Source organism: Sciurus vulgaris (genome assembly GCF_902686455.1).
Source record: "Sciurus vulgaris genome assembly, chromosome: 1".
NCBI classification, from domain to species: Eukaryota; Metazoa; Chordata; class Mammalia; order Rodentia; family Sciuridae; genus Sciurus; species Sciurus vulgaris.
Window position 1 is genome coordinate 51,843,457 of NC_136461.1, and position 288,358 is coordinate 52,131,814.

The 288,358-nt window shown below is 37.0% G+C and overlaps 5 protein-coding genes and 2 pseudogenes across 8 annotated transcripts; 4 read left to right on the plus strand and 3 right to left on the minus strand.

Annotated features, from left to right (window-relative positions):
• Positions 1-29,744: 29,744 nt before the first annotated feature.
• Positions 29,745-32,126, minus strand: LOC306659069 (uncharacterized protein). The gene is made up of 3 exons (XM_079136339.1): positions 31,992-32,126; positions 31,042-31,159; positions 29,745-30,365 (listed from the first exon to the last, which is right to left on the minus strand). Exons 2-3 carry the CDS (start codon positions 31,148-31,150, stop codon positions 30,097-30,099), a joined length of 378 nt encoding a protein of 125 aa, XP_078992465.1. The 5' UTR covers positions 31,151-31,159; positions 31,992-32,126; the 3' UTR covers positions 29,745-30,096.
• Positions 32,127-32,264: 138 nt separating this feature from the next.
• FOXD3 (forkhead box D3) lies at positions 32,265-40,283 on the plus strand. The gene is made up of 2 exons (XM_079134880.1): positions 32,265-34,393; positions 40,213-40,283. The coding sequence occupies exon 1, from the start codon at positions 32,723-32,725 to the stop codon at positions 34,154-34,156; it is 1,434 nt and encodes a 477-aa protein (XP_078991006.1). The 5' UTR covers positions 32,265-32,722; the 3' UTR covers positions 34,157-34,393; positions 40,213-40,283.
• An 8,265-nt stretch (positions 40,284-48,548) lies between these two features.
• On the minus strand, positions 48,549-49,379 carry LOC306664750 (V-type proton ATPase subunit E 1-like; annotated as a pseudogene). Its single transcript has one exon. The product of its transcript is annotated as a V-type proton ATPase subunit E 1-like (transcript).
• A 20,853-nt stretch (positions 49,380-70,232) lies between these two features.
• Positions 70,233-111,480, plus strand: ALG6 (ALG6 alpha-1,3-glucosyltransferase). Its single transcript, XM_079136773.1, has 15 exons — positions 70,233-70,373; positions 74,460-74,702; positions 82,622-82,706; positions 89,720-89,809; positions 91,000-91,088; positions 93,107-93,189; positions 93,827-93,891; positions 97,471-97,662; positions 98,249-98,384; positions 100,139-100,224; positions 102,084-102,168; positions 105,305-105,375; positions 106,705-106,773; positions 106,890-107,088; positions 109,863-111,480. Exons 2-15 carry the CDS (start codon positions 74,621-74,623, stop codon positions 110,058-110,060), a joined length of 1,530 nt encoding a protein of 509 aa, XP_078992899.1. The 5' UTR covers positions 70,233-70,373; positions 74,460-74,620; the 3' UTR covers positions 110,061-111,480.
• A 1,610-nt stretch (positions 111,481-113,090) lies between these two features.
• Positions 113,091-166,870, minus strand: ITGB3BP (integrin subunit beta 3 binding protein). Of its 2 annotated transcripts, none has more exons than XM_079135940.1 (9): positions 166,733-166,870; positions 153,621-153,663; positions 145,017-145,152; positions 141,303-141,372; positions 126,471-126,549; positions 125,962-126,055; positions 125,494-125,553; positions 117,323-117,373; positions 113,091-113,653 (listed from the first exon to the last, which is right to left on the minus strand). In XM_079135940.1, the coding sequence occupies exons 1-8, from the start codon at positions 166,735-166,737 to the stop codon at positions 117,324-117,326; spliced, it is 537 nt and encodes a 178-aa protein (XP_078992066.1). In that variant the 5' UTR covers positions 166,738-166,870; the 3' UTR covers positions 113,091-113,653; position 117,323. The 2 variants fall into 2 exon arrangements, 1 of the variants encoding a protein (XP_078992066.1); XR_013763129.1 differs by lacking the exon at positions 113,091-113,653 and adding an exon at positions 116,488-117,140 and having other exon boundaries at positions 117,265-117,373; positions 166,733-166,865.
• Positions 166,871-167,103: 233 nt separating this feature from the next.
• EFCAB7 (EF-hand calcium binding domain 7) lies at positions 167,104-213,756 on the plus strand. Its single transcript, XM_079136669.1, has 15 exons — positions 167,104-167,239; positions 167,666-167,863; positions 169,350-169,537; positions 173,062-173,273; positions 173,871-173,957; positions 176,768-176,963; positions 177,398-177,516; positions 185,279-185,420; positions 188,618-188,727; positions 191,033-191,190; positions 192,452-192,585; positions 198,904-199,052; positions 209,568-209,777; positions 211,869-211,976; positions 213,282-213,756. Exons 3-15 carry the CDS (start codon positions 169,351-169,353, stop codon positions 213,351-213,353), a joined length of 1,884 nt encoding a protein of 627 aa, XP_078992795.1. The 5' UTR covers positions 167,104-167,239; positions 167,666-167,863; position 169,350; the 3' UTR covers positions 213,354-213,756.
• Positions 213,757-233,151: 19,395 nt separating this feature from the next.
• LOC306664756 (phosphoglucomutase-1-like) lies at positions 233,152-279,011 on the plus strand (annotated as a pseudogene). The gene is made up of 7 exons (XR_013766887.1): positions 233,152-233,642; positions 268,425-268,587; positions 268,913-269,058; positions 270,532-270,637; positions 272,658-272,722; positions 274,024-274,178; positions 278,945-279,011. The product of XR_013766887.1 is annotated as a phosphoglucomutase-1-like (transcript).
• Positions 279,012-288,358: the final 9,347 nt, after the last annotated feature.

A 288,358-nucleotide genomic window follows, 5' to 3' on the forward strand; every position in this document is an offset into this window, starting at 1 on the left:
AGCACTGCAATAACTGATTAATTAATTAGAATACAAGATAGCTTATACTTATGCTATAAGTTTCGTGGGTTCACATTTTACCAAAAAGTGAACTAACTTCTTATTTCTTTCAGTGCTGGGGATTGAACCCAAAGCCTCAACATATGCCAGGCAAGCACTCTACCACTGAACTACATCCCCTGCCTGCTTCATTTTCATTTGGAGGCTGAGCCCCATGAAGTTGCCAAGGCTGACTTCAAATCTGTGACTCTTCTGCCTCAGTTTCCCATTTCAAAAGAAAAAATACAAACCGTCAACGAATACACGAAAAAATGTTCAACATCATTAGCAATTAGGGAAATGAAGATCAAAACTACACTGAGATTTCATCTCACTCCAGTCAGAATGGCAGTCATCAAGAATCAAAATAATAATAAATGCTGGAGAGGATGTGGAGAAAAAGGACCTCTTTTCACTGTTGGTGAGACTGCAAATTAGTACAACCATTATGGAAATAAGTGCAGAGGTTCCTCAAAAGACTGGGCTCGGAAACTCCATATGACTCAGCTATATCACTCCTTGGTATTTAACCTGAAGAATTAAAGATATCTTACTACAGTGACACATGCGTACCCATGTTTACACCAGTACAATTCACAATAGCCAAACTATAGAACCAGCCCAAATGTCTATCAACAGATGAATGGATATAGAAAATGTGGTATATATACACAATGGAGTTTTATTCAGCCGTAAAGAAATGAAATTATATAATTTTCAGGAAAATGGATAGAACTTGAGACCATTATGTTAAGAAATAAGTCTAACTCAGAAGGTCAAGGGTTGTATGTTTTATCTCTTATGTGGAACCTAGAGAGGAAAAGGAAAAGAAAGATGTGGGTGGACCTCTAAAAATCAAGGTGAGATCAGTAGAGAAAAGGGACTAAGGGTAGAGGGTGGGGAAAGTGCTGGGGAGTGATATTGGCCTAATTATATTACTATATTGTGTGCATGTTCTAATATGTAACTTCAAATACCATGATTATACAACTCTATTGCATCAATTAAAAAAATGTGGAAAAAAATAAAACATAAGCTCAAAAATAGAAAAGAAAAAGAAAGAGAGTTAGAACAGGTTGGGGTCAACTCAGCTGATAGAGCACTGCATGCACAAGGACCTGGGTTGGGTCACCAGCAACACACACACACCAAAGAAAGGGAGTTAGAGATATTGATCAATAAGCCAGGTGCAGTGGTGCATGCCTGTAATCCCATCAGCTTGGAAGGCTGAGACAGGAGGATTGTGAGTTCAAAGCCAGCCTCGGCAATTTAACAAAGCCCTAAGCAACTCAATGGGACCTTGTTTCTAAATAAAATACAAAATAGGGCTGGGGATGTGGCTCAGTGGTCAAGTCCCTCTGAGTTTAATCCCTAGTACCAAAAAAAAAAAAAAAGGTGGGGGGAGGTGCTGGGGATGTTGCTCAGTAGTTAAATACACCTGGGTTCAATCCCTAGTACCAAAATAAATAATAAATAAATAAATAAATAAATAAATAAATAAAGTAATATTGATCAAGATTACTATATTAAGTGTGCATATTTAGTATTTAAGAGTATATCAAAATGAGGAACTATTAACCAACCAAATCCAATTCAGAACTGATATAGATATTAGAATTCTTAGATAAGAACAATAAAAAAGTGTTATAACTGCATCCCATGTATTTGAAAGGTTAGAGGAAATATTAAACATGTTAAGTAGAAATATTAAGAACTGTTAAAAAACAAATCAAACTCTAGAGATTAAAAATTGCCATGTCTGAAATGAAACATGTGCTGGGAGGCTGGGGAGATAGCTCAGTCAGTAGAGTACTTGCCTTGCAAGCACAAGGCCCTGGGTTCAATCCCCAGCATGGAAGAAAGAAAGAAAGAAACATGTGCTGGGGAGGATTAATGGCAGGTTAGGCATTGCTAAAGGAAAAAGAAAACAGTAAATTTGAAGACATAGCAATAGAAACTGTCTAAAAATATCACTAAGAGAAAAAAAATACTAAGAAATAAGAAAGAGGAACAAGTGACTAGAATATTAGCAGACCATGAAACAACTTCAAGTGGCCTAGAGTACCTGTAACTGGAATTCCCAAAAAAAGGGAGGGGAAAAGAGAAAAAGTTTTTTTGAGGAAATAATAATTCCAAATGTCACAAAAAATTACAAATTTCAAAACAAATCTCATGAACATAAAAACAAACGATATCAAGGCACATTATGGTGAAATTGCCCAAAGCCAGTGATAAAGAGAAAATCTTACAAGCAGCTAGAGAAAAAAAAAAAAAAGACATATTACCTTCAGAGGACAGAGATAAGAATGACAGGAGATCGCCATTAGGGCAAATGTAAGTGAGAAGACAGAACAAATGTAGAAAATACTGGAGGAAAAACTGTTAAACTGTAATTCTATGCCAGTGAAAATATCTATCAAAATTGAATATGAATATTCATAGTAGATGAAAGATAGAAACAACCTAAATCTCCACCAGTGGGTGAACAGATAAACAAAATTTGGCATATGTTTACAATGTAATATTATTCACAGATAAAAAGGAATGATGCTGGAGTATACGCTACCATATAGATGATTTCTTTTTGGTAATGATAATTGAACCCTTTGGTACTTTACCACTGATCCAAGTCCCTAGTCCTTTTTATTTTTTATTTTGAGACAGGGTCTTTTGAAGTTTCTGAGAATCTCACTAGGTTGCTAAGACTGACCTCAAACTTAAGATCTTCCTTCCTCAGCCTCCAGAGTCACTGGGATTACAGGCATGCCCCCGCTGTACTGGCTGGATGAATCTCGAAAACATTATGCCAACTGAAAGTCACCAGTTTCAAAAGACTACATACTATCAGATTACATTGATACGGAAGTTAGACTAGGGAAATCTATAGGGAAAGAAAGTAACTTAGTGCTTAGAGTAAGGGGTAGCCCAGGGGAGATGCAGGAATAAGGAGGGATCACTAACTGATATGGGGATTCTTCTTGAAGTGCTAAAAATGTTCTAAAACTGACTGTAGAAATGATTGCACATGTTGATAAATATACTAAGAACCAATGAATTATACAATTTAATGTGGTAAATTGTATTTGTATTATATCTCAATAAAGCTTTTTTGTTGTCTTTTTTTTTTTAGTGAAGGTAATAAGTCAGATGTGGTGACACACACCTATAATCTCAGCAACTCACAAGTCTGAGGCAGAGGAGGATTACAAACTTGAGGTCAATCTGGCAATTTAGCAAGACCCTGTCTCAAAGTAAAAACTAAAAAGGGCTGGGAGTGTAGTCAGTGGTAAAGTACCACTGAGTTCAATTCCCAGTACCAAAAAAAAAAAAAAAAAAAAAAAAAAAAAAAGTGGTAGATTTCATAGTAAAGACTATTACCAGAGATAGAAACGGGCATTTCATAAAGATAAAGCAGTCTATTCATCAAGATGGCATAAAAATTCTAAACATTTATGAACCTAATAGCTAAGTCTCAAAACTGATGAAGGAATCCCTAATTGAACTATAAGTAGATAAATCCACAATTATAGTCAGCAATTTCAATATTCCTGTATTAAAATTTTAGAATAACTAGGTAGAAACCCAGGAAATATACATGTCTCTAAAAATGCTACTGACCCATCTGAACTAATTAACATTAACAGAACACTCCACCCAACAACAGCGAAATGTAATTTTTTTTAAGTGTAAATAGTTTCTCCTAGAATAGATCATGTTCTGAGCAATCAAATAAATCTCAATACATTTAAAACTACTCGACTTACAAGTCACACAAAATGACCACAAGGAAATTAAATTACAAATCAGTAACAGGCTGGGGTATAGCTCAGTAGCAGAGTGTGTGTGTAGCATGTACTAAGCCCTGGGTTCACTTCCTACCATGGGGAAAAAAATCAGAAATCAGTAACAAAAAAAAATGTAGATAATTTCCAAGTATTTGGAAACTAAACTGCTAAATAACCCATGGGTCAAAAGAAAAAAAAAAATCAAAAGAGGAATTAGTATTTTGAAGTGTATAACATGAATACATAACATATCAAAATTTGTGGGTTGCTCCTAAAGCCATACTTACAGGAAAATGTATAGAACTAAAATATCCATATTATAAAAGAAAAAAGATTTCAGGGCTGGGGATGTAGATCAGTTGGTATGAGTGCTTGCCTCACATGCACAAGGCCCTGGGTTCAATTCCCAGCACGACAAAAAAAAAAAAAAAAAAAAAAAAAGAGAGAGATTTCAAATTAATTACCTCGTCTTCCATACTAAAAAACAAGAAAAGCAAATTAAACCCAAAATACAGGGAAAAAAAAGAAAAAAAGAAGTATTAACAATCTAAGCAGAGATGAATTAAGTAAAGAAAATCAATTAAACAAAAAGATGATTCTTGAGAGGATCAGAAAATTGATAAACTTCAAGCCAGACTGAACAGAAAAATCTAAGAGTATACACTGAATGAATTCTACATATCAACCCAGATAAAAATTGCAGCAATACGACTCTATCAATTAAGTACCTTGACTGTAAATTGATTAAATTAACCAATCAAAAGGCATAGAGTAGCTGAATGGATTTAAAAACAAAACAACTGCAGTCCCAGCTACTCCAGAAGATTGCCAAGTTTGAGGCTAGCATAGGCAACTTAATGAGATCCTGTCTCAAATTTTTTAAAAGGGGGATGCTGGGTACTACTTAATGATAAGGCACTTGCCTGGCATGTACGAAGTCCTGGAATTGATCCCCAATACTGCAAAAACAAGAGACTTACTTCACCTTTATGAGCACACATAAAATGAAAGTAAAGGAATGGAAAAATATATTCCACACAAATGGGGAAGAAAGGGAGCAGGTGCAGCTGTATTTAGGTCAGAAAAAACAAACTTTAAGTCAAAAACTATAACAAGATTACACTGTGGGTGGGATTATAAATTGGTATAACCACTATGGAAATCCTCAAAAGTCTAGGACCCAACCATACCACTCCTCAACATTTACCCTAAGGAATTAAACTCAGCATACTATAGCAAAACATGCATACCCATGTTTGCAGCAGCACACTTCACAGTAGCTGAACTATGGAACCAGCCGAGGCTTCCATCAACAAATGAATGGATAAAGAAAATGTGGTATATATACACACACAATGGAGTTTTATTCAGCCATAAACAAGAATGAAATTAAGTCATTTACAGGAAAATGGGTGCACTTGAGAGCATATATTAAGCAAAATAAGCCAATATCAGAAGATCAAGGGTTGTATGTTTTCTCTCACCTGTTGAAGCTAGGGAGAAAAGGGGAGGGGGGAAGGTTGGGTGTAGATCTCATGAAATAAAAGGGTGATCAGCAGAATAGAGGAAAAAGACCAGGGAGAGGAAGGGAGGAAAAGAGGAGGTCCTGGGAAAACAAATTGGCCAAATTGTATTGTTGTATTATGTGCATGTACAAATATGGAACAGTGAATCCCACTGTTTTGTGTAATTATAGTGAACCAATAAAAATCTGGAGGAAAAAACTGTCAGGAGAGACAAAGAAGGTCATTATATAATGATAAAAAAATCAATTCATCGAGAGGATATAACAGCTATATCTATAGATGCACCCAACATCAGACCACATAAACACACAAACATTAACATATCTGAAGGGAGAAGCAAACAGCAATGTACTAATAGTAGGGGGCCCCAAGATACCACTTTTAACAATGGATGCATCATCCAGATGGAAAATTCATAAGAACGCATTGGACTTTAACTGTGCAAAAGTCCAAGTGGACCTGGAAGACATGTGAAACACTGCAACAGCAGTAGAGGGTGAAGTCTTCTCAAGCACACGTAGAACCTTCTCCAGGACAAGTCATGTGAGACCACAAAACTAATCCTTGGTTATAAAAGGGACTGACAACATTTACCTTATAGAATTATATAAATAATGTTTAAAAAGAACCTAATTATCTGGGTACAGTGGTACATGCCTTTAATCCCAGCTACTCAGGAGGCTGAGGCAGGAAGATCACCAGTTCAAGTCCAGCCTGGAAAACTTGGGGCAAGACCCTGACTCAAAATAAAAAATAAAAAGGACTGGGGATGTGGCTCAGAGGTAGAGTGTTTGCCTAGCATGCAAGAGGAGCTAAGTATTATCCCCAGTAAAACACACACACACACACAAACCTGATCAGTACCTGACCCATAGTAGCCTTTTTGTGTTTAGTGGGTGAGACGTCTCGGGGATTGAACCCAGGGCCTCACACATGCAAGCCAAGAGCACTGCCACTGAGCTGCATCTCCAGTGCTTTTTAAATTTTATTTAGTTTTGTCACAAGGACTCATTAAACTGCCAAGGCTGACTTCAAACTTACAAACCTCCTGCCTTAGCCTCCCCAGTAGATGGGATTACAGGCATATACCACCTTGCTTGGCCGTAATGGTCATTTAATAAGTGCTAGTCTTCCTTTCCTCTCTATAGCTATTCATTCTATGGGTCCAGCACTTCCATAATATTATCTTCTATAACGATAAACTTCAATTTAAAGAATACATTGAAGTCAGGACTTGTGGCACACACCTGTAACCCTAGCAACTCAGGAGGCTAAGGCAGGAGGATTCCTCACAAATTCAAGGTCAGCCTGGCAATTCAGTAAGATCCTGTCCCAAAATAAAAAAATAAAAAATAAAAGGGACTGGGTTATAACCCAGTGGTAAAGCACCCCTGGGTTTAAGTAATCCCAGCCACCCCCCCCCAAAAAAAAAGGAGGAGAAGGAAGAGGAGGAGTAGCAGCAGCTGCAGCAGTAGCTGGGCACATGCCTGTAATCCCAGTGACTGGGGAGGAGGCTGAAGCAGGAGAATCACGTTCAAAACCAGCCTCAGTAATTTAGCAAATTTAGCGAGACCCTAAGCAATTTAGTGAGACCCGTTCTCTAAATAAAATACAAAAAGAGCTGGGATTAAGTAACCCTGGGTTCAATCCCCAGTACAAAAAGAAAAACTCTATTGATAATTTTGAGGTTTTGTGTGATTAGCTCACCCTTGCCTGCTTTTCATTTTGTAATGTACAGAAGAGCTCTTGTTATTTTATCATCACTATTTTTATTTTATAAAGTAGCTAAGGAAGAACTCATTCAGGAAGGGAGAAGACTTGGATTTTACCATGAGTTCCATCTTCAAACCAAAGTTTCTTTGCAGGAATCTTTAGCTTAATGTGCACAGTTTCTAAGTGCTATTTTAATTTATTGCATATTATAATCACTTAACCCAATAAGTGCTCACTGCAATAAGCTCACAGAAGCAGGAAGTCAGGAAACAATGACGCTCCCTGCAAGCTCTGCCTCACTGAATTCCTGCTCTTCTCTCAGAAAGTTTCATCCATTTCAGCCACACTTACCTCCACTTAGAAGGCTACTGTTTAGCTAACCACAGCAAAAGAAAGCACAAATTAGATACTTTTATCTTTAATGTTGAAGAAAATGGCAAATCTGTGGCACCTTCCTCTCTCCTTATCACAGACCGTTCTTAGGGTTTTTCTGCCAGAGTAAAGGCTATCTATCCTGCTTACTCCTGGTAGGCAGGTGGGTTGCATTCCTGAAATAGTGTGCAAAGTATTCAGTCTACATGTAGTTGTTTTGGCATAGCCCCTGTGGAGAGAATTTGTAAGTCAGCAATTGTTCTCTTCAAATTCCTTGGAGTCACTGATCTCTGAGGCAATAGTCATCTTCTGCTACTGTTCCTACAACTATTGGTCAGTCCTCCAATTCTCCAGTGATATTTATCAAAGTCCTCATAATGTCAAAAGGATTTCACCAGTCCTTAAAGACCTCCTGGCTGCTCCTGTTCTTTCTCTTGCACCCTTCTTTTGGAGACACCCCAAACTGCTTTAAAAATGCATCTTAGAGTTGGGTATGTAGCTTAGTGGTAGAGTGCTTGCTTTTGCTTAACATACTGGAGGCCCTGAGTTTAGCACAGCAAAAACAAAATAGGTCAAAAATGCTTTTTTTTTTTTCCCTTGGTACCAGGGATTGAACCTGGAGGCACTTACCACTGAGCCATATCCCTGGACTTTTTTATTTTTTATTTTGAGACAAGGTGTCAATAAATTGCTTAGAACCTTGCTAAATTGCTGAGGCTGGCTTTGAACTTGTAATTCTCCTGCCTCAACCTCTCAAGCCTGTGGGATTATAGGTGTGGGCCACATGCTGGGCCTTAAATATGCATTTTAACACCAGGTCTGATGTTCTTCGTTTTCTACGTTGTAACAAAATATTATTGGTGTATAGCTTTTGTCAGATATACATATATGTGGCAGGAGAGGCCACAGTAGTAGACACTTGGTGCAAAGCACACTTAACTCAGAATAACAGGATAAAAAGCTCCAAGACACCAGAGCAGTGACACATGCCTGTGATCTCACTACCTGGTAGGCTGAGGCAAAAGGACTGCAACTCCGAGGTCAGCCTGGGTAACTTAGTGAGACCCTGTCTCAAAATAAAAAAAAATAAATAAAAAGGCCTGGGGGTCTAATTCAGTGGTAGAGCACCCCTGGGATTAACCTTCAATACCCCTCCCTCCAAAAAGTACAATATTTATTAATATTTATTATTCACAATGATCAGAAAGCTTTAGCAATACTCTTTACTGTCAGTTATTGTACCAGTTTTAAGGGTCTGTTTTTTTGGTCCAAAATAATAGATAAGTTATACAATATGTATGTACATAATAGATAAGATGATGAAAGTTTTGTTATACCTTAGAGAAATACATCTAAAGTTGTGGAAACAGTTAAGTAATTGGTATCATTAATGTTCTATCTTATGGCTGGCCTTAAAAACTCACATCTATAATTTTGCTATGCGCAAAACTAACCCTTTCAGTATGACATCTCTAGGAAAGCTTATTTTCCCATTCTTATAAGACCAGTCTGTACTCAATCTGTTTGATATTGGTAAATGTTAAAATTTTAAGATAAAATATGTGGCCTGGGCATGTGGCGCAGTGGAAGAGAGCTTGCCTAGCATCCTTGAGGAACTCCCTCATGAACACACAATTAAATCCCCAGTACCACATACATGCAAAAGACAAAATACTAGGCAAGTATTCTACCACTGAGCCATACTCCCTGCCCTAAATCTTCTAAAAATATTTACATAGCCCAACTCTGTGGCACACACCTGTAATCCCAGAAGCTGTCAGGAAAACTGAGGCAGGAGGATTGCAAGTTCAAAGTCAACCTCAGCAATTTAGCAGAGCCCTAAGCAACTTAGCTAAACCCTGTTTCTAAATAAAATATAAAAAGGGCTAGGGATGTGGCTTAGTCTTAAGTGCCCCTAGGTTCAATCCCTAGTACAAAAATAAATTAAAATTAAAATATGTATAAAATAAAATCATTACATAGCTGGCCCTTGGTGGCACGTGCCTGTAATCCTAGCTTCTTGGCAGACTGAGGCTAGAAGATCTCACATTCAAGACTAGCCTGTGCAGTTTAGCAGGAGCCCTGGTCTCCACCCAAGGTCTCAAATTTTTTTTTCTTTACTTCTGATCATAGAAACGCATAACTCCTTGAAACACTGGTATAGATTAGAGCTTACTTATAAATCAATGCATAAAAATTAAGGTTTCATTCAAAATATTTTCTTTGAAAAAATATTTTTATTTTATTTCATTTATTCATTTGCTTGCTTGTTTTCTGTGCTCTTGGAGATTGAACCCTGGGGTGTTCTAACACTGAGCTACATCCCCAATCTTTATCATTTTTTGCTTGGAGACAGAATCTCCCTAAATTGACGAGGCTGGTCTGGATTTTTTTTTTTTTTTTTAAAGTTACTTCCTTTCAAATCAGAGCAATATCATCAACTATTGATTTTTGTTTATTTGTTTTACTCATAGCTTTACTAATTAAATGTCCTGATTTTCTTTTGTTTTTACATTTTAAATCAGAATTACTTCAAATTTAGGTCAGAAAGGATAATCTCCTTCATAAAGTAATCATAATTATTTAAATATATCAGGATAAAATTGGAGGGTTATTGGGGATAGGAAATGTAGTTTACCATTCTTCAATTTTTTCACTATATATCATAAAGTGATGATGGAATAAAATATAGCAATATCACACCTAAGAAACTCTTCTCTAAGAAACCTCATTTACAGCATCTTCAACCTCAAATATCTTCTCTATTTTTATTTATTTATTTATTAGGTTTTGATTGTAATAGACATTCAGTGCATCCTGAATTTGGGGGGGAATGTTGTTTTTCAAATTGATGTTAGTTTTTGGTTTTCACTTGCAGATTTTAACAAAGGACACCACTATCACCAACACTGCCCTCCCCACCCAGTCACAGGACACACAGCTGGCATTCTGCCTGCACACACGCTGACTTCTAAATTGACCACACAAAGCTACAAATTTAAATACAACCAGTCTTCTTTTAATTTTCAAGTGGAGATATCTTGTTTAAAAGAAGAAAAAAGAAAGAGAATACCAAACTACCTGATGTTTCTATGCAAAGTCTTCTATGAGGAAGAGTTTAAACATCATTTTGTTTGCATACTTTTTAAATTATTGTTTTTACCCTCATTTATATTATTTATGTGGCATCTTTCATTAGAGCTCTGTTCATTACTGTTCACAGTCATCTGTGCCGATAGAAAGGGAATGGAGAGGGCAGAATCACTTTCCCGTTTACAGACATGAAACAAATAGTTTTAGAGACATGAAACGAATCGTTTTAGAGACAAGGTCACACATCAAGATAGCAGTAGAACAAGACCAGACTCTTCTTCTCCTGACCTAAGTGCTCTTTATTTAAACTCTCTCTCTAATTCAGGTTTCCATATAATTTGTTAATAAATTTAAGCAGCCAAAAATGTCAAGACAAACAGTCCTGAATGCAACTACAGATAATTTCCTTCAGAAGTCTATGGACTTCAGTCCTACTGCATAACACAAACTATTTTAGTCTTGGATGTCTCCCAAGGGTCTGGTGACAATCATATCAAATTGAGGATCCGCAGCCCAGTAAGGACCACAGCTAAATAAGCTCACATGCATTTATACTTGGAACTCTAGCAGGATTTTTGCCCTTTTCTCAACTTCTTAATGCCCAAATCCTACTTATCCTTTCAAAGCCAAATGGTATCTCCTCCTGGAAGTCTCTCTTAATCCTCTCTCCCTTCTTCAATCCCACAGAGCTGAAAAGAATTTCATTTTCTTCAGATCTCCCAAGAGCACTTGACTGACATTTCTTAACACATTCTACTTTATAATATAATGCTTTATGTATCTTAACTCTGCAACTAGTCTACGAGTTCATTAGGTTAGACTCCATAGTTGAGTTACTTTGTAAGACTCATGAACGCGTTCTAAATGCCAACCAATATATTACAGGGACAGGGAGTATGGGAATAAAAATACAAAATAAAACATATGCATATAAATACAAAATCACACTTAATTAAATTGTAATGCATGACTATTACATCATTGGTTGAACAGTAATGAGAAATATATTTTAGAAAGATAAATGATCAAAAATGGAGCTTTTTAAAAAAAGATGTTTTTTTAAAAACATTTCTTTCAATCTCAGGATATTCTTCAGTTAATCTAACTCACAAAGAATAAATTATTGTTTCAAAGTCAAGTCACTAATAATTTTCAACAACTTGGGCATATTCTTTTTTTAATATATATACGTACATATATATGTATATATATATATATATATGATGGACCTTTATTTTATTCATTTATTTATATGCGGTGCTGAGAATTGAACCCATAGGTGAGGCAAGTGCTGTACCACTGAGCCACAACCCCAGTCCATGGGCATATTCTTAATGAAAATTGTATACTTAAGGTATACAATATGATGCATTATATGGCATATATATATATATATAAAGAAATCATTACTGCAGCTAAGCTAATTAATATATCCATCTCATAATTAAACCTTTTTTTTTCTTTTCCTTTTTTTAAAAAAATTTTTGTTTAATTTATTTATGTACGTGAGTGGTGTGCTGGATATTTCCAAATGGAAAACTACCAAAGAAAATACATACACTCTTGAAAAGGTGTTCAAATCCTGAATAAAAGCTCATGTCTGACTAACCAAGTTCTTTTTTGTCTCAGCCTTGGTTCCATCACCTGGAACCCAGTGCCCCACCTCTGACCTTTCTCATCCTCACCAACCAAATACCTGTGCTCTTAGGCTGACTCCCCACCCAAGACCCAAGTCAATTGTATCATAAAACATGTCACCTTCAGTGGGAAAATACCCGGGGGTTCAATCCCCAGTAGAGGGTGCGCTGGGCATTGGACCTAGGTTCAAATTCCAGTTTAATTGCTTTCTAGCTATTTAACCTTGAGCAATTTACTTGAAACCATCTAAATCCCAATTTCTTCAAAAGGGGACTTAAAATGGTATCTACTTCTCCCAGTTATAAGAACCAAATGACAATATTTCTCCCTATGAAGAGATTAATCACTCATTAAGTAATTGATATTATTATTCATATTAAATTTCTTTTGTCACCTACTGGTTATTGTTCTTCCTTTCCTGGTATTCATTGTTTCACTTGAAGTGACAATTTTAAGTGAATGGGGTTATTCTTTAAATGCAATAGCTGCTCAAGGATCTTCTAGATTGTGATAAAGAATGTTGATCATTAGCACCATGTACAACTTTCAATATTATATTAATACAAGTGTGCCCCAGTTTAAGAAATCTTTAGGAAACTAAGTCTAGATCCACTGACCAAATATCTAACAAGCACCAGCTAAGTTCCAGGCAGTGTTCTAGTGCTGTGAAAAAGCATTCAAAAATCCCTGACTTCTCAGAGTGGACATCCTAGTACTATTTATAATATAAAAAGATTTCTAAATTTCAGAAAATTCTGTGAATTTTTATAAAGGGATTTCTTTTAAATATCCACACACTGTGTTTAAAGAGAAAGACCATTTACAAATATTTGCATTAAATGTATCCTAACGTTCAATGAAGGTATCCTCATAGATAGATAGATAATTCTAAAGACTGATCTATTCCATAAAGCAAGTTTATCTATGACAAAAGACCACTTCTACAATAGATTTCAATGCACCCAGCAGGAATGTGATAGCATTCTTAAGTTACAGCTATTTCATTTCTTAATAGGTTATTTGTTCTTTGTTGTTTTGTTGTTTTGTTTTGTTTTGTTTTGTCTTGTAGTATTGGGTATTGAGTTCAGGGGTACTTTACCACTGAGCTACATCTCCAGTCCTTTTTATTTTTTATTTTGAGATAGGGTTGGCTAAAATGCCAAGGCTGGCCTTGAACTTCAGATCCTCCTGCCTCAACCTCCCATGTCCCTGAAATTACAGTGTGCCCTATCACATCCAGCACAGATTATTTATTTTATAAAAAACTTCCTGGCTGCAACTTCCTGAGGGAGGTTGTGCACGTGTGGAGCCAGGGATTATTGAGAAATCTCTGTAGAACTACTATTTTTTTTTTTTTTTAAATAAAGGGGTGACTTGTGTATTGTCTACGTATGTGTGTGTATACTTGTATTTTATATGATGAGTCACAATATAAAATGTCTTTGTGTGTGTGTGTGTGTGTGTGTATGTGTATTTATACACACGTTGTATTAGGGATTGAGCCTAGAATTGCTTTTTATTTTTTATTTTGAGACAAGTTCTTTCTAAATTTCCAGGGCTGACCTTGAATTTGCAATCCTACCTCAGCCTCCTGAGTAACTGGAATTACAACTGTGAGTCTTCACACCTGGCTTAAAATGTATTTTTCATCAGGAGTCATGGTCAAAGTTATAAATACCACCAAATCTTCAGGAGTCATTCATAGTACCCAAGTAAGAAAATTAGCTGAGTTTTAAGAATCAAATAAAAACTTTAATATTAGAACTTCCCCAAAATGATAATCAACTTCTAGATTTGTGTTTTAACTATTTGAAGGGAGAGTGAGAAACATTCTGAACAGATTCATTAGCTTTTAATTCAGAAAATTGATGCTCCCTTAAAACAAACATTTTTTTAAACCTGTCTCTTATAAGACATAAGATGTTTTACCAGAAATAAAACTAAGGATATCACAAATTTATCTTCAGGTTCAATTCTTAAAGTACTATGGTAGCCATTAAGGTTTTGCAATCCAAGATCTCCTGGGATTCTCTTAAATCCTGTCCCTTTCCTGGGAGAGTTGATCCTTCCTTCCTTTGTAAGTGTTACATATGAATATGCAGGGCAATGATTAGCCTTGTGGAAAAACAAACTAAAACAAAGCAAAAATGTTCTGACATTGGCAGCTGGTAAATTCTGATTTCTCAACCTCAGGTTTCTTAGTTCTGGACTGAAAATTATTTGCAGTGCCTTATAAATATTATTTGAAATAGGAGCCTTCAGATCAGGAAACTCATTTTCTTAGGATATTAATTCACATCCTTTTCGTGTTATTTATTTACATGGCTTTAAAAGCAATTAAGATATTTAGGGAACACATTAAACCACAGATTAATGTGCATTTTTCTCTCAGACTATCTATCATTCAAAGGTTTATCCCTACTCTGGAGATAAATGTTTCAGAACCAGAGAGGCGTATTTCCTTTCTGTCTGTTTTTTAGAATTCATTTAAACATGCTATTGAAGTTTCCTGTCATGCAATATTTTAGCAAGATTTCCTAAATATACACTGCTTGCAGACTGTAAATATTGTAGGATAAGATTGTTACCCTGTTTTCTTCCTTAGGCAAACAATCCAACAGTCAAAATGCCCTATGTAAACAATCACAGTGGTATGTAAATGAATGAACCTAATAGAAAAGTTGGTATAGCTGTTTCTCCCAATGTCTTTTAAATACCTTGAGGTGAATATTCAAAACTTGTAAATGTTCTCGGACATCAGGGCTCTTTGTGAATTAACTTTGTGATTTAACTCCCTGGTCTACCCGGAGGACAAGAGAACTGCCTACCCCCAAACCAAATATCACTTTCTCTAAACAACACCCAAACCAGGTCACAAAGAAAACATTTAGTTCTTCTAGGCAATGTATTTTTTAAAAATTGAATTCCTAAGGAATCCCAATGGGTTACAGACTGATAAGACCACCAGAAACAGAAGATTCCCTGGGTGTTTTGGAGACCAATTTCCTTTTCCTGAAGAAGGAAAGATAAATGTCAAAACTAAATACGATGGTGTAATCAGGACACTAAGAATAAAGTCATGTAAGCCAATATATGAAGATCCATTCCCTTAAGTCTCTTAACCATGGCTTAGTATAAAATATTTTAGAAAAAAAGGATAAATATCAGAAGTAGTTGCCACCCTTTTAGCAGCTTGTCCCTGTAGGCTGGGTGAGGGGGTCAGGGACTAAAATTTTACTCTTGTCTAGCTACCTAAACTACAGCAAAATCATCAGCTCTCTAGGAAATCAGCTAATTAATCAACTTGTTAAAGGGGTGTGGATCAGTGGTAAAGCGCTTGTCTCACACATAAGAGGCACTGGGTTCAAACCTCAGCACTACATAAAAAAATAGATGAATAAAATAAAGGTATTGTGTCCATCTACAACTGAAAATATTTAAAGAAAACAAAGCTCATTAGAAAAATTAGAGGGGCTGGGGAGATAGCTCAGTTGGTAGAGTGCTTGCCTTGTAAGCACAAGGCCCTGGGTTCGATCCCCAGCACCAACCCCCCCCAAAAAAGAAAAAGAAAAGAAAAATTAGAATCTTGATTTTGTTTTAAACTTTCAGAGTGTGTGTGTGTGTGTGTGTGTGTGTGTGTGCACGCCTGATTTTTGTTTGTTTTGTTTGGGTACCAGGGATTGAACCCAGGGATGTTTTTATTCTTTATTTTGAGACAGGGTCTCACTAAATTGCTCAGGATCTTGCTCAATTGCCAGGGCTGGCCTTGAACTTCTGATCCTCCTGCCTCAGCCTCCTGAGTCACTGGGATTAGAAGCCACCTACAGTTTAAACACTTACAGTTTGCCCCTTTTAAAGTTACAATAATGGCTTCCACAAGAATTACAAACCTTGACCTCAATCTCTTGTTTATCTATATCTGCCAGTTAAGTTTATGAATTTAGCAAGTTTAACACAGAGAGTTAGCAAATTGCCTTTATGAATTCCTTTCATTCCTGTTCATGATTAAAACACAGGTAGGAATCACACAAGTTTGAGCCAACTTTTAACTGTATGACCATGAGCTAGTTGCTTACCCTAATCACTGATCTAAGAAAACGGGAAGATTATCAGCACCTTCTAGTCAGGGCTGTTAAGAGGATTAAATAAAACTGCAGGCAAATAAATGGTAGCTAGGAAGAGAAGGAGGAAGGGAAAGGGGAAACAGGATACAGAAAAGTGAAGGGGAGTCCAGCGCATGCCTATAATCCCAGCAGCTCTGGAGGCTGAGGCAGGAGGATCACAAATTCACAGCCAGCTCAGCAGCTTAGGGAGGCCCTAAACAATTTAGCAAAAAAACCTGTCTCAGAATAAAATGGGGCTGGAGATGTAGCTTGGTAGTTAAGTGCCCCTGTGATCAATCCTCAGTTTTTTAAAAAGTAACAACCTTAAGGGGAAAGGGATAGCAGAAGGGTGGGTCTCTAGAAAGAGGCAGGGGCAGAGGAGAATTGTGATGGGAGAGGAAAAGAAAAAAGGAGATTCATTCATTATAATCACTTCTTTGTAAAGTGTACCTACTATACTTGGCAAGCACAAAATCATTTAACCTTTCTGTACCTTATTATCCACTTTCTTCAGACTTCATCGGCAATTGACCCCCACAAAACAAACAAAAGCAAAACCACATAGACACGCTGAGTTTCACTTGAGATTCAGGACCACAACCAGCCACTGGTTTTATTTGACTTATTTATTCCTTCCTTCCTTCCTTCGTTTATTTTTGATACTGGAGATTTAAGCCAGGGATGCTTTACTGCTGAGCTATACCCTTGGGCCTTTTTATTTTTTATTTTATTTTTTTATTTTTTTAAATTTTGGAACTGTGTGTCACTAAATTGCCCAGGATGACCTTGAATTTGGCAATCCTCCTGCCTCAGATTCCCAAGTACCTGGGATTACAGGAGTGCACCACCATACACCTGGCCCTCTGGTGTAACTGGTTTTAAAATAAAAAGAAAATTGTCTTTTCCAGTCTTGATTAAGTCAGTTCCTCAATTACATAACAAAGAACCTAAGTGCTTTCTATTTTTTCTCTTTTTTTCCCTCTGTCAGCCTCAGGGTCACAAGAGGACAAGGACAAGTATGATATGCAGACACAAATGTCTAGTAGAAGAGGTACTCTTTCTTCCCTAGAGATCTTTTTGTCACCAAAGAAAACCTTTCACAGAAACCCCTGAACAGTCTTCTCTTCTGTCACACTGGCCACAATGGCATCACTTGAACATGTCTTAATCAATCTTTGGCAAGGTGAGTGAAATCATATGTGGATTAAATCAAGCAAGTTTCACCCTCTAGAACTAGAATGGGATTCATTTCCATCAACACATGACCACAGGGAGGACAGGAGATTCTTAGAGAATTATATTAGCAGAAGAGAATTATATTGGCAGGACCCTACAAGCTTGGACTGAAAAAGACACACAGACAGTGCCAAATGAAGAGAGATCTTTGAACTCCCCCAAAACTTCCATAAGCAGGGTGCAAGCTAAACAACTATGGTATTCAGCTGCAAACACATGCTGTCCTTCATGAGAAAGGAAGGATGGCTACAAGGGTGGAATCAGAGCCAAAAAGCTAGAGCCAAGAGCCCTGGAGCATTATTCTCACACATGAAACCCTCATCAGGGAAATGCTAACATAGGCCTAAATGGATTTCAGAATTGCTATGGATCAGTTGTGCTAGTGTTAACTCCCCTATCTCCCTTTTGGAACGGAGGTGTTGAATACCAGCTATCTAATGCTTGTCCTACCACTAAGTGTGCAGAAGATAACTTGTCTCCTTAGTCCGTAAGTCTTCAGGTCAAGAGGAACTTCACTTCAGGGGCTAAACTTATGGAACTATACCTGAGAAGTCTCATCTACACCTCAGCTTGACTTAGATAATAAAATTTTGAAGTCTGAGGTGATACTGTCATGGAATGGGACTTTAGGGAATCATTTTGTTTTGCTTTGTTTTTGAGGCATGAGTACTGGAGATTGAACCCAGGGATGCAATGCTAGGCAAGCTCTCTACCACTGAGCTACACACTCAGCCCTTTTTGTTTTATTTTGACACAATCTCACTACGTTTCCCAGCCTGGCATTGAGTTTGGAAATCCTCCTTGCTTCAGTTCCTGAGTAGCTGAGATTACAGGTATGCACCACCGCATTCAGCACATGAAGGAATCTTGAGAGAAGGTAAGTACATTTTGCATGAAGAAGCAACATGCTTATTGGGGCCAGAGGGTGGGCAGTGCTAGGTAGCCTCTGGGATAATTCTTATATAGTACACTCCTACACTGCATTAGGCTGTCTGTGAGACCAATAGACTTAGAATAAGTGATAGCATGTGATGAGGTTAAGTCATAAACAACATCCTGGTTCTTCCTTGCTTTTTCTCTTCTATTACTTGCTCTGGAGAACCAGGTGCCACATCATAAGGATATTTACAAAGACCTTTGGAGAGGCCTACCTAACAATGGACCAAGGCATAGTGCAAACAGCCTTGCAAATCTTCAGGTGACCTAAGCCCCAGTCAAGAGTCTTGTCTGCAAGCTCATAAGATGATTTTTTCCCCCAGTGCTGGGGATTGAACCCAGAGCCTCAGGGTCAGGTAAGGGTTTTACCACTGAGGCACATCCTCCTCAGCCCCTCAGGAGAGTTTTTTTTGTTTGTTTGTTTTTGTTTTTTTTAAATTGGGAATTTGAACCCTTTTTATTTTTTATTTTTATTTGTTTGTTTATTTATTTATTTATTTTGCAGTTCTGGGGATTGAACCCAGGGCCTTGTGCTTGCAAGGTGAGCACTCTACCAACTGAGCTATATCCCCAGCCCCCCTTTTTATTTTTTGAGATAGTGTTTCACTAAGTTACTGAGCCTGGCCTTGAACTTGTGATCTTCTTGCCTCAGTCTCCCGAGTTGCTGGGAGTACAGTCATGGGCCACCATGCTGAGCTAATGAGACATCTTGAGTAAGACTGCCCTGTCTGAATTCCCAATCCACAGCAACTATGAGAAAATAAGCATTTGTTATTTTAAACTACTAAATTTTCGAGTGATGTTTAGATAACAATTAGAGGCAGTAACTAAAAATTATGTATTCGTTTTTCCCTCAGGACTGTTCTGAGAGGCTCTCAAAAGCAGTTAGCAGAAAAGTACTATGGTCTCTTTTTTAAAAATGGCACCGAATGGTTGATACATTTCATCATCCCATGAAGGAGCAAAATATCAGAGTCTGCATTAATAGACAATAAAAGTCTGTTTATTCTTTGTGTATCATCTTGCATAATTCAAATAATTAATAACAAAATTCTAGAAACATTTAACCAATATGCTGCATTGAAAGGTTTAATTCAATTGTAAGGATCACTGAGAAAGCTCTTGGGGTGAAGAAGGGAAGGCCAAAGCGGATGAAAAACAGGCTAATGCTGCAGAACATCTCAGTGTAGGGGACCAGAGCATGGGCCCGGAAGCCAAACCCCACCAGGCCATATCCTGGCAGAGACCCTCCTCATCTGTGAAATGGAAATAGTTAAAGCTCCTACCTCAGAAGACTGTGATAAGGATTAAATAAATATATGTAGCTGGGCATGGTGGTGCAGGCCTGTGATCCCAGCAACTCAGGAGACTGAGGCAGGAGGATCATGGGTTCCAGGACAGGCTGGATAACTTAGAGAGACCCTGTCTCAGAATAAAATACAAAAAGGACTGGAGGTATGACTCAGTGGTAGAACATCCCCAGGTTCAATCTCTAGTACCAAACAATACTAGTAGTAGTAATAATAAAAATAAATACAGGTGAATTGCATAGGAGGGTACCTGGAACCTGGCACCTGGCAAGTATATGGTTAATCACCCCAGCCTGGGGGGCAAGCATCCTGAAAATGTACTTAGATTTTGCTGATTCAATTTCCCTTCAGAAACCTCAAAGGAGTGCAAATAGAAGCCCTGACCTAACTGGGAGGCAATTAAAACTATAGTACCTATATTTACTTGCTTTGAGCATTTTCCTGCCCCTCAGTAAAAGTCTTGACAGGTCACACCAGAGTAGGCTCTGTGTATTGAATGTAATATCTACTGTGTATGGAGCAACCGTATAATTTATTATCCAAATTAAGATACTTCTGAGGATAAAATAGACCTAGATAAAGAATATATTTGAGTGGAAATGTCAACGTCAGCGCACTTGCCCAGCATGTGCAAGATCCTGGATTCAAACCCCAATGCTGAAAGGAAAAAAAAAAAAAAAAAAAAAAAATTTTACTTGAAAAGCAGGCTTAATCTGGTATCTGTTCCAGGCCAGTAGGGATAAGTAATTGGTCACCTCAATTTCATAGAAATTTCACAGAAAGAGGAAATATGTATAAATACATTTTAATAAAGCCAAATAATAACATTTTATGATATGCAGGCAATGAAGAATTTATATTTATTTTTGATAGCACACTTGAATACAGATGACTTCCAAATCTTTATTTGCAATTCTGACTTCTCTCCTAATCTCTATCTTTGATCTGTCCAATATGATAGCCATTAGCCACATGCAGCTATGGAACATTTGAAATGTGGCTAGTGCAAATTGAGACAGCTATAAGGTTAAGATACACACCATATTTCAAAGCCTTAGTAAGAAAAAACTTAATGGAAAACATCTCAGTAAATGTTATATCAACTATACACTGAAATAGCAGTATTTACAGGTGTACTGAGTTAAACAAGGACTCCTATTATATTACCATTATATTATATTTCTGTTAGTCAATACACTCCAGACTCTTACCTCTAATTATCTCTACTCAGGAATTCCACCAGCTACCAAAACTGGAAATCCATATGCAGTAAAATGAAATTAAACCCCATCTCTCACTCTGTACAAAACTCAACTCAAAATGGATCAAGGATCTAGGAATTAGACCTGAGACCCTTCACCAAATAGAAGAAAAAGTAGGCCTGAATCTCCATCACATTGGCTTAGAACCAGACTTCCTTAACAAGATCCCCATAGCATAAGAAATAAAAGCAAGAATCAATAAATGGGATAGATTCAAACGAAAAAGTTTTTTCTTAGCATAGGAAACTATCAACAATGTGAAAAGAGAGCCTACAGAGTGGGAGAAGATTTTTTCCACACACACTTCAAACAGAGCACTCATCTCCAAAGTTTATAAAGAACTTTAAAAACTTTACACCCAAAATACAAAGAACCCAATCAATAAATGGGCTAAGGAACTGAGCAGACACTTCACAGAAGAAGATATACAGGTGATCGACAAATATATGAAAAAGTGCTCATCATCCCTAGTAATTAGAGAAATGCAAATTAAAACCACCCTAAGATTTCATCTAACTCTAATTAGAATGGCTATTATCAAGAACACAAGCAATGGTAAGTGCTGGCGTGGATGTGGGGGAAAAGGCACACTCATACATTGCTGGTGGGGTTGCAAATTGGTGCAGCCACTCTGGAAAGCAATATGGAGATTCCTCAGAAAGCTTGGAATGGACCCGCCATTTGACCCAGCTATCCCACTCCTCGGTTATACCCAAAGGACTTAAAATCAGCATACTACAGTGATGCGGCCACATCAATGTTCATAACAGCTCAATTCACAATAGCTAGATTGTGGAACCAACCTAGATGTCCTTCAATTGACGAATGGATAAAGAAACTATGGTATATATACACAATGGAATATTACTCAGTCATAAAGAAGAATAAAATTATTGCTGGTAAATGGATGAAGTTGGAAAACATCATGCTAAGTGAAATAGGCCAAGCCCAAAAAATCAAAGGCCAAATATTTTCTCTGATAGGTGCATGACAATATATAATGGGGGGTGGCGGGGGGAAGAGAAGAATGAAGGAACTTTGGATGGTGTAGAGGAAAAAGGGGTAAAAGGGGGTGGGGGACAGAAAGATAGTAGAATGAAACAGTATTACCCTATGTATATGTATGATCACATGAATGGTGTGAATCCACATTGTGTACAACCATAGAAATGAAAAGTTGTACCCCATTTGTGTACAATGAATCAAAATGCAGTCTGTAAAAATATAATTAATTAATTAATTAATTAATTAATTAATTTTTTTAAAAAAGGAATTCCACCAGCACCTTAGATTCAGTATGTACAAAACTTAACTCAACTTCCCCTTTCAGTCCATTCTCCACACCGATGATAGTGGCTAAAACACATCCTTCCCTGTTTAAAACTCTATAATAGTTACTTTCAGGATAAAAATAATAATAATACTCTAAGCCTCTCAAGGTCTACCTTCAAGGGCTTACAATGTCTTCCTTTCTCACTCTTCACAACTAAACTGAAAACTCCTAGAAAGCTTTTCAATTGGAAAATAGGAAAATACATTGCAAAGACACACTACATCAAAAAAAAAATTTTTTTTTGAGCTAGGTACAGTGGCACATGCCTATAATCCCAGCTACTCTGGAGACTAGGGTATGCCAGGACATCTCGAGCATCTTAGCAAGACCCTGTCTGAAAATAAAATAAAAAAGGACTGGGGAGATAGCTCAGAGATAGTACACTCCTAGGTTCGATCCCTAGTATGGCCAAAAAAAAAAAAAAAAAAGATTCAGTCACCTTTAATTATGTGTCAAGCCCTGATTTGTTTTTGGTGTCGTACTGGAGCATGGCTTGCAAGTGAAACTCAAAGGTAAACTATGGAGCTGGGGTGTAGTTTAGTGGTATATTGCTTGCCTATCACACAGTGAGGCTCTGAGTTCCAGCCCAGCAATGCTAAAAGCAACTAAATAAGTAAAAGCCAAGTTGAAGCCAGATCATGGCACTCCTGAAAAAAAATGTATATATAGGTTTAAAAAAATAATATATGTGTGTGTGTGTGTGTGTGTGTGTGTGTGTGTCTGTGTGTCTGTGTGTGTATTATACACATTTTTCCCCCTTTGGCAGTGCTGGGGATCAAAGAATCCAGGGCCTCATGTATGCTAGGCAGGTGCTACCACTACTGAACTGAGTTATATCCCCAGCCCCACACCTGATATATATATATTTTTTTCTTTTTGTACCAGGGATTGAACCCAGGATCACCTGAGCACTGAGTCATATTCCCAGTCCTGTTTTATTTTTTACTTGAGGTAGGTTTCACTAAATTGCTTAGGTCCTCTTTAACTTGCTGAGACTGGTTTTGAGCTTGCGATTCTCCTGCCTCAGCCTCCTGAGCTGCTGGACATGTGAAATATATTACTTAAGAGTTTGAGTTTTCTTCTATAGTGAAGTAGCATCAAAGGTTGTGGTGGTGTTGTTTTCTTTTCCTAATTTTGTTTGTGATGGTGAGGATTGAACCCAGGGCCTCATACATGTTAGGCAAGCACTTTACCACTGAGCTATACAGTTCTACCCCATTTTTAAATTTTACTTTGAGACAACGTCTCCCTAAATTGCCAAGGTTGACCTTGAACTTGATATTCTATTGCCTCAGCCTCCAGAATCACTGGGATTACAGGCATGTGCCACAACACCCAACATCCACTACTGGTAATTAAATCACATCTGAACAACCTCTTACTAAGATAACAGAAGTAGCTTCTTTACTGTCTCTAGTCTTTTGCTCCCTCCAGCTTATTCTTTATGTGCTCCCCAAGGATAATTCCAAAATTTTATACTGATCATGGCCAATCATAATTTAAAATCTGTAAGAATTTTTAGTTACTCCCTCTAATTGTTATTTAATATTACATTATTCCAAAATTTAGCAGCTGAAAATAACAAATACTTGTTTCTCTGTTGGGAATTCAGAAAGGGCATAGTTTGACCATCTCACTCAAGATCTCTCATGAACCAGGCATGGTGGCTTATGCTTGTAATCCCAGCTACTCCAAAGACTACTCTAGAGGATCACAAGTTTGAGGCCAGTCTTAGCAACTTAGCCAAACTCTGTCTCAAAATAAAAACTAAAAAGAGCTGAGGTTGTAGTTTGGTTGTAGAGCACCCCTGGATTCAATCCCCAGGAAGGCAAAATCACAAGAAAAATCAAAACAACAACAATGAAAAACTTTCAGTGGCTCTTTATTAACTTTGGGCTCCTTAGCTCAATCTCCAGGAAGCTCCATGATTTTTCTCTATCTAACCCCTCTTGTACCTACTCCAGACCTCCCTCATCTTGTTTCAGTCATACCAAACTGCAGGCTGCTCCTCCTGTCTGGCAAACTGTGAAACTGTGTTCATGCTCTGTTGTTTGCCTAGAACTCTGTTCCTCTCTTCATCTACCTAAATGCTACTCATCATCTGAGACAGCTCAAGAATTATTTTCTTTGGGAAACTTTCCTTCACACCTTTTCTCCTTTCTAGGCATAGTTATATCTACTCTTCACTCCTGTAACATTCTATGATTTGTATTTATAACTCCACACTACAATTTAACTACAGGCTTTCGCGAATAAGTGCCCATCAGAGTACAGCAGTGTCCTGGTGATCTAGTCCTTCAGTTATTGGAGCTCCACACCTGCAGGTGCTAAGCTGGACGCTGGAGGTTCAACAGTGAAGGGAACAGAATAAAATTCCTTGCGGAGTTAACAGTCCAAAGAAGGCACTTGCCTTCTTATGTGCTCTCTCAGAGATCTACTGCTTGGCTTTTGATAACCAGCCTTTTCAATAGTTTCCCCTGTCATTCTCCTCCCTCTGATCTTCCCCTTTACCCATGTTCTCATTTAAATTTCTCCCATGTTAGTCAAGGTTTTTTTCATGTAGTCTACAAGGAGTCATACTGGACCTAGCAAACTTTCTAAGCAAAGTTCTACGTTCACACTCTCCTTTTTCCCTTCTTCCATCTCTCTTTCACACTTTTATTACTTATTTCCCCTGAGACTAAGTAGCTTCTGTCTGTCCAGCAGTACTGAGAGGCACCCAACCTAGTACGTTCTTTTCTCAGTGTCCCCAGATTCTAATTTACTTCTCCCTAATCTTCCCTGAATATCCCTGAAGTCAGAGCTAGCTGGTTAGGGTTATCCTCTGAACTGGAAGGCTTCATCCCTTCTCCTTTCCCACCCAATGAGAAAGCCCCTCCTCAGTTCTCTTCCCCTCTGCCACAGTTCCTGCACTGGGTGCACCCTGTCTCTTGCCCGGCTCTTCCTTGAGGAAACTTGACTTTAATTCTTCTTCTCAACCCTAGCACTTTCCAGAGTCCACAAAAATTCAAGAAGTATTAATAAAGAAAAAAATACATATATATATATATATATATATATATATATATATATATATATATATATATATATATATATATAATCCTCTCTTGAATTTAGCTGGGGGTATGACTTCTGTCCAAGACATTTCTGCATTGCAGGGAGATCTACAAAAAGAGGTAGTCGGGAATACCCACTTTGGACCCAAGGCAGGGGAAGCCATTTCTTTTAAAATGTGAAGACAAGATTTTAGATTTTAAAAGCTTATTTCTACGGGGTGGGGGGGGGGGTACACACCTGTAACCACTGCTACTCAGGAGACACAGGCAGGAGAATACAAAGTTCTAGGCCAGCTGGGTAACTTAGCGAGACCCTATCTCAGAATAAAAATTTTAAAATAGGGCTTCATAAAGCCGGAGCTTTAAAAAAATTTTTTTAAAAAGTGGTTCTATATTTCTGATCCTATCACATCTGTACATGTACCTTTAGTACATGACTTTGGCATTGTTTGTAAATTCAGTTTGATATTCTAGGTGAACGAAGTATGTGTTACAATGGTGTATTACAATTCTGTATGTGATTCAAGTGGGGCCTCTCCCGAGGATGTGAGCCAGTGGCAAGGTCTTTTAGAGATTTTGCTGAGGGGAAACTGGGCCAAAAAGGAGAAGCCAACATAACTATTGGAAATTAAGTTACTTATTGGGTGTGTTGGGAGTAGGGGGGAGAGGAAATTCCTGCATGAATACAAAAGCAAAAACTTTTAGAGGGGCAGAGTTGTTAAGAGGTCTTCCAGGTCACCTATTGCACCCTGGGTTACGCATAAGTAGGAAATGGACTCAATACTACCCGCAGAGAATCTTTGCCTAGAACTGAATCCTCCTCCCTTCTCCCCTCCCCCATGCACAGCGGAATCCCCACGCGGTGCATTTGCAGGCGCTGTAGCGACTGCTTGTAGAACCCGGCCTCCCTCCCTCTCGGGTTCTCGCCAAGCTCCGGAGATGTCAAAGATTCTTAAGCAGGGCTTTTCCATCTGCCCCTTGAGGAACTGACCCTGAGGCAAGTTGGGCGGGACCAAGCTGCGATGTGGAGAATTCGATGTCCGAGCGACCTCCTCGGAGGAGTGAATCGAGTTAAATATAACTGCGCGAATGGAATGGCGCTAAAAATAAGGCAACAGCTGGCGGGTCCACAGCCCTGTCCTGGCCAGGGCGGGGGCCTGATGGTCTTGTGCAGCAAGGCCGCTCCCCGCCCAGGGGCGAGGAGGCCGCGGCGTCCGCAGCCTGGGCCCGAAGTGAGGTGCGTCCGACTGCCCACGGCCTGGGAGGACTCTCCCTGCGCGGGCTCTGGGGCCTGGCTCAGGGTCGCTCGGCGGCCTGAGCGGGGACTTTCCAGAGGAGTCAGAAAGCCGGGCGCACTTCCCTGGACGTAAGGTGAAAGGACTGCGTGCCGAGCTCCTGTCCGCCCCACCGCCGGAAGCGGCTGAGAGCGACAGGAGGAGACTCGGACCCCTAACAGAGGCCGGGGCCTCGCCGGAGATCCAAGTGCCGGGGGACCTAAGGCGGGCGGCCTCGAGCGCTCACTGCGGGCGCCCCGGCGGCCCGCGTCGCCTTTGCGCTCCCTGCCTTCCCACAAGCCCCTTCCCGCGCGCGCCCTGCAGCCCTGCGCGCCCTCCTGCGTCAGCGCCCCAACCATCAAGCCCACAATTGAAACGTTTCCAAAACGGGCTATTTATTTGCTCCCAATAAATCGATCGGCGGTGATTAAGAAATCGATGTGGCCTGGGTGGGCGAGTCGCTCGCTGGGAAGGAAAGGCGCTTTCGCCCTGAGCCCGCGGGGAGGCCGAGGGCTGGCGCGGGCCTGAGAGAGGCGTGTCCCGCCGGGGCCACACCCGTGAACCCGCCACCTGGGCGCCTAGGTCCTGGCAGGCCGCGTTCCCTCGGGGGGCGAGGAGCGCGCGCCCGCCTCCTGCTTTCCTTGGCCCCTCTTGCCTTTTCTTTCTCGCGTTTGTTGGAGGCTGTGACCGCCAGCGGCCGCCGAGCTGCTCCGAGGCTTTTGTTGCTCCTCGGCCGGCTGAATGGGGATTTTGTAAAGCGGGACAGATAAAAATGAGCAGCATCATATTGTTTGACAGAATGATCCTGCATGATGAAGTGTCGGCTCCGAAGGGGGTGAAAATGGTGAATTCCTAAAAACCCAGCCCTCAGCTCCTCCGTGAGCTGCCGGTAGCCTGGAGGGACCCAACGGACTGCCAGGCCCCGGCGCCTCAGACCAAACCGTGTCAGAAAGCCTCGAGCTTTCAATGCCAAGTCATTTTTAAGCCCCGATCCTGCCCAGGACCTTTCTCCTCGCGGATGAAAAGAACAATTTTCGAGAGAAAGGCTCGTTTTGATTAAATCTGACATGCTGCTGATAACTCCATGCTAATGTGAAATAATTAACATAATAGCCATAATTAAAAGCACGCTAACAATGCCATAAATTTATCACACAATTTTACTAGCTTTCTGCCCCTAACTGCTCTCTCATCGTTAATTAAACGTGTTGCCTTTTACAGAATGGATGTTTATACATTTCCAATATAAATAAATTCAAAACCATCCTCTCTCTCCGTTTCTCTTCTTTTCTTTTGGTCTCTCGCCATTTACAGGCACACCTTGGCGTGGACTCAGAGTGGCAGACACTGAAAATAAATGAAGTTTTGAGATGCAAATCCAAACAAGCACACTAAACACCCCCCCCCCCCCCAAGATAATCTGGAGAAGTATACAAGGGAGGTGGTGCAGAGAAGTGAGTTGAAAAATCCCATCCACTGAGAAATGGAAATAATCTGAGTGGGTTGGGAGCCCGTGTATCCCCTCTATCCTTTCTACCTTCCTTGGTGGCAGTCATCCAAAGAGGTAGATAATAGTTTAGATTATTGAGAAGGGACAGACTTAAGTTTGGAGTGGCTAGGGGAGGCAGGGATGGGGTGTTTTCCAAATGGTTGCGCCCACGTTTTGTTTCCTCTGCAAGAGGGGATAGCTGCCCTTGATGGGAGAGGAGTCCCTTACTCCTTAGAACCTGGTCCCATCTTCCCGGATTATAAGAAAAGTGCATCATCAGCGCACAGGAATGATCACTATTTCACATAGCGTCAACGATTTAGTCAAGGCATCAGCAGTCCCTGACTTAAAGGAAGAGAGAGAGAGGGCACCTGGGTTCGCTTGGGTCCCGAAGATGGGTAGGTTGGTCATTCCTGCCTCCCGCACTCTGTGGCCTTGCCCCTCCTCCAGTGTTGACCACTTAAGAACCCAAATTGAGCTGTAATTAATTTTCTCTTACTCTGTCATAAATTGTACCATACCCCCCCCCCACACACACACTCTTCCAGGACACACACACTAAATCTCCCCTCCCCTGGAGACGTCTCAATTTCCTTCCTATTGATCCTGACTACTCTTTCAGCCTCCATTTACTAAAACCTACCCTCCCCGCGCGGTGCCTGTCCCAGCGGTTTCCCCAGCCAGGTACTACGTACTCAGTCTGGCCCAGGAAAAACCAAAGGAGTTGCACACCACATTCCTTTGGCCAATCGTTTCAAATACTTGAGCAGGTGAGACCGCTGGCTGCCATCTTCCTCTTTAAATCTCTCCTGGGAAGTTTGCTTGTTGTGACCCAAGTAGTCACTCTTACTCAAAATCGTGTGCCTGAGAGTACTCGTTCTTCATCTGACCTCCCCCCCCCCCCAATAACCCTTGGAAACTCAGACGACGTTTATTGACGCCCCCCTCCCCGTTTCCGTTCCTTGTATCACATTTTTCTTTCCCTCACTCTGTCTCACTTTCTTTTCTTTATCTCGCTTCTTCCGTCTCTGTCCTAAAGTTTGGAGGGAACTGAAGATTTGTGGGGTTTTAGTTGCAAAGTGCAATTACGCGGCCAAGTATTTATTTAGCTCAGAATCTAGCCCCTTCCGACAGGACCCTGCACAGGGTCGGGCTCAGGCACTCTCTGCCGCGCGGCCCCCCGTGGCTAGGGCAACAGGACCCTTCCTGTCTCCCACCTGCGCTGGCTGCCGCTTCCCCTCCTTCCCGCGCCAGGAGGTTGTGCGGATACTACTGTCCTCCCGGAAGGAGGAAACCAGCAGTCAGTTCCCAAGCTAAGATTGGCCGTGGAAAAATCCGCTGCCTCCGCAGGAAATCGATATTAAGCCGTTAGGCCGGCACCGGCGCGGGACGTCGGGGCAGCAGCCAGTAGGTCCTGCACGTCTCATCTCCTCATTTGGCTAATCGACGCGAAAAGTTTCTGTAAGGGCTGGACCCAGCATCAGATGGTAACACTGATTGAACAAGAGATTAGTACAATAGATCTCTAACCGAGGGGAAGCGTCGCTTTTCACGCTACGCACCGTAATTAATGGTATGAATCAATTAATTTGACTTTTATTGTGTCGAAGAAAAAAAGCGCAACAAATGGAACCGGCAGCTGGGAGTTGTTCACCACCCCCTTTCCCCAGGGAGGTTCCAAGGAGACACAAGGGAATGGACGACTCAGACCCGGCCTTGGCAGAGGGAGGGTGAGAGGCAGCGATCAACCGCGTATAGGAAATCCCGAGAGCCAGTTGGGGCGGGCGGTGGAATCGAAATTAGGTTCATTAGGAGACCACTTCAGAATGACCGGCGAGGGCAGCCCTGGAGCCGCCATCCTCTCCCGTGCATACGCACCCACGCACCTTACAGATCCAGCCACCCAGGTTGCAGTGGGCCCTGCGTGGTGCCTAGAGCTTGCCTCTGGAGCTGAGTGACCCAAGGTGGGCAAAAGGAGTTTCTACATTTTTAAATTTCAGTTTTGTTTTGCCTCCTCTCCCCCCTCCCCCCGCCACACACACCCTTAGGACCTTCCTCTGAGTGCTCCGGCAGTTACAATCTCGACCTGTGCAGCCTCGGGTGATGGGCAGCCAGCTCGAAGCGCGAGTCGGTTTCGTGTGAGGCTGTCTAGACGGCATTGTAAAACGGTTCCGAGCCTGCCGGCCACAAAGCGGTGCAGCTGCGGAAATGAACTCAAATGCGTTTTAGGATTATCGAGATCACATAGAAGCAGAAAGGCCTTGGAGGTTGGCGGGCATCTCAGGATAGTCACTACTTCCCCAACCCCGATCCCATCCCCAACCGGGAACATCCTGCGAATCAGGGATCCAAAGGGCTAGTGTTAAATCCAAGGGAACTGTCTTAACAGAGATGAAACTTAATCTGTGTGTCACGATGCCTGTAATGAAGCAAATTTACAGATTTTTTTTAGTTTTCATTTTATTTACTTATTCGATATGCCAGGGAAAGAGAGGGTCGTAGGTGGGAAGATAGAATCAGAAGCACCACTCTCTACCCGGAATTAACTCAGTTTCCTGGTGTCTTCTGTAAATATTTCACTAATTCTTTTCTCTCAGGCCTCCCCCCTTCCTGCCCTTTCCTCTGGTGAAGCCGGCCCTCCCCTCCCAGGCCTTCTGTAGACAGGTCTTGGGTTCCCTAAGCTCTACACCCCGGAAAGCCTCTTGCTACTCGCGGCCTAAATGCCGGAGGAAAGAGCTCATCGTGGATTCACCGAGTCAGGAGCACTGATTCCCTTTGGAGGTGTGAGGTCCACGCGCCCCAGCAACGACACGCACCGGAGTCAATCTGGGGCCCCCACCTCCAACCCCAGTCGGAATCCCCGCTGTCTTTCTTACCATCACTGACTTTCTTTGCCAAGGAAACTCCGGTTACACTGGCCACATTCTCGCCGCCTCCTTCACCCGTTTTGTAGCTGGTTTCCGCGAAAGTTAAATCTTGGAGCATTTGCCTATGCTTTAAGAGAAAACTCACATTGGCCAGCAGCAGAAGAGAGCCCAGCCCACCCACATGCCAGAGGCCATTCGTGTTCTCAGGAGGCCGTGCCCCCCGCCCGGTTCCTCGGCGGTCGGGGCCTGGGCGCGGCGTCTAACCTAGAGGCCCAAGGCCTTTCCCCAGTTCCATTTGACTTACCCAGGCCGCGGCCAATACCTGCTCCTTCCCCAGCTCCTTATTTCTGACTTTTTCATATGCTAAGTCGTTTAACAACTCCAAGCAGCTTCTTATTAGTAAGTTTCCTGTTATTTTACGTCGTTTTTATTTCCCTCCGCAACTATTCTAATGGATTAATCGATAGCTGTCTTCTAACCTGAGTAAACCCCAGCCAATGCTGTTGTGACCACGAGAAAAAAAAATATATATGTATATTTATACATTCATAGAAAAACATGTCCGCATCGAATCAGGAAAGCCAAGAGAGGTCCCAAGTGGTTAGGTTTGGGGAGAAGGGAGGGGGTGAGAAAGACACCTCAGCAGGTGTCTTCCCCCGCGGAATGAGTTCGGAAGCTGGAGGGGACTCTTAAGTCTAATTAACAAGAGGGAGCTGGGTGCGCCGCCTTTAGTCTTTAGAGCTAAAACAATAAACAAAACAGAGACCGATAAGTTTTTCTTCTTTAAAAATGAGATGGCAGCCTTGTTCTACGTTGTCAGTCTCGGTCCAAGGAGTGTTAGCAAACGGGGGGAGGGGAGGAGGGAAGGATAGGGGGCGGGGAAGGCAGGGCAGCGGGAGCAGCACGGTCCCGCGGACACACTTAGGCCCACGCCCTCACTCCCACCCACCAACACTCACACCCTCACTGGACCCCCGCGCCGGGATCCACCCTGGGCAGGGGTCTCCAGGCAGGCCGGAGCGCCCTCGGGGCCGGTTGGATGCTGGGCGCACGGTGCGGTGCGGAGTTGCGAGTCTCTCGTCCCTTTGTTGACAATTCCCTGAACCAACTTGAGTTTGGCCGGCTCCGCAGCGGCCCTGACGTCACGCGTGGTCACGTGGCCCCGCCTCCCGCTGGATCTTTAAGTAGAAAGTAATCTATCAGGCCAGTCCTTAAAACGCGACTTTCGACTACCGGGGCTTCGGCGTCCCTGACACCCCCGCCCCCCTTCGATTGCCCCTGCCCGCGCCCTCCAGAGCTGCTTGGCGCCCGGCGTCCCGCGCCCGCCTGAACAGCTCTTGCACCCCACACCCGGGCCAGAAGCCGGAGAAGGCGGGCGAAGTGAGGGGGCGCGGCGTGGAGCAGCCTCCCCGGCCGTGAGCCGGTAGCTAACGCGTAGTAGCGAGCGCCAGGGACCGCAGGAGTTCGCGGAACGCGGCTGCGGGGGGCGGACATCAGCCCCGCGCTGCAAGATGCCGGGCCTCCGAGTGTGAGCCGAGCCAGGAGGGCCCCGAGCCACCTGCGCCCCCTCCCCTCTCCCTGCCCCCCGTCTTTCGGGGGGCTCCCAAATCCCCTTCCCCTGAGTTTCGCGGCAGCCCCTAACGACCCCCATCACCCTCTGCTCCCTCCCCGCCACCAACCCCAAGGAGGGATGACCCTCTCCGGCGGCGGCAGCGCCAGCGATATGTCCGGCCAGACGGTGCTGACGGCCGAGGACGTGGACATCGATGTGGTGGGCGAGGGCGACGACGGGCTGGAGGAGAAGGACAGCGACGCGGGTTGCGATAGCCCCGCGGGGCCGCCGGATCTGCGCCTGGACGAGGCGGACGAGGTGCAGCCGGCGGCACCCCATCACGGGCAGTCTCAGCCGCCCCACCAGCAGCCCCTGGTATTGCCCAAGGAGGCGGCTGGAGCCGGGGCCGGGCCTGGGAGCGAGGCGGGCGCGCCGGAGGCAGACGGCTGCAAGGGTGGCGAAGAGGGCGGCACGAGCGGCAGCGGGCCGGGCGCGGGTAGCGGTGCAGCTGGCGGCCTGACTCCAAGCAAGCCCAAGAACAGCCTGGTGAAGCCACCCTACTCGTACATTGCGCTCATCACTATGGCCATCCTGCAGAGCCCGCAGAAGAAGCTGACCCTGAGTGGCATCTGTGAGTTCATCAGCAATCGCTTCCCCTACTATCGGGAGAAGTTCCCCGCCTGGCAGAACAGTATCCGCCACAACCTCTCACTCAACGACTGCTTCGTCAAGATCCCGCGCGAGCCGGGCAACCCAGGCAAGGGCAACTACTGGACCCTGGACCCGCAGTCTGAGGATATGTTCGACAACGGCAGCTTCCTGCGGCGCCGGAAACGCTTCAAGCGCCACCAGCAGGAACACCTGCGCGAGCAGACGGCGCTCATGATGCAGAGCTTCGGCGCTTACAGCTTGGCTGCGGCGGCAGGCGCCGCGGGACCGTACGGCCGCCCCTACGGCCTGCACCCAGCGGCCGCCGCCGGCGCCTACTCGCATCCAGCGGCTGCAGCAGCTGCAGCTGCGGCCGCGGCGCTCCAATACCCATACGCCCTGCCGCCAGTGGCGCCCGTGCTGCCGCCCGCCGTGCCCCTGCTGCCCTCGGGCGAGCTGGGCCGAAAAGCGGCCGCCTTCGGTTCACAGCTCGGCCCGGGCCTGCAGCTCCAACTTAACAGCCTAGGCGCGGCGGCGGCTGCCGCGGGCACGGCGGGCGCCGCGGGCACCACGTCGCTCATCAAGTCTGAGCCCAGCGCGCGGCCGTCGTTCAGCATCGAGAATATCATCGGAGGGGGCCCCGCGGCGCCCGGCGGCTCAGCCGGGAGCGCTGGCGGTGCCAGCGGCACTGGGGGGGCCGGGGGCAGCGGGGGCGGTGGCACCGCACAATCTTTCTTGCGGCCGCCCGGGACTGTGCAGTCGGCTGCGCTGATGGCCACGCACCAGCCACTGTCGCTGAGCCGGACGACTGCTACCATCGCGCCCATTCTGAGCGTGCCGCTCTCCGGACAGTTCCTTCAGCCTGCAGCCTCCGCCGCGGCCGCCGCTGCTGCCGCCGCTCAAGCTAAATGGCCAGCGCAATAGGGACGCGCCGGTGGCCGGGGCGCAGGCCGGTCGGCAGCCCCAGGCAGCATCTGCACTTCCAGGCTGCGCGCTCCTCCGCCCCGGTCCTGGTCCCCCTACCCAATCCTGGACTCGGCCATATCCAACCCCCGCCCCGATCCCCCAACACCGACCTTCCGCGGCCTCCATCCCCTCGCGCACACCTAAGCTGACCGAGCAAACTCACCGCGCGCCCGCCGGGAATAGCTTTCCATACAGGTAAAACCGATAACCGAATTTTCCAAAAATGCACCCGACGGCGCCTGTTCTCAGTATCGTAGGGGTGGAGGGAAATTCTTTGTACATATTTGTATAAAAATTATTGACTTTCCTTTTGGGGTTTTTATTTTTTTAAGAAAAAACAAATTCAGTAGATTTAGAGCTCTGAACTTTCATTTTTTTTGAAGGTTCACTCTCCGCAGTTTTATCTGAGAAAATGTATAGATACGTTGGGAGATTTTAAATACAAAATTTTCAAAAAGGCGAAGTGTCATTCTATTATAAAAGTCTGTTTATATATGAATGAATATATATGGTATTCTAAATGTTATTCCATCGTGTTGTACACAACTTTGTAAATAAATTTTTAAAATGCTCAACATAGTGTTTTATTTAGGTGTCTGAAGTAAACAAGATTTTTAAATGGAATTTGCATTTTATCTTCCCCAGAAAATTAAGGAGTTACAAGTAATGACCTTTTCAAACTTTGCCAATTCACAATTTGAGTGTAAGAACATTTCAGTTGCAGAAAACGTATGCCTAATTTAAATCATTAATGTTTTTCCTTTAGTTTTCACATAAAATCAGGATGTAGGAGATCATCTCCTTCATAGCAACCCATTAAATCTAAATAACCAGACACTTATGTAAAGTAAGCTGTCATTTATGAAAACCCACACCTCTAATCCTAAACAACAGCAGTCTTTTAAATTTTAAAGAAAGACCATACCAGTATCTAAAACAATGAAAACTTCCCATGAGTTTTTAGTCATTTTAATTATCCTTTCAAAAGAAAGTAAATTCCAAACTTCCCTCATTTTAGCTTTTAAATCTTGGGTTTTGAAACTCCTTTTCGTTCCTTAAGTGGAAGCGCCAAATAAACCCAATTGATTTTTTTTTTTAAATTTATGTGATGGCATTTCAAATTTTGCAGTGGGATGGTATTATCTAGATTAACCTAACAGATAATACGTAATTGTTTTATTCTTTCATAATATCTTCAAATAAGATACCCCTTTTCTGTGGCAATAATGCATCCACATCACAATTGGATTTCTGAAGGATTCTTATGGATGCTTTCTTTGCGTCCAACCCAAATCCTTTCTGAAGGCAACGAAACACCTTAATATCCTTTTAAAAAACAGGTGCATGTAACCCCCCCCCCTTTTTTTTTTCTTTTACCTTAGTCTAGGTTAGTGTAAAAAGCGAGATCTCAGGACGGTAATGAGGAATGTCTTCGTAGATTATTTTTAATGTGCATTTCAGCTGTTTTTCTTTGAAAAAGTATTAAGGTAGAAACATCTTGACGCGGGAGGCCGGTTCCCGCCACCTTCATACCCTCAAACGGCATCAATTCTAATTATTTTGTAATTAAGTTAGCTGTTACAATTACTTATGTGCAATCTCTTTTTAAACTGGAGCGGGTAGCAGCACTGTCAGCTCGGCCCTGGGAGCGTCCGGTTAGTAAAACCCGGCCAGTCCCTGGCGCTGTTGTCCACTTGTCTCCCTGGTGGTGGAGATTCCTCCCCACCGCGGATCCGAGCCTTGTTTTTCCGTTGCGGGCGTGGGCTAGGGGGTCGCTTTAAAAGACACTTCCTCGCAAATACCGAAACTGTTTTCCTGGTAAACGGTAAACGTTATTGTGTCCTGAGCAAACATTCCTTCGGGATCAGGGTCCTAAAATAAAACAGGCTGCTGGGGTGAGAGAGTTTAATTTAATAAACAAGAACGCGACAATCAACCACCGCCAGAGGAGCAAAAGTAACCTTCACGGAGAAGAGATTATGGACCGCACGGTTCAGGCGGGTCCCTTCTAATCTCCTTTTACAAGGAAAACTAAACGGATCTAAATTTGTTTGTGTGTTGCAGCTATAAAAGTAACAAGTTGTTTCACAGTTGTGTCTGGCTAATCGGTTTTTTACACAAACAGCAAATGGTACATGATTTGTGCAAACACATAGAGGTTATTTCTAAATTTAGCTGACACCCCTGGGAAAAGGGAAAGGCAGGGCTTCTTGAATTCACTTTTAGCCTCAAGAAGCTGCTGATCCAAGGCTTCTAAATGACATTGGATAACAGGGGCCTCATTCCATCTCTGATCCTTTGTTACTTATAAAATTACTCGCTCATATTTCCGCGCATAGCAGCAATACCGGCCGAGCCTGAGCCCGCAGCGTGACACAGCCACAAGCAGCCGCTTGAGATCCGCAGGGCTTTTTCCAGTAATGCATTAGGCGGCGGGGTGTAGAGGAGGAAAGATCCACCGGCAACTTTCCTTCCAGCCTCTCTCACTCTTGAGCTACATCTAGAAATGGTTCCCTTCCTTTATATCTTGAAGGGTAGGAGACCCTAATACCCAGACCCCTTAACTGGCCAGCGGTTATTTAAAGCCTTGGCAGATGTCAGGAGGGTGGGCCTAGCCGTAGACCTCTGAAAAACTCCTTTGGGCTGAAGGTTTTTAAACTAAAACGGTTTAGGGTAGAATGGGAAATGCAAAGACCATACATAATGAACAGAAGCACTTGATGGGACTGGGGCGGTGGCGGAGGGGGGGCGGGGGTCGGGAAATGAAACCCACGTTTGATGTTATCCAACGCAGGCACCTACGACAAAAGGCACCGAAATCTGCTCTCGCGTTGAGATTTAAAGGCAACACGACTGGTTTCCACTTTCTTTCCATTTAAGAAAAGAAACTAAAGGAAAGGGGGGAGATTTATTTGCAATAAAAGAAGTAAGTGGATTGATTTTTATGGGGAGAGTTTTAGCTTTTCGGCTAACACATGCGTTTAAACATGTTTCCATTTCCTCCGGCATCTATTTGTAGAAAATCAATCCACTCTTGAAGCCTGTGGCATCTATAATGTCTTCAAGATGGAATTCTTGAGTGGACCCCCTTACCCAGTCCCCTGGGAAATGGAGAGTAGATCTGGAGGTCCAGGGGAAATGGGAACTAAGGACAGAGCAAAATATACTTCATGAGCTGAGCAAGGTTCTTGCTGCAGTAGCGGACGTGGCCTGTAGGGGGCGGCGAGCAGATGAAAAACTTCCGGGTTTGTTTGGGAGGGCTCAGCCCCAGCCCCCAGAGGTCTCATCTCTCGGGTTGTGAGTGCTCTGACACATAGCTCATCTGCAAGTCACGGGACTCCCAGGTCGGATCTCGAAGAAACTCCTTTCCTCCACCTGTCTCCTAGAAGAGGCAGTCTCGAGTTGAGTTTGTCCTAAAGACTGAGAAGCCATAAAGTTTAGTGATGAGGAAACATTGACTTGGAAGTAATTAAGGTTTATATTTGAGGTTATTTATTTTACACGGCTTAGACGAAAGTTCTTAGTAGTAAGAACATGAAAGGCTGGTGCGGGTGTGTGTCTGGATGTTTTAAGGTGGGTCTGTCGAGAAACTGTCCTGAAGAGAATGTGTTCTGAAAGAAAGTCAGTCCCAGAGCCATGTGTCCATCCACCCATCACAGTCCACTGTCTGTGGTGGTGCAAACTGCGGTATAAAGTACAGTGTGTGTGTGTGGGGGGGGGTGTAGTGAGTGTAGGTTCGTATTTCATGGGAGGGGGTGACAGGAAGCAGTGAGATGAGAGAGGCCTTGCAGGCGTACCAATCAGGGATTAGGCATTTCCTATGGCATTGGACCAGCGAGTTGGTTTTTTTGTTTTACCTTTCCATTTCCTTGGGAATAAGTGTACTTGCCGCCTGGGTTTGTAGAATTAGTTGAGTTAGTGTCAGTGAAAAATGTTTTATAAACTGTAAAGTGCGAAGGAGTTTGGTTTGTTTATTTCCTCTGCCCCCCCCCCCTTTTTTCCCTTTTCTTCCCTTATTAATGACCTCTGGACAGAGAAACAACTCTGTTCTAAGCACCGGTAGTTTTTGACTTGGTTTTGAACGACTGTTTTGCGTGTGAAAAATGCGTTTTTGTACGAGGGGTCGCAGAACCTACTCAGCTCGCGGATGTCTGGAAGGATGGTGCAAAAGCGAGGCTGACCACAAGGGGCTTTTCAAAGGTGGAGTCTCCTTCGGGTCTTGAACCCTCCTTGTACCACGCCCTGGGCCCGGGGAGCAGCCCGCGGTGCCCACCCGCACCCATCGGGTTCCCTCGCGCCAGGGGCAGGTGTATTTCTTTCTAGCTGAGCGATCCACTTTGCTGTTTGCCCCTTTGCTTCCACTAACCGAGGCAAGTGGAGAAACCTGAGCCCTCCGCTGACAGACGCCCATTAGAGAGAGAGGCGGCCTCCGAGGCGAATTAAAGGTAACCAGATCCCAAACTCGCGTAAAAGACCACCCTCCCTTCGCCTCCACCGACAGTTGGCAGAGTTACACCCAGAGCCAACTTCTCTCTTCATCACCACCCCCTCCCCGTGCCCTCGGAGGAATGTACAAGCCATTCTTTGCTCCCTGGGGCAAAACCAGCAAAAGAGGGCGGTGCACTTGAACAAAACTTGAAATGTTGCAAAATCTGCCAGGGTATCATTAGGAGGATTGACAGCTCGTATTTATTTGCGGAGGTGGTGTCTTACATCAGAATATTTCTAAATTATTCTAAAGAATTAAAATAATTCTTAAATTTTCTGAAGAATTAGTCCCTCCACCATTTAAACAAACAACAAACAAAAAAAAAAAAAAAAAAAAAAAAAAGAAGAAGAAAAAAAAAAAAAACCGAATACCCCAAATCCTCCTATTCCAGAGGACTTTGTGCTAACGCACATGGCTCTGGCCCTGTGCGAGTTGTGAGAGTGTCCAGTTGGAGAGGAAGGAAACCTTGTCATCATTCCCTTGTCTAGGTCCTCCAATGGGGAATTTCGGACGCGTCTTCAGAAAAACAATCCTAGAATATTAGCCTTAGAAGTGGTTTCGGCGACCACTCTCTCCCTCTTTTCACATAGGCCCAGGAGATTTTGTGACTTACCCAAGGTCACTGAGCCCCCCAAATGTAAGCTACGGAAGTACTCTTGGGAGGAAAGGACAACAGCCAACATTGGGGCAAAGAATGTGGGAGGGCGGAAAGGAGTAGAAAAAGGGCTAACAAGTGTTGGGCAGAGCGGAACTCAGCTCCGGGAGGGCGGCAACCTAGACCCTGGGCCTTCCCAACATGCCCGTGCCATGTGCCACCAGCCGGTTCGGAACCCAGGGCTCCATTTCCTTCTCGCTCAGAGAAGGAAGATGGAAGGTAGGAACTTGAGGCCAGAAGCGTCCTTCGCCCGGTGAGTCCGCAGCCCAGTTACTCTGTGCAGAGTCTGGAGTCTGTCCCCCACCGGCGCCCCCATCCTCCTGCCCTCGCCAGGATCGTCCCCGCCGCGGTCACCAGGGTTGGGCCGGCAGGACTCCGGCTCCCCCTGCCCGGAGGTAGGAAAGAGAGAAAAGAATTCGAATTAATTAGGGAGGAAACACAGTCGTAAAAGGCTATCGCCGCTGAGGTGAGCGTGTAGAGGGACCCTCGATGGGGACTCATCGCCCGGCCCTATCCCGCGACTCTCCAGATGCCCGCGCAAGGGAGGATCGCCAAGGCAATCCAGTCCCTGCCGATCTACCCGGGCGGCCGAGATGCCCCAGCCTGGATCTCAGGGGAACGAGGGGCAAGTTTACTTCTTTAACGAGGGCACACACAGTCCTGGCGTGAGGACTCCCTGCGACCCGGGCAGGTCGGGGGAGAGCCCGGGCCTGCTCGCCCCGACGCCAACCCGCAGCGAGAAGTATCCTCTCCACCATCCTGTGAGAATTCGGCATTCGGGGTCAGGCGACAGGAGCTGTGGTGCACGTCTTACTGAAAAGGGGGACTTTGGTTCTTTTCCTCCCTCGACATCTCCTATTCTCTCAACAGATGGTAAGCAAGATTCGACTTTCTCCAAAAGAACAACACATTTTGATCCTGTTACCCTTTTCTGCAAGGAGCACGTGTCCGGTTCGGCTGGGAGCTCTGCTATCAATTGTAGAGCAACCTCAAGCCCCAAATTTTCTTTTTGCTCTTAAGCTCCACCTGGGAGGCAGCGCCTCCTCCCGGGAGCTGACTTGAGCCTCCCTATGCAGGTTAGTTGCTGCTTCTTGGAACCAAGGTGCGAATTAATGTGCTGTTGACATTATCAATGCTATGTCATTTCCTAATGAGTTCCTTACTGCTTAATATTGCTGAGCACACAGGGACAACACAAATTATTTGTCTAATAAGTGACAATTTTGGACAATGGAATGGGTTGGGATATCGTGAAGACCTGATCAAATCGTCTTTCTCTAGAGTTTGGTGTAATTTTCTTCCCATTCCTTTTCTTCTTTCTAACAAATGCTTTTATAAACACCCCGTTACTTTTTTAAGTGAATTAATTTAAAAATCACTTACTAGAGATCTAAAAATATAAAACATGTCAACTATTCATGATATCCTTGGGTTTTCTGGCACGTTTTCTATGTGATTGTGAAATTAGTTGAAAACTTCTCCTAGTCAGAAAGAGCAGCTAGTTCCAACTCCATCTAGTGAGAACCAACCCTCCGTGGCACATCTGTTTTCAGTCAAACTTTGCTTCTGTTTTTTCAGTGAAAAAGGAACCACTGCTTTCCACAACAATCCACTGAACTTAAGGGCATCTTCATTTGTTGAAGTGTCTTCGTTTTATAGAACTCTAATTTCCTTAGAAAGGGATCATAGACTTGAGTCATTTGCTCAGATTCTTATATTAAAGATGCTCATGTTTTCATGTGTTGAGGTTCTTTATCTAAAAACAAAGAAATCACTGTGGTTGTCCATCTACATTACAACTATTGTTTGTGTGGACTTTGCCTGTGGGTCATCTAAACTATTTAAAATATAAAACTAGGAACTTAAGACATCTTCTTAGGATGGTATTTGTGTAGATTTTTCTATGCAATATAGAAAGGAAGAAAAAGGCTCTTTGGTCATGCCTTCCAAATGGCATCAGGTGTCCTTTTGGGCTATATATTTAGTGCTTCCCCCCCCCCCCCAATATATATCCTAACCTGTGGGTTCCATTGATTTAGTCTTTATATGACTTTGCTGGCTTCTTTTTTCACATTATTACATATTATACCATGAAACCATCTTTCAAATTTTACCATCTTGCAAATGTAAATGTTGATTACAAGAGCAAGGTAGTATCAAGATCAGCACAGATTAATCACAACCACTGTGAAATATCTGCTTTATTGATAGTACTTCAACAGCACCACCTTTCCACATACATCAGGAATTATGACTTTATGATAAAGTTGCTCTTGTAGCTACAGGGAATTGAATGCAAGAGTTAATAGATTAGATTAAAAGATAAGACTAATTCCTAGCCCTAGTCCTGACATTGAACTTGGAAGTATCTGATAGACTCTATATTTGCCCACATAAAGACTATTATTGAAAATTTAGCAGAGAGGAATTATAGTATCATAACTATCATTTCAAAATTTTAACTTTTGAGTGTTAAAAAATTTAGAGGGTTTTTTTTTTTTTTTTTTAAATCTTGGTTTCACTTTTGTCTTGATTTAAGATGTCTATCATTCAAACCTCCTGCAGTTTGAAGACCTTTACTCTGATAGGGATGTTGTATTGCAGGGGACTGAATCATCCCTCTCTACCACTACTCATGAAGCCCCATGAATAACTTGAAGAAATCCTGCAAGAGAATGTGAGCAAATCCAGTTTGGGAAACATTATTCTAGTTATCCAATATACATACTTAATGGATTATACTTTTCTGTCAATTTGATATATTCTTACATTAAATGAGATGATGTTTTGATAAAGCATTTTCTGAATTATAAATTCATTGGTCTGAGGGTAGTGGGTTATTGTTAAGTTGTTTAACATTGAATTATAAGAGTTAAACACTTATTTAATTTGATAAGCTAAACAGTTATATAACATGTCTCAACCAGATTAGCTCCACTATATTTTCCAAATGTTTCCTTTGCTAGAGAGTGTTTAAGACTTGAGACACAGAATGATATTCTGGAAAAAGCAAGGACTTTGGCTCTGATAGTCTCAGGGTCAAATCTTGGTTCTTTCATTTGCTTATTATGTCCCCTTGATTAAAGTTAATTAGTCTCTCTGAATCTCAGTTTTCTAATCTCTAAAATGAGGATTAAAATATGGAAATGTATTTGGTGTGCCCAACAATGGTGGACTATTACTTCTATTCAGTTTTGCTGATTTTACAGTGGTCATAGTTTCATGAGACTGCCTTTATTTCTTCTCTGATATCATATACCAAATAGTTGTCACATTGCATTTAAAAATGAAGTTGCTGAGACCACTGTCCTTTCCATCTGTTTGAGTTAGGTATCATTTTTGTGTTCTCACAACTTAACAAATGTGAAACAATTTACTCTGTGCTGCTGCTTGGTAAATCACTTCTTCACTTTCAGGGTATTTTTCAGTCTTGTGGATGAGAGGTCTTGACAATAGTCATTAAAGATATGATAGCACTTTCACAAGAACAAGGACATGTGCCTTATGTCTCTTTGCTGAGCTCTGGTCTGGGTGGACTAATTTTAACATTTTTTTTCTAGATCTACACAAAAATTTCACAGGAAAAGTTACTATCTGCCTAGACTGGATCTTATTAGGCCACTGTCTAATTTTGAGACCACCTCAGTTATACTGTCTGGTTAATGGGAGAATTTGACTTTGTGTAGTTAAGAGGATGAGACAGAAGTCAGTTGATTTGGGTTTGCTGGCTGGTGACTTGGGTTAAGTAACTTGAAACTCTAAACCATGGATTATGATAATCTGGGTAAGACACATTATATAACGTTTAGTTTATTGAATGAAATCAAACATCATTTAAAGAGTAAAGGTGGGATGAAAACCCTTTTAAAGGTAAAGCTGTTCTGAATTCCACTCAGTGGCTATGAGATGCAGGTAAATGAAGCAAGGGTGGCATCAGATTGCTGTTTCCATAAATCTCAGTTCCCTTATGCCTTTTACAGCAGGAGCATCTTGTTTCCAAAAATGGTATCTTCATGCTGAAATATCCTGCTCCTTATTGAACCCAGGGTCACTTTACCACTGAGCTACGTTCCCCAGCCTATTTCACTTTTTATTTTGAGATGGAATCTTACTAAGTTGCTTAGGGCCTTGCTAAGTTGCTTCAACTGACCTCAAGCTTGTGATCCTCCTGCTTCAGCCTCCCAAGTCTCCAGGTTATAGGTATGTGCTACCATGCCTACCTCCTGAGCCTCTAAATGCAAGTCAGCTTATTACATCTGTAGTTAAGCAAAGAAAGAGCTGTCTATTAGATGAAGGGAGAAATGGTATGCTTGCATACAGCAAAGGCAAGTTTAAGGGATTTTGTGGTTAATTTTTATCATATTAGATTGTTCCTATACATGTTACTTTAGAATCTAATTCCTGCACAAGATTCAATTTCCATTGTAATATCTGCCCTACCAGGGCTGTTCTTGGAATCAAATGAGATAATATATGTTTAAGTGCCAGGCAGAATTCATGATGCTATGAAATATAAAGTGTTTCTGTTCTCTGGACAAGAATTGATCAGAAATGCACTTAGATGGCTTTACTCTTATTTGTTTTGTATTTTCACATAGAAAGTGATTGTAGCTAAAGATGACCATGATGATGATTGTGATGTCAACAGAAGCTAAGATTCATTCAAACACCACAAGCCAGAAAGTGTGCTCAGTGCTTGGAGTGAATTATTCTCAGTAAAATACTGCTTTGGGGAGGAGTTCTTCCTCTTAGATTTGCTATCCTCAACATCCTCCTAGAGGTACTTCAGTTTTAAATATTATATACACTTTCTGGAAAGTCTACAAATTACTCATGTGTGTGTCTTTTTATTTTCCTTCTTTTTATTCTTTTAGAGCTGAACTAAGAAGTGGTAGGTGAAGAAATACTTGTTTCATGGATCAGAATGTGTTTCTATGGGGAGAAATTTTCATTAGAGGAACCTGTGAGCTTTTCCTCTTCTTTCTGACTGGTTCATACTCCAGAGTGATTTCCCTGGTTGGTGGGTTTGGACCTGGGCATTTGTGGATTAGGCTCTCTGTGCACTGTGGACCTGCATGTTCATGGAGATGCTGGGTTTCAGTCTCTGCCATGCACATACCTCACCAGAACTTGCTTCTGCTGTGAGTGAGAACAACTGCCTATAGTAGATAAGATAACTATTACTTGATTGTACATTTTTCAATTTAACTTTCACCAGAAATAAAGCTGGTGACTCTGTGTCTGTTTGTCAGTTGTTTCAAAATTTGGATGGGAGAGAGAGTTATAAATGAACTATGGAGAAGCCTAACAAAAGGCAGTAGAATGGTGTGCTCAATAGCACTGGCATGCACATCGATGTTTATAGCAGCTCAATTCACAGTAGCTAAGCTATGGAACCAACTTAGGTGCCCTTTAACCAATGAATGAATAAAGAAAATGTGGTATATATACACAATGGAGTACTACTCAGCCTTAAAGAAGAATGAAAGTATGGTCTTTGCTGGTAAATTGATGGAACTGGAGACTATCATGCTAAACAAAATAAGCCAATGCTAAAAAAACCAAAGGCCAAATGTACTCTCTGATATGCAGATGCTAACACATAATAAGGAGGTGTGGAAGGGAAGAATAAATTCATTGGATTAGACAATGGAGAATGAAGGGAAGATATAGAGAAGGGAAGATAGAGAGGATAGAGAGGATGGGAACAGGAAAGAAGTAGAATGAATTGGACATAACTGTCCTATATTCATATATGAATTCATGACAAATGTAATTCCACACCATGTTCAACCACAAGAATCCTAATTAGATAAAATTATACTCCTTATATGTAAAATATGTCAAAATACATTCGCCATCATGTATATTTTAAAAGAACAAATAAAAGAAGAGCACTGGCATAGAAATGAAACTGCCTGATTTCAGATTCTAGTTCAGTCACTTATTAGCTGTGTTACCTGTGTGGGTTGCTTAGCCTTTCTGTACTGTAGTTGTCTTGGCTGTAAAACAAGAACAATAATAATACTTACCCTTCTGGAGTTGGTAAGAGGATTAAGTGAATTAATACGTGTTCACTGTTTGAAACAGTCCTGGGCATGTGCCAAACACCCAACAAATGTTAGCTATCTCCCCGCCCACCGTTGGTACTAAAGAGTAAACCCAGTGTTGCTCTAACACTGAGTTATATCCTGAGCCTTTTTTATTTTTTGAGACACTAAGTTGTACAAACTGGCTTCCAAGTTGTGGTCCTCCTGCCTCAGCATCCCAAGCAACTGGTGATTACAGGCATGTGCCACTGCAGCTCACCTCAAATGTTAGCTATTCTTATTATTACAATAGTAAGGGCCTGAAGTATAATCTAGATATTTGCAAAAAAAAACAAAAAAACAAAAAAGAATTTGAATTCACCTTCTAACTTCCCTCCTGCAATGGACTGAATGTTTATGTTCCCTAAAAAGTTTATATGTTGAAATTCTAACCCCAGGGTGATGGTATTTGAAGGTAGAGTCTTTGGGAGGTGCTAAGGTCACAGGAGCAGATGAATGGGATTAACGCCCTTAATCTGCTTGACAGTAATCTTTTCACAATGTGTAAGTATATCAAAACAACATGTCATGCACCTTAAGTATGTGCAATGTAATAAAATAAAGGTCTCAAAATATGAGTAAAAGAAATAAAGAGTTATTTAATTAAAAAAAAAAAAAAAAAAAAAAGAGGAGACCACAGAGAAATCCCTTGCTTCTGTCGCCTTGTGAGATCACAGTCAAAAGGCAGTTGTGTGCAAGGAATTGGGCCGTCATCAGACATGGTGTCTGCAGGTGCTTTGGTGTTAGACTTCCCAGTCTCTAGAACTATGAGGAATGAATTTCTGTGGTTGATAATCTATGAGGCCTATGGTCTCTGGTTATAGCAGCTGAAACAGACTAAGTCATTTTTAAAAATGTCAGTGCAGCTTACTAGCACAAAGGCCTTCTCTGTGCTGAATATCATTTAGTCTTTCTCCTTCTCTTTTCTCTACTTGCCACAATCTATAGAAATAAGACTCAGTGACATTTGTTAGGGACACATCAGGCTAGTCCACTGTGATCACTCTAGTTTTGGAGTCCTTTGGCTCTTTGTCTTACCTGTACCATTTGGTAGTTAAATGTGGGCTATCATATGGAGGAAGATGCAGGAGGAGGTGGGATTTTAAAAAAAGAAAGACAGGATCACCTGAGTGGATCTCAAGTTGCATATAGGCTGCAGTAATATTTGGGGACAAATATTGTGGAAAATTTTAGACACATAAAAATGAATTTAGTACATTTACCATTCTGCCATTAACATTTGAATATACTTGTTTTATCACATAATTGATCTAGCCATCCATCCATCTGTTGATCCATCTATCCAATCCATCTTTTCTGATGTGTTAAAAAGTAGAGTGTCATGGTACTATTTTGAAACACTGACTTCAAGTCTTTTCTCCTTCCCCTTCTACTGGTTTGCTCCCTTTCTTTCTTTTTCTTTTTTGTGGTGTGGGGATCAAGCCCAGAGTCTTGCACATGCTAAGCACAGACTCTATCATGGAACTACACCTGCAGCTAACCTTTGATTCTTTTCTTGTGACCTTTCTCTGAGAGACAGAAGCAAAATGGCAAGAGTGGACAGGACCTGGAGTCTAATTGCCTGGCTTGAAATCCAGCCCTGCCATCTCTAGCCATGTGATCTGTGTAACCTTATTGTGAATATCCTCATCTGTCACAAAAGGATAACAACAGTACCTATTTCATGAAGTTGCTGTGTGACTAAATAAGGTAGTGCTTGTAAAGTGTTTGCAACAGTGATTGGCCTGCAAACACTCTTGGGGAACTAGGTTTCACTGGGTAGTGAAATTTAATTGAATTGTTACCTGAACCTCACGAGGTAGTGTTTTTAATATATAATATAATGAATATTAGGTATTTTTGTTTGTTGCAAAAGAAATTCATAGAGAAAAAAGTATCTGCTTAGTTTTTGAGTTTTAAAACAGGTATTTTGAAATGCAGAGCATCAAGAATAGTTTGGGTAGGAAGGAAGGTTTTGTGTGTGTGTGTGTGTGTTTTTTTTTTAATTAACTGAACTCTGCCTGTCAAAAGCCTAAGTACTCTGGGACAAGATGTCATTAACAAATGATTTGGAACAACAGATTTAAGAGTCTTGCCTGGGCTGGGACTGTAACTCAGTGGCAGAGCGCTTGCCTAGCACATGTGAGGCATTGGGTTCCATCCTTAGCACCACATAAAAATAAACATAAAATAAAGGCATGCTATCCATCTACAACTACAAAATTAAAAAAAAGGAAGAGTCTCACCTGACCAAGTTAAAGATGCCCAGTCATGTGGGAGAAAGGGCTAACTTGGGAGAAACTGTCCAGGATGTCAAGGACTCACTTCAAATTAGGCTGATTCTCAAAGTTGGGGTGAGGGTATTTGTGCATCAATGTGAGATTCAACAGCTGAGGAAAACTGTGCTTCCCTATAGTTATCTGGGCTGGGTGGGGTGGGCTTTTACCCTGTGATAATTTTTTTAAATTCTATTCCTTTCTGCAGTTAAAACTAGAATTTATCATCTACAATCTCAGAAAAGGGAGGCCACAAGAAAAAATATTAATTTTTTCTTTCTTTTTTTGCTTTTGAATAGTTGGTCTGCCTGATTGATGTGTGGGTGGGCAGCAGGAGTGGCCTCCCAATTATACTTGATATTTAAAAAATAAGTAGTATTATTTCGAAGACTCCAATTCAGCATTCTACTAACAATTGCAAGGCATGGCAGCTTTTTATTTTCCACATAAATCTTTTGTTTTAATAAATAATGTTCTTGGCTTAAATCACATTTACAGATGAAGAAAAATTCTAGGCCCAAATAGGTAAAAAGGTACTACTGCTGGAAGGAATGCATACCCCACACCTAAAGAGCAAAAAACACCATGCATATCACTGTGGAGACTAGGTAATTACAACAGTGAAAAGAACAGGAGACTTGGTGTAGTGCTTGAAGTACCCTCCTCTTCATGCTGCAGAACCAAATAAAAGCTGTGGCATCTCAGACAAACTACAAGTGGGTCCTGATCACACTGAGGAAACCACCCATTGTTAACATTAGGCCAAGGGCGTTAGCTACAGAAGGATATCCATTGATAAATATAATATCAGAACAACAAAGAAGAAGCCACATAGCAAGCTTCATAGACAATCTTGCTTCTTAGAAGAAGAATAGTGGATTAATTTCACCTCCCAAAACTTCCTATTGGCATTTGTACCAAACAAGGCTTCTTGTACTTCAGGCTTCATCTGCTGGGCTGTGAGATTCAGCTGGCTTTCCAGGGTGTTGGAAACCTTTATTTTATGATCTCCATTATAGATCTCAACTCCACCAGCTATGTCCTCAGCCAGGTAAGTGTCCTGATCAATTTGGACATCTACATCCTTCTTGGTGGCAATTTTGCACATAGGAATAGCTTTCTGCACTGCAGCCTTTACTAGAGGAAAATCTTGTTTTCTGCAACGAACAATCATTCGGGGCTCCAACAACTGGTACAAACCCTGGAGGACCAGTCCATCCAGCAGCACTTGTTACCTGGTTGTATCTTTTACCACCTTGCTGAGTCTCTATTTTGCTTCATTCAGTAAGTCAGTGATAAGGTCATCTCTTGCTCTGAGGACTTTGAGCCTTGCTTGATTCATCAAATTGGACATCTGAATTTTCTTCTGCTGTTCAATCTGTTTTTCTTCTCATAATATTCCATAATCTTCAGCCTTTGGGTTTGCACAAGACGACCTTTCTCAATGTTGAACTCTCCTTCTGCCTTTGCATCTATTTCTTCTGCTTTCTCATTGGCTTCTTGTTCAATGAAAGCCATCATGTGCATTATCTGCTTCTGCACGTCAGCATCTCTGAGAGCCATGGGGAAAGCAATGCTAGGCCAGTGGGCAACTGGCTCAATCTCAGTTATAAAAAAGGGTGGTGAAAGAACAGGGCGAACAAAACCAGAGTAAGTTCTGACTTCCTTTATTTTATAAATCCCAAGGTATGCAACTTTAACATGATATGAATAGCTGGAATTCTCAAACCTTTAGAAGAAATTTTTTGCTTGTTTTCTTTGAGGTACCAGGGATTGAACCCAGTGCTTTGGTCATACTGGACAAATTTTCCACCACTGAACTACATCCCCAGTCCAAAAATATTTAGGAGGAATCACTGCACTTGCTGATTTGAGTTTATTGTCATTTTTAATTGCTTTAGTTTCTGCTTTTTAATTTAAAATTATCATTCTAAGCATTTAAGATGGGTAAACTAAATAAAAAATAATGGGTTGTGTGATATGGAATAGTTCCATTTCTTCATCTGCAAATGAGAATTAAAATAGGATCTGCCTAACGAGGTGGTTGTGAGAATGAAATCAGTTAATACATATGTGCTTATGACCATGCTCAGTACAGAGTAGGCCCTTGAGAATTGTTAGGTGATGGTTTTTCCAGGGCTCTTTGCAAAGGTACCTGGAGTGAATTTGTATCACACCAGTAGCTGCAGTTGCTTCAGTTTTCTCTTCCCTTGGCCCAAAACACACTAAATCATCTCCAAGTTTAAAGCATTCAGCAAACAGTGGCAAGGCAAAGCCACCAGAAATGTCCACCTGATTTCCATGACAAATATGGTCAAGCTGTAGTAGCTAGTGGAGCCACTTTCTGTATGACTGTATGAACAAATACAGCAACACAAACTGAAATCTAATAGAACCTGTCCTCCTGTTGGCAGCATCGCCCCAAAGGAATGGAGAGATTAGTAATCACGCCAGCTGATGTAATAGTGAATTTCAAAACCAACTCATAATTGATGCCAAGAAAAGCACTGTGTACGTATGAAATGTGGCATATTGGTGAAAAAGTACACGCACAAGAGAGAAAGAAAGAGAGAACTGTTAGGTGATTCACAAGGTCTTCTGCCTTACTAATGATACTTAATGGTATCTCCATAGTTCATTATTTTCATAATGAAGAGTTCACAAAGAGTTGGGAATGCAAGTGAGAAAATTTTCTGAGATGACACATTTTCCCTCTAGCATTTAATAGGTCTATTCTATGCACTTAATTGTGCCCCTCCCCCATTCCTATGTTGAAGCCCTAACTCCCAATGTGACTGTATCTGGAGATATGATTTGTAGGAAATAAAACTGAATGGGGTCAAAAAAATGGGGCAATGATAGAACCAGTGGTCTTATAAGAGGAAGATCTCTCTAGATCCCTCCACCTGACACCCACATGCCAAATGGAAAGGCCTGGTGAGACACAGTAAGAATGTTGCCCTCTACAAGTCAGGAAGAGGGCTCTCACCAGGAACTGACCCTGATGGACACTAATCTGGGACTCCAGCCTGCAGCACTGAGAGAAAATCAATTTCTGTTGCTTAAGCAATCCAGTCTATAGTGTTCTGTTATGGCAGACTTAGCAGCCTTAAAGAGACTGCTAATTAATAAGTAGTGAAGACTTGAAAACTCTTAAAAGTTGCAATTTATTTGCGAGAGAATGGGCCCCACCACTTAACCCCAACCTGCCCTACACAGGGTACCTGATGAGTGGGCAGATTGATGAAGGCAAAGAAAACCTGACTTCTTGGCCCAGTCCTGCCCCTCATCCACTGAGTCATCTCAGACAGGTCTTTTAGCCAACTTGATCTTCTCCTCAGCACAAAATGAGGTGTAGGAGATTAATAAAGTTGTTTTTGTATAATAGAGTTGTTACATGTTTGAATCGATGACGAAGCTGAGATGAGGGAGAAGCAACAGTACAGAATAAAGACCAAGAAACTTTCTAGAATGAGGGGCGGCTGGAATGAGAATAAGTCCCTTGGTCTTTTCAGAGGTGTTGAGGGGTGGAACGGGGGTTTGTGTCAATCTCAGTCAGTGGTCTACTTGCCATCTGGATTAGGAAGAGGTTCTGGCTAGATGCAACCTAATCTTCTCCTAGTTCCTGGGTTCCGTAACTTAATGACTACAGGGGTGAAGAAAGGAACAAATAAGGAGTATGCTAACAATGAAATATGTAATTAGTCTCCAAAATCCCCTTTACTTCCAAAGAATGCAGGGGACTGTCTTTCCTTCCTTCGAATACATATTTCTCTACCTGTGCTTGAAATTCATTTGAACTTAATTTGGGGTGCCTTCCCTGGGTCTTCAGCACTCCTGTGAAGCTGTTGCCCTATAAGCCACTATCGACACTGCATCATCCCCTCTTTCCTCATCTCTCACCCACACCTGTGGGATATATATTAGGTTAGGGCAAGGGCCAGATATCTCAGAGAAATGTCAAATTCCAGCTCTGCCCTCACTACCATATACCTTTGAACAAGTTACTTAAGTCCTCTATGCTACATACTGTTTTATTTTATTTATTTTACTTTTTTAAATTTTGTAGTACTAAGAATTGAACCCAGGGCTTTGTGAATGATAGGCAAGTACTCTACCACTGAGCCACAAACCCCAGCCTTTGTATAGTTGTTGAAAGGATTAAATGAGATATTTGTAGAAACTCCCTCCCAGTTGTGAGTCCACTGAGAACAAAGATTACCTTTCTTGTCCTCATGCTTAGCATACAGTATATATTCAGGAACTGTTTTTTTCTTTTCTTAATTCATAAATTAATTTTTTGCAGTGCTGGGGATGGAACGCAGGGCCTCATACATGCTAGGCAAGTGCTCTACCACTGAGATACACTCCAGTCTGGTTTTTTGTTGTTGTTGTTTTGTTGGTTTTTGTTTTGTTTTGTTTTGTTTTGCTTTGTTTTGAGATAGGGTCTCACTGAGTTGCCTAGGCTGGCCTTGATCTTGAGATCCTTCTCTCTCAGTCTCTCATAATTTTTTTAAAAAGCCGATACATAAAAATCATATATGAAAATAGGAATACTCTGTAATGTTTCCATACATGTATGCATTGTATAATGTTTACAGTAGGTTAAACACATCTACTTCCTCATTTATTCCCCCCTTCTGATACTGGGGATTGAACCCAGGCTACACCCCCACCCCTTTTGATTTTATTTTGAGAGAGAGTCTAAGGCTAAGGCTGGCCATAATCTTGTGATCCTTACCTCAGCTTCCCTAGTAACTGGGATTACAGATGTGTGCCACCCCTGCCAACTCCTAGGGATTTCTTCATGGTGAAAACACTCAAAATCCTTTCATTGAGTTTATTAAAATATATAATACCTTATCATTATCTGTAGTCACCCCATTGTGCAATAGCATAACAAAACTTATTCCTTCCTATCTAACCATAACTTAGTATGCATTGATCAGCCTTTCTCAAACCCTTCCTCTAGTTAGTTACTGTTTTTATTTGCTTGTTTTTGGTGCAAGGGATCAAACCCAAGGGCTTGGGTTTGCTACATGAGTTCTCTACTCCTGAGCTACATTCCTAGCCCCAGTAACTGTTTTAGAATGAATAAAAATGTCTTAGCTTGGTGTCTGGAACACAGTAAGTGCTCAAGAAAAGAAGGCTGTCTGTATCTCCTTCCCTTGTGGTCATCATTGAGTTTTGCCCATCCAGCATGTCTGGCCTAATTTAGGTCAATGAGAGTCAGGCCAGGTCTTTTTCTGGACCTAATAATGTAAGAGGGACACTCTCTTTCCATCAAGGATGCCAAGTTGGTAAAAGGTAAGCCCCAAGCTGCTGCAGCCATCTTATTCCATGTGGGAAGAATCTACTCAGGACAAATCCAAGAGAAACAGAAGCATATCTGAGGGAATGGAAGGAAACTGACTCCTGATGATAGCCTTTAACATCTGAATCCTGCTAAAAGTAAGACAGTCTATGCCTTTAAGGAACTTATAGATACGAAAAAGACAATATACTCAGGGAGGATTAGGCTGGCAGGGAGACACCAAGAAATGACATACAACCAGAATTTAGTGAGCAGAGGTAGACCTGGGTAGGCAGAGAGAAACATCTGAAAAGATATGGAAATGAGAAATATGAGTCAAGTGAACGGAGGTGGCATGGGGTTGGTGTACGTGAGAGTGTAAAAAGGAAAAACAGTGCTCAGGCAAAGTAGTAGAGTACTTTCAGGGAATTCAATATGACCAAAACATACATAGTATTTCCTCAGAATGTATTCAGGTGCAAGTAAATGACAATCTGATTAACAGTGACTTAAGCAGCCAGGCACAGTGGCACATGCCTGTAATCAGTGGCTTGGGAAGCTGAGGCAGGAGGATCACAAGTTCAAAGCCAGTCTCAGCAATTTAGTAAAATCCTATCTCTAAATAAAATAAAAAAGGGCTGGGGATGTGGCTCGGTTGTTAAGCACCCCTGGGTTCAATTCCTGGTAGCCAAAAATAAAAAATATAGATACTTAAGCAATGAAGACATTTAATTATTTAAAGGTAGGTCATTCAGAGCTGAGATTATGATTCAGTAATGTTGTTAAGACTCTAAGCTCTTCCCATCCTTCTGACTCACCATTCCCAACTCTTTTCATTATGGATGTTACTTATGAAGGACAGAATAATTTTCCCCAAAGATATCTGCATCTTAATACCCAGAACCTATGAACATATTAGCTTACATGGCAAAAGAACTTTGCAGATGTGATTTAGTTAAGGATATTGAAATGGGGAGATTATTTTGGATTATCCAGATAGGTCCAGTATAACCGAAAGTGTCCTTATAAGAGGGAGGCAAGAGTCAGAGAAGGAGATATGTTGGAAGCTGATGTCAGAGGAAGAGGAGGAGATTTGAAGATGCTATGCTACTTGCTTTGAAAATAAAGAGAGAGGCCACAAGCCAAGAAGTGCAGGCTGCTTTTAGAGGTTGGAAAAATTCTGACCTCCAGAACTATAGTATAATAATAAATGGATGCTTTAAGCTAGTTGGTTTGTGGTAACTTGGCAATAGAAACCTAATACATCACACATGGTTGTAAGATAGCCATCAGACCTCCAAATATTACTTTCGTATTTAATGCAGGGAAAAGGGGTAGGATTTAAAAAGGCTGAACACACCACATCAAATCCCTTTTGTCAGGAAAGCAAAATGCTTCCTGGGTAACTTAGAGAATGGTTTCCCCTAGAAATCATTGACCAGAACTTGGGTGTAATGACACCTCTAGCTGCAAGGGATGGTATCTTCTTTTCCAGTCTGATTTGTTTTACAAGTGGGTTCAGTCCCTTAATGAAAACAGAAGAAGGTTGAGTCAAGGTGTAGAACCTGCGAGGAAGTGACTGAAGATGCCTTTTATCTGGGAGAAAGGGCCATGGGAAAGTCTTGGCCCTGTGTGCTAAGAGTCGTTTGCCCTCAGCAGCCTGAAGCAGAGTGATTGGGTACCTTAGAAACTGGGTTTCTCATCATTGGAAATGTAGGTACTTGGGGAAGTGAGAATGGATGTGCTTCTCTAAGGACAGCATTTAAGGAACTTTGCTTGGGGAGCGCTGGTGTGCACCTTGAGCCAGACCCGGGGGCCTGTGATCTGCATGAATTGATTCCTCCCCTTAAGCATCTGCAGAGAGGGTCAAGGCTGATCACAAATGATAAGGAATGAAAGCTGGAATATTAAAGCTAGAAGAAGGACTCTAGAGAGCAAAAAAGGGTGTGAGAACTGAGTGACAGGGAAGACAAAATAAAATCAAGATGCTCTTAGTGATATATTGCACAGGGAGCCAGGCAGTGGCTCTGGTCAGAATGCAAGCTCCCCTCAGTGAGAGAAGGTTTTGAGACTGGAGATCATAGTCAGAAAGTTGGGGAGGTCCCTTGGCACAGGACAGATGTCTGGGTAAAGGATCTGGCAATTGTATCTTTTAGCAAAAGATCAGAAGTTTGCTCTAATGCACAGGAGGAGCACACAGCGCTTAGGACACTGAAGAGTAATTTGGGTAGGGAAACAAAAGCTGAACAAAAATGTCAGTTTTCTTGGGTAGAGATTACCCTTTTTGATACTGAGGACTGTCCTGCTGGTTCTGGTTGTTAAGTAGAAGTTTGTAGTCTCCAGACAGCTCTGTGATCCCCATCCCCTCTCCTATATACAGACTTACATGTAGACATAAATGTGTAAGTGCAGAAATGACCAGGGCATTGATGTTTGTAAATAACGAGAAAGAGAAACAACCTAAACACCCATAGGAAGGATCCTTGTTAAATGAATTACGCTATACTATAACCCTGGAATGGAATACACTGAAGCTTTTTATATGAAAGTTTTGGAGTAAGTTTCATATTACTAGTAAGTGACTGTAGTCAGATGCAGAGCAGTGTGTGAAACACGTATCCATGGTGGGGCTGCTCTCTGGTGGATATGGGGACTACGGTTTGGGGGAGAAAGGAAGACATATTTTGTTCATTCTGAAAAAAAAAAATGTATAAGATGCTGCTTTACTATCAGCTAAAGCAAGTCACAAGACCAGCCCATGTTCAAAGAGTGAGGAAATATACTCTACTTCTTAGTGGAAGGAGCTACGAAGAATTTGTGACTTTTTTTTTTTTTAAACCCAGGGCCTCACACATGCTTGACAAGTGCTCTACCACTAAGCTACATCCCCAGTCCTTCTTTGAGACAAGGTCTCACTAAGTTGCCCACACTGACCTTAACCATGTGATCATCCTGCCTCTGCCTCCTGAGGATCTGGGATTACTGGCATGGGCCACCATGCCTAATTTGTGGCCACATTTTGTTGTTTTTTTATAGCTATAGATGGACACGAGACCTTTATTTTACTTACTTATGTAGTACTGAGGATTGAAACCAGTGCCCCCCACACACGAGGCAAGTGCTCTACCACTGAGCCACAACCCCAGCCCCTCTGGCCATTTTAATGTACTACTTACACACATATTACTCTTTTCTCAATAAAAGGTCCCACTTAATTAAAAAATAACAATGTTCATTGTAATACATTCATAGGATTTTGAGAATTTGGGAGGGCCTTGGAAATTATTTAATATAAAACTGATTTTATAAGTCAGGAAACAGGCCTTAACTTTAAAGTGTTTTGGATAAGGTAGCACAGTCAATAAGTAGCAGCATCAGGATTGGAAACTTCTGACTTCCAGTCTTGTGCTTTTAATTTCACAGCAGGGTTTCATTTTTCAAATAAGACTTATGAGTGATCTTTGATTAAGAAAATAACTTTTAGCCCTACTGCTCTTCTAGAACTTTAGAGGTATAGCTCAAACAAGCAAAAGGAAAAGACTAAATACATAGCCCATACAATTATGAGAAAAGCAAAACAGGAATTTGAACTATCTACCATCTCTCTTCTAAGCTCTGCTGCTACTTTTTTTTAAAGAAACCTAATCTTGTTGTATTTGTGAATAAACAATATACCAAGTCATAAATACCTAGATCAAACTTTGAAAAACCAAAATGTATTGTCAAGTGTATCTAAGTTATCCTGTTGATTCTACTGGGGATTTAGAAAGTCTCTAATGGCTCTGCCTAGTATTTAATTAATATAGTCTTAAATTAAATTGGTGGATTAATGAATTTTTAAATGAATTCAACGTCTATTTATTGTGAACCCACTGGTTCAAAACACTGTGTTGAAAACTACAAAGAATACAAAAAAGAATAAGGAATACAGCTTCCTCTTTAAAAAGCTTGAAATCTAATTGGGCTTTGGACATAGGTCAGTGATGGAACATGTGTTCATTAGCATGTGGGAAGCAAACTTCAATTCCCAGCACCCAACAAAACAAAACAAATCTTAATTTCTAATTGCAGGTAAACATGTATATCTAACTACAAAAGGAAGAGGAATAAATGAAATACTATAAGGAAGGTATTAGTAAAATAGAATGAGAGTATAGAAGATAGATTATAGTAATGCCAACTGGGCAGTGTTTTTTGGTTTTTATTATCTTTTTGAGACAAGGTCTGGTTACATTACCCAGGCTGTTCTCAAACTGCTGGGCTCAAGTAGTTCTCCTGCCTCAGCTTCCCAAGTAGCTGATAACTACATTTGTTCACTACCATGCCTGACTCTCTATTCTGGTATTTATGGCAGAAAGGAGGAAGAACTGAAAAAGACATTTTCTGTATTTAGGGAGGTCATTAGAATTTCCTCAGAGAAAATTAGAGTGGGGAAACTTAAAGGACCTAAATCCTCAGGATGCCCTTAGAACTGATGGTCTTTTTTTTTTTTTTTTTTTTAGTACTGGGGATTGAACCCAGGGCCTTATACTTGTGAGGCAAGCACTCTACCAACTCTGCTATATCCCCAGCCCAGAACTGGTAATCTTCTTTCTACCCTCAAGATCTTTTGGTTCGTAAATTTCTGAGTTGAAGAATCCCTGTAATTCCTACTATGCATGGGTATCTGGATTAGATAGAGACTACCAGATGATTAAAATCAAAGTTCAGACATATCAAGTGAGCAAAAGCAGGCCAGTGATCCTTCTAACAGAACTCTCCTTTAACAAGACTCACTTCTCTCTGGGTTTGCTAACTCCAAAACAATGATTATGTACCTTGATGGAAAGGAGAGAGATACCGGAAAACAATTGCTTAATATATGTAAGTATCTCTAATTTTCATCTTGTATTCATTCACTGACATTTTGTGTTCAAACCACCTAAATAAAAAGATAAAATGGTTAAGCAGATGTTCTCAAACAAAGCTAAAGTTAGCTCAAATTTTAGTGAGAATGAACTGTAAAATATCGGTTCTGTTCAGTTCAGAACATTAACCCATAAACTACTTGGCACCCTGAGAACAAGTTGAGTTGACATAGTGGAGTTTTAACCAGCTGTTGTTTCTCTCTGGGTGTAAATAAGTCTTGTGATCCCTGTTGATGGGTACCTGTGTTATTTTTCAACATCCGGTCACCTTATGATGTGCAGTTGCTAATGGAGCAAAAGATGTATATCAGCAGATAAATATGAACACTTTATTTTTCTTGAGGGACAACACATATTCTTGGAACTTTTATTGAGTTACATTTTATTCATCCTAAAATATTTAGAGTTATGTACTTAAAAGATACAGAGCATAGGTATTACATCCACAGAAAGTATTTTAGTCAGTGAATGTTCAATGTAGCAGGTAGAGATGAACTTAACACGTCTTGTAGACTGAACTGGGAACAGACTCTTCAGCCATAAAATGCACTTAACAGTCTATTTAATAGTGGCGAGGTCCTTGAAAATGCAATATCCATGCTAATCTCGCCTTTTTCTAAATCACAGATGAAAAATAGGTCAGTTAGGTAGAGCCTTCTCTTTCTATTTAAAGGGTGACATTTAATCTATTTAAACAACTACCAAAACTTTATTAATTCAATGTAAGATAAGCGTGCTGAGAAAGTAGAGAACTTTATTAAGAACACAAGTTTTTCCAAAATTTGATCTGGATGTTCTTAGACCTCAGGTCTCAATAAAAACCTCTACGTGGGGGTTTTGATCAAATCAGCAATGTCAAGGAAAGATCAGAGAAAAACAAACCAGAATGTAATTAAATCTCACATGTGAAATGACTTAAAGGAAGTGAGTATTTCACAAAAATAAGGAGCAAAAGTTAGAAGAGGAACCTCCAGAGAAAGATTTTTCCATTTCCCTGATGCCTTCAGGGAAAATCCATTTGGGAAGAGAAATATTCACAGCCAGAAAGCTTCTAGCAAAGAAGAAACCAAGGAGTCAAATTAAGGTTTAATGTAAGTAGATACCAGCTTTGGTGCATTTCATTTAAACCACAATGCTCTGTAGAATTCTTTGGAGAGGAAATGCAGGGTAACTGATGAATTGTAATTGCATTTCACTGGGGTCTATTTTGGAGAATGACTGTTCCCACTTTTCTTTTCCAGTCCTTCTCATTTATTTGAATAGGATTTAGTACTCTTTGGCCCCACCCTTCCAATCAGCTCAAATGTATACCTAGGGTATTGCAGTAGTTCCATCTTTTCCAAGAACAATTATAAACAAGAGTACTCCAGAATTGGAGAAGTAAATAATAACATTACAATATTACACAATAGCTTTGGTAGGTTTTTTTTTTTTTTTAAAGGTTCTTTTGTTTTGTTTTGCTTTGACTAATCTTATCATACACTTTTCTTGGGTCGCAGGTTTGGGTGCTGTAACTGAAGGTAGGAGATGTTTCCCCCTTCCTAAACCTCTTCTCTGGATACCAGAAGAAATCCTGAAAGAGAAAGGGCATCTAGAGGTTACTTCTCCTGCTTAACTGACTACTGTGGATTCAATAACAGTTTAGTTCTTTTCAGTTCAGCTCTTATTCCAGAAAACTAACTCCATCAATTATAGAAAATAACTTTTTATAGATAGAATTTTTTCCAAACCTGTCTTCACTGCATATCCAGGAAGGATTATTTTCCTTTACACCATCAAAGCACCTAGGTTCTTTCCTTCATTTTATGGGAATCATTCAGGTGATATGTAGTAGCTGCTATTATTGGGCACATGTGGTATCTCACTTAGATTTTTAAATCCATGTTCCCAAAGGCAGAACACTGCTATTGACAATCCTGCCACCTCCTTTCTCATTAAAGCCAGACCCCAAACTCACTACCAAACTAAATGGTGATATAAAAATCACACCTTACCTATTTTGTTTCTTGCCCCTTTCTCGACACTTCTTTTTAGTTTAGCAATCTTTTAAAAACTTTGGTGAACAAAAGCAAAAAATCAAGTAGGAAGCAAAGCTTTTATTTTGTGCTTTACCCTGTTTCTCTGGTACGGACTTTGATTCCTTACTATAAATAAAAATTTATTTAAAAATCTGACTTTAAATCTTGATGTATTTACTGTAAATTTTATAAGTTGGAACCTCTTACCATTTTGATTTATATGATTTTAAAATGGAGTTCTTACCATTTCCCCCGGGAAGACTCTTTGGTTTGAATAGTTCTTACTGGCAGGTTGCCTCCTTTATATTTAGCCCAAATTTTCATTTTCAAGGACCGTTTTAGATATGTACCATGATAGCTCTAAGCCAATGGATCTGTGTGCCACATAATAGAGTGTGACAATTCGCTCAGTTGTGAAAGACACTGGAGATAAAGTAATAAAGCAGCATTTGTGTTATCACATTGGCTTTACAAATCCACTTAAGCACTGACCCAACAGTGTTACTCATTATTGGGAATTACAGATGTTTATAGTTCTTCAAAAATTATATTGGGCTAAGTTATATCATATATTGTACATTTAAATTTAAATTCAAAATCCTGGGCTGAGAGAGATGTAAATTTGTGACACTCCTTGGAGGTTCGGGGTCCATGAACCAATGAATACATTATATTGCCACATTAAAGGCTCTTTTTATCTGTAAAGATATAAGCGCTATCCTAAATTTTTTTAAATAACTTCAAAAAACAGACTGTTAAAATCTTATGACTTTATAGAACTTAGACTTCTACACCAAATTGTATCTGTAGACCTTTATAGATTTATATTTCTTCTGTCTTATTTATACTTTTTTAGACATTAAGTATAGAAAACATGAATTGTGTCATTAAAATTGCTCCTAAATTATGTTCCAATAACACTGAACTATATAGCATATATATATTTCTTATATTTCTTTTAAGGTTCATATCAAAAAAATTATTCTTATATCTATTATCACATACAAATACACAGTAGAAAAATTTGTTTATGTATGAAAATAATTCCAACTGGCATCTGGCACTGACAGCAAAAATAATACTGCTTATATACTTCTGGGATGTATATAATATGGTAAGTTTTTTAAGGGCAGGCTTTTTATTCAATAAATATTTGTTGAATAAATGAGTATATACACAAGTAATTATAAGTTAATTTTATTAGTTTCATGTAAGCAATAAATATGAGGTTAGTTTCCAAAATATCAAGTTTCCTTTCACTTTTAATGCTGCTCTGTGATATGAAACAAAGTAGGTGTACAAGGGAGTGGGAGAGAAAATGGGAGAGGCAGAGGGGAGGGAAGAGGAAAGGAAAGAGTAGGGTGTCTAGCTCATTTTTTTTTTTCATGAATGAGCTCAGCTCCTTTATTCAGGAATAAAGTTTCACACAGGAACGGGGGAGGCAAGGATGAAATGGCACCAGTGGACCCACTTCCCTTCTGGAATATGAGTCACTGAACAAAGAAAGGGATTGGATTTATATAGGTTATTTTGAGGGGTGGTCTAGTGAGCATATCAGTTTTCTTGAGCTCTCAGAAATTTGGGGTCTATTCTTTTTTTTTTGCTTTCTTTTGTTCTTTTTTAATTTAAATTTTTCGCTCAAATATTTTATAAAGAGAAACTTTCTAATATCAATTGTGAAAGCTGTCAGAATCAAAACGGAGTCCCTTGTGTCACTCTTACAACAAAAAAAGGTAAAGCAGGGAGGATATGAAGGAAGGATTTTTGTGCATTGCTGCCATAAAAGAGTCTGCTGGGCCCACAAGCTTGCAGAGAGACCATAACAATCTTACACAAAAAATGCTTCTGCTAGGACATCTGCCCTACAGCTGTCCATTCAACCTCAGGCTAATGCCACTCTTGTTATCAATCATTTTGGCCAAGTACTGTTGTTTCAAAATAACTGATATTATCCTCCTCATTTTTATCTTTAAAAACTTCCCCTTGCCAGCCATGGTGGCACACACCTGTAGTCCCAGTTACTTGGGAAGTTGAGATAGGGGGATTGTAAGTTCTAGGCCAGTCTGGGCAATTGAATGAGATCTTGTTTCAGAATAAAACATAAAAAGAACTGGGGACACAGCTCAGGGTAAAGCGCTTTTGGGGTTCAAACCCCAGTACAGCAAAAACAAAACAAAAAACTTCTTGCCTCAGCCTCTTTGAATATGTCCATGGTTGCTATGGCACAATTGCAATACTCTGCTTTTCCCAAATATTATTATTCTTTGGAGACTCTCTCTCCGACTTATTTATTTATTTATTGTGTTCCACTGGGGATTGAACCCAGAGCCTCATGCATGCTACCAATCACTCTACCACTGACCTACCTCTCCAGCCCTCGGGCTAGTTTTAAAAATTTAGGTTGACACTACTCATTTGGCAACCCAGTGGAATTGTTTATATAAGACAGACAGAATAACTGCTTTATTCTTTTTCTTTATTTACTAGATTTCAAAATAATGAATTAGTTTTCTAGCTTCCTCCATTGGTGGATATTTTTTTCAAAGAAAAGCATCACTATGAACTCATGGAGAATTTGACAGACAATATATATATTATGTGTCTCCATCCATTATAGTTTCTGTGCTTATTGATGTTGAGTGTGTGCATGGCCAGTGGAGTATTTTCAGGTCAGCTTCTAAATCCTTTCAACATGACCTCACTATGTTGCTTGGGTCATAATTTCTTTGCTATCTAGCATCACAAGGTATTTTAGGTTTAATTTTGTACATTTCTTTTCCAAATCTATACTTAGTTATTTCTCCAAGAATCTGTGTTTTTTTTTTCTTTTTTTTAAAGTAGGAAATGATGTTTCCAAATTGCAAATTGCATGCTAGGTATGCTCATTTGCTGTTGGGTTGGCCTTTGTTTCTATTACTTTATGTGGAAAGAGGTAGTGTGAAGTTCATTTTCTGTTTCTAATAATACAATACCACAGACTGATATAAAGAAAAGAGATTTATTTTAATTCATGGTTCTGGAGGTGCAAGGATGTATCTGGCAATGGTCTTCTTGCTGGCAGTCCTGAGACAGTGCAGGGGATCACATGACCAGAGACAGGGTGCAGGCAAGTGTCTCTGTGTCTCTTCTGGTCTCCCTCCCACTTCTTATAAAGATATACAAGTGATCAACAAATATATGAAAAAGTGTTCAACATTTCTAGTGATTAGAGAAATGCAAATCAAAACCACCCTAAGATTTCATCTCACCCCAATTAGAATGACTATTATCAAGAATGCAAGCAATAATAGATGTTGGCATGGATGTGGGGGAAAAGGCACACTCATACTTTGCTGGTGGGGTTGCAAATTAGTGCAGCCACTCTGAAAAGCAGTATGGAGATTCCTCAGAAAACTTGAAATGGACCTACCATTTGTCCCAGTTATCCCACTCCTTGGTCTATACCCAAAGAACTTAAAATCAGCTTACCATAATAATGTAGCCACATCAATGTTTATAGCAGCTCAATGTACAATAACTAGATTGTGGAACCAACCTAGATGCCCTTCAATAGATGAGTGGATTAAGAAACACAATGGAATATTATTCAGCCATAAAGAAGAATAAAATTATGGCATTTGCAGGTCAATGGATGGAGTTGGAGAATATTATGCTAAGTGAGATAAACCAATCCCAAAAAACCAAAGCCTGAATGTTTTCTCTGGTAAGTGGATGCTGATACATAATGTGGGGCACAGGTGAGTAAGAGGAGAAAAGAGGAACTTTGGATTGTGTAGAGGGAAATGAGGGGAGGGGAGGGAGCAGGGGAAAAAAAGATGGTGGAATGAGACAAACATCATTACCCTATGTGCATGTATGATTACACGAATGTTGTGAATCTACATGGTGTACATAGAAATGAAAAGTTGTATCCCATTTATGTACAATGAATCAAAATGCAGTCTGTAAAAATAAAAATAAATAAAAATTTTTTTAAAAAGTCACCAGGGTTCCATCACAGGGACTCTACCCTGTTGCTTTATCTAATCCTAATCACCTCCCAAAGACCTCACTTCTTAAACCCCATAGTTGGATTAAATTTCTACCCTATTACTTCCTCACAATGTGATTAAATTTCAATGTAGGAGGGCTGGGGAGATAGCTCAGTCAGTAAAGTGCTTGCATTGCAAGCACAAGTTCCTGGGTTCAATCCCCAGCACTGCCAAAAAAAAAAAAAAAAAAAAGTATGATGCCTTGGGGGACCCACTTATACTATCTCCAAACCACAGCAGCTAGGAAATATGTTTTCTTTTTATTTACTACTTCCTTCTTTCCTTTTTTTTTTTTTTTTTTTTTTTTTTTTTTTTTTGAGACAGGCTCTCACCCTGTGGCTCAGACTGGCCTTGAAGTCATTGTCTCAGCCTCCCAGGTAGCTTGGTTCACAGGCTTGCACCATCATGCCTTCTTCCTTCTTTCCTTCCTTCCAATAATTCAATAAAGTAAATTTCTGAATTCATACTAATATTTAACTTCTTCTTCTTACATCCTTAACTCATTTTTTCATGCTAAGAATCCTGCTCTCAAACTACCAGGGATAATAGAATTTAAACATCACAACCAGTATGGTGGCACACACCTGTAATTTTATTTTCTTCCTTTTTTTTTTTTTTTTTTTTTTTCAGGGCTGAGGACCCAACTTAGGGCCTTGTGCATGCTAGAAAAGTGCTCTGCTATTGAGCTAAATTCCCAATCCCATATGCCTACAATTTTAGATACTTGGGAGGTTAAGGCAGGAAGACCAAAAGTTCAGACCAACTAGCAATTTAATGAGACCCTGTCTCAAAATAAAAAATAAAAGTAAAAAAAAGGTTGGGGATATAGCTTAGTGGTAAAGCACCCACAGGGTTCAATTTCCCAGTATCATTAGAAAAAGAAAAAATTTGAATATTACATAAATCTTCACTTTCTTTATCCTGCTTTACACATACAATAGCTCAAAATAACAATTTTAACAATTAATTTATCTAATTAATTAATTATGCTGTGCTGGGGACTGAGTTTAGGGGTACTTTACCACTGAGCTACATCCCCAGTCCTTTTCATTTTCTACTTTGAGACCAGGTCTAAGTTGGCAAGATTGCCCTTGAACTTGGGATCCTCCTGCCTCAGTTTCTGGAGTAGCTGGTCTGCTGCCTCAACTGGATATTTATATTAATAGAAATTCATGGTATCTCCCAGTAGAGATTTACCATCAAATTACTATGTTTGAAAGTTACTTGAAATAGTTCTCTGTGAAGCTAAGAAGGCTGTATAACTACACATTTAGATTTTTTAGTTTCATTTTAGTTTTGAACTTTAGGAATTTTTTCCATTTAATCTTGTTTTATAATTTAATGTGCAAATTTCACATTCATCTTCCTTTTTATAAACTAGAATGAAAGTAACTGAGATCCTTGTTTGTTTGCTTTCAGAGGTCGAGATCAAACCCAGGGCCTTGAGCATGCTAGGTAAGTGCTCTACAGCTGAACCATACCCCCAGCCCATTGAGATCTGTTTTAATCATAGTTCAGACATGTGTTTGCTGTATCTCTTAGGGAATAGTACAAAGTCTCAAAACAGAATCTCTAACTGTGTTTTACAGAGGACTCTGTAGGCTGGGAAGTGTAGGATGGGGTAGGTGTGGAGATGGGATTTTATGGTCCAATATCAGGAAAGTTTATGTTCTTGTGGAGAATCATGATGTACATAACGTATGAAAGGCCCTGGAAGACCTAGAGTAGGGAATCCTTCCCAGATTTATATAGAGCCTATTGTTTCAAATTTGTCTGCATCAAAAGACTGTCCTCACACTATATTTTTAAAAAACAATAGTTATCTATCCCACTGACCGAGAGTTCTGTGGAATATACTTTGAGAAATGTTGCTCTCAAGTTTTCTCATTTGTAATAAGGGGTTAAGAATATCTGTCTTACTATTCTCTCAGAGTTATCATGAAGATCAAGTGAGCTAGCTATGAAAGATTTTGCTAGTGCCTATATTGAAACTTGGGAATGAGAAGGTTAACTCTAACTCCATGCTACTTAGGTGAACTTATGTCTGGGGGTGGGGGTGGTCGATGGCATGATGAAACTTGGCGATTTCAGAAGAGCCAGAGATTTTAAACGAATGGAAAATGACATACCAGGATCAATTAAGGAAGATATACTGAAAGAAAAAGCGATACTATTTCAAAGAAAAGCTATGAAAGGATGAATGGTTTTTATCTGGAATTGGGAAGCCCTGGGATCCATATAGAAAAGGGCTTGTTTTCTTAGTGAGTGCGTGTGATCTATGCAAAGGACTAGAAACTATTATTAAAGTATTATTTGTGTGATAATGTTTGCCTATCTCACTGTGTATTACCTCCAATAGAATATATATTAGTTTGTTAGGTTTCTGTAGCAAAATACCACAAGCTAAGTGGTGTAAACAGCAAATATGTATTTCCTCACAGTTCTGGAGTCTGGAAGTCCCAGATGAAGATATCTGCAGGGCTGGTTTCTTCTGAGACCTACTTCGGACTTAGACTTCTTTTTCCTTGGTCTTCAATTGGTCTTTCTTTAGTGTGCACGCATATCTATGTCCAAGTTTCCTATTCTTATAAGTGTACCAGCTGCTATAATTTGGCTTTGAAGTATTTCCCAAAAGCCCACGTGTTAAAGGTTTGGTCACCAGTCTATTGTGCTCCTGGGAGATGGTGGAATCTTTAAGAGGAAATTAGGTTAGTGGGAGCAGGACTTTGAAGAGATATTGGAACCTTGGCTCCTTCTTTCTTTTATTTCCTGGCTACCAGGTGAGCACCCTCCTCTGCCTTGTGCTCCCACTATAATATATCAACTTATCATAGACTCAAAAGCAATGGATCCAATAATCCATGGAATAGAACTTCTGAAATTATGATGCAAAATGAAGTTTCGTTTAAACTTATTATCTCAGGTATTTTATCACAGTAACAGAAAGCTGACTAATACACCAGCCATTGGATTAGGGGTCATCCTACCAACCTCATTGAACTTTACCTCTTTAAACTCTCTATTTCTGGGGCTAGGGTTGTGGCTCAGTGGTATAGTGCTTGCCTAGCACGTGAGAGGCACTGGGTTTGATTCTCAGCACTGCATATATATAAATAAAATAAAGGTCCATCAACAACTAAAATATTTTTTAAAAAATCTCTATTTCTAAATATAGTCAAATTCTAAGCGAGTGAGCATGAGGACTTCAAACATAGGAATGTTGGAAGATATAATTCAACCTGAAACTAGGTATATACTATTTTTATCATAAAATTTGTAAATGAAATAGTAACCACAGGTGGTTGTTTTTATGAAAGACAGAGCAGAAAGACAAGAAATTAAGAGAATCTGAACTCCAATTTCCTGACTGGTAACAAGGATAAACAAGTATAAAATGATTAGAGAGGGGTTGGGGAGATTGCTCAGTTGATAGAGTGCTTGCTTTGCATGCAGAAGGCCCTGGGTTCAATTCCCTGCACCACAGGGGGGAAAAATGATTAGAGAAAGAAAACATCAAAGATGGGAAAAGGTTGTCAAATAGAGCATATTAAAGACAAATTAGAATAGTAGTTATTTACTGAGTACATACTGTATGCCAGTCAATATGTTCAAAGCTCTATATGTATGATTTCATTTTACTTTCATTACAACTCAAAGAAGATGATATTGTACTATTTTTCTTTTATTTATGGGTGAAGTAATTATATCATAGAGACATTAGGAGACTTTACCAATGTCACACAGTCAGAAAATAGAAGAACTAAAATTTAAATCTAAACCCATCTGTCTCCATAGTCAGATACTAGCTCTTGACCACCATTGTATACTGCCCCTAAAGTTGATCTGCTCTATAGTTTTGCTATGGCTTATCCTTTTTGCTGATAGTAATGTTATCATTCAAAATGCAATTACTACTGACCAAATTATATTTTATATTGTGTATGCATGTATGAATGTGTAACAACAAATCCCACCATTATGTATAATTATAATGCACCAATAAAATATGGAAAAAACCCCAAAATACATTGTTATTTACAAAACAAACACAAAATGCATTTACTGAGCATCTGTTATTTAAAGAGGTGAAAAACAGTATCTACTGGCGGGAATGAGCAAGAGTAGTATTGTAGATGGCAGTAGTGGGGTAGTTCATCTGTGAATTAGAGGTTTTGTTGTCCCTTATAGTATTCATTCAATGAATACTGTATCAGTTTTGTGCTAAATATTGGATCCAAAGCTATTTGGGTTGGGAGGCAGAAAGGAGAGACTTGTATCAATATTCATCATTTTAAGATGTATATTTTTTCACAGATTAATATTTCTGAATTATACAGTTTATAATCATTACTAGTTTAAATGGTAGCATTTTTGTTGTTGTTGTTCTTAGTGGTACATAAAATAGTAGTGCTGCTCCATACAATTGACAGGACCTTAGAGTCAACAAAACATTTTTGGTCTGCCAAATAAGATTCTTATTTATAAGATGCTTGATATACATGATCCTGCAATATATAGGATTTCTCCCTGTTTGTAACCTTGTATTTCATCAGCTCACCTTCCTCCTCCTGGCTTTAAATATGTTTTTTTACTCAATATGGTAGTCTATTCTCCCTCTCTGCTATCTTCCTCATTCTTCACCAAATGCAGAACTTTCATCTCTCCCTCTTTAGTGTCAGCTTCTTTCTAGGGTTCTGATTCATAACTGGCACCTGAGTATTACTACTTTGTTGTTCTGATGTCACCTTGAACTCAATACAATGCACCATCTTTCCCTCCAAGCCAGCTAAATCATCTCCAGGCTTCCCAAGATCTATCAGTTCTAGTAATTCATACTTGAAGACTTGGGGGTCATCCTTAATTCTTCCCTCTCCTTTGTTTCACTTCTACATATTTAGTATGTTACTAAGACCTGTACATTCCCTCTTGATTTCCCCTTGATCCTTTCCTCTCCAGTTCCACTATTATCATCTCAGCCCAGACCCTTGTCTAACCATGCATGCACTACTATAATAACTTCTGCCTCTCCTTCCGATTCATCTGACCCATTATCACCACTTCATATTTCCCCTAATATGGTAGTATACATTTGAGTCTCTGCTAAAAGTCATTTAATGGACCCTTACTGATAACTGTATAAATTCCAAACACCACAACTTGGTGTTCAAGGTTCTCCAGTCATTCCTCTCCAGTACCCACCATCTGTACTGGAAAAAATGTATTGTACTGCACTTTTCAACTGTCACAATTTTGGCTGGACCATTTCCTTTCTGACTTTCATTCTATTCACTTGGCTGATCTAACCCCATCTTCTTCAATGCCCAGCTCACTCTTCCAGGAAAAGCATTTCCTGATAGCTTATAGTTTACAACAAGCCCAAGTCTTCTCTTAACTCTTACAATGCTTAGTGTATGTACCAATAATGGGACATTCAATATGTGCTTCTTCCTTTTAGGCATGAAAATGTCTTTCCAAAGACAAATTCCTGGAGAGCAGAGGGGCCAATTTCTTCATATTTACAGGCTGATGACCATTTATCCATAATAGAATAAGTTTTAGATCTGGGAGTTCACCTAGCCCTAGTGATTCATTTCACAGATGAAGAAACTGAGGCCCAGAGAGTGTTCAGACCCACTTAGTAGAAAGTCAGAGCAATATCCGAATATTTGCTGATACTTACAGGAGGCTTGGTTTATATAGGATTCAGAAGCGGGGTGGGGAATGAGTGTATTCTTTGAAGGATGGAGGACAACGTGGTTATTTTTGGCAAACGTGGGCAAACAGGGGCTACTATATGTGCCCCTAGTACATATGTACTATATGTGCGTAGGGCTGAGCTGTTCTTATGCTCGCCCCACGCGCTCTGGAAAATGGACGTTCGATAATATCTCTTACATGAATTGACTTCCCAGCTTTACTATGGGTTCCAGACTCGAAGAGAGGGAGGTTGGCTGTGCGGCTCCTCAGAGCTCAGGCCCCGAGAAGACCTTCGGCTGGGTAGGAGCACCAGCTAAGGGCTCTCCACTGAGCGACGCGAGCCAGGACCCGCCCCTGGCAGGAATTTGTGGGCTAAGCAGCCGCTTGGGCCTTGGCCATGATCCAAGGAAAGAGGAGCAAGGGGCTTTCCACCTGCCCCTGGCCTAACCCGGTGGCCAGGCCTCTCGGGTTCCAACGCCTGGCGCCCAGCTTCCCAAGCGGTCCGCGTCGCCCGGCACCCAGGCTGCCGCGCGCTGCCGCCCCGCCCCGCCCCGCCCCGCCCCTACGCTCGACGGGCTCGCTCCCGCTCCGGGCGCGCGGGCGTGGGCGCGCGGCGACAGAGACTGAAGGGCGCTCCGCCGCGGGGGCGAGCGCGCAGGCGCCTTCGGGGGCCCGCTGCGGGCGCGAATCCCAGAGTCCGGCTGCGGCGGGTAAGAGCGCGTTTCCGGGGTGCCGGACCCCGAGCCAGCTTGGGTGGCTGTCGGGCATTCGGGCGGCGCTAACAGCTGGCGCGGAGCTGGTGACTCGGCTGTCGTCTGCAATCCACTTCCAGGGATGCGACACGAGGCCTCCCCAACCCAGCGTGCATGGTCGCTTGGGGGTTAGGGTGAGGGGACGTGGTGATGGTGGTGGCACAACCTGGCCGAAGCTATCCTGGCGATCTTGTCCTGCAGTCCTGAGGGTCTGGCCTGCTGCAGAAAGGGAAGAGAAATGTCGTGAGGGGTCCCTGCTGCCAGATGTGCTCGCCTCGGGTGGCTGCCCTCCCAGGGAGCTGTGGCCACGGCGGGGGAGCGGGGCGGGGAGGGTCCTCCACACCGGAAAGAACTCAGCTCTGCAGGTGGAAGGCGTCCTTGTCGGGATGCACTCTAGGGGCAAAGTAGGACGGGAACCTCCTCTGCCACCTGCGTGACAACTTTGTGGTGTGATGGCTTAGAAAGTCACTGTACTTTGCTTTACAGGTGGAAAAAGTTGTAAAGAAACCTTTTTACTATTTAAGGGGAAGAAAGCAGTGAAATCTGAGTATCTTTACACGAGGACTTAGTAAAATTACGTATCTCCCTCCCCCTCTCCCCTCTTCCTCCGGGTTTTTGGTTCTCCCCACCCCCTCCAGTCTCAGAGCTCTATTCAGCAAATACTTCATGGGTTCTTGCTTTCTGCCAACGTTGTTTTAAATGCGGGGCAATGCAACCATTAAGACAAAGAGGATCCCTGCTTACATGTTGCTTATATTCTAGTTGATAAGTAAGTGCCATTTCCTTTAATACTTTTTTTATTGGAATATAATATACATACAGAACAACACTGTACACAAATTATATTATTTGCTGACTTATTACAAAGTAAAAACATCTTTTAACCATCACTCAAATCAAGAAACAGAACATTCTCAAAGCCTACAAGACCTCCCAGGAAACTCCTGCCATTTACCATCCCTTCTTTCCTTCCCATTGGTGTCCTTTTTCCTGATTTCTTACACCGTAGATTAGTTCTAGGAGTCTTTAGCAAGTGGAACTATATGATATGTATTCTTTAGTGTCCAGCTTCTTTTACTCCAAGTTTTGTGTGAAAATATAGTTTCTGATGGTGAAAAAAATTGTGAAGAAAATTAAAGAAAGTAATGGTACAGTCATTAAAAGGAGAAAATTTTAGTAGGGTGGGGAGAAAATGATCTTTCCTAGAGGATGACTTGAGGTATAACATGAATGACAAAAGATGAGCCAGTGAGTTGAATTAAGAGAATTCCAAGCTCAGGGACCGAAGGGAGGCTTGCATGAACTTGACAGGTTCTAGGAAGGAAGGAAAAACCTTGTGGCAAAGTGCGAGATGAAATTGGAGATGCAGACAGGGGTCAGATTTTAGAGGGTCTTATGGCTAGGTATTTGGATTTTAAGTGTAGGATATGTAAGAAAGAGTTGTGATTTTTTGTTTTTGTTTTGTTTTTGGTACCAGGGATTGAACTTAGATTCTTAACCACAGCCACATCCCCAGCCCTTTAAAAATGAAAAATAAAAAATTTATTTAGAAGTAGAGTCTCACCAGGTTGCTGGGGGCCTCCTAAGTTAGTGAGGCTGGCCTCAAACTTACCTTCCTCTAGTCTCAACCTCCCAAATGCTGGTGCCTCCTGAGAGAGATGTTTTTGATGTCCTTCAGCTTCCAGTACAAGCCACTTGTGCAGGATATGAAGCCCTATGCATTTTACTCATCAAAGACTCTGCAAAAGTGGCAATACTGGATAGTCATAAAGAATTAGGGGAAATGACATGTTGGGAGACCAAATCTTTTTTTGTGTTGTTATGATTCATATTAATTCACACACATAATTTGATTCCATAATCAGATTTAGAAGACATTTTAGGAATTATTTCTTTATTCTAACTCTAAAAATACTCCTGTCAAGTAGTCACTGTTTCTGTTTGAACCCATTAAAGAGGCACTTACTTTTTTGTGGGGGGGGTGGGTGCTGGGGATTGAACCCAGGGCCTTGTGCTTGCAAGGCAAGCACTCTACCAACTGAGCTATCTCCCCAGCCCGGCACTTACTTTTTGAGAAGTTCACTTTTGTTTCTGAACAGCTCTAATTATTAAAAAGTTTTCCTAATATTTTCTTACTTGATTTTTGGTGTTGGGGTTTGAACCCAGGGTCTTCTGCATAGTTATCTTTTACCTCCTATTCAGTAATCACACAGTTGCTTTTTTTCCCCGTATTTCAGTGCAGAGCTTTTAATTCATTTGAATTTATCTCTTAATATTTCTCGTTAGATTTAAACCCTCCATAGGTACAGTCCAGATCTTTCTGGATTTGATTCTTTCATCTGTCAGTGAGCTGACGCTTCCACCAATCTGGTCTTAGCATGCTTAATCAGCATGGTATCAGCTAAGTTTATAAGTTCATTATGATTATTGTTCTTGGCAATTTTATTTTTGTTAAGATTCCTGTAAAAGCATCTACATATGATAATCTGGAACTGCGGACAATTGACTTGGTCATATTAGTGATTTAATTTTCTAGTTACACTATTTTTTTAAATCCAGGGATTAGCATTTGAAGTATAAATTGTAAACACTATGTCTTAGCAGGAAATAGAGTGTCTCTAGTCACAATGGCAGTCATCAAGAATACAAATAGTAAATTTGAAGAGAATGTGGAGAAAAAGGAACACTTTTACACTGTTGGTAGGATCGTATTAGTACAACCACTGTGGAAATCAATAGAGGCTCCTCAAAAGACTAGGCATGGAACCACAGTAGACCCAGCTATACCTCTTTTTATTATTTATCCTGAAGAATTAAATTAATCATACTACAGTGATAAATGCATACCCAGTTTATAAAAAGCATAATAGCAAAATTATGGTACCAACCTGCACACATACACACACACACACTGTGGTTTTACTCAGCTATAAAGAAAAATGAAATTATTTGCAGGAAAATGGATGGAACTGGAGACCACCATGTTCAGTGAAATAAGTCAAACTCAGAAAGTTAAGGGTTATGTTTTCTCTCATGTGTGGAAGCTAGAGAAGAAAAGTAAAGGAAAGATGGGGATTGATCTCATGAATATCAGAGGGAAGTTCGTAGAAGAAAGGGATTGAAGAGTGAGAGGAGGGGAGGGAAGGGGAAAGTACTGGGGCGTCATGCTGGCCAAATTATATCGTTATGTTGTGTATTGTGTACATCATTATATATAACTTTTCAGTTGATTTATTTGTATTTTTCTGGATGTATTTAAGTTAAAGTATATTTTATGGTTAAAATGGACCATAATTTTCCAAAGCAAAAAAATGTCAATTTGTTTCTTACTTTTTATTTTCACTGCTGGGGATCACTCAGGGCCTGTGTGTGCTAGGCAGGTGCTTTACTCCTGAACTTTATCCCCAGCCCCGATCTTACTTTTAAATACTCAGCCTAAAGGGAAGGGGGAAATGGAGAAACATATAAGTGGTTAATGGACTTATTGCTTTTATATTTTCTCCTAAGATTTGGGCTGTTCTTACTGAATTTTTGTAAAAGTTCATTTCTCTAAAATGAAAATATGGTATGATTAGCATATATATTTTTTTGAATAAAAGAATTAAAAACTACAGAAATTATTTTAGTGGAAGATTTTTACAAAGTAAATACAAAGACAAAATTCTTCCTTTTCTCTGTACCAAAGATAAATCACTCTGTCCATCTTTGTGGTCTTATATTTACCCGTAGGTAAACATGCTTTAGATGGAATTGACTCTGCCACTTTCTATGTCTCTGTCATTTTTCTTCTTAGAAATGTTCCTTTATAAGAACAAACCCTTGCTACATCCTCAGACACACTGAGTCACGTTTTACAGGGAGAGAGCTACCTTTGAGGTATATTTCCCAATTACAGGACTAAGGAAGGATAGGCCAACTACCTTCCCTCAGTACCTATTCTAGCCCCTTCCCCCTTGATTCTCCATCTTTCTACTAGATTTAATGGATTCATTGTTAAGGTAATGTACTTAGCTAAATCTCTTTTTTTTTTTCTCCCCCCCAGGCTACTTCACAGAGGTTATCAATTTCTGACTGGAAGTGAAGCACCATTTAAAATCCCTCAAACTCCTGATTCCAAAGAAGTGCCAACATTTTTCTGATCAAGAAAATAAGTGACTGACTCTGTTAAAAATAATCTGGAACTAGTTCTGTTTTCCTCCCAGAATTCAGAGAGCTATGGAACAGTGGCCCTGGATGACAATAGTAGTCTTAATAGGACTAACAGTACGGTGGACAGTTTCTCTTAATTCTTATTCAGGTAATATATTTTTACTGTTTACAAGATAGGTGAATATTCCTCTGAGTAGTTTTTTTTTTGGTAACAATTTACTGAGGGAATTTTCTGACTGAGACAGAAGAATTTCACATTTTATTGGTGTGGTCAAGAAAATAGATTTAAACATTTAATTCTAATGTAAAGAAAATGTATAAGAGCTAAATGCATTTTGTATGTGTTTGTAAAGAATTGTAGTTTGTATTTAATATTCTGCAGATATTCATTAATTCAATATTATTGTTTTGGTTGGTACAAATTTTTATATTACTGATTTTTGCCCAGTTGGCCTATCAGTTACTGAGAGAGCTGTGGTTTCTCTATAGTTTTGCCAGTTTTTGTTTGTGTATTTGTATCTGTATTTCTAGGTGATTTAGGTTTTTCTTTGTGGCTTGAATTTCATGAGATTTTTGGTATGTTCCTATTTATCTGCAGTAATGCTTTTGTCATATAGTCTGTTTCCTCTAAAATTAATATAGCTTTACTAGTTTCCTTGGGTTTGATTTTTGCTTATTGTGCCTTTTTGGTCCTTTTATTCTCTACTCTGTGTGTAGATCTAATTGATTTTCTCCAGTTGCACTCTCTCATTTACTAGTTTGGAAGCTCTACTTTATTTTGTTCTCTTGGGGATTAACTCTCCCCTTCAGTTACATATTTAACTTGATAAGTCTAAAGTTAATATTATATCTGCCTGAGCAGTGTAGGGACCTTAGAATGCCTTAATTCCAGCAAATCCTCATTCCCTGAATTAAAATGTTACGTTCTAGGATTTCAGTTCTTTCATGATTTTTTTTTTTTTTTTGGGTACTAGGGATCGAACCCAGGACCTTGTGCTTACAAGGCAAGCACTCTACCAACTGAGCTATCTCCCCAGCCCCTCTTTCATGATTTTTATTTAATTAATTAATTAGTTTTTGGTACCAGGGATTGAACCCAGGGTTGCTTAACCAGTGACCCACATCCCTAGCCCTTTTTATGGTTCATTTAGAGACAGGGTCTTATGGAGTTGCGTAGGGCCTCACTAAATTGCTGGCTTTGAATTCGAAATCCTCCTGCCTCAGCCTCCTGAGCTGCTGGAATTACAAGCATGCACCACCACATCCAGCTTATTTATTTTTATTTTATTATTATTATTATTATTATTATTTTGTGGTGCTAATGATCGAACTTTGGGCCTTTCACATGCTAGGCAAGCATTCTGCCACTGAATCATATCCCTAGCCCTCTTTCATGATTCTTAATCCTATAAATTAGACATTAGTGACTTGCTTTATACAATTAATATTCAGTTATTCAGTTTTACCCTCCTGTTTATCATTTTCTCTTCCCCTTCTTTCTTACCCTTTATGTCTTCCTGAGTACATCTTTGGGAGTTTTTTTAAGTGAGCATGTTTTAGTGACAAACAACTTTTGTCTGAAAATGCCTCTATTTTGCTTTCTGTCTTAAAAACTTTTGCTGGGTAGGGAATTTTGTCAACAGTTTCTTTCTTTAGTGTATTGAAAATCTCTTTTCATTTTCCTTTGGATTCTGTTGTTGATGATTTTTTTGGGGTACCAGGGATTAAACTCAGGGGCACTCCCACTGAGCCACATCCAGCCCTATTTTGTATTTTATTTAGATACAGGGTCTCACTGAGTTGCTTAGCGCCTTTTGCTGAGGCTGGCTTTGGACTTACTATCTTCCTGCCTCGGCCTCGTGAGCTGCTGGAATTGCAGGCATGTGCCACCATACCTGGCTGTTGATGAGATTTTTGTTGTTGTTTCTAGAATCTGAGGACTTCTCTTACGTTCAGCCATACATTAAAATTATATGTGAATATTTATATGAATATATGAATTGTATATGGACTTTTATACATTTATTATATTACAGTATTTATTTATTGTTATTTAGGATTTTTACTCAGGTGTTTTCTGGACACTTTAAGTCTGTCATACTGCTGGAAACAGAAGTCCCATCCATATTGTTTTTATTTTTATTTTGCCATATGGGGGTTTGAACCCAGGCCTCACAAATGCTAGGCAAGTGCTCCACCACTGAGCTATGGCATCAGCCTTCTTTGTCTTGAAAGGTCCTCATCGAGTACCCACAGTGCAAGAAGAAAACATATTTAACTAGTGATCACCTCCAAAAAAAATGGGTAATGATTAAAGGAGGCTGAGAAGAAATTAGAGCTTGGAGAGATTGTTATTTCTAAAAGCTGAGAGACCTAATAATTTTAAGAAATAAGAACTGACAAACAGTGTCAAGCTCTGGACATGCCAAGTAGGATGGCCATTAAAACTAGACAAGCCATGTGAGCCTCCTAGTTGCCAGACTGTAATGAATTGAGGACTGATGGTAGTTAAAAAAGGGACATAGCAACTTTCAGGGAAGTTTGTTAGTAAATAGAATTAAGGAGGTCATTTGTCAGTTGAACTGGGAGAAAAAGGACTGAGGAAAAGCCCAGTTCATAATTGTTATATAAGATATGCAATCATATCACTTTTGTCTTCACTCCGTAATTGGTCTGTTGGAAAGTCTTCCTGTTTTCTGACTCAGCACTCAGTTATTCTTGAACATGATGATTCATTTTCAGTCCTATATGTTGCTCTTCTGATTTTCCTTTTATCTTCTAATTTTGACATGTATTTTTTATTTTTTTTATTGTTCATATTTCTTTGTTTAATGAAATTTTTAACTAATTTGTCTGAAGTGTTCATGTTAATGTGGAGTTAAAAATAGTTAAAATTAGAGTATAGGATAAAATAATATAATCTTTAAAATTGCAATATTTCCTTGTTGCTGATATGTAAAATCAAATGCTTAATGGGTGTTCAGTAGGGGACAATTGATACAATATGTTTCTATTCCTGAGGCATACATAGAATAATTAATTTAACATTTCTCTCATGAAGTCTGAGTTTTATTCAGTTACTTTTCTCTTCTGGAAAACAGGACCCCTGCTGCTTATTTTAAACCTTGTTCTTAAATTGTCCCTCAGAAAGTCCACAGAGTGAGATTACATTTAGGTTACTGTTTAAGACAAGTGTGTTGTTACTGCACATTAGTAGAGTATTTGTAGACAGCTATTCTATAGATTTATCATTTTTCAGATAAGGAAGATCAAAAATGCTGAACATTAAGATAAATGGTGGTTCTGACCCAGTTCTCAAACCCCATCACAAAGAATATGGCATGTTCAGTACTTGCATGTGAAAACTGCTGGGCCGCAGAAGCTGGGAGAATTAGCTCCTAATAGCTGTGGTGCTGCTGAGGGCCCCCCACCCCAATTATCAGTTAAAATACTTTTATAATTTGTTTTTGGTTTCCTTTTGGTTTATCTTCTTTTAAGGTTCTAATTAGGAAGCACTAGTATGAGAGAAAAATGTTTACTTTTACCATTCTAGGTTTTCTGTTGGGCCCCCCAAACAAAAGACAGATTAGTAAGAGGAAGGCATACACATTAATTCAGTAGACATTTTATGGACATGGGAGCCTTCACAAGGAAATAAAGACCTGAAGAAACGATTAAATCTGAGCATTTTTATACTAGTTTGGATGAAGAGTAGACAGTTGTGGAAAAAAATATGATACAATAAGGTCAGAGTGGTAAACTGGGAGAAACTTGGCAAAGCTGATCATTTGGTTCCTGGTTGTCCTTCCATCTTTGGAGATAAGAATGCTCCTTTTCTCTGGTTATAGGAGGACATTTTTCACAGGAGGGTCTTATGGCTTACTTCAGGGAAGGGTCAGAGAGTCTTCTTGTACCTACTATTTCTCAAATTCTTTTAACTTAAAATATGCAGTATGCCAAGGTACCGTATTTGGGGTAGCATGTCCAAAACCCTGTCATACTCAAGTGTGAAGCTTAGGTTAGCTTGCTTACTATTAAGGCATCATTCCTCTTTTATTTTTTGTTTTTGTTTTTGTTTTTTGTACCACAGATTGAACGCAGGGGTACTCAGCCACTGAGCCACAATCTCAGCCCTTTTTTGTAGTTTATTTTAGAGACAGGGTCTTCTGAGTTGCTTAGGGCCTTGCTAAGTTCCTGAGGATGGGTTTGAACTCATGATCCTCCTGCCTCAGCCTCCCAAGTGCTGGGATTACAGGCCATCATGCTCAGCCATTCCCCCTTTGGAAACATGCATATAATTAATGCAAATTAGGCCTATATATTATTTTAATTTAAATTTTTCTAAAATGTATACCCCTTCCATTATTAGAGGTGCTTATGTAATTTTCACACACCTAAAAATCTTGAGTAAATATTGCTTGTTACTTTTAAACAATCTATGGGGAGTAGACAAATTCCAATTTTAATATTGAGTATCAGGTTTTATAAAAATTTGTAAATACTCCATTCTTGATCTAAAGTGTTATTAATGTTTTTAGAGAAAATAATACTTGAACTGAGGAGGGTTATTTTCTTTTAATAATCTCTTTATCCCAAACTTGTATTGCCTGTTTAGGAGAAGAAAGTCATAGAGAATCAGTTTTGGTAACATGTCAATCATTGTTGAAGTGTGACTATGTTTATTTAACTGGTCAGTTTCTTTGAAGTTAACATTTAACCACTGCTATTTAGAAGGACTCATAAAATTCATAAATTGTTATCAAGAACATATATGCAGGAGATTTTTAATATATATATTGTTGATGGACCTTTATTTTATTCATTTATTTATATGTGGTGCTGAGAATTAAATCCAGTGCCTCACACATGCTAGGCAAGTGCTCTATCACTGAACCACAACCCCAGCCCATAAACAGGGGATTTTATTATGGAAAATTTGAACCAAATCTTCTCTCAGACTGTTAAAAATTTCAGTGTAAAGTATGTGTTGTTAACAAAGAAACTACCTGCACTATAGATTCAAACATAATTCTGAATAGTTCTGCAATTAATAGAATGAACATTTAAGTGGTACTTTAAGCCGATTTTTCCTGTGAATGAGACAAAATTGAAGCTTTGTACATGTACATCAGTGTTTTCTTTATGTAATTCTGAATCTTATGTAAATGAATTTGTAGAATTAATCACTGTGGAAGGAATCCTTTTTGCCCTTCCCAAGTGCAGCTCCCATAGGTACAGTTGGGTTGTCCTTCTAGGTTGCTTTAAGGGCACTTTAGCAGTTTTAAAAACTTAAGTACTAATTTCATAGCCGGTGTCAGCTGAATTTATTGAAGTAGGTCAGACTCTGGATAAAAACTTGTTTCCCAACCCTAAAGAGAGTCATTATCCATTCTTCTATTTGTGAGAGATTGGTAATAAATTCTTCCACATTGACCACAAGTCTAGAGCAATTTCAGAAAATCTAGATAGTTGGATTTTTTGAGGTATAGGAAATTACTCAAAATCCTCTCTGACTTTTATTATCCCACTGGTCCAAACCCAAACAAAAACAAAACAAAAAATAAAAATCAACTCTTTTCCTCCCCCAAAGTAAGCTGTATTCACTGGGTAAATTCATTGAAATACAAACACATATATACACTCTCCTATAAAATGTACATGTAAAAATGCCATTAATTCTTTGGGGGAATTCTTTTCCTTTTTTATTTTCCCCCAGTGCTGGGGATTGAAGGCAGGGTCTCACACATACAAGGCAAGAGCTCTACCACTGAGGTATGTACCCAGCTTTTTTTGAATTTTATTTTGAGACAGGATCTCACTACATTGCCCAGGCTGGCCTGGAACCCGTGATACTTTTCCTCAACCTCCTGAGTAGCCTGGATTACAGGCATGTGCCACCATGCTCAACTAACTTACTTTCTTCTTTTCTTTCCCTTCTTTTCTTTTCTTTTCTTTCTTTTTCTTTTTTTTCTTTTCTTTCTTTCTCTTTCTTTCTTTTTAATGTATATGCTATTCTCTTCTTGTTCAGTTTAATTAAGCAAGTTTGTAATGAATGCCTACAATATGCTTCTTATGAACTCTATAAAGTAAATTTCCGTGTCTATGAGAACTAAAATTCTTATTTGGGTAGTGACTAGGAAATGGTATTAGTCATGTGATGAAACATGAGGAAAGTGTAAGGACTATGAAGAAGTCAGTAATTAATGATAAATACGATTTTAATTTATGAGAGAAGCTTCATGGAGGACTTAGGATTACAGGTGTGTCTTTTCTTTCTTCCCTTCCTTTCCTCTCCCAGTGTTAGAGATTGACCTGGCTTCTCACACCTGCAAGGCAAGCCCTCTGCCTCTGAGCTACACTCAGCCCCTTGAGGTGGTTCTTAAAGCTTGGATATGAGTTGAGGCGAACGCAAAAAAGGAGTAAGCAGCATGAACAGAGAGAGGCGTAGGATTTCAAAGTGCCAGACAGTAATTTAAAGATGTTTTTGGGCAAGAACCAATATTTGGGCATTGTGTTCAAGCACCCTTGGCATAATTAATTGATCTGCCATCACAAATTAACATTGCACATCTAGCAAGTGTACAATCAAATTCAAGTCTCCTGAACTAAAAAATCCTGGCTGTTAAACTAATTATACCAACATCCTTGCTATATTAGCATTCACTGAGAATGAGTTAGGTGCCATTGAGAGTCTAGTAGGAGTTATTACATCCTGAGGCTACAGAAATGAGTAACATATGGTTCATCCTGAGAGAGTGGTGTGTGTGTGTACATGGGAGTGTGATACCATGGGTTCTTGTGTCAATTGAGTGATTTACTCAATGTATATGTGCTGAAGAGAAAATTTGTTTTTCCCATAATTATCTCATAGTGGGACTATCTCCTTGGATGGAGATTCTAATATTTAAAGAATATTGGTGTAATAACAACCATTAAATGAAAACAGATGGAGAAAATCTAAGTTAGGTTTCAGTGGGCAGTGGTATATCCTTATTCGCTGATTAATGAGTACATTTGACTATACGTGAATTCCACCTTACTTGCTGTCTTAAAAAACCTATGAGTCTATTGCACTTCTGTGGGCTTTCTTATAGTTTTGTAGTCAGCTGCTACTTAAAGCGTGAGTGGGTGTTCATAATTTACTAAAAGAAAATACCTTTGTATCATTTAAGGATAATAACCCACTTAACCAAATTGTGAGGCATTACAGAGTAGGAGGTAAGAACATGGGTTATGAAGCCATTTGGGTTGGGTTTAAATCCAGACTCTGCTTCTTACTATATGAGTGACCATTGCCTCTGTTTTTCTAGCTTTAAAATGGGGATAATAATACTTATTAGGCTGGAAATATAGCTCAGAGGTACATTGCTTGCCTAGCATGTGATCCCCAGCACTGCAAAACAAAACAAAAAAGTGTCCACAACCTATTTCATGGGGTGGCTGTATCTAGCATTATCAAATGTTAGTTATTAAAGGTCCATTATCCCTTATTTACAATTTTGAGAAAACGTTATAAAATAACTCATTTGGTAACAAAGCCTACAAAAGTCACTAATTTTTTTCATATGTAGTCTGTTTTTAGTTCTATACTTGACCTTTAATTATTTATACTTAGTTTGTAAAAGCACTTTGTAAAACAGATGTTTGTTATTATAATTTTTATGATATTTGTTGGACAGTAGAGTTGGCAGTCTTTCTCATAGTAAAAATAAACTTGGATAGCTTATTATTAAATAAGTAATATTAATAATAGCTTCTACCAATTGACTATTTCCCGTGTGCCAGGCACTACTGGGTAGTTCATATCCATTATCTTACTTGTTCTGGTCGTCCTCTATAGAGGCAGGCTGTATTGATCCTGCTTTGAATGCGCTCAAGCTTGGGGAGGCTGTCACTGGGTGTTCTAGTGTGCTAGCGTTCAGACCTCATCTCTGACTTTTTTTGGAATTCCCAAGTTCTTTCCCTAACTTACATGGCCTCTGTAGTTTAGAAAACTTTTCTAAGAAAATAAAAATTACTGATATGCTAAAGTAGATTGTTATTTACTCTTTTTACCTTTCACCTTAGGTGCTGGAAAACCCCCTATGTTTGGTGATTATGAAGCTCAGAGACACTGGCAAGAAATTACTTTTAATTTACCCATCAAACAATGGTAAATTTAATTTTGACTTGATTTTATTATTTTAATTAGATGATATAGATTATTTGAAGATATTTAAAAGGAAACACTATTTTCTTTGTCTTGAGCATCCTTGTCTCCTGCATACTCATGCCTCATATATTGCCTTGCATATTGTAGTCCAGTCTCTGAAACTACATAGTCCTAAAGGTTAGCCATATGTATATTTAGTTAGTGGGATATGCTACTGAGCCAGAACTTTGATGGTAGAACACTATATGTCTCAGAAACTCTTCTGGACATAAATTACAGAAATTCTCATGCCTTGTTCCCTCATCTGTTGCTGTTCTCACTAAAGATCACTTTGATTTAATCTTCAGGTAAGAACAGAATAGACTTGGTAATAGCAGATGGCTAAATTTGTGAAGCCAAAAAGGGAACAAAGGGAAGAAGCCTATTGTAATAGGACTTGTTTTCAACTCTGAAAAGTTTACATATGTCCCTTTGGTTTATCTTTGAATACCCTGTGTCTAGTATAGGCTATGGCACTTTCTAGCTGTTCAATAAATATTTGTTGAAGAAATAAGTGTTGGTATGTTTTTTCACATGGTTCCATTTCCGTAGCTTTCTCTGTGTGTTATGAAGGAGGAGGTCAGCTCTATCGTCATGGGTTTCATGGTACAATATGGAACCTTCAGTTTTTCAGCACTCAGAGAATATGGCAGACATTTTTATTAGTTTTTGTTATTCTCAATCACTTGAACTGTGTTGATTAACCTTAACTTTATAATATAAGTCTACCTGGAAGTTTCAGTTTCTTTGCTTACAATGTTGGAGGTATAAAAGAGCAGTGAATAGTGTAGATATTAGTTAGACTGCCTGAGTTCAGACCCTGGCTTTACTATTTACTAGCTTGTGACCTTTGGCAAATTATTTAACCTTCTCTACCAATTTTATCACTTGTAAAATGGAAATAATAGACTGCATAGTTCAATGGATTTTTGTGGATTGAATAAAGTAATACATGTGAAGAACTGAGATCAATGCCTGACATGTAATATACTTTCAACATGTTGATTGCATTTATGACTTCATAAAAATTTGTACCTGTGTCATTTTTATTGAACATGTTTCAGTAACAATTTATGTTATCACTTATTGATTTACTGAATAGCTGGTATATTAAACTGTTCATAACATTCTTTCTGTTGATTCCTTTGGTCACTGCTTTTAACTAATTCCTTTACCAGAGAGTTGTATGCAAGAACTTTGTATTGAACTTTCTATTGATAGGTTGGCTGTACCCTAGTCAGAGTTTGAATTATTGCAAATAGAGGCCAGCTAAGTATTTGACATTTTTCTATATTGTTCTATTTTGAGCATCTTTCAGATCTTGACATTTAATTAACACGTGTCACTGTTTGGATTACTAGTATATTCTTAATGCTTTTCTCTTGCTTGACTGGTAGAATGAGATAATATTTCCTAAGACAAATCAGAGCACTGCTTTTGAGCTTTGTAATTGTTTTCTAAATTGTTTTGTAAGTTTCACATGGATAATTTTATTCTTGGATATTCTTTGATAAGTAGTTCTCAAAGATTTTGATACAAAATTCAGTGTAATATTTAGTGTTGAAAGATGAGAGAAAAGTGAAAAACTGCAGCTTTTAGCATAATGCTAGGGGGAAACGTTGATATCAGGAATGAAAATACAACCTTAACCATGTAGATGAATCATTCTAATGCTGATCTACCTCAGTTTTTCAAACAATGGTATCCTACTTTGGAGAATATAATCAAGAATTGAATATATGTGCAGTAGTCCCCATTATTCATGGGAGATACCTTAAAAGACCCCCATTGTATGTCTGAAACGACAAATAGTACTGAACTATAGTACTGAATGTGTATACTGTTTTTTCCCTTTATATATTTATCCATTTTCCGTTGCTATAATGAAATGTTGGAGGCTCAGTACTTTATAAAGAAAAGAAGTTTATTTAGCTCATAGTTCTGAAGGCCCAAGGGCATGAGGCTGACGTCTGCTCAGCTCAGGTAAGGGTTTCATGGTAGATGGTAGGTATCACAGTGGTGGGAACATGTGCAGAAGTGATCACAATAAGTAAGTGATCACAGTAAGCCAGATCAGACAGTACACCAGAGAGAGACTCAGGGTCAGGCTTACTCTTTTTTTATAATAACTTGCTTTCATGAGAATAACCAACATAGTCTGACTTACTAGTATCAATCCCTTCTGAGGACGATGTCCTCAATAACCTGATTACTTCCCACTAGACTTAGAGGTCACCATCTATTTAATAATGCCACAGTGAGGACAAGTTTCCAGCACATGAAACTTGAGGACAAACCATATCTAAACCATGGCACATATGTATTATGATAAAAGTTTAATTTATAAATTAAGAACAGTAAGAAAGTATCAGTAACTACTAAGGAAATGCAACAAGTATAATAAGCTGTAATAAAATTGCTAACACTACTCTTATGCTTTGGGGCCATTATTAAGTAAAGTAAGAGTTACCTGAATACAAGCATTACGATACTATGACAGTTGATCTGATAACCAAGATAGCTACTAAGTAGTTGTTAGATAGGTAACTTATACTGTGTGAATATATGCTGAACAAAGGATTGATTCATCTTTTGGAGAGACTAGTGTAGGAAGTTGTGACATTTTATTACACTTTTCAGAATAGCATGCAATTCAAAACTTAGGAATTACTTATTCTGAAATTTTCCATTTAATATTTTTGGGTCACAATTGACTGAGCATAACTGAAACCGTAGAAAGCAAAACTGAAGATGCGGAGGGGGACTATTGCATACATTTCCATTCGTTTTCTGTATTAAAAAATAAGAAATATTTAATTCAGAGCATACTTATATGATTAGGTTTTGATTATGGTCTGGGAGTCTTTGAAAATTATGAGGGCTGGGGATGTAGTTCAGTGGTAGAGCACTAGCATGCACAAGGCTCTGGCTTTGATCCCCAGCATGTCAAAAACAAAACATTATGAAAAACCTGAGATAATCTTGGAGCTAAGTTTCATGGTGAAATGAGCATTTTTGCAGTAAGTAATAGAAAATAAGAGTATATTGGGTATGATGGCTGGAGCCTTTAGCTCCAACTATTTGGGAGGCTAAGACAGGAAGATGGCTTGAGCCCAGGAGTTCCAGGCCAGCTTGGGCAACATAGGGACACCCTGTCTCAAAAAGAAGAAAATGTGAGCTTAAGCAATAATACAATTATCTGAAGGACTTTGCAGGCTGATAAAAGTGGCTTAATGATGGTAATCAAAGACTCAAGCTTTTTCTTCCTGTTTGTCATTCTTCTTGGCACACTGGCTTTTTATTCTGAGGCCTTTTATCCTTCAGTCATTAGATGACTTCCTGGGCTCAAGCACTGTAACTTTATAAAATCATGTTAAAAGCAGGAAGAATACTAATAAAATTTCTTCTTTCTACCTCTTTTTGTCAAGGGACAAAATCTTTCCCACCTTTTTAAAAAAAATTATTTATTTATTTTGCTTCATTGTACACAAATGGGGTACAACTGTTGTTTCTCTGGTTGTACATGAAGTAGAGTCCCACCATTTGTGTAATCACCTCTTTCCCACCTTTGAAAAACAACCATTAATAAGAACTGCCTGGGACTGGCAGAGAGGCCACCTTCTCTGAGCATGTTGGTTTCTAAACAAAACAGTGGTTTCATAAATCAGGAGGACTGGTGGGAGTGGTCGTTTATAATAATGAGGAAACTGGAAGATTCTCAATGTCTCTTAGTGGGGGAATGATTAAATAAAGTTTATTTCCCTTGTGCACATGTGCACATGCATTTTCCAGGTAGACTCCTGAAAGTAGATCCTCTAGAGTAGACAGTTTCAATGGATACTGACACTAGTGTCTCCACATACTTATACTAACACTTAATAATAATACCACACTTAAAATTTGTATTTCCTTGAGTACTTATGACACAGAGCATCCTGAAATAAATTTGTTGATCACGTTTCCTCTCAAAATTGCTTGTTCATATCTTTTCCTTATGTCTCTAGTGGATTATCCTTTTTTGGTAATGATTTATATGATTTTTAAAATAAATAGTTATTTTAATTTTTAATACTGTATAGCTAATGACCACAAATAGGAATTACTTATATATTTATTATCACAAAAAATTTACATCAGAAGTTTGGACATAATTTATTGTGATAATTCTGCTCAGGATCTTAGAAGGTTTCAATCCAGGTGTCGGCTGGGCTAGAGATGTATTAGAGGCTTCACTGGGGAAAGATACGCTCCCATGTTTCTGCCAACAACCTGAGGGCTTCAGTTTCTGGTTGGAAGCCACCCTCAGCTCCTAGAGTCCACTTGCAATTTCTTGCTATGTGCCTTCTCCAATATGCTGCTTACTAAATCATGGCAGCTTGCTTCTTCAAAGTCAGTGAGAGGGTCTGTCCAGCATATCTGCTAGCAAGGTGGACTCTTACATAGACATAAAGCAAACAAAAGTGATATACTGTCCCATTTGCTATATTCTATGGGTTAAAAGCAAGTTACAGTTCTTGCCCATACTCAAAGAGAGGGGATCAACACATTGGAAGGTCTCAACATTAGAAAATGGGGTTCGTGGGGATGCCTTAAATCTATCTGCTACTGTAGTGTTCTTCAATGTAATAATTTTTTTTTAATGTGTGTGTATGAGTTGTTTAGAATAAAAATCTTCCATCCTGCTCTTTTAATTTTTCTTGTGGGTTTCTTTTGTTGTGTAAAATTAAAAAAAATTTTGATGTTCAGAAGTTCTTTGAGAAATTCTTAAAAGTTTTCTGTAACTGAAACTGTTTCAAATTAAGATTTTTTGAAGCAGAAATACTCATAATGACTGGGTTGTTAGAAAAAATTACATCTTGAAATTAATGATAACTTTTTTTTTTTTTTTTAGGGTGGGGTGGCTGAATTGTGGATTGAACACAAGGGCATGCTACCACTGAGCTACATCTCCAGCCCTTTTCTTTTTTCTTTCTTCTTCCTTTTTTTTTTTTTTTTTTTTTCCTTTTGAGACAGTGTGTCACCAAGTTGTGGAAGCTGGACTCAAACTTGTGATCTTCCTGCTTCAACCTCCTAAGTAGTGGGGGTTAAAGACACGTACCACTGCCCCCAGCTTCCAATGAATCATAACACTCTTGAACAGAATCTTACAATTTCATGTGTGTGCGCATGCATGTGTGTGTATGTTTACTGCTGAAACATCTGCTGAGATTACATGTGAATTTAGTGGGGAAATTCATTTCAGTGTTATAAATAGCATTATACAACTTTTCAGGTTTATTTCAAGTATGTAAAGCAGGAATATCAATTAGTTGTTTTGTTTCTACTGGTAGATTTTGAAGTTTTACTTGAAATGCTTTTAAAGCTATCAAGAATTCTTCCGTGCTTCTCTCTTATATAGAAATTTCCATAAGAATGGGGAGCACAATTTTTAGCCCTGTCATTCTTTTATCCCAATCCAGTCTGACTTTATTTATAGTATGTATGTCTGCTTGCTTACAGCTTACTGTCCTGGTACTTCATTTCCTTATCTCCAGTGAATCTCAAGGTTAAAGTAAATGAAAAATAGCTTTTGCCTTATAAGAGGCTGAAAACCAAATTAAGTTTTACTGGTTGAAATGTGATTCTTGAATTACTTGATGATTTCCCATTGCTCTATCCATCCCGGTAGTTTTGTGGCTAATAGCCAGTTTTAACTACGATTGAGCACTTACTTTGTGTCAGGCAGTGACATAACAGCTTCCTTATTTAACTCAATGCTTCTACAATCGTATGAGGCAGACACAATAAAACAATAAAACTTTATGCTAATGTGCCCTATAGTAACATGAATTTGGAATAACACAATTGGTGCCAGTCTTTAGGCAGCCCTGTCTAGATAAGTGAATCCTTGTTTGCCAGGCCTAGTTTCCTAGATTCAAGCTGTCAAAAAGAATTCTAACTCACCTGGAGATTCTTGGACACCCCTTCTTGGCTTCATGTTCCAGCCAGACATAGGACCTGGGATTGTTCACATGGAAGTTTCTGCCGGCAGGACAACTGCCACCAGCTGGTACCATAACATAGTCCTATGCCCAGTCCCTGGGCCTTTTAGCATGCCTTGATCATTTTATTATTCTACACCCCTTCTATGCAAGCCCGCATTTTATGGAACTGACAAGGAGAAGAACAGATTTCTGAATGTGAATAATAAATTAGTTAATATGATCATGTTGAATGCTAACTTAAAACATTTTTTAAATCCTGAAGTAAGAAGACTATGACATCAAGGAATGTTACTCATTTGAAACAGGTTTATGAACAATGATTATTTGTGGTTTTTAGAGTTTGGTTTGCATTATTGTAAATTATTCCTATAACTAAGAAAACAAATTTGATAGAAGCAGCTACTTAGTTATAAAGGATATGATTAAGAAATCTATTTATATAAACTTACTTTTTATTTCTTGAGTCTTAGTAGTTATATACAGTTTATTTACATACTGGCCAACTGGAGGAGCCAAGGAATTTATGTACATTAGACTTAGTTTTCTTTATTAATTCACAGATTCTTGTGTTTAGTAGTTTCTCTTTACATGTTGGTTGAAACAAAGTCTTATTTAAAACCTACCTGTTCCCTTTGCATAAACCAAATCTTCATGTGTTCTTTGAAACTGACTTTTTGCTTTTTAAAATTGTGATTCTTAAAAATAGTTTCCCTGATTTGTTAGACTATCAGATGCAAATTCTTTTTTCTTGCATTTTTTAATATAAATATTAGTCATTGAATTAAGTCTACTAGTAATAAGGTAATGAGTTTCAGTTTGCCTGAGTTGGTCCTGGATTGTATCTTTTGTCATGGCTAAGTTATTTATAACTTAACAATCACTTCTTAAATTATGAAGCTTAATTTTAATGAAATTATGAGATATTAAAATCTAAGTCTGTTTCTTGAATATTGATGAATGGAATGGTGCTTTTTTTTCTTTTTTCCCTAGGTATTTTAACAGCAGTGATAACAATTTACTGTATTGGGGATTGGATTACCCACCTCTTACAGCTTATCATAGTCTCTTATGTGCATATGTGTAAGTTTTTCTTCTTTAATTCTGAATGTTTATGCCTTTAGCAAATACAATAAGAAACACTGTGATCTGGCTTTACTGAAGAGAGGAGAAATTGCTAGTAGCTACTACTGTATTATGTATTTACAAATGGGTTTAAAGAAAGGTAAATATCAGGGTTTGGTAATTTCTATAATTTATTTGAAGGACATACTAGGAAGACATGCAAAACCTTAACTTTGTTTGGAAATTAAGATGTTACTAAATTATACATAGACTACTGAGAAATATTTCTAATGTGGTTTAGTTATGCACTGAAAAGGTTTTGTGTGTGTGTGTGTGTGTGTGTGTATGTGTGTGTGCGCTAGAGATTAAGCCCAGGATTTGGGATGTGCTAGACAAGAGCTCTGCCACTGAGGGATATCTCTAACCCCAGGAAAGCTTTTCTTGGATGGCCCAAAGTAAATGAAAAATATAGGGCTAGTCTGATTAATCTGTCAAGTTAGAAACTGGAATTACTAGAGTATTTCCTTTATGACAAGGAATTGGAATTCCTTTTAAAGAAATGGAATCGTATATAGATGAGGACTTGTATTTTGGTGGAGCCCAGTTCTATTCTGTAGCAGTATTTCATCTCAGACTTAATGTCAGCAAAACTTTGAGGAACTTCTTCACAATGTCTCCTGAACTTATTTTCCTTGTTTTATTATTTTAATTTTAATTATTTAATAGCTTATAAAAATAAACTTTATGGATTGGAAATAAGCTCACAAATATGGTAACTATTATACTTTACAGTGTAATATAATATGATTGAAAATTTCATTTGTCTTCAGCAATTGTGTTTAGTTTTATCATTGATTGACAATAGCTATTATAGCATTTGTTATAACTGAAAAGATTATAAAACAACCATATTGTTCTTTATCAGGTATGTGCTTAGTATGTGAAATGTGACACTGGAACTGTGGAGGGAGAGCTTCTAATTACACATTACATGGTTTTGTTGCAAGATGAGCAGGCAGATGCTGTTTTATAGCTTAAGTCAATTTCACGTGATTAAATAAAGATTAAAGCTTTAACATTGATGCTGTTGCTTTATAAGAACAATGGACCGTTTTTAAAATAAGTTCATATATCTTCAAAATAAATTCATATGTCCGTATTGCTGCAAGTGAGGAAGAAGGTACATGTGTATATGCTTTGATTTGCAGGGCAAAGCTTATAAATCCAGACTGGATTGCTCTTCATACATCACGTGGATATGAGAGTCAGGCACATAAGCTCTTCATGCGTACAACAGGTAAAAGAACAATAGACATTGAGTATAAAATTTAATTTTTAAAAAAATGGGACAGACTGATAAAAAGTACTATTATTATTCTTAATGACTTTAAAATTGTATAATTATGCTTATTATATATGTGTGCATATATATGTGTGTGCGTATATACGCACACACAATGTAAAACCAAATTTTTATGTGAGCTAAAAAAAGAGTAGAAAGGAATAATTCTGGGTACTTTACTTTTATTATTGCACCTAATTCTTTGAACTCCCAAATGAGATAAATACTATTCTTATCCTTATTTTAAGCTGAGGAAACTGAGGCATAGTTCAGTCAGGCAGATAAATAGCTATAAATTGAAGCTTTACTTGTTTAAACTGCTGCTTTAATATCCTAATTTCAAGACCCTTTTACCTTTTTCTTAAAGTAAACTTTACAGTTGTATGTCATTTATTGTATTGTTGAGCACTGTTGCTGTATTAATCTACTCAACAAGTTTTATTGTTCTGTGTATATCGTTCTAGAAGCTTGAAAGCTTTATGTGATGAAGACTTTAATGCTAGCCCTGGCCTTTTGCCTAATAAGTCTGAGCTCAGCATCTGTTATCTTTACTTTTTATGCAGTCATGGACTCAGGCCAAGATAATCTATCTTACCTGTTTTTCCCTCTCCCATACTTCTCCCCTTCTCCCTCCAATGGTTTAATCCTTTCTGAACTATGTGTTCACCACATGATTATTCAACATCTGGAACAATACCTATTATTTTCAGGGAACTCAAAACCTTTAGAGACAGACTTCTATTTTTAGAGAACCCCAATCATTAAAAATTTCCTTCTTATATTGTTCTTCCACCAGTATTCCAGTTGCTGTTTTCTTAGGTTAAGGAGAACAAGTCTGATCCCTTATATACCTAATATTCCACATTTGAAGTCACTACTTCTCCATGTTAAACAGCCCTATTACTTAGATAACCAATTTGTTGAGGTCTATGTTGTGCTACTCGGGTAGGTTCCAGTTTGTCAGTGTTTTTTTTTTTTTTTTTCTTTAATGTGATACTGGGCATTAAACCCAGGGCCTTGAGCTATAGCCCCAGCCCCACTGTCATCTTAAATATGGTGTCTGTAGTTGAACATAGTTTGCATACATTTAACACTGATAGTTTTACCATCACTTTTTCTGAACACTAGTGAGGTACTGTTGGAGAATTTAATGTATTATGATGATGATGATGATGATGATGATGATTTTAAATGTATATTTTAGTTGTCAGTGGACCTTTATTTTATTTATTTATATGCAGTGCTGAGAATTGAACCCAGTGCCTCACACATGCTGGGCAAGTGCTCTACCACTGAGCTACAACCCCAGTCCTGTATTATTTTTATTTGCTCTAAAATGACTGCACATTCAGAATTATGTGCTTTTTTGTGTGTCGGGGAGTTGCTTTGTTTTTGCAGTGCTGAAGATAAAACCTAGGGCCTTGTGCATGCTAGGCAAGCATCTAAAATAAGCTATACTCCCTGCCCTTTTTTTAAAAAAATTACCCTCTCCCCCTGGTTTTTTTCTTACTTGGGCCTCTCAAGCTCTTTGTATGAATTAATTACCAAAAATTTATGTATTTTATAAATGTGAACATTTAAAAAATATTCTGTGCATTTCCATATTTGATTGTTCTTTGCACTAAAAAATGCGAAATATACAAATATTGAGGAAAAAGAAGTTGCCTTCTCTTGCTTTGAATATTCTTTATTTTTAAGTCCAAGTCAGAGCAAAGAGAGAACTCTGTGTATATCTAATTATTAAATGTATGAATTTGTTAGAGCAGACTGAGAGTCTTGTAATCTAGCATTTGAAATTAGGCACAGGTGAAGGGAATGAAGAGGGCTATTGTGGAAGGAAGTTTCCCAAAGTGGGTAAGAACCTAGCATTAACAGAACTCTCAGTTAAGGTTGGAGGAAGGAAGGAAGGTGGTTAATAATTTGTTGTAGATCCTCCTGGACTCATGCTTGAAATTATTTGCTTGTTTTTTTAGTTTTAATTGCTGATTTGCTGATTTATATACCTGCAGTGGTTTTGTACTGTTGTTGTTTAAAAGATATCTCAACTAAGAAAAAGGTAAGTTTTAAAGCAACCTGATGTTTCATCTCTGAAATGCTTTCTTAATTCCCCTATTAAGGACAGACCTTAAGGAAGCTATGCTTTGGGGAATAGATAGAATAATAAGGAGCATTATATCTTCTCTCAATTAATTACCATTTAGAAATTATCACCTTATTTTACAGTAATTTTTTCATGCCTTACTATAGTAGTAAGAAGTTATGTACAGCTGAACTACACACTACACTGAATTTATTATTTAGTAAATCTGAATTTTGAGCTGATTTGTGAGAAGGAATAGACTGGAAGGCATTTGAACAATTGCTATATCCTCTCATAGCCATAGTTAACCAAATATTCTTATTGACCATTTTTTATATCGGTTATTCATTAGATTAACATCCAATTTGTATATCTAAAAGTGACAAATACCTTTTAGTGATTTTTCCCCCCTTTCTTATCATAGTGTCCTCTGTCACCCCCATGAAAATTTCAGTGTCTAAAGAGTTGTTTTATAAAAATGAAATATTTTGATAAAATAGTGTAGCACTTGAGGAAAATGGGAACATTGGCTACTCTGTTAAATAAAAACCCCACTTTTATTACTGTTTGGGCATCAGATTGCTTTCTTATTTCACAATGTTTTTCTTTACAGATTGCTAATGCATTATGCATATTACTGTATCCAGGTCTTATTCTCATCGACTATGGACATTTTCAGTATCCTTTACTAATTTAGAAATGAAGTCAGTTACATGTTATAAAATCTAGGCTCAATTCATATAATGTTCTCATCCAATAATATCTTACTGACCAGGATGCTTGCTTACATGAACTATTTGCACAATAATAATAAAATTCCGTCACTAAACTTTTACTTAAAAGATGAAGCATAGATTTATTAAAAGTAGGATTACCTTTAATTACTTGGGAACAAATATTTGTAACTGATTAGGTCTTTCTGGGGAGTTGGAAAAAGAATGCCAGATATGGTTATGCTTTTCTGATTCTAAAAAGGTGTAAGTGCCTGTTGTTCAGAAGTGTTATCCGACACTGAAAAAAGGAAAAGGTTTTCTTTCTTTTTTGGTGTTGGTGGGTACTGGGAATTGAAACCAGTGGGGCTTTACCACTGGGCACCACCTCTAGCCCTTCTTATTTTTTATTTTGAGATAGGGTCTCGCTAACTTCTTTAAGGCCCTGCTGAGTTGCTGAGGCTGACCCTGGACTTGTGATCCTCCTGTCTCAGCCTCCCAAATTGCTGGGATTACAGACATGTGTCATCATGCCCAGCAAGCTTTCATATCGTTTTTCAAGTTTTGAAACAAAATGTCTCCTTAACAGATTGTAATAACCTGAAGCTTCAGGAAACTAAAATTGTATAATTAAGATCTATGTGCCTTTTATATATGTATTTTTGTGATACTCTAAAGAAGGAACATTTAGACAAGTAAATAAATCCTAGAAGATAAATTGATGAAAATCTGCATGTCCCTACAATTTGTTTTTTTTTTTTTTTTTTTTTTTTGGTGGGAGGTTTTTTGTTTGTTTGTTTTTGAGACAGTTTCACCACATTTCCCAAGTGACCCCAAGCTTGGGCTCTTATTGCCTCACCTTCCCAAGTAGCTGGGATCACAGGTGTGTGCAATTGTGCCTGGCTTTCCAGTTTATCTTCATATGTACTAGATATTATAATCTGCCTCCATCTCTCTTAAAGGAAAGAAAACGCACAGCAACGGTTGTTTACTTAACAGCTTTTTCTTTAAGTGTGGTGCACCAGTTAACACTCATTGCCAATCTGTTTTGGTTATAATAAAACTACCATATGTATCTTTAAAAAGAATTTGTGAGGTTGGGGAGATAGCTCAGTTGGTAGAGTGCTTGCCTCGCAACTCAAGGCCCTGGGTTCAATCTCTAATACCACAAAAAAAAAAAAAAAAAAAAGAATTTGTAAGATGCTCAAATCTGTAATTGTTCTTATCACATACCTTTTTATCCTGTTCACTGAGCTACATCCCTAACCCCTTTGTTTTCTATTTTGAGACAGGGTCTTACTAAGTTGCTTAGGGCTTCACTAAGTTGCTGAGGCTGGCCGGGAACCTGCAGTCTTCCTGCCTCAGCCTCCTGAGTTGCTGGAACCACAGCACCTCAGTGTGTGTGCACCACCACATCTGGCACCAGTTCACTTTTTTTTTTTTTCTTAATATATTTTTTTAGTTGTAGATGGACACAGTACCTTTATTTTATTCACTTATTTTTATGTGGTGCTGAGGATTGAACCCAGTATGCTAGGCAGGTGCTCTATCACTGAACTATAACCCCAGCCCTCACTTTCTTAATTTAGTTTTTTTTTTGTTTTGTTTTGACATTGTTCATAGGATCATGTATAGCCAATATTCTGATGAAATCAAGAACAGTGTTAGTCACCAGATTTTTAAAATTGTATTTACTTTGAAATATGACATTTATACACATAATAATTGTAAGTACAGCTTTCACTGGAATTTATGTAAAAGGGAAAACACAGTGGGCATTCCTTTGTGTTGGTGTTTTGGGCTCAGCATTTCATTTGAGACTATTCATGTAGTTATATATAGCTACAGTTTGTTCACTTTCATTGCTTTACAATATTCTATTATGTGAATAGACATAATTCTGTTACTGATAGGCATTTGGACTACAGTGAGGTTTTAGCTGTGTTGACTACTGCTCTGAGCATTCTTTTTTAAAAATATTTTTTGTAGTTGTAAATGGACACAATACCTTTATTTTATTTATTTATTTTTATGTGGTGCTGAGGATTGAACCCAGGGCCTCACACATTGTAGGCAAGCGTTCTACCACTGAGCTGCAACCCCAACCCCACTGAGCTATAATCCCAGTCAAACATTCTTATAAATATCTCTTTGCGTACCTATATTTTTTATGGGTAGAATTGCTGAGTTATAGATGTGCCCTGTCCAATTTTAGATAATATCAGATTATTGTTTTATTGGTACATTATAATTATACACAATAGGGGGATTCATTATGCATGTTCATACATGCACAGAACATAATTCGATCAGTCTCATTCCCCAGTACCTCTCTATCCCTCTGTTCTTTCCTCCCCTGATCTGCTTCTCTGTGCCATGATCTCCCTTCTATTGTTATTTTCAGATTCATTTTAAGTGTGGTGCACCAGTTAACACTCATTAACAATGGTGGAAGAGTCCTCATGTTCTTCATCTTCACTGATTCTCAGTCATGTTCATTTTACCCATTCTGGTAAATTTTTAGTTTTTTCTCACCCGTGCTTTGAATTACATACTCAGTCAAGGCTTTTGGATATGTCATGTTGTGGGGACACATTTCTTTAACCATTATGTGCTTTTTCTTTCCTCATCTGTAAATGGGACTGATAACAACCCTTACTTTCTTGGGAAATGCTAAGTATTATGTAGGTATCTACTGCTACAAATTTTTTTTTTATTGTTTATTTTGGGGCTCTGAAATTTGCAGTGATTTGTTTAGGCATAATTTCTCCATAGTTGTTTTGGACACTGTATGGGTCTGTTTACTTTGAAGTCCTGTTCTTCTGTGAAATTCTTTTATATTATTTCCTTGATAATTTTCGAGCTTAATAGTCAGATGTTAGATCTTTTATCTATATCTTGAACACCTCTTTATCTTTTCTTTTATAATTTGGGAGATTATCTTGACTTTCAACACTTCTGTTAAATTTCACTTGCTTCATTATGCATGTTTTGAATTTCTAATTAGAATTTCCCTCCTTTTTCTTTTGATTCTTTGTATTATTTGATGCACATTATAGAGGAAGAATAGTGATCTCAGTAAGTTTTATTTTTTTTAACTTACTCTTGGAGCACTGTTTGAATGTAGATTTTGGTATGTTAGTGTAATACCTCGAAGTAGTCTAAAAGAAACAAAGCTGGGACCGAGGTTGTGGCTCAGTGGTGGAGCGCTTGCCTCACACATGTGAGGCACTGGGTTCAATCCCCAGCACCACATATAAATAAAAATAAATAAAATAAAGGTATTTAAAAAAAGCATCAAAGCTATATTTTACCACTTAGAGTTCTTTTAAACCTCAACATATTAGTTGCTCTTTAGCAGTAGACTTAGTATATTTGAGGTTATTATATATGATTTCATATTTGTTTAACCACCTTAATACTTTCAGTTTCTTCTTAGAAGTAGCTTTTATGATACATGACTATGATTTTGAAATCACATAAGAAATATACTATATAAAATGCAATATCTATACTTTCAGTTATTGAGATAATTTCCTTGACACAGGGACATATATAATTCTGTGAGTCTGGGCTTTGCTTTGTGGGGTGTTCTTGGAGTATCTTATGACTGGGACCTGCTGGGGTCACTGGCATTTTGTTTAGCTATAAATTATAAGCAGATGGAACTTTACCATTCCTTGCCATTTTTTTGCTTTTTACTTGGCAAGTGTTTAAAAAAAGGCCTCAGAGGAAAAGGGTAAGTGACTTTTAAACACCAGAATTCAAAAATTTACTTCAGAGAGTTTATTTGGCATACTTGGAGGAAGGTGGTCCTTCACTTGATCTTTTGGTGATTTCTTATAAATGTATTGACCACAGGTGAATAGGAAGAAAGTGATTAAGTCATGTTCTGTATTGTTTTAAATTTTAATTAGAGAAATAGTTTGATCACTGTACATTTACTGGAGGTGATGTGGATTGGCTTGTTAGAGCATTATTGTAGGATTTCATCTCTTTAGAGCTTATTATTACATTATATATTTATTAGAAGTACTTCCCCATTTGACAGTTTTCTTTGTGACTGCATCCCTTTCTTCCCACAGAAATGGCATCAAAGTTAAATGTTAATTAGGATGGTGACAGCACTCTTTCTGTTGAAGTACATATCTGAACAGCTATGAAATTTTCAACTCGATTTTGGCAACTCCCATCTTATCCATATTAATAGCTAGATTTAGCATTACTGTGCATTTGCATTTATTGTAGTCCATGAAATTTAACATTGATTTTGCAGAAATATTAACTTTTCCCTATCTTACTGCTCATCTTTGTTTTTGTTCTAGGTTTGGGTTGTTACTTAAGCTAGCTTGTACAGTTGTGGCTTCCTTCATTCTCTGCTGGCTGCCATTTTTTACAGAAAGGGAACAAACCCTGCAGGTCCTAAGAAGACTCTTCCCAGTTGATCGTGGATTATTTGAGGTATGTTAAAACCCTTTCCTGTCATTCCTTTCTGTTACTGTCTCTTCCTTGGGGGGAGCTTGTGTAGAGACACACAGCACCAGAGACTCCACAGCTTTCCACCTGCAGTCATTCTTTACAGTCATTGATCCAGTGTGGAAGGCCTGGCTCAGCTGGCATTTTCTAGTACACAACATGAATAGGTTATATTTTTGCCATCATCAAATCCATAATTCAATTACATATTTTTCTAGTGAAATAGGGTCCATAATGAAAGGTAGCACAAGAAGTTGCAGCTACAAAGATAACAATTCTGTAATTTTTTTTGTTTGTATTCTTTTTAGTCTTAGGAAATTATTTGTTAAACTAATAATCATGTTTGCTTCAGAAAGATCTCCTAATTTCTTATGAGATATATAACCTTCATCCATAGTAATTTTTAATGAGAATCTTTCATTTCATTTAATGCTAGTTTAATCACTCTTGTTAAAGTTTTATTACATGAATAATTTGATCATTTAGATTTAGTAATTAAATTAAACAAACCATTTTTCTGAAACAAAAAGGCCTTTTAATAAAGTTAGAGACAACATATTTATAGATAATTTGCTTTTGAATAACATTTCTTTAAAAAAAGCATATATTATCTTTCTAATTTTTAAATACATAAATTTCTATAGATGATCTTTGAATGGATTTATAGGAGAATGGAATGAGTATTTTGAAAGAGACTGAGAAAGGAGTTTGCTGATACAAAGGAACAGGAATGTGTGTGTGGACTGTCAATGGGAATAATGGTAGTGCTGCTATTGAAAAAAAAAAAAAAAAAAAAAAAACAGTAACTGTTGTTATCACCACCACTCACTAGGTGCCAGGCCTTTATTTGATCCTTATAGTAGCTCTAAGATAGCAGTTATCCCCACTTTACAGATAAGAAAACTGAGATCAGAGGTTCATGTAATTAATATGTGGTGGAGCTGTCATCTGAACCCTGACAGCTATACTCTTGACCTTTTCTTTATAACCTGTAACTTTATATAAAGAAAAGTTTAATTCTGCATGCAAGCTACCTGGTTTTTGTTTTTGGCTTTACCTTCTTTTTCAGAAATAGTATTTCTCAAGATAATTATAAAAAAAGGCACTTTTATTTACTTGTTGCCCTCAAAAGCCTGAAGGGCATTTTCTTTGATGAGACACAGTTAGATGGTGTGATAGTGACTTGGTTGATGTCATGCCTATGCAGTTGTGGATCAAGCAGCAGTGTAAGGGTGGGTTTTATGAGCAGAACTGTAGTTCAAATTTAATTTCGGAAGTTATCATAGCACAAGTGCTGATGTTTTTAAACTTCTTGATTTATGAGTAATTAGTTCTTGTCATTGCTAGTACACAGTAATTTACTGTAAATAAATTCAGGTGTGTAATAAAGTGTATCAGATGTAATATGTGTTTTACAGATTGGGGAAAAAAATTAAAAACAAAAATTTCAAAGGAATAACTTACTTAACTAAAAGTAAGTATTTCTTGGGACTGTTGGCTGATGATTTACACTAACTCCCATCACAAAAGCAAAAATACAAAATGCTTGAGAGTGTAGGTGTATGTGTTTATTGCTTGAAGAGTTTAATCTCCTTTGTTATAAATATGAATAAAAGTATCATATGTCTCAAAAGTTTATTTACTTTGATGATCATGGGTTTGATGATCATGGGCTGTACACTTTATGGGGTTTAATATGTTTTTCAGTTTATCAAAATGTAAAACAAATCTTTTTTAAGGATAAAGTAGCCAATGTTTGGTGCAGCTTCAGTGTTTTTCTGAAGATTAAGGACATTTTGCCACGACATATCCAGATAATAATCAGGTAATATATACAGAGTTGCTATATAGTGTTTTATAAACTACCCTCTAAAAGTATTATAATAAGTAGGAGGGAGGAGTGGAAGGAGAGGAAAAAGATCGGGAAATGAAATTGACCAACTTATATTGTGGGCACAAATATGTAACAGTGAATCCCACTATAATGTATAATTATAATGCATCAATAAAAAAGATTTTAAAAGTATTATATAGTAACATCTCATTTATCTGAAATCATTAGGGAATGAGGTATTCTTCACTAGTGAGTTTTCCACTTAAATCTATCCCTGTACACAATGAAACTTTTGTTTGATTTATTTTATGTGAAAGTCTTTCTGCATTTTTGCCTAATTTTCTCCTAAAACAGAGCTCACTAAATATTGTTTAACATGTCTTGAAAGAGCCTGAAATTCAGTAGGATATCAGCTAGGGTCAACCAGGGAAATAAAACAAGTTTGAGATTGTGTGTGTGTGTGTGTGTGTGTGTGTGTGTGTGTGTGTGTGTGTGTGTTGGCACGTGCAAGTGATTAAATTAGTCCCTAGGACAATCTTCCTTAAAATGTGTGTGTGTGTGTGTGTGTGTGTGTGTACGAAACCAGGCATGGAACCCAGGTGCACTCTACCATTGAGCTACATCCCCTGCCTTTTTTATTTTTTGTTTTGAAACAGGGTCTCTCTTAAGTTGCCAAGACTAGCCTTGAACTTGTGATCCTCCTGTGTTAGCCCCTGGAGTTGCTGGGATCACAGTCTCTGCCACCATGCCTAGCCCTTTTAATTAACTTTAAGTAAACCAAATTGGGACTTTACATCTGTGAAATCTCTTCACGGTAGCACCTAGCATTTGAATAACTGAGAGATAGGTGTTGCTTCCCTCTTGCCCTCTCATCTTGCAGCCCACTGTAACAGGAAATACACAGAAGGGAATTCTGGGAACTTTAGTTCAGCCTAGCCAAGTCTACAAGTCACAGAACCACAAGTGGGAAAAATCAGTTCCTGTATTAGGTTATATACCTGTTGTCAGGGTTTAGAGGACTGTCCGCCATTGTACTCTCACTCCAGTGTCTGTGTTCTCTCATTTTTTCTCTCCCCACTTGTCAGCCATCACCAAGAGAAGCTTTAGTAGCTTCTTGCTCCCTTTTAGCTTGTTCTTTCTGAAGATCAGATAGTCAACTTTTATGAAATGAGAGCCAGAGAGACTCTCTTATTAAGCAATAAAATTCGTGCTGTGTGTGTGTTAAGGGTAGGCGAGGATGCTATGAGAAGTGAGGGTTCAAAACGGATCAAATTTCAGAAGACTTTAAATGTCTGATTAAAAGGGTTATAGTTGGGGCTGGGGATATAGCTCAGTTGGTAGAGTACTTGCCTCACATGCCTGAGGCTGTGGTTCAATCCCCAGCACCAAAAAAAAAAAAAAAAAAAAAAGGTTTGGAGTTTGATTTGTATACAAGAGGAAGAAAAAGTTTTAGGAAGCTGACTTGTGTCTCTTATTAGTCAAGTATATGAATGTTTGTAATAAAAATATAGTATTATCTCTACCTGACTGTTTCCTTGAGTTTTGATTATTGACCTCCAACTATTTATCTTTGTATCTTTTCTATACCTGATATGAAGTACTAGCATAAACAGTATTAAGTACTATGTTTTGTTCTGTATTATATAATTTTATATAAAATTATGTTAACATTTTATTGTGTAGCTTCTATTTAAATGTTATTTGTTATCCTATTTAAATTTAATAAGCTTTAACTGGAACTCAAGTTGATAAATAATGTGATTCCTAAATTTTTAAAAAGTATTTGTTTTAGCTAGATTTATACCTCTACAAAGAAAACAAATATTTTATTTTTATTATTCCTTTTTTAGCTTTTGTTTTACATTTTTGAGCTTGCTTCCTGCATGTATAAAATTAATGCTTCATCCCTCTCCCAGACGACTCAGACTTACTTTGGTAAGTTTACAGTTTCTTTAGATACTTAATTTTTGCCACAAATGATCTTTTAAAGATAATGATAATTATTTTCTTGCTTAGACCAGGATTTGTTGGGTTTGGGATTAAGAAATTCATTTATTTGGTCAGCATTTATTGAGTGTTTCCTCTTTTTAGATGCTGTCTGTGTTGGGCACTAGGCTGAGCAATCAGAATGTTTTTGTTTACTTCAACAACTATTTAATTCCTGTTTTGTATTGGGTTAATGAAAGAATACACAGAAGAAAATAGTGGTGATAAACATGTGCTTAAATAATTATGCTGTCAGGCAGATGATGGTATTTGGTTCTATCAGGTACAAATCCAAGTCCTGTGATGGTATGGGAAGGGGAGATATCTTGGAGGAAAATTTTAGACAGCTGCCTAGAGCAAGTGGGCTTTGAGCCATATTTTGAAAGCTGGGAAAGATTTGGGACAGGAGGTCACATAACAGATAAGAAATTCAAGACAGGAAGAAGAGCTTAAAGGTACAGAGGTAGAAAAGGACATGGAACATTCTGGGAACAGCTATTAAAGGATAAAATTGTGTGTGTGTGTGTAGGATAGAGGCGAGGATACTATGAGAGGTAAGGGTCTAAAACAGTGGATCAAATTTCAAAGACTAAATGTCTGATTAAAAGGTTTGGAGTTTGATTTGTGTACAAGAGGAGGCTAAAAAGTTTTTGGGAAGGGTAGGAACAGATCTTTGTTTTAGGAAGATGACGTGTCAGTTTGAGGATGGATTGGGTGTATTTTCTATAGTTTAGGGTTTTTCTGAGCAGGTCTATAAATTTCTCTTGGTTGTATTTCTGTGGCATTTAAATTTTTGTTACTGTGTGCCTTGGTCTATAAAGTGACATTGAAAATTCCCTTTAAAGTACCAAGAACATTTAGTTTATGAAAATAGTAAATCCCAGTGGATTTATAAGAGGACAACATTTTAGAAATTAGTGTTTCAATTCTGAGGACTGCTACTTACATATATTGCATACTAAAAACAAGTCAGAACGAACCATAAGAGTGAAATATTTCAAAAGTGCATCTCACTATCACAATACAGAAAGAATATTTTCATGTTCCTGTTTTCTTTTTTATTACCCTTCAGTTAATGATTTATTTTGTTTCATTCTGTAAATGAACTCTGAACATACTAAGTAATCTGTTCTTAATATTCTGTAGGATGGTTAGAACAGGATGGATGTGGTTAGTAATGCTCTGGTGTCTTCAATAGGCCTAACTGGAAATATTTTCAAATTTATGAGAGATTGTTATTTTTCTAGGAAATAGCATGCTAAATAATTGTGTATTTCAAAGATAATGGAATAGAACTTTAGAATAACTGTAGCAGTGTTAGAGATTATTACTTTTAAGCACTGTAGCCAGGAAAAAAATGTTTCTTTTTCTCCATTTCCTAATTTTATTCTGTTCAGTATATTTTAATACAAGCCACTGTGTTAAAACAATGATTTTTGTTATTTTGTTTTTGTTGATACTGTTTTGAATTCTGATTGTATGCTTTTGAGAGCTTTAAAAACATTTACCATTATAATTATTTTAAATGTATTTCCTTTCAATTGTTTGGTTGAATTATATCTTAATATAATAATCTATAATCTATAACTGACATAATCGATAATATGAATACTAATACATCTATAGCAACAAAATGATTTATATTTACTTTATTAAAGTAGTATTATTGAGTGTCCCGTAATGTGCCAGGTCCTCTTCTAGGTACTGACATGTAAGTGAATGACAGAAAATATCCCTTTTCTCCTACTGGGGGCCTTTCATGCTAGTGGCAGAATATAGAAAATAAATCAGTTAAGAAGAAAATACCTGGTAGTAATGAGTGCTACAAAGAAAATAGTGTTCTAAAAAGAGAGCTGATGGATGGGTTAGAGGATACTGCTTTATTTTTATGAATTAATTCATTTATTTTGAGACAGGACCTCACTATGTTGCCCAGGTTGACTTGAAACTTAGGCTCAAGGGATCTTCCTGCTTCAGCCTCCCAAGTGGTTAGGATAACAGGCCTGAACAACTGCACCCCATGAGGACACTACTTTGAGTTAGGGAAGCCTTTGCAGAGAAGTGACATCTGAGAAATGAATACCAAGAAATGAATACCTCCAGAAGGAACCAGTCACAAGATCTAGGCCTTGACTTGAAAAAAGTCAGGTCTTTCTTTAAGGCAGAACACATCTGGCATGCCCAAGGCATAAAGCTATAGGTAGGAAGTGGCTGACATGAAGTGAGTGAGGGAGACAGCAACTGATGAGATGGAAGAGGAAAATAGGAACCAGATGCCGTAGGGATTAGGATTTTATTTTAAGTGTAATGGGAAGCTAGTGGAAGATCTTAGAAAGGGAAATTATATGATCTGATATGCTGGCTGCTTAGACTGTATGAGAATAGACTGTATGGAGCAAAAGTGTTAATAGGTTATATTGCACTTGTCCAGGAGAAAGATGGTCGTAACTTGGACCCTTGCCACCATCAGCAGATGGGAATGCAGATAAGTAAATGGTGTTGTATTTAGCAGGTCTTATAGGTAGGATTTGCTGATGGATTAGATGAATGGGGTATACGAGATAGTAATTCAGACTTTTTGCTTGAGCAAAAACTGGATATATATATCGACATATCTAATATGCAGAATACGAATTTCCCAAAATCTAAGTAACTTTATTTAAAATCCCAAAGAGCAGATGAATTTATAAAACATTTAGTATATTTTATTGAAGCACAAATTTTATAAACACTGCAACAGATTTGTTTTTAGATATTGACCTTTTTGTCCTTCATACTTTTTAAACTATCAGATTCCAAGGGAGAATAAGGGTGTGATTGTTGTATATGAGATATTTACTGGTTTTTGTTAATAACTGAGTCTCAGTGAACTTGTTTTAGATGGTTATATACAGTTTATAACCATTGTTTTTTGAAAAATTTTCATTTAAAAAATTTGATTAAAATATTATATATTAGTTCTGCATTTATATTTTACTTCTAGATAGCTGTGATATTCATATTTCACTTGAAATGGTTACATTCATAATTAAATTGATATATTTTACAAGTTGATATATCTCACCCCCCCTTTTTTTTCTTAAAGGTTAGCTGTGCACTATCATTCTTTTTATTTTCTTTCCAAGTACATGAAAAGTCCATTCTCTTGGTATCATTGTAAGTAGAAATGTTTGAAGTATATATTTCCTATTGTATAATCTATGTTTATAATTTACACAAGTATTAATTCAAGTGCAAAATAAAACTACACAAATATTTTGACATATAATTACTAGTCATTTTTTTAGGATGATGACATCTTATGATTTTCCTTATAAAATATATTTTAAATAAAAAGAGACTGATAGAATTATTATTAGGCGGGGCTTTGGATTAAAATCTGCTGGGCTGGCCCATGTGGAAAGTGTCTTTGCTCTAAACAAAATAGTCTCATATCATGGCAGACTGTCATGCCCTGAAGCCCAAACCTGAGTTAGATCTTACTGGTTTAATAAGGTGACAGGGGCCTAAATCATGTAGAACCCTTGTAGGTGATGTTATAAACTTTGGTTTTATTCTGAAGAGAGTGGGGAGCCAGGCACTGTTTGAAAGAAGGTGAAGGGGAAGGATGAGAGGAGAGGATGCTCATATAGGGAATTTTGCTACATAATTATGAATTTTATAGAATCTCAAGGTTAGGATCTATTCATCTTTGTATTCTCAGATCAGTGCCTATATATGTAATAGTAATTGTTTCATCAGTAAGGGGTAAGAGTAAATTATATTGCACTAGTCCAGGAGAAAGATGGGTGTAGCTTGGACCCTTGCCACCATCAGCAGAGGGGAATGCAGATAAATAAATGGATGTTTTATTTAGGAGGTGTTTTGGGGAAGGGTACTGGGGGGTGAACCCTGGGGCAGTTAACCACTGAGCTGTACCTTCAGTCCTTTATTTTTTTTTGAGACAAAAATCTCACTAAGATGCTGAGGCTGGGCCTCAAACTTGGGATCCTCCTGCTTCAGACTCTCGTCACTGGGATTACAGGTGTGCACCACTGTGCCTGGCTCATAGGTGTAGTTTTTAACTTAGCTGAGTGATACGTAATATGGAGGGTCATAAAATGTAAGTTTGAAGGCAACTATTTTGGGAATTCATTTCATATTTACCTAGTAGGATGAAATATATGAAAAAGCTTGCTTTCTCTGAATGTTCAGATCTGCCTTATCTCTTTCCTTAGGGTACTATTTGTATGATAGAGAAAAATGTTCCATTAATGGCATACTAGAAGCAGCAGTTTCCCAGTTACGATGAGTTGACATCTTCTCTGGGTCTAGACTTAGACTGTTATAAATAATGAATCAGTTGTCCATGTGGAGTCCTTCCTGGCTTTTTCTTTTAAGCTACCCCTGAAAATCAGACATATAAAATGTGCTTATGTTTTTCACAAGCAGTAGTTGAAATTACATTCTTTAATATTAAAATTTATTTTTTCTTTGCCATTTTAGACCAGTCTGCTTAGTTTTAAATGAAATTCCTTTTATGTCTACTTGGTTTTTACTTGTGTCAACATTTAGGTGAGTCAAACGAATTTCTACATAATATTTTCAGTATGATTCCTATAAACTCACTTAAAACACAAAATGATGATTTGAATTGACGATTGTTTTGGTATTTTTGTTTTTCTTTACAGTATGCTACCTCTTCTATTAAAAGATGAGCTCCTGATGCCCTCATTTGTGACAATGATGGCATTTTTTATAGCTTGTGCAACTTTCTTTCCAATATTTGAAAAGACTTCAGAAGAAGAACTGCAGTTGAAATCCTTTTCCATTTCTGTAAGGAAATATCTTCCATCTTTTACATTTCTTCCCAGAATTATACAGTATTTGGTAAGTTACTTTTAAGAAATGGTACATTTTCTAGCATGCCATATTCTTTCAAATTATTGAAATATTTTTTCTAACTGTATATTAGTCACAGAATCCACCCATTTGATGTGTACACTCTAGTGGTTTTAAATATGTACACAGATCTGCACAATTATCACAATAATAGAATTTTAGATTTTTTTCATTACCCCCAAAGAAACCATGTTACTCATTAGCAGTCATTCTCCATTATACCCTCACTTCTAACCCTTAACCTTGGATAGCCACTAATATACTTTTTGTCTCTATAGATTTCCCTGTTCTGGACATTTCATACAAATGGAATATCATAGGTAGCTTAGGTTACCGTAACAAAATACCACAGACTGGGTAGGTTAAACAACAGAAATTTATTTCCTCAGTTCTGGAGGCTGGAAGTCCAAGCTGTGTTGTCACAAAGCCTCTACTTTGTATGCACATAGGGAGAGATCTTTGGTACCTGTTCCTTTTTATTTTTTTTAAGGACTATTGCTACTGCATTAGGGTCTCACTCCTATGGTTAGTCTCATTTAACCTTAATTACCACTCTAAAGCCCTGTCTCCAAATATAGTTACGTTGGTGGTTAGGGGAGCTTGGGAGGGCTCAGGAGTTTGTTTTCATAGGATTTTTTTTTTTTTTTTGGTAGTACTGGGGATTTGAAACCAGGGCCTCAAGTGTACTAAAGGCATTTATTTTTGTTTAGTTTTAGATGCCTATGAGACATCCAAAGTGAAGACATTAGGGAGGTCTTAGACATATGAGGCTAGAGATTAGGGGAGAGGTCCAGGCTACAAGCTAATTTGAGTCTTCAGCAATGATTGGTAATTGAAGTCACTCATTTGATGAACTCACCATAGGGGGTGTGAGTATAGGCTTAAGAGGACTAAGTACTGAACTCTATAACACATGGAGGTAGGGGACATGAGAAGGAACCAGCAGAACTGTTTGAGGATTAACTTAGGTGGGGTGGGTGGGCATCAAGAGTGTGTTATCATAGTAGCCATACTTTATAAAGTGAAGATGGCATTTCCAGGTGATGACAGTAATGTGCTATTTCAGATGCTGATAACTGGCTCAGGTGGCACATGCCTATACTATAATCCCAGCTACTCAAGAGATTGAGTCTCAAAATGAAATAAAAAGGGCTAGTGTACATGTGACTCAGTGGTAAAGCACCCCTGGGTTCAATTCAGAGTCCACAAAAATAAAACCATCAAGTGCTATTGAGAGAATCAAGTAAGGCAGTTAAGAATTGACTCTTGGGTCTAGTACAGCGGATGTTGTGGATACCTAACCAGAGTTGTTCCACGGAATGTCTGAAGTGAGAGCTTAACTGTTGTAGGCTCACTAGTGAATAGGAGGAGAACTGGACGCAGCATGTCATAGGCAACTCTTTTGGGAAGCTTTGCTGTCAACAGTTGCAGGCAAGTTGGTAACAGCTGGAGGAAGAGAGGGTTTTTGTCTAAAATGAAATAAATTTCAGCATGCCTGCTCAATGCTAATTCAAGGTCATGGTATTATGGCATTTCAAGCAGTCCCATGATTCTTAAATTTGAAACTTATTTTGATAATATCACTTCATAAGTTTTCACTTGCTATTAAGGTCACCTCAGGGACTCTCTTTTTGGAGGATACCTGTACCTGTTATATCTGTTTATAAGCCTTTTTTTTTTCCAGCCTCCCTGCTCTTCCATCTAGAATGGCTACTGCACTAGGCTCAATTCAGATCTTACCAATACTTGAATAATGGCATCTTTTAGGCTTCTGTGGCCCAACTCCTTTAGGAAAGGCACTACTGTTTCTCTGTTTGCTTTCTACATTAACTTAGGCAGCTTTTAGGTATCTGTATCTAGGGATAAAATAAGTAACATCTGGCTTGTCCATGTCTTAAAGGAGCTCATAGCCTAGAGCTAAACTGTGCATTACAGTAGCCACTGTATTTAAACTGATTACAATGAAATAAATTTAAAAATTCACTCCTCAACCATAGTAGGCATATTTCAAATGTTCAACAGCCACATGTGCTTTAGCATCCTGTACTGGAGTGTAATTATAGGACATTTTCATTGTTGCAGAAAGTTCTATTGTACAGCACACTGGTCCAGAGAAGAAAACTAACCATTACACAATTAAAGTAAATGTGATAATTATTTTACTCCTTTTGGTGTTTAATCAAATATTTCACATTTCTCTAATTAAAAGGAAGACTCTTTAAGGCTAGAGGACTACATTGTCTTTCCTATGTCCCACTATGCTTTACTATAGCATTAACTCACTAAGAATATTCAGTGAATATAAAATGTAATTTTTCACTTACCATGGAAAAAATTTCATAGATGGATTCTCCTGACTGGCTTAGAACTTTATATTCCATTGGGACCCAGGGCTGTAGGCGATGCCATGAATTTAACCCTAACTTGCAATCATGTGTGTTCCAGATACCTTTCTTCAGTGCCTCCGTGGTATGGGATGTAAGACAGGGGTTTTGTGGCTTGGCTCCACATGGCAACAACTTTGAGAACTTTAACAAAGTACTACCCTTAAATTGTGATTTAATTGGTCTGGGGTATAGTCTGTGCATCAAGATTTTTTAAATCAGATGATTCTTACATGAAGCCAAAGTTGAGATCCACTAGCAGAAGAGATCAGACCTCCAACCTTCCCCTTCAGTTCTGCTCATTTAATGCCTTCAAGTCAGTGTTACATTTCAATTTTATCTTCTATTCTGCTCAGTGTTATTTTTTTTCCCTTATAGTTTCTGACCTCAGTAATCTTTATGGTCGTTCTGACGCTGATGACAGTCACACTGGATCCTCCTCAGAAATTACCGGACTTGTATTCTGTATTGGTGTGTTTTGTATCCTGCTTGAACTTCCTGTTCTTCTTGGCATACTTTAACATTATAATCATATGGGATTCCAAAAATGGAAGAAATCGGAAGAAAATCAACTAGCTGTATTCCCAAACAAATGTGAACTTTTTGTTATGTATAAATGAAATTGTCACTTTAAGAATCATGGAATAGGAAAAGAAATGGTGAAAAGTCATTGTTTTTATACAAAATAAATGTATATTGGGACCAAAGACCAATTGAGGCTTTTATTTTCTAAATATTTTGGGGCCAAAGCATATTGTAGTTTTATTAATATTCACAGCTATTCAAGTGGTTTAAAAAATGTCCTTAGTCCCAAGATTACTTAGAAAATGTATTCTAAGTTATGTCTTAAAAAAAAAATCTGCAAATATAGTGAGCTTAATGGGAGAATCAAACCCCTTCTTTAAAGGAAACCACATCTTTTCATTTTAGCATGAAAGTAATATGTATTTCATTGTTTAGAAGTTATCTCAGGGAATTAAATTTAAGATCATCTTTTTAAAAAATTGCTAAGAAGGGCAGTTAAGCTGTTTGATGTCTGAACATCTTATTACATATAAAAATTTGAACTTTTTAACAAGGTAGATTTAATAAAGTTATTATTTTCTAAGAATGCAGATTTACTTGAATCCATTTGAAAAATGATTTCTCCCAGATTTATATCTGATTATTCTGAAGTTTTTTTTACTCATGAACACTAGTTCTAATCTTTTAGCATCATTCTGTTTAAAGTTAAACTGTTTTATATAGGATTTCATTCTTTTTTGTTATGAACTGACCTGGTTCAAGGTTACCACTGGCATAAGTATTGATTCAAATCACACTTCATGTTAACTTTGTCCTATTGATATGGTATTACTTCCATATTAGCAGGATCCCATATTCACTATAGTATTCAACTGATAAAAATATTATATCCATGTTGTAGTTTCTCACATAAAGATGTTTTCTTTAGTCTCTGTGATAAAAATAAAACAAGTTTACCATTAACTTTTTAAAAATGAGTATATTTCTTTCACAAGACAGCCACTAAAGGGATATTCAGAGGTATTTTAAAACATTGTTAGGTCATACCATATACAAAGACAATTTGGTTCTGGACATGAGCTAGCCATAGGCTGATACAAGAAGGTATGTGCTTCTAAGTCTGAAAAATTAGGAAAGGGGTTTAGACAAAGCAAAAACTGAGACGTATTTCTTTCTCAGAGCAAATGTGCATAAAGACACAGAGGGCAGGTCAGCACAGAAAAGCAGCCTTGAGTCGCTGCCGATTCAGCAGGAACATCGCTGTCCATGGTCACCATCTGTAATCACTGTGCCCAAATGTCAGCATCTTGGCTGGCTGATATTGCCTTTTTTTTTTTTTTTTAATTTTTATTATAGTGTATTTGTATTTAACATAGGATATCAATTTACATTAGTGATAAGAAAATTCTGAGTTACAAATAACTGAAATAGAGAAACCTATTTGAAAATAAAAGTATTATATAAGTAATAACACCTTAACACCTGTATTCAGGATGTCTTATAGTGGTATTCTATAAAAATACATTTTTTAGATGAATTAATCTAAATAATCTAAATCATCAAGAATTATATTATAGCTTCTAAGGAGACTTAACAGCAATTATAAGTCCAGTATCTCTCATATTAGAAACTAATAAATTTATTTTGAACTTAGAAAAATTAGGTTCCAAAATGCCAAGTATATCCAGTGCTGAATTAATAAGATTGCAAAAGTGGACTATTCCAAAGCATTTCAGCTAGACTAAGGATTATAGGGATGTTTGAATATATTTAAGATTATTCAAAGTTGTAGAAAGACTTCTCACTTTTTCCCACTAATGTATCTATCAAAAAACGAGCACTTCTATATTATTTCTAAGTATATTTTAGAGGGAAGAGGCATTTCTGAGAAGTGGTTTTCCCCATTGCCAATATTCTTAAAGCAAGGAAGAGAATAGGGAGAATGTTCATGTATCATATATGAAGCAAACAGAAGTCTTTTTTCCCTTGAGGCTTTAGGGAGGGGAGAAAATTCCCGATGTAGCATTCTGTCCAAATGATAAACCACAAATAAGTGAGTGAAACATTTACAAAAGTCAGGGCAGCCAAAGGAGCCTCTCTGTTCAATAGATAGAGAGTAAGAGATGGATGGGTTATAACTAAATAATGGTTGTAGTAACACAATGGTTTCAAGTCTCAATTGGTCCCTCTTCTGTTATGTTCATTGGAAGATCAGGGCCAAGTATATCCCCCATGCCCCTCCCCCCATATAAACATTAGTTTTGTGTGTGGATCTTTCTGCTTTGTCCTTCATGCAGCCTCCAAGGGTGATAAAGCGAGAGTCATCTGATCTACAATGAAGAGAACTGGGAAATGATTCTTAGCAACCCAGCTGTTCTGAAAGGCAAAAGCTTAGTATATCAAGAGGTCAAACATACAGTAACTGGTTTAAGAGCATTAAGCACATACCTACATAACTTGGATTACATATGAAACCAATCTACTTCTTAACCCTTTGTTTCCTAATATAGGTTACTTTATAAAATGTTTTGGCTTATCTCCTGAAGTTAGTTTTCAATGCTTGAACAATCCTTTTTAGTATATTTTAAAGTATTCTTAATATTTAGCAAACAGATCATCTTAAAACATTTAAATAGTACCAAGAAAATCACTAATAAAGGCAGTTAGGTTTAACAGTTAATTGGATTACTGTTTAGTACCTATGTAATTTATATGAATAGTTTAAAAAAACACTTTAAGACATGAATCTGAAATTTAAGTGGAAAATGGGTTATTTTCCACCTTAAGTTGTTAAATGGTTTCAGATTTTCACATAGTATTCACTTAAATGATTTAAACACACTTTTGCCATGTACTTTAGTACTTACTTATTTTGTGAACAACAATACAAATAGTGATAAAAGCAACACAGAATAGTAGAATTTAAATAATTTGGAAGGGATTACATACTGCCCCATAATAAAGGTCTTTTTTTGAAATTTATTGGAGGTTATGTAATTCAGTTAAAAAAAACTTCATATTCAAATGTATGTACTAAAAAAATGCATTGCAATATTTTATAAAAGGTGTGGAATTTAAAACTTTGAAAGTATTTTTCTCTACAAGCATAGAAAAAAACTAGCATATAATAATAAAACTCATCCCTGAGATAGTGGCTATGCAATAAGCTTCTAAGTACATTTTTAAACATTTTTTAAGAAACCTATAAATTAATAAGCAGCTGAGGCATGAAGTGGGAAAAGTGGTACCTAGTTCAACTCACTATTAGATTTAATCTGAGTTCCAAGAAAATATTTGGGTCTACTAGAAGCAGAGTATTTTCCTACATGCTTTAGTAAGTCTGTCCACAAATGCTAAAAGTATACAGAAATATATGATACAGAATATAAGTCAAGATCCACCTGTACATGCTGGCTTACATTAAAGGGTCAAGAAGAAATGTAATATTTACATTAAGATTATCTACTGATGTGTGTAGAAAGTTTAAATTAGCTGCAAGAAATTTTATCTAGACTTGCACCTGCCTAGTGCTATGAGCTGGTATTTACTGGGCAGATTAATTACAAATATTTCTTCTGTTCCTTTAAATATGATCAGGCAGATGCAGTAGTTGTGCTCATAGTGACAGCATTTCTTCTAAATATCTGCAGGATATAAAAGATGATTATTATATCATCATGAGTTTTCAAATGCACATAATCTCATGCATCACTTAAGAAATGATTTAAACACTCATATGTCATGTAAGTCAGTACTTAGTTTAGATACTGGTAACTTCTCGTGCTTAATTAAGTCATCTAAGCAAGATTCACCTTCATAAATAATTGTATGACTACCCTGACAGGCCTTTTCAGTTTATGTGAAGATATTTACGTGAGTTACTTTCATGAGAATTTCAAAACTCCACATGACCTACTGAAAACACCAAATTTACATGCCTTTGACTATAAGCCTTAAGGGACTTTCAGCAGGTGTTTCCCCCAACAGCTGCCAAAGCGGGGGAAAGTGTTTACTGTAACACATTCCTATTCAAAGTGTGTCCCTCTGGGGACTCCTAGTGGTGGAAGAGGTTCTTGTCTTGTTGGGCCTTGGGAGAAGACTTAGAAGAAAGCAGCCATTGGCAAATGATGGTATAAATTCCCATTGGGCATGTGGAGCTTTCTCTTCTTTGCTTACATCAGCATCTATGAAGAAGTAGTATACAGTGAGCCCTAATATTTACCTATTCATAAAAGTCCATATATATTCTACTTCTTGTCTTAGAAGATGGGATGCCAACTTGACAACCTATTTTTGCCAAAACTTTGTTTCATAGTCTGGTCTGCATTCTGAAGATTTTAAGCACTCTAGGGTTTACTTAATATCCTTATAGGATACTGATACAGTTGTTAAAGCTAGTGATAATACTAAACGGCAAAGGGAGGCCATCATTTATTAGTTACCATGGAGGAGAGATTAATTAAGCTAATTATTTTATACACTTTCACAAAGCAAATAACTAGTCCCATTTTATAATCAACACTTAGGGGAACCAACTGTGTTGTTCAGGTCACACAGCTAAGTAGGTAGTAGAACTGGTGCTGGACATCTAACCAAATCTTGTTTTTGTTTTTCTTTAAAAAAGAAGATCCTGCAAAGAAGTTTCATCAACTGATCATGGCTGCTGGGAGAACTATTAAGATTTTAAGGTCAAATCTAGGATCCAGCAAAATGAAACACTTTGATTAACATGATACATGTCATAGCACATCTAGGGAGTGGCAGCATTCATCCTTCAGAGCAACTATATTCTTTCTAAAACATTTCTGATTATTACTTCTATAATAATCTTTACTGGCCCACCTCTGTCTAATAAATCAAGTCCAAACATCTTAGTCTGGTGACGGTAACTGTCAATGATATGGCCTGAATCTATCTTTCCATCATCTTGCTTCTCTGTTCTTTTTGTTCATGTTGTTATTTCCTATCATTGCCTTCTCTGAAGTCCAATGGCTTTTGTACTTCCTAATTTCCTGTAGTAAGGACACCACTTCATTCTGTCATACCGACCAACAATCACACATTTAAGGAAGGTCGATGGTCTACACAGCCTTGGAGGCATGTGGACTTATGGCCTACTTCAAGATTGAGCTTTTCTCCCAGGTTCATAGAGCACACATCCAGAATTCAAGGATTTTAGATTCAATATGCGAGAGAAGAGATTCCACTTTTGCTTTAATGCACAATCCATTTCAGCTACCCCAAGCTTCTGCCAGAGGTCTTTCCATGCTGGTTTATAAATTCCTCCACTAATTGAGTTGATACTTTGATCCTCATGGGACTCACAATTCTTGTCTGTATCTGCTATTGGCCAGAACCCTAGAAAGAAGAGTCTGAACTTAAAACTCTTTTTCCCCCCCACAACATCCCAGCTGTGACCAGGTCATATCACCTCTGAACAAAGTTTAAGCTCTTAAGCCCGATCAGTGGAACAATGTATAATTGCTAGAAAGGTAAAAGAAAGAGCACTTTTGAAGGTAAGTGATGAAATCAGTACAGCAGCTAAGATTATAGGTTTATAGCTCAGGGAGGTCACAAACAGATTTGGAAATCTTTTTTTCACTAAGATGAAAACTAAAGTCAAGGAATTGACTTGAGAGCATGAACCAAGTACCCAAAGTGAGAAGCAAACAGTCAAAAGCAGAAACGAGGAAAATGCCCTGAAGATGAAGTCTTTGCATTTAACTGTCATTTCTTTCTTACTGCTCACTAAAGGGAAGCTGCCTTGTAGTTCAATCTTAATTCTTTCTAATTTCTTTAAAGTACTACTCAAAGATTAAAGAAGTGTAATAAAATATGATGACCTCTAGTAGAATCCATGAACACAAAGCTATTTTCAGTATTCAGGTTCTCCATAGTTTATTAATGAGACTATCATATACTAAATGAGTATGTTCATTTGCTAATATATGGCTGTGAATATGTGTTAATGAATACCATCTAACAAAATAGTTCTCTCTTGGAATTTTCCTGGGTCAGAAATTTTATAAAATGTTTAACCTCTTGATGAATGAATTATATGTGTGTATGTGTGTATTATCCTTACTTAATAGTATACAAAATCCTTGACTAGTAGTGAAACCTGACATTTGTAGATTACTACTAAGTAGTGGTCAAGTGGAACCAGATAACTCAACTTACTGGCCTGGCTTTCTGACTTCAGTGATTCTGGGACAAGATACTTAACTTCTTTGTGCCTCAGTTTCCCCACCTATAAGTAAAGATAATAACAGTATCTACCTCACAAGTTATTGTGAAGATTAAAAAGATAGGCACATAGTGCTCATAATAGTGCTTGACACATAAAAAATATTCAATAAATGTTAGCCATTATTATAAAAATTATTGTATCTAACAACATTTTAATGAATGAAAGTGACATAATTTTCTATATAAGAAGCTTTGCAACTATTTCAAAAACAACTTGTTAGGCTAAAATTAATCAATTGAGATATTTCCAAAGATATGATTTTTATAGATAGAATATAATTCTTTCATTTTTTTTAATTTATTTTTTTCCTAAGAAATAGCAGGCAACATCTTGTTAAGTGTCTAAAAATCTTTTAATGTTGATGCCAGTGGAATAATACCAATTCCGAATGTGAACTTTGAATAACAGGTACATTAAATGCTAACGTCACATCATGACTAACTTTGCTTCTAGTTTATAACTTAAGATATGATAAACTATCATCTTCAATTGCTGAATCAATAGGAATTGTTTTGAAGGGAAAATACAATTAATATAAAATTATTTACTTAAATGGAAATTGTTAGCACATTTCCAAATTTAACAGACTTGTTATATCTTCAGTCAGATATGTCCTGTGGAAACTATAATCTATTTTTCAGTATCTATTTAACTGTTTATATCACAGGTGCTCAATTAAGGAACCCTCCTTATAGTTAAAAATGTGTCCTCTGACTTTTACATTGTGCTTTTTCAATCAGTCTTTAACTCACAGATCTTGTCAGACTGCTCTTCTGTTGTTTACAAGAATAAATATAATTTCAAGTAAAGCTCCAAAGCTCAGTACCTTTTCGTATAGAAAGATAGTACCAAATCTGGTAATGCAAATAAAGTGTTTCCACCTGAACAACACAGCAGTTCTGGCCGTATAGCTCCTCACGTAGAGTGCCTGACTCTCATGCTGGAGACCCAGGTTCGAGTCCCTTGCCCTCTCTGATTGTGCAAATACGAAACAAACAAGTGCACCTGAACAACACAGTAAAATCCAACAAGGCTAAGCTGAATGAGAAAAGTAAATAGTTACCTTAGTTTAAAATGGTTTTAAGGAATTCGTAGCTGTCAAGGTGACATAATTCTATATGAAAGAAGAAAGATTTTTTCAGAAAACAGTTCAGAGTAACTTGTCACTATATTATGCAGAATAAATATTCAATCAAAATGAAATTTAAAATAACCTTGAGTTTTATTTTACATGATAAATAGCTGTGGGGCTACAAATTTTCATGTTAATATCTTGGTTAGCATGATTCTATTTGGAATGTACATTTAAAAATTTATTATATGAAAAGCCAGAAATTATTATAATACACAAATACCACCATTGTTAGTATACTCTTTGTTTTATTATGAGTACTTGTTGTATGTGCAGGATTCTATACTCCTGAGGGCAGGACAGTGTCTGTCTTGTCAGTATATCCCTAAGGCTAGAACAATGACTAGTTCATAACAGGTATCAATCAACATTAATGAGGCATGTAAAGAGAGTCATTTTCAAGCACTGAAAAGTAATTAGATAATTCTTTAAAAAATTCTAAGAATGGCCATTCATTATATTCAATGCACTGCGATCTGATCTCTCCAGATTCCATACCAGGGTCTGGGGCTACCATAGAGATTAAGACTGTTTGCGAAAGAGGAGTCCAGGAAGAGTCCTGTAACCAGAGAATTACAATGCATTCCAACAAGATACATTAGAAATATTCACGCAAATGTTGTGGGAGCCTAGAAGATGAAGCAATTTGGCTTTAACTAGGAGAGCTGGGGAGAGCTTTACAGAGAATGGCACATCTGAGGCTGACCTTAAAGGATAAGCATGAGTTTGCTAGACAAGAAGAAAAAGCAATCTAGGTGAGGGAGAAGCAGCAGAGAGGTCTGGAATACTGAGAGAGAGACTGCAGTGGGCTGAAGCATATGGTATGAAGTATGAATAAAAATGACCATTCTCCTCTTTCCTGAGGTCTGAGCTGCAGGAAAAAATTACCTAATATTTACTTATTACATAAGTCCTGCTTTTAGCTATATAATTAGTTATATAAAAGTATAAATATCTGCTTTATTATGTATGTGTTTAAAATATGTAAACCACTTAGATAATTTATCTAACTCTTGGGGGGGTTGCTTTTTAAACTACAGTTAAGATTGGAAAAAAATGTTCACCTGTGAGGTGACAGAAAACCAATTTCTATAAATGTGCCAGAATAATTTTTCTCCACCTCAAGAACAGTTAGTCTTCAGTCTATTCATTACTGTCTTTTTATAGTATTTTTATTTAATAAAACCTATTAAGACTACCATACAAATCTCTTTACTTATGCTTTTATCTTTTAACTGATCAATTTTTATATTGCTGACATCCCTTCTTCACCATTTGCTCATTTAAAAATTCATAGTATGTGAGATCTGTCTCCAGGGAAAATGTCTATAAAATTTGTTACAGCTGGCAAATGTGTATGAGTCAGTGATAGCACATGACTAAATGCTTCACAGAAAATAAAATTTGTTTCTGTAGTAAGCAGAACTGTTTAAATGTTATTTATTTTTATGTTTCAAAGAAAATATATTGTGAAGTGCTGCATTGATTTAATACGTAACAATGTCTGTGTACACGCTGTAGAAGGAAAATTTATGAAACCTTTGCACAACTCCTTTAATTGAATTTTCCAAATCTCTCACCACACACAAATAATCAATATCTTCTGCAGAGAAAACCAGTCAGAATTATTACAGTCTTTCTTTTCAATTTTGTTGTCATCAGCACATACAGAGCACCTGGATATTTGTAGTGTCTGCTAGCAAGTTATTTACACCTCTTAAACACATAATTGCTATTAAGTGAGTCCAAATCTATAGTTTTAACATTTTTTTACTGATTATATTCAAAAGAAAAATGATCGTACTTCTAGTAAAAGTATAAAAAATTAAATCATGGGAGAAATTATTAAAAAGGCTTTGTGAAGTAATAAACCGGTTTGCTTTTCCTTAAATCCTAGACAAATCTCTAGTAAGAATTTTCAGCAGTTGAAATGTACCCCCCACATAGTGATGAATAGTGTAAAACAAGAGCATTAACATTATCGATAGGAAAGGTATGACCCACGTACAGCATACATGACAGCTGAATCCTTATAAAGAGCTAAGGACTATGGTGTACATTAATGTATATTTGTGCTACTGAAATTAATAGCGCCATTGTTTTTATCTCCAGATAAATCCAGAATGTTAAAGCATAAGGGGAAATTTTTGTTGTTTCTCCTAAAACTCATCATGTCTAAACTTCAAACCTCAGGGCTTTAAAAAATGGAAGTATCTGTTTGAAAAAAGACATTGTTTAATGTCAAGATATAACAAAATAAAAACAAAAGGGTAGAAGTCTTCTGTGAGTAAAATGATTTGGCTGATATGATGAATACTTTTTCAAGACTGAGTGGGGAAAAGGACAACATATTTTTATGCTTAAAAAATACTTCAGTGGGTGGTAAGAATGAAAAGGCAATATCAAACTATTTTATAGTTTTGGAACTGGAATTTAACATTTGTCCTGTAGATTAAGAATATGATAAACTTAAATCCTATAACCAAGATTGAATTTTACAATACAAATTTTACTATTTACAATAGTAAATTAACTAATGAAAACAGGAACTTAAGAGTTTATGCTGTTTTTAAAAACAACAGAGTTAAAAATTCTGAAGAAGTTTCTATTACAAACAGCTGAAACAATCAACTTTTTCGAACAATTCGAAATTCAGATGATTGTTTCATTTAAAATATGCATACTGCAACCTACACAATTATTCTCAAAACAGATAAAATGTGTTTTGGACTGAGGCTAAGTGTTTGGATTTCATATCTTGGCAACTGCTCTACAATTTGCTTACATTCTTTTCAAAAACATTTTGTTTACTGAAAGTACTAGACACAGACAAACAATGATGGCATTTTCTACTATCTCCAGAAAAAACTAGAATGCTAAGTACTACAGAATGCCATCTATTGACTAAGAAATATCTCTATCAAGTTGTTTTAGGTAGAGGTTGATTATGTAAAGCAAATAAATTTCATGCCTTACCATGTGATGATAATGTGACATTCTATCTGTATCAACCCACTAAATGGTCATATGTTTTAAATCTTCAGCATAACAAATTTAAAATAATTATGAAAATTCACATCCAGATCTAAAAGAAAAAGGTTCTTTCATTTCATTATTTTACTAATAGTCATAAAGCCAATATTATTAGGGAAAGTTAAGTTAGGCTTACTTCTAAGTAACAAAAAAAAGAAGGCTTTCTTTGTTTAAGAAACTTGTTTTCAGGAGAGAGCCTCTTTTATGTATATAATTTAGGAAGGCATTCCCTGATTTACAGGATTCAGTTCTTCTGAAAACTATGAAATTTCAGGGTACATTTTCATTTATGGTGTGTGTTTTAAATTTCATTTGAATTTATTTATATAAAGCCTTAGGAATATGTCTATTTAAAACACTGAAGGTTGTAATTATACTCTTCTTCCTATAATAATGACTGCAAGTGATATTAAGGGATCTAGCACTGAAATGAACAAACAAGTAGAACTAAAAGACCAATGTGAAGAGGGAATGATACAGCATAATTGTTGTAATTCTCCTGGTATTGTCTGTTTAAATTATTTCAGGAGAATTTTATAAGAATCTGAAGGAGAACCGCCCCCCCCCCCCAAAAAAAAAAAAAAGATTTGAAAGAAGAATCTGAGTGACCTACTTTTGATAGTGAAAAATGTAACTGGCTTGTTCTCAATTTCATGATTATCTAAATGAAACAAATTCAGTACTTAACCATAGGGCTGATTTTTACTTTATACAATTAATGTTGTGAAGATTCTCAGATCATTTTAAAATTTAAACAATTCTTGGTAATTGTATTGTATAGTAAAAGAAAAGAGTAAAGTAGAAATTTCTATAAAAAGCTGAAAGATAAATCTCAAAATAAGGAACATATAAAGCAAGTTTAAGATGTCAAAAAATAGGGGCTGGGGTTGTGGCTCAGTGGTAGAGCACTTGCCTAGCACATGTGAGGCACTGGGTTCAATCCTAAGTACCACATATGAATAAATGAATAAAATAAAGGTCTATCAACATCTAAAAAATATTTTTTAAAAATGTCAAAAAAAATGATCAGTAAATTTCTCTTCAAATGAGTGTATGAATAGGAAGGGGTAAAAGCTTTATAAATTATGTGTGTCTTCACTTCTGTTTATATGTGTACATCATCTTTAACAACAACAGCAAACAACAAAACCCCCCAAACTAAAAAAAAACATGTTAGAAACAGAGAAAGGTGGGAAAAGTACTCAGTAGAACTACATGACTCAAATTCAAATTAAAAAAGAAAATAAGCTTAATCTATTTTTCAGGCAGCGATCGTTTTTCAAAATTAGTTGAGAAGGTAGTGAAGTTCTGAATACCTCAAGAAATAACAGAACTAATGTAGTTCTTTCTATGAAACACAAATGGAAGATGATAAATATGTACATAATACTTATAACTATGTATTATGCAATTTAAAAAATACAGTTTTTATTTAAGCAGCAAGTTATCAACACTTATTAGAAGTGTAAAAACATAAATTAGTATTACAATTTCCTTTATGAATGAACAAAACTCATCCCTTTGGGGAAAACCTATAATGGACAAGTTAGTCTTAATGTTTAAGTAACAGAAAACAGAGTTAAGGCTAATCTGCATAAATAGACCAAGAACTGAGGTATAATGGATAAAGAAGATTAAAAAAGTAACCCCTGGAGGGAAAAATGTTTTAATGACAGATTGATACTTTTGAAAAAATTTCTTGACATTCGCTTATTTGTTCTAGAATTTTTCTCTTTCTCATTTCTCAAAACTGTAGGTAAATGCAAACTATATGGTGTCTAATTCCAGTGAGTTCTAGGGAATTACATAATTTAAAAACCATACTATTGGGATAGTATTTACAAAGGAAAGATCTCTTTTAAATAATAAAATTATGGCATTTGCAGGCAAATGGATGAAATTGGAGAATATCATGCTAAGTGAGATAAGCCAATCTCAAAAAACCAAAGGATGAATGATTTCGCTGATTAGTGGATGATAACACATAATGGGGGGTGGGAGGGGGGCAAGAATGGAGGAAGGAGGGACTGTATAGAGGGAAAAGAGGGGTGGGAGAGGTAGGAAAAAATAACAATGAATCAAACATCATTCATTACCCTATGTAAATGTATGATTACACAAATGGTATGCTGTTACTCTATGTACAAACAGAAACAACATGTATCCCATTTGTTTACAATAAAAATAAATTTAAAAAATAAATAAAAAAAAAAAAAAGGATGTCAAAAACTTAAAAAAAAAGATCTCTTTTAGTTGGGAAATAACAACATAAATTTTACATTATGATTCTCTAGAAGTTGAAACACGGTTATATAGTCTAATCCAGGAGAAAGAGCCTAAGCTTCTTCTGAGAAAGCTACCCTTCATATTCTTAGGATTGCAGTATAAATTAGATGTCCTAGTGAAAGGCTCACGAAGCCTGCTTCACTTGCTTCCCAGAAGAGCTTTGGAGGGTCTTGTGTGGCCTTTGGATCTGACTGGAATCATGGTACTTTCTACTGCATATTGCTTTGATTGAATCAGTTTTAGTTATGTGTAAAGTTTCAATATGGAAGCTGGGATGACTGGGTGATTTCATTTATTTTAGGGAGAAACATGAAATAATGAAAAGACCATAGTTTCTAAAGTCATACTAATCCTTAGTTGGAATTCCTGCTCTGTAACATAAGCAGCAGTGTCTTTGGGCAAGTTACTTAATATTTTTGGTGTCCATAATGATAAAACAAAAATAGCTATCTTGCAGTGTTGCTGTAAAGAAATGCTGACCCTAGTATTGGGAACATAGTAGTTACTGGCACTCAATCAATGGTAGTCACTGATAACTAAAAATGGTAGACTACAATATGGTGAGCAAAGGTCTAACTCCACTTGCAGAGATTACTGAATAGCATCCATGTCAGTAATATCAAAATTAAAGAGTTGGTCTACAGGTTTTAATATTTTATTGTCCATGATTATTTTCCTTCCTGAAGTATAGATATGTATTTCTTATGGGAACTTAAAAATTTCTAATTGATAGTGAAATGCAAATTAAAACTATACTGAGCTGGGCATGGTGGTGAACACTTGTAATACCAGCAGTTCAGAGGCTGAGACAGGAGGATCGTGAGTTCAAAGCCAGCCTCAGCAAAAGCAAAGTGTGTTAGGCAACTCAGTGAGACCCTGTCTCTAAATAAAATACAATATGGGGCTGGGAATGTGGCTCAGTGATTGAGTGCCCCTGAGTTCAATCCCCCATACCAAAACAAAATTATACTGAGATTTTTATCTTGCTCCAGTTGGAATGGCAATTATCAAGAATACAAGTAACAATAAATGGTGGTGAGGATGTGGGAAAAAGGTCCACTCATATATTGCTGGTGTAAACACTCTGGAAGGCAGAATGGAGATTGCTCAGAAAACTTGAAATGGAAGGCCACATCAATGTTTACGACAGCTCAATTCACAATAGCTAAGCTATGGAACCAATGTAGATGCCCTTCATCAGATGAATGGATCAATGTGATATATATATATATATATATATATACACACACACACACACACACACACACACACACACACACACACACAATGAAATATCACTCAGCCATAAAGAAGAATGAAATTATGGCATCTGCCAGTAAATGGATGGAACTAGAGACTATCATGCTAAGTAAAATAAGCCAGTCCCCAAAAACCAAAGGCCAAATGTTCTCTCTGATATGTGGATGCTAACTCACAATAAGTGGGGGTGGGTTGGGTGGGGTGGTGGTGGTGGTTCACCCGATTGTGGGATTAGACAAGGGGAATGAAGGGAAGGGAGAAGGGGTGGGAGTAGGAAAAACATAGTAGAATGAATCAGACATAAATTTCCTATATTCTTAAGTGAATAAGTGACCAGTGTGACTTATCATGTACAACCACAAAAATGGAAATTATACTCCATGTATGTATGATATATCAAAATACACTCTACTGTGATGTATAACTAAAAAGAAAAAAGAAAAAACTTTAAAAAACCTTCTAATTGAGGGGCTGGGGAGATAGCTCAGTCGGTAGAGTGCTTGCCTTGTAAGTACAAGGCCCTGGGTTCAATCCCCAGCACCACCACTCCCCCAAAAATAAAAAAAACCTTCTAATTGAGTTTCCCATATTGTGAAATGCTAAGAGGCCAATGTCACAATGTCATTAATGTTTCCAGGACACTGGTTACAAATTAACTTTTAATGCTTTATATATCTTTCTAATCTACCACTAAAAACAATGATCAATTCTGCAAATAAATATTTAAATATTATTTTAAAGTTACCATAAGCTCATTTAAAGTTTTTATAGGTGCTTCACATCTGGGATGGTGGGACAAAATGGGCTAATTAATGTACTGTTGCCCTTACTGTCTGTGCTCTGAAAAAGAAATTTTAATAAAGGACAAAATTTAAAATTGTACTTCAAAAGACATTTAAAAATTCAATCATCAGGGAAGATGATCTCATGAGACTCGGTCTTCTGCTAAATGAAATATAAGGTTTTTCAAATGAGCTTCATGGTCTTAAGAATATACTAAAAAGGACTCATGATGATTTTGTTTTATTTGATGAAAAGAGAAGAAAGCGTCTGTGGGGAGCCATCCACGTGTAGCAGAATCAGACTTGGCTGAGCTGTGGGATATAGAGGTCTGATGCCCAGGAACTGACAGTCATGGGAGACTGATTCAGACTGCCAGGGACTAAGTGGCCCTGTATAAAGTGGCTCACCATCTGAGGATATGCTAACTCCCTAAGTAAATGGCTTCCCTAACTCCGCCCCATCCTGTTTCTCACAGAAGCCCTCCCCGTCTGGGCTTCTTTACCTAAGCAACTATAAATAAAGGTGAAGGTGGGGTTCTCCATCCTGTCGTTGGAGGCCAGATCTGGTATGGCCCCATTCAACTAAAAAGAATATTGGCTCTTGTGTTTACTGATTAGATAAGTTTATTAGTAATTAACTCATTATTGCCGTCCTCTGGCAGTTAACACTTTCCTCATCCATGCTGGATGTGGCTGAAATCCCTGCACCTCTTCATGCAATAAAATAAAACAGTCCTTTACCTTTGTGAGGAAGTACTGAACTCCTCTTTTCAAACAGCTTTTGTTTTGTTATTTTGGTCACTAAAAGGAAAAAAAAAAATCATGTTAAGAATTAAAATGGAACATGAATAATTTCTCCTTACTTGGAAGAAACAACTTCATGAGAAAAAAGAATTCAAAGCAATACTTATCTATAGATATCAAGTACAAAATGCAATGCCTTATTAAATATCTTATTTTTAAAATGAGTTATACATAAAAGAAGTCTACTTGCATTTCTAAGGTAACAATCTTTTCCTTCACATTAAACAGTAGTCCCCAAAATAACATCCTGATAAAAGAAGGAAGCCTTATTTAAAAAAAGCAATAGTATTTCTTTCCCATGGCCAACAGTGGTGTATATATAAATAAGTATATCAAATTTAAATTTGGGAAAAATTAAGATTTATCTTTAAAATTATTACTACAAAAACCATAAATTTTTCTTACCTAGTTCTTTGGTTTTTTCCACTTCTCTTTTTAAGAAACATGATGTACGGGAGATGCTAATGAGATTTTCAAGCTCTCTATTGCCCTCTAAAGCCTAAAAGCAAGTTATTCTAAATGAGTTAAGAAAATTCTCTATAAGTGAACTCTCCATGATAAGTGACATGGAAAATATAGTATAGTTTTCTTCATTCGAAAAACTTAAACTTTATGTGAGGAAATTAAACATTTTCTAGTAGGTCAACTATTGCAAGCCTTATAATGTCTGAACAAAAACTAATTGATTAAACAATCTATAAATTTACTTTTAAATGTGAGAATAATTACTAAAATATTACAGTTAAGTCATGCTAAATAAGCAAAGAAGTTCCCCTGAAAAGCAAATTAAACATATCCTTTGCAAATTCTTTACTGGATGGGATTCTCTAGTCTGGGGATTCTTTCCTATTATCCCTCTCAAATGGGATAGACGTATGAAAAATTCAATGCAAAAAAAAAAAAAGAGCGCAAACCTTTATATTACTTAAATTTTTCATTATTTCCATGATTTCTTCTGATGAAGTCTCAACTTTAGATAGCAACACCATGAATCTAAGAGTGAAAAAAATTATTTAGCAAAAGTATGTAAACATAGTAAGTTATTTTCCGCGCTGTAATTCTATTTACAGAAACTTAGATTCAGTTTTCTAATCCTTTCTTTATAGCTTTCAGAGTGGTAAAAGAAGTAAATGTTCTGCCTTCATTCTTTTACAAACACAGTATATGTTATCAACTATCTATTTGGAGCTTTACTCTCTTCTCATTAAGACATGGAAGAGAAGACAAAGGCTTGTTCCTTTTCCAATAATACCTATGTACATTAACACATTGGGTTCACTTATTTACCTTGATCTGAGTTTGTGAAGCAGTGTTATCCAGTGACTTATTTTAAATAAAAAATTAGGTTCTATGGCTTATATATTCCAGGGTGAAAAATATATGAGGGTAATTTTAAAATTTGAAAATAAAGAAAAAAGAAAGAACTCTCTTGTAATCCTCCCTTCTGAACACATTTCTAGTTAGTATTTTGGAAAATTCTCCTAGATTAAAAAAATTTTTTTTGTAAGTTTAAATTGTGCTTTCTTAATAGAACATCACACATTTTTTCTTCCATATATTCCAACTGTCTGTAATTGTAAAGACTGTATAATATTCTATCTAGTAAACATACTAAAGATAAATTAACCATTCTCTTATTGTTGCAATTTTAGAATCTTTTTTCAATTTTAAAACCCCAGAGCTGTATATGATAATCTATATCAACACAGTATAACAGAAATACAATGCAAGCCTAATATATGTAATTTAGAATTTTAGTAGCTACATTAAAAGGAATAAAAAGAAATAGGTCCACTTAATATTTTCTTTAACTCAATACATCCTATTATCACTTCAACATGTGTTCAATATAAAAATTACTGAGACATTTTATATTTTTTGTCTGATGTGCATTTTACACTTATAGCACATCTCATTTGAGACTTGCCACATTTAAGGAACTCATCAGCCATCTAGCTAGTGACTACTGTTTCACAGAGCACAAGTCTATACTACTGCTTTTATGATAAATCAAACTCTTTAATTAAATACTTTTTGAGATTACATCAGTGTTTTCCATTACAAATTTTGTGTTATTAAGGACAAACACTATAGGGTAAACTATTCATATACATTGAGTACGTTCATATATCTAAATATTCAAATAAGGAATGGAGATATGACATTGTAAAAGCAGAAAATTATGAGAAAATAGTAGAGTTATGGATGATTTTTTTCTTTAAAAATATCTATGGATTTCAACTAAAAATTAAAAATAATTTATCTGAGGACCCAAATATACTGGAATACTAGAAGCTTGGGTAGAGATGGTATCACAGTAGGATTCCTGCCCTTTCCAAAAGCCCAAAGGAACGAGAGGAATTATGTGACTCCCACTCAGACTGGATACCTCCAGGTTCTCCTACAGGATGTCAAAACCTACTATATGCCCAGGTGTACAAAGCAGAGGTAAGTAAGCTACTTTGCTATGAGAAGAAATCCTTGTATCTCATATCCCTTTCCTGGGAAAACTGGAGGGGCAAAGCTTTTGCACACTGTCCTACTACATCTTGAAGAACAGGTAGTATTCCTTGTTGACCTTGAAGGAACTGTGTGGGAAGGGCTGGGTGCTGCCAGAGTTGCGCAACGTAGCATCTCCAAAAGGACCTCCTAACAAATATCCCAAATGAAGACAATCCTTCAGGAGTCAGGCTAAGTAAACTGTTTTGATAATGTTGACCTGCAAGAGTATCAATGATCTAGGGAAATTCTTTTCAAGACATGCCTGACATAAACTGCTTTTTCAGGGACAAGTTTCTCCACTGCAGGATCAAGTGGACTAGCAGATACTCCATAGATCTTTTATTTTAATTTCCTTTCCTCTCTTCCTACTCCTTTTGCTTTTTTCCTGGAGGAAATCAACTCCTTCTACTTCAGTGGTAGGTAACCAAATTCCTGGCATGGTTTTATAACCGTCATTCAACTGTTAAATCTGAGAAATGCAAGTATGTATGTTCTTTTCCATGTCTTCTAAGTAGAGAAGCCTTCATAAACTTTGGAGACAAGTTGCTTGCTGAGCAAATTTTGGGTAAAGTAACTACCTCTTTACCCTAGACAAAACAGTGATTCTTATAAGCATATTTAATACCACTTGAGTTGGAAACTAGATATTCATTGCTCACTGATAGTTTTTTTTTTTTTTAAATAATTTTCAACGTATGGTTCAATTCTACTTCACTGTACTATAACATCATTACTGTTTGCTTGGGAGACGTTCTTTAGAATCATCTCAATAATCTTCAAACATTTATTTTTGAAAACTAACAATTTTTTACTTTTTCCAACTGCCTGCAGAACATATTTATTATAGACAACATTTCAAAGTTACTGTTGCTCTCCCTTTCAAGTTCATGAATAATAGTATCATCAGGGTGTGCCATTCATATCTTACAGAACACTTTCGTTCTTAAATATATTTGCCTCTGGCTTAACTGGATCAAACCCTTCATCTTATAATGATACTCTGAACTGTCCAGATGTTGACAGGAGTGCATTGTTCAGATATTCAGTGACTGCTACCAGTTTTATGACATCCTTATATTTTAACAAACCCTGTATATGAGCAAAAAACTATAATAGCACATAACTAGAGAAAAAAGAACTATTGGTCTTCCTTGAATTAATCCTTTTGTTAACCAATAAACATCCAATAGTATTCATTTTTAGCATCTAGTAATTCAAAGTAGTCTGGACTGAACCTTTGTGATACCTTAAAAAGAAACTAGGGCCAGGTGTGGTGGTGCATGTCTGTAATCCTCCTGGCTTGGGAGGCTGAGGCAGGAGAAGAGCAAGTTCAAAGCCAGCCTCAGAAACTTAATAAGGCCCTAATTCAGTGAGACCCTGTCTCTAAATAAAATATAAAAAAGGGCCGGGGATGCGGCTCAGTGTTAAAAGCATTTCTGGGTTCAATCCCTGGTTTAAAAAAAAAAAAAAAAAAAGTGAAAGAAACTATAATCCAATTGGTCTGGTATACTAAAAAGTTGTCTAAGACTTGACATATTAGTCAGACTGCATTAGCTCAGGGCAGATTCTTATGGTATGTCAACTATGAATATGTTCTTTTCTCTTGAGAAAGTCATACATGTCAAAAATACAGGATTTTTGTTGAATTTCCTCAACTTGCTAAAAAGGTGTCATTAAAATCCAGAATTCTCTTTTTCCTCAGAGAAAGTTCTTATTATGAAGAACACTGAATTTAGATTCTTCAGCCAAATAAAAGACCCTGGATGTAGCCATTACTCATGCTTTTAATTCTTTATTAATTTCTGAAGAAAGTCTCAAGTCATGTGCAATTTGACTTTTTTTTTTTTTTTTTCTTTTTAGGTGGTACTGTAGATGGAATTCAGGCCTTCATTCATGCTAGGTAAGCACTCTACCTCTGAGCCCCATGTCCCTAGCCCTTTTAAAATTTAATGGGAGACAGAATCTCACTAAGTTGCTCAGAGCTGGCCTTGAACTTGCGATTCTCCTTCCTCAACCTCCCAAGAAGATAGGATTACACATGAGCCACAATGATAGGCTATAACTTGACTGTTAACACTATCATTCTATTTCAGTTGTATGTTTTTCTATCTTGACCCTTTTCAATTATTTTCCATTCTTAGCTTTAAATTGTTTCATCATTGTCTTAGCTTTGTAAAAGAAGAAGCTCACAGTTTCAAAGGATTCAGTTTCTGGTCAGTCAGCTCAACTAGTCTGGGCCTGAGGAGAGGCAGAATATCATGGTGAAAGATGTGGTAGAAGAAAGCTACTCAGCTCAGGGCAGCCAGGGAAAGCAGAGAGGAAGGGGTGGGAGACAAACCCTTTCAGGGCATGTTCCCAGTGATATACCTCCTTAAACTAGGTCCCACCTCCCAATAGTCCATTGAGCTATCAATGGATTAATCAGTGTGAAAGTCCTCATGATCCAATCATTACCTAAAATCCCTCCTCTGAACCTTGTTGCATTGGAGACTATATTGGTAACACATGAGCTTTTGGGGACATTCCAGGTCCAAACCAAAACAGTTATTCTCTTTTTAAAAACTCCTCAGATGTATTTTGAGCTTTTTTTTTAGTGCTTTCAAAGTTCAAGGCACTCAATTTAAAAAACTTTAACCATTAAGCAGTAACTCCCTTTGCCCACTCCAACCAGCCTCTCTTAACTTATAGTAAGTATACTTCCTGTCTCTGAATTTGTCTAGTCTAAATGTTACATATAATTGGAACCTTACAAAACATGTCCTTATGGGTCTATACATTTGCAAAATTCACCCATTTTGTAGCACATATCAGGAGTTCAATCCTTTTAATGATGAATAATATCCCATTGCATGTATCTATCACATTTTATCTATCCATTCATCTAGTGATAAATCTTTGGGTTGTTTCTATCTACTGGGTACTGTGAAAAATGACTGAATGAACAAATATCTATCTGAATCATAATTTTCTATATATTTTGGGAGGGCATATACCAAGGAGTGAAACTGATGGTTAACAATTCTATATTTAACTTTTTTTTTTTTTTTTTTTTCATTTGGCACTGTGGATTGAACCCAGGGGTGCTTTCCCCAATCTTTTTATTTTTACTTTTAAAATTTTGAGACAGGGTCTCACTAAGTTGCTTACAGCCTAAGTTGCTGGGGCTGACACTGAACTTGTGATCCTCCTGCCTCAGCCTCCTGAGCCACTGGGATTACAGTCATGTGCCACCACACCCAGCCTGTTTAACTTTTTTAAAAACTGTGAGACTATTTTCCAATTTCTCCATGTCCTTGCCACACTTATTATTTTCCATTGTTTGTGTAAACAGCCATCACGTAGGGGTAAGGTATCGACTTGCAGTCTTTTAATGATTAACGATGTATAACATCTTTTCATGTGCTTATTGGCCACTTTATATCTTTTTTGAAGAAATACCTATTCAAATGTTTGCTATTTTTAAAACTGGGTTGTCTTTATTACTGAGTTGTAGGATTCTTTACCTATTCTGAATATTAACCCTCACCAGATACACAATTTCCAAACACATTTTCCCATTCTGTGGTTTGCTGTTTCACTTTCTTGGTGGTATACTTTGAAGCATTTTTAATTTTGATAAAGTTCAATTTACTTATTTCCTCTTTGGTCAATTGTGTTTTAGGCATAATTTTCTAAGAATCTGTCGCCAAATTTGAGGTCATGATTTGCCACTCTTTTAAGAGTTTTATAAATGGTTTTAGCCCTTATATTCAGGTTACTGATCCATTTTGAGTTAATGTTTAGACAGGATATGAGGTAGGGACTATCCCCCCCCCCGGTTAAATAGATGCAGCATCCTTGTCAAAAGAAAAAAAAAAAATAACTGGTCATAGATGTATGGGTTTATTTTTGGATTCTCAATTCTATTCCATCGCTCTATGTGTGTATTATGTCAATACCATACTGTTTTGATCTGCAGTAAGTTTTGTAATCACAAGTGTAGGTCCTCTGACTTTGTTCTTCTTAAAGTCTGTTTGGGAGTCTCTTGCAGTTTTATATAAATTTGAGGACAGAATTTTCCATTTCTATAAAAAATGCTATTTAATCATTCTGCAAAAAATGATAGGGTTTGCACAGAATCTGTAGATTGCTTTGGGAGTAGAATTAATATCTTACCAATATTAACTGTTTCTACCTATGAACACAGGATGTCTTTCCTTTATTTACATCTTTAATTTTTTTTCCTTTTTTTTTGGGCAATGCTTTGTAGTTTTCAGTATACAAGTTTTTCACCTACGTATTTTATCTTTTCAGATGCTACTGTAAATGGAACTGCTTCCTAATTTCCTTTTCAAATTGTTCATTAGTGTATAGAAATAGAACTGATATAAAAAATTTTTTTTAGTTGTCAATGGACCTTTATTTTATTTATTTATATGTAGTGCTGAGAATCAAACCCAGTGCCTCACACGTGCTAGGCAAGTGCTCTACCACTGAGCTATAACCCTAGCCCCTAAAACTGATTTTTGTGTGTAATTCTTATACCCTGAGGTTTGCTGATATAGCTTATTAGCTAGTAGCTTCCTGTGCATTCTTACGATTTCCTACATACCACATCATGTCATTTGCACAGAGAAATCACTTTAATTACTCCTTCTCAATTTATATGCTCTTCCTTCCTTACTTTTTCCCTTCCTTTCTTCCTCATCTACCTACCTTTCTATCTAATTGCTCTGGGTAGAATTTCAAGTATGATGTTGAATACCAATGTCCAAGTGGGTGCCCTTGTCTTGTTCCTGATCTTTAGGAGAAGGCTTTTAAGTCCTCCATGTCAAAATTTTTAAATAGTTGAAAACAAGTCTCTTTTAAACATTGGGTTCTCTCTTAGCCTTTATAGAATACAGGCATAACTATGTTTTCATCCTAAGTTTTGATAATATTCTCAACTAACTTATTTCTTAATACCCTCATTTATACAGAAAGTGGTCTATAAGAATATTCTTGTTGCATGATTAAATGCTTAAAATTCAGTAAAGAGAAACTCAGAATACTGACCAGTGCTTACTTGTCACAATTAAGTTGGATACATAAAAAATAGTAACAATAACCAAAAATCAGTACTGGCATAACTCCTTACTATTTTAAAGATTTTATATGGATTAGTACAGATAAAAAAAATACATCTAAAAAAGTTACTCTTCTGTTTACAAGTGAATAAGCCAGCGATTAAAAATAAGTCCTGAAAAGTAGGAGGAATTCTGGTGGTATTAAAACTGTTCTGTATCTTGATTGTGGTGGTGGATGGTGGATACAAAAATTTACAAGTTATAAGATTGTATAGAACTAAATAAACACACAAATGAGTTTATGTAAAACTGAGGAAACCTGAGTAAGATTGGTATATCACATCAATGCCAATTTCTTGGTTGTGATATTGCACTACAATTTTGTAAGATGTTATCATGTCAGGAAATTGGAAAAAGGATACACATGGTCTCTGTTTTACTTCTCACAATACCTTGTGAATCTATACTTATCTGAAAATAAAAAGTTTAATGAAAATAAACCTTACAGAAGGATAGTCATCATTATGTTTTCATTGCAGTGTCAGCAACAGCAGCAAATTGGCAAGAAGAAAAGCCAATGGCAGTGAATTATATATTTTCCTTGCAGAACATAAAGGGTATAGAAGTTCACATAAAATATTAATGTGTAGGTGTTTGTTTACAAATGAGCTGTATTGACATGCCACTAACTGCTTGTTTCTAAAAAGAGAAAAAAAAAATCTAGAACATGTAAGTGTGTTTTCCTACATTTAGAATTCTCCAAGTTAACACTGAGCCACACACCCAGCCTTGCAAGCAATTTTTGAACAAAGTGATATGATGATATACCTCCAATCTAAAGTCAAAAAAGCCCACAAACAAATGTTGAATGCTTAGGAATTTGGGTTTTAGCAGTGCCATAAATGTAGAAGTTCTGGAACTATTTTGTGTGTTGTAGGGGTAAGCAAATGTGCAAATATATTGCTGTTCTTAGAAGACAGATTTGTTTAAGAAGAGATGGAAATATGAAAAGGGGGAAAGCAACAAAAACCCCCGTATCACTATGAACCCGTGCATCTAAAGTCAATTAGCAAAAGGTCAACTAATAAATGTAGGAATGACGGAGTTTGAAAATCACCACTATGCAACCATTATAGTAATAACTGACTTAGGCAAGAAATATCAATGTATGCTAAAGCTCCTGGGTGAAATGTCTCAGAGTACCTCCCTGTAAAGTACTTATTACTTATAAAGGGAAAATGCTTTATTTTATAGTAGGTAAGCCTAATAAACATCACCTGTGTATGCACTGAGGATACAGCATACTTCCATAATATTGTTATCAGAAAGTGCACAATCTGATTATAATAATGAAAAAACATTAAACAAACTAAATTGAAGAGCAATATACAGAAAACATTCTAAACTCTTTTTAAGAATATTGTCAGAGAAGGCAATGAAAGGCTAAAAAACTGTTCCAGATTAGAGAAAACTTCTATTATGCAGTGTGTGATATTGGATTGAATCCTGAATCAGGGGGAAAACTGAAGTAAATATCACAGATAAAATGTGAATATGGACTATATTAAATAACACTAACTGTATTGGTGTTATATTTTCTGATTTTCATATCTGTGTTACAGTTAAATGAAAGAGTATTCTTTTTATTCTTAGGAAATATATACTGAAGGATTTAGTGATGAAAGAGAATTTCTGCAACTTCTCAAATATTCAGAAAAAAACCCCAAAGTACTTGTTATATATACATGCCTGACACAGAATGAAAGTACACTTAACAAAATAACAATTAGTGAATCTGGGGGAAGGGTTCAGGACTTCATTGTAATATTTTTGCAAATTTTCTGTGAATTTGGAATTATTTTCAAAATCTAAAGTTCAAAAAAATTCTCTAAGCTGATAAGAGAAGACATCTGTAGACAGTTTAGTGGGGGGAAATTCAGTTTACAGTAAAGCATCTTTTCTTTATGGACTCTACTTCATAAACGTGTATATATTTGAGTTACATTTGGATTAAATAAGAATGTATTTATAAAAATAATTTCAGGAATGTTTTTATTTAATTTGTATTGCATTTAACCTTTTCATATAATCAAAATAGAAATTTTTAAATATTAGGATATTCAACTTTTTAATGAATCTTACAGTAGAAATTAAAAATAAAATTAAGAAAGTAAGAGATATAATTAAAATGATACATCTATTAGCCACTGACAATACAATTTTATCCATAGTTGAGTTCTATGGAACTCATAATTCTGTGAAAAGGGTATGGTAGGGAGTTTGCACAGTCAAATATTTTCAAAGAACAACATTTTGCTGAAATTCTTCTCATTTTTTAAATAAAAAATTCTCTCATTTGGACAATAAATGATGTACTGCAAACAAAATGTATTCCAGGGCAGGGTAATTTCCCTCTTTGACCATGCTACTGGCTAGAAGTTGGTTTGATTTCCTCCTTTTCTGTAACATATGTTAACAATTTTATAAGAAGAACTTAGATTAATAATTTATTAGAAATTAGCTCAGTATTTTCTTATATTCTATTAGGGTTTGTATGTGAGGTGTCCTCCAAAAGCTCACATGTGAGATAATGCAAGAAGGTTCAGAGAAGAAATGACTGAGTTATGAGAGCCTTAACTCAATCAGTGAATTAATCACCGAAGGGGTTGATTGAGTGGTAATTGAAGGCAGGTGGGGTGTGGCTGGAGGAGGTGGGGCATTGGGACATGGCTTTGGGGGTATATATTTGTATATGGCAAGTGGAGTCTCTGCTTTCTGATCATCATGTAAGCTGCTTCCCTCTGCTACACTCTTCTGCCGTGATGTCCTGCCTTACCTGAGTCCCAAGGAATGGAGCCAGCTGTCTGTGGACTGAGACTTCTAAAACGATGAGCCCTTAAATAAGCTTTCCTCCCCTAAAATTGTTTTTTTAGTCAGTGAAAGAGCTGACTAGAACATATCCCTTGGTGTTATTATTATTATTATTATTATTATTATTATTATTGGTACCAGGGATTGAACCCAGGGGTAATTTGCCACTGAGCTACATTCCCAGTCCTTTTTATTTTTTATTTTGAGACAGGGTCTCCCTAAGTTGCTTAGGGTCTCACTAAATTGCTGAGGTTGGCTTTGAACTTGAGATCCTCTTGCCTCAGCCTCCTGAACCGCTGGGATTATAGACCTGTGTCACTGTGGTTGGCCCCCTTGCTGGAATTCTTAAAATAATTTTAATCTTACTGACAGACAATACTCTTACACAGAAGTACTGTGAATGATTATTAGTCTTCAAAAATAAATTTATTTAGAAACTTGTTTGTCATCATTTTTCTTTACTTTCATCATAAACATTTACTGAGTTCTATCAGAAAATGGATCTATTCTGATTGACTAAGAATGTATTTTAGGAGCTGGAGTTGTGACTCCTTGGTAGAGCCTGGCATGTACAAGGCCCTGGGTTCAATACTCAGCACCACATATAAATAAATAAAAAATAAAAGATCCATTGACAACTAAAAAAAATATTAAAAAAAGGACGAAGTTTAAAAGCACCCTACTTTCTAAATTATATTTTGAAAGTCTGGTTTTGTTGAAGAACTAGCTAGATATATCTAAAGGTCATGCTGGCTATCATAATACCATGTGGTTGTTCTAATAATTTATTTATGTGTATATTTCCCATTCTAGACAATAAGCTCCTCAAGGAATAGAACAGATTTTATTAATCTGTGTAGTCCTAGCATTTGGCACAATATTTGAATCAATATAAAATATATATTTGTTGAATAAAAGTACAAATCATCATTTAATTTGTTTTCTCAAAATTTGATCAATACTAATCTGGGGATCATAAACTGAGACCTAACTTTCCCAAATTGTATGAATCAAAGACCTGAGAAGAAACCAAGCATCAGAAGTAACCAATCCTAAGAGACATTTATATGTTTCGTTGATGGTATCAAGTATCAGGTTATATAATCCACTTTTCCCCCACACTTTTGAGTTCTATAGACTACTCAAAATTCTGTGAAAGGGGGTGGGAGGATGGGGGTTGCACAGTCAAATATGTTTGGGAAAATACTGAGTTAAACCACAAATTGAATAGGTTTATTTTCTTCAGGACTCAAGAATTTAAGTAACCCAGTGATCTTCAACAGAGGGTTATGTGGCTCTCCAGGGAACATCTGGCAATGTCTAGAGGCATTTTAATTATGACAAGTATTGATGAGAAGGATGCTGCTGCTCATCTCATAATGCATATGACTGCCTTTACCACAAAAATTTACCCAACCCAAGTGTCAATAGTGCTTAGGCTGAGAAACCCTGAAGTAATTTAATGTATTCAACTTCTTTTGTCAATAAATGACTCAATGCAGACCTATTTAACTTTGAGGCAAAAAGGGATTTATGGCAGGAATACTAGTGTATCTCCTGTAATTGAAGGAATAATAAGATTCAGCAAGGTTTCAGGACAACCAGAAGAAATGAGAAGATAAATAGGACTCTCTCATTTCTCTCTGGGCATGGCTTTCTGACCACCACTGCAAACTTGTTTCCTCTATGTGGTGAAGAACATGGCTCCCACTAACTGTTTTTGCTTTAAGATCTTTATCTGAGAAATAGTCCTACTCTTCCTTCTTCCAACTTTCTAAATCCTGTATAACTAATTGACTAGGTTTTGTGAGTGGGCTTGGTCTAGGTGCCTACCACTGGACAAAATCAACTGTTCAGGGAGTGAAGTCATGTTGAAATTTTGTAGTCCTTCAATAAAGAGTCACATTACTAGAATGGGGTGAGGAGTGATTTAAAAATTACTAGTGAGTTTCTTTTTATGAAAAGAAGTTTTTAAATAGTGCAATTTATCAATTTTCTCATGAAAATCTGTCTTACATTTTCCTCTAAAATTTTTACTCTTTGTACCTTTCATATTCATGCCTACAATCCATCTAGAATTGATTTTTATGTATAGTGTGAGGTGAGGCTTCAGATCTAATTTCCCCCATATTAGTCAATTGACAGTGGTATCTTTCATGGGAGATATCAGATATTTAGGCAAAAAAACACTATTGTGAAGAAAGGAACATATATATATAGTAACCCATCTGAATGAAAGTATTCTTTAAAACATATTACTCCTTTAATTTTCATTCTAATATTGCTGAACACCCTTAAAGAACCTTTTTATCTGAACAGACTGACTTTGAGAGGAGGATAATGATATCAGATGTTATATCAAAGATGTTCTCATAATAAAATGGCATTCCTATAATTTGAGATTGATTAGCACTGGTTAATCTTTTATGCCTCAGTTTCTAAATGTATATAGTGAGGACCAAATACCATATCAACAATGACTCAAAGGTACTGAAGCCTTATGAACATCTAGAAACAGGTAACTTGCTTCTATTTTTTTCCACCTCTCTTGCTTACATGATATTTTGCAAAGGAAAAAATATGAATGGGACTATTGCTAAAACAAAACACAAAATGTTATGATCATTTAAAACAAACCCACAAATGTAAAATCTAGTTTAATTTCAGATTTTTCTAAAAAAATCGCAAAACTTTAGAGAGGTTTTCTAAAATATTAAAAAATTCTACGCAGTAGGAAAAGAATCCATTACTAAAACTAAAAATGACTCCTTCACAAGGACTCGATAATATTAAAAAATTAGAAAAAATTAAAATGTATCATTTTTATATTTTAAAAAATCTCTGCTTATATTTAAATTCACTAATTCTAATACCAAATCATGGAATTATCAATATATATAAGTAATGGGGATCTTTAGAAACAAATATTGAAAGAAATTAATAAATTAAATAAACAGGGCTGGGGACATAGCTCAGTTGGTAGAGTGCCTGCCTCGCAAGCACAAGACCCTGGGTTCAATCCCCAGCATGGCAAAAAAAACAAAAACAAAAACAGAAATTCCTAATTGATCCATAATCAAGGTTTGTGCTCTTCCCTTGGTACCTGAAAGCAAACTACCATTGAAACTATTAAAAAAATTCAAGTTCTATGCAAATTGATGGGTTCAAAAGAAGAAAGAAATGGAAGCAAACTATAAAAAGTTGGAATAGTTTAAGTACAGTGATTCAAGGAGGAACTCAGCAGGCTTGATTATATGGTATATCACTTTTGTCCAGACACACTTCCTCCTTCCTCTTTCACTGCCTTCTTTTACTTCTTAGTTTTATGTAATTTTATCAGAAATCCACCCAGGCATCTGTTTTCAAATACACAATTATCCCTTGTTCATAACTCTTACTTGCTTTCTCTGTATATCCTTTTGTACTATTTCAATTTTTTGTTATGTACATATGTTGCCTATTTTTCAAAAAAATTTAAATAAAAAACAAAGCTTTCCTCTTATTATCTAGTGGAGATCAGTTTCATGGAAGAAATGAGAACTTTGAGTAGGGGAAGAAGAGTGGTAATTTACAACAAAAATATTTGTGGGGTAAGGAAGATGGGAAGATGAAAATATTTGGAGCCAGAGGGAGCATGGCTAGGAAAAACAATTTCTAAAGCAAAGAAAGAGGTATCATGATAGATGCAGTAGTTTCCAAACAATGAGGGTTCTTTGAAAAGACTCTTTCTTTCATCCCTACAGTAGTTTAAATGGCATTCATTTTTCATATCTTTTAAATCAGACTACTACTGATTAATACTATAGTTCAGTTACATTATAAAATAAATAGACTTGTGATCTTACCTGGGGTTATAACTACAAATTTTAACACTTTGCATGGAAAATGCATCTGAGTCCCACACAAATAACTTAGAAAACATTTTTAAACATAATGAATTTGTAAGTTGAAGAAGGTTTATCAACTTACAATTTAAGACCAGGAGCACCTAGTGAAAAGAAACTTCATTTTCCTCATCTTTACCCTTACATCTCCATCATAAGGTATGGCATTGAAACAGTAAATAAGCTGAACATCTGAACAACTTTGACATTTTAACCTCTTTTTCTGCTTATTTCAATCTTTTCAAGAAAAATATAAACATTATTTCCAGGATATACAGGCAGTAAGTATCCTGCAGATAATGCCTTCATTCAAAGGCATCACTGGCAGGCCAATGTAAAAGTAGTTGGTTGCTGGCATGTAAATGCCCCAGGCTCCTCTAGATCCTTACTCTACTGGCTTCACTGTATTTCTAGCTCCATCTTGAACTAGTTATGTATCTAGCATTCTATTCCTAATTTATTAATTCTCTATAAATGTAAATTTGAATTGGGTGTTTTACCCTAAACTGGTCTATTATACATCAGCTGGCAGAATGGGGCTCAGAAAGTATTAAAAACTAAGGCATCATATATCACCATTATATAAGCATAATCAAAATATATCACAAATATTTTATTTAAGAAAGCATACTTCATGGACAGCATAATTTGGTAAATTTCATTCCTCATGTCCTCTCCTTCTTCCTTTTGATCTCATTCCTTTACTCAATTGTTTTACCTTCTATTTTAGTGAGACTCCCCTTATTTTTATTCCTCTCCCATTTGGAGAAACAAAATTTACCAAATTATGCTATGTCCATGTACAAATATACCACAATGAATTTTATACATATATATGTATAAATATATATATATACATATATATATAAACACATACACTCTTTATAATGAACAAATCAATATATTAATAATAGAAGAGAGATCAGTAGTGCATAGCAAGTGAATGAGGGGCAGGGAGGAGAGGAGGAAAAGATAAAGTACTGGGGAATGAAAGTGATCAAATTAAATTCTGAGCTGGACAAGGCAGTGCAGGTCTCTAATCCCAGCAGCTTAGGAGCCTGAGGCAGGAGGATCACTAGTTCAATGCCAGCCTCAGCAAAAGTGAGGCGCTAAACAACTCAGTGAGACCCTGTCTGTAAATAAATATAAAATAAGGCTGGGGATGTGGCTCAATGGTTGAGTGCCCCTAAGTTCAATCCCCAGTACCCCCCCCAAAAAAAATTAGGTTCTGAGTGTGTATGAATATGGCATAATGAATCCCACTATTATATATAATTATATAATGTACCAATAAAAATTTTCAAGACATTTATCACCATAAAAAAAGAAAGAATGCTTCAGCTCAGGTATAAACTATTAATTTCTATAAGTAAATGATTTCTTTTAAATTGTCACTTTAACAGATGACCCTTTTCCTATGAAACCTCAAAAACAACAAACTTACCTATCATTGTCTTTTATTGTAGATTCCTTTATTTCACTTAAACTGAGGTGATTTGATTTTTTTCTCTTTCCTATATATATGAAATAAAGAAAAGAATAGTTAAGAGAGAAACTGTCAATTTTTAAATAGAATTTAGATTGTCAAATTTTAAATAGTAAATAAAACTGGACAAATGAAAGGGAGATAGGAGAGGAAAAAGTGTCCTATTTTGGTTTTTCCATTTCCTATTCTTGTATTTTTTTGTACATGATAACATTATATTGGAAAAATAATCTTTTGAATAGGATTTTCATTGAGGTTTGGTATATTAATGAGAAAACTATGAAAATCCAATTTGATAATATAATTAGGTTAAAATAGTAAACTTTACAAGATAATGGATAATTTCATTAAATATTTTAATCAAAGACACTTTTTTTTTTTTTTTTGAATACTGGGATTGAACCTAGAGGGGCTTAACCACTAAGTCACATTCCCAGCCCTTTTTGTATCTTATTTAGACAGCATCTCACTGAATTGCTTAGGGCCTCAATAAATTGCTGAGGCTGGCTTTGAACTCAAGATCCTCCTGCCTCAGCCTCCTAAGCCTCTGGGATTACAGGTGTGCACCACTATGTCTGGCCAAAGACACATTAAGGTTTCCAGAGGGTGGATTATTTCACTCCTCTTGTTTTCTCAAAGTTAACAAGGAACTGGTGATACCTAGAAAACAGTTAAGTCTCTAATGATATAAGAGTAAAATAAATACTACTATAGGGATAAAAGAACCTATTTATTTAACATGTGCCTAATATACAATGTGATGTTTTGTTAATATATAAATTGTGGAATGGCTAACTCAAGCTAATTAACATATCTATTACCTCACATACTTATGGTTTTGTGGCCAGAACATTTAAAACCTCCTCAGCAATTTTCAAATATACGATTCACTGTTATTAACTACAATCACCATATTATATACAACTGATCTCCTAAACTTATTCCTTCTATTTAACTGAAATTTTTATCCTTTGACCAACATGTCTCCATTTTTCCCCTCCCCAGAATCAGTCCTTGGTAACTTCCATTCTACTCTCTGCCTGATTACATTCTTTAAAAAGACAATTAACATATCCAAAAGGTATATGGAATTTATATGTCATTTGTCTTTACTAAGTACATACATAAGTTAACAAAGTTGTGTACTGAAGTTTCTTTTAAGTGTAACTTCACAAAACATTGGTGATTGATCCACCATCACTCAATCTGGACTACATTCAGAATTGTATTGGAAATTTCTGGCAAGGTTCTGGGGAGTACATTCCTTAACTGATGCAACAGCTTTCAGTAGATGATAAGGTTTGAAAGCACAGCTAATGATGAAAGGAATGACAAACACATACTATTTAGGGTCCAACAATGTTTTAAATACATATAATAACTAATCTGCACTATAACTCTGAGGTAGTACCTTTTACAGGTAAGGTAGTTCATGTTAGACAGGTGAGAAAACAGGCAGAGAATGGTTATATAACTTATCCAAGAACATAAAGTTAGTGAGTCTGGCATTCAAGCTTCAATAACGAAAAAAAGTTGAGAGTTGAGGAAAACCTTCACCTACAGAAGTTCAAGTAATTTGTCTAAGGTGTTCACATACTAGTTTGTAACATTTCTCTGAGTTACTTGTAGACCAAATTGGAGAAGTGCAGGCTAAAAGGTGAATGGGGATCTTGATATGATTCTGTTTTCCTTTTTTGCCAGTCTTTCTCTTGCTCGCTCTCTCTCTCTCTCTCTCTCTCTCTCTCTCTCTCTCTCTCTCTCTCTCTCTCTCTCTCTCTCCTTTTTTGTGGGTGCATGCCCTTGTAGTACCGGGAATTGTACACATAGGTATTCTACCACTGAGCACTTCCCAGACCTTTTCATTTTATTTTGAGACAAGGTCTCACTAAGTTTCTCAGGTTGGCCTTAAACATGAGATCCTCCTGCCTCAGCCTCCCTAGTTGCTGGGATTACCAGTGTACATCACTGCATCTATCTTCTGTTTTTTTAATTAACCAAATTAATATCATTAAGCAAGAGTGAAGGGTGAAGAAATTCTTTGGAGGAAAAAACTCATAAAAATAAGAATGTTAATGTTCCATTTTTATTCAGAATTAAAACACTACTGCTGGACACAGTGGTGCACACCTGTAATCCAGCAGCGCAGGAGATCAAAAATTATAGCCAGCCTCAGCAAAAGTGAGGTGCTAAGCAATTCAGTGAGACCCTGTCTCTAAATAAAATATAAAATAGGGCTAGGGATGTGGCTCAGTGAGTTCAATCCCTGGTACAAAAAAAAAAAAAAAAAAAAATTAAAACACTATTAAGTTTCATGGGAAGACATGTAATAATCTGAAAATATTACCTATATAATTGAATGAAAAGCTATCAATGAGAAAAGTAGAACTGCTTTTAATCTACTAAAATGTCAATATTTGGGAAGCAACAACAAAATTATAGGTTTTTAAATCTTTCACTCAATTTAGATTGTAGGTCACATTAAGAAGCATTTGGCTCATGTATATTAAATTACTCACTACAGATTAAAAAGAGAACTGTTTTCCACGTCTTTTGGAATACACAGTCTATTTCTCTCTCAATAGGGAAAAAATGAGTCTTGCCAGATACCATTTTATTAGTCTTTTCAAAGAACAAGCTTTTGATTCTGTTGTTTTTCTTTATTATTACTTTGTTTTTGATTCAGTTATTTCTATTCACATCTTCACTATTTATTCTATTTTGGATTCATTCTGTTGTTTTTCAACCTTTCCAGTTGAAGCTTAGTTCATTAGTTTTCAGTTTTTCTTCCTTTTTATATTTCTTCCTATATACATTTATAGGTTAACCTAAATTTTCTCCTAAGAAATGTATATTAGTACAATTTAGGAATAAATTTTTCCTATAAGTGCTGACATGTTTTCATTATCATTCAATTCTGAATATTTTACACTTATCATTTTGATTTTTCTGATTAACTATTTAGAAATTTTGGGTATCCAAACACTGAACTGAAACTTTTAAAGGCATGTCTTTTTATTACTGATTCCTAATTACAGGCAATTAGGGCTTGAGAATGTAATCTGTATGACAGCAATTTTTAGAACAGTGAGATTTCCTCTTGTGACTCCAAATTGGTTACATTTTTGTGAAAGTTCCAGGTGTGCTTTTTAATATATCAGGTATTATAAATGGGTACTTCTCATTAGGATTAAACTCATTATTTATCTTTTGTTTATATATTTCTTAACTTTTTTGCCTCATCAGTTTCTGAAAGACATAGTTTAAAATCTCCTACTATGATAAAATAACATTTAGAAGTATCACTCTTAAACTGTAGTACAGTAGTACCTGAGTTATGTGCCCTTTAATTTATGTACATGATGGATAGCTTGTTAAGGGGTGTATCTGTGATCATTATAATTGATAGTAGCTGAAGGCAGTCAGGCCATAATTTCTATTTAATGGATGGAATAGTAAAGGAACAAAGTCTGCAGTAACATTTTTTAAAAAGTGCCTAGAAAGTTTACATTTATGCCCAAAGAAATACCTACATTCTAGCCTTTTCTATGCTAAATTCTTTGAGAAATGAGAAAAATCAGTTTCAGCAAGACCTATATATTATTAAACCAAAATCTTGATTTAACCAATAACTAGAAAAATCTTTTCATAAATGGAAAAGAATGTTCAACTAACCATTTGATGGCCCATTTCTGGGTTCTTGTTCTTTAGAGCTTGTGGGAGAAGAAAATGGACTCATTTGACAAGTTCCAGTTGTTGGAGAATAAGCTGTAATACTTTTCTTCTTTGTGATTTTTGAAGGATCAAATAACTGGAAATAAATAATAATTTTGGAACAGAAATACTGACATTTAGTTATAGGTCTTTGAAATACCTTTAAAAACTCAGCAAAATTCAAGTAAATACTGGTTTCCTTCCTCTCTTTTCAGAATTCAACTATACTCAATTATCATTTTCAAAGTGAACACTGTTGTTTCAAATTAGGTAGATGTTTCAGGATTCCATAATACTTGGAGCACCTAAATTTGATATTTAGGGAATTTTAATATAAAAGGGTTACTACTTTCTGAAATGATATTTCCTAAGGTTTAGAAATGACCAATTCATATAACCACATCTTCAGTTTTAATTTCAGTTGAAATATAACCATGGGGTCAGGCCAAGAAAACTCTCGGAGATGTTCATCACCAGACCTACAAGGAAATCCTAGGAAAGATCAGTGTAGTCCTACACCTTTACATAGTTCTCTGACACAGTGTCTTGCCTTAATGATAAAGAAGATAATGTCTAAACAATTGTGTCCAACCTTCAAGACTTTTGAGAATTTAGCCTAAACTGTAAAATTCCTCTCCAAAGCTTCCTCCTTTGGGTCCCCCAGGTGTCTAAATGCAGGTAAAGCATTTTGATAACTTTTAAATTTCTGTCTACTCCTAAAAATAAATAAAATCAGAATTTACTCCTAAAAATAAACATTTCTTCATCATTGTATCCTAGAGAACTCAAAAATATATAAGGAATGAATGACTTAAAAAGAATCACCCAGTAAACTTAGCCACATCACTTTACTTAAAATATACTCATTTGTTCATTGATTCATTCATCCAGTATTCACTAGTACCAATGCTTTCAGTTTAAATAGATTATACACCTTTAAGTCTCAGATCATTCTATGATCCCAGCTTTGAATGTTCTCTTTCTTATCTTCCCCAAGACCTAGTCTTTCTTTAGTTTAAGTCTCCACTCAAGATCCACTTTCTCCAAACTTCATTATCATACTGTTAATTGTTGCTCTCCTGAATGTCCCTAAAAACTTGCTTTCTATATTGCTAACTAATGAATATAAAGAAACATAACAACTGTTCTGGCCTAAAGAAATATCTACCAAAGGCTAAACAAGCAGAGATAAGGCCTTAGTGTGTATGCTTAGAGAAACTCAAGGAGGGAAAATCAAAGTGGGCTATAGTACTGTTACAGAAAGCTTCTTTTGAGAAGGAAGGCTGAGGCTTAGATAAGTGAACATAAAAAACCTGAAAAACCTCAAATCTAGAGGTGAAACAGCATAGAATGAAACTGGGGGTAAAGGAAAGGTTCAAAGGCTCAGAGGTTGCCAACACGTAGAACTAAACTTTAGCTTAGTAGCTGACTTGAAACAGATACGTAATTCTTTATGGCCAAATATCCTCTATTTTTAAGACACATGGTAAAAATGGTAGCTGTGTCACCTTTTCTAATAATCTTCATATTAGTTCCAGAATTCATAGTATCAAAAAATTTTTATAGTTGAGATTTTAAATGATAAATATTTCTGTGTTTGGGGGAATAAAAAGGCATTTCTTTCTTTAGTTTGTGTATCCATAGTACCACAAATGTAACCAGTATCTTTTTAAAATACCAAACTATAATATCAAGTTATAACTCTAAGGCAATCTTTTTCATAGGGTGAAAGATTTTAAGTCTCTTTATCAAGTAGTTACTATTACCTTTCCATCTTGAGTTTTCACCTGTTTATATGTATTCAGTCATAAACTATGACATTTATCCAAACCCTACTCTACTTTTCCAAGAATTTATTGCCCAGACTATTTCACTGTGTATGTACAAGAAATGAAAGTCACTCCCCTAATGTACATTTATATCAATCTGTTTTCCTATTTCCACCAAAAATTATTTTATTCAATTGCCAAATGTCTAAACATTACAACTGTAGATAACACATTTCTTCCTGAAAAAGGTTTTCTAGCTTTCAGAAAACAACTGCGTGTACACGTGTATGAATGTGTGTTTGCCTCACTTTAAAAATACTAAGCCTTTACTTTTATTCTTTAGTTTTTGGTCACTTGTGTTGGTTAAAAGGAAAATTTTCTGTCTACAATTACTTAACATAGAGGAAAAACTAAAAATCTACCTCTCCACACTCTCCTACTAAATATTCTTCAGCAAATAATGTGTTTTTGTTTGGTCCCTACTGATGTACACAAAGGCACAACGTCGGAGCCCAAAGTTTTCTTTCCCTCAAGGTTTTACCAAAATCATCTAACTTTATATCTCTGAACATCTTTAAAAGTGATCCTAGAATTCATCTAAAAATTTCATTTTGCCATTCTCTGAACCTCAAAGGACTTGGCTTACTTCTTAGTCTCCCACGATAGGGAGAATTAAGAAGCCTCAGGTTGAGGAAGACTGGGCTGCTAATTGAGAAGCCAGCACTCTTTCCACTAAGCAAGGATAAGTGCTACCACACCCTTTGGAAAAACAGAAAGAAATGGAGAGAGGAGTGGTTTTTAGCTAAAAAAGGGAAAGGATTCAGGATGCAAACAAATTCATGGCAACAGATGTCACAACAAATTCTATAATAATTTACAAGTGCTTCTAATATTTACTGACTCGGTATTTTTAAAATGAGGCGAATACACACACAAACTACTAAACAACAACAAAATGCCATGTTCCATGATTCAGTCTATAATCAGCCCAAATAGCATGATACATTTTGTAAAGAGGTCAAACTTACACATTAGCAAAACTAAAATTTGGGCACTGATTTTCCTGTCTTAAAAAAAATCAATGCTGTCTTTATAATTTCAAATAGATATGACATTCTCCTTCAATATCTTTTATGAATTGTAGCTTGCTTCATCACCTTGTTTAAAGCATATTCTACCAAAAAGGTGCCTACATTTTATTGATTTTTTACCTATTATAAAACAGTCTAGAAAGTACTAACTAAGGGTTCTTTCACAGATGAAAAATGGGATATAAATGATCTGCTATTATTATGAATTACCAGTCTATGCTGTCACTGAAATATTTAAAACACAAGTACTATAAGTATGTGGATAACCAGAAACAAAAGGGCAGCTAAAGGAAGATAATCCTTAATAACCTTATGCTGAACTTCTATATGAATGCACCACCATTGAATCTCAACATTGTGCACATCCACAAGACTGGGATCTTAATTAGAATAAGGTATATTCCATGTTGATATAAATATATCAAAATAGATTCTACTGTCATATATAACTAATAAGAACAAATAAAATTTTTAAAAAATAACCTTGGGGCTCGGGATGTAGCTCAGTTGGTAGAGTGCTTGCCTTGCATATATAAGGCCCTGGGTTTAATCCTCAGCACCACAAAACAAAACAAAACAAAAAAAACCCTTATACTGTTTAATTAGGTTATTAGGATGTCCCAACTAAGATATAATTATTATGTACTAATACTATTAATTATGAAATATTTGTTAGGCACTTTTCATATTTTGGGCCTTGGGTTCCTGGTAGAATAATAGGTATCAACTAACTTATCAACTGCCAATTTACCATTCTTAATGGTTCTACAAGACATTGAGGTTTTGTTGCTGTTTTTGTGATGGCTACAGAGAACAGAAGCATTTTGCACTTATCTCAGAGATCTTACTATGATAGCAGGAAAAAAATATGACCAATATGGTAATGGAAATGCTCTATTTCTTGACTCGGTGTTTGATACACAAGTTTACACATTTGTAAAACTCATTGAATTACGTATAATCTGTGAAGTTAATGATACATAAATTTCACCTTAAAATTTTAACAGGAGAAAAAAGAGGAAAAATAAAATTTTGGCAAAAAAGTTTATACACTAGATTTTCTATTTCTGCTCATTATTCTTCCACAACATTAAGATATTAAGTATTAATTTTAATACTAAAGATATTATTATTGTACTCCTGCACTTTAATTCTCAAGCTCCCTCCACCCTGTCCAGGACTAGGATTAGAACCCAGGGGTGCTTAACCATTGAGCTACACCCCCTGCCCTTTTTAAATTTTTAAAATTTTGAGTCAAGATCTTGCTAAATAGCCCATGCTGGCCTTGAATTTGCAATCCTCCTGCCTCAGTCTTCTGAACTGCCAGGATAACAGGCATGTACCACTGTGCCTGGCCTCAAGTGTATAAAATTTTTTCATGGTTGTTTCCCATTGTGTTTTCACACATTCTTTTATTTTTCAGAATATGAAGTAAATTCCACCCAGATATATTTTTTGTTTACTGAAGTATGATTTATACACAATAAAATGCACAAATCTTATTTAATTTCTGACAACCGTATACACTGATACAACCATCACCTAAGCCACTCAAATCAATATTTGATTATCCCAGAAGGTTCCTTTGTATCCGCTTCCAGTTCTCACTTGCCAGCCAAGAAGTAATCACTTTTTAATTCCATAACCCACATAGTTTTGCTTATTTTTGAACTTCAAATAAATGAAGTACATGACTTCTGTGTCTGGCTTCTATTGCTTAACATGTTGTTGAGATCATCAATTTTGTTGTATGTGTTGTTATTGTGCTGTTTTTATTGTTAAGCAGCATTCCTATTTTTTAAATATATTAGATTTGCTTTTCCATTTTCTTGTTTATAGACATGTTCAGTTTGGAATTATTATGAATTAAATTGCTAAGAACATTCTTGTACATGCACATTCTTGGTGTATATAATTCTTTGGGGATACTAATGAGTGAAATTATGAGGTTATAGAATGGATATGGGTCTAATTTTATGTATATAAAAAAGAGTTAAGGGCTGGGGCTGTAGCTCAGTGGTAGAGCACTTGCCGCAAATATGTGATGCACTGGGTTCAATCCTCAGCACCACATAAAAATAAATACAGATTAAAAAAAAACTTGCCTTCATACAAAAGTGAAGGCAAAAATCTAAAAAAAAAGAAAAGTTAAAGAACAGTTCAAAATGTTTGTTTCATTTAAAATCTCCATTAATACATGAGAGTTTCAATTGTGCTACGTTCTCATCAACCTTTAGGGGCTTTTGTTTCCTTTACCTAGGCTAATGTGTTAACTAAAAAAATTTAAAAAAATCTGTTTCCATATAGTTCATTAGCTAATTGGTAAGAACAGTAGTATCACTTTGTGACTTTAATTCATATTTCTTTCTTTCTTCTTTTTTTTTGGTATTAAGGATTGAATCCAGGTGTGCATAAAAACTTAGCCATATCCCCAACCTTTTTGTTTTTTATTTTGAGACAGGGTCTTGCTAAGTTGTTCAGGGTCTTTCTAAGTTACTGAGGCTGGCTTTGAACTTGCGACCCTGCCCTAGTCACCTGAGTCAATGGGATTACAAGCATGTGTCATTACACCAGGCTTTAATTCACATTTCTGATGATTAATGTCACTGAACATTTTTTACACTCTGATTGGATTTTATTTATTCATTTTAACTGATACATTCTGGACACAAGTCTTGCGACACACACACACACACACACACACACACATACACACACACTCCAGAGAGTTTCATCTCCATTCATGGCTTGTCATTTTCTTAAGGTTGTCTTTTGACTAGCATAAGTTCTAATTTTGATGAAGTTCAATTTATCAATTTTTACAGTTGAATTTTTTTTTTAAGAAATTTTTGCATACTCTAAGGCCACAAATATAGTTTCTTATGTTTACTTTCACAAGTTTTATGCTTTTGGTTTTGTCTGATTGTTTTTGGATAAATTTTTGGGTATGAAATGAGACATTAAATAAAATGAATTTTGTGTAAAACAAGAATATTTGTATATGAATTTTGTATATAAGTGAGGTTAATTTTTTTCCATATAGATACCACTTATTAAAGAAGGACTGTTAAAAATAATATAAACCAAAAACAGTACTAGAAATAAGAATTTCTAAGGCTGGAGTTGTGGCTCAGTGGTAGAGTGCTTACCTAGCATGTGTGAGGCACTGGGTTCAATTCTCAGCACCACATGTAAATAAATGAATAAAATAAAGGTCTATCAATAACTAAAAAAATATTTTTAAAAAAATTTCTAAAGTGAAAGATGATTCATGCAGCACTCAAATATTTATACTAAAGGGAAAATAGCTATATGGAAATAGTATATGGAAAGAACACTAGACATGAAGTCAGAAAGCTGGGGCTCATATAATGGTCTTGCTGCCTATTAGCTAAGCTATCATGGACAAGTCACTCAACAGATCTTTAATTTCCTCACTTAATAAATATATTCCCTAACTTAATTAGCAAAAAGTAGAGAAAGTAGGATGGGGTAGGTATGGGCAGCTGGCAGTCATGTATCTTGGGCCAGGATCCGTAATATCGCCCTCTCTGTGTTTGGGTAAAGAAGGCATGAGAATTTCAACCATGCTATTTCAAACATGAAAGAGGGGTTCTGTGGAAAATCTCCCTAAACTTGCATAATTTATCTGAGGCTCCACTCCCAAAACCTTTAGCTTTAGAGAGTGTCCTGGGTAGGGAGTGTTTTCTTTTTAAAGAAGGCATTAATAATATCTTCCAGGCCAGAAATAGAAAAGCAAGTATGACATCAAACTAATGGCTCTAATCTTCAAGTCACTACATTTTGTGGGAGAGGATCTCTCAGGTAGATGAGAGAAAGGCTTCTCTATGTGTCTTCTTAAAACCCATTCTTGGGACAGGGAGCTGGGAACTGACCCAAGCAATGGGGGTGATGTCAGGCAAAAAGGTGTGGTTGGAACAGCTGCAGACCTACAACTCCTAAGTTTACTCCAACTCCATTCCAGGCTGCTATGATTCTTTTTGCTCCTTTGGATAATGGTGTCTTGGTTCCCGCTTTCTTCAGGAGGCCATATGTACTGGATGTATACAAATGATGCATCTTGTGCACTTAATTTTTTTCTTAATATAAATATCTGTCTTATATTTTTGCCCATTGTAATCCAAGGTACTCAATTCTGTACTGTGTTCTCAGGTACACAAGCAATCCCAGGGATAATTTGGCAGCAGCTCCAAGTCTGCTTGAGCATTTAGAACATTTCAGGTTTTGAATTTTCAGATTAGTGATGTTCAACCTGTATTGACCTTGCAGAAATAAAAGGTATCATAAAGAGATACTATGAATGATTCTGTTAATAAATTAAAGAATCTAAATGAAATGGACAAATTTCCAGAAATATACAACATGCTCACATTGAATCATCAAAGAACTAGAAAATGTGAATAGGTCAATAGCAAGTGAAGAAACTGAGTTAATACAGTTAATTTATTAAGAATACAGAACTAGATCAAATATAACAATATATTTTTCGAATACAGGATATTAGTTGTGGCACTGGTTACCTTGACACATTTTCATATGAAGAAAAAATGGGTAGAAAGCCTGCCATGACAACAGTTGTGCTTCATGAAGAGAATGGATTCTGTAATGGTCATTCTTTTCTATTTAAATAATTGTTACCATCTCCCAAAGAACAGTTTTGGGGCAGGAAAGAAATGTATTTCATTTCAAGCTGGACTACTCATCTACCAAAATACCATTCTGACCAAAGAAACAGATGCAGAATTACAGTCACAGCTGCATTCTGCACAGAACAAGTTGGATAATGGTACTCTAAATTGCTAATTATACTGTTAATGATTTTTTTAGTGTCATTGCAGAATTCTGCCACCTTTGTACAAAATTTTTCAAAAAGCATCTAGGAAGTTTTTAAAATGGTGAATTTCTGTTTTGTTAAAGACCAGTGAGTCTTTCAAAGAGAAATTCCACATAAAACCCATTTCTTGAAATAGCATTCTTATATGAGATTTTGTATAGGCCCATTTATTGACTAGCTATTTGTCTTTCTCACCAGTTTACTTCCATTGATGATTACGAGGTCATAAGTATCTTAGTATTAGTGTGTGTGTCTAGATCCATAGTTGATATGAAAAGATAATAAACTAACATATGTCATAACATGTTGGCATGGGGAATGTGCTCTGAGTAGATTCACAAAAAGTAATAGCAATAGTACAATTTTATTTTTATTGTGATAACTATGGTGAAATTTGTTACAATGTTAGTACTTTGTTGTGTTTAAACCATATCATCATAGCTGAAGGAGATAATTACATTTTTGATGTGAAAATGTTGCTAATGTTTTGATTTCACTTTAGATTACAGTACACAGATTAAAGTATTGTCATCATTCCACATTGTTTCTTATACACTTAATTGGCAGATCATTTTTTTTCTACAAACTAATTTCTAGTAATTTATTTTATTAAGGTTTCCAAAAAATTTGCTTAAGTGACTACCTCAAGCTTGACAGAAACTTAGGTTTATAAAAAAAAATTATAAAAATTTATAAAAAAAATTAGATTTATAAAAAATATTTATATGCAGAAAATGGTATACCATCACAACTGTCTCATGGTTTCTTGGTAATTTTTATATTTAGGAAGATAAATCAGTAGTTAAAAATATAGTCTTATGCAATCACAAATTCTTAATCAAATACTTACATTTTCTTCTAACTGATCATCCAATTTCAGTGATCTCTTAACACTGCAAAGGAAATATTTAAAGAGATCTTAGATTTGGCATGCATTAAGTAGGCAAATATTTAAAGGTAAGCTATATAAGCAAAGATTATAGTTACTTTTATTAACTATTTTTATATTGCTTGTTAAAACACCAATACCATTTAAAGATAGCAATTATTTATGATTGGTTTGTTTTTAATAGCATATTTCAATATGGGATCATAATTAAAAATTTAAATGAATCACTTTTTTATATAATTTTATATACATGCATTAACCAATTTAAAGTCATAGTATACAAAGTCTTAGAAAAATTAGTATATTTATCTGCTTTGAAATACCACTAATAAAAACTTGTACATAAGTTTTTTATTATTTAAAAATTTAAAAATAATTTACATACCTTCAATAGAGATGTTCAAAGTATATTATTTATACTATGAAATAGAAATAGTGCACTATGTGTTAAAGGTATGAGCAAGGTGAAAAAGTTTTGCACATTATTCTAGCATTAAACATGATTCAGTGCAACCAGACTATGACTTAACTGAGGAACAGATGCTCTATGTCTTTATAAGTCCCCAATCCATAAGAAACTATTTTTTGTTTCCTTCACTAAACTGATTCAGGAACATGCCAGGCTCTCTGTGTGCAAAATCTGTTCTGCTAAACTGGATGCCCAGCTGTTGGTGACAATACTTAGAAAGGAAAGCTGAATATTTATAATACTTTATTTCGTACAGCTGTCTCCTAAAGAGCAGTCATCAACATTTTATTGAATGCAGACTAAATGCTCAAAGGAGAAAAAAGGTCAATATAAATTAAAACTAGCTTTCCCAGTGACAAATGCAGCATTAAAAGTACTTTCTTGATCCCTGAGAAACAGAAATTCAATTATTTGAAGTATTAGAGGATTTGGATATTATGCCAAAGATTGTATTATAAAGATTGCATTACAGAACTCCCCCAAATTTGTATAGAAGACTATTCAAAAATAACTACTGACTCATACACAACATATAGGAATAAGAAAAAAATGAAAGAGATAGGTCAATCTATGAAAATTAGTATCTAAAGAGGGTTTACTTAATTTTGTTATTTATCTACATTATCCAATCACAACATTATTTCTTGATTAAACTGGTTTAAATAATTGTATTTTTCTGGAAGTCAATTTAAATTTGGTTTAGGGGTTGAGGATGCAGTTCAGTGGTAAGAAACTTGCCTAGGATGTGTAAGACCCCAGGCTCAATTTTTAGCACTGAATTAAAAAAAAATCAATTTAACATGAATTCTCAATGAAGTGAGAACAGAGGTATGAGCAAATAAAATGGTAAATCATTTTTAAAAGTATTTATATTTATCTTTGGAATATATATAGCCCTATTTAGTACATGAGGTGTTCCGGATTTCATAACATTTCAAAAGTAGAAATCAAAAACTAAAGTTACACAACTCAGAATTTTCTTATTCTTTGTTTTTAAATGATGCTAAGATGCAGCATCTAAAAGAAGTTCTTTTAAAAGACCACAAAGCCCACCCTGATACTAACTGTCCAAAATACTACTGCTTTACAATCAGTGGTTAATTTTTAGGGAAAGTGACACTATGCTTCAACTTAAAAGATTTCCAGATTAGGTCTTAGTGGATCTAGAAAGCCCATGGAAATTTATAAAAGTAAACAAGAAAGTGAGCTGAGTTAAAACAGGCTGTCATCTCCCCCTTTATGTTTAGTGAGAATCTAAAAACATGATTCACTGAGGGTAATGTACAATTCAGATAACTTTGGCATTTAATAACACAAAGTTGGTAATATTTATAACTATCCTAAAAAGATTTAATAGACATGACTAGAAGAAACTTAAGAAATTACTTGGTTTGTCTATAGGGAAGAGTTTGTGAAACTTGCCTATGGTCACACATTTGGAGGGAGGGAAACTCAATCTCAGTCCTGTGGGGAAACAGGTAAAGGACAAATCTACCAGAGGAATTTAGGGCCTTATTCTTACCATTCTATTAGAAATGAACCCTACTGAGATATTAATCATTAAATTAAGCACCTATAATACACAAGGCACTCCTTTATCCATGAACAATTGTAATACAAGAATGAGAATGATGCTACATGGGTTAGGAAAATGTTAATAAAAATACATGAGACAGAAAAACTATAATGGAAGAATAAGCAAAAATTTATTAAGTACAAGATACATATTGTTCTAAAATATTTATTTCTCTGCTACCATTATTACTTAACAATTATAAGAGATATATTTTGGGTAGTTCTGTAAAGTTATATCTGGTTCCTGTGGCTGCTTTCTTGGTTTTAAAAAATGGACACACACAAAAAAATGGGGATAGGACGTGAACATACCTTTCTCCAAAGAAGACACACGGCACACTCACACACACACACGTGGCCAAAAAATCAACATAAAAAAATGTTCAATATCCTTAATCCTTAGAGAAATACAACCCATGTTCACAATGAGATACCACTTCATATCTATTAACATGCTTACTATAAAAAAGAAAAAAAAAGAAAATACCAAGAGTTGGTAAGAATGTGGAGAAATCAGAACCTTTGCGCACTGCTGACTGAAATGTAAAATGGTGCAGCAGCTATAGAAAACAGTATGGCAGTTCCTCAAACGATTAAAATTAGAATCACCATATGAATAATTTCATATTTCAAAATAATTAAAAGTCAAAACATGAGTAGAGAGTCATATAACAATATTCATAGAAGCACTGTTCACAATAGCCAAAAGGCAGAAGCAATCCAAGTGTCCGGTGACAGATGAATAAACAAAATGTGTCATATATACACAATAGAATATTATTAAGCCTTAAAAAAGAGAGGAAATTTGGACATGCTACAACATACATGAACTTTGAAGACACAACACTAAGTAAAATAAGTCAGTCATAAAAGGACATACTGTATGATTTTATTCATATAAGAGTAGTCAAATTCATAGATCCAGAAAACAGAACAGTGGTTGCTAGAAGCCAAAGGGAAGGAGAAGTGGGAAATTACTGTTAATGGGTACAGTTTCAATTTGCATGATGTAAAAAGTTTTGGAGATAGCTGGTGGTGATAATTGCACAAAAGTGATTATGCCTCCCTCTTAGGGATAATCTTACATCATCCGTAGGTAAGTTTTCACTCCAACCCACCCAAATTTTGGAATTCTAAAAAGATTAAAAAAAAATTATATGCAATTTAAATTGACAGGAGAGAAAGTAACTCTTTGTAGAATTAGCTACCATAAATTATTTTCTAAGAAGATTCTCCCCCTTTTTATTTAGCTTACTACAGGGTAGTACCCTGAATAAGATTCTCTGATTCAGCAGAACAAACCGAGCAGGTAAGTTTTATGTTACTAACACCAGTTTCAATATTAAAAAATTATTCTAGTGGAAAAAAAGCTATCATTTGATTCCTAACCAAGAATCAGAAATGACACCTTAGAAGCTCACAAAATTATATGATTTGAGGTTCTTTTTTTTATAGGAGTTTTAAAACATTAGATTAAACATGATTTTGAGTGGCAGAGCTGAGGGTCGGAGTAGGGGGTGAAGAATAAACTTAGTAAAGCAGATAAGACTCAGGGAGCTTTGATGCTATGCCAAATTCTTCCCTAAGGTTGGGCAAATCACATAATCTCACTAAGCTTCATAAAGTTGATAATAATACTGGCCTGTAAAGTAGTAAGAAATTTCTGAGTGGAAGATAAAAATATCACTTAGTATTTCAGTGCTTCCATTTACTCTTCACTATAATAGACATGATAATGTTGCCAGCTACTAACTTCACAAGAGTGTTTAGAGGATTATTGAGTATGCTCATGAGATGCTTAGAAATCCTTTGATGAAAGGCAATGGCTAAATTCACATCCCATGTGACTCCTTAAGTGTAAATTGAGATATATGAAATGATTTGTTTTCCATTTCAAGTATGGGCAAAGAATAGAGAAGAATCTTCTATAATCTTTCTGTATTGTCTGTTTCATTCAAGTTATTCTTGTGTTCAGTATTTCTAATGCTCACACAAAAAATCTCTACCATGGCATATTACATGCAGAAGTATGGTCACCCATGTGAAAGTATTTAATTAAATGATTAATCCTGTTATTCTTCATGACAAAAGTGGCCCCAAACTGACCAATTACTGGGCAACATATGTTTATGATGTCAAAAGATTAATGACTGGCCAAAGAATTTTTTACAGAAGTCAAGTGGATATATTTGGAAATATCAACACCAGAGGATAAAAGATGAGATTTTTTTTTTGGTTGAATAAAATGAGAAATACAGTAAGATCATTTCACTCCTAAATGGGTACTCCTGAATATACAATAAAATATTCATTAATATTCTTTCTGCCAGAAGTTTATATATAACAGATAATTTATGCATGTCGATTAAACATACTTACACATGAAGGAAGGATTTAAATATGCCCTTTAAAAGAGTATCCATTGAAAGGGCTCAAATAGGTCTAAAAGAAATAAAACATGGTAGATGGGTGATATTTTATGTACTTTTCTGTATGAATTTTATTCCTCAACATAAAAATAATCATAAAAAAACTACTGCTAATGTCTACTCTACTTCTGAGACTTCAATATAATTATCTCTTAAAAAGTTTCACCTGGCCCTGTCTAGTTTATACTACCAATCCTTCCACTCTAGTTAATAGCAGCTGTACATGACCCTCTTATTAAACCTATGCTAAAATGATCTGTTTTCCCTCCCTAGACTTAAGATATTTATATCATTAACACCCTGCCAGTTACCTGATGGGTAATGAGATTTAAAAATGCTTAATAAACTATCTCTTCCATTAAAATTAACACTATTAACTCTAGATAGTACAGTATTTGTTTATATTTGGAAACTCAAAGCTCAACAGTACAAAAGTATTATACAAATTAATAATTTAATTAATTGTACTTATTTTAGCTAAAAAATCAGTCTCAAAGAAACAAATATTTAGCTCTTGCAACTTTTATATGCTTCACAATTAATTTTGGTTTGAAATTCTTAGCTAAGTCTTGGTTTTTCTTAAAAGGGTATTTCCATCAACCACATTTAAGGTAGCTTAAATATTTAAGTCCTCCAAGGATGTCACATTAACAGACTTAACTCGAAGATAGTTCCTTTTGTTGCTGTATAGCTTATCAGTTCTGGAAAAAAAAATCAAATCCATAATTTCCTCAAATGTTGCCCCTCTTCCACTCTACTAAGTATAAAATTACTGAAAAGAAAATTATTTTCAGACTTTATCTCTTTCATATCTTTAAACTCCTTTTTCATATTATTGTTCTTTATGCATTCTGGGCAATTTCTTCAGATTTATCTTCCAGTTCTGTAATTCCTTCTTCGGTTGTGTCTAACCTACTATTTAATTCATCCATTAATTTTTTTGAAACTTCAAGTTTTGGATAAATTTTTAATTTTTGTATAATCACATACTTTCAAAGAGTTGCAATAAGAATTCTTCTTATCCTTTATCCAGATTCACTATTGTTTACATTTTGTTCCATTTAACATTATTCAACATATATACATGTTATATGGGCAGAATGTTTTCTGAATCATTCAGAACAAGTTAGAGACATAATACACCCTTACCCATAATCATGTGTTTTTCTAAACATGAAAACATTCTTTTACATAAATACAAAATTAAAAAATGTATCACACCATTATTATCAACAGTATATTCAAATTTTAACATTTGTCCTAATAATATCCCTTATAATCAATTTCTCTTCAAGTCTAAGATCCAATTCTGGATCATTCAATATTTAGTTATCACATCTCTTTAGTCTCCATTAATTCAAGACAATTCCTCAAACTTTCTTAGGTTTCCTTGACCCTGACATTTTTTTTTCAAAGAGTACAAATCATTTTAATTATAGTATAGTATTCTCATTTTGGGTTTATGTGATATTTCCCCATGATCAAAATATGCATTTCTTGGCATAAATACGCTATGGAAGTGACTCTGTATCCTTCTGAGTGTAATAACTTGAGATTATCATTCCTTTTCTATTTATTAGTTAACATTCTACTCCAAGGAAGAGCTTCGTCTTCTCCCTTTATTCATTTATATCACTTTATAGTGTCATGTATTTTTATTTTTGCCAAGGGATTTTAAGTCATTCCTATCATTACTTATTTTTATGTTTAACTGTCCCACATTTGCAAGAGAATCACCTGTGCTTCATGGTAACTCCTGTTTACCTTATGTACCCTTATCTCCTTGAAAATCTTCTTACTTTCTAGGACACATAAAAAAACTTCTCTTGGAATCAGCCTTGGAATCAGCTCTTTCTCCAATGAAACATGGTTCTATTTAATGGACAATGGTATTGTCAAAATCTGGCATTAAATGTGCTAACTGCTACTCATGTCACTGCTGATAGGCCTTTCAGTGGACAGAAACCTAGAACACATGTGATACTTATACATAAATTTCTATCTCTAATAGTGTATATTTTAAAAATCCATTTCATGTTGACTCCTCCAATGCCAAGTCAACATATAGTATTTGAAATTCTTCTATCCAGAAGTGAGACACCTGGCTCCCATCATCTACAATACACTTACTTGCTTAAGTCTATAATATAAAGAAACTAGTTTCAGAAAATTAGGATACACTACTATGGAAAACAAATGTCAATATTTGCTAGTATTTTTTAATGTACAGTTTATATACAGTGAGAAGATAAAAATAAAATGCAATCCCTTATATTTAACTTCACTCTCAATTTCTTTCTTACAGACTAATTTACGTCAGTTATTTTTAGCCCAGAAAACTTTGTTTAGCAATTTTTCTTGGCAGGTCTGCTTGTGACATATTATTTTTGTTTTCTCTCAACTTATTGTCATAGTTTATTTTACCTCCATGTTTGAAGAACAGTTCTCTATATTTAGAATTCTATGCTAACAGTCCCTTCCTTCTTTCCTTCATTTCTTCTTTCAATACTATAAATATCTTATTCTACTGCCTTCTTTAATTGTTTTTGATGAGAAATTAGCTTTCACTTGAATAGTTTCCCTTATAGTAAAGAATGAATTTCTTACGGCCACTTTCAGGATTTTCTCTTCATTTTTAATTTCTATCAGTTTGATTCTAGTATGTGTAGGTGTACCTGTATGCAGATGTAAAAAAAATCAAGTGTATGCTCATACATATAGGTATATGCACACTTACTTTGAACCTTAATTAGAATTTACTGAGCTTCTTTGGACTTGTAATTTTATGTTTTCAGCAAAACTGAGAAAATTAGGGCAAAGCAAGCACTCTACCAACTGAGCTATCTCCCCAGGTCCAGGATCTATGATTTTTAAGAGTCTTTTATGCTCCATTCCCATTCTTCTGACCTAGGACTCTAATTACATTTTAGATCACTTGATATTACCACATAAATCATGCAGAATCTGTTTTTCCCCTTCATTCCTTCAATTAGATTATTCCTTTTTCTTCTAGCTTCAAGTTCACTGACCTTTTCTTCTACTAAAAAGTTCATAAAATGAATATTTTCATTCCAGATACATTGTACTTCTCAGATGTAAAATTTCCATTTGCTTCTTTTTAATTTCTTTTTAAAAAAATTTTGCTTCTATTTATCTTTGAGATTCCCCAGGTGTGCTTTCATGTGACCAGTTTTTCTTTAAATCCTTGAATATATTTATACTAAGTCCTTTTAAAGTCTTCATCTGCTAATTTTAAAATCTGTGTGTCATCTTAGGGTCAATTTTTAAATTTTTTCTCTCAACAGTGGCTGTTGTTGTTTGCATGGCTGTTAGTATGTTACTGTATGCAATATACTGTAGATGCTATGACACAGAAACTCTCAACTCTGTTACTGAGCTTGGGCATTTAACTTGACTAAATTCAAACACTAAACTCTGTTTTTCCTGTAATGGGGAACAGCTGAAATCTCTGCTCAGTTCTTTCAGGATTCCAGCTGTTGCTTCCTGCCAGGGCTCATGAAGCTTTCCTAATCCATTCATGGCTAAGAGATCCACCTAGAATTTAGGTAGTTTATACCCACATTTGGAGCTATTCTCTTTACAGGATTTTATCTTTATTTTCTGGCAAGTCTAGTAATCTCAAACTTATCCGATTGACTCTTCAAGCCAAAAATAAGAGCTTTCTGCTGAGTTCTACTTGTATTCCACGATGTGAACTGACTTTAGACTATCCATTATCAACACAAGCCCAGTCCACCGTAGTTTCCTTCTTTTGAAGGTCAGCCTGTCTCCAATTTCTCCCTGTTGATGGCTGCTCCAGGTTTGTTTTTGTTTTTGTTTTTTTGGGTGGGGGTCGTACTGGGGATCAAACTCAGGGGCACTCAATCACTGAGCCACATCCCCAGCCTGATTTAGTAATTTATTTAGAGACAGAGTCTCACTGAGTTGCTTAGCAGCTCCCTTTTGATGAGGCCAGCTTTGATTTCTCAATCCTCCTGCCTCAGCCTCCTGAGCAACTGGGATTACAGGTGTGTGTCAGTTATTTTTAATATTTTGTCCAGCTTATTTTTAAGATTTTGTCCAGGGTTTAAAATTGTTACCTATGGGGGCTGGGGTTGTGGCTCAATGGTAGAGCACTTGCCTAATAAGTGTGAGGCACCAGGTTTGACCCTCAGCACCACATAAAAATAAAGGTACTGTGTCCATCTATAATTTAAAAAAATATAAATGTATATATATTTGTTATCTATGGAGGTTTTAGTTCAATACAAACTACTCTGACAATAGAACTCTATGCACTGAGTTTTTATTTCAACAATTTGTGTGTGTGTGTGTGTGTGTACCTTTTAAACTACTTACTCATCCCAGTTTAAAACCCACCTTTTTTTCTCACATATCCTCTTATTAACTGACAATTTTTGTGATTCCACTTTTGGTTTCCTTAAACATTATTATAATTATCTCATATTGTACCTGTAATAATTTCATTTTGTAAAGTCCTTGGGATCTAAATCTGTTGGTTATTATGTGTTCTAACTTTCACTTATGGTAGTCAGCTTTTATGTTTGATTATTTGTGGTTTTGTGATATTTTTTGGTTGATCTTAACCTGTGAAAAAACTGGGGGCATAAAATGAGGATGCTGTCCTCCAAAGATGTATATTTGATTTCATCACTAGCCAAAGGATCCATACCAACCAGGTATCATTTACTTTCTGTTATACCTTAACTGCTAAATCTCAAGTTCACATTCCTTACCTTGCACCTAGCTGTATCAAGTGCAACATGAAAAAAATACATATATACACATATATGCACATACATGTATATACACACACACACAAGTATATATATTTTCCCCCTAGGAAAATTCCATCTTTCATCTACACTTACTCCTTAGAGTTTAGTTTCAGCTATTTTTAGTTTATTGCTTGGGATTTAATTCCTTACAAGTCCACCAATGCAATAAAAATGTAATTTGTGCAGAATCTAGTTGTTTTGGAACAAGCACTTTAAAAAATTCTAGTCTGTATATTAGAGAAGTTTCTAATACCATTACAAAAAAGTTGTGCTATACTTTCTTCTATTATACTTTCCTTTCACAAGCAGGAAAAATTATTGCTAAATTTCATAGTTTTAACACTTTTAGCAAGTACTAACAATTTTACCTACCTTCTTAAAAAAAACAGAATATTTTCAAGTAAAAGAAATTACATAACTCTGAATATCCTCTATGATTCAAAAGAAGTTTATTTAATAGTTAACTTTTACTTGGCCTGGCACATCATTTCACTTATCTCTTTTTTATAATCAACCCACAAAATAAAAATAATTGGACTTGGCATTAGCACCAACATGACTACAAACCCAAAGAGGTGCAATAAAAAAAGTTCAGCAGGTCCAGAATGTGCCTATATTCATTTTCTTTTATCATGGAAAAATAGTACATTCTAAAGTTATTTTGGAAAAATTTCAGACTTGTATAAACATATCAGCAGAGTGGACCCCACTCTGAGAAAGTTACAGTTTTCTAAAACTAATGTTATTTCATAGATTGAAACAGAATAAAGTTAACTCTCATAGAAACTGATCAAATGTCCTTGGCTGAATTAGCATGATGATGTACACTAATTAGAAAGACTTAGCAAATGCTATTAGGAAGCTTTAAAAAGGAAAAGATGAAGAAGAAGAAAAGCACTAGGGATAGTTATCCCAAAAGCCATTACATTTGACTTCAATATTATGCAAATATAAACATGATATGAATTACATCTATACAGGATGAAATCTTTTCAAAATGGCAACTTTATCATTCAACTAATACTTATGTATTGAGCAACTATTTTATTGATGAGGACATTAGTAACAATCTAAGGAGCACACAGCTAATTACAGTACCAAGAGTCCAATTTTGGCTTTTCTTACTCCGAAGTCCATGATTTTCTACTTCAAATCTTAAAAAAAAAAAAAGTGAAGGTTTCACTCTAGATAGAGATGCCTCTAGTTTTACAATGTACACAGAAAGAGGAGCAAATTTTGAAGGAAAGATTAGCCTAAAGAAATTACAAGCAACAATTATTTATTCATCTATTCCCTCTTTTCTCAGATAGTATTCACAGGACCAAATGGAAGATAGAGAAAACTATACTCATTGAAAACTGAGGTAATCTCTAAATCCTTTAAAAAACATTTTAAGTAGTATATGGTACATACTAAATAATAAATGTAAGATGTGAAAATTATGAAACATTAAGAAAATGTGGGCTGGGGCTATAGCTCAGTTGGTTGAGTGCTTGCCTCTCAAGCACAAGGCCCTGGGTTCAAATCCCCAGTACCAAAAAAAAAAAAAAAAGAAAATGAATGCCCCAAACTCACCACATAATTTAAAAATTAGATCACTACTACCAGTTTGGTTCGGGACACACACATGCCTCTTCTCTATCTCATCTGTTTCCCCCAAAATGTAACCATTAAACAATTTTGTATTTGTCATATGCTGATTTTTCCCATGATTATCTTTTACTACATACAAATATAACCCCAAAGCCTGTCCTTAAGCTTTATGAAGACAATATGTAGTCTCTCACAATTGGTTTTTTCACTTATTATGTTTTAACATTTATCCATCCATTATATTGTCATTGGAAATCTGCTCTTCCTATTTATTTTAGATTCATTTAGGCTATAGATATTTTTCACAAATACTCATCACTTAGTTTTTTCCTATCAATTTTCAACAAAATTAGAAAGGATATGGATCACACCTTCCCATGTTACATTATGCAGTTAGTCTTGCAAGTGCCTATCAAAAGCTCATCATCTCAACACCATTTAAAAATGATTCCACCTTCACATGTAACTTGCCAAATGACTATTTGTATCACTCCCATGTAAAACCTCAGAATTGACTGCATTTAAAAATAAGTTTACTAACAATGATAGAGATCCCCTACTAAAATGCCATTATGCTTCATGCATTATTAAATTGTTAATTTGGCTTTAAATCACTTTGCTAAAACATATTAACTCAACAAAGTTGCTATATATGTAAGATGTCAACCTCAAGATTGTGTATATAGTCACAAATGCATAATTGTATATGATACACTGATCTTTCTAATGCTACAACAGGGAGAAAAGCCTTTTTAATTAATTTTGTGGAATGAAAAAACTTACTCCATGATCCACTAAATACACAACCTTGAAGCTGACATCTCACATATACAGTTACTCTCAAACTCTCCTAAAATAACATGTACCGTGTTAAGAAGCTATCACAAAAGTTCAACTTTTGATAGTTTTTTGATTCTCCATTTCTACAACAGAACAGGAACACAGTTCAGGAAATATCACCAGTTTGTTTTCATTGTATTCCTACTCAGGGATTTTTTGTTACATTACCTTTGTAGCTTTGTACATATGATAACTGAGGGATCTTTCTAATGCTACAACAGGGAGAGAAGTCTTTTTAGTTAATTTGGGGGAATGAAAAACCTACTCCATGATCCATAACCTTTAAAGTTATAAAGGCATAAGTAAAACACATTTACTGATATCTGTAGAACATTCTATTAGATGCTGAGTTTCCTTATCCATAGAGTAAGGATAATAGCTGCCCCTAGCTCCTAAGGTTCTTTTTGGGATTCAATGAGAAACTGTAAATAAAATACTAAATAAAGTACCAAGATCATAATTAAAGATTCAATAAATAAAGATTGTTATTTCTCATATCTTTTTACCTTCCCCTCAATTCTTATTTGACAGAAATAGTTTCCCTGCTGTCTTACTTTGCATTTGACTCAAACCTGAAAATAATCAAGGAATATGCTACTCCAGGGGTACCTAAGTCAGCCTGGGAACAGGAGCACCCTGAGAAGAACATCACTGTTATGTACTCCTCCCACTCCCCAAGTTTGGTTTTTGCTTTTCCCAAAAAAAGTTCCTTAGTGATTAAAAAAAAAAAAAAACAAAAAAAGTTTTGCAGGGCAGCCAACTGCGTTTTATTCATCTTAATATAGGATGTATGAAGAGTAAAAACAAATGAATATTATCTAGCAAAATGCCTATGGTCGTTCTCAAAAATCAGATTATTGGAGCTGAATGAGAATTTGGAGATCCCCCAGTACAAATTTATTTTTATAAGTAAGAAAAGTGAGTCTGTTAAGTGACTTGAGAAACAATGAGAGTCTTAAGAGGAAACTAGGTTCCAATCTCCAGTTCATGAAAACTTTCAAGAGTTTATATTAATTCACTACCCCAATCTAGGCATCACAAGGCTTAACGGACGTGTTTTAACCTACACCGTCCCATCCTCTGTTAACCTATTTAAATGATTTCAAGTTAGGCATTACCTACATACAGTCCACAACCTATACAATCCGTCAAAAGGCTTGGAGAAACAGAATTAAAGTGAACAAAGACTATCGGATGAGTACTGCTGGAAGAGAAGAGGTAGGTTGAGGGTACTGTCAACACAGACGAGTTTACGGTCATAAAATAAAAAAAGGCTACTGGGCACATAATATCTACTCCTCTTCCCCACAGAGGGACCTAAAACAAAACAAAACAAATCAGCAATACCTGGGGGGAGGAGATACTTACGGCATTTCGAGTCTCAGGGAGGCACCACCGCCACTAGACAAAATGAACTAAGCAGCCTCTTCCGAGAATAGACAAATCAGCAGAAGGAAACGCCGCAGACTGAAAAGCGCGGGCAAGCCGGCACTGCTGGTGTCACACCTAACGCGGCCCGCCGGAAACACCCTCGCGCGTAGAAGAAACCGAGTGGGTACGAAGGAAGGGGTGCGTAGGGAGCCTAGGGCCACAACCACAGCCAGTCCCGCCGCGTGCAACACGGAACACTCTCACTACTCTGACCAAAGGAACATCCGAACAGAGTAGCAATAGAACATGGCTATTCTTTCTGGATCAATCCATCCTAGGTTTATATCCGGACCGTTTTGGGAGGTGCTCCGCGTCTTATTTCCGGCGGCGGAGAGGCGCAGTTGCCATGGTAATTAGAGAAAGGCGATGTAGGTCGGACAGCGGAGAGGATCGCGGATCGCTGGAGAGAACTGGCTACGCTTCCTCGTTTGTGAGCTGAATTAGGTAGCAAACAGCTCGCTGTCTCGGGCTCTTCTGACCCTCTCCGTGCCGCTTTCTTTTCTCCCGCTTCTAGTGCTTTTCTGTCCTATTAGCAGTTGGTCTACGCATGTCCCTAAAATGTACATATAAATGCAGTTTTATGCCCAGAGAAATACGAAAATAGAGAAAGATTGCCAGACACTAGCCGACGACGTGTTTCACTGCGGAGGGACGGTGGCTGCATGGCTCTGTTTCCTCTTGGCCCTTGAGAAGCCCGAGGCGCTTGTTAACAGTTTATTTTTCTTGCTATTGTGTGCCTGGTTATTTATGGAGCCGTTTGCTGCCGTGTTCTCTCCAGGCCCCTGCCTCGGTCTCGGGCTGGAGTTTTAAATAAAGGAGGTTTCCAAGCCTGAGGGGTGCAATTATATATTTATTTAAGCTTCCGTTTAGTCTTTTCACAGAAAAGGGAAGAATAGAATTCTGGAACATTTCCGCCGTGGGATTTCCATGTGAGAGAGTCATCAGATTCGGAAAGAGTATTTGAAGAAGATCCTAAAACATTTTTTTTTTTCATTTAAAAATTGCTTGCTGCAGAGAGAGCATTCATTCTTCCTTGTTGGAACAGTTTTCTTTTACATTGGTGAGAAGGTGCGTGCTCGCATATGTGTTTAAAACTCCTGATGCTTAATTATAGTGATACCAATTTGCAGTAACCAGACTGTGACGCCACATCCCTATGGGGTCCTTCTAAATCTGGTGTAATATGAAAGTGTCAGGCAGGCGGTCTGTGTATTATAAATAGGGTACTTCATCCATGATAAGCGATTATTATCTTTCTTTCCCAAGTGTAAAAGACCTATATAATTCAAGAAGGTGCCAGTGATTTAGGCCCCCTGAGTAAGAATCCAATGAGTCCTGAAGGGGACCCTACCTGTGTCATCTTATTGTTGAACTTGAAATTTCAATTTATTAGGTTGAAATGTATTTTTAGAAGTCAAAGCTGGGTAAAGTAATGTTGGAAGCTGTTAGACCACCAGCACAATTTAGTACCTCATAGTAGCCATTGTTCAATAAAACTTCATTCACATTAACAAAGAAGAAACTGGTTTTGAAATTTACTGCCTTTCACCACTTACTGGTGAGGTGACATCTCTGCCCCTCAATTTCTTCATCTGTAAAATGGACAAAAGTAGGGAATAAAGTACCATGGATGACAGTTCATTAAGCCCTTATAAGCAGAGATGCTATCTAAACCCAAAATATTATTATTAATAAAGGAACTTAATAAACCTCTGTGGTAATGCTGTAAATGGGACTTTAAAAATTCAGTTTTTTAGAAAAACTTCAGTTATTTGAAATGTGACGCAGCATTATTGAGATGTTAATTAAATGATTTGGTTGATCCTGCTATGAAGAATGGGTGCCAACTGCTTTCTGTAAAAAAATCTCATTATTATGGAGTTTCACATTTTTGTTGTTGTTGTTGTTTGGTACTGGAGATTGAACCCAGAAGAACTTTACCACTGAGCTACAGCCCCAGCCCTTTTTTATTTTTTATTTTGATACAGGGTCTCACCAAATTGCTTAGGGCCTTGCTAAGTTGCTGAGGCTGGCCTGGAACTTGTGATCCTCCTGCCTTAGCCTCTCCAGTCCCTGGGATTACAGGTGTGCATCATCATGCGTGACTGGAATTTCACATTATCTACAGTTTATTTAGCACTTACTAAGTATCAGATAGTGTTCTATATGCTTTACGTGTATTAAGTAATTTAATTCTCTCAATGAAGCTGTTGAAAGATCTCATCTGACTGATTATTTTGAGAGAATAGATGTGTGCTTTTACTTTGTCCTGATTCATCTTTTGTTTTTATTTTATATATTTGCTCTTTGGGCTGTTATTATATATTGGAGGAACAGTTTGTGTGGATGTGTGTTTATGTGTGGTTGTGTGTTTAATTAGAAATCAACTGCTAAGAGTTTTAGATTAACATGATAGTCTATATTCATGTTTTAACATTCATCTTTTTCTTCTACATATAAAAACTTTAATATTGTGATCCCCATACACTTGAAAGGCATAGAGGCATTTGCATTTTAGGTGACTAAAACGAATTTTGAAATTATTTTCTAATAGAATGGCGATCAGTCCAGGAAGTGATGCGGCTTTTACCAGTCAGAAATCCACACTTTCAGAGAGTCCTCGAACAAAGAAATTTCCACTAACTGAAGAGGAGATATTTTATATGAATTGTAGAGCTGCCTATTTAACTCTCTTCAAAAGCAGCTTAGACAACATTATTTCTAAAGATCAACTTTGCCTAGGTAAATTTTTTTAACTTAAATGTTTTGTCTTATTTTAAATGCTAATAGGTCAGAAAGATTGAAATTAGAATTACATTACTTTACACCACTTTCATAGTGAAGCTTGAGCTTTGGAACTACAGTAAGCTATTATGGCATTTTGTTTAAGTTACATATACTAAGAACTTTAAAATAAAATTATGCAACCTATATTGGTATCTTGAAAGCTTCCACCAACTACTACTTGCTTTCAAATATTTTTTATTCTCATTTTTCCTTTTTAGAATTTATAGTACAATTAAAACACTTTTGGATTCTGAATCATTAGTGTAAATTTTGACCTATACTGAGAAAAATATAATGCATATATAAAAGTGGGGCCAAGTGAGAGAACTCATTTAAAGAGAACTGTTGGGAGAGAAAAGAAATTTGAAAAGAGAATAATAATTCAGGGTTTATTATTTTTTGTTTTTGTCTCTTATTGCTTCTCATTATTATATTTTAAAATTCCTTTGGTTACAGATAGCCCCCAAATTACCAAATTTGGTTCCGGCCAGGGTGTCAAATGACTTGAAGGTCCCTGGTCTCAACAGGGTGGCAAACAATACTAGATAATACTGACTACTCATGTTAGTTTCATCAGCACTGATAACTTTATGAGTAGAGAAACTTGAGTAATTTTTGCATCTTTAGAAATATTTACCTTGAGCCAGAATTCTGACATGTTTCTGCATATTTCTTGGGTTTGTATACAGTAAGATCTCTATTTAAGAAAATCCATTTTGGGGAAAATGGGAATTGAAGAGATTAAAATTTGTTGGATGTTTAAATCAAAAACATTATTTGTAAAATAGTTTAAATGCAAATGCCCGTGATTGACATGAATTTTAAAGTTGTGAGTTAATTTTACTTTGATTTACATAATTTTTAAATTAGAAAAATGTTCCATTTTGAATTTTCTATTTAATTTTTATTTTGAATTTTAAATATTAGTGTTTAACTAATATGTGTTAATGCTATAAGAAGAAATCCAATTAATTTAAGCCCAATATGCCACTATTTCTTAAATAATTGAGTTTTTTTCTTCTTTCAAAAAGGCTGAGATAATGAATCTGCTAAGTTCTATGTAATAACTATATATTAAGGTGCTTTCAGACTTATGAAATTATGTGGGAAGATAATGCAGTTTTTGTCTCCGTTATATACACTTTTGGTTTTATGGTGTAATATTCTTTGTAACATTGTAATAATTGATTTCAGATAACCTAGTTATTAAAAAGGAGTAATGTGAACCACTGATGTCTCTTTCTTACTACTTTTAGCTATATCCTTCTGCCACATAATATGTGCTCTGACATTTCCATTTCAAAGTCAGAGCAGTACCATTACCAGAGCTTTAGAAACCTTTTTGTCAATTTATAAATAATACAGGTATTATAGACTCATGCCAAAGCTTATTAAGCCCTGGCAAAAGATCAGTATCTTGTCAGCCTTGAAACATCTACGGTTACATAATGTTTTCACTGTCATCAGAATTAACAGTTAATTCCAACTAATCCTAAACCAAGAGATTAAAGTAAGTAACAATTAGAATGTATCAGTTTCTTAAATTGTGGGGATGTCTACTTAGTACATATTTTGGCATAATTAATATTTTGGCATAATTAATATCATTTTGAGAAAATTGTTCTTTTGTAATTACACCTTTCTAAAAACAATGTGTGTGTGTGTGTGTGTGTGTGTGTGTGTGTGTGTGTGTGTGTGTTGCTACTGTAAATAGCAACAGGTGTACTGAGTTGCCCCTTGTGGGAAAGAGTTACATGCTAATTTTCCCAAAGCTGGACAGAAATTATTTTTTTTATCATGTTGATTTTTGAGCTGTAAATCACAACTTCATTTAGATCCTACTTATATTTCCAACTTTTAAAGAGTAGGAGGTGGCTGGGAATGGATTTCTAAAACACATATGCCCTTTCTCCTATTCTTTTAGTAGATGAGTTTTGAAATTGTCTGTTTATGCAATAGGCAAAATATTTAACTTTTGGTTCTAGGGCAGCATGGTAATCAGGGATTTTGTCTACATCCAAAACAAACCCCTGGAAATAAAAATATGTAAGTCTTCAATGCTACAAATTCCACAAAGGTGTTATAGGTGAATGAGAAAGGCAGTTATTACCACTACAACTTCTGTTAGCTCTGAAGGTCACCTTTAGATTATATTCTTGTTTCTTTCTTTCTTTTTTTTTTTTTTTTTTTTGACCAAAATTTAAATTATTTAGGTACAATGAACTGGAATAATCTGGAGAATGGAAAAATTTCTTTTTCTTCTAAAATGTGTTGACCATAAGTTATGACTATAAATAATGATTTTTTACTTTTTGTGTAGACCTCGATTTACATTATAGAACTTCTATGGAGCTACAAAGTTTGTATCTGAAAAAATATCACTCTTTGTATGCTTGTCTATAATAAATAGTCAGTATAACTAACTCGCAAATGTCTTATTTTATTACCCTGATTTAATTTCTATTTACTTAAGGATATTCTTTAAATTGTTTCATATTTACTAGTCCCTTATAAGTTGCATAATATTTGGATTATACTTTTTTTAGTGATTTATTTGGCACAGATCTGTGAATTCCCACCATAGGTGGAAATATCCAATATAAGGTTTTATAATAGAAGTTGGTAGTACAATTCAGGACAGTTGTACCTTTTTAAAATTCTGTTAATTTCCTTAGTGGTGTTTAGGAAACATCATTCATTCATTTTAGACAGTTATGTCTTAATATGCAGAAGTTTATTTACAAATTACCAAGTTACTTCTATCCAACTGTAAAGAGATAACTATAATTATTTAAAACCATTATATTTTAGTGTGATATGATATGTGCAAACAACACATCTTTTCCCACATTATTTTCTTTCAGACATAAAAACATGATTAAAAATGAAATGTAGTTTACCTGTTGTTGACATTCTTGATTTTTAGTAGTATTATAACTATAGGACTATGACTATTTTCAAATGAATGATTGAAAGTGAATTTTTATATTGTATAATTTTAAAGGAGAAACTTCAAAAACAACTACAAAATTTATTTAAGCAGATGTAAATGATGATGGCTTTTCTTCATTACAATATTTTTTAAGCAGAAAAAATAATAATACATGCTTTTTATCATTATCTTTATGTCACCAAAATAATTAAGTAGGTGATGTTTTTAGTTATTTTTTCCCTCTAAGAGCTCTTAAGTTAATCATTTGTTAACAGTTATTTAAAACTTATATGTTGAGAACCAATTGTCAGAATAGGGAAAATTCATTAAATCTGACATTAATAAATCAAGAATCTTTAGCTGGTGGAATATATGTTTGTTTTCAGAATCCAGGCATACAATAACAACTAGATTGTCAACACTAAAAGTAATGTATTGGTATATATGGGATTTGTTTAATATAATATATAATGATTGGAAGAAAAATTACACTTAAATACCAATTCCAAATGTTACAGTAACAAATAATACTTGTTTTATTGGACAGCTCTTCAGTATGCAGGAAGAAATCCATCCCAAAAGACCATTAATAAGTATTGGACTCCTCAAACTACCAAACTGAATTTTGATGATTTTTGTATAATTTTAAAGAAGGAAAAACCTACTTCAAAAGCAGAACTGCTTAAATCATTTAAGCAGTTAGATATAAATGATAATGGCTCTATTTTACACACTGACCTTTATAAATTCCTAACAAAGGTAAGATCTGTGAAACTTTTGTAATGTTCATATTTGCAAAACAACTGGAATCTAGGTTTGGCTATTAAAGTTCCAATTAAAAATAATTATTTCATTGTCAGGTAACATGAATCACATGTTATTTATATAAGTAAATATAAATAAATAAATAAATGTAAACAAAGTATAAAGTTGAACCTATATTGCAGTCTCCTTGTGCTCCTGCCCAGCATTCTTCAAAAATCAATGATAGGTCCATGTGGGATAAGTAAAAGGAAAACAAAGTATAAATGGGATAAGAAATCCATTCTTTTTCCAGTACGTTGTCAGAAGATACTATCTCTTTGTATTTAATAGCATTTATGACTGATATAATGACATATAATAGTTTAAATTTATTAAACTAAAATTTAGCATATTTTCATAAAATTTAATAAAAAATTGTGAAGTTTTATTTCATGTAACAGTCTCATCATTGTTTGACGTAATATTTATTCTGATTTATAATGAAACTGCATATTCAAACTTACTTATAGAAGAAATTAAAATATATTTCCACAATCCCCATGAATAATAAAGTGGTAACCATGTTTTAAAATAAATCTTGTCTTATTTCAGAGAGGTGAGAAGATGACTCGAGAGGAAGTAAATGCCATAATAAATTTGGCTGATGTAAATGCTGATGGAAAATTTGACTACATTAAGGTATATAAACTCATTGATGTAAATTTGCATCTGTTTAGGGAAATTATTTTATTTTTTACCTGGCTTTATTAAGGTATAGTTGACAAAATTATATATATTTACAGAATACATGTAATGTTTTGATATGTGTATATTTGATGTATATATTGGGAAATGATTAAATTAAGGTAATTAACGTCAAAAGATTTTTCTTTCAGATGTTGATAGACCTTTATTTTACTCATTTATTTATATGTGGTGCTGAGAATCAAATCCAGTGCTTCACACATGCTAGGCAAGCGCTCTATTATTAAGCCACCACACCAGCCAAGAGTTTTTTGTTTTTGTTTTTCTTATTTTTTTTAATGGTCTACCACTAAGCGACCACCTTCAGCCCCTACAAAAGTATTTTTTAAAGGAATGCATCTTTTTTTTTCTTTTATTTATTTATTTATTTATTTTTAAATTTTAATTAAAAATCATAAATTTACATAGGGCAATGTTGTTTGCTTCATTTTGTTATTTTTTTCCCTTCCCCCCTCCCCTCCCACCCCTCTTTTCCCTCTATACATTCCTTTCTTCCTCATTCTTACCACCCTCCTTATCCCTAACCCTAACCCTAACCCTAACACTAACTCCTCCTACCCCCCCCCCCATGTCCTCATCCACTTATCAGCGAGATCATTCGTCCTTTAGTTTTTTGAGATTGGCTTATCTCTCTTAGCATGATATCCTCCAATTTCATCCATTTGCCTGCGAATGCCATAATTTTGTCATTCCTCATGGCGGAGTAATATTCCATTGTATATATATGCCACAGTTTCTTTATCCATTCATCAACTGAAGGGCATCTGGGTTGGTTCCACAATCTGGCTATAGTGAATTGAGCAGCTATGAACATTGATGTGGCTGTATCTCTGTAGTATGCTGATTTTAAGTCCTTTGGGTATAGGTCAAGGAGTGGGATAGCTGGGTCAAATGGTGGTTCCATTCCAAGCTTTCTGAGGAATCTCCATACTGCTTTCCAGAGTGGCTGCACTAGTTTGCAACCCCACCAGCAATGTATGAGTGTACCTTTTCCCCCACATCCTCGCCAACACCTATTGTTGCTTATGTTCTTGATAATCGCCATTCTAATTGGGGTGAGATGAAATCTTAGGGTAGTTTTGATTTGCATTTCTCTTATTACTAGAGATGTTGAACATTTTTTCATATATCTGTTGATTGCTTGTACATCTTCTGTGAAGTGTCTGTTCATTTCCTTAGCCCATTTGTTGATTGGATTATTTGTATTCTTGGTGTAGAGTTTTTTGAGTTCTTTATAGATTCGGGATATTAGCGCTCTATCTGAAGTATGAGTGGCAAAGATATTCTCCCACTCTGTAGGCTCTCTCTTCACATTACTGATAGTTTCCTTTGCTGAGAGAAAGCTTTTTAGTTTGAATCTATCCCAGTTGTTGATTCTTGCTTTTATTTCTTGTGCTATGGGAGTCCTGTTAAGGAAGTCTGCTCCTAAACCAACAAGTTGAAGGTTTGGGCCTACTTTTTCTTCTATAAGATGCAGGGTCTCTGGTCTGATTCCGAGGTCCTTGATCCATTGTGAGTTGAGTTTTGTGCAGGGTGAGAGATAGGGGTTAAATTTCATTCTGTTGCATATGGTTTTCCAGTTTTCCCAGCACCATTTGTTGAAGAGTCTATCTTTTCTCCATTGCATATTTTTGGCCCCTTTGTCTAGTATGAGAAAATTGTATTTATTTGGGTTTGTGTCCGTGTCCTCTATTCTGTACCATTGATCTACCTGTCTATTTTGGTACCAATACCATGCTGTTTTTGTTACTATTGCTTTGTAATAGAGTTGAAGATCTGGTATTGCGATACCCCCTGCTTCGCTCTTTCTACTGAGGATTGCTTTAGCTATTCTGGGTTTCTTATTCTTCCAGATGAATTTCATAATTGCTTGCTCTATTTCTGCAAGGTACATCATTGGGATTTTAATTGGAATTAGGAATGCATCTTTTTAATATTGGCAATGACTCAGTTGTATATTGTGTTCATTGTACTTGAAAGTCATTTTCTTCAGTTCTACAGTTGTGATATGATTACATTAAAAATATAGATTGTGCATTCCTAATCCAAAAATCCAAATGCTCTAAAATTTGAAACATTTTTTGAGTGTCAAAATGATGCCACAAGTAGAAAATTCCATACTTGACCTCATGTGAAGGGTAGCAGTCAAAATTCAGGCACAGTAAAAATATCATTTATAATTACTATCATGGTGTATGTATAAGGTGTATATGAAACAAGTGAATTTCATATTAAGATTTGAGTTTCATCTCCAAGATTTCTCATTATATATGTGCAAATACTCCGAAATCTGAAAGCATCCAAAACACTTTTGGTTCCAACATTTCAGATAAGGGCTTCTCAACCTATATAACCAAGTTAAAATATGTATGTACACAGAGACGTATAAACAAACATAGAGATTCTCCTCAGAAATGTACCTTTTCTGGAATGAAGAATCATAAAAATTATTTAGAACAAATGCCAGTCTATAGGTCTTGTAAAAAAATAAATCATTTCTCCTTGTGTAACATTTTATTTCCACTCAGAGTATGACCTCCTCATTGAATCATGGCTGCATTTCACTAGGTCACTTGAGGCTGGTCAATCTGATTCAAGAAAATAAAATGAGTTACCAAGTTCAATAAGAAATATATTCCATCTATCAGTCTATTCCTTGCCTACTAATGTGCATTTGCCTTCTTCTCCTCCCAAATGTATGATTGAATGTTTTTACCCACTGGACTACTTTTTATTTCCTATAGTTTTGTAAATTATATATGACAACCAATGAGCAATGTCTCAAGACTACACTAGAAAAACTGGAGGTTGATAGTAAACTGAGGCGTCAACAGTTTGGAAGCCATGTTGAAGGGCCCTTTGAAAGGGACCCATCACCAGTACCAAAACAGTCACCTAGAATTATAAGAAAAAATGACCAGGAAACATTCTCAAATAAAGGTATGTACTTTCAACACAAAGGATTTCTTGATCAGCAATGAAGGGTCATAATTCAAATAAAAATTTCCTTCCATCTCAGCTTATCAGTGATAAAACAAATGAGAATCCAACTTTTGTTAGTTACCATTTCTAGACTGTAAAAATCTATTGAAGTAAAATTTTATTGTGGAACTTGACTTCGCTATTCTCATTATATTTTATTAAAACTAAAATTTCAGACTCAAAGGTGACATATTGAATTGAGGAATCTTATTAGTAGCCCATAAATTAGGGGCCATTAAAGTCTGATAAATATAAAACTTTTGACTTTATTTCAATAGGAAGAACAAAGAGAGCGAAATTATACAATAGACATTTTATACTATACTGTGTTTAGAAAACTCCTATTTACAACTTTTCATAATGTTAGACCAAATAACTGTTACTTTTTACAGGTGACACAAGGAGTCCTTTACTGTCAACAACTAGAAAGTTCAAAACATCTGTTTCCTTCACAATTACCATGGATGCTAATAGTAACCAAAACTCAAAGTTAACAGAGCCAAATTTAAAGGTATAGTATTTGAAATTAACATATAAACTTTTTCTGAAAACACTTGACATTAAATATATTAGTAACTATTCAGTATGTATAGAGACCCAGTAGTTTGAAATAATTCTTTGAAGTTTTTCCTGTAGAATGCAGCATTTCTACCTGTAAACCACTTAAAATGTCTTTAAAGTAAAAATAATGAATAAGAACATTACTTAAAGGGTTTTAGTTTGAAAACGATGACTCTTAAATTTTTTAACTTTGATGAGTAGATTATGTAATTATATACTTTAGCAAGCAAATTTTTTGTTGTGGTTTAACAAATAACTGTCCATAGTGTTTCTTATAAATAAATCATTCATTCAATATCAATTCCTATGAGAGAAAGACAAGAAAGTCACTTTGTTAAGTCAATATTTGTTGAGTGTTAATATTGATCTTCTTCCTTTGTTTTTACTTTTTAGACTCAACCTTTACTAGTTTTCTTTCAACAGAAAATAATAGCTACAGAAATATAAAACATTAACTGGAAACTGCTAGGATACATTAAAAATGTGCACCTAGAGACCTCTGTAAAAGGGGGAAAAATGGTTATGACCACATACTATAACTGCTGTTCAAAAACTGAACTGATTGTTCTCAAGAGCTACATTTTTGTTTCAAATAACAACTCTGTATTTGTTATTGAACTCTGAAGTCCCTTATATCTTTAAATTGCTAGACAGTGACATTTGTTCTATATTAAAATTTTAAAACATTATCTCCAAGGAATTTGTTCAGGCTGTTTAGGAATCTATACACCCTAAGCAATTTGGTGTGCATGTCCAATATGTTCACACAATATTTAGTGTCCCAACAACATTATTTTCCACCAATGGCACTTTTTTGTGTTTTGCAAAGTTAAATGCTAATATAATTAATTTAGTTAAGTAATTATGGTTTATCTGATTCAAAAGATTTTGTAAATAAGTGTAATTTTATCCAGCACAAAGATACACATAAATATTGTTTGTTATATTAAATCATAATAGACTTTTCCTCAGTTCCATTAGTTGAACTCATAATCATACAATTTCTTTAATTTAGTGCATCTGAACAAATAATCACTAAACAGGTAATGTTTGCCAGTTATTTTGCTTAGTGTAAAATATGAACCTTGAATTTAAAAAATAGAAAATTTTAATTTGATTATTAATAGTATATACCAAGGTAATATAGCATAGTGTTTCACTTATTCATTCATTATATTAACAAATGTTTTTGATTGACTACTCTATGCCATGCATTGTTTTAGGTATTGATGAAGAATTTTTGATACAGACCTGAACTTGAATTCTAGCTTTTTTTCCTTAATAAATTGGTAAACTTGGCTAAATTTATCCTCAGCCCTTCTGAGTCTCTGTTTCCTTATCTATAAATTGGGAATGATAATATTTAGGACTTTGGAAAGATTTATTCATCTAACAAATGTAAAGCATTTAACTGAGTATCAGGTGCAGGCAATATTTACTTTAATAAGAAAAAATAGCTTTGTTACTATTACAGAACTAAGAAATGGCTGTAAGTCTTTAGGAATGATATAATAAAAATACAGTTTAAGAAATGTTTTTTCTATTATTGTACATGGAGACCGCAAATTAGAGATACTCTCTAGAGGTATCTAAACATAAAGTGATGATAGCGTGGCCTAGCAAAGAAGGGGCAGATCTAATAGGTAATGCCAAAATTAGCCTGGAGCCATTTCTTTTATATAACAAGAGTCCACTTAAGTTTTACATCTAAGGCAACAAAAATAAGGAATAATGCTGAGGATAATTGGGAATTAGGTGAAAGGTACTATGAGGATTTAATAATTCAAAGAAGTTAGCACACTGTCAGTTTTTTAATTCTGTGAATTTCTTATAAATTTAATGTCATTTGGAGGTATTTCTTACCTTTTTATATCCTGTTTCTGATCTCGATATTTCCCTCTGTTATTTACTATCCAGCATTTCTTTCTTTCTTTCTTTTTTCTTTTTCTCTTTAGGCATCAGAGATTGAACCCAGGGATGCTTAACCACGGAGCCACACCCTCAACCATTTTTATTTTTTATTTTGAGACAGGGTCTTGCTAAGTTTCTTAGGGCCTCACTAAGTTGCTGAGGCTGGCTTTGAACTTTCAATCCTCCTACCTCAGCCTCCTGAGTCACTGGGATTATAGGTGTGTACCACAATGCCCAACACTATCTGGAATTTCTTATAGGAACTCTAAAAATCTTTGGCCTTTTTGTTATTCAGCAGTGTTCAGTTCTTTGTTTTCATTTTACTTTGAAGTAATTTTGTTTAATTTCATAAACTTTATACATTTCTGAGGTTTTATAACACTGACAAGTACTTGGTTATGAAAGTACAGAATACATTTCTAAATGGATGATTAAATTAATTTTCTTCAAATACTTTAAATCTACTTTAAACAAGTTTGGGTACCTCAATTTCATGTGGAACAGAAAAGTATGGAATTGGGATAGAAAATGGGAGTAACTTCAGAAATTGAAAATTTTAATAATTGTAATGGGGTAAGCATAAGCCAGATTTTTCTTTTCTTTTCTTTTCTTTTCTTTTGAGTTAGAGTCTTGCTATTTTGCCCAGGCTGGTCTTGAACTCCTGGTCTCAAAAAATACTCCTGCCTTAGCATCCCGAATAGCTGGGACCATAGGTGTGTACCATACTCAGCAGCCACATTTTAAAACATTCATACAATTGGTGAAGGACTTGAATTATAGGAGGAAAATAAGAACTGTACCATGATACACATATATTACTTTCTACTGGCCATTCTTAGGTACTGAATTATTTAATTCTTTTTTTTTATCCTAAATTCTGTATATTTGCTTAGGTTCTGTAATGTTCAAGGAATGTCAGGAATTTTCCTTTTGAGAGAGGAGTAGCTTCAACTTTCTTGTGAAGGTAGTCATGACTAAAATTAGAGGAGGCCCTAAACTGTGAGTTGTAAATTCCTGAGATGCAGTATTTCCTATATTCAGACTTTTAACTAGAATATGCCTAAATACATGTTTTACACATTTGTGTATTGTATGTTTATGTGCACACACAGCACATATATTGTACAGCCTATATGTTACAAATGTCGTATATATTATACAGCATATATGTATACCTACATGTTATGCGTGCATACCAATTCATGTGTTATATACCACATATATGTTATACAAAAGTCTTTCTACATGAAAATACAAATATAATCATTTCAAGCTAAGAACAGATCAGTCTATTAATTTTTGTATAAAATTTATGAAATTACACCAAATAGTTTTGTTACAATGGTTTATTTTTCAAAATGTTTTATCAGTTTCCCTGTAAATTAGGAGAAAATTCACATCAGTTTTTCCCTTCATTAATTTATTTAACCTTTTATTTAAAGTATTCTTTACTAACAAAAAGTTCAATAACTTTTTAATCTGCTTGTTTTAACATACTAAAAGCAATAGCTTTTTAATAATTATGTAGCAGAGGATATCTTTATTAAAATAACAGTAATGATGATAAGTTCCTCCTCTAATAAAATCAGTGGCAGATCTGCTTACTAATTCTTCTCACCTGATATTTTAATAATAATACATTATTTGTATGTCGGAATAATGAGGTTCACTATAGTAATCCAAAAAATGTAACTTTACTTATATATTTTGATAGATGTTTTCTACTTTACTATGTGTAATTTGTGCTTTTCAGCATTCCCTTATATGTTATGAATGAAAAATAAATAAAAGTAAGTTGTTTACATTTATATAATTTACTTGAATTGGTAGAATATAGCACCACCTCATGCCCTATGTAAGAATTACATGATGCTATTTTATTTCTGCTTTATATTGTTAAAAAATTATACATGAAATTTCATTCTAAAAATTTTTTAAAACTCAGTATCCTTTCTGTTTTCTCATAATACTCAAATTTGTCAACTTAATCTATAATCCTTTTTAATTCATTTATTTGAATGACCACCAGTTTATTAGTACTTTTTGTTTTAATTTGTGAAATTTTTGTCTAGATCCAAGAAAATACATATTGAGTGACCGAAATTCTATTTATTTTCAAGGAAATTTTAAGTTGAAAGAGCATTGTATGTTTTTTAACTGAAAGATCTTAAGAAATCAAATGTTTCGTTTTAAACAGTGAAGGTACAAATTCTCCTAGTAATGTTATTTACTACCCAGAAGAGCCTAATTATTACACTGAAGTTGAGTTGGTATCAATCATGTGGCATTTGCCTTACTCCTATAATAGCTCTACCATTTTCCAGCCTTACTAACCTATAGATAATATGGCAATACATAGTTTGGCAGCCTTTTTATAGAAACTTACAAATTCCTTCTATTATATTATATTATAAAACTGGAACTTAGGAAGATCTCCAATATTTAAATTCTTCCCAACTCGATTTTTATAAAGCCATCTCCTGTCAGTCCTCCCAAAGTACCATCAGCTACGGAAAAATTCTTCTATCTTTGAGTTTCCTCAGTAGCACAAATTATATTAACTACCACTATAGACTAATATACCAATACATGTAATAATTCTTTATAATTTTATTTGAACAAGGAGAATCTACTATACCATAATTACAATGCAAATATAGTAAATGTTGCAGCTGCTAAAATCTACAGATTTTTAGTAAGAAAACTAAGTAAGTTTTTCTTAATATTTAAATGCATGGGTAATTCAAATAATCAGCTTCATTACACTTTCTTATAATAATATTATAAAACAAGTTTCTTTTAAAAATTGCCTTTAGAAAATCATGGAAGATATTTAAATGTGAAGTAAAACTTAGAATATAACTGGTAGACTGGAGAGAAAATAAGAACTAGATTTCAGCTCTGGTTCTATTATCAGTGAGAACTGTGATATTTACCTACCATTTTATTTTTCAGACTTTTTTCATCAGTCGAAAAGGAAGTGTGCAACTATCTTGTTTTTGAGACTCTACCTTTAATACAGGTTGAGCATCCCTATTCTGAAAATCCAGAATGCTCCAAAATCTGAAACTTTTTGGGTGCTAACACGATAACCACAAGTGGAAGATTTCACACCTGATCTCATGTGAGGGGTGCAGTTAAAATATAGGCACACTAAAAATATTATATAAAATTGCATTCAGGTTATATATATCAAGTATATATGTGCTAGATGTGGTGGAGTACATCCTAGAAATTTTGGGAGACTGAACCAGGAAGATTGAAGTTCAAGGCCAACCTTTGGCAACCTAGCAAGACTGTCTTAAAAATAATAAAAAGGGCTGGGGATGTAGCTCAGTGGCAAAGCATCCCAGTACTGAATACATATATGAATGAATAAATAAATAAAATATGAAACAAAATGAATTTCATGTTTAGACTTGGGTCCCATTCATTATGCGTATACAGATATTCCAGAATCTGAAAAAATTCAAAATCTTAAACACTTCTACTGTCAAAAGTTTTAGCTAAGGGACACTTATCAACCTGTATTTATATAAATGATTATCCCTTTTATATTTACCATTCCAGATAGGTAAATATAAAAAATATGTTCATTAAATGTGTTGAATGAAATTCCATCTGATAATGGTATAAACAAAATTAATTGAAAAGAAAATATTTAACACAAGAATTGGCTCAAAGAGTAATGTGTCTAAAATGGCCATATGAGTATATCATTCCTTTCCTGCTTTTAAGCAGTCATCATTGTCCAAAGTCATATTGATTATGTTAATAGAAAGACAGTGGAATGAATAGGACATAACTTTCCTTTGTATATATATGTATACACCACAGTGAATCTCAACATCGTGTAATCCACAAGACTGGAACCCTGATTAGAATAAGATATACTCTATGTTTGTACAAATATGTCAACATAGACTTTACTGTCAGGTATAACTAAAAAGAACAAATTAAAAAAGAGATCCTTGACAGGGAAGCTAAATGATAATCTGCGCATACTCAAGCACAAGTGTGAACCTCATTGTGTTAAAGATAATAAAAGTTTTGTATTTGGTACCCTAATAATATTTTCTTTTAGAAACATGATGGTAAAAGCATTGATCCAAAGTCTAGAACTCTAGACCTACTATTTTAGTAAACTCCTTGTTAAACTTTGAGCTCATATAACCTCTGTTTACCTCAATTCTGTGTTTGTTAAAATGACTAATTAGCTCAGTGGTACAGTGCTTGACTCGCATATGTGAGACCCTGGGTTCAATGCCTAGTACTGAAAAAAAAAAAAGACTAGTTCATATCTAGTCCACTTTACCTTATAGGAATATTGTTGAAATATCATATATAATGACTTGTTTCTGTCATAGGCACTATACTTAAAAAGATTAATTCTAATAATTTGTCACTTCTTAATTTCTCAGAGTTAAAAATACACACATTTTATGCCCCAAAGTTGCAACAGTGCATGTGACTAATGACTAATAGTTCAACAGTAATGATAAAATCTTAAAATCTTAAGTTTAAGAAGGAATCTTATAAATCTTATGAAATCTGTATAAGGTCACTATTAGAAAGGATTACATAATGTAAAATAATAGGGATTTCTTTCTATTTTATATTTCTCATTTTAAATGTATTAAAGTATTAAAATAATTGACATATAATAGAAAATGATGCATAACTATGTTAATATAATTTAGTCTTTAAAAAATGAACAAGAAATTAATTTCAATGTAAATTATTTTTGGTCTTACTTTTTCAGTACCATAGTAAATCTTTCTATAATGGATTAGAAATATCTGATGTTATTGTTATAGAGCTAATGCATACCCTTTGTATAGTTATCAATATTATTAAAGCCTTGAGCTTAATATCTATATGTCCTTACAGATAATCATTTAAGATCTTTCTTTATAAAATAACTTCAAAGCCTCATTAGTACTCTATTTTTGGAAGTCATTATGAATAGAACAGAAATATGTCTTACATTAGTTAGGCAAGCCTAGTAATGATAAAGTAAAAAGCATTTGCATACATGGCAGTATCTCATAGTTTCAATAAAGAATCCTTTACTTTCTTTCAATGTGCCATTTTCAAATTTTACTTAATTCTAGTTATGAGATTCTTTATAGACATATTACTTCAGACTAGGAGAAGGGATTTGGCTAGGCTACAAAGTAGTGGAGCCTATATAGAAAGGTCTTTATTCAAAATGATATTTTATGTTTATTAGCATAATTCTGTAGTTATGAAACTTTTATTCAGTGTTCTTCTAGTTACCTAGACTTGAAGCATTTACTTGGGTTGTTGTAAACTTTATCTTTAAATACAATATCACTCTTTCTTTCAATACATTTGCTTCAGTAGTCCTTACTTCTTCATTCTTACTGTGATCCCAGTACTACCATTACCAATTATTACACAGCTATATATTTATTGCTTTGCTTCAGTACTTTTGCCACTTCCATTAACTTTGTTTTTCTTATTTATTCTCCATTATGTATTTTTCTAACTTTTTAATTTAAACGATGTTGATTCTTCATGGCATAATTAACCAATTTCCCACTCAGTTTATAACAGTGTCCCCCTCCATTAGTCAGATATATAGATTTGTTGAGCACCTACAATATGCCAGTTATGACTAATTTCTGTCGTGCCTGTTGTTTTCCTATGTTGTGCATTCTTGGAGGGCAAGGACTTCAAATGACATTTAAAAAATATCTTCCTTGGATTTCTTTTCATTAACTATGCTGGAAACACCTAAAGAACGTTGTTTGAAAAATTATTTTCCTTCATTTCAGGACTGGCAATATGTACAATCAAAAGGCTGCTTCTTCTTAGAAGAGGATGGTGAAATCATTAGTCATCAGTACAAGATGCAGATAGCTCAAAAGTCCATGGTTTATGTAACAATTAAGCCATTAAACCTGAGTCAAGTTGAAGGCAAGTTTAAATTTGTGTATTTTTTAAAATATCAACTTGTACCCTCTCTGAAAACACTTATGTAAGTATTTAGTAGTCTTTGTTAGAGAAGAAAGTAATCTGCCTAAGTAAGAAACAAGTAGTTATGTTGCAAGAAAGATAGTGTTAGTTTATATATTGATTGTTTTACCAGTTGCTTTGTGTATGTTTGTGTTTAAAGCATGTTTATTTAAAATAAAATGTTACCTGATTTCTTCATGATATAGAATTAACTTTTATATGCTAATTAATCTTAGTATTTTCTGTTTATCATTTTAAAATTAAGATATCTAAGAGAAGTTCTATAGGAGCATAATTTAAGATATGGAACTACAAATAATTTTTAATACCTTTGAAGTCCATGTCTGTTACTGAGGCAATCTTTATTAATCTTTACATCATGGTAATATTCTTTTCTAGTTTAAAGTTTTAATAATTTCCTACTGTCTAAAATGGTTATTATGTAACTTTTAATCAGTGAAAGATGTCTACAGGGGTGCTTTGTCCAAGTATCCTTTTAATATTGATTGTTCCAAGTCAATCTTCTCTTTTATGATGTTCTTATATAAACATTTTATTGTTAGAGGACGTCTCCCCCACCTCCTAAAACAGAGATTTTGAAAGTTTTCCCTGAATATCTTATGAAATACTTAAAATATTTGGTAGTTGATACTTTAAAATAATAATTACAATAGTAATTTTTCAGAGGGGAATCAAGATAGCCCTGTAAATTCAGCATTGTCCCTGTGTTCTCATGAATGATTATTTTTTTCATTTATTTATTATTTATTGAGAGACATACACCAATCATCAGTTTAGGTATTTAGAATATATCAAAGTACAAAAAAAGACAAAAATAACACTCCTCATTAACTTATATTTTAGTGAGGGAAACTATAAATAAACATGATACATAGGAAATGATGTGATATGTTAGAAAGTTGTAAATACTATGGGGAAAAAACACAGAGGGAAAAAGGAATGAATGTTTATGGTAAATGGATTTCTATAAAAATGGAGTCAGTCTGTGCTTCGTTAAGATAACATATGATCTTAGTGACTCAGGAGGCTGAGACAGGAAAATCGCAATTTCAAGGCCAGGCTCAACAAACCACTGAGGCCCTAAGCAACTTGGTAAGGCCCTATCTCAAAATAAAAAATAAAAGCAACTGGAGATATATAGCTTAGTGGTAAAGCACCCTAGGGTTCAATCTCCAGTACCAATAAATAAATTAATTAATTAATTAAATACATAAATAACAGTACCAATAAATTAATTAAAAAGGTGACATATGAACAAAGACTTTGAAACAGGTATTTCAGTTGTCAACTATTGCATAGCAAAGTGTCCCAAAATTCAGTGACTTAAAACAATTAAATGTTTGTTTACTCTGTAGGTGTGGTAGACAGTTCTTTTAGTATGAACCAGCCTTGGCTTTTCTCTGTAGGACATACACCTCTGTGGTCATCTACAGGTTAGTTGGTGGCTGGCTTTTGCTGATCTTGGCTGGGTTCTTTCCTGTGTAGAGTCTCATTTAGGACATCTTAACCCTGCCTCAGATTATTTCTCATCCTCCAGTTAGCTAACCTGTCCTTGTTCTCATGGTGTAATAGGAAATCTAAGAAAAAAAACAAAACAAAAACAGAAAGCACAATAGGATCTTCTGAGGTCTAGGCTCAGAACTGGCACAGTATTATTTCTGTTACATTCTGTTACTCACTAACGTCATAGGCAAGTCCAGATTAATAGGGTTGAGAAATAGAATTGAACTCTTGATGGAGGAGTTGAAAAATCACATTGCAAAAGCCTGTGAATACTGAGAGGGACACCCTTTTTTACTGTCTTCCACAGATGGCAAACAATTAAGCTTTATGAGTGTAGGAGTGGTGTCCTTATGGCTAAAGTCAAGTTTTCTCTTTATCATTGATTTTTCAAGCAGTTTGAATATATATCTAAGTGTTTTTGTTTTGTTTTGTTGTTGATATTATTGTTTTGTTTGGATTTAATTGTTTGGCATTTACTCTGGTGGGGGTTCCCAGAGATTTTTGGATTTGTGACTTCTTATCTTTCATTTTGTTTGAAAATCTTCCTTTATTTCTTCTGCCCTCTTTTTTCTTCCACTAATGTGATGCCTGACATCTCTCTGTTTGATTCTGCACCACAGATAAGCCAGTTCTTCTATCAGAGTCTCTCTTTGGAAAAGTTCATCTTTCAGGCTGTTTAGTTGCCCAGCCTCAACTCTGATGAGTTCAAGAAAAGTTATAATTTTGTAGTTCACCCAGTTTTTCTTTTTGTTCGAGCAACACTCTTTAGTTTTCTGCTTCACTAGAGGATCATGAGTAGACTGCAGGACATATTCTCACCTACATTTTAACAAGAGCCGTCAGGTTGATCTTTTGAAAATATTTAGTGCTGAAGAGTAATCAAGAGATACCAAAGAGTCTAGCTGGGATGTTTTTGCAAAATTCAAGAAAAAGACTGGCAATGCTTTGAAACAAGGTGTAGGCAGGAGAGGGGATAGTAGAGATTCTAGACATATTTTGAAAGTAGAACTAGAGTATGTCCTGAGGACTAGTTTTTATATGTGAGAAAAGACTTTAAAGATGATTCCAAGATTTTTGGATTGAGTAATTGGAAGAATGAGTTATCATTCCTTCTGATATGGAGACAAGGATAGATGGGTAGTTTTTTTAAGGGATTGAAAAAGGTCAGGAGTCCATTTTTGGAAACAGAAATTTGGTGGAAATGTCAAATAGGCATTTGGTTATATGGAACTAACATTTAAAGGAAAGATTCTAGATGGAGATTATAATTTTGGGTTGTGAGCACATAGATGCTTCCTCCTGGGACCTAGCACAGGTAAGCTAGTGCTAATCCCATTTCTTCCAGAAAAGATCTGCTTTTCCTTGATTTGAGGTACCTCGATTACTCTGCAACCTGGGCTTTAGGGAGTTCAAGAAAAGTTAGGATTTTAGAAAGTGAGTATATAGAGAATATTTTTATAGGACACTATATGTAGTATATGGTTTATTGCAAATATTAAGATGTTTACATATAAAATGAAATGTGTTTCTTTTAAAAAAAAATCCAAGGGGAAAATAAACTACCAGTTTCTTTTTTAAATACGAAAAAAGCAAAGATTGCTTATTTTAATGTGTTTGGGTATTTTTGTTTGTAGGAAAATTATCCCCTTGGTCATCAGTTGATACTGCCTTATATATTCTTAAGGAAAATGAAAGTCAAGCAAATCTACAGCTCATGTGTTTTACTGAACTACGAAATAGAGAAGTATACATATTTATTTTCTAATGTTTAATTTTCAAATATAGTATGAACTCAAGTTTGGGGGAAATAATCATTTTTCTATATTTTTAAAAATGTTATATTCTCCCAATTAAGTTATATGTAGTACTTAAACACTAAAACACTATAGATCTTATATATGTTTTATTAATTGTGAAGGACATTTTGTTTGCTGAGATTTATTAAAAATTGAGGATTGATTAACAGCCTTGATGTCATAACTTTTAAGTTGTTTGAAATCACATTTTTCTTTTTTCTAAATACTCTGATGCCCCACTTTTTTTTTTGTTTTTGTTTTTGTTTTTTTTTTTTGTTATGCTTAATAAAAAAGATTGACGCCAGTAGATTTTTTTCACCCTAAATACAAGCAATTCCAAAATTTGGAAAAGTTACTCTAAATGTTTGTCTTACTTATACTACTACTACAAAACAGAAAAACTTAGGGATTACTATCCTTAGGCTTGACTCATAGAGTTTATATTATAGACTCAAAAATAGAATGATGTGAAGAAATGCTTTTAAATGTTTTCATATAATACCCTTGGGGTTGTTCTGATCTTTTCTAATTATATATTTATTCAAAGGCCAAATATGTGACTACTTATTTTATGAGGTCTACAAAATACATCTGCTACACAACAATAGAAATAATACTATTCAAGGGCTTACTGCAATATCATATTTATTCTTTATATAGGCCCAACGACAGACAAACATTCCCCTGATGGAATGTTGTATAAAAGTCTTTATTGTAGGCTTCCTAACAGACAAGAATAGTTATAGGCAAGAAACAAATAAAATGGCAGAAGTTAATGTTTTGACTCTTCTTCAGAACTGACTACAAAGTTAAGTTCAAGATAAAGCATTGCCTAAAACAATAGCTTTTCCCATTTCATTTTGGATAAAATTACTTTCTCATGTGTAAAAAAAAAAGAAAAAAGCTAGTAGCTAGCAAGGCCATAATAAAGTCTGAATGAGTTTCTATTTACCTCTTTACTATATAGACTTCTGTTTATTGGTAGTATGTCATTTACAAAGGACTTTTTAATCTTTTTTAGTTTAATTACTTAAGAAGAGTTTTGTGCCCACGAAAAACTTTCTATTTGCCATCCATAGTGACATTTGAAAATTGTATTTGAAGAATCATGGAATAACATATATTAGTAAGCAGCAAAATCTGTTTTTTGAACTCCTGGATATAAGTCCACATCTGGACAATCTAAAAGATTATGGTTTCCAAAGATGGATTGGTAAATGTTTAGTCTTCAAAATGACCTTCAGCTATATTGGATTGCATGTAGTATCAAAGTAGGACATGGTGACCTTAGGATTATAGTTCCTCTCACAAGTCAGGGCAGAAATAAAACTGTATTTTGAATGTGACTCTCCAGGATGAACTATACTATACCTGGGTTTTGAAATGAATTTTTGGACACAATCCCTGACAGAATTCCTTTGGGCTAGTCCATATTAAAGGGCAAATAGTTGTGTTTAGCTATTATATGCAATTAGAAAATACATAGGTTTAATATATTTGACAGATGAACCTAATTTTATATGAAATGTTTAGGCTTCAGAAAGCTCCTAGGTGGCATGGAGAGGGATACTATTTGCTTTCTTTTATAGGAAACTAAATGTTTTCTTATACGAATGTCCTGATACTACATTATAAATATCCAGTATTTGATAGGAAATATAATTTCATATAAGGCAGGATTATCTAGGATTCTGCATCTACTTTTATAGTTCATGTTACATGAGTAGTAAAATGCCAGTCTATGTAATTGGTCTTTTATAAAAATTTTTAATTCATACAAATAATGAACTATTTAAATTTTTTAAAATTTTAGTTTGTGTTATTGGAATCTGATTTACAAATCATATATTTATATTTCAATCCTGGCAGGAAACCATACCTGGAAATTTTTACTCTTCTCAAAGGAGCTTAGTATTTGCTTTAAAAAATTATCCTAAGATTAGTCTCTTTGACCTTCAAAGAATTTTCATCATAAACATATTTGAAGAATACTGGGAAAGATTTAGAAGATATATAACTTCTTACCTATTATATAGTTTTAGGCAGTTTTTAAAATATATAAAGAACTAAATCTAATGGTCTTGTACTGGGGTTACTATTAAGAAAAATAACTTGAAGCCTGTGAAAAGTTTGTAGAACTATAATAGAGTTGGTGAATATCGATTTTAAAAATAATATCTAATGCTTCCCTTTCAGAAGAAAATTAAAAGTCATTTAGACTCATGTTGTTTTATTTAATTCTTTTGAGAAAAGGTATTTGGATGGACTGGTGAACTAGGACCTGGAATTTACTGGTTAATTCCTTCCACAACTGGCTGTAGGCTAAAGAAAGAAATAAAAACAATAACAGAAGCAGCCCAACTTGTGTATAAAGATGAAACAGGAGAATTATTTCTTACAAAGGAATTTAGGTAAGTTTTGTTTTCTAAAGTTTAAACTATAGCAGCTGCCCTCAGTGGCACGTGCCTATAATCCCAGTGACTCAGGAGGTCGAGGCAGGAGGATTGAAGTTCAAGGCTAGCCTGGGCAATTTGGCAAGACACTGTCTCAAAAATAAAATAAAAAGGGCTGGGTATGTAACTCAATGGTGGAGCACCCCTGGGTTCAATTCCAAGTATAGTTAAAAAAAAAAAAAAAAAAAAAGATTTGAACTCTAGCATCTAGACCAGATATATATCAGTAGCCTGTCTTTCTCCCTTTACTTTGTTCAGTTCCCACCCCATCCTCATATTTTAATTCAGTAACTCAATTCTTGTGACAGTGTGGATGAACCTGGAAGTTATTATGCTAAGAGAAATAAAGCAGGTTCACAGATACCTCATGATTTCACTTATATATAGAATCTAAAAAAAAGTCAAACTCAAGCCAAGATAGTTACCGGGGTCTGGGTGTAGTAGGATTGGGGAGATGTTGGTTGAAGGATACAAAATTCATTTAAGCAGGAGAAATAAGTTCATAATAATAATAATAATATCTGTTGCATAACTGGTAACTGTAGTTTACAGCAATGTACTATAAACATGAAAATTGTTGAAACAGTAAGTTTTAAATATTCTCACCACAAAGAATAAGTATGTGAAATAATGGATATATTATTTAGTTTGATTTAATCATTCTACAGTGTGTGTGTGTGTGTGTGTGTGTGTGTTATGATCCATAGATTTATATTTTTAAAAGAACTCATTTAACTAGGCATCTAAAAGTGACCATTAATTCAGAAGTCTGGGATTATCATTAATTTCTGTGTTCCAAACTCTTTGCAAGTCAGCCTTAGTCACACATCTACTAATATCACTCCTACTAGACACTGCCTTTAGAAATAGATACTGATAATTGAATTCTTGATTTTGATAACTGTCAAATATGGAATCCAAAACTTAAGTAGTTCTACACCTGAGATGTACATGATAAGATTTGCCCACAGGCAGAGAAAGGAAAGGGAGAAAAAAGAAGGGCCTTACTACTATTCATTGAGTTTCTACTCTGCACTGAGATAATATGATTTGCTTTAGAAGTTTGTTTATATCATTTATTACTAGACTGAGCCCAAAATGCACTCGGATACAGTATAGGTCACAAAAGTTACTTCCTTTGAAAATTTTCCTTACAGAAACCTTCTTTAGTCTAGTTGTCTTAAGGACAAGAAATAATTTTCTGTTTTTGTAATTTTAGTTCAACTTTATCAGACATATTTGAAGTAATTGATTTAGATGGAAATGGTCTTCTTAGTCTTGAAGAGTACAATTTTTTTGAATTGCGAACAAGTGGTGAGAAATGTGATGAAGATGCTTGGGCTATCTGCAGAGGTAGGCACTTCTCTTTTTCTTAATGATGTATAGAAAAACAGATAACTTTCTTTTATTCCTAAGAAGTAAGAAGCCAAACTTATCCATGGAATATTATGATAGCATTTAGGATGGTTTAAAAATAGTAGCATTATATGTAAATTATAAAACTTAAAGGTTTATTTTTCTTAAACTGGTGGTGTAATACTCAAGTTAAAAGAACATGTGTATTACTTAATTGTATTTTCAGTTTACGGCCTATGCTGAAGCTTAAAAGAAAAAACTGTCTTAATTTCTTGATACCACTGAACCACACACTGTGCCCAGGAGAGGGCAGCAGAGAGTTAATCAACTGGAGTTTAAAAAATTAAGAGGTCCTTGAAGTTGTTTAGACATTTTAAGAATTCCTTAATATTTTTTGTGTTTGAGTTGAATTAAGAAGGTCCATCTATGGAAATATTGAAGCCCCAAGTGCCAAAATGGACAGACAACATAACTGAAAATGAGACAGTTGCCACTTAGGAGTAGTCTGGGATGAGGGTAGGAACTGAGTAACTCAAGGTCAAAGGGAAAAAACAAAGCCATATCCAACTACAGATTACAGAACAAGAAGTATGAGGAGGCCAGAATGCAGTCAGTAGAGAGATTAACTCACATATGCTGTCTCTGGGATAGTAATATATTCTTCTCAAAATGGTCAAAGCTTGGTGAGCCGGTGAGTCAAGTGGGAGTCTGATAAATCTGTTTGTCTAAACAGCAAGTAGGGTAGAAATATTATCTCATTAATCTAAAATTTTTAGTACAAAATTTTAGTTAAAAATAACCAAGGTAGCAGGCTGAAGTTGTGGCTTAGTGGTGGAGCACTTGCCTAGCATGTGTGAGGCACTGGGTTTGATTCTCAGCACCACATATAAACAAATAAATAAAATAAAGGTCCATCAACAACTAAAAAGTATTTAACTAAAAAAAAGTTAATTACAACCAATAATAACAAATGTGTATGTTGATTTATAATAGTAAATTTTGGCTCAGATTGATAATATATGCAATAGAGTGTTATCTATAATAAGATATAATTATCTTATAATGTTAATGATATAATCTCAATTCATTGGCACTAGAGCACATTCCATAAGAGTGAATTATAATTAGGTTTTTATTATGGTGAAATTATTGATAAATAACATTCTGGTCAAATAATTAAATTGACAGAGTTGATAATTTATATCTTTTGAGAACTTTTCATGTACCAGATTCTGATTGAAACAATTCTATGTATCAATTCTGTGAGGTAGTGCTATTATTATTCTCATACTACAAATAAGGAAATAGAATCACAGAGGCTGAACAGCTTGACCAAAGTCATGTAGCAAGAAGGTTTCACAGCTGGGTTTCATACCTAAGCAGTCAGACTCTAGTACCTTAAACTTCATGCTATCAAAAAGTTCCAAAACTGATTGACTTAAAATGATTTTGGGAGATCTGGGGATATAGCTTAGTGACAGAGCATTTGCCTAGCATGCATGAGGCTCATGCATGGGTTCAATCCCCAGTACCAAAGGGGGGGAAAGATTTGGGGGGAATAGCTCCTTCAGTGACATAAATAATACTGCAAAGTAATGTGAGCTTTTTAGTTTCTGAAATGTTTACCTTCATTATCATGTAATATTAATTTTATTCATTCTTCCCCTTGATAATAAAATTGTATCACTTAGCTGTAAGATAATCTTTTTTTTTTCTTTTTGAGATGGGGTCTCACTTTGTTGCTCAGACTGACCTAAAACTTGGGATCAGACTGCCTTACCCTCCTGAATAGCAGATACAGGCATGCACCAACATGCCAAACTAAGATCATCTTCATTAACTTTTTTTAGACTTAAAGGTGACTTCATTTTTATTTTGTTTATTAATAGTCTATTTTGTTAGAGCAATTTTCGATCTACAGAAAAACTGAGTAGGAAATACAGAGCTCTCCCATATACCTATCCCCTATCCATCCCCACCAAGTTTCCCCTATTATAACATCTTCAATTAGTATGGTACAATTGTTATAATTAATGAGCCAATATGGATATATTATTATTAACTAAAAGTCCATAGTTTATAATAGGGTTCACTTTTGTGTGGGTATTTACAAATATGTCATGTATCTGTCATTACAGTATCCTTCAGGATACTGCCTAAAATTTCCCTGAGCTCCATCTATTCATCTATTTATTTGTCCGCCATACCTCTGGTAACCATATAATTTGCCTCTTCCAGAGTATCACATAGTTGGATCCACACAGTATGTAGACTTTTCAGAGCGACTTCTTTCACTTAGCAATGTGCATTTAAAGTTCCTTCATGTCTTTTTATAGCTTTATAGCTCATTTCTTTTTTTTCTAAATAATATTCTATTGTATAAATGTACCAGTATTTGTATTTATCCTCTTGTCTATAGAAGAACATCTTGGTGGCTTCCAGTTTTTGGCAATTATGAATACAGCTGCTACAAAATGTGTGTGAAGGCTTTTGTGCAGAGAGGTTTTCAACTCATTTTAATTCATTTCAATTCAATGATTGCTGAATTATATGATGAAACTAGATTTGACTTTGAAAGAACTGCCAAACTGTCTTACAAAGTGTCTGATATTAGTTTTGCATTTCCACCAAAAAATAAATTAAAATTCCTGTCGTACCACCTTCTTATCAGTATTCATTATTGTTAGTTTTTTTTATTTTGTTCATTCAAAGATGTTATATCTTATTGTTATTTTAGATTGCAGTTCCCTAATAAGATATGATGTTGAGCATTCTTTTTGTTTATTTATTTGCCATCTATGTATCTTCTTTGGTGAGGTATCTGTCCAGATCTTTTGTCCATTGTTTAATTGGGATATTTGTTTTCTTATTTGTTGAATTAAAAAAAAAATTTGTAGTTGTAAATAGACAGCATGCCTTTATTTTGTTTATTTTTATGTGGTACTGAGTATCAAACCCAGTGTCTCACATGTGCTAGGCAAGCACTCTGCCACTGAGCTACAAACCCAGCCCCTTCTTATTGTTGAATTTTAAGAGTTCTTTGTATATTTTGAATACAGATACTTTATGTGGATGTGTGTTTGGCAAATGTTTTCTCCTCGTCAGTGCTTTGTATTTTCATTCTTTTAACAGTGTCTTTCACAGAGCAAACTTTATTTTTTTATTAGCGCCTCATAATTATATATAATAATTGGTTTCATTTTGACAAAATCATATATGCAAGGAATTTGATTTCTCTTTCCCACCTTTTCCCTTCCCTCTTTCCTCCCCCTATTCTCTCTCTTTTATTAAACTTCCTTTATTCTACATATAAATAAAGGTGAAATTTTCTTTGGTACCTTTATAAATGAATATGCCATGATTTTGTTAAATTCATTCCATTTATCTTCCCCTTTCCCTTCCTCTCTCCCTCTCTCATTCTCCTTCTTACACTGCACTGATCTTCCCTGTATCTTTATGGTATCAAATTCCCTCCCCAACTACCTTCTTTGTTTTGCTCTAACTTCCACATATGAGAGAAAACATTTGACCCTTGATTTTCTGAGTCTGGCTTATTTTACTTAGCATGATTTTCTCCATTCCTGTCTATTTACCAGAAAATGCCATTATTTCATTCTTTGTGACTGATAAAACTTTCCATTTTGTACAAATGGCACATTTTCTTAATCCATTCATCTACTGAAGGGCATCTGGGTTGATTCCATAATTTGACCACTGTGAATTGTGCTGCATGGCTTTAATATGCTGATTTGAGATCTTTTGGATAAGAACTGAGGAGTGGGATAGCTGGGTCATATGGTGGTTCCATTCCTAGTTTTTTGAGGAATCTCCACACTGCTTTCCAGAGTGGTTGTACTAATTTGCAGACTACCAATAGTGTAAGAATGTACCTTTACCACATCCTCACTAATATTTATTATTATTCATGTTCTTGATAATTACCATTCTGACTGGAGTGAGATGAAATCTTAGTGTAGTTTTGATTTGCATTTCCCTAATTGCTACAGATGCTGAACATTTTTTTTTATATTTCTTGGCCATTTGTGTTTCTCCTTTTGAGGAGTTTCTCTTTAGTTATTTGCTCATTTATTGATTGGGCTGTTTGCTTTTTTGGCATTATTTTGAGTGACTTATATTCTACTTATATAATCCCCTGTCAGAGGAATAGCTGGCAAAATTCTCCCATTGCATAGGCTCTCACATCACACTCTTGATTGTTTCCTTTGCTGTGCAGAAGCTTTCTAATTTAATGGCATCCAACCTATTGATTCTTGGTTTTACTTCTTGAGCTTTAGGAGTCTTATTGAGGAAATCTGTGCCTGCACCTATATGATAAGAATGTTGATCTTATAGCAGTTGCAAGGTTTCTGATCTAATTTTTAAGTCTTTGATCCATTTTGGTTTGACTTGTGCAGGGTGAAAGGGATTTAAATTAATTTTTCTACATATGGATATCTAGTTTCCCCAGTACCATTTATTAAAAAGGTTGTCCTTATATTTTTGGTACCTTTGTCAAGTATCAAATTACTGTAAAAATTTGCAGTTGTCCTTGGGTCTTCAATTCCATTGGCCTTCATATTTATTTTGATATAAATACCATGCTGTTTTTGCTACTATAACTCTGTAGTATAATTTGAGATCAGGTATTATGATGTCTTCTGCATCAGTTTTCTTGTTCAAAATTGCTTTGGCTTTTTTGGTATCTTATTCCTCCAAATGAATTTTAGGACTATTCTTTTCTAGTTCTATGAAGAGTGTCCTTGGTAATTTAATGGGGACTGAGTTGAATGTGTGTATATTGCTTTTGGTAGAATAGCCATTTTGACTATATTAATAGCAGACTTCATTTTAATGAAGTCCCACTTGAGAATTTTTTTTCTTTCATGGATTATGCTTTTGATGTACCTAAAATCTCATCAGCAAACCCAAGATTGGGTTTTGTGTTTTACATTTGAGTCTGTGAGCCATTTAGAGTTAATTTTTTGTGAAACATATAAGGTCTATATCTAGGTTTATTTATTTTTGTATGTGGATGTCCAATTGTTGCAGTACCGCTGTTTCTTTTCTTCATTAAATTGTCTTTGTAAAGTATTAGTTGTATGGGTATATTTTAGGTTCTTTGTTCTGTTCCATTGAGGTATTTGTCAGTTCTTTCTTCCACCAGTACCACACTGTCTTAATTACTGTAGCTTTATAGTAAATTTTGGAATCAGATGTTTATAAACCTTTTAAACATTATTAAGGATGGACAATTTGCAGTTTCAAAAGTTGATTAGTTATTGCAAGTCTCTACAGTATCAAGACACACTTTTCTTTAAAGTAATGTATTACATATAGATTTTTTTTATTTTATGTTACTACATAGTAGCTCCAACACTCATTTTAGTAGCTACCATTTCTCTCCATGATTTAATTACATATTTTTTTCCTTGGAAACATGAGTCACTTTTACCTCTAAACATTTTTAACTATTAAACAGTCAACCAGTTTTAGACAGGTGTGTCTCCACTTACAATAATGCATACAAAGAGGTATTATATCAAATAAGAATATTGAGTATATCACAGATGGGAGTTGAAAATTAAATCTTCCTTATCATAGGACAGTCACCAAAATAAAATCAGTAAATGACTATTTATTATCCAAAGACACATTTCAGGGTAAATACAATATAGACGTATTATAGACAAATTCAGGAATTATTCATATCTAGGTACTTCTAGGTAAATTTAATTTTCTAAGAAATAATGTTAAAATGGGCATACTTAGACTTGCCTGGGAAAATTTGTTCCCCATTACCCAATAGTCTTTCGATGGCCAAAGGACAATTCAGTTAAAATTAAGTGAATTAGGAATATAGTAATTTCCTTAAATCTGGCACTATTCATGTATCCCTTTTTGAAACCTCAGTAGTTTGAGGGATATTATATCAAATTTATTCAGGTTCTCCTGGGCTTAAGGGAAAAATCTACATGAAACATTTTGATTTTTGAATATCAATAGGAACTGTAAATGAATAGGCAATTTGGAATTTATCCAGAAAAGTTCAAATTTCTTCTAAATTAGAATACATTTGTACTATTTATAATTTCAGGGGTTTTTTTTTGAAAAAGATTATATTCCATGATAGTATCTATGCTGAGTCATAGGAAGTTAGAAGGGTAGCTCTCAAGCATGTTTTCAAACACTCTTTTTCCACTTAGCTTACATATTCCTAAGATCACCTTTAAGATAAGCATTAATGAAGAATAATGTAGCCATATTAAATATGTGAATTTTCAAATTGTATAAGAAAAATATTTTTGGTTTTAACAGAGAATTTTGATACAAAGAAGAATGAACTAACAAAACAAGGATTTATGGATTTGAATCTAATGGAGGCCATTGATCAAGAAGGAGATCCTCGTGATCTTTGGATAACTCTACATTCAATGGGCTACAATAAAGCTCTGGAGTTGACAGAGGTAAAGCATATTTAAAGTTTTGCCAGTAGGTTTAAGTGTTTATAATATTTCACCCCTTGAACTTTTTCCCTGACACATGACTTTTGAATTGTTCACTGAAATCCTTGAATTTCAGCAGCATATGAATGAATCCTAGGTGCAGCAGTATGTTTCTGCTAGTTTATTCAAGTTCTATTCTTGCCTGAATTTTAGTTACTGTAAACAGCTAAATAATTCAGAGACACAAGAGTTTTGAGCACATTATATGTGGGAAAAAATTAGTAATTAAAAATATACTTTTTAATTGGAGATGACTATTTGAGTTGCTAAAGTCCCTTTTATATAGCAAAACTCTGTCCTAAAGGAATAAAGACTTAGAATAAAGAGAATGTGTCTATAGAAGAACTTGGAATTCTGATCTTTTTATAAGTGGTACTTGGGTTAATATTTGTAAAACACTTTGAACTGTTTCTGGCTCATACAAAGAACTATATATGTTATGTTTATCAACTGTCATCATCATTATTAATAACATAAGTATAAAAGTTGAATAAGACAATAAACCAGAGGAGTAACGAAAACTAAGCATTCCTTCTTGAGTTCTATAATATAAATATATATTTAAAATATAGAATTTAATTCAATGCAATTCCAATTAAAATCCCAATGACGTACCTTACAGAAATAGAGCAGGCAATTATGAGATTCATCTGGAAGAATAAGAAACCCAGAATAGCTAAAGCAATCCTTAGCAGGAAGAGTGAAACAGGGGGTATTGCAATACCAGATCTTCAACTCTACTACAAAGCAATAGTAACAAAAACGGCATGGTATTGGTACCAAAATAGAAAGGTAGATCAATGGTACAGAATAGAGGACACGGACACAAACCCAAATAAATACAATTTTCTCATACTAGACAAAGGGGCCAAAAATATGCAATGGAGAAAAGATAGCCTCTTCAACAAATGGTGCTGGGAGAATTGGAAATCCATATGCAACAGAATGAAACTAAACCCATATCTCTCACCATGTACGAAACTAAACTCAAAATGGATTAAGGACCTCGGAATCAGACCAGAGACCCTGCAGATTATAGAAGAAAAAGTAGGTCCAAATCTTCATCTTGTTGGTCTAGGACCAGACTTCCTTAAAAGGACTCCCATAGCACAAGAAATAAAAGCTAGAATCAACCACTGGGATAGATTCAAACTAAAAAGCTTTCTCTCAGCAAAGGAAACTATCAGCAATGCGAAGAAAGAGCCTACAGAGTGGGAGAATATCTTTGCCAATCATACTTCAGATAGAGCACTAATCTCCAGAATCTATAAAGAACTCAAAAAACTCTACTCCAAGAATTCAAACAGTCCAGTCAACAAATGGGCTAAGGAAATGAATAGACACTTCACAGAAGAAGATCTACAAGCAATCAACAAACATATGGAAAAATGTTCAACATCTCTAGTAATAAGAGAAATGCAAATCAAAACCACCCTAAGGTTCCATCTCACCCCAATTAGAATGGCGATTATCAAGAATACGAGCAACAACAGGTGTTGGCGAGGATGTGGGGAGAAAGGTACACTCATACACTGCTGGTGGGGCTGCAAATTAGTGCAGCCACTCTGGAAAGCAGTGTGGAGATTCCTTAGAAAACTTGGAATGGAACCACCATTTGACCCAGCTATCCCACTCCTTGGCCTATACCCAAAGGACTTAAAATCGGCATACTACAGAAATACAGCCACATCAATGTTCATAGCTGCTCAATTCACAATAGCCAGACTGTGGAACCAACCTAGATGCCCTTCAATTGATGAGTGGATAAAGAAACTGTGGTATATATATACTATGGAATATTACTCAGCCATAAAGAATGATAAAATTATGACATTTGCAGGCAAATGGATGAAATTGGAGAATATCATGCTAAGTGAGATAAGCCAATCTCAAAAAGCCAAAGGACGAATGATATCGCTAATAAGTGGAGGTTGACACATAATGGGGGGGAGGGAAGGGTTAGAGTTAGGGTTAGGGAGGGGGGCAAGTATAGAGGAAGGAACTACTGTATAGAGGGTAAAGAGGGGTGGGAGGGGTGGGGGGAAGGGAAAAAAATAACAGAATGAATCAAACAACAATGCTCTATGTAAATTTATGATTACACAAATGGTATGCCTTTACGCCATGTACAATCAGAGAAACAACATGTATCCCATTTGTTTACAATAAAAAAAAAATAAATAAAATAAAATAAAATATAGAATTTAAGAGTTTCAGTTTCAGGCCACATTAGGCAACAATACATTTGTTTATACTCTTAAAATAAAAATATTACTTTTCTTTTCCATATATGAATCTAGAGGGCAACACTAGCATTGATAAATTTAAAATTTTAGATGCATCAAAACTTTGGTTTAATTCCTAGTTTTGACATCATTCAGGCTTATAAGCCTGTTTCCTGGGGGTTTTGTTTTTATTTTTTATTTGTGGGGGTTGCCATTTTTAGTAATAGAAGGCAAATAGTAACAGTAACTTTCTATATCCTACTTTAATTTTTTTTTTCAGTGCTGTGGATCAACCCAGGGCCTCTCATATGCTAGGCAAGAACTTGGTCACTGAGCTACATCCTTAGCCCTTATACACTACCTTAATCTAACATTCATTTAGTCTAGCATTTAAACATGGTATAAAATCAGTATCTAATCTATGAACAATATTTATCTGCTCCACATGCTTTTACTTAATAGAGAAGTTAAAAGCAATTGAAAATTTATTAAAGCATTTACTAATGTGATTTACCTTTGAAATAATAGACATGAAAGATTTATGAGATAAAAATTTAATTTAAATTTTATATAGTAATAGGTTAATATGTTTACATTGTTTAAAACTTAAAAGGCAAGAAAATTACAGTGGAAAATATAAAAAAAGATGAGATCACCATTTAACTGAAATAAAAAGACAAAGCTATGTTTATTGCTTACTATAAGGGATTTCTATGCAGGTACACAGTTGCTCCAAAACAGAATGCACATTTTATTTAATTTAGGATTTGGGGGAGACATGAAATTCAGGGATTGTCTAGCTTTTAGATTGACAGCATCTGGGAAATATGGTTTCTTGGGTGAAACTGTTGATTGGTTAGTGCTATGGTGCACTTATTGGTGTGAATTTGTACCTGACTTGAAGAAGTGAGGAGCTAACAATGATTGTTTTACCAAAGTGTGTTCACTGAGGTGACGGTTGTTTCTGATTAATTGAACAGGTTAACAGCAGTTCTCATGGATAATATATTAACTGTGACAACAGAATAATTATTTTTTTCTGAAGTTGTGAGAACCTTTTTGTTTCCTCTTTTGATATATATCCTGCTTAAGCTATAGAAGGAACTACCAAAGATTTACCCAACTGCTATTGTTTATTCTCTAGCGAGCTTTTATCTGTGGAGATATGACTTAGTTTGTACATTGATTGTGATTTCATACAATATTATTTATGAATTTTCTGTTGGCACAGTGACTGTGCAGAATCATCTCAAGACTCTGGTCAATGGTTTTAAAAAACTCTGAGACAAGCAACAATAAGTGTTGGTGAGGATGTGGGGAAAAGGGTTCACTCATACATTGCTGGTGGGACTGCAAATTGGTGTTAACTATTATAGAAAGCAATATGGAGGAGATTCCTCAGAAAACTTGGAATGGAACCACCATTTGACCCAGCTATCCCACTCCTTGGTTTATACCCATAGGACTTAAAATCAGCTTACTACATTGATGCAGCCACATCAATGTTTATAGTGGCTCAATTCAGAATAGCTAAAATATGGGACCAACCTAGACGCCTTTCAATAGATGAATGAATAAAGAAACTGTGATATATATACACAATGGAATATTACCCAACCTTAAAGGAGAATAAAATTCTGACATTTGCAGGTAAATGAATGGAGTTGAAGAATATCATGCTAAGCTAACTAAGCCAATCCAAAAAATCAAAGACCAAATATTTTCTCTGAAATGTGGATGCTGATTCATAATGGGGTGGGTGGGGCAAGGGAAGAATGGAGGAACTTTAGATTGGGCAGAGGGGAGTGAGGGGAGGGGAGGGGTTATAGGGATGGGAAAGGTGGTGGAATGAGATGGACATTATTACCCTATATACATGATGTAAGATTACACGAATGCTGTGACTGCATCGTGTATAACCAGAGAAGTAAAAAGTTGTGTTCCATTTATGTACAATGAATTGAAATGCATTCTACTGTCATGTATAATTAATTAGAACTAATTAAAAAATAGGGAAAAAACTCTTGAAACAAACAAATATAAGTATTATAAGAAATGACTGGAGGGCACTCCTGAATTATGACCCCAGATTTTCCAGATGTGGCCAAGAAAATAAGTACTAAGGACTCATTGAGTTTACCTTGTATAGCCTTTTGTAGTTACCTCTTTTTAAAATTTTTTTATTCTTTTAAATTATACATGACAATAGAATCTATTTTATATATTTATACATGCATGGAATAGATCTTATTCTAATTGGGATCCCAATGTGTACACAATGTTGATATTCACTGTTGTGTATTCATATATGTATATAGGAAAGTTATGTCAGATTCATTCCATTGTCTTTCCTATTCCTATTCTCCCTCCCTACCCTTTATTCCCCTTTGTCTATGCCACTGAACTTCTATTCTTCCCCTCCCCACCTTGTTGTGGGTTAGCATTCACATATCAGAACATTAGATCTTTGGTTTGGGGAATTGGCTTATTTCACTTAGCATGATAGTCTCCAGATCCATCAATTTACTGGAAAATGTCATAAAGTCATTCTTCTTTATGGCTGAGGAATATTCCATTGTGAATATATGCCACAATTTCTTTATCCATTCATCTGTTGATGAGCATCTAGATTGGTTCCATAGCTTAGCTATTGTGAATTGTGCTGTTTTGAACCTTAAAATGACTGTGTCACTGTAGTATGCTGATTTTAAGTCCTTTGGGTATAGGCCAAGGACAGGGATAACTGGATCACATGATGATTCCATTACTAGTAGTTGCCTCTTTTTAATTACTAGTAGTAGATCTTTTTTACTTGTAGTGTTAATCCAGCCTACAGTATTAGCATTAGTTGGTCCCTGGGTTATGGAAAGTAAACTGGTCTTAAGCTCTGTGTCATAATTACTATGTTAACCAAAAGCAGGCAACTTGAATACCACTAAGAGTGGTGTGACTCCAATGGAAGGGATCACTATCTTCAGGAGTTTTTTTTTCCCAAAGGAGTTTGTAGTAGTCGTCTATTACCTGAGGTTTCAGTTTACTATGGTCATCTGCTGTCTAAAAGTATTAAACAGAAAATTCCAGAAATAAACAATTCCTAGGCTTTAAACTGCATGCTATTCTGAACAGTGTGATGAAACCTTACCAGGTCCTGTCCTTTCCTGCTTGGGATGTGAATTTTCCCTTTACCTAGCTTATACATGCTTATACATGGGGATAATTTAGTAGCCATCTTAGTTAAAGAAGAATTGTCACTATATCATAGTGCTTGTGTTCAGGTAACCCTCATGCAGTAGCCCAAGGCTATGTTACAATAACTACATCATTCACCTCACTTGATCTCATCAGGTAGGTATTGTATCATCCTACATCATCACAAGAAGGGTGAATACAGTACAATAAGATTTTTTGAGAGAGACAGAACACATTCACATAACTTATTACAATATACAGGTTGAACAATCCTAATCTGTTCTGCTTTTTGTTTTTGGTATTGGGAATTGCAGTCAGGGACTCTACCACTGAGCTGTATCCCCAGATCCTTTTTATTTGGAGATAGGGTCTGGCCAAGCTACCCAGTCTGACCGCAAACTTGGAATTTTTTACCTCAGCCTCCTCAGTTTTGGGGATTACAGGAGTGCACCACCATACTTGACTGCGAAACACTTTTAAGCACTGACATGATACCACAAGTGGAAAATTCCTCACCATGAAACTTTGGTTCATGTACTAAATTATTCAAAATTTTGTATAATGGGGGCATGGGGTTATAGCTTAATGGTAGAACATGTGTTTAGCATGCACAAGACCCTGTATTCAATCCCCAGCACAAAACATCAGAAAGAAAGAAAAAGAAATGGCTTCCATTAAAGAGAGATTTATATATGTGGACACATTGGATTTAAAGGTTATGTATGAGATATTTTGATTTATACAAGATGTTTTGACTGATTTAAGGCTTGTAATTACTCTGAGACAAGAAGGCTGTTTGACTCTTAAATTAATGTATAGGTTATGATAGGCAGTGGTTCCTCCATGTATTCAACCTACATTTTCCTGTTTGCAAACAGGAAATGTTTATGATAATCTATGAAGAAACAATCAGTAATCTTACAGTCTATTCTAGTTGTATTGTATATGTATGTGAAATTGTTTGCCCATAGTGATTTGGGAACCATAGTGATTTCATTGGTAATTCCTCAAATCATCTATAACATAAGTAATCTAATGTCTTTGTGAGCTATAATTTGAACATGTGTAGGAACTCTCATATTGTCTGGAAGTAGATTATGTCAAATTGAGAGGCATTGTGTTACAAAGAAAGAATAAACAAACTGACAATCATAGGTTTGGGGAAAGGATTTAGGATTGTTAGAAATCTTATTATTAAGTGGTCTTAATAAACCAAGACAAGTAAAATTAATTTTAATTTTTCAACTTACTTTATACTTTGAATTTGTCTTTTATTTTTCCCTCCACAATCAGCCACAACCAATCATTTTTTACTTTATTTTATTCTTATTAAATTTTCAATTCAGATTTTAGAATTGTAGATTATATGTTCCCCATATCAACCCATAAAGGGAAAATCTCTGTCAAAGAGTACCATAACTTTTTTATTGCTCTTGCTACAAGGACATTGCCCCTATAGCACCATGACTTTTTTTTTTTTTTCAGCACCATAACTTGTAAACTGTTCTTTCATTGAATGTTCATAAGCAAAAGTTAACATATTTAGTTTTCCCTATTCTTTTTTTATAAAAATAATTTTATAGTATAAATTTCTTTTGAAATTCAAAATTGGGAAAAATTACTTCATGTTTTAGATTGTAAGAGCTATATATCATATTTTTATTTCACTTTTATTTTGACTAACAGGTAACTGAGAGCTTAATAGTGTGCTAAATTTAAGTAGCATCCTATAATCTAGATTTTATTATTACAATATTCTCTACCTTCTTTATTATTTGTATATTGTTAAAAATTTTATAATTAAAACTTAATAATAGTCTTGCTTTTTGCATGCTTCCAATATTAATTTAGTAAAATTAAGAGAATAAGTAAATAAAAGATCAAGGTTAAAAACAAAAAATAATAAAAGTATAGAGCAGCTCTTTTAGTTTTGATAATATTTAATTTTTAAAATTACAGAGAAAGCCCAGTGACTTGGGAGGCTGAAGCAGGATGATTGGGAGTTCAAAGACAGCCTTAGCAATGGTGAGGCACTAAGCAATTCAGTGAGGTCCTGTCTGTAAATAAAATATAAAATAGGGCTGGGGATGTGGCTCAGTGGTCAAGTGCCCATGAGTTCAATCCCTGGTACAAAAAAAAAAAAAAAAAATTCAGAAAAAGTGTTTTTAACAAATGCTTTACTTTCTGGAATCTTTAAATATTGATACTTTATTGGATAAAACTGATAACCAAGACCTTTTATTTATTTTTTTAAATTTATTTTTATTGTAAACAAATGGGATACATCTTGTTTCTCTGTACATGAAGTAGAGGCATACCATTTGTGTGATCATACATTTACCCAGGGTAATAGTTTTTGATTCATTCTGTTATTTTTTTCCTTCCCCCCCACCCCTCCCACCTCTCTTTTCCCTCTATACAGTCCCTCCTTCCTCCATTCTTGTCCCCCTCCCACTCCCCATAATGTGTCATCATCCGCTTAGCAGTGAGATCATTCGCCTTTTGGATTTTTGAGATTGGCTTATCTCTCTTAACATGATATTCTCCAATTTCTTCCGTTTGCCTGCAAATGCCATAATTTTATTATTCTTTATAGCTGATTAATATTCCATTGTGTATATATACCACAATTTCTTTATCTATTCATCAATTGAAGGGCATCTAGGTTGGTTCCACAGTCTGGCTATTGTGAATTGAGCAGCTATGAACATTGATGTGGCTGTATCTCTGTAGTATGCTGATTTTAAGTCCTTTGGGTATAGGCGGAGGAGTGGGATAGCTGGGTCAAATGGTAGGTCCATTCCAAGTTTTCTAAGGAATCTCCACACTGCTTTCCAGAGTGGCTGCACTAATTTGCAGTCCCAACAGCAATGTATGAGTGTACCTTTTTCCCTACATCCTCTCCAACACCTATTGTTGCTTGTATTCTTGATAATCGCCATTCTAATTGGTGTGAGATGGAATCTTAGTGTAGTTTTGATTTGCATTTCTCTTAACCAAGACCTTTTAAATGGCAAAATATTATCAGAATCTATTCATTACTGAAAAAAATAAATCAACCCTCTAAAAATGCTACAATAATCATTATGATTATTATAAATAATCTTTTCTTTTAGAATTCTGCATCATAAAATACTTTTGTACACATCACTTTATTAGATATTTCCAACATTCTTGGCAGAATACATACTATTTATTTTCATGTTTTCAGTGAACAAACTCCTCATAGGAGTGAAATGACTTCTCCCAGCTCACATAGTGAGTAAATGGAAAAGTCTGATTAATAAACCCAGGTTTTTTTTTTTTTTAATTTTTGCTGGGGATTAGACTCAGAGCCTTCTTTATGCTAAGCATACACTTTACACTGAGCTATCTATCCCTATCTCCTATGATATCTTAAAAGGGAAACTTTATTATCCAAAGTTATCCAAATATTTCATTAAAATATTTTAGGGGTTAGAGATGTAGTTCAGTGGTATAATGTGTAGGTTTAATCCCCAGAGCTACAAATAATATAATTAAAGCAAAAACTTGTGTTCCTATTCCACCAAATTAACTTCAAATTTTATCTTTTATTTCCCCAAAAGATAATTGATGTGTGTGAATTTATTCATTTTTTCAATGAATACTATTGAATATTTACTATGTGATTCATTTGTAAAAGAGAGATAATGATGAGTAAAATATTTAAAATTTCTGCCCACAAGGAATTTATGTTCCATGAAAGAATAATTAAAAGAAAAATAAAATCATTTCAAAAGTGTTTTTTTGTTTTGTTTTGTTTTGTTTTTGTTTTTGTTTTTTGTTTTACACTGGGGATTGAACTCAGGGGCACTTAACCACTGAGCCATGTCCCCAGCTCTTTTTTATATTTTATTTAGAGACGGGGTCTCCCTAAGTTGCTGAGGCTGGCTTTGAACTTGTGATCCTCCTGCCTCTGCCTCCCAAGCCGCTGGGATTATAGGCTTGCACCACCATACCTGGCTCCAAAGTGTTTTTGAAAGAACCAAGCCAGAAGCTGAACAATAAAACAATGAGAAAGTGACAGAGATTGGAAAAAGAGAGCAGAACTCTCTGCAGAGGTGCTATATAAGCTTTAACCAGAAGGAGAATGAGGTACCCATATGAAAAGATATGAGAAGAATCTGCCAAATGGAGAGAACACTGTGTACAAAGTCCCTAACATACAAATTTGTTCTAAGATCTTAAAGATGAGTGTAGCTGGAACATAGCAGAGCTGGAGACTGAGTTGGATACAGACACAAAGGCTAATATGTGCAGCATATTGTAGGCTCATGTAGGCAGCACATTGTAAAGACTAAAGGTGGACACTAGAAAAATTCAATTTGAATTGCAGAAAATATTTTTAGATATCGTATTTTATAGGTGTTCTGGGCTATGTTTGAATTGTAAATTTATTTTTCTACCTTTGATATTTTTGGTATGCTATATCCATGCATTAAGTTTCAGTTGTAAACATGATTTCTTCAGGATCTGTGATGAATTATTTCTGTAACCTTAACATTAGAAAAGGCAATTAAATAAAATGTTATTAGGACTGAACCAAATGGTGGAGTAGATAGTATTGTGGTGTAAAGGAGGTATTATTGATTTACTAGGGGCAATTTTTTTTGTTTGTTTGGTTTTTGCAATACTGGAAATTGAACCCTGGGGAACCCTGGGGAACGACTGACCTGCATCACCAACCCTTTTATTTTTTGAGTCAGGGAATTGCTAAATTGCCCAGGCTGGCTTTGAACTTGGAATCCTCTTGCTCCAACCTCTCAAATCACTAGCATTACAGGTGTATGCCACCATGCCCAACTCTTTCTTTCTCTGTGAATATTATCAGTTAATAGGCTACCAAAGAGTTAGAATCTCATGCTTTTTTATTAGTCAATTCATAGTACTAAAATTTTTCTCTAAAGTTATATCAGAAGGAAAAGCTATGAAGTTTAATGCATCTTTTGAAATCATATGATACATATATTAATAAATTAAGCAATTTATTTTAAATTCTAGTGGAAGGATAAAGCAATATTTTCTTTTTCTTTCTTATCAGGCATGTCCATTTGTCATAGATATCTATGCAGAAAAATGCAAGCCAAGAATTAAAGCTGTCCATATGGAGGGATGCAGTGGGCAACTTGAGAAGGCCATTTGCAAATCTGTCCTTAACAAGGGTGATACCAAAGTAATGAATGGCTATGAAAATATAATCATACATACTTATAATTGTGACATCTGGATAACATCAGTTATTGAAAATAAGGTATCAATTATGAGGTGGTTCTCCATGTTTTGCTACAAACTTTACTAATGTTATCTTCTTTCTTACTCTATTTTACATGGTAATTAACTATCCCACTATATTAATAATGCTTATAATGGATAAATACTCTTTCTCTTTAGGTTTCTAAATTGAACTGGGCATGATAATTCTTATGATTTTAAAAATCTTAAGATCACTCTTTTTCTTTTAAAATAGGAAAATAAAATATTTGAAAATCAATGAAGATAAGCATAATCTAGATACAGAGTGTTTAGTTTGTTAACATAATAGGGGCTACCAGAAAATATAAAACATGGTCTCTACTTACAAGGAGTTTATGAACTAATTGGAAAATCAAAATTAATAGTTTTGAAAAAGATCAGAGAATAATTAAATGGTAAATTATATAGTACCATTTATATGTACAATAATTTTATTCTATGTGTATCTCTCGCAGTTGTTTTTAGTTTGGACCATATTAGTTAAGAAATATTCTGATGAGGGGGACTGTCATGTGGGATTTAAGCATTGGTTGATTACTAGAATTTAGATACACTAAGAGACAACCTGTAGAAGCAAGGCAAAGTGTAAGGAAAAACAAGGGGGAGAGTCAATATGAATTACAGAGGAAAAAGGGAATAGCCACTATGCAGAAGCAGACAGCTTTGTTAGGAAGGAAAATAATATTGATGGAGTAGGTCCAGATTATATATATTATCCTGAAAACAAGATAGAGGAGTTTGGACTTGAAATAAGATAGGGTCTCCAACTAGTAAATTTCAGTCTTCAAATGGATCATAAAGTCTTAGAAGATGGTTCCTAAGATCCAGCATATTTCCTTTTCTGCCTTCTGTGTTTCATTAGGATTAAAAGTGTGGAAGGGAATCAGTATCTTATTCCAGTCCCTCTGCTCTGCTATTATCCATTATGCATACCTCTCTACCTCTTTTACCTCAAGAAAAATTAAATAAACTTCCTTTCCCAGAATATGGATAATAATACATTTTAGAAGGGGCTGGGGATATAGCTCAGTTGGTAGAGTGCTTGCCTTGCAAACACAAGGCCCTGGGTTCAATCTCCAGCCCTTTAAAAAAATTAATAATACATTTTAGAGCTTACCCTGTGCCAGGCATTTACATATATTAAGGCATTTACTTCACAACACCCTATGGGGTAAGTGCCATCCCTGTTTTATATGGGAAACTGAAGCACAGGAAGATTAAGTAACCTGCAAAAGGTTATATAACTAAGTAATAGAAGAGTTGAGAAATAAATCCAGATAGTCTAACATTATACTTTGTAGTAATCATTAGAAAATGATTATAGGCTCTTCAGCAGAGGAATATTTTGAGCCCTGCATCTCTTCTGTTTATCAGTTTCATTCTGTCTTCTCTTGCTTCCTATCCAGTCTAGAGGCCATTATTTTTTTTAATCTCAATTGTTACTTCTTCCATAAAGTCTTCCTAGAAACCCAGTCCATATCTAATGTTGATTTTTCTGTATTTCTGTAGTTCCTCATGAATACCTCTGTTATAAGTCTTAACAAAATGTTTCGTAATTGTCATTTTATTTTTCTGTCTCCCCTAGACTGTGAACTAGCTCAGTGGGGTCAGGAATTGGATCTTTTCTATCAGTGTACCTAGAACCTACAACTGTTCTTAACACACAGTTAATATTAAATAAATGTTTATTGAATGAGTGAATGAGGAAGTAACACAATTTAATGGATGTTTCAGGCATACTAGTAGGAAGGTAGCATCAGAGTGAATGAAATGCAGAAAAACTAGAAGTAAAAGAAATACAGACTATTACTGTAGTAAACCAAAGATGAAATAATGTGACCTTAGTATATACAGTGGCCTAGGAATGAAGATAAGTGGTATATCCAAGTCACATTTAAAAGAAAAAGAGTAGGTAGTTGGGGACAGATTAGAAATGGTAAGAAAAAAACCATAGATACAAAGTTGAGAGAAGTTGAATGAATTTGTAATGAACTGTATTACATTAAAACGAAATTTTAGGACTTATTCTGAAGTTTATGTAAGTGTGTATTTATTAAAGAAAAAACTAACAACTTTGAATTTTTTATAGTCAGATAATAAAGTGATTATTCACATCAACAATGAGCTGAGTAAAAACTGCGTAAACAACAGAGGACTCAAGGTGTTTGCAGTTGAAGTGGCACCAAAATCTACAATGGTAATGCATTACTTTCTACTTAAAACTTTTGTCTCGTCTCCTTGAAAATGATTTTTGCTATTAATGCTATAAATAAACATGTAGATATGAGATGAAGTGAAAAATTATTTTGTGTGATATTCACATCAGTGTCATCCTGTACCCCAAGACAAAAAACTTTCTCTCTAACCTAACTCTCACTATTTAGTCGAGTGACTATGGGAAGTTCACTTATTCTGTCTGTTTCAGTCTCCTTAAAGGTAAAATTAAGATAATATCACTAATTTTAGGTATTTCACAAGGTTAATGTGAAGATAAAAATAAAATGATATAGATGCAAGCACTTTTGAGCATCATATAGGAAAATGCAAAGTAATATTGATGGTAGTATTGTTAGTAATAGGAATTTTAATAACCCCAGATATTTTAATCAACATTAAGATGTTCTAAGATTACCTGAGAGAGAAAATACCTCTGTTTTAGATAGGCCACTACATTGAGACTAAGAAATGAGCTCTAGTTCTGTTATTAGCAGAACTCTGGGTTTCTGATTTAGCCATGAATTCAAAGGCAAGGATGGATCAGTAGACTTCCAAGCTGTAGTGAAGGAACAAAGGAAAAAATTGTTTATTCTTAACTTTTCTTTCTCCATACTGTCCATGGACTTCTAAAACGTAGAATAGAATAATTCACGGTAAAGCATGAAGAGAGATTTTTATATTTCTCCATTTAAGATTTTAGGAGCAAGGTGTGGTGGCGCACACCTGTAATCCCAGTGGCTCAGGAGGCTGAGGCAGGAGGATCGTGAGTTCAGATCCAGCCTCAGTAAAAGTGAGGTGCTAAGCAACTCAGTGAGACCCTGTCTCTAAGTAAAATACAAAATAGGGCTAGGGATATGGCTCAGTGGTCGAGTGTCCCTGAGTTCAGACCCTGGTACCCCACCCCCCAAAAAAAAAAGAATTTAGGAAAGGATTATTTACTCCACGTTTCAACACCCCTGTTCATCTATATTTATACACACAGACCAACAAGTACTTTGTTAGGTAGACTTTAGACTGGATTATTCTGTTAGACCTTAGATCATGGATTGCCAGTCTCTGCTTAAGGGTAAATATTATAAAATTTTATCTGCACAGGTTTTGTTTTTGTGTTGTCTTGCTATATTGCCTGGGCTAAACTCAAACTTGTGAGCTGATCATCCTGCCCAGCCTTCTGAGTACCTGGGACTAAAGGCATAGAGATATTTTTATACAAGGCATAGAAATATTGTCCTATTGAAAATTAGTACAAGAAAAATAAATGCTCTCTATATTTTTTTATATGCAGGTTTGTCAACATGTAATGCCCCTGAATGAACATCAAGAATGGATATATTATTGTGTATATTCCCTTATGTAGTAAAGAATTCCACTTGGCACTATCAAACTAAGAATTATTTTAAATTTAGTCTTTTATTTATTTATTAACTAAGTGCCACTAGGTTTAACTGATGAACCTAATAATTATTTAATTTACATGCATTTATATATTATGTCATTATGTATTTCATTATTAAAATATAATGTTTTTAATGTGTGGCCTTTTCATTAATTCACTGGGAAATCTAAGCACATTTTGTTTATGAAGAGTAAATAAGGGCTGTGGTTGTGGCTCAGTGATGGAGCTCTTGTCTCACATGTGTGAGGCACTGGATTTGATTCTCAGCACTACACATAAATGAATAAGACGTCCATCAACAACTAAAAATATATTTTGTAAAAAAAGTAAATAAAAATAAATTTACAAATAAACTTTTTAAAAAAAATTTTTGGTTGTTGATGGACCTTTATTTTATTCATTTATTTATATGCAGTGCTGAGAATCAAACCCAGTGCCTCACACATGGGAGGTAAGCACTCTACCACTCAGCCCACATAAACTTTTAAAAAGTAAGTTTAATGAATTCTGTACTTTTGGATTATCTTACTCATAATAAAGCTAACTATAAATATAAAAATAGCCATTTAATTTTCCAGTCATAAAAAATTAAGGCAAAATTTGGAGAAATTTGTTTCTATGTTAAGAATTCAAAACCTAGTAATAGCAGTAGGAATATTTTGTTCTAACAGGTTTTAAAGCAGTTTACTTGTTGCTTTTAAGTAAATATGCTTTGAAATAATAGGAATTATAAGTATTATTAGTCATTAATGAAATAGTACATGGCATGAAAAATGATATTAAGCAAGTAAGAACTGTACAGCAATATCAATAACAAAATGCTTGGTCAGGAAATGTCAGCTTCTGAAACATGAGTACCATATGGCAGATATTATTTTTGTACCCAGTACATAGTTTAAATGTTATTTGGCTTTTTGGCCTTTGATTTAGATATCTGTAAAATGGGTTGTCATTACTAGCCATTGAACTCTACAGATGATATGTCTTAAAAAGTAGTGAAATGTGGGCTGGGGAGATAGCTCAGTTGGTAAAGTGCTTGCCTTGCAAGCACAAAGCCGTGGGTTCGATTCCCAGCACCACAAAAAAAAAAAAAAAAAAAAAAGTAGTGAAATGTGAAAACATGATATTAATTATCAAACGTTTTACAAATCCGATAATGGGCCATCTATTCTATTTCACCAGGATTGAGTTAGAGGAAATTGTCTATTATGCTAAAAATGTAAAGTTTTTAGCAATAAACATAATCTTTGCACTAAGTTGTAAAGGAATTTGTATACTAGGATGATAGGTGACATAAAATGGTATTGAAACGTGGAAAAAAAATAATAAACGTTTAAACCTTGCCTGTTACCACTATCACTTCTTAGGTATACCTAGCCTGTTCTTTTCTTCCTACTACTCACTTATTGTAAGAGGAAAAAACAAAACAAACAAAAACCTGTCCTAACATAGTCCCATTTCAATTAGTCAGTAGAAAAGACATTTCATTTCAAGCTGAACCCTATTACAAGAAAATGAAGACACCAGGGAATCAGATACATAATGAGTGTAAACTAGGTTAAATTTTTGGACCTTTAGGTAAAAATTACTTTTAAGGCTTACTCAAGTATTGTTATACTGAAATATCTAGAAAAACTTAATTCAAGTCTTCAAATGCTTGATCAGGTTTTAGTAATTCCTTAACCAACTAAATTATAACTGATTAATGTGTAAGAATATTTCTTTAAATTTGTTAGGTGCTTCCCTTTTTTAGGGTAGTTTTGCAGGGTTTTTGCATGTGATTTGCAAAGGTAACTGCATGTGGTTTAAGTTAAAAAGTAGAAGATGGGCTGGGGATATATCTCATTCGGAGAGGACCAGGCTAGCTTGTGGGAGGCCCTGAGTTTAATTGCTAACCCTACAAAAAAATAAAATTTAAAAACGATCTCCAGCATCACAAAAATAAATTAAATTAAAAAATAAAAAGCATAAGGATCCAGCTTACTAAAAAAGTGTCTAATGCACCAGGTCTCTCTTGTGTTCTGGATTCCATTCCTGCCTGTCTCCTCAATGTCCCCATGAGTTCTATCTGTAAATATTCCTTCAATATTGGCTCTTCCCCATTGTTATTCACATTTTTAGACTCTTTAAGAAGCTTCTTGTAGGCTAGGGAATGTGGTAGAGTACTTGCCTAGCATATGCAAGGCCCTGGGTTTGATCCCTAGCACCTAATAAAAAGAAGCCTCTCATTTTCCATCCCTATCATCTTATTTCTGTACCCTCCTCTATGAAAGGACTTCAAAGAATTGTCCACATTTGCTGTACCTACCTTCTTTTCTCCTATTAACTCAAATAGTGGTTGTTTCCTCCCAAGACATCAAAAAGTTCCTCATTATTAAATTCAGTGGTATTTTTGAAGTCTTATCTCCAGTGTTGGACAGTATTGATCTTTCTGGACAGCATATTTTCATAGTTTCTTCTCAGAGCTGAAAAGGCTTCTTTCTGCCCACAGTTATTTAATTTCTTCTAATTTCAATATTCTGTCCTACCTCAGGCCCTTTGTCTATAATGATTCTTTCTTGCATATAGAATAAATCCCCCCTCCCTCTTTTCTTCCTTCAGGTCTCAGTGAATATGTCACTTTGTCCAAGAATCCTTTCTTTACTCCCCAAACCAAGACTACTTTGATGGCCCTAGCACTTTGTGCTCACTCTGTTTTAGGACTCATTATGCCATATTGGCATTGCTGTTTATTTATCCATATGCTGAGTTGAAAATGGGACAATAATAATCTCAGAATATTCCTTGTAAACTATTATTGATATACAATAAATATTGGTAGGACAGTTTAATGAAATGGGTAAAAAATTAAAAGATGATTATATGTTGTATGAATATTATTCTAATTCTTTGTTTATAAATTAGAAGCATAAGAATAGAAACTCATTACTATTCAATTCCATTAATCAGACTTTGTTTTTAATTTCTTTAATTAGTAGATTAAAAAACAATGGAAACAAATTGTGTATTTTTTTACTGATTATCTAAACAAACAGTTTTAGGTTGGAGACTATACCACAAGATTTCCATAATACCTTCTAACTCTAGAATTCTATTCTCATATTTGAAAATATTAAGTAAATACCAGTTTAAGTATTAAATATCAAATACTTCCACAAGCAATTCTTAAATTACTACTATATTTAATAATTTTATTGATTTTCTATTAGATATTGGAATAGACTTATTATTTATTTATTTTTTAATATATATAATTTTTTAGTTGATAATGGACCTTTATTTTTTATTTTTACTTATATGCGGTGCTGGGAATCGAACCCCATGCCTCACATGTGCTAGGCAGGGCTGGGGATATAGTTCATTTGGTAGAATGCTTGCTTTGCATGCACAAGGCCCTGGGTTCAATCCCCAACACCACAAAAAAAAAAAAAAGATACCACATGTGCTAGGCAAGCATTCTGCCACTGAACCGCAACTCCAGCTCATAGACATGTATTTTTTAAATCAGGGACCTTCTTTTAGATCTATTTAAAAAATTTTTTTTTAGTTGTCAATGGACCTTTATTTTATTTATTCATGTGTAGTGCTGAGGATCAAACCCAGTGCCTCACACATGCTAGGCAAGCACTCTTCCACTGAGCCACAAGCCCAGCCTACATCTGTTTTTTATGTACACATTAAATGTGCACCAGAAACTAACTTTAACACTATACTAATCATACTTTGGATATAACCCAGGAAAATGAAAATGTATTTCTGATTTTGACCACCAGAGGGTGAGAATATTATTTTCTTTGTTAGAGAGAGACAGACAGACATAGAGGTTGGTAGTATTTCTCATCACATGTTAAAGTGCTTTATGACTTCTATGTCTACACATTTGGTGAACTGTATTGGACATTATGGCTATATGTAGACCCAGGCTTATGTATCCCTTCTTACTAGAGAATGTATGCAAAATATTTCTGACTTGTAAAATGGATATTAAATTTCTGCTCTTAAACAGTACTTCCACAATTTTGTGTGAATATACAAGTATAAGGGTATATTGACATGACCCTGATAACTTTATATAGTATAAAAAGTCTAGTTTTACTACTCAACCTAGGGGGGAAAAGACTACATAGTGATTTGCTACTCACCTTAGGGTAAAAGAGACTATATAATGATTTGAGGAAAAACAGAACAAATAGAACTAATTTAAAGGTAGTAGATGAGATTCTTGTGGAGAGATAATTTGGGGACCAGGAATTAGCAGTAGTTGTTGAAAGTTTAAGGGGTACAAGATTTGGTTCCTTTGAAATGTCTGTACTTGCTAACTGTGGTCTTACTGTCTAAAGAAATGAATAGTAGGTATCCTCAATTCTTATGAATAACTTGTAAACTGCCTGCATTTGTGATATTTGACCATTTTTTACTTTAGGTGTTCTGCTCCTTTTTTACATATTTCTGAAAATACATATGAATGTTAAAAAGAAGACCTACATAGGATAAAGGGGTTAGAATATGTTTCTATTTTGCAAAAATTAAAGAAAACATTTTTCAGTTTCTTTTAAATATAATGGATAAATACCCAGCTTTTTATATATTTTCATAACTTTATTTTTTTTTCTTTTACAATTGAACACAGAACACTCAGATTAAGTTGAAGTCCAGCTTCAGTTCATTCACCTAATTGAGGCTAACTTCAGCATATAATGTAAATGTAATTGTTTCTGTCAGCTTTTTCGCTGATACGACTACAGGACCTGACCAGTACAACTGCAGAGGAAAAAAAGTTTATTTGAGGGCTCACAGTTTCAGAGGTCTTAGTCTATAAAAGGCCTGCTCCATTTCTCAGGGCTCAAGGTGAGGCTTAACATCATGACAGGAGAGTGTGGCAAAAGGAAGCAGCTCACATCATGTCAGAAAGCAGAGGAGAGAGTTCACTCACCAGATACAAATATATACACAAAGCCATGCCCAATCCCTACCTCTTCTAGCCACACCCTGCCAACTTCAGTTACCATTCAGGTAACCATTCAGGATTAACTGAATGGTTAATCCTATCAGGGAATTAATTCTCTGATTAGGTTAAGGCCATAATCCAGTCATTTCTCCTCCAAACCTTCTTGCATTGTCTCACACATGAACTTTTAGGGGATACCTCATATCCAGACCATAACAATAATAGTGACAGTTACAGAATGCAAGCACTGTAAACTTCTGGCAGGTTCAGATCTGAGTATGCAGCATTACTAGAGTACATTTTGTTGTGTCTTTTCTAAACATTTCTATTACAAAGGTTAGCTTTGCATTTAGTCTTTGAAAAATTCTCAGCAGACAAGTAAAAATATTAGAAGTAGAGTAGGCTAGGGAATGATACATAGAGACATCCACTTAGCAAGTATGAATTACTTACTCTGTTAGTTATAATAAGGGGGTAGGTATAATCTCTGTCCTCAGGAAAAGTAAGAAATGAGGAATCAAGTTACATTTTAGCTCATTAGGGACTACTGTTAAATCTTAAGTTAGTAAACCCTAATCATTATGTGTTAAATTAGTGATGAGGATGTGGGAACAGAAGAGGAGGGGAAGGCTTGCCCTAAACTTTAGGGAGCGTAGGGGTGGTTGAGAATCTTAGAGGACCGAAGAAATGAAAGAAATTGCCAGGATCTGCACATCCAAACTTGGAGTACCAGTGAGGGGTGATGGGGTATTAGAAAAGAAAGACACACACACACACACAGATATGAAGATAAATATTAAATATCTGGGATCAGGTGGAGCGCTTATCTCTGATGGAGAAGCAGATCTAAAGTTACTCCAGCAATCTTTATTTATATATGTCTCATTATCAGGTTTAAGTCTATGCAAGCATTATTCTTTATACTTAGGAAAGTTACAGAAGTAGAAACATCCATGAAGCTTTTCTACAGTTGCAATGTGCAATGTTAGGAGCTTTGTGTAGCACTCAAAGAGGACCACTATTTAAAGTTACTGTTAAGCAGGCAGGCTCAGGAGTAGCAGAGCTGGTGAAATATTGTGGTTGTCTAGCATGAGAATTCCCCTATCTCTGGGAGCTATGTGCCTGAGATCAAGGTCTCTCAGCCACAGCCTGCATGGGGAGGGAGTGGGTGACCAGTGGAGGTGTGCGCAGGCTGAAATTAAAAGCTAGAAAAGTAATAATAAATAAACACAAAAGAGAAATATATTTTCAAAGTGGGGGCATTGACAGGTGGAGGAAACCTGATAGGTCTGATCCTAACAAAGAAAAAAAAGCCTGCGAATACTTTATTTATAGTGAAACACACCAAAGAAATTTATTGTGAGGAAGGGTTCTTCAAAGGTAAACAAGAAGCAGGAGGCTGTGGGGAAGTTGTCTTGATGGGAACGTATCACTTATGCAGTAACTGCCTCCTCCAGGCACCTGGTGCCACAAGGCCAATTGGGACATTGGTATCTCTCTCCACCTCTAGGAAGTTGTGTTTGACCCTAGGGCTGTCTGAGCCAATAAATTCCGCAGTATCACAAAATTCTTTCTGAGCAGGATATCTGCCAAAGCAACGAAGCAATCTCAGGTAAAATTGTAGCGAGAGTTCTCCGAAGGGCCTGTCTCCCTTTAGAGTTGGCTCAGACACGCCCCCAGTTCAGTCATGGCTTCCAACAAAGGTGAAGATGGCGAGACTTGCACAGAGCCTCCGCTGACAGGGCGTTACCATAGCAGCCAGATATCCTGTGCCCTTGCACAGAAACATTCCCAGGCAGCAGGCGTGCCACAGCCATGAAGTCATCAGAGACCCCCAATCTCAGTCACTGCTCTCCCATTCTCTGTCATTGCTCTTCACAGGAAGTGTAGTTTGAAACTAATTATTGCTTTGATTTAATTTTAGTTATGCAATATTATGTATTTTAAATTTAAAATAATATAAAAGGGGCATATTTCAATGACTGTTGCATAGGCAATGACTTTCTCAATAGGACCCTAAAGCTCAGGAAATAATGCCAAGAATTAATAAATGGGATAGCATCCAATTAAAAAGCTTCTGCACAGCAAAGGAAACTTTAAGAATGTGAAGAGAGAAGCTACAGAACAGGAGAAGATCTTTGCTAACTACACTTCTGACATTGGATTAATAGCCAGAATATATAAAGAGCTCAGAATATACCCCAAAATCAATCAATCCAATTAATAAATGGGCAAATGAATTAAACGGACACTTCTCAAAAGAAGAAACACAAATGCCAACAAATACATGAAAAAAATGTTCAATATTATTAGCAATTAGGGGATGCAAATCAAAGCTGCAGGGAAATTTCATATCAGTCAGAATGGCAGTCATCAATATAAATAATAAGTGCTGGAGAGGATGCAGAGAAAAAGGAACACTTTTACCTGTTGGTGGGACTACAAATTAGTACAACCACCATGGAAATCACTGCAGAGCTTCCTCAAAAGACTAGGCATGGAGATGCCATATGACCCAGCTATACCACTCCTTGGTATTTATCCTGAAGAATTAAAGACACACAATTCACAATAGCCAAACTATAGAACCAGTCCAGGTATTCATCAACAGATGAATGAATAAAGAAAATGTATATATACACAATGAAGTTTTATTCAGCCATAAAGAACAATGAAATATCATTTGTAGGAAAACGGATGGAATTAGAGACCCTCATGTTAAGTGAAATAAGTCAAACTCAAAAGGTCAAGGGTTGTATGTTTTCTCTCATATGCAGATGATAGGAAAAAGGAAAAGAAAGATGGGCATCTCATAAAAATCCAAGGAGATCAGTAGAGGAAAGGGACCAAAGGGAAGGAGGTGGGGAGGGATGGGGATAGTGCTGGGGAGGAATATCGGCCATCTTATATTGTTAATATGGTGTACACGTATGAATATGTGACGACAAATCCCATCATTATGTACAACTGTAATGCACTATTAACAAGTAAATGAATAAAATACTGAGAAGTACTACACTGAAATGTTAGATTAATTTGATTAAGCAAGTAAAAGTGAGTGTGGGATGGAAGAATCGGGGTACAAGCCGGAATATTAACTGACCTTGAAGGAATAGGAGGGACTTAGGGGAGGAGAATGGAAAATTCAAATGTTTAAAATGTTAAACTCACATAAACATAAATGTTTTCTCACATTTTAAGTTTTTCCTAGAATTCCCTATTATTATATTAATATATTATTATATCGCCTATTAATATCACAGGTAGTACCTCAATTAATCATACCTACTGGGTGCCTAATATGTGCTCTAGATACTTTCTATACAGAGGTGAACAAGCCAGACGCTATTCCTGCCCTCGTTTTATACACAGTCCATCAGAGAAGATAGATCGTGAATAAGTATTACAGGCTGTACCACTAACATGCATTTTTTAAATGCCTCATCCTTTATGAAATCTTTAATCCTTTCCACGATATGAAGAAACTGTTCCACATCTTGAGCTTCTATTTTAAAGCTAGTACTTTTTTTTCCCTGTGGGGTTTTTGTTTCAAATTTTTAAAAATATTATATTGGAAAATTGATCCTTTTGGGGGAAAGGAGAGATGGCATAGTTCAGTTAATTTAACACACATATAGCCACAACCACAATGGGGATTTAGAACAGTTCCCTCACCAGAAATCTCCCTCATGCTATGTGTTATAGTCATTTCTCCCTACTTCCCACCCTCCACCACACATGCATACCCTTACTCTCAGCTGCTGTTCTTTAAAATTATAGTTTTTCTGGTTTTGAGACTGACACGTAAATGAGATCATATAATATGTATGTTTTTGAGACTGAATTCTTTTATGCAGCCTAATACCTTTAGGAATCATCCAAATCAGTAGTTAACGTTTATTTCTCAGTAGTATTTTTATATGATTGTCACAGTTTGTTTATTCATTTACCTGCTATGTTGCTTTCAGTTTTACCAATTATTAAGAGATTCCATTAAACTTTATGTACAGGTTTTTATGTGAACAGTTTTCATTTCTCTAGTACATACCCAGAGATGGAATTTCTGGGTCTCATGGTAAATGTATGTTTGACTTTTTTAAGAAACTGCCATTGTGGTGGGCACAGTGGTGCACACCTGTAGTCCCAGTTACTCAGGAGGTTGAGGCAGGAGAATCACAAGTTCAAGTCCAGCCAAAACAACTTAGTAAGAACTTCTCTCAAAATAAAAAAGCTTAGGGGTATAGTAGTAGAGCACCCCTGGATCCAATCCCCAGTACCAAAAAAGGAGGAGGAAGAAGAGGAGGGTGATGAGAAGAGAGAGAAGGAGGAGGAGGAGGAGGAGAAGGAGCAGCAGGAGCAGCAGAAGCTTCCAGAGTGGCATTTTCACCAGCAATGTATGAGATTTCTAGTTGTTCTTCATCCTTGTCAGCATTTGATTTTGTCCCTATTACTTATTAGAATAGATGTGCAGTGGTGTCTCATTGTGGTTTTCATTGCTTTTCCCTAATGATTAATGATACTGAGGAACTTTTTGACATACTTTTTTGCCATATAGTACATGTTGTTTTGGTAAGATGTCTCTTTGAGTCTTTTGCCCATTTTTAAATTGAGTTGTTTTCTTACTGTTGAATTCTGAGTATTATTTTTTAATAAATTCTGAATGTCTTATGTTGGATATGTGATTAGAAAATATTTTCTCCTAGTCTGTAGCTTGTCTTTTCATTTTCTTAACTGCAAAGTGAAAGTTTTTAACTTTGAGAAAGTACAGTTTATCAGTTTTTCCTTCATTTGTTTATGCATTTGATGCCAATTCTAGGAAGTCATTGGCTAACCCCAGATTGAAAGTTTTTTCCCTAAAAGCTTTATAGTTTTACTTTGTATCTTTATATATATGTAATTCAGTTCGAATTCATTTTCACATAACTTATGAGGTTTAGGTTGAGATATATTTTTCTTATATAGATATCCATTATTTTAGTACTGTTTGTTGAAAAGATTATCTTTTCTTCATGACATTTCTTTCATAAATTTGCTGAAAAATCAACTGGTGTTATAAATCCATGTATTTATGTTATTTTGTTTCCGGAGTCTGTTCTGTTCCATTGATCTCTGTATGTTTCCCTTTACTAGAACTATACTGATTGCAGTAGTTTTCTATATACTTAAAATATAGTAATGTGATTCCTCCATTTTTTTTTTTGTTCTTTTTCAGAACTCTCTTAGCTATTCTAGTTTCTTTCCCATTCCATATAAAATTGAGAACTAGTTTTGTTTCAACAAAGAATCATCCTGGGATTTGGATTGCTCTTGTGTTAAATGTATTTGTCACTGGAGGGAATTGAAATGTTTATTATATTATCTCTTCTAATTAATTGACATGGTATATCTACATTTACTTATTTAGACTTTCTTTTATTTCTTTCATCAAAATTTTGTATAAAGCATTTCCTATACATCCTTTACCAGATTTATTCCTAAATATTTTATGAGCTATAAATGATAGTTTTTTAAAATTTCAGTTTGCAGTTGTACATTGCTAATATATGAAAATACAACAAACTTTTTGTGTTGATCTGATAGCACAACACCCTTTCTAAACTTATTTATTAATCCTAGGAATTTTTTTTTTTTTGTAGAATCCTTGTGATTTTCTTTATAGAGAAGCTTGTCATCTACAAACAAGTTTCCTTTTCTTTCCTAGCTTATGTGTCTTTTTTTTTTTTTTTTTTTTCTTGCCTTATTGCACTGGCTTAGACTTTGATTATGCTGTCAAACGGGAATGATGAGAGTGGATAATACCCTTACCTTGATCACAGTCTAAGGGGAGAAACATTCAGTCTTTTGCCATTAATATGATGTTAACAGTAGATGTTTTTGTAGATTACCTCCATTATTAGACTGAGGAAGTTACCTTCTCTTTCTAGTTTGCTGAGAGTTTTTATCAGGAATGAAAGCTGGATTTTGTTAAATTTTTTTCTGCATAAATTGATTATGTCACATGATTTTTCTTCTTTAGACTGTTAATATGGTGGATTATACTGCTTAATTTTCAAATTTTGAGCCAGCCTTTCATTCTCAATTGACCCCATTTGGTTGTGATATGTTATTCTTTTTAATATTGTGAATCAGTTTGCTACATTGTTGAGCATTTTGGAGGCTGTGTACAAGGGATATTGGTCTGTAGTTTTATTGATTTATATTGTCTATGTCTAATTTGAGTATCAGGGCAATACCAGCCTCATAAAATGAGCTGTGAACACTGCTGCTGCTTGTTTTCTGGGAAAAAAATGTATAATATTTGTGTTATTTCTTCTTTCAATGTTGCTTTGACACATAATTATAATGTACCAATAAAAATATGGAAAAAATGGTTTGAATTTCTCCTTGAAACTACCTGGGCATAAATATTTCTTTGAAGGGAAGTTTTTAATACTAATTCAATTTCTTTAACATATAGGATCATTCAGTTTCTATTTCATCTTGGTTTAGTATTTGTAGTTTGTGGCTCTGGAGGAATTGGTTCATTTAATCTAAGTTGTCAAATTTATGTGCATAGTTTTAAGAAATTGGAGCCTGTCATGATATGCCCTTTTCATACTTGCTGTTAGTAGAATATATCTTTGTCAGTCTTGCTAGAGGTTTATCAATTTTATTAATATTTTCAAAGAACCAGGTTTAATTTCATTGATTTTTCTCTATTGTTTTTCTGGTTTCAATTTCGTTGATAGCTGTGCTTATCTTCATGTCCTTTTTCCTGCTTTCCTGCAGTTTATTTGCTCTTTTGCTATGTTTGTTTTTAAGATACAAGTTTAGATTATTGATTTGAAACCTTTCTTTTTATCCTAATATTGGCTTTAAAAATCCCTTGTGGATTATACTTTCTGTCTTATATTTTATTAGTTTGTGTGCATGTATAATTCTACCTATTTTAAACTCCTTGAGTCCAAAGATCTTATTTTATTTATATATTTTGGTTTTAGGGATTGAACCAGGCATCCTTAACCACTGAACCACATTCCAAGTCTTTTTAAATATTTTATTTAGAGACAAGTTCTCACAGAGTTTCTTAGGGCCTCACCAAGTTACTGAGGCTGGCTTTGAACTCTTGATCCTCCTGCCTCAGCTTCCCAAGCTGCTGGGATTACAGGTGTGTACCACCATGCCCAGTACAAAGATGTTATTTTAGGTGACTAATTTGGGGTCCAAGTATCTTGTATTGTGTGTTCATTATATGATGGATGGTTTGAATGGGAAGAGATGGATGAAAGGAGAGTACAGGAAGGCAATGAATGTAAACTGCTTCAGAGTTGTCTTCAAAATTAAGAAAAGTATATTACAGAAACTGAAAGTTAGTAATATCAATGGGGAGAATAATAACAGTTCTCTCATGAAGAAAAATTGGTAACACCATCTGTAATTCTCATAGGCAGTATTCAGAATCCCAGGTTTGTATACAGAATACTCCGTACACTGCAGCCAGTTCCTCTTAGTGGATAAACTGGAAACTGTTTCTTAGACAATTCAAGGGGCGGGGGGGACATTTTTTTTTACCTTAAATATTCTGATAAGTTAAGCAAAATAATGATTTAGAAGTAAACACCTGTATGAGTTTCTTGATTCCTTTCTTATGGTACATCCAGTATACTTTTCTTTGCTGTTTTTTCATTAGTAGAGCTTTAGTATAGATTCCCATGCCCCCTCTTGTTCATCACTTGCTGGCTACCTGAAATCACACAATGGGCCTCAAGAAAATTAAAGTATCTTTGTTAGTTTCCCCTGTACTTGCTGTGACAAATTATCATAAACCCAGTGTCTTTAAACAACAAATTTATACTCACATTTCTGGAAGCCCAGAGTTCAAAATCAGTATCACTGGTTAAATATCAAAGTGATAACAGGGCTGTACTCCCTTGAGAAGTACTAAAGGGGACTATATCTTGCTTCTTTCGGTGGCTGCCAACATTCCTTGGTTTGTGACCACATCATTGTAATTTCTCCCTTGACAGTCATATTGACTTCTCTTATGTAGTCAACACCCTGCCCCCATGATTTTCTTTTCAGAGGACTCTTGTGATTGCCTTTAGAGCCCACCTGATCATCCGGAATAATCTCCCATCCCCAAATCCTTCATTTAATTATATCCACAAAGTCATATTTGCCACATAAGTTAACATTCACAAGTTCTGGGAATTAGGACATGGGTATCTTTTGGAAGGCCATGATTTAACCTACCACAACATCTTACAAGGAATTGAGAATATTGATGAAATGGGATAACGAAGACATTCATTATCTCTTGAAAAATGTCCTTTACAATCTGTATTTTTAAAAATCTTATCTTTTGTCATTTAAAATATTAATATTTGCATATCAAATATTCATATAAATTAATTCAGACTGATATCCTTTATAGAAGATTCCAAAAATGAATTCTAAGGAAAAGTCCAATTTATCATGTATCAATTCTTTTCACATATAGCCTCATGAATAACCACTTGACATTGAAACACGAGTTTAGAAATTATTACTATTTTGGCATAGGAACAAACTTAATTTCAGAATCATGGCTCCAAATATTCATTGACTTTTATTCCAATAAAATTTTTAAATATCTGAGTAACTTAGAGGTACAAATAGACATTGGGTGGTTTCATATTGCTTCCATGTGTAGGAACTAGTCATGTTAGTAAATTTCAAATAGATCAGAATTTAAGGTAATAAACTAGATCTGTACTCAGGAAGAACCTCTGATTTAGGCCTTGATAGGACATTTGTAACATTTTGGCATTAATTTGACCTTATATAAAATCATCAATTGCTTATTTCTCAGCTAGAAATTATTGAAAATTCTTTTAGGAGATTATCTGTAATTGACTTATTTTGTTAGCATTCTCTGAATTAAAAAATTGTCTTTTAGGCCCATTAGAATTTGTGCGTAGGAGAGGGATTTAGGTGATCTGTCTAGTCTTTTTTTAAAAATTTTTTTGGTTGTCAATGGATCTTTTAATTTTATTTATTTATGTGCGGTGCTGAGTCTTAAACCGAGGGCCTCACACATGCCTGGCAAGCACTCTACCACTGAGCCACAACCCCAGCCCCCTGTCTAGTCTTAAACTGGAGGTAATCCTAATATTCCTCATACAGATTATTCCACCATTACTTGACATTACCAGAGAATATGCTTGTTCACAAATGTAGAGTTATTTTGTATTTTAGCAATAATGTGATTCTTGCTTTTATTATATGCAATATAAATGCCTTCTGGGGTTTTTTATATATGTCAATTATGAATTATTTTTCAATATTTCTTGTTTTGATAATCAGGTTCTGTATGAACCAGGTAACTTATAAATGTTAAAGGGCTAATGCCACTAAAGAACCCCACTTTACCATCTAGTTTTCTCCTTATAAATTCCATATACATCTTCTCATTGTAAGTTACATATATGTATTATTGTTTTTTGCAACTATCAAAGATTGACAACTATGCTAAATACATTTCTTTTGATCATTACAATTGAAATGCAGATGATTTGTAAAGAATAAAGGCAAAACTTCCCTAATGAATACTGTATTAGAAAGTGGGGTTTGCCCAACATCATACATTTATATAGCTAGGAATTAACCCACCTCCCATCTGTATATATTTGTATACATAGGCAGAGAAATTCAGAACTGCTTTGATGGATAGAACCTAATCAAAATCTAGGTAATTTGGTTTATAGACATGATCCTAAATGGCATTTAAGGTATTTGCTCAAGTTTTACATCTTCCTTGCTTTTGAATGTAACCTAACATTCAAAGCTTAGGTTTATGCTGAATAGTACATAGCAGAAACACATTTAACTTTACTTCCTCCTAGGTCTTTGTTTCTAATTAAATTATATTTGAAAGGTAAAAAAGCCTAAGTTTCACACTATATTTCCTGGCCTTTTAATACTGGAGTTTGGTGTTGGACATGTATTTATACACACTCTAATATAATATTTGTGCTCTAATGTAATATTGTACTCTAATTCTTTTTTATTAGAGTTTCTCATCTACTCCCATGTCTTCAAATACTATCTATATGCTAATGAATTATCAATTCATATCACTTGATCTAGTTTCTTTTCTAAGACCTTGTACATTCAACACCTAATTCTGTATCACTTCTTGGATGTATGTTAGACACTTCATAGATCCAAAACAGAATGGCCATATCTCATCCTCCAACTATATTTATAATATTCCTAATCTTAAACATTCAATGACATGAAGAGAGAGCCTACAGAATGGGAAAAATCTTTACCACATGGGTCTCAGATAGAGCACTAATCTCCAGGATATATAAAAACCAGATAACCCAATTAATAAATGGGCTAAGGAACTGAACAGACACTTCACAGAAGAAGAAATGCAATCAATCAACAAACATATTGAAAAAAGTCCATCATCTGTAGCAATTAGAGAAAAGCAAATCAAAACTACTCTAAAATTTCATCTCACTCCAGTCAGAATGGCAATTATCAAGAATACAAGCAATAATGAGTGTTGGCAAGGATGTGGGGAAAAAGATATACTCATACATTGCTGGTGGGACTGCAAATTGGTGCAACCACATGGAAAGCAATATGGAGATTGTGCCAAAAAGTCGGACTGGAACCACCATTTGATCCAGCTATCCCACTCTTGGTTTATACCCAAAGAACTTAAAATCAGCATACTATGGTGATGCAGCCACATCAATGTTTATAGCAGCTCAATTCACAGTGGCTAAACTATGGAACCAACCTAGATGTCCTTCAACAGATGAATGGATAAAGAAAATGTGGTACATATGCACAATGGCATATTACTCAGCCTTAAAGAAGAATGAAATTATGGCATTTGCAGGTAAATGGGTGGAACTAGAGAATATCATGCTAAGTGAAATAAGCTAATCCCCCAAAAACCAAAGGTCAAATGTCTTCTCTGATAAGCAGATGCTAATCCATAGTGGGAGTGCACAGAGTAGGGAAGAATGAGGGAACTTTGGATGGTGCAGAGAGGAGTGAGGGGAGTGGTGGGGTGGTGGGGAAGGGAAGGACAATGGAATGAGATGGACATTATTACCCTTTATACATGTATGTTTACGCTACTGGTGTGACTCAGCACCATGTACAGCCAGAGGAATGAGAAATTATGATCCATTTGTGTACAATGGGTCAAATTGCATTCTACTATCATGTATAACCAATTGGAACAAATAAAAACTTTTAAAAAAATATTCCTAATCCTAGTTTGCTAGGAACATCATTTCTTTTCATTCACTGTAAACATATCATCAAGTCTTGTTGACTATACTTTCTGAAAATACCTTGCATCTGTTCACTTCAATCCGTTTCCATTGTCTTCAACCTAAAGCAGTCCATCACAGTTTTCTACCTGTCTACCGGCTTTCACTTCATCCACTTTTTTCCTTTTACTCATTCACATGGCAGCTAGAGTGATCTCTAGAACAACTGTTGGTGTCATTACAATATTGCTCTGTTTTTTGGCATAGTACGTCAAAGATAACCCTTGAAGATATTATACTAGCTGAAATAAGCCAGACACAAAGGACAAATAAGGTATGATTCCACTTATTAGAATACTCAAATTCATAGAGACTGAAAGTAGAATAGTGGTTTCCAGGAGCAGAGAGAGGGAGGAATAGGGAATTGTTTTCAATGTCTACACAGGTTCAGTTTGGGATGACTGAAAGGATGGTGATGTGGCTTCATGGCAGAGCATGCGCTCAGCATGCAGGAGGCCCTGGGTTCAATTTTCAGCACTACGTGCACACACAAGTTCTAGAGTTGGACAGTGGTAATGATTGCACAATGATGTGGATGTACGTCATGCCACTGAAGGGCCAATTAAAATAGCTAAAAATGATAAATTTTATCTTAGGAATATTTTGCCACAATAATTAAAAAAAAAACAAAAACAACTTTTGTTTGCTCAATATTGGTATCATAAAGATCCAAACACTTGACACTATGTTGTAGGCAGATGAGATCAGGCCTATTATTCCACCCTTCAGTTTCTTTTTTCTTCTCTCTCTTTTATATATATATATATATATATGTATTATATATGTTAAGCAGTGGTTAAGTACCCTATGCTTGGTACAAAAAAAATTAGGTGAAATTTTAAGAATACAATCAGATCACGTTAAAAAAAATTCAAGTTTATTATGCATACTAAGAGCAGTTCAAAAGGAGGAAGTATTTTTATTCTCTTCATACTTCACTTTTTATTTTACATTAGCATCCCTTTTTAAGGCAAGCAGTTTAAACTGATTTGTTGATAGCTGTTTGGTTAAATTTCATTGAATCATGATGACAAGGACATTTTGTGTTTTATGACTAGAGCCTCCAGATAAGAGGCCAGCCTGGCCTGGCCAACGCCTTGATTTCAGACTTGTTAAATGACCTGAACATTGAACCCAGCCAAACCTGCCCAGACTTCTCACCTGAAGAATTGAGAGATAATGAGTTTGTGGTACTTTGTTACACAGCAGTAGAAAAGTAATACGAAGGGATTATATAAAGACATGATTACCAGATTAGCATCCTGGAGCCTGCCAGAGTCTTGCTCGGATCAGAATGGCCCAGTTGACTGGCATAGTGAGCAATAATAAATGGTGGATGTCTAATGCCACTAGGATTGAGACTATTTGCTATGCAGTAGAAACTAGTGGTTACATCTTCTGAAGTGAGAAAAGTAGAGTCATTCTTCTTAAGTGAAAAGCCCCACCCTACTTACAAAGATAGTGAAGAATGTAGAAACACCATGTGATCCAAATTTGAACTCAGCACTCTGAATTACCATTTACTGAGCAATCATTTATTAGAACTGTGATTGGACCTCTATATTCAGCATATAATTTAAACCATACGACTCTAAACTAAGTATTTCTAAGGCTCGGTGATTCTATGCTGTATTTTCTTTTTTTCTTTCAGCACTGAAGACTGAATCCAAGGTCTCTACGTGTTAGGCAAGTGCTCTATCACTGAGCTACACATTCAGCACCCCCCCCCTTTTTTTTTTTCTTATTTTGAGGTTGGGTCTTGCTAAGTTGCCAGGTCATCCTGAACTTGCAATCCTGCCTCGGTCTCCTGAGTACCTGGGTTTACAGGTGTTTGCACAGTGCCTAACTACATTTTCATTTTGTGCAGTTAGGTAATCTTGATTATATTCACCATTCCACCCTCAATTTATTTATAAAATGGGGTTGATGACACTACTTTTTTTTTTTTTTTTTGCAGTGCTGGGGATTGAACCCAGGGCCTTGTGCTTGTGAGGCAAGCACTCTACCAACTGAGCTATCTCCCCAGCCCTTGATGACATTACTTAATGCACAAGATTATACAACTCTATAAACTGTGAACCCTTATGTAAATATTAGAAATTATTACCAGCAGTCCAGGCTTCAGTTTTCACGTAGTTTGTCACTGAAACTCATTTACAATGATTATATCAGCCCAGTATATCTACATAACACATAGTCTGTCCACATGTATATCAATGCTTGTGCTGAGAGGCAGCACTCACAAGGATCTGTCAGCCTCCCTGCTTGATCAGGATATACCAACTAACCACCAAAAGAAGCATGAATAGACTCTAATTCACAGGTTAATGATAAACTCTGCTGTTGGAACTGGCTAAACAGAGCTAATATTTCAAGAGCTTCTATTTGGGACACCATGTTAGAGAACTTACATCAGCTGATTATGAGGAATTCAAATGAGGCTGGAGCATGGGTCCTTTCAAAATTATCTTAGGTAATCCTGTGCATCCATGGTTGAGAATTAATGACACAGAAAATCCCATTAATTCTTGCAAAAATCATAGTAAAGAAATGGTTGCCCACAAATGTTAACTAACTTCCCCAAGGTTACACATCTTATAAAGCTAAGTTTTTGTTTTTTTTTTTTTTCCTCACTGCACCAAAATGACACACTTCTCAAGCACAGGAGATAATCTCACCAAATCAAGAGAGATACTAAACCTTTTGGTAAGACTCAAGATTCCTACTTCATAATCAAATAACTCCTGTTGACCCTTATCCTCCACGAACCCTTTGGGGCTACCTCAATCCTATATCTCTTTCCCGGCTTATTTTCAAGGTAATCATACTCCATTTTACATTATATTTGCACCTACATTTATCTTGGCCTCCCTGTACATTTCCTAGATGTCTAACCTGATGACTGACAGGTAGATCATGGTCAGAGCCCTGATTTTAGGCTCCAACCCACTTGAGTTGGCCTCCTGCAGGTACTTGGATACGTGGCCCAGACATACATTTTTTGAATTTCGTTTTTATAAACAAAACAAAACAAACAAACAAAAAAAAAAAAACCGGGAAAATTAAAAACTGTACTAAGGTTTAGAAATATTACATGCAATAAATCCTAGTTATTTGTAATATCAACAGAAATAGTGTGGTCCATCTTCAATATGTGGAAAGTAGTAAGTTGAATGAGATTTTCTGAGCTGGATTCCTTTTTGCACTCAAAAGCCCTCACATTGGGTGAAGAATAAAAAGAATAAGGAGTCATGGAACCCAGCTGAGATTGGCTTTTCTGTCCTTAAGAACAGTTTTCCAGAAAGTTATTTATACATGATACACTAGTCAAGCCAAAAGAAATCACTACATTGTACTCTTACATTTTATCCACCCCGCCTCATGTCCTTGCCCTAAGACGGGGCCCCTACTCCAACCTCTGCCTCTCCATTTCGGGGAGTGGCGGATTTCCTTGGCTTACCCAGGGGAGGGTAAATCAGAGCGGCTCCGCCCACTCCGCCCGAGCCCCGGCGCTGCGCGCTCCCGGTTCCCCCTCCCTGCGGGACCTGCCGGGAGGTGGGCTGGCGATGGACGGAGCGTCCAGTCTCCTGTCCCTTTAAGGAGGAGGGCCAGCGCGGCCGAGGGAGCCCGCGTGGCCCCAACCCGCCCGCGCCCTCAGCCCAGAGCGACTGCAGCTCCAGCCGCGGCCGCCCCTCGGGTAGCAGTGTCCGCGCCAGCGCCAGGCAGCGAGTCGCCACCATGGTGAAAATCGTCACTGTTAAGACCCAGGCGTACCCGGACCAAAAGCCGGGCACGAGCGGGCTGCGGAAGCGGGTGAAGGTGTTCCAGGGCAACGCCAACTACGCGGAGAACTTCATCCAGAGTATCATCTCCACGGTGGAGCCCGGGCAGCGGCAGGAGGCCACCCTGGTGGTGGGCGGGGACGGCAGGTTCTACATGAAGGAGGCCATCCAGCTCATCGTCCGCATCGCTGCCGCCAACGGGGTAAGGGGCGCGGCGGCTTCTCGGGGCATGCGCCCGGGGTGCGTGCGCGACGTGGGGCCCCGGCCCGTCTCGCTCGCGGCTCGGCCACTTCCGTGCGCCGGCGCCCAGTCTCCACCCCCGCGGCCTCTGCGCGGACTCTTCTGGCCTCGAGGCCCCATGGAGGTTGCCGGGCGCGGTGCGGGGAAGTGGCCACTGGGCCACGCGGAGCTGCTCGTCCGACTCCTTGGGGCGGGGAGACGTGTGAGTGGGGAGCCCGCCTTGACCTTGGGAGGCCCGACCCTCCCGGCTGCCCCTCCCTTCTGCCGCCTGCTGGGAGGTAGTCGTCTCCCCGCGGCTCCCGAGGCCTCTGACATTTACATTAACCTTTGCAGCCTCGGGAGATACTGTTACAGCACGGAGCGCAGTGGCCTTAGCGGGGAAAGGTTAGACAGCCGTCGCCTTGCTCAGAACCCCCTCGCCTCGCCATGGTGGCTTGCTATTCTAGTCCGGGACTGGCGCCTCCCGCTGGCTCAGAGCCTGGCGCTTTGAGGCTAGGGTGGCACGAGCACCCATCCCCCGGGGGCGTCAGGCCAGCGGGTCTGAGCAGGCAGGTGCCAAGACTCCTTCTCCAACCACTAGTTCGCGTTGTGCCTGGTTGCTGGGGCGCGAGGCTTTGGAAAAGGTTGGTCACTGCCGGGCAATGCCCTGGATCTATTCCACCGAGGGGGCTGGAGCTGAATATTGATTAAAACAGAAGCAACATGCCCTAGGGCGCTCTTATGCAAACAGTCTGGGCAGGCCAGGAAATTAGCGCAACACCTTGGTTCCGCCCCGCAGCCAAGGAACGTTAACCAACTTAATTGGGCAGGTCCACTTGGAGAGGTAAAACCTTAAAAGTGGTTTTTCCATAAATCTGATGAATGAAATGTGGATTTGTAAAGTGGATAATTTGGGGTTGGTTATCCACTCACTTTTTTTAAAATATTTTTTTAGTTGTCAATGGACCTTGATTTTATTTAATTTATTTATTTATATGTGGAGCCGAGGATCGAACCCAGGGCCTCACACATGCCAGGCAAGCGCTCTGCCCCTGAGCCACAACCCCCGCCCTCCACTCACTTTTATAAAACACTTTCAAGGAGTTCTTATAAGGAGCACATTTTCTTTCTGTATTTATAAAAAGATTTTGACGTATATCCAACTTCTCTGGAACCCATTCCCTTTAGTAATATTTTTAGTCATTTTAGTGATACTCTTTCTTGTTAACATTGTGAGTTGTTTTGCCAAGTATCATGATTAGCACTTCTCTTGCGGAGCCTCATTTACCCGATTGTGCAGCCCTCTAAGGTAGATGCTCTTTTATGGAACTTTCTAGTCACTATGAGAACTTAGAAGCTTAGGCAGGTTAAATATATGAGGAAAAGTGAGCTGGGAGGTATAGCTCAGTGGTAGAGCACTTGCCTAACGTGGATTTGGTGCCCAGCATTAAAAAAAAATTAATTTACAAGAATTACAACAATGATTTACAAAAATTACAATGGCAGCACTGAGAATCCAATACAGAACTGCAAATCCCAAGGACTTGAGCAACTTCTGAGAACAGAGGCACCCTTGAATCTAAAGTTCTTTTTTCTAGTCTCCAGAGTCTAAACTGGGCCCTATCTGCACCTGCCTCCTTGATTAGACATTTATAAACATCAGTGTGGGAAGTTTGATTTGTTTTCTCTATGCTTTTGAGTTTTCAGACAATTACAGATTTCCATGGGAGAAGAAAAAGCAATAACTGCATCCCAGTGGGTCCCTTCATCGCCCTGTGACCACTTGTGCCAAATTTGGACTTCATTCATTCAACAGATATTGAGCCTTGGTAGGGAGAAATGTGTAGAATGAAAGGATGATTCAGGCACAAGAGCTGTCTCTAAGGAACTTAGAGCATAATGGGAGTTTTAGGGTTCATATGGAAATCTGTTCACTTGGGAGTAGTGTGGGGTAGAAAGGAATGAATTAGTTAAGACCGCAAAAATGTTTTTAAAACCTTATCACCCTTTACCCTACTGCCCTGCTACTCTTCCTGCTTTTAATCAACCTTTGAAAAAGTTCTCTGTATTCACCATCTCTGATTTTTTCTTTTTAAACCATCTCTGATTCTTGACTCCCGTTCATTAACCATCTCACTGCAATCTGGCTTCTGCCTCCTCTACCTCTTCACTAAAAGTGCTCTTGCCAGAACCAGTGACTCTGGTTGCTAAACCCCTTTAGATCTTATCAGGACCTTTTTCTTACCTTCTGCCCAACTGACTTTGCATTCTTAGTGATCTTTCTCCCTTGCTTTGACCACTCTCCTACTTTTACTTGAATGTTTTGTTAAGTTCCTTGAGGGACTGCTTGCCCTACTTATCCCCTGGCTCGTCACTAGGTTTCTGTCCTTAGCTTACTGCTCTTTGCTTTCATTCTTTATTTCTACCCACCAGGGATTTAAATTTGCTACTTCTTTTCTCCTGGTGTGGTTCACTTCAGACAGCATCTTCAGAAGGCCTTCCCTGACAGGCCTTCCCTCTGCTTTCCTGTGCTTAACTGCTCCTTTACCATGGATGTCTCCAGCACAGATGAATAAGATGCCAGTGAACAGTCGGTTTATATGTCACAGAGCTTATTCTACTGGAGAATAAGCTTCCTTTAGAAAGGGTCTATGTTTTATCTGTAAGTTGTCCTTGGTATCCTTGGGGGATTGGTTTCAGGACTCCCTGTGGATACCAAATTCTGTACATACTCAAGTCCCTTGTATGAAGTGGGATAGTGCTGGGTACACATCTGTAATCCAGCCACTTGGAAGACTGAGGCAGGAGGATCACGACTTCTAGGCCAGCCTGGGCAACTTATCAAGACCCTGTCTCTAAAGAGTTGTTGGGGGGTAGTATTTGCATATAATCTACACACATCTTTTTTTTTTTTTTTTTTTGTGGTACTAGGGATGGAACCTAGGGTGTCATACATATTAGATGAGTACTCTACCACTGAGCCACACCCCCAACCCCAAAACACATCCTTTTGCATAAATCATCTCTAGAGTAATTAAAATATATAACATTATGTAAATGCTATGTAAATAGTTTATACTGTATTTTTATTTGTATTATTTTCTATTTGTTTTCCTAAATGTTTTCAGTCTGTGTTTGGTTGAATCTGGATTTGGAAGCCTGATATACAGAAAGCCTGCTATGTCTGCAGTACATGGGACAATATAACATCTTATGAATTCATGTTTATTTGCCCTTGATTGTGAGTGACCTGTGTATTCCAGCACTTAACTTAAAACCAGCGTATAGTTGATAACCAATAAACTTATTCTCATCAAACATTTATTATGTGCTTTCTTTGTATCAGACATTGTACTTGAGATACAAAATGTCCCTCCTCTCAGGAAAGATATAGTCTAGAAGGGTAGGTGGACAAGAACACACACAGCATAGTGTGTTAGCTGTTGTGATGGAGGTAAGTGCCAGGTATTGAGGGGCAAGACTGGAGGCAGCTGTCCCTGGGAGGGGAATGCGAAGTGAGGAAGACTTCCTAGGAGGGAGATAGTTGAATTGAGTCGTAAAGATGCATTGGCGTTAGATGCTCTGGGCAGGAGGTGAATGTGCCAGAGGGGAAGAACTCTGGGCAGAATGAACCGGCAGAATGGGAGCAGGGTACTGTTCTCTTGGCTAAGTTATTTAATTTCAGAGCCTTCTTTTCTTCTTCTGTTAAAGTTGGGAATGATAATACATGTCCAGAGAGGCTGTTGTGAGGATTAGAGGAAACTTTACCTGGCAGCCCCTTTTCATCAAAAACAGTTGGAATGACACTTGTGTGATCAGTGTTCTGCCCCCATACATAACAGCATTGCCCCTCACCTGCCTGCAACCCTTTAGTAGCCCCAACTAATATAGAGGGATTCCATGTAGAACCAGCAGGGTGCAGGTGACAAAAAACTAATCGGATTAGTCCAAGTGAGAAAGGAATTTATGGAGCCACTGAAAGTACAAGAGAAGCTCAGTGCAGACTCCTTGGTTCACGCTATTCCTGGTCTCTAAGAACCACTCTGGGCCCAGTGATCTGCCAGTGACCCATAGGAGGAACTGGGGAGAGTTCAAATTCACAAGTAAATGTACAGATAATTATCCTTTGAAAAATAAATTAGATACTTTGAAAGTAAGTGGGGTTTTCATCAATTCCCAGGGGTTCTTTGCCCTGGACTCCTTTGCTACTCCTTTGAGATCATTTCAGAATAATTTTAAGTGAATAAAACAAAACACAAAGGATCCTAAAGGAAATAAAAATTATACTGAAATAAAAGTATTAAGTTAAAAAAATTTGTGATAAAATATGTATGTGCTTCTTTTTTTGCAGGGATGATTGTAGATGGTATTTAGAAATATCTGCAGTTTCATTAAGTTGAGATAATCTGTAGTGTGATTTCTACTGATGATAAAGTCCCAGGGAGCAGTACTATTAGTAGACGTAGTAGTAGAGAAATAATAATGTGGTTTGCTTCCTGCATTTATAACCGAAGGAGATGCTTAATTTCAATTAGAGGTTAGTGAAAACAAAAATGTTTTATTTGTCTTGCCATTCACATTCAGGGATCCCATTGAATTCTACTCATAGACCTTCTGGCAAGCAGGGCAGGTGTTATCTAAGCATCCTGAGTTAAGAACCCTGGATTAAGAAAAATAGCCCCTGTTAGCATTAAGTGCTGCCTGCATTAAAATGGACCTCAAATACTCGATGCAGAGATTCAGGGTCTCATGTTCTCAGACCAAACTTGTGGGGTTTTGAGAAGTTCACCTTAGAATGGAGGAACTGTAAGGGAGAGGGCTGGAAAATCTGAACTCTACTGTCTTCCAACTGAAGATTACTCTTCTGAACTTTCATAGGCCCAGTTGCAAGCACTGGTGAAGGATCCTATCTCTGGGTACAGTTCACAACATCTTCTGAGAAGGACAGGGAAGAGTACTGAGCAAAAGAGGGAAAGCTCAAGCACTCTTAGGTAGAGGAGACACATTGCTTAAAATCTGATATCCCTGGATAGGGATGACCTGGCAGAGAAATATCTTTGGGTCACTTTTTAATATGCTCTAACTTCCATGTTTTAAAGTTTTTTAGTTATGATAATTTTTTAAATGATTGCTCTCCCTTTCTGATTTTGAATCAGCATAAACACCAGCATGAATAAGATATTTGTCTCTTTCATTTAGGAGTATACAACCCTTGCAGGGAGATGAGACACAAGGAATACATATGCACAGAAAGAGCAGAAGTCCGAAAAGCACTAAGGTCAGAGAAGGGGGAGAACACTCTGGGCCCGGGACAGAAGAGGTGGGACTTGAGCTCCTGAAGGAGTGTACGCAAAGCAAAGAAGGGGGCCACCTTTGAGGAGAGGGGAACAGAAAGAAGCCAGGAAGAGGGAAGAGGCAGGGCTAGTGTTCGGAGCCAGGCACAGTCTTGGTTACGGGAAGTCTTTAAATCAAATTGGGAGCTTTTCTTTCTTGGTTTACTAATTTTGTTGCCTAGTTTTTTTGTCCTTTCTTAAATCTAATGCCCATAGAACATCAGAGACTGTTCAAACTAAAGCCTTTTTGTTAAACAAAACTAGATAAGGAAGAACCAGAGACTGTCTTTGGAAAAATGATTCATTTGGTAAATATTGAGCACCTACTGCATGCTGTTCTTCGTACTAGGACACAGCAGTAAACGGAAGAGTATCTTTCATAGAGCTGGGAGGCTGTAGTTGAGAGAGACAGATGATAAATATGTCAGATAAAGAGAAATTCTCTGAAGAAAATAAAACCTGGTGCAAGGAGAGAACATTTTGGGGTGAGCTGCTGTCTTCAGTGTGGTCATTGGGAAAGCCTCTCTGGTAAACCTCATGGGAGCAGAGACCTGAGTGAAGCGTAGCTGGGAGCCAGGCACGGATCTGTGAAAGACGTCTAGGCAGAGGGAGACTTAATAGAGGATAAGCATATTCACTCATTTAACATTGTAAATGTATGCTCCAAGAAAGTAAACATAGTGCAGTGTCATTGTATGAAGGGTCCCGATATATTATGAAGGCTTACGTAGAGTGTATTATTGTATTATACATGATCTTAGGATAATAAGAGGCATAATCATCTTTGATGAAATATTTAATAATAAACTTCTGTCTTGGACTCAAAGGATAGGAAACACTTTTCATTGACCCTCAGGTTAAATATTTGGGGGTCTGCAAATTAAACTTATAAAAGATGGATTAGCAACAAAAATACATCTGTGGAGTTTCACAGAAAAACGTGACTGGAGGCAGTTAGAATTTGTGGCTTATATACCATGTTATTAGAGGAAGTGGGAAGGCAGGAGGGCACTTGCTGGACAGCATGACTTTTGGGAAAATCAAATGGGCCTTTAAGAGAATAGGTGGGAAACAGGATAGTTTTGTGACAGTGCCTAAGTACTAAAAGTTAATCTTTCCTGGTTGTGAATCTCCTGGAAGGGGGATTTATGACAATTGAGTTCTTTGGGGATGCCCTGCTTTTAAGATAGAGGAGAGAGTTTAGTAAGAAGCTATTCTCAAGTGCCTTCAACTCAAAATAAATTTTTTTTTTTTTTTTGCCACAGCAGCATAATGTGGTCCCCTTCAGACTTCAGATGAATTTGCAGAATGACTTCAAGTGACCTACTCTGTTATTCTTTCTTTCTTTTTTTTTTTAATTTTTTTTAGTTGTTGATAGACCTTTATTTTATTCAATTATTTATATGTGGTGCTGAGAATCGGACCCAGTGCCTCACACATGCTAGGCAAGTGCTCTACCACAGCCACAACCCCAGCCCCACTGCATTATTCCTTTATCATGGTACTGAGAATCAAACCCAGGGCCTTGTGCATGCCAGTCCAGCAGTCTACCACTGAACTCCATCCCAGCCCTAACACTTCCAAAGCCGAAAAGTTTGAACTGATCCATTTATTCTCCTCTAAGTTCCTATGAAGTCTCCATAGACATACCTCGTCATTCTATTGACTTTGAAACTGTGCTCATAGTTGGGATCCACCTTTAAAAAATGGCTGCTGAGTGGGTAAAATAAGTTATTAGGAGCTCAGTATGGGCTTCAGTTGGGAGGATTTGGAGAAGCTTCTCATTTGGTGTCATTTGGGCAGTAGAATTGCAAAGGGGCAGCCCTATGGGGTGGTTTAAAATGGTAAGAAGAATGTGTCCTTTCCTTTTGCTGTGCAAATGGATGTAAGCTGAGATTTTTTTTTAGGGGGGGGAGGGGGGTGTTCGCTTGCTCTGTTTTATTTTAACTTCAACAATTAAAAGTCCTTCTTCCCTTTGCTTCTCTCAGTCACCACTGAACTGAGACCTGAGGCGTAAAGACAGCCCTGAAGAAACCCTCAGGGACTGCCAGTTAAGTCACGCCAATAAAATTTTAATCCCCTTTATCATTATTTTTTTATATTGGAAACATTTTCCTTCCATCCTCCTCTTCATGAGTGCTATGATTTGAATATGGTTTAGGTGTGTCCCCTGGAGGTTCATGGATTAGAAGCTTGGTTCCTGGTGCAGTGATATTAAAAAAAAAAAAAAAAAGTCATGGGGTGTTTAAGAGGTGGGATTTAGTGGGTGTTAGTTTCTCCTGCTCTTGACTTGCTGTCTTGCCTTTTGATCTTCCTCTTGTGTGTATAACCACCATGATACAATCTGCCATGAGTTGGTGCTGCTAGGGGATACTCTCCAGAGCCTTCTAATGCTGTTTGAAACTTAGCCTTCAAAACTGTTAGCTAAATGAACTTATTTTCTTTATACTGTACCCAGTTTCAGGTGTTGCATTAAAGCAACAGAAAATGGACTAACTCAACCAGTACCTCAAAGTGTTTCTGAAAAGATGAAATGTGATAGATGAAATGTGGCTGATTTGTCTGGCCCATTAGTGGAGTTGGAACTGGATCTTTGGTCTTCTGATATTTCATCCAGTTGATCTTTTCCATGAATAAATGTATCTCAAAGCTTAAGTATTTCTGGGAATTGTTATAATATCCCAGTTAAAGTTTGTGGAAACTAGATTGGGCAGTGTTAACTATGACTTTCAGAGTTTTTAATGTTGAGTGAGTCCTGTGAGTTTGCAAGAGGATCCCGAATGGAATGATTTGGGGAACTACTACCAATCTATACCATGTTGGGTTTATATGCCCATCTGTACCTTAGAAGAATCTTCCCAGAATTAAGTCTGATTTCTTTTAAAACTGGTGTTAATGGCACAAAGTGAGGTTGAGGTCTGTTTTCCTATAGATACATACCAGGTGGCTTATTTTGGCAGCTAATGGCATGAATTTGTTTTTGGCTACTCTGAGTGCAAGTGATTCAGCACAAGGTGTATTTTCCTATCAGGTTGCTGAGTGGTAGAGTTATAGGGTAAGTAATGGAAGTCCTGACCAAATATTTGGCCCCTGCACTGTACTCCAGCCTGCTCACAAGCACCTCTGTTGCTCAGGAGTGAATTAAAATGGCTGCTCTCTGGTGTGAATTCAGTGGGCTCAGTCAGCATGGTGCAGTAGCCGTTTTGGGGATCCACACCAGATAGTTCAACTGTACTGTGCTGGGACAGAGCAGAAAAGAAAACAGGCCCATCCTCACCACTTGGGACTTAAGCTTGAAAGGTTCATGTTTGAGGGTTGGTGGGTCATAGACAACAAACCAACAACTGCTGGGGCACACCAGTGCTGTTTGGGGTGAGTAAGGCAGGCAGGGAGAGAAAAGAGGTTTAGCCGACATAGGTAAGGAGTGCCCACTCGACCCAGACCTGAAGGGAAGAGGAGAGGAGAATGTTCCAGACAGAAGCAGAGGTGAGAGAGCTTGACCTGTTGAAGAGGTGCCACACCCCCCAACTTTATATTTTTGTTTCAGAATTTACAAAAGGCAAGCACACCTAAAAATACACTTCATGTTTGATAATTTTACATGATACTCCTGCATGCATTGCTTCATTTCCTCTACAGTCGAGTACGGCCAAGCTGGGTGAAGGGTTAAGCAGGGAAGGAAGCAGTTGGTATGGAGTGTAGTTCTTGCCACTTGATTTAAAGCCACTTTTCTTACCATTGGAATGAATTAAAACCAGCTTATGGAATCACAGTGTAAAATAAGAGGCAAAATCCACATCAAGGCACAACAGTTTTTCTTCCTTTCATGGTCTCCATAAAAAAGTGAGAGCTGAGCCAGTAGACTGCAGTCCTAGGACCAGCTGGGATCAGCAGTAACAAATCACTGCCTATCTTCCAGCTAATACAGGGAAGCCGCATTTGCCAAGGACTGGATTCTGGAGTTGGAAATGAAGATGATATTTTAGGATAATCAAAATCGCCCTTACAATCCCTATGTAAATTATCACGTTGAAGAACATGTACAACACAATGTGTGTGTCTGTAGATTCTAGAATGTCATTTGGCACAGCGAGCTGCTCAGACTTTGAGAGACATGTGCAATCTAGGTCGAGCAAGGCATGTGGTTGTTGAGTGGAAAGGTAGCAGAATTGCCTGTGCTATTTAAATTTCACTCTTTTCCTCTTTGTTTGCCTGACAGTTATATATAATTAAGTTTGTGCAAGAGAAATACTTGTCTGATGTGACTACATTGCAAATGCCTGCTACTACTCAGTTGTACATATGAGAAGCATCTCAGTTGTAATTCAACACATGTGACTTGGAACATGATGTACTTGTGACTTTCTACCCGGGTTATATTGAAATCTTAGCTAGATTTCTCTATCAAAGCTTGTCCTCCCTTTGTAGCTCAGCTTGTTCATCAGCTCTGGAAGATAACACTTTGGGGTGCCTCCCAAACTGAATTCAGCATTCGCCATGTAGCCTGTATTTTAAGTCAAATACTTTGTATAATTATATAGACTGCACTGTTGTAACAGAGACTCAAAACAACAATCAAATAACTCAGAAGTTTTTCGCCCTCATGGACTAGTCTATTGTAAGCAGGCAGGGACAAGTGTGATAGCTCTGTGGTGTTGGAAGCCAGCTTACTTGACTCTAGTAGCTTCGCCGTCTTGAAGGGATTGCACTTGCCCACCTGGTTGCTGATGGCTCCCCAGCACCACATTCATGTTTCATCCTGTGGGCATGAGAAAAAGATGGGTGTGTTTGTCAGCTTCCTATTACTCTAACAAATACCTGAGGTTGATAAGAGAAGAAAGGTTTATTTTGACTCACTGTTCTGGAGGTTTTAGTTGATGACCAGTTGACCCCATTGCTTTGGGCCTAAGGTAACCATGATAAGAGCATGTGGTAGAAAAGGCCCACTTACCTCATGATGAAGCACAAAAGAGAGGAAGAAGAATGGGCAGGGTCCCACTATCCCCTTGGGGGAAAACCCCAAGTGATCTAAAAGCTCCCACTAGACCCCGCCTCTTAAAGGTTCCACCACCTCCCAATAGCACCATGGACTCGGGGACCAAGCCTTTAACACATGGGCCTTTCAGGGGACACTCATTCAAATAATAGCAATGGAGCAAAGTGCCTTTGCCCTTCGAATCTGGAAAGTAATCACCTGACTCCTGCTGACAATTCATTGGCTGGATCTAACATGTAAGCCATAGTTACTTTAAAGAAGGACTGAAAAAGGTATACTTTATATTGGAAGACATGTGACCAGCTAAAATGGGTGGTTCTGTTACTTTAAAAAAGAGAGGGAAAACTCTAAATCCCTGCCCTTGTCAGTTGCCCCTTTGGCCGTGCGGATAACTATGCCGACTGTTCTTGCCACCTCTCCACCCCCAAAACCACATCACTCCTCCAGAGAGGAGGCGTCCCACATTCCTCTGGTCACTCAGTTCAGTGTCTGTGAGTCCCGGGTGCGGGTATACCTCTCTCCATCTGGGCCATGTGTGGCTCCTTGTGGTTCAAAGTCCAATAAATTTAAAGGCAAATTATCAGCTCCCTCCTCCCCACCATCTGTCTGTCTGTCTGTCTATCTCTACATAACACACATACAGATCTAGTTCTGTGTAGTTATATATAGTCATGTGTATACAGCAGCCACCAGTCATAGAGGTCACACTGTGCTGGAGGGCAGCGGCAGACTCCCTGCCCTGGAAATGGGTATGTCACAGAGAGCGCTGGTTCTGCCTCAGGAAGGAACTCTCCATATCTGTCCTTTCTTCACATAGTTGGGGACATTGAAGAGGAGGCACCGAAAGCCCTTTTGGGGGTTGCACAGCATCTGCAACCTGCTTCCTGTTGATGAGAGCCGGGGGCAGGGGAAGGATGGTGCAGACTGGGCTTACGGTGTCCTTCCTGTGCAGCTAGTTTCCTCACAAACTCATTAGGCGTCTGGCCTAGTGTGATCAACTCCATGTGCTGGGAACCACGGTAAAGTTTCTTAGCTACACAGAGTTTTGAAGCCTGAAAACTAACTGACTTACTTATTGGCCTCTGCCTTGGTTCTCCATTGCCAATGGCCACTTGGGACAACAGGAAAGGACATTCTGGGTGAGAGGGCAGTATTCATCATTTTGTATTTGCTGGTGGACTAGCCACTGTCTGACAGGGAATCCTGAAGCAGACTTGACACAACCTCTTCTGCTTAGCCGGCTGCTTCATGTGTAGCTACTTTAGTTTGGGAACAGAAACAGCTGTCATCTCAACTCTGCAGTATCACCAAGTACTGGACTAGGGCGACATTGCTTGCAGACCACAGTCAAAGAAAACTTCCCTCAGCAAAGTCATAACCTCCTCCACTTCTGCCTGCTAATTGGCCAGCCCTGGCCTGAGCTCTCTGAATTGTGGCAAGAAGTAGCCAATGACACATTCTGAATTCTCCCAACCATTCACCTTGAGCTACAGGTGTGGTTGCTCAGTGGTCTGCCTTCCAAGCTGTCAGAGGAAGCAGTTTTTTCACAGCATAAATGACATGCTGATGCCAGGTATTTTAGATTCTGCTTTGGTACTGATTTTGGTGGGGGAGAGGTGCAGATAGCACCTGAGGACTTATACCTGGTAGGCAAGTGCTCTGCCATTAAGCTACATCCCCAACCCTTTCTTTCTTATTATATTTTAAAACAGGGTCTTGCCAAGTTGCCTAGGCCTTGAATTTGTGATCCTCTTACCTGAGTAGCTGGGATAACAGGCATGCTCCATCACACCTGGCTAACTTTTTTTCTTGTTAGTTAAAATGTAGACTTGACTGCTGTAACAAAGTTCCAAAATATGGTACTTGAAATAAAAGCTTATAGCAATAGAACCCTTTTGGTCTGGTCATGGACTGCATGTGGATAGTCCAGGGCTGGTGTGTGGCTCTGTCATGCAAATGGACATGTTGCTTTTTTTGCTCAGTACAGTGCTACTCTAATCAGTGGCAAACCATCCAAGATGCTGACCACCACCATGCTTCATTCTAGCCAACAGGAAGTGGGGAGAGAGGAAAAGATTATACCTATCAATTTCATTCATGTCTCACTGACCAAAGCTTAACTAAGGTCACCTCTAGCAACCAGGGAAGCTGGGAAATACCTACTTTGTACTGGGTGTTAAACGACATACTAAACACAGAGGATTGTCAAGGTAAATGAAGGGGACAATTGATTTTGAAGAAAACCCAGCAATCACATTATCTTCCAAGTTTGGTGGAAGTAACTCAGTCATTTTCAAGTGGTACAGAGAGGAGGCAGAACTTAATTTTATATAGCTAACTAGATTTTTGGAAGAGACAGGGACTGTCAATATTCCAACTACCACCTTGGGAAAGGAACAAAGGCATAAACATTCCCACTGTGGGAGACCTTTGAAATTAAATGCTTTATCAAGATATGATCCACACACAATACAGTTAACCCATTAATAAGTGTACAATTCAGTGTTGGTTACAGCAGGGGGTACCAAATCTCACTGTTGCCCAGGCTGGCCTTGAACTCCTGAGCTCAAGCAATCTTCCTGCCTAAGTCTCCCAAGTTGCCAGCACTGTTGGCAGGTACCACTGTGCTTGCCCAGCAGTACATTTTAGTGTGTTCATAAAGTTATGCAACCATCACCACAATCTAATTTTAGACTACTTCCATGACCCCCCCAAAACCTCCATATATGAGCAGTCAATCTTCCTTGCTCCCCTGACCCCTTTTGTTTTAAGTGATCATTGATTTACTATCCGTATCTTAATTTGTGTGGGTGAATTTTACATGAACCAGATGTCCAGTTTTGATTGCTAGCCAGGGGAGGTTACATAGAGCACATAAAGCCCCAGGAACATGAGTAACAAAGGTAAAGCATTTGTGTGAAGAACAGTGAAATTGGTCTTGGTTTTAGTCAGCTTCTCATTGCTATAACACAGAACCTGAGATATTAACTTATAAAGTGAGAAGGTTTATTCTGGCTTAGGCTTCAGGCCATGATCAGGCAGACCCACTGCTTTTGGATCTGTGCTAAGATAGCACATCATAGGCAGGGGGAGCATATGGCAGAGCACAACCATGATCATCACAAGCCAGGGAGCACAAAAAAGGAAATGGACTGGGTGGGGTCCCACAAACCACCCCCAGGGCATGCCCTCGATGACCTAAAGACCTCCCATGAGGCCTCTGCTCTGAAAGGTTCCATTCCCAATAGTGCCCCCGGGAACACTCAAGGTCCAAATGACATTACTGTCCATGCTTCCATGTGCACCATCCTGAGCATTGGAGGTACAGAGCTAAAGAGGCCCTCGTTCTCAAGGGATCCCAGTTGAATTGGGAAAAGTCAGACATGATAAATGGACACCACCACCAGGTGCTATACAAGCTAACACTCAACAACAACAACAAAAATACCTGTGGGAGCTGAGGGCCAGCCTGGGATGGGAGTGTGTGTGAGTTTGTGTGTGTGCGTGTGTGCATAGTGTGGCCAGTAAAGGCTTTCTGCAGGAGATGAGTCTGTTTTTCTCAGCAGACTCTCTGTCCAAAGCAGACCAAACTGTCAAAAAAAAAAGGGAGAGATTTCTCTAGGAGCGTAGCTTCTTCATTTTCACGAGTGTAAGCAATCAAATTTCTTTTCTTTTTTTTTTTACAAACATACTTGAACTTATATATCGCAATTAGTATTGTACCCTACAAAATGGCCACCCTGGGAACTGTGCACTTACTCCAGCGATGCATCCAGTGCTCAGAGCATTTTGAAATTCTTCCGTGGGAATTATTTTTCAGCCAGTCGGTTTATGGGTCACCTAGGAAAACCAGTCACATTATTTTATAGTCATGCCTCATTTTTCACCCAAAACGATGTAACAAGATTTGATCACCCACTTTATTCATTAGATATGGCTCCGACCAATTTTTGTCTCTTCCCAAAGTTCAAGTCTATTCTCAAAGGGTGAAATGCGTTATGACTGAGGACTTTCAAAGAAAGTGCCACAGACAGGACAGAAAGACCGTTCACCCAAGAAGAGTGAGTGTGATGTCAGCATTGTTTGAATAAATTTGCTGCTTCCCAAGATGATTGTTTTCAAAGAGATAGCACTCATTGAGATGAATACGCTCTGGCATAACTATTTCAAGTGAGTTCCCGTATGTTACACCGTTCCAGCACACTGCCTGGAGAGGGCCTTAGAAGACGGCTCATGCTGAGGGAGGCTGCTGTTCTGCTTTCCTCCTGCAGTCTGCTCTGGTGGCTGGGGATATGGTTTTCTTCCATTCTAGTGAACATCAAAACGTGCTTTGGTTGTGCATTTTGGAGTTGTGCACAATGGAGAGGTTTGTTTAAACAGAAGTAGACCCGACGGGTAAATACTGGACCCTGACCCAGGAAGAGAGAGACCGGTCAGCTCTAAGCTTCTGAAACCAAAAACCCAAGCATTAAACCTGTGCCCACCTTGACTCAAAGAGGGTCTTGTTGTTGCAATGAGGCCAGAAAATGGAGCTGGGGTGATACAACTTGGGGACAGAGAAGGACCTTTTGATTTAATTATAAAGTATGTTCTATGGCCTCCATGGGGCCTTTGAAGAATGTGTTCTGTAGAGCCAGAAGAAATACAATTTTAAAGAAAAAATTAAAGGAAAACAAGGGGGAAATAAATGTGGAAAACTCAGATGGACTCAGGAGTAAGATTGGCACCCATCGGGAAAACTTCCTCTCTGGGCAGGGCCAACAGTTGACTCCAAGCTCTTTGTGGTCAAATCTGTGAGAAAAACCACACAGTTCAGCATTGCTAGTTCTCCCACATGTAGACTTGATAGAAAAAGAGTAATAATATCTGCCTTGAAAGACTCAATGAAGAATGAACCAAAATTAGTGAAGCACTTTCCATAATACTTTGTTCAGTAAATAGACAATTCTGGTTATTCTAACTATTATTACGATTATTCCAAATTCTGAGGCCTTTGGAGTGTAGGGGTGGGGGGATGGCCTAAGTGAGGGTCTTCTGTGTCTGCTGCTACCTCCTCTGCTTGGATGTCCCTTTCTGTCTCCATCCACATATTGTCCCTGGGATTTGATCTGCCAGGCAGTTTGTAGAACGCAACTATAAGCCCAATGATTTGAGGCCATCCCCTGGTTGGAGTCTTGAGCTAGCAATGGATAGCTCCAGATGGATGTTGCAGCGTTGGTCTCTGGAATGGTTCACTGGCCCAGCCAGTGTTGTGTTGTAGGTGGGAAGCCACAAGGAATGTGTGCTGGCGGTGCTGCAAATTTGGACACACGAATTTGTTCATTCAGCAAGCATTGAACTCTGTGTGTGTGCACCAGACACTGTGCGAAGTGGTTGGTAGTAAGACAAAGTCTTGGTCTCCAGATGCTCGTGCTAGCAGAGGAGATGGGCACATCGATGTGTAGTTACACAAAGATGGTGTGGATACCAGTATATTAATGCCTTGTGTCTGATGCAACAAATGACCACATACTGAGGGCCTTAAACCACAGAAATTAATTTTTTTACATTGTGGAGAGTGGAAGTCAAAAACTAAGGTGTTAGCAGTGCATGCTTTAGGGGCACATCTTTCTTTGTCACTTTTAGCTTTTAGAGACTCCAGGTGTTCCTTGGTTTATGTCTGTATAATTCCAGTCTCTGTCTCTGACTTCATATGGCCTTCTTTATGTGTATGTCTTCTCTTCTGTTTCTTTTAAGTACCTTGTTGTTGAATTTAGGGTCATCTCATCTCAATATTAAATTTAGTTAGATCTGCAAATACTCTTACCGAACAAGGTCACAACCATAGGCTCTGAGTGGAACATAACTTTGTGGGGAAGAGAGTTCACGATAGCTAGCATGGAGGGGAACACAGGGAGAGCACCAGGATCGGGGAGGCAAGACCAAGGATGTCCTCACAGATGAGGCAAAATGAAGAGATAGGAGGGGCGAGTTAGAAGCGGGGCAGAGTGGATACTACTCAGTGCCTCTAGTCAGTAGCTCTGTGGCCCTATTTAAATGGATGCTAATAACAATTGAGAAGGTTTCAGAACTTCATTGTCTACACTGCTTCTGCCTCTGACATAATGCCACGTGGAAGGCAGGCCACTTGGTGGCACCCTGAATTTTGCCAAGTATCTTTACCAAGTTTATAGTGATGAGTTGGAATTGAAGACTTTGGTTCAAACCTCAGTTTTGTGATGTGCTGTGGATTATCATGCACTCTGCTTTAACTTATCCAAAACTTAGTATCCTCACCTATAAAATAGGATTAATTCCAATTCCTGCCATATCAGAGGGTTTTGTGAGAATTGAATAAAATAATAAGCATGGAAAGATTTTGGGAACTCTGAGGTGCAATCTAAATGTGAGTTGCGGTGATCATTTTTGAAATTCCTCTATTGCGTCAGCAAAGTCAACCCACTGAACTGATTTAGTTATGTCAAAAACAAGCTTCTACATGCAGTTTTATCATGCATCTCTCAAAGTCCATGTGCTAAAGTATCAGGTGAACTAAAGAGTAACCAAAAACGTACAGATGTCGTGCATTTTGAGGATCTTAGTGAGATACCAAAATTATATCATTTATGTTAGAATTTCATTGCAGTATACTTTTGATGGTCAAACAGGCCTGAGTTTGATTCCTGGGTTTGCTATTTATTAGCTGTTTGATCTTGGGCAAATTGCTTGAACTCTTTATTCATTTGTGAAATTAAACTAATATGTCCCAGAGGTATGTTAGGAAATAATAAGAAAAGGCATAGCACCTTGCCCTGCATACATGCTGTATACAGTCATAAAGAGCAGGTTTCCCCCCTGGGCCAGTGGGGGTTTTGATGGGAAACGTAGACACTTAAACTCCTTGCTAAGCGTCCCCCAGCCAGCTACTGCCTTCTCAGTTTCACTTCTCTTCTTTCCAGATTTGCCAATGACCTCTCAAGATGCTCCACACCTGTTAACCTATAAATTTCAGAATAGGAGTGTTCTTCTCATGGAGAGCATTTCATGCACAGGGACCGAGGGGGAGTGGGAACCTATTAGGTCTTCAGTAATATATCATCTGCCTGATACTCAGCTGTCTTGTCTAAAAAGAACACATTAGGCAGCCAAAAGTAAGCAAAATTGATCTTGAGTTGCTTAAGCACCCATCTCCCCATTAGCGTTTGCACACCAGGTTTACCATTTAGGGTTGTATGGTAGTGATTATGGTAAATGGGTTGTTGGGTCTGCTTGTTTCAGGAGCTTCTCCTGAACAGTATGTCAGTGACTGCTTTCTTTGTATGCCTCGAACATTTACTGTTTCTTCTTTGCTTAGTATGGTGCTGTGCATCTGGGACACACAGAAAAGCCCAAGACAGTCTCTGGGTGGGCATTGCAATGTAGTCTAAGAAGTGCCTCCTTGGGATGGAATCCAGGGGAGGTGTATTTGAGCCACACCCTGAAGGCTGATAAAAGGAAACCAGGGCAAAGTCGAGACAGGGATGAGGAAAACACCAAGAGAAGGAACAGAGAGTACAAAACAAGTAGGCCATTGTGGAAAGTAAGACCACAGCCTTCGGCATTAAACTAGCCCTTGCCTTAGCCAGCATTACTAGAGGAGAAGAGGTAGCAGCCAGTGACAGGCTTCCACGCAGGTTCTTGACCCCTGAGGCTTTCTTTTTTTTTTTTTTTTTTCCTTTTTGCAATTAATTCTTAATTTTAATTGGCATATAATAATTGTATGTATTTGTGGGATACAATGTGGTAATTTGATCCATGTTTACAGAGTATAATGATCAAATCAGGGTAGATTACCATTTTTACCTTCATAAACATTTCTTTGTGTTGGGAAGTTTCCAACTCCTCTCTCGTTCTTTAAAACACGTTGAATAAGTTGTTGTGAATTATGATTGCCCACGTGCTGTGGAGCATTAGCACTTACTCCTCCTGTGTAAGGTTGTGTTGGAACCATTACCCATCTACCTCCCCTCCTCGCCCGTCCCTTCCTAGCCTCTAGGGACAGCTGTGCTACTCTCTGCTCCTAGGAGCTCAACTTCTTTAGCTTCTGCACGTGAGTGTGAACACGTGTGTTTGTTTATGCCTGGCTTATTTCACTTAACATGATGCCCTTCAGTGCCATCCATGTTGCCACAAATGACAGGATTCCATTCTTCTATGGCTGAGTAACGTTCTGCTGTGTGCATATGCCACTTTTTCTTTATCCATTCATCCACTGATGGAAACCTCAGTTGATTATCTTAGCTATTGCAAATAGTAACTGCAATACACACACAAGTACAGGAATCATTTCATTCCCTTTGGATGTACAGCCTGTAGTGGGCTTGCTGGATCACATAGTAGATATTCTTTTCTTGTTTTGAGGAAACTTCATACAGTTCTTCGCAATGACTGTACTAATTTACATTTCCACTAACAGTGTATAGGAGTTCCCTTTCTGCATCCTCATCCGTATACGTTATTCCCAGGCTTTCTTTCTTTCTATCTTTCTTTCTTTTTTTATTAAAATCTTTTTTATTTTTACAGACCGCATTGTGATTCATTGTACACAAATGGGGTACAACATTTCATTTCTATGGTTGTACACAATGTAGATTCACACCATTCATGTAATCATACATAGACACAGGGTAATACTATCTGTCTCAGCCTACTATCTTTCCTTCCTCCACGCCCTCCCGCCCCATTTTCCTCTACACCATCTAAAGTTCCTTCATTCTTCTCTTCCCCCCATCACGCCCCCTTGTTATTTATTGTCATGCACTTATCAGAGGAAACATTCCGCCTTTGGTTTTTTGGGCTTGGCCTATTTCACTTAGGATGATATTTTCCAACTTTATCCATTTACCAGCAAATGCCATAATTTTATTCTTCTTTATGGCTGAGTAATATTCCATTGTGTATATATACCACAATTTCTTTATCCATTCGTCAATTGAAGGGCATCTAGGTTGGTTCTACAATCTAACTATTGTGAATTGAGCAGCTATGAACATTGATGTGGGCTGCATCACCGTAGTATGCTGATTTTCCAGGCTTTCTTTTTATACAAAAGTCAAACCAAGACCAGTTTAAGAATTGCCTCATGGCCTTAAGAGGAAGGGAGAGTCTTGGAGACATAAATTAGCAAGCTAAAAAACTGTATGTGGGAGACTGGGTCACAGTACTGCATTAAAGCTTTTATAGTTTGCTGCGACTCTTTCTTTAACCAGTGGGTTACGTGACATGTCACACATCTGCACGTGACCTGATATCTTCACTGGAGCAAGCTGTTTTACTTGGATTGGTTGACCTGAATCCATATGGTAGAACAAACGATATACATAGAGTTCACTTACTTAAGTTCCACATTTACTGATGCCACAAAAGAAAAAAAAAATCACACACACACAATACGAGCAGGGGCTATGTTGTTTCTTGTGGCTCTCACTCTGATACTGTTGATGGGGCAGGGATACGAGGTCTGCTGTGACCCTCTTTTTCTCATGTCCTTTGGTCTCCACCTCACTCCTACAAACCACTTTTCTGCCCCACATTGAATAGTACCACGAAGACCCCTCCTTGGTCTCTGCCTGCAGTGTCCAGGGGTCTGCTTAGGAGTGGTAGGACAGGACTGCTGGGTCCACAAGTTTCCTCATCCTTAAGATAGGGCCAAGAATAACAGCCTTGGCCTTACAAAGTCGTGTAAAGGTTAACTGAGTGAACGCTGATACAGCACTGGAAACAATGCCTTGCCCCACGAGACCTGCTGGACCATCTCCTCCAATACACATCCTGTAGGAGCTGCCACTGTCCCTGTTTTACAAATAAGAGTCCTGGGGCCAGTGAGGCCATAACAGCTAGAAAGTGCTAGAAGAATTGAGAACCGGGCCTGTGTGGTCCAGAGCCCTCTCATTACAGCAGGACTGTGCTCCATTCATCTTTAGATCCCCTTTTCCACCTTTCCCTTTCCCGGGAGCTGGGCCCATTGGAGAAGTGTGAACAGTATTTTTCCCAGAGGCCAGCCTGCAGAATCAGTTCTTTCCTGCCTGGGCTCACCTGCTCTTGAACGCAGGAGATGGGTTAGAGGAATGCAGCCCTTATCAATAGCTCCTCCTATTTTTGGTCCTTTGGATGACATTCATGGCTAGTGTAGGATCAGACATTGTGATGGGCACTTTACTTGCCTTTCCTTAGAACTTGTTAAGAGAAGTTCCACTGTTCCTGCTTTATAGAAACTCAGGCTCACAAACACCCCGTAGAAAGGATTCCTATGTGGTGAACTGGACATCCCAGTTCAGCCAGACCATATAATTGGAAAAGACTTTCTAATGATGAGATGGACAGAATAATGTCACCATCTCTTCCCTCTTCTTTAAAGCCCAGGAATACTGCCACATTTTAATGCATTGATAGAGGACCAGCCATTGTCTGCCAGAAAACATAACGGGGCACGATTCCCATCGCAGTCTTGGTGAAGGGAGACCCCTAGAGTTGGGCAGGACTGCTGATCTGGGCAGGAGTCTCTGCCACCTGTCAGTGAGCATGCCCCCATGTGGGGCTGAGAAATCCTGTATTTTTTGGTTTTCCACCACAAGAGGGAAGCATATAACTGTGAATGATTTGAAAATAAAGCAATTCTTCAGTTAAACCTCTTTTTTTCCTTTTATTTTTTGAATTAGTGATGTATAATAATTGTCATATTTACGGGGTATTGTGTGTTAATTCAATTCACGTATGCAGTGTGCAACGATAAAGTCATGGTTTTTAGCATTTCCCTCTGCTTGAACATTTACCATTTCTTAGTTGCTCCTGGTAATAACCAGAATGTGGAAAAAAATTTTCCAATTCCTATGGCACTTCAATGAAAATTTCCTTGAGAGTACTCCAAAAAGGAAATAAAAGATTCATATGAAAATTTTATATAAACCATATAAATTACTGTTTTTATTGGTCAAAGTGGTTGAATATTGGTCACTTCTAATGAAAACAAGAGTCTTCGCAAAGGCTTTACTTAGGAAGAGGGTTCCCAAGCTCTGCACGTCTTTGGGTTGGGGAGACAGTTTTGAGACTTGACACAGGGATAACCAGGTCATCTGCACAGGTGGGGATGCTATCCCCATTTCTCCCTGAGCACTTAGTGCCCCTGAAAGTTCCTAGTTGAGCTCTCGTTACTCTTTACTTGTCTTAATGATTTTGGAATCACTTATCTCTCCTGCACTGAAAGTTTCTCAAAGGAGAGGCGGAGGGAGTTTCCTCTCTCCTTGTCTGTCTGGGGCAGCAGGTGAAGGCTGACTCAGGGCTGGCCTACAGGACTGGGCACTACAGAGTCCTGGCCAACACTGAAGAGAGATGTAGGTGGCTGCAAGTAACTGAAGTCCAGTCAGATTACAGGGAGCTGCTCAGAGGACTGCACTGTGAGGCCGGGCCTCCTGAAGGCCAAGGGTGGGGTGGGTGGTGGGCCTCTGGAGAGCCTGAGCCGCCGGAGCTCAGGCCACGGCTCTCTGTCTCTGGTCTGTTGACCTCAGCACAGCTGCTTTGTTTTCCTCTCCTTCTGCCAGCACACTTGTCAGAGTAACCTGGAGTTTTTTTGTGTGTGTGATTTTATTTAAACTGCTATGAATATTTCAAATTTATAAATCGTTTATTTTCTCTTAAAATTCTTTTTCTAACAAGCAATGCTTGCAGTATTTGAGTTGTTCTTAGATGATCTGATCGTGAGAATGGCAGGCACTTGTGTAGGGCAGCATATACCAGCCCTGCTTTTAGAACTTTCTATATACAGTCTGCCTTCCATATGTGCAGATTTTGCTTTGGCAGGTTCAACCAACCTTGTATTTGAAAGAAAATGCATCTGTACTGAATATATACAGAGTTTTTGTTATTCCCTAAAGAATAGAGTACAACAACTATTTACATAGCATTTACATTGTGTTAGATATTATAAATAATCTAGAGTTGATTATTTATGATAATAGGTTGTATGGAAACACAATGCCATTTAATATAAGGGACTTGAGCATCTGCAGGATTTGGTATCCTCAGGGGTTCCTGGAACCAGCCTCCAGCAGATATCAAGGGAGGACTCTATTAGCTCATTCAATCATGACTGTAAGAAAAAAGTGAGATAGGGGAACTGTCATTATCCCATTTTACAGATGAGGAAATGGAAGCACAGAGAAGTTAAATCACTTGTCCAAAGTCATGCAGGTAGTCATTGGTAGAACTGAGATTCAGGTTCTGTGAATCTGGCTTTAAAGACCATTCCCTTAAATACTGGAGTGTACTGCCTCCATCTAATGGGTTAAACTCGCAGTACCTTCCAAATTTTCTTGCATGTTTCATCAGTGTTTGCAATTTTGATAAAAATCCTCTTACCCTGTTAAACTTAAATTGCTAGTCCAAGTAGGTTACTCACTGTTTATTATAAACTGCAACCACAAGGCAAATAGATAAGCTAATACCCCAAATTTCTTAAATGTACTTAAAATACTAAATATACATAGATTCCCCCTGAACTTACTCCAAAAATATTATTAGGATTAAACATCCCTGATCCAAAAATCTGAAGGCCAGAATGCTCCAAAATCTGAAACTTTTTGAGCACTAACATGACACCGCACATGGAAAGTTCCGTACCTGACCTCATGTGCCATGTCACAGTGGAAACCCAGGTGCACTAAAAATAATGTATAAAATTACTTTCAGGCTATGTGTACAAGGTATTTGTGAGACATAACTGAATTTCATGTTTAGACTTGGGTCCCATCCCCAAGATATATCATTATGGAGAGGCATATATTCTAAAATCCAAAAATACCTGAAATCCAAAACACTTCTGGCCCCAAGTATTTCAGACAAGGAATACTCAACCCATACTCGTAAGTTTGATTTATCATCTACACCATGAGATATACTTCATCCTTTCTATGCTTTATTCTAAATCTGTTTAAAAATGACCACTTTAAAAAAAAAATCTCTTACCCTAGTAATCAGGAGTTACCTTTCCAGTTGAATTGGGGTGACAGCGTCAGTTGGAGGAGACGCATCTTGGCCAGAGATCTGGATGTGGAGCACCCTGATCCAGAATACCAGTGCCAATATGTAATCTCAAGTGACCTGTGTTCCCAGAACATCTTCCTAATTCCCATGTCTGAATCTGACTACCAACTTGAGAAGAGCCATTCGACCTATTTTCTGCTTGATTCTATTCTGAATTTTCTTCCGAAAAAAATACGTCAGGGCCACAATACCTAGAGATGTATGGACGATCCAGAGTTGGATCCTGCCCAGCGCTGCTCGTGTATCCTCACCCTCTGCTGCCCTCAGGAACAGTGCTGTGAATATTCTCACGACACTGCCGTTTTTGCCCTCCGGCTGTCTCATTTGTCTGTCTTCCTGGTTCAAGGGCTAACTGAATCTGGGGAACAGTTCTCAGATGGGGGACAGTTCTCAGAGAAGAAAAAGAATGAGTAGAAGACACTACATGTAGAAGGGGTCAGGATAAAGTGGTCATTCCGAAAGTCTCTTCATATTTAGTGGAAAAAAGCAACAGTGCCCAAACTGGCCCAAGGACTGAGGGCTGAAGCTGTATGTACATGGCCAGCAGACAAATAGTGCTGGACAGGATCACACTGATCGGGATCCTTAATGTCACAGCTAAGGAAAAATGCTTTCTTTTTTTTTTTTTTATTTTTAGTTGTAGATGGATACAATACCTTTATTTTACTTATTTGATTTTTATGTGTTTTGAGGCTCAAACCCAGTGCCTCACCCATGCAAGGCAAGTGTTTCACCACTGAACTACACCCCAGCCCCAAGGATGTTTTTTATAAGCTCTGGTTAATCTTTTTCAGTCTCTCCTTTTGCAAGCTGTCTGGTGCACCACCACTGGCCATTCAGAATTTCCAAAAACATCGGTTTAGATTCTTTCTGCTTCCCTTTTCCATAGCCCCCCAGTGCCTACAAAATAAATTTCAGTATGGTTCATGTGACTTGATAGTCTTACTCCAACTTCTTCAGTCTTGTCCCCGTCCCCACAACCTCTTGAAAGCCACAATTCTATAAAGGTACCTCTAGGACAGTACCAAGGCCACCACACCATGGTGACTTCTTTCTGACATGAACTTCTTGAGAAAAGAGGCCCATCCATCTTGTTTCTATCCCCACCCACATTCAGAATGTGCAACAAAATCATAACTTCATATCTTGACATCATTTTCTAGTTCACAGAAACTCGCCTTGACATATGGTAAGGTAATCTTCACTGAAACCTTGTGAGGCAGATATTATTTTATGATCTCACTTTAGAGATGAGGAAACAGGCTGGGAGAGGTGAGAGGGCTGGTTCCTCAACCTGTGCTCTCCCCACAGACTGCGGTTCCTGGGACCGGCATTAGCTGCATGCTCAGTTACTGTTAGCTGGAGAATTGAATGACCGTTTCCTAGCACTGGGGTACTTAGGTGAGCACTTGAGGCCATCACCAGGGTATCCCTGCTGCTGTTAGCCAAATTAGTAGCCTGCTTTCTAGTGCTTGTGTCCAGGGATAAGGTCAACAGTTCCGTCCCCTCTGCCCATTCTGACAATTCCAAAGAAAGAGCTCTTGATGTGAAGAGGTGAACCCACTGCGCCCTGGGTCCAGCCCTCAGCCAGGGCCTAGGATCCCAGTACACATTCATTGACAGAAAGGATTGGCGAGTCTGTAGCTTCTGCTGCATTGCACTAGGAAAGCATCTTTGCTGATCAGGACAGGAGCCGTCTTTGCAAGGCCTGGAGCTGGGAGTGAAGGGGTTCATAACTCTGCCATTTGTGAAATTGATTGGACCCAAGACCAGTATGAAAGTTCCTTGTCTGGAGGGAGTAATCCTTAAATCCCCCATATGGTTTAAATGTAATTTGTGTCATTGTGAAGGAGTACTGGCAACGCAGGCGAATTCATTAGGCCAAATTGGGCTCGCTATGCTCGACAGTAACGTTTCTGAAGATGAAGTTCAACCTTTGCTGGAGAGCTAAAACAAATGAGTTTCTTAATAGCTGCCCCACTTAGTCCGTGCGTCTTAGGAAGCTTAATGTTTTTAATGCCTCTTCTTTTTTACCATACTTCACAGTCCATCTACCATTGCTGCTTCTGGTAATATTTTTATATGGGGTTGAGTTCTGTGGTGTCCATAAAATTATGCCTCAGCCCAGTTTTAGAACAGAAGATTCTAAGGTAAGGACTATGTCTTTCTGGTTTCCTTTTGCACACTGACAAACACCAGGCCCAGTTTATGCACTTGTTGTTGTAGCTCCAACTTCTGTGGAAAGTAGCAGGGACATGCTGGAATGTGATGTGTTGGGTGGGCAGAGAGGCTTTGGTGGGGGATGTTGGAGCACTTTTGTGCCCGGTACCCCAAATCTACCCTGGAGTTTTGAGATCTCATTAGGAAAACTGCCAATGACATGGTTGTTTGTTCTATAATTTCAATGAGGAGGTTACTGAAGTAATATTTCATAAATCTGAACCTCTTATTGAATAGATCAAGACACACACATCAGCCTGATTTGCAAGCCTAGAGAAAATTTGGTGCAGAACATTAAAAATATGAATTAAAAAATGTATTTGTAGCCAGGTGTGGTGGCATACGCCTGTAATCCCAGTGACTCCGGAGGCTGAGACAGGAGGATGGAGAGTTCAAAACCAGCCCTAGCAATAGCAAGGTGCTAAGCAATTCAGTGAGACCCTGTCTCTAAATAAGATTCAAAATAGGGCTGGGGATGTGGCTCAGTGGTTGAGTGTCCCTGAATTCAATCCCTGGTACCAAAATAAAAAAAAAAAAAAATGCATTTGTAGCACATTGGAAAATCATGGGTATGGAAGCCATTGAAAGTAAGCTTGTTTTTAAGCTTAATTTATAAAGAATTTTACTTTTTAAAACTAAATCAGAGCCCCAAATACACTATAAAAAGTAGCTGTGTTTTGACTGGCTGGTTTTCAACTTAATAGGTGTGTCTTATGAATCGTTTTCCTCTCTCGAGGTGTTCCCTGTACTTGGGCCAGCTCCATTTGTCTTTTGAAAGGGACCAGGCCCCCTTACCAGAAGCCTGCTTTCTGCATGAGTTCTGCTGGTCTTGTGCAGAGCAGCCCTAGCACACAGGGATGTTCTTCCTGGAGAGGACAATTGGCTGCCCCCAGAGCCTGTCGGCTGTCAGAACTTGCTTGACACATTAGTAGAAAAATACTCGGATTTTGTTTTTTAGAGATGATTCACTTTTCCCTTGAAAACCTTGACTCATCACGTCAGACTCCCCAGACATGCCGTATGACTAGTCCTCATGCAGTTTTGAAGCATTCTTAAGTTTGCCAAGACTGACAATAGAGCTCCTTAACTGGCAACTTCTGCTGACCCAGATAAAGAACACACATGTATATATTTAAATGGATTATTAAGAAAATTTCAGGGTTCACATGGGATTGGATATTAAATTTATTTAGGTAAAATGTCTTTAAACATTTTAGGTTCTGCTTCACTAAAAATGTTTCCTTGAAAGTCAAGTCTAGGGGCTGGGGATATAGCTCAGTTGGTAGAGTGCTTGCCTTACATGCACAAGGCCCTGGGTTCAATCCCCAGCCCAAAAAAAAAAAAAAAAAAAAAAGAAAGAAAGAAAGAAAGAAAGTCAAGTCTATTTAAAACAGAAAAAAATAAATTAATCTTATGTTCATATTATTTTTCTAAATAATAATTTCAATCAAACTTCATGCACTCAGAAAAATATATATTTTTTTCCTCTTTCTACTTCCATTTTTCAAGGATTTGGTGCATCCTCATCCTCACTTTTATGTAAATTTCAGGGACTGACCAAGCCATTGGTCACTCAGTGCCTATTTGTAGGGGGTCTGTTCTTCCAGAACTGAATGCTATTCAAAATTCTTGGTGGCTAATGAACAAACCCATTCCATTAGATGATTTCCCCCTCCTACCTGGGACTGCATGTGGGAAGTAAAGAATCCCTTGGGTATCAAAATGACAGTGATATGAGAAAACCAGAGGTCACTGAGATCCCTCACATCCATTTTAAGATTGACCTTTAACTTGCTAGATGGCACAGAGCAACTTTAGCAGCAGATGGCCTCAGTGTTGAGTGCCCAGGGGCTCCAGTTTACAGGGTGACAGCAGCAGTGAGAGCCACACCAGGTGTCCCTGTCCATGAACCTGCTTCTTGGAGCTGTGACTGCTCCAAGAGTGGAGTCTGGCAGCCAGCTGGTGTTTGTGACTGAAGTCTGTCGTATGCAGCACTCGGGCGCTGTCTCTGCCCTCATGGGAAGCGAGGCAAAAATAATTGAAGGGTGTTTGCCTTGGTTATGTGGGTAGAAGTATCCTCATCAAAACAACTTTGAAGGTTTGCTTTGTGGGTGGGTGTGGGTGGGCCTGTGTTGCATAACTTTTTCACAAGGGACAACAACCACAAAGGACTAACCACGCGACCTCATTGAGAGAGATCGTCCAGGCAAACCTCTGTCAGTTATCCAGATACTTATTGCAGCTTCAGGGTGGACAGACTACCTTGAATCTTGAGGATCCTTGACTACTTTCTGGACGGGGGTGGAAATGAAAGATGAGCGATTTTGAAGAATGGATTTCTGGGACATATAGAAAAATGGAAGAAGGTCCTCTGCCACTGTTGACTTTTGCTACAGCTCCCTACCACGACCAGAAACCAGGAACGAGTGGATTACGGAAGAAAACCTATTATTTTGAGGCAAAGCCATACTATCTGGAGAATTTCATCCAGAGTATATTTTTTTCCATAGACCTAAAAGATCGCCAGGGATCATCACTGGTGGTCGGTGGAGATGGACGGTATTTTAATAAATCCGCAATAGAAACAATAGTGCAGATGGCAGCTGCCAATGGGGTTGGTATATGATAAGTATTGCTATGTCTCTGGCTCTCCAAGTAACCTCTTGATTTTGCAGAAATATACAATGTACAAAGATGTGGGTAGTATCTATCTCACTTCTATTAACATTCAATTAAATTCACTGTGACTTCAGAGATTGAATGTTGTGATAAGCCTACAGAATTACATTAGTTCCATTGGGATGATCTGAGAATGTAAGTTCAGCTTTGTCTGTGTTGTGCACTGTCACTGTTGCTTGAAAAGTACCTGCTGCTTTTTAGCCATTTGAAGCACACTCCTGGCCTTAAGCTTTTGTGTCTACATTCTAACTAGCTTCAAGGGGCACCCTTGTCCTACATAAGGGGACTGTGATGAATGGCGGAGAGAGGAGGGTTTGGTGTTCTTTCAATGGCTTCCTTGTTGAAGTTCAGTCACTTGTCAAACAGGAAAACAAAAGCCAGGGCATGCTGTTGTTGATGGATCCTAGTAGTCAAGCAGAAATGCACGGAGGGGATTGGAAAATGTTAGGTGTGAGCCTTCCAAGCGGACCTGTTACAGAGGGACCTACTTATAATGACCTCGGACACAAAGAAGTCCTGTGCGGGTGAATTTGTGCAGCAGGGTAGAGATAATAGCTCCTGTAAGACAGTAATGAAAGTAGGCCCTGCTGAAGCTCTGCAGCATGAAAAGGCATGTCGGCTGGATTGAGCAAACCAGGAGGAATTTTGCACCTAACAGCCCTCATCTTGGTGACCTAGCGGTTTGCACAACCCACTCATCTACAGGAAGGTGGGCATCGGGACGTGGCTGTTTTTCCTCTGTGGGGCCAAAAAAATATTTTTAGTGTTTTAGATAATGCTTAGCAAGAATTTGGAGCACACAGTCCTCAGTACTTATACATTTTAAAGTCTGTTGTGTTTCTTTTCTTGGAAGAGATTCTGGTTCTGAGAACGTAAAATTCATCATTGCAACCACATTTGTCAGGCATTCATTTTCAGTCTATTTTAATAATGTGCCACATAGGTGTGTTTGGCAAAGTCAAAATTAAAACAAAACAAAAAAAAAACTAAAAGTGTTTGTGGATCCTATTGTTTATAATGCAAGGTTTCCTTTGATACTGGTTCAGAATCTGAATGCCTTTCATGTAGAAATTGCTGATAAAGCACTCATATGTGAAATTATTATGAAGCATACACATTTTTAAGATAAAATGTGACATGTCATAAATTTCACCTTGGGGAGAGCCACACAGGAACAGTATTAAGATGCTTTTAATCTTTTGAGAGGGACGAATGGAACATTATTTTTCCACATGTATCTGGGCTATTGAGGGGATCTGATACACTGTCCCCTTTGCCTGTGATATATTTGGCTTCATTTCATCTTTGTGTGGAGCTGAAGGGTGTGGAAGAGGTGGTAGGAATGTGTAATTCACGGCGACCCTATAGACGTGCTCAGATTTACTGTCTGAAGGTTTGCTAAATAATACATTTAAGGGATAATAATTGACTAAATATGTAACTGCCTATTTGCTAGAGCTGCTGCAGCCCAAGCAGTATTTTCAAATCTTTTCAAGGACATTTGTTATTAAGAATAGTGTTACATTTAAAGCAGTCATGCTGGCCACCTGAATCTTTTGAAACCATTAGCAGACTGATAAAGCACTTTAATCTGATAAAAGCTGTGAAGGTCTAAAGGGTTTGGTTTCTCCTTTTCTAACATATGTTAGTGGAATCTAACATATCTGACTATTTTAACTTCCATTTGGTTGTGAATAGAGTTGTAGGGAGGATAATTATTGCCACAGATTTTGGCAAAAAGCAGCGTTCCTCACCTTTGTCAGTACCCATTCTGCCTGCAAGCTGGAGCTGATTCGCGAAGGATTCTCAGGCTAGTGAACCAAATGGGAGAGCCTTTCATTATCCCCCCTTTGGTATACTTTTATCTGGTGGAGTATGGAATATAATCAGGCTTCCTTGGAAGTTTCTCTTTGTTCTTATTTGCATACATTTTAATCCACCAAATAAGACCCCAGTGGGTCCTATTTAGAATGTTGATGTGTCACTCTGTCCCAGAGCTCTAAATTTAGAGAAACGGTTGTGAGTAGCAGGACAATGGAACTGGAGCTTGGTGTTTGAGGAAACATAACAAAACACCAAGCCCTGTTCTCAGTGAAGGGAGAATTGAAGGCTTTGCTCCCTCCTATGCTTGACTGGAATGTGGGCAACGGGAAGGTGCCCTTCTGGTGAGGAAGGGAGGTAGCAGGAGGGAAAGGGACCACACAGAGGTTGTGTGGTGAGGGACTTCCAGCTCCAGCCTGGGGATTCTCTCTAGCACGGGAGCCAGGGAAGGTGACATACACATAACATCAGATTTGTCGTTTTAACAGTCTCCAGTGTATAGTAAAGTGGCATTACTTACATTTGCAGTTCTGTGCAACCATTACTACCATCCATCTCCAGAACTTTTCCATCATCCCAAGTAGAAACTTGCACAGTCACTCCCCATTGCCCCTGCCCTCCGGCCCCTGGTAACCTCCATCCTACTTTCTGTCTCTGCATTTTGCCTAGTCTAGGTCCCTCAGGGTAGTGGAATCACCTACTGCTTGTCCTTTTGTGTCTGGCTTATTTCACTTAACATGATGTTTTCGAGGTTCATCCTCATTGTAGCATAGATCAGAACTTCGTTCCCTTTTGGGATTTTTAAAAGAAGATTTATCCCATATATGTCCTTCCATTTACATCCATATCCATAGATAGCAATGTCATCTTTGATGGTAACCGATTTTTAAAAATCTAGTTGTAGTAAAAACATAATAAAATCTATCATCTTAGCCATGTTAAGTGTTTTAAGTTCAGCAGTGTTTGTCGTAGTCACACTGTTGTGCAGCAGAGGGTCTAGAGCTTTTTCCTCTTGCCACACTGAAACTCTCCAGCTGTTGAACAGCCCCCCACTTCTCCCCGCCCCAGTCCCCTGGCAACCACCCTTCCTTTCTGTTTTCTGTGAGCTCGTCTCCATTAGGTACCTCATTAAATAGAATCCCGCAGTATTTGTTTTCTTGTGACTAGCTTATTTCACGTAGATTTATAAACAACCTTGAGTTTATCATATTGTAGCATGTGATAGGGTGTCCCTCTTTTTTAAGTCTCTCTCCACTTCTTCACACTTTCCCCTCTCACTCAGTCTGTGATACCCCTCAATCGGATTTTATTCTCTTTCAAAGCTGAATCATACTTATATGTATAGGCAACGTCTTTGTTTAGTTGTTCGTTTGAGGAAGGATGTTTGGGTTGTGTCTACCTTTGACTATTGTGAATGATACTGCTTTGAGCCACTGATGTGGTTTGTTTGTACCAGGGATTTGAACCTGGGGTGCTTAGCCACTCAGCAATACATACAACCCTTTAAAAAAAAAATTAGCCTGATATTTGCCATCTTTTTAAAAATCTAGTCTTTTTGCTTCATCATGACCATAAACAGAAGACTGTTTATTGACTCTTTTTTCTTTATTCTTTTTAGTTCTACATGACAGTAGCAGTATTTTGAACATATCATACCACACATGGAGTATAAGTTCCCATTCTTGTGGAGTTACACTGGTGTGGGAGACTGGTCGCGTATTCATATATGAACATAGGAAAGTTACGTCTGATTCGTTCTACTGCCTTTCTTTACCCATCCCCCTCCCTTTCTTGCATCCCCAGCTCTCTTGTATTTTATTTCGAGACAGGGTCTCATTGAGTTGCTTAGGGCCTTGCTGAGTGCTGAGGCTGGCTTTGAACTTTCAGTTCTCCTACCTCAGCCTCCGGAGCCACTGGAAGCATTGGTGTTTAAGTGTCTGCCTGAGTTCTGTTTTCAATTTTTTTTTTTTTTTTTTTTTTTTTTTTTTTACTTTTAAAAAATTGTTCTTCTTAGATATACCTGACAATAGAGTGTATTTTGACATATTATACATACAAGGAGCATAACTTATTCTAATTAGGATTCCATTCTTGTGGTCGTACATGATGTGGAGTTTCACTGGTCATGTATTCATTGCTTTCAATTCTTTAAGGATATACTTAGAAGGGGAATTTTTGGATCATGTGGTACAGGGAAGGGTTTTGAATAGAGGGATACAGAATTATGTTTAGAAAGTTGAACTAGGTGGTCCTTCGTAGTTGGAATGGACTCAACCTAGTAGAGGAAGGGAGGTTCAGGTGAGAGGGAGGCTTGGAAGTTTGGATGGAGAGTTGTTACAATGGTCCAGGCATCTTTAAGGAAAGGAGGGTCATGGAGCAATATCATCCCTATGTCAGATTGAGGTGTGATATTCTGAGAGTAACTCGCAGAACGAGTCTGCTCTGGAAGGGAAGTATTTTGGCCAGTGGTACCCCTTTTAGGCAAGGGAAAGGGAGAGAGGGAGAGTGACCGTGGATCTTTCTTGCCTCTGTCTCTCCTTCTTACTCTTTTTAAAAAATATTTTTAAGTTGTCAATGGTCCTTTATTTATTTATATGCAGTGCTGAGAATTGAACCCAGTGCCTCACACATACTAAGCAAGTGCTGTACCACTGAGCCACAACCTCAGCCCCTCCTTCTTATTCTTACCTTGACACATTGTCCCCTCAGCCTGGGGACTATTGCTTACTGCAGTTCTCACCGAGGAATGATAGGCTTAAGGGGTGACTCAGGTAGGATAACTTAATATTCATGAGCCTCTCCTTCCACATCAAATATATACAAAGTCTAAGTAAGTTAGTGTGCTCGATGTGCAAAGGCAATTTTCAGATAATGCCACCAGCCACTGTGGCTGATTACGTTGCCACCCCTAAGCTCCCCTTATGGAAATTCAGGAAGAGCCCAACCCTAGACTTTTAGTCTCATTACAACCACAGAGGAAACTTCTGGAACAGTGAGCTGTCACTGCTCCCACTGTGTTGAGTCAGGAGGTTTCAGTGCCTTCTCTGCCTTGACTGACTTGCTGTGTGGCCTATCTTGTCCCCTTTCCCAGCGTCCACCGTTGCACCTTTCCAATCAGTGCCTTATCATCAGTGTTGGATGGATGTAAGAGTGAAGGAACAGGCAGGGGTCTGTGTGCATGGTGCTTGGGAAGAGCAAATGTGAGAAGAGGACTGAAAGCGTCATGGGATGTGCAGAGAACGTGCAGCTCAGGAATAATCATCAGTATTGACTCTGTACCATCTGCAGGTTCCTCTGGCCTAGAAAGGAGTCTACTTCTACCACCTATCCTGGTGTTCGCCTTCCCTGGGGGAGGCAGAACATGGCAGACAGTTAGGGTAACTGCAAGAAAATTTGTTTATAATCCCAACCACTTAAACTTGAAGTTTGAGTCCAGCTTGGGCAACTTAGGAGAACCCTGACTCAAAATAAAAAATAAAAAGGATTGGGAACATAGCTCAGGGGTAGAATGCCCTCGGTTCAATTCGAATAGTACCAAAATAATTTGTTCAGCAGGTAGACGTTGAGAGCCCAGAGGGTGAGGGGAATGAACCAGCTGCTTCTGGAAAGGTCGAGTTTTCCACCGACCTGCGGTTGGGGTGGGAGGGATGGGGGTGGTGGCCAAGCTCTCCAGAAAGACATTCCCAGGGAATCAGGTGCCTCACTGGCATTTTCCATATGAAACACATCTTTCACCATCACTTCCTTTCTTCAACCGTATTGTCTTAGGTGGAACCAAAAGAAATAACTAATGGAAAATTTTTTTTAAATGGAGAAGGGAGGAAACATTCAAACTCCCTCATGTTATATCTTTTTAATACATCCGTCCCATCTTCTTTAAGTTCATCAGAGGAACTGACAAAACTTCTTTTTACAACTTGGGTGATGTTGAAACAAATGTATATTATTGTCATTAGCAAAGGATGGTTTAAGAGCTAGACTGATGCCATCTGTGAGGGATATAGGAGTTAAGAATACAGCGAAAGGCCCAGCTGTTGCCCTTCGATGGCTCTGGCGGGTTTACTCAGCATTCTTGTCTTAGGCCCAGGAGGTGACCCAGGTACACCCTATCGTGGGTAGGTGTGCCACCACATGAAAAATCCCAGCTTGCTGGGAAAGATAAATTTATGAGACCCATTTCATATTATTCTTGGCATAAAGTTTGCTGTTTTACTTTTTAAGAATTTTACATTACAAAAGCCTTCTCTTTGGGTAGAATCCCTCTAACTAGCTAAACCTACATCCTTTCTCCCATTGTGGCCTGACAGTATGACTCAGTTGAATAAAAATGTGGGTCCTTCAGTGTATCCACATTATGAACCTGATTTGAAAAAGCTCTGTTAGAAATATGCTATTTTTTTTTTTTGCCAGAATGTCTTATAGCACCCTCAGACTACACACTATTCTAAAACTACAAAGTCCCCAAAACTATCTGAAGGAATTGCTTTATTCAATAGTGATAATTCTATTTCAGTAATATGGTGGAGACAGCTGAGCTGTCATTAAAATCTTTTCTGGCCCGATAGAATATTTTCTTTGTCCATCTTCCTGTTGCTCTGGTGTTTCTGTGTGATAGTTCTGGATTTATGGATGTTAAGGTATGTGTTCTGGATTCCTCTAGATTGGTCGCTTGGTTATTGGACAGAATGGAATCCTCTCCACCCCTGCTGTATCCTGCATCATTAGAAAAATCAAAGCCATTGGTGGGATCATTCTGACAGCCAGCCACAACCCAGGAGGACCCAATGGAGATTTTGGAATCAAATTTAATATTTCTAATGGAGGTAAGTTTGTTGTCATTTTGAGAACAGACAATTTTGTAGTCAATGGGCTAAACCAATTCCTGAAGCCTTGCAAGACCAGGGTTCAGGTTCTCATCTTTTGCAGGGAGGCTATTCACCTCCTTAGGTTTGGAGAGATGCTTCTCATTTGCTGTGCCTGGATGTGAAGAGTCATGCATGAGGTTGTCTTTTAGAAAAATCCTGATACTTTGCTGTCTAAGTGATGCAGTGGTAAATGTGTTAGTGAAGAGGAACTACTGCACTTTGGTCCTTGTTATTTGCACATGAATTGCACAAAATGATCCATTGTTTGCTCTTTGATTTGCAGGTCCTGCTCCAGAAGCGATAACTGATAAAATTTTCCAAATCAGCAAGACAATCGAAGAGTATGCCATTTGCCCTGATCTGAAAGTGGACCTTGGTGTTCTGGGCAAGCAACAGTTTGACCTGGAAACAAGTTTAAGCCCTTCACAGGCATGTTTACTTTCCTCCTCTTCCTCCTCTGTCCTGTTTTCCAACTTGAGTGGTTTCCTTTCAAGGTTTTATTCAAGTTGGTCTTCAGCTTTGGAAGGGACTGTGGTCAGATTTATAATAGAATTTGGGGGTCTAGAGATCTGAAGCTTTCTGGGCCCTGCCAGTGATGAGCAAGTGGTGTTAGAAACTCATTTCCAACTCTCCAGGCCCTCAATTTCTACCCCTCGACTAGAAGACCTAATATTACATTAATAGCTAACTTCTGTTGAGCTCTTATTATGTGCCAAGCTCTTACGTTCACTGTTCCATTTTATTCTCACTCTAGTCCTGTGAAGGGCAGCACCATCAGCATTCACTATTTACAGAGGGAGGAAACAAAGGCTGAGAGAGGCTAAGTAACAGACTCAAAGGTCACATTGTCAGTGAGTGGTTAAAACCTGGATTCAAACTCAAATTCTTAATTTTAGGCTTTCGCTTTTTGTTCCCCTGCCCTAATATTCAGTAAAGGCAGTTAGATCATTTGGACTGCATTGGAACTGCAGAAGCAGCTGTGGTTAACATTTTGTTGTTGGTTGCCAAGGTATTGCAATAACTGACAGAATAAATGTTCATAAATTTATTCATATTCATAGAATGAGGATGAAATGGTTGGCAGTGAGACCTGCATTTTGACTTTGCCCTCGTGACTTTGCCTCGTGTATTCTTTCTTCCGAGCTGCAACTTTATGGAGTGTTTTTTTTTTTTTTTTTTTTTTTTTTTAACTTACCCCATCGAGAGCTAACAGTTACATCCTAATGAAGATTAAAATGACACTTTGGTACATCTCAGTGTCATTCTTGGGGTTCAGAAAACACCAGCAGTAAGCTCTTAAACTCTTCATGTATTGAAAATTCCCTGAAAATACAATCACAAGAACAACACTACCACTAAATTTCTTTACTGGTTTTATTCATTGACTGCATGTGTGAAAAGTGATTCATTAAAGGGGACTGTTTTTTCCTGCTTTTTTACTCTTAGGGCCTGAAAAAGAGAAAAGAAAAATAGGCATTATGTTTTACCATTAAGTTTTTAATGATAATGGGCCTGAAAAAAAGAAAAAAAAAATAAACATTATGTTTTCTGTTATCCATGACACCAAAATATGCCTGCCATGGGATGCATGGGGAAGCAGCGTGGCCAGTGTGGCAGAGCTGACAACCTCCAACAAAAATCCTGTGTGCCTGTCCCAGCTGGGTGGGCAGGTCCCTTAACCTTTTAGGACTTTCCTTGTCTATTAAATAGGACTAATAACATTTACCTCTGAGGAGAATTATTAGAATTGGATATCATTTAACAGCCCGATCATATTGGAACTGCTCAGTAATTGTCCTTTTAAAGTAGTTATTTCAGGTTTATAGCAATATAATCATTTCAAAGCATATTTCTAAGTGTGTTTTCATTCTTCCATCTTTTAAATGTTGCTTGTTCATACAGTGGAAATTGTGGATTCAGTGGAAGCTTATGCCACCATGCTGAGAAACATCTTCGATTTCAATGCACTGAAAGAACTTCTTTCTGGTCCAAACCGACCTAAAGATCCGTATAGATGCTATGCATGGGAGGTATGACTCCTGCTTTTTCCATTGTTCTTCCTTCCTTTCTTTCCTACCCACCTCCACTACTACCCCCCCTCCACTCTGGCCTCTTCTGTTGTGATGCTGGGGATTGAACCCGGGGACTCATGCGTGCTAGGTAGGTCCGCTCCCACCCGCTGATCGACATCTCCAGCCCTTGGATAGTTTTTGTTGTTGTTTAATATTTTAGTCCTAGATGGACACAGCACCTTTTCTTACTTATTTATCTTATGTGGTGCTGAGGATTGAACCCAGTGCCTCACATCTGCAAGGCAAGCACTCTAAACCACTGAGCTAAAGCCCAGCCCCACTTAGTTTTTTAAACAGTTATTTTGTAACTATTTCAGAGCAATATTCACACAGATAAAAATCTCATCACAGGCACCCAGAATAGTAGACATTCCTGATGGTAAGCCTGTGTGAAGGTCAGTGTTTCCACATTGAGCCTCAGGTTTTGAATCACATGCACCTGCTGCTCTGCCCTCTTCCTGCCCTTCAGAAGATTCTTCACATTCTTCCTTCACACCCCCATGTGTTTCTGAGTGGGGGGTGGCCATTTGCTGGATGTAAACATGCTCCTGAGCCCCACAGTTCCCCTAGCCTACCCCCACATGCTCCTTGTCTTAGGAGAGGGCAGGAGCAAGCTGAGGATTAAATTTAGGAACAAGAGGATGTGCATCTCCTCCCTTCTTCCCCTTGGCTTGTGTGACCAGGCCAGTAGCCATGGCAGCCATGATTGTGAACCAGAACCACATATAAGAATGTAAGAATTCCATAGCGCTTAATTTGTCTGTGTGTTTTGCAGTCATTTAAAACTTTAGACTCTGTGAGTGGCAAGGATTCTCCCGTGTGTGGAATTCATGCACTTGCTGCCTGGTTGGGCAAGATTTTCTGCCTTTGCCCAGTGCTGCTGGTCTGGGCCTGTGCTACCCTGAAACCCACAGCAAGAAAACCTCCTGACAGGCCTGGAACTTCTCCCCTGGAGCCCTTGCCAGCTCTCAGGAGTCCCATGGAGTGGTCTACTTTCTTACTAATAGGAAAGGATTCTTCCATTTTCATCCATTCAACAGACTGTATTAGGACCTTGTTACACAAAATACCACTGTAAATATGTGACTGGTTTCCCTTGTTGTCTGTTGTTACTGGTTTTTTGTTTGCAGCTTGCTAGAGTAGGAATGTAAGAGCCCCGAATCCCAGCTCCCACTTCTTCTGGCTGTGTAAGTTTGGGCAAACGTCTGGGCAAGTGTTCATTTCCTCTTGTTTTCTTATCTAGACATTGGAGATGACAGTCGTAATGTAAACATTTATAACGTACATGCAAGGTACTGTTCTCAGAGCTTCCTGCCTATTAGCTCATCTAATCCTGGCATCAACCCTCTTACATTGTTGCTATTATCATCCTCATGTTGCAGATGGGACAGGCATAGAGAGATTAGGTAACTTTTCCAAAGTTGTACAGTGATTGGCAAAGCTATGATTTGAACCCAGGCAATCTGAGCCCAGAGTGTGGGCTTTAAAGCACCATGCTGCACCACCTTTCCTGAAGAACTAAATGAGAAAACAGTTGAGAGGCACCTGGCTCAGGTGCATGGTAAGGCCTTCACAATGAGTAGTTTCCTTCCTTTGCCCATCCTTCTCTTGTGAACTAGCCCCACCTTTCCAACTAATCTCTCATTGTTCCTTTTTCTAGAACCTCTGTCTCAGTCAGACGTACCTCTGCACTAGCCCCTGAGTACGGTTTGCATGTTGTCACCGTTGCTCATGCCATTCTTCTTCCACCCTGCTCCCCTTCCCATCCTTACATGCTTTCATCAGTTTTATTTTCTGATTCTTCATGCTTTTATTTTATGCTTTATGTAGTTGTGGGGCCATATGTAAAGAAGATCCTCTGTGAAGAACTTGGTGCCCCAGCAAACTCAGCCGTAAACTGTGTTCCCCTGGAGGATTTTGGAGGCCACCACCCTGACCCCAACCTCACCTATGCAGCTGACCTGGTGGAGACCATGAAGTCTGGAGAGCATGACTTTGGGGCTGCCTTCGATGGAGATGGGGTGGGTACAAGGGCCTTTATGTGAATTCTGATGCAGGCCAGGACAATCATGCAGATGGGAATGTGGGCTGCTTCTGCCAGGCCCTAGGAGACTAATGAGTGACTGCAAGGATCCCTCATCTGACCTGAGGTCAGAACTAAATTACTGGAAGACCCTCTTGGAAGGAAATAGTAGTGTTGAAATATAACCCATGCCTTTAATTTTACACATTCATTCATTTTTACTAAGAGTAGCAGGGTTATTAGGTTTTGGTTATGATGTAATGACTGTACTTCATGAGCTGCTTGAGTTCTAGATGCCTGTTCTAAAGTAAGCTTCTGTTTTTAACTAGTAGCTGACTAATTATTAATCTCTGAAAAAAGCTTTGGTCTTTTGCCCATTTACATTAGCTGAATGGTGAAACTATAATTTTTATAGCCTATATTGAGAGAATTAACATTTTATTTTTTCTCAAGCATTTCAATTTTTAGAAATCAATTGTTCTATTTACATTGGTAATCACATAATGACAAAGAAGAAACGTGTCTTATGTTTTAAACTCTGTCATCTCACAAATAGTAGGTACTGTACATGTTTATTAAGTTGAAATTTTATTTTTGTTGTTACTGTTGTTCTGAACAAGCTGGAAGTCACTATTTCCTGAAAAATAACTTTTCCCATATCAGCATTTGGGGAAACAAAAGGGGTTCATAGCAGATGTCATCTGGCAGTACATATTTCTGATGCTGGGGGGCTTTCCTCTACTTAGATAATTGAGTGACACTGCATATCAGCTAAGCACCAAGGAGCTGTGAAGGTGACGGCATATTTTGTTGGGTTCAATACCAGCTCATGGGACTTCCTAAAAGAGATCTGCCTTTGTTTCTCAAAGGATGCCTGGTGACCTATCAAACTATGTAAACAGCCAATATTTCCTCTCTCATGTGTTCTCTCCTCTCCTCTGGGAGAAAGGTGATTGGTTCCAGAGTTTGGGAAAGGTCTAGGAGGTTAAAGTTAACTGGCCTCTGAAGGGAGAACAGAGGATTTGGCGCACAAAGAATTTGTGCTTGTACTTCAATTGGAAACAGTTTTAACTTTTGGGAATGGAGGTGCCTTTGTCCTATTTGCACTGTACAAATCCATTAAGAATAAAATCCAGTGTTTAAAGCCCAGTATGAATAAATATATCAGTTTAAAATTATATAAAACTTCCACAAGAAAGTGGTTTGATTGCTTCAGTAGTTTGATTAAAAAAAGGTCTTCCTTTTAATCAAAAAATTTTTAAAAAGATTTTTAATTAAAAAATCTCCCTTGTTCCAAAGGATCGAAACATGATTCTGGGCAAGCATGGGTTCTTTGTGAACCCTTCAGACTCTGTGGCTGTCATCGCTGCCAACATCTTCAGCATTCCATATTTCCAGCAGACCGGGGTCCGCGGCTTTGCACGCAGCATGCCCACAAGTGGTGCTCTGGATCGGTAAGTCTCCCATTCCCACAGCCCTCCTGTCGAGGGTCATCCTGGGCTTCCCCATGCCCTCTGCTGTGCCTTGAACAGTTCTCTTCCCCTTCCATTGTAGCCATCTGGTGCACAGTATGTACCCCGTGTTTCTTATATGAGGAAATGGGGGAAGTGTTTTCAGGATTAGACCCCCTCCACTCTGAGCTCCCTTACCACCCCACCTTCCTCCACCTGGCACTTACCACACTGTGTTCTAATAGGCTGCTGGCTTGTTCAGCTGCCCGGCTAGACCGTGTATGTCTGCAGAGAGAGGACTGTCTTATTCACCATCTTGTACTCGGCCTAGCCATAGTGTTCCTGACACATATGGGATACACACACATACACACACATACCATTTTTTAAAAATATATATATATATCAATGCTTGAATGCTAATGAATAAATGCACGGATGGTGCTTTCATTGCACTGAAGACATTTTAGAGGATCACTTGCCTTTAGCAGTGTACATGGACTCGGAGCCAAAGCTCAATTCTAAATAATTTTAGTGTTTGAACAGAACTGGATTGTTCATGCACCTGCACATACAGCAATTCTTCATTTGTCCAAAATCTAAAACAGAAAGCTCAAATAGGTAAAATAGAAAAAAAAAAAAATCAGGTTTATATAATAGAAAGAAACCACTGACAATAAACAGTTGATAGCTCGGACTTGCTCCTGTATATTTGTCTGCTTAGTATGTATCACTTCGTTACATGAAGCCTTTAAAGTAGCTTATGAGATCACAGCTAAAACAATTGAAGAATAAAAGTAATAAATAACAAGTGAGGGCCAGGGAAAATACTATTAGAACTTGTCAGGTGCCCAGGAAATCTTGCTGAATGAATGAATGAATGAATGAATGAATGAATGAATGAATGAATGAATGAATGAATGAATGAATGGTCGGTCAAGGCCAGGAAGGAAAGTAGAAGGTATAAATCAGGTTGTTATAACAACAGCTAATCTTCACAGAATATTACCGCATCCTAGACTCTCAATGCTTTACATATTTTAAGTCATTTAATTCCCAGAGCAACCCATGAGGTAAATGGCTTTGCGTAACCACATTTTCCAGATGGAAGACAAAAGGGAAAGAAGTTAATGCAGCTTGCAGCTCACTCAGGCTCACCCAGCCGGTGAATGACTGAGTCAGGATTTGAACCCATAGCCTCAGCCTCCAACTATGGGGCCATGCAATAAGTTCCTGTGAGAGAGGAGATAGCTACAGAATTGGGCTGACCTTACTTCAGCTAACAAGAAACTAAGGACTAATATCCAGCTAGCAATTGATAGTTTATAAAGTGCTTTTGACAGTTTCTATCTCAGTTGATCCTCGTAGTCATGCTTACTGTAAAGAGAAAACTGAAAGTCAGAAGAGTTAGTAGTCTTGTCCAATATCTCACTAATTTGGAGCAAGAATAAGGCCCATGGCTTCTGCCTCTGGATGCTGCATATGGAGTCAAGAACTGGTACGTGGCCACACTATTGTGCTAGCCAACCACGCCCTGGAATACCTTCTGTATCATCCAGGGACAATCAAATTAAATTTTCTGAAAAATTGATAATTCACACATATACTTGCAACTAAAACATCTCATTACCCAAAGAAAATTTTATTACTTTCATAGTTTTCAAAATCATATATTTGATTTTCTCCAAATGTTGGAATTCAAGCATACTATTGCTTTGGTAGGAATCAGTCAAGCATTTCCAAAAGCAAATCTCACTAAATTGGTATAATCATTAGGTAATTTTTCCTGTTCAAAGGGACAAGGACTTTCACTTAAAGATTTTATTTTATTACTTATGTATTTGTATATGTATGTATGTATCTTTTTTTTTTTTTTTTTTCCAGTACTGGGGATTGAACCCAGGGCCTTGTGCTTGTGAGGCAAGCACTCTACCAACTGAGCTATATTCCAGCCCTATGTATCTATATTTGATGCTGGAAGTTGAATCCAGAGGGTCTTACACATGCTAAGCATATGATCTACCACTGAGCTACACCCCAGACCCACTCAAATGTTTTAAATAGTCTAAAGATATAGAGGGAAGAGTAAAGAATGTGTTTGAGGAGAAAGGGGGCCACTGACCAGAGTGGGTAAAACTGGTGGAAATAGGAGCCCCTAGCTGGGCACGAGGGCACATGTCTGTAAATCCAGCAATTCAGGAGGTTGAGGCAAGAGAATCTCAAGTTCAAGGACAGCCTCAGTAACTTATTGAGGCCCTCAGCAACTTAGCAAGACCCTGTCTCAAAATAAACAAAAATAAAAAGGGCTAGGGATGTAGCTCAGTGGTAAAGCGTTCCTGGGTTCAATTCCCAGTACCGAAAAAAAAGAAAAAAGAAGACGATGACAGTGACAACCCTGCTGGGTGCTCTCCTTTGGGTCTTTTGATGAGATGAGAGCAACACTGCTGGGAAGCTCAAAGCTGGGCTGTCAGTCATCCTGCCTGTGTGACCTTGGTCTAATCTCAACCCTTTTCCCTCCTCTGTAAAATGCTGACCTCCTAGACTCAATATTTATGATTCTGTGATTATAAATGCATCAAAACATCATTCTTTTGTTCTTTATAGAATGGTTATAGATGCAGTCTTTAACCAAGACACCTGGGTTTAAATGGTCCCCGAAACAGCCCTACCTATCTTATTGCTATTGCTTCCTAACTATTAAGGTGTGTTCTGAATTAATTCTTTCTTTTTCCTCTTCTCCCCCTTCCTCTGAATCCTTATGGAATAGCCTGCTGTGTTCAAGTTTTCTCCTATGATTTTCCACCAATCTTAGAATCATGTACACCTCTGAGCAATGCTAGATGGGACCCTTGATTACAATAACGGTTGCTCTTTTCCACCCTCACCCGGCCCTGCTCACAGTCCTGCTGAGATGTAACTTTGATTTCATGCCTTTGAAGGGTGGCTAACGCTACAAAGATTGCTTTGTACGAGACCCCAACTGGCTGGAAGTTTTTTGGGAATTTGATGGACGCAAGCAAACTGTCGCTTTGTGGGGAGGAGAGCTTCGGCACTGGTAAGTTACAGGCCTGTGCTAGCATTTTCTTCTCCACAACTGCCACGTCCAGTGAAAGTTTAGACCGCTAAGACAGCACTGAAATAGCAACAGTAGCTGATGTGTCCTGAATCAAGACACAATTTATTTATAACAACCCTGATGGAGTATACACATTTGAAAAGCAGTGAGCACATTCCTCCAGGATGGCTAATTTTACTTCCAGAGGATCACATCCACTGAGACAGGAAGTTTGGGGGCCTCCTTGGCAGCATGGTCATTGAGTCTGTGGGGATTAAACAGTGATAAACATATTTTTCTTCACTCAGTGGCCAAAGAAACCTTCAGAAATGTTTTCATTTCTGGGAAGAAATATGGTGGAGCAAGTCAGTTTTTCGTTTTTATTTACGGAATTTCAGCACAGCATTAAATCTTTCTCATTCATAGGCCCAAGTTTTCTATAGCTACAAGTTATGATTTATCAAGGCTAAATTAAGGGAGACTATTAGGGTGGAACTAAGTTGGTAGGAAATTAAAAATACACCCTTGTGCGTGAGTAAATTGTAGCATGGTGAAAGAGTGTGATTGGGTATACTCCGTGTGTGATCCAAGACCTTTAGACCCCACTTTCTATACTGGCTATATTTCTCTCTGCCCAGCCAAATACAGAACTGAACCCTTCCCACTCCCCACTACCCCATCCTACCTATATCAATTTTATTTTCTAATCATCTGTTCAAGCATGTGGCCCTTGCCCACGTGTTGGTCTTCAATCAGGTTGCAAGGTGCTTCCATGGCTATATCTCTTCTATTCTGTCTGCCCAACATTTTGAAGTAAAGGAATTGATCTTCTTGGTCCTGTAGTACACACTGGCCACGTGTTAGCAAAGAGAAGAAGACCCAAACCAAGCATTCCCTCAGCCTTACAGTTGAGTTGCAATTCATGTTAGGTTAAACAGAACAGAGTACTGATTTCCTTTCCTACAATTCCAGATTCAGTGTTGGTAGGATGAGCTGGTAGATTTGATGCATGTTTACACAAAGTTTTGAGCAATTTAATATCCTTGGGAGAGTCGCAGTACTCTTGGGCAATGAATTGACTTGATAGAATTGGAAGATATTAACACAGATGAATGAGTTTGTGGGTTGAGCGATGTCCACAAAGAATGTTAGATCATTTCTGATGGTTTTAAGTCTTCAACCAAAGAATAATAGACTACTGCTTAGTCCTTTCCTATTTCATAAAATGGGATGGTGCCACTTTATTCCTTGAGATACTATATGAATACTCATTGAACCTCTGAAGTGGTCTTTGCCTGTGAAATTCCCCCTGTGTTATCCAACCCAGACTTGCCTTCTGTCATTCTTCCCTGTGGATGAAGACGTCTTTGGAGCCAGACACCGTTTTGACCCTGTGGCTTCCTGCCCCCATGTACCTATATCAGTGCTGAGCCTGGTGAAAAGAGAGAAGTCTAGAATTAGGTTTCCAAGAGTGTGTACGTTTGTGGAAGATTGCTAGTTTTGTGAGAGGTTTCTGGGGGTCAACAAAGATTGAGAAACTTGGACTCTACCTCTCTTTGATCTTCACAATGATATTAGCATTTGAATATTCCAGAACATTCTACCATAAGAACTCTTGTTAATACAGTTTTATCTATAGTAACCAAAATATCTTTTTATCTTATTTATTTACTTATTTATTGAGGAGTTTATCCAGCCATGTCTTATCCCATAGGCCCAAGTGGGAAGCTTTGGACAAGGACATCAGAACCCCAGCAGTAAAGCAGGAGCCCCTGTACTGACTGGGTAGGTACAGGCCTGACGGCAGAACAGCAGAAGCTGCTCTGTCTTGCACAGTAGGACTTCAAGAACTAGCAGCAGCTCCTAGGCCTGCGTTCTCCAGGCTTCCCTTCTTGCTTTCTGTAGTGAAGTTAACTGAACTCCTGATCTGCATTATAGAGGTGTTGGTGTCCACCTGCCACAGCCCTTGCTAGTGAATGATTCCAAAATACCTTTACAGAGTTTCCCAGGGTGGACATTATTGATCCTATAAGCTTTGAAATATTTGAATTCTATAGTTTAATTGAATGCAAGGTGCTTTATTTATTTCTGTATTTTTCTGAATGACAGCTGAGGCAATTTCTCAGGAAAGCCTCTTTGACCTTCCAGAGTGGACCACGTTCCCTAATTACTTTTTCTTGTGGCACCACGTGTCTATCCTTTGTTGGACTTGCTGTGGCTGGGATTTTACAATTATTTAAGATCATTTGATTCGTGTCTGCTGCCTCTGCTAGACTATAAGTTCCATGAGGACAGGGGTCTTATATATCTTATTCATTGTTGTGTCCTAAAAGCCTCCTGTAGAACTCAGCATAGAATAGGTGCACAGTAAATGCTTATTGAATGAATGAAAGAGCAAACTTCCCTTGGCACCTTCCATTTGGACAAACAGAATCTTGCTGTTGAAAGGAAAGAACTTTAAAAGTCATTTGATGTAATTTCCCATGTGAGGTTGGAGCCACAAGTGACCTGTCAGTGTTTTCCTGATTAAGCACCCACCTCCTTGGGGAGTCCTCACCTCGCCTCTTGCACTGGGACTCTCATAGGATACAATGCCACCCCTACTCTAGAGTCCAGGGTCAGAAACCCCAAGGTCTTTGCAGTAAGAAATGAGCTCCTGTGGAAAGAAAAGAAGTCTTCTTGCAAAGAGTTGCAGAGGAGTCGACTTCAGAACTGTCTCACCAAGTAAAACAAACCACTAGCATTTAAAGAACAAGCCTATAATACTGTATAACTAACATTACCAAATACACACCAGTCTGCTTATGATGGAAAAACAGCACCTTTCTTGTGTGATTATCATAACCACAGAGGCTGGGACGCGTCCTCAGACACCAGCATGATATACACCAAGGATAAATGTGTTTTTCAACAGGGAGTCAGAAACGAAGGGCAGACCTGCACAGATGGACCTGTTGCTTTTGGCTAATTTCATGGTGGCATGCTATTTCCTCCTCCTGACTGGATAGTGATGCACCTGAGTCAGTGGCAGAGGGCAGAGAGTCTGTTCTGTCCCACCATTGCCTTGCTAGGAAATTGAAAGTAAATCACTGAATAGTATAGAATGTCACTATTTTTTTAACCGTTTTTCAGGAAAATGGGAGGCTTGGGAAAGAGTGATAGGAAATCTGGTTGAAGATGAACTTGGTATCAGTTGGAGATGTGCTAGTACATTATCATTTGTTCAGTTCTAAAGGTTAGCAAAATTTTTCCTTGTCTCCCATCTTTAAGTGATAAGGTATTATACACAAGTGATAACTTGAAGAAACATGGATGCTGGTTTAAGCTCTGGGGACAGGACAGTGAGCAAGATACCCTCTCAGAGGGCTTCATGAGTTTTCATCAGGGAAAGGAAGATTGACTTGGCCAGGTCATTACAAATGTGTAGAGTGAAAGGAGATGACACATCAGGTGTCTGGGAGCTTTGTACTCAGGGTACCTAACTTTGTTCTGGGTGTAGGGGATCAGATTTTTTTGTCTTGCCCATGCTGACTTACCTGGCTTTTGAGTACATTTCCCCCCTAGGGGAAGATTTCAGCACCCCAGGTCTGGACATATCCCAGACAAATACCCCAGTAGAATGAGGCTTATGCCCTGGTCATAACTAACTCAGTTAGACTGATGCCCACAGGTCTGTCTCCTCATCTGTGTGTCTTTGTTCATCTCTGAGGGCAAGAGACTTATCTGATCATCTTGGTACTTGAATCACACAGTTTCGTGTTGGTTGAGTATAAGGTGAAGTTTGTGTTACGATACCGTTGCAGCCCATCAGCCATTTGCTACCTCCCTTCCTCCCTCCGGAGGTGCCTTATGGAGAGGAAACAAAGCTCCAGAGAAACAGTGCAGGAGTTGCTGAGTGGAGAGTCTGGGAGCCCCTGGGGACAGCCCCCTGGTGCCTGAGGTGGCTGAGAAGGCCTCCTGTGCCTTCCGAGTGGAGTTGCTGGAGCAATGGAAAGCAAAGAGGACAGGACAATGGGCAGAGCAGGGGCCTGGCCATTCTGGGGAAAGCCCCTCCTGAGAGCTGACAGGTGACCCAGCACCAGCTAGGGGCACAACACATAGTCTGGAGGGTGAGTATGGTCACAGGGGTTGACAGCAGGACAGAGCAGGGTAAGGTCAGCATCCTGGATGAGGGTGAGTTGAAAGTAATTGCTGGAGATATTAGCCAAGCTGATATGGGTATGTGGGGTGAAAATTTTCAGGCAGAGAGAACAGTGTGTTCAGGGGAATGTGGGAGAGATAGAAATGAGCAGAGAGAGAGGGACAGATAGATGCTGGTACATTCTGAGAACTCCCTGTAGCTCTTTTTCAGTGTCCCCTTCCATAGTCTGTCACTTGGTAGGGGCAGACGCCAGGGCAGCCCCTGAGGTGCCCATGTTGGTGGGTGTAACCTGATCCCTAAGCTGTTAGCTCTTGGCTCCCTTAGCAAGGGTTGACATTTTTCTTGGCTGAGACCCAGACTGTGCCCTGACTGAGCCATTTGTACTTATCACAAGGTGCTGATTAGGCCAAAGTGAAGTGACAGGTGTTTGAAGATGCTGAAGGGGCAGAACGCCCATGTGCTCCACTACTGGGTGCCTAATATGTGCTCTAGATACTTTCTATACAGAGGTGAACAAGCCAGACGCTATTCCTGCCCTCGTTTTATACACAGTCCATCAGAGAAGATAGATCGTGAATAAGTATTACAGGCTGTACCACTAACATGCATTTTTTAAATGCCTCATCCTTTATGAAATCTTTAATCCTTTCCACGATATGAAGAAACTGTTCCACATCTTGAGCTTCTATTTTAAAGCTAGTACTTTTTTTTCCCTGTGGGGTTTTTGTTTCAAATTTTTAAAAATATTATATTGGAAAATTGATCCTTTTGGGGGAAAGGAGAGATGGCATAGTTCAGTTAATTTAACACACATATAGCCACAACCACAATGGGGATTTAGAACAGTTCCCTCACCAGAAATCTCCCTCATGCTATGTGTTATAGTCATTTCTCCCTACTTCCCACCCTCCACCACACATGCATACCCTTACTCTCAGCTGCTGTTCTTTAAAATTATAGTTTTTCTGGTTTTGAGACTGACACGTAAATGAGATCATATAATATGTATGTTTTTGAGACTGAATTCTTTTATGCAGCCTAATACCTTTAGGAATCATCCAAATCAGTAGTTAACGTTTATTTCTCAGTAGTATTTTTATATGATTGTCACAGTTTGTTTATTCATTTACCTGCTATGTTGCTTTCAGTTTTACCAATTATTAAGAGATTCCATTAAACTTTATGTACAGGTTTTTATGTGAACAGTTTTCATTTCTCTAGTACATACCCAGAGATGGAATTTCTGGGTCTCATGGTAAATGTATGTTGACTTTTTTAAGAAACTGCCATTGTGGTGGGCACAGTGGTGCACACCTGTAGTCCCAGTTACTCAGGGGTTGAGGCAGGAGAATCACAAGTTCAAGTCCAGCCAAAACAACTTAGTAAGAACTTCTCTCAAAATAAAAAAGCTTAGGGGTATAGTAGTAGAGCACCCCTGGATCCAATCCCCAGTACAAAAAAGGAGGAGGAAGAAGAGGAGGGTGATGAGAAGAGAGAGAAGGAGGAGGAGGAGGAGGAGAAGGAGCAGCAGGAGCAGCAGAAGCTTCCAGAGTGGCATTTTCACCAGCAATGTATGAGATTTCTAGTTGTTCTTCATCCTTGTCAGCATTTGATTTTGTCCCTATTACTTATTAGAATAGATGTGCAGTGGTGTCTCATTGTGGTTTTCATTGCTTTTCCCTAATGATTAATGATACTGAGGAACTTTTTGACATACTTTTTTGCCATATAGTACATGTTGTTTTGGTAAGATGTCTCTTTGAGTCTTTTGCCCATTTTTAAATTGAGTTGTTTTCTTACTGTTGAATTCTGAGTATTATTTTTTAATAAATTCTGAATGTCTTATGTTGGATATGTGATTAGAAAATATTTTCTCCTAGTCTGTAGCTTGTCTTTTCATTTTCTTAACTGCAAAGTGAAAGTTTTTAACTTTGAGAAAGTACAGTTTATCAGTTTTTCCTTCATTTGTTTATGCATTTGATGCCAATTCTAGGAAGTCATTGGCTAACCCCAGATTGAAAGTTTTTTCCCTAAAAGCTTTATAGTTTTACTTTGTATCTTTATATATATGTAATTCAGTTCGAATTCATTTTCACATAACTTATGAGGTTTAGGTTGAGATATATTTTTCTTATAGATATCCATTATTTAGTACTGTTTGTTGAAAAGATTATCTTTTCTTCATGACATTTCTTTCATAAATTTGCTGAAAAATCAACTGGTGTTATAAATCCATGTATTTATGTTATTTTGTTTCCGGAGTCTGTTCTGTTCCATTGATCTCTGTATGTTTCCCTTTACTAGAACTATACTGATTGCAGTAGTTTTCTATATACTTAAAATATAGTAATGTGATTCCTCCATTTTTTTTTTGTTCTTTTCAGAACTCTCTTAGCTATTCTAGTTTCTTTCCCATTCCATATAAAATTGAGAACTAGTTTTGTTTCAACAAAGAATCATCCTGGGATTTGGATTGCTCTTGTGTTAAATGTATTTGTCACTGGAGGGAATTGAAATGTTTATTATATTATCTCTTCTAATTAATTGACATGGTATATCTACATTTACTTATTTAGACTTTCTTTTATTTCTTTCATCAAAATTTTGTATAAAGCATTTCCTATACATCCTTTACCAGATTTATTCCTAAATATTTTATGAGCTATAAATGATAGTTTTTTAAAATTTCAGTTTGCAGTTGTACATTGCTAATATATGAAAATACAACAAACTTTTTGTGTTGATCTGATAGCACAACACCCTTTCTAAACTTATTTATTAATCCTAGGAATTTTTTTTTTTTGTAGAATCCTTGTGATTTTCTTATAGAGAAGCTTGTCATCTACAAACAAGTTTCCTTTTCTTTCCTAGCTTATGTGTCTTTTTTTTTTTTTTTTTTTTCTTGCCTTATTGCACTGGCTTAGACTTTGATTATGCTGTCAAACGGGAATGATGAGAGTGGATAATACCCTTACCTTGATCACAGTCTAAGGGGAGAAACATTCAGTCTTTTGCCATTAATATGATGTTAACAGTAGATGTTTTTGTAGATTACCTCCATTATTAGACTGAGGAAGTTACCTTCTCTTTCTAGTTTGCTGAGAGTTTTTATCAGGAATGAAAGCTGGATTTTGTTAAATTTTTTTGCATAAATTGATTATGTCACATGATTTTTCTTCTTTAGACTGTTAATATGGTGGATTATACTGCTTAATTTTCAAATTTTGAGCCAGCCTTTCATTCTCAATTGACCCCATTTGGTTGTGATATGTTATTCTTTTTAATATTGTGAATCAGTTTGCTACATTGTTGAGCATTTTGGAGGCTGTGTACAAGGGATATTGGTCTGTAGTTTTATTGATTTATATTGTCTATGTCTAATTTGAGTATCAGGGCAATACCAGCCTCATAAAATGAGCTGTGAACACTGCTGCTGCTTGTTTTCTGGGAAAAAAATGTATAATATTTGTGTTATTTTTCTTCTTTCAATGTTGCTTTGACACATAATTATAATGTACCAATAAAAATATGGAAAAAATGGTTTGAATTTCTCCTTGAAACTACCTGGGCATAAATATTTCTTTGAAGGGAAGTTTTTAATACTAATTCAATTTCTTTAACATATAGGATCATTCAGTTTCTATTTCATCTTGGTTTAGTATTTGTAGTTTGTGGCTCTGGAGGAATTGGTTCATTTAATCTAAGTTGTCAAATTTATGTGCATAGTTTTAAGAAATTGGAGCCTGTCATGATATGCCCTTTTCATACTTGCTGTTAGTAGAATATATCTTTGTCAGTCTTGCTAGAGGTTTATCAATTTTATTAATATTTTCAAAGAACCAGGTTTAATTTCATTGATTTTTCTCTATTGTTTTTCTGGTTTCAATTTCGTTGATAGCTGTGCTTATCTTCATGTCCTTTTTCCTGCTTTCCTGCAGTTTATTTGCTCTTTTGCTATGTTTGTTTTTAAGATACAAGTTTAGATTATTGATTTGAAACCTTTCTTTTTATCCTAATATTGGCTTTAAAAATCCCTTGTGGATTATACTTTCTGTCTTATATTTTATTAGTTTGTGTGCATGTATAATTCTACCTATTTTAAACTCCTTGAGTCCAAAGATCTTATTTTATTTATATATTTTGGTTTTAGGGATTGAACCAGGCATCCTTAACCACTGAACCACATTCCAAGTCTTTTTAAATATTTTATTTAGAGACAAGTTCTCACAGAGTTTCTTAGGGCCTCACCAAGTTACTGAGGCTGGCTTTGAACTCTTGATCCTCCTGCCTCAGCTTCCCAAGCTGCTGGGATTACAGGTGTGTACCACCATGCCCAGTACAAAGATGTTATTTTAGGTGACTAATTTGGGGTCCAAGTATCTTGTATTGTGTGTTCATTATATGATGGATGGTTTGAATGGGAAGAGATGGATGAAAGGAGAGTACAGGAAGGCAATGAATGTAAACTGCTTCAGAGTTGTCTTCAAAATTAAGAAAAGTATATTACAGAAACTGAAAGTTAGTAATATCAATGGGGAGAATAATAACAGTTCTCTCATGAAGAAAAATTGGTAACACCATCTGTAATTCTCATAGGCAGTATTCAGAATCCCAGGTTTGTATACAGAATACTCCGTACACTGCAGCCAGTTCCTCTTAGTGGATAAACTGGAAACTGTTTCTTAGACAATTCAAGGGGCGGGGGGACATTTTTTTTTTACCTTAAATATTCTGATAAGTTAAGCAAAATAATGATTTAGAAGTAAACACCTGTATGAGTTTCTTGATTCCTTTCTTATGGTACATCCAGTATACTTTTCTTTGCTGTTTTTTCATTAGTAGAGCTTTAGTATAGATTCCCATGCCCCCTCTTGTTCATCACTTGCTGGCTACCTGAAATCACACAATGGGCCTCAAGAAAATTAAAGTATCTTTGTTAGTTTCCCCTGTACTTGCTGTGACAAATTATCATAAACCCAGTGTCTTTAAACAACAAATTTATACTCACATTTCTGGAAGCCCAGAGTTCAAAATCAGTATCACTGGTTAAATATCAAAGTGATAACAGGGCTGTACTCCCTTGAGAAGTACTAAAGGGGACTATATCTTGCTTCTTTCGGTGGCTGCCAACATTCCTTGGTTTGTGACCACATCATTGTAATTTCTCCCTTGACAGTCATATTGACTTCTCTTATGTAGTCAACACCCTGCCCCCATGATTTTCTTTTCAGAGGACTCTTGTGATTGCCTTTAGAGCCCACCTGATCATCCGGAATAATCTCCCATCCCCAAATCCTTCATTTAATTATATCCACAAAGTCATATTTGCCACATAAGTTAACATTCACAAGTTCTGGGAATTAGGACATGGGTATCTTTTGGAAGGCCATGATTTAACCTACCACAACATCTTACAAGGAATTGAGAATATTGATGAAATGGGATAACGAAGACATTCATTATCTCTTGAAAAATGTCCTTTACAATCTGTATTTTTAAAAATCTTATCTTTTGTCATTTAAAATATTAATATTTGCATATCAAATATTCATATAAATTAATTCAGACTGATATCCTTTATAGAAGATTCCAAAAATGAATTCTAAGGAAAAGTCCAATTTATCATGTATCAATTCTTTCACATATAGCCTCATGAATAACCACTTGACATTGAAACACGAGTTTAGAAATTATTACTATTTTGGCATAGGAACAAACTTAATTTCAGAATCATGGCTCCAAATATTCATTGACTTTTATTCCAATAAAATTTTTAAATATCTGAGTAACTTAGAGGTACAAATAGACATTGGGTGGTTTCATATTGCTTCCATGTGTAGGAACTAGTCATGTTAGTAAATTTCAAATAGATCAGAATTTAAGGTAATAAACTAGATCTGTACTCAGGAAGAACCTCTGATTTAGGCCTATGAATAGACATTTGTAACATTTTGGCATTAATTTGACCTTATATAAAATCATCAATTGCTTATTTCTCAGCTAGAAATTATTGAAAATTCTTTTAGGAGATTATCTGTAATTGACTTATTTTGTTAGCATTCTCTGAATTAAAAAATTGTCTTTTAGGCCCATTAGAATTTGTGTGTAGGAGAGGGATTTAGGTGATCTGTCTAGTCTTTTTTTAAAAATTTTTTTGGTTGTCAATGGATCTTTTAATTTTATTTATTTATGTGCGGTGCTGAGTCTTAAACCGAGGGCCTCACACATGCCTGGCAAGCACTCTACCACTGAGCCACAACCCCAGCCCCCTGTCTAGTCTTAAACTGGAGGTAATCCTAATATTCCTCATACAGATTATTCCACCATTACTTGACATTACCAGAGAATATGCTTGTTCACAAATGTAGAGTTATTTTGTATTTTAGCAATAATGTGATTCTTGCTTTTATTATATGCAATATAAATGCCTTCTGGGGTTTTTTATATATGTCAATTATGAATTATTTTTCAATATTTCTTGTTTTGATAATCAGGTTCTGTATGAACCAGGTAACTTATAAATGTTAAAGGGCTAATGCCACTAAAGAACCCCACTTTACCATCTAGTTTTCTCCTTATAAATTCCATATACATCTTCTCATTGTAAGTTACATATATGTATTATTGTTTTTTGCAACTATCAAAGATTGACAACTATGCTAAATACATTTCTTTTGATCATTACAATTGAAATGCAGATGATTTGTAAAGAATAAAGGCAAAACTTCCCTAATGAATACTGTATTAGAAAGTGGGGTTTGCCCAACATCATACATTTATATAGCTAGGAATTAACCCACCTCCCATCTGTATAATTTGTATACATAGGCAGAGAAATTCAGAACTGCTTTGATGGATAGAACCTAATCAAAATCTAGGTAATTTGGTTTATAGACATGATCCTAAATGGCATTTAAGGTATTTGCTCAAGTTTTACATCTTCCTTGCTTTTGAATGTAACCTAACATTCAAAGCTTAGGTTTATGC

Coding starts and splice junctions, on each gene's coding strand:
- LOC306659069 (XM_079136339.1), bottom strand. CDS start 31,150: ATGCTCCAAGATTTAACTTTCGCGGAAACCAGCTACAAAACGGGTGAA. Junction 30,366..31,041: donor GGCAAAGAAAGTCAGTGATG/GTAAGAAAGACA, acceptor TCATTTCCGCAG/CTGCACCGCTTTGTGGCCGG.
- FOXD3 (XM_079134880.1), top strand. CDS start 32,723: ATGACCCTCTCCGGCGGCGGCAGCGCCAGCGATATGTCCGGCCAGACG.
- ALG6 (XM_079136773.1), top strand. CDS start 74,621: ATGGAACAGTGGCCCTGGATGACAATAGTAGTCTTAATAGGACTAACA. Junction 93,190..93,826: donor ATATCTCAACTAAGAAAAAG/GTAAGTTTTAAA, acceptor TTTTCTTTACAG/ATTGCTAATGCATTATGCAT. Junction 93,892..97,470: donor ATCGACTATGGACATTTTCA/GTATCCTTTACT, acceptor TCCTTGACACAG/GGACATATATAATTCTGTGA.
- ITGB3BP (XM_079135940.1), bottom strand. Junction 126,550..141,302: donor ACAATAAAAGACAATGATAG/GTAAGTTTGTTG, acceptor TTTCACTCTTAG/ATTCATGGTGTTGCTATCTA. Junction 117,374..125,493: donor TTCAGTACTTCCTCACAAAG/GTAAAGGACTGT, acceptor TCTTTCATATAG/AATTATGTCACCTTGACAGC.
- EFCAB7 (XM_079136669.1), top strand. CDS start 169,351: ATGGCGATCAGTCCAGGAAGTGATGCGGCTTTTACCAGTCAGAAATCC. Junction 173,958..176,767: donor GAAAATTTGACTACATTAAG/GTATATAAACTC, acceptor TATTTCCTATAG/TTTTGTAAATTATATATGAC. Junction 192,586..198,903: donor TGCTTGGGCTATCTGCAGAG/GTAGGCACTTCT, acceptor TGGTTTTAACAG/AGAATTTTGATACAAAGAAG.